Source organism: Anomaloglossus baeobatrachus, chromosome 5 (assembly GCF_048569485.1).
Source record: "Anomaloglossus baeobatrachus isolate aAnoBae1 chromosome 5, aAnoBae1.hap1, whole genome shotgun sequence".
In the NCBI taxonomy this organism is placed as follows: Eukaryota; Metazoa; Chordata; class Amphibia; order Anura; family Aromobatidae; genus Anomaloglossus; species Anomaloglossus baeobatrachus.
In genome coordinates, this window is record NC_134357.1 from 529,317,913 (window position 1) to 529,606,270 (window position 288,358).

At 46.5% G+C, this 288,358-nt stretch overlaps 5 protein-coding genes and 1 pseudogene across 5 annotated transcripts in view; all 6 read left to right on the forward strand.

Moving 5' to 3' along the window:
• LOC142312119 (uncharacterized) overlaps window positions 1-21,804 on the forward strand; it is a 22,482-nt gene extending 678 nt beyond the window's left edge. Inside the window, exons 2-12 of the mRNA XM_075351005.1 lie at window positions 6,185-6,278; window positions 6,646-6,770; window positions 6,900-7,079; window positions 7,161-7,284; window positions 7,366-7,463; window positions 14,577-14,726; window positions 14,856-15,035; window positions 15,119-15,242; window positions 15,326-15,423; window positions 15,622-15,712; window positions 19,702-21,804. Coding sequence (XP_075207120.1) covers window positions 6,693-6,770; window positions 6,900-7,079; window positions 7,161-7,284; window positions 7,366-7,463; window positions 14,577-14,726; window positions 14,856-15,035; window positions 15,119-15,242; window positions 15,326-15,423; window positions 15,622-15,712; window positions 19,702-20,759 — 2,181 coding nt within the window. The 5' untranslated portion in view covers window positions 6,185-6,278; window positions 6,646-6,692 and the 3' untranslated portion in view covers window positions 20,760-21,804. The remainder of the gene's footprint in view (window positions 1-6,184; window positions 6,279-6,645; window positions 6,771-6,899; window positions 7,080-7,160; window positions 7,285-7,365; window positions 7,464-14,576; window positions 14,727-14,855; window positions 15,036-15,118; window positions 15,243-15,325; window positions 15,424-15,621; window positions 15,713-19,701) is intronic.
• Window positions 21,805-41,971: 20,167 nt separating this feature from the next.
• LOC142312910 (uncharacterized) lies at window positions 41,972-228,069 on the forward strand. Its single transcript, XM_075351898.1, has 17 exons — window positions 41,972-42,118; window positions 68,067-68,214; window positions 68,344-68,523; window positions 68,603-68,726; window positions 68,810-68,907; window positions 69,077-69,167; window positions 69,957-70,652; window positions 74,339-74,456; window positions 83,613-83,739; window positions 103,428-103,545; window positions 103,629-103,726; window positions 103,924-104,014; window positions 104,991-105,980; window positions 139,168-139,755; window positions 186,477-186,828; window positions 208,667-208,669; window positions 225,053-228,069. Exons 2-17 carry the CDS (start codon window positions 68,137-68,139, stop codon window positions 225,645-225,647), a joined length of 4,347 nt encoding a protein of 1,448 aa, XP_075208013.1. The 5' UTR covers window positions 41,972-42,118; window positions 68,067-68,136; the 3' UTR covers window positions 225,648-228,069.
• On the forward strand, window positions 169,729-186,154 carry LOC142312152 (gastrula zinc finger protein XlCGF53.1-like). Its single transcript, XM_075351053.1, has 8 exons — window positions 169,729-169,835; window positions 179,847-179,995; window positions 180,125-180,301; window positions 180,391-180,514; window positions 180,598-180,695; window positions 180,893-180,983; window positions 185,850-185,971; window positions 186,078-186,154. The coding sequence occupies exons 2-7, from the start codon at window positions 179,918-179,920 to the stop codon at window positions 185,954-185,956; spliced, it is 675 nt and encodes a 224-aa protein (XP_075207168.1). The 5' UTR covers window positions 169,729-169,835; window positions 179,847-179,917; the 3' UTR covers window positions 185,957-185,971; window positions 186,078-186,154.
• Window positions 205,477-219,653, forward strand: LOC142310554 (oocyte zinc finger protein XlCOF29-like). The gene is made up of 3 exons (XM_075348074.1): window positions 205,477-205,520; window positions 219,165-219,314; window positions 219,444-219,653. The coding sequence occupies exons 2-3, from the start codon at window positions 219,237-219,239 to the stop codon at window positions 219,651-219,653; spliced, it is 288 nt and encodes a 95-aa protein (XP_075204189.1). The 5' UTR covers window positions 205,477-205,520; window positions 219,165-219,236.
• Window positions 228,070-243,921: 15,852 nt separating the features above from the next.
• LOC142312911 (uncharacterized) overlaps window positions 243,922-288,358 on the forward strand; it is a 153,819-nt gene continuing 109,382 nt past the window's right edge. Inside the window, 11 exon segments of the mRNA XM_075351899.1 lie at window positions 243,922-244,143; window positions 244,226-244,349; window positions 244,430-244,527; window positions 244,726-244,816; window positions 245,456-246,371; window positions 261,479-261,557; window positions 261,993-262,244; window positions 262,327-262,450; window positions 262,534-262,631; window positions 263,578-263,668; window positions 264,436-265,283. Of these exon segments, the coding sequence (XP_075208014.1) occupies window positions 243,922-244,143; window positions 244,226-244,349; window positions 244,430-244,527; window positions 244,726-244,816; window positions 245,456-246,371; window positions 261,479-261,557; window positions 261,993-262,244; window positions 262,327-262,450; window positions 262,534-262,631; window positions 263,578-263,668; window positions 264,436-265,283 (2,943 nt within the window).
• On the forward strand, window positions 265,271-270,348 carry LOC142312122 (uncharacterized; annotated as a pseudogene).

A 288,358-nucleotide genomic window follows, 5' to 3' on the forward strand; every position in this document is an offset into this window, starting at 1 on the left:
GGGCATTGAATAGCATGTTAGCACGCCCCTGTGGTCGTGCTACCATGCTAAGAGGGCAGAATGCGCGCAGGAACTAACGCCCCTGTGACTAGTCCCTGCACTCATTATATCATAGAGGATCTCTAGAATTACTTTTTCTAAAGATCCCTTTATCTATGCTGCTATAGGCTGGGACCACTCAGCAGGGATTAGCAATATACACCCAGAACTGCTCATGGTTCTGGGTGCATATTGCACCTGACAGGTTCCCTTTAAAAATCTGTACATGTATACTGGCAAATGCAAGTAGTCTTGCAAACAAAATGAATGAATTTAAGACTTTTATGTCAACCATGGATTGTGATGTAGTGGGCCTTACTGAAACCTGACTGGATGAGAGCCATGACTGGGTGACAAACATAGAGGGTTATACTACATTCAGGAAGGACAGGAAAGACAAACGTGGAGGGGTGTGTGTATTAATCAAATCTAACCTAAGACATGTGTACAATGATGACCTTAAGAAGAGCTGCAGCAATGTAGAGTCAGTATGGGTAAATTTACATGGGGAGGGGAATAATGGATAACTGCTAATTGGAGCTTGCTATAAGCCTCCTAACATACCTGAACAGGTAGAGGATGAAATGCTGCAACATATTGAAAAGGCAGCTAATAATAATAATAATAATCGGGTCCTTATTATGTGGGATTTCAACTATCCAGACATTCAGTGGGACACAGAATCCTGGGGTTCTGCTAAAAGCTGTAAGTTCTTATCCACAATTCAAGATAATTACCTTTCTCAGATGGTAGATAAACCCACCAGGGGAGATAATTTGCTAGATCTGGTCCTGTGAAAAAGACCAGATATAATTTCAGATCTACAGGTCCGGGAGCACTTGGGCACCAGCGATCATAATATAGTAAGCTTCAAAGTAATATTTAATAGAACATTTGAAAGGAAAAATGCTAAAGTCCGGAATTTTAGGAAAACTGATTTCAACAAATTAAGGGAAAAGCTTAATTGTGTAGATTGGGACAATGTCATGGTAACTGGGGATACTGAACATAAATGGGGTAAGTTTAAGGATATACTTCTAGAGTCCTGCCAAAAATTAAACCCTCTGGTAATAAAATGTCCAGGAATAAAAAGAAACCACTATGGATAAATAAGACAGTACAAAGTATAACAAAACAAAAACAAAGGTCGATTAAAATCTTTAAGGCTGAGAATACAGAAATAGCATTTCAGTAGAATAAAGATATCAATAGGAAATGTAAAAAAGAAATCAAGCAAGCAAAATTAGCTACTGAAACAAAAATCGCCAAAGACATTAAAATAAATCCCAAACTTTTTTATAAATACATTAATGCCAAAAGGAAAACAAAGGATAGTATCGGCCCCTTAAAATATAACAACAAGTTAATTATAGAGGACAAAGAAAAGACTGAGATATTGAACAGGCACTTGTCATCCGTGTTCACCAAGGAACTGACTTTTCCAGGGATCATTCAAGAAGTCAAAAATCTAAGTTCACCAACTGATATAACTAACACAAGAAAAAGTACACCTGCGTCTGAGTAAGGCCTGTTTCACACGTCAGTGATTCTGGTACGTTTGTGCTTTTTTTTAAACGTACCAGAATCACTGACATACGCAGACCCATTATAATGAATGGGTCTGCTCACACGTCAGTGATTTTTCACTGCACATGTCTCCGTGCGGCGTACCTGCTGGTGCGTGATTGCCGCACGGAGACATGTCCATTTTTTTCTGGCATCACTGATGTCCCACGGACCACGCAGTGGTGTGGTCCGTGAAACACGTGCCAGAAAAAAACGTGCATTTAAAATAATAAACATTTTAACTCACCCGGCTTCAGCCGCGCTCTCTGCAGCCCGTGCAGCCTGCTGCTTCTAAGCCGGCTGATTACTGTCACGCATCTTAATGATGCACGACACAGCCGACCCGGAAGCAGCTGCTGCAGGGGTCAGCGCCGGCCGGATGCTGCACCGCGGGAGGATTCAGCACCACGGAGAGCGGGAGCGGGCACAGGTGAGTTGATTTCTAAGTGCAATCACGGGCCACGGAGAACAGAGCCCGGATTGCACTTAGACAACCCACGTGTGCCGTGATTCACGGCACACGCAGGGACATGTGCGTGTTTTACACGCCAGTGAAAAACGTCTGTGTTCTTCACTGACGTGTGAAACGGGCCTAAATTAAACATTGACAAATCCCTCAGGCCAGATGGCATTCATCTGGCAATATTGAGGGAATTGAGCTCATTAATTGACAGACTGCTGTATCTCATCTTAGACTCGCTTGTAACAGGGTTGGTGCCTCAGAATTGGAGAATTGCTGATATGGTACCGATATTTAAAAAATGTAAGAGGGTGGATCCAGGCAACTACCATCCAGTAAGCCTGACATCAGTAGTGTGCCACGTTTTTGAGGGCATTTTAAGGGATGACATGCAAAAATATAATGCAGAAAATAATATAATAACTAACAGACAGCATGGATTCATGAAAAATACGTAATGTCTAACCAACCTGTTGGGCTTCTAGGAGGAGGTACCGTATTTTTCGGACTATAAGACGCATCGGACCATAAGACGCACCCTGGTTTTAGAACAGGAAAATAAAATTTTAAGCAAAAAATGTGGTCATGACACACTGTTATGGGGCGAGGATCTGCTGCTGACACTGTTATGGGGGTAATGTCCCCAAATTCTCTACTAAGGTATCCCATCCTGGTAATTATCCTCCTGCCATGTATGTATATACATATATATATATATATATATATATATATATATATATGTGGGATTGATCGTAGTCAGTCTTTGCTGATGACACCAAACTATGTAGGATATTAAAAACTGACCTTGATAGTGCAATATTACAAAATGATCTGGACAAGATGTCAGAATGGGCAGATACTTGGCAAATGAGATTTAATGTTGATAAATGTAAAGTAATTCACCTTGGATGGGGTAATCCTATAACTGCGTATACATTAAATAGAAGCATACACGGGACTACAGAAAAGGAGCAGGACTTGGGTATTCTGATTACAAATAAGCTGAGCAGCAGCACTCAATGTCAAGCACCAGCTGCAAAAGCAAACAAGATTTATGGTGTATAAAGAAAGAGATTAGATCCCGGGATTACAACGTATTGTTACCCCTCTATAAATCACTTGTAAGGCCACATCTAGAATATGGGATTCAGTTTGGAGCTCCACATTTTAAAAAGGAATTTCAGAAGTTAGTCAGTTCAAAGGCGGGCAACTAGACTACAACAAGGAATGGAAGGCCTCCCATATGATGAGAGGTTGAAAAAGTTGGATTTGTTTAGCTTAGAAAAAAGACCTCTCAGAAGAGATCTCATTTAGATGTATAAATACATGTGTGGTCAATACAAAGGACAGGCACATTACTTATTTCTTCTAAAGACAATACTGAGGACCAGGGGGCACTCACTGCGAGTGGAAGAAAAGCGATTCCGGCAGCTAAATAGGAAATGGTTCTTTACAGTTAGAGCAGTCAGATTGTGGAATGCCCTCCCTGCTATGTACAGCACAAGCATTGTGGGCATGGGATTTCTAAAAACCCCATGCCCACTGTGCGTGTACGGCCCACAGTGAAAACGAACCTGCGGTGCGGCATTCAGAAGCTGCAGCATGTAAATTTATGCTGCGGAGTCGGAAGCGTTCTCCCTAGGCAAAACACAGCGAGGAGACCGCAGCGGCCCGAACCCTGATCGCGGGCACGGGCAGCTGCGGTCTCCTAAGGAGGAGGAGACTTGCGGCCCCGCCGATCAGGACCTGCCGCGTCCAGGACGCAGCGGGTCCTGATCTTGAGCATGCACCTTACCTGCTTGTTGCGGCCCATGACGATCGCGGCTCTATGCTAAGGGCCGGCGCCGGCAGGAACTTTACTGCATTTGAATCCATTTGCAGTGCCGCGCAGAAGAGCTGTGTCTGGACCAATGGCTGCTGCCTACCAATCAGATGCATGGAAGTGACGTCGCTGTATGATGTCACCTCCTTCCATCTGATTGGCAGACAGCAGCAGCAACTGGAATAGAGCTGACAGCTCCTCTGCGCAGCACCGCAAATGGATTCAAATGCAGTAAAGTCCTGCTGGCGTTGACCCTCAGCATAGAGCAGCGATTGTCACAGGGTCTGTGGGCCGCAACAAGCAGCCTCAGGGGCTGCATGCGGCCCGCGGGCCGCGTGTTTGAGACCTCTGAACTAGATGGACCTAGGTCTTTTTGCAACTTATGTACCTATGCAACATGAAGCCTTTGTCATCAAATAACACCTGTCCGCTGTGTTCTTGCAAACAAGCTGGAAAAAACTTCAGTGGGTGACTCAGACATGAGATCTGTGAGAAAGTGAGGAGACCAAAAAAAGTATGCAATGTCATCGGGATCACTAATGAATAAGTTCTTATTAGACAGAATACATCAATAGGACAATGACCTCAACAAAAATAGTAAAAAGCCTCTAGGCTACAAAAAAAACCCACTGAGGTATGCCCATAATAAGGCTGTCACCAATCCTCAAACAGCAGGCAAGACTCACAATAAGGGCTCTTTTTCCACCTGTGATTTTCATGTGCGAGTGTAATGCGATAAAAAATCGGATTGCACTCGCACCAGTGTTAATGATGCAGTTTCCTCTTTCCTGTTATTTCTTGACACGAATCATGTTCTCGGTGCATTCACAGCATGCTGCGTTTTGCAGCGAGTCATCGCTCACGCACCCCCTTGCAAGCCTATGGGAGTGTGTGAAACATCGCACTGCACTCACATGTTATGCGACTGCAGTGCGATATACGCAGAGACAGACAGCGGTGAAGATGGGAGAAATTGCTCCGTCCATATTCTCCGCTCCTGTTATGCGATCGCAAGATCGCATCACAATCGCATGACCCTCGGCTGACACCGCAGCAGAGGGTCATTAGCATATCGCTTCCGATACTGTCGCATCGGAAGCGGTGCACAAGTGGCAGCAGCACTGATGTCACACGGCTCGCATACTGATTTAGTTTGTGTGACATTAGTGTAACATGTACCAAAGAAAAAATGTATCCTTGAAATAAAATGATTTTCTATACACGTCTGTCTCCAGCGCAGCTGTCACTTCCTTGCAGGCCCTTTCATTTTGCTCATAAATAGTCACTGCACCTTGGACCAGGAAGCAGCAGTTGTGCCGGAGAAAGCACGGCCGGGGACAGGTGAGTATAGAAGTTCATGCTGTCCATGTGCTAACCGGATTTCACATGGATAGCACACACTGAACACACACACGGACACACGCACACACACATATGCACCTACACCACGGACTGTGCAAAACAATCGTATGTGTTTTGCACGGATGTGTGAAAGAGGACGAAAAGTAATACCTGCATGAGGCCCCAGACACTGTCACAATGCCAAGAATGTGAGAATCTACGTATGTAAGATGGATACAAGGTCCAGCAGGGAGTATTAGCCTGGTGAATGTGTCGACGCATGGACTGTGGTTTCCTCAAGAGTAAAGGCTACTTTACACACTGCGATATCGGTCCCGATATCGCTAGTGTGGGTACCCGCCCCCATCTGTTGCGCGACACGGGCAAATCGCTGCCCGTGTCGCACAACAGCCGTCACACATACTTACCTGTCCGGCGACGTCGCTGTGACGGGCGAACCGCCTCCTTTCTAAGGGGGCGGTCCGTGCGGCGTCACAGCGATGTCACTGAAGCGTCACTGAACCGCCGCCCAATAGCAGCGGAGGGGCGGAGATGAGCGGGACGTAACATCCCGCCCACCTCCTTCCTTCCGCATAGCGGCCGGGAGGCAGGTAAGGGGAGCTTCCTCGTTCCTGCGGCGTCACACGCAGCGATGTGTGCTGCCGCAGGAACGAGGAACAACTTCGTTACTGCTGTAGTAACGATTTTTGAGAATGGACCCCCGTGTCGCCGATTAGCGATTTTGCACGTTTTTGCAACGATGCAAAATCGCTTATCGGTGTCACACGCAACGGCATCGCTAATGCGGCCGGATGTGCGTCACAAATTCCGTGACCCCAACGACTCCGCATTAGCGATGTCGCAGCGTGTAAAGCCCGCTTAAGTGTACAAGTGGATGTCAAATACAAGTATATATAGATCTTAGGTAATCATGTTCATAATATCATTATTACCAGGTGTGGAGCAGGAAGCGTGAGTCCCTGTCATCTGCGTCCAGAAGTAGTAAATGCGCAACACTGAGGATGTGACATAAGGTGTCAGGACCTGCAGGTGAGTTGTATTGGTACTGCAATATGGTCCTAGCTGACTAAGGGCATATTCAGACGTCTATGCCAGGTGGTACGAAGATGGATCCCTAATACGTGGACTGGCCTCAACTTTCCGACCCAATCGTGACAGATTGATATATTTCTATGAAACTGAGTCGGGTTTCAAGACCTGCAGCCAGTCTGTGTATCTTGGACTGATTTCCACAAATGTCTGAATGAACCCTTAGCAATTTAACATGTGTTCTAGAGTCATGAATACATCATCTTCACATTATATCTCCTTATATCTTCCCCTTATTACCTCCAGCGATTGTATTATTACATGGGATCTTTGTCATGTCACATCAGCTCATCTTCTTCCTATTTAGGTCCCTACAATATTGCATCCTCTCAGTGGAGATCTTTTTAAGATAGGATGGATGTGGACAGGGACAAGATGGCGGAGAGGATATTACACCTCACCCTAGAGATCCTCTTCCGGCTTACTGGAGAGGTGAGAGATTCTGATGACGTCACATTACATCATTCTTATCTATGGTAATAACAGATGGACAGAACTGGAGAGGTGAGGACTCTGGAAATGTCTGTAGTGAGATTTATTACTGTGTCTCTCCATAACCAGGATTACACAGTAGTGAAGAAGACCTCTAGTGAGCGCTGTCAGGACCCTGTGTCTGAGGGATGGGGAAGACCCCTGAGCCTAATCACAGGGCCTCCACCTCACCCCCTGATACATGAGGACATCAATGACCAGAAGATCCTAGAACTCACCTACAAGATGATTGAGCTGCTGACTGGAGAGGTGACACTGCTGGGAATGCTGGGACATTATACAGTAACGCTATGAAGGGATCGGGGGTGACGATATCATTGTATGTGTCAGGTTCCTATAAGGTGTCAGGATATCATCGTCTATTTCTCCATGGAGGAGTGGGAGTATTTAGAAGGACACAAAGATCTGTACGAGGACGTCATGATGGCGATTCCCCAGCCTCTCACATCACCAGGTAATAGACAGGACTAAATAAACACGGCCTATAATTATCTATGAATAGAATGAATTCAGTCCCTGTATGTGTCTCCTTCAGATCTATCCAGTAAGAGGACAACACCAGAGAGATGTCCCCATCCTCTTCTTCCACAGGACTGTAAACAAGAAGATCACAATGTTCCTCAGGATCATCAGGTAGATGGAGAGAAGGTGACATGAAATCTCCCTATGATGTGTAGACGGCTGTGAAGGTCTTGTGCTCAGTCTTGTTTTATCCTCCAGTATTATATGTTTTATACTTGTGTAATGAGAACGGTGAAGATGGCAGGATTAGAGGTACATGTGACTTCTTTATCTGACCGTTAACGGTGTACATGTGTATAAGTGTTTGTACTCAGATGCAGATGAAGACCGTTCAGAATGGCAGTCATTCACCACCACTCTCTGGTCTTTGTATCCAGTTTTCAATGCAATTGCAAACCTTACTTTCTAATCCTATAGACCTTAATTTACCCATTAAACACCTACGTGGGACAGTAGCAAATGCTTTTGTGAAGTCCATAAACCCCATATACACAGCTCCCCCTCTGCCCAGGTTTCTACTCACCCAGTCATAAAAACTAATCATGTTGACGTGAAAACCTCTGGCCTGTGTTAACTTATTTTTTGCCCCGAATAATTCTCTAGTGCTTATCCCTGGGGTAGGGCTTATTTTTGGGGAAATTGGCTTGGGGGGGGTATCTTGGAGATTGGCGTTTCATAGTTTTCTGGTAGCTGAAGCCATATCTCATGTCCAGCCCTGTCATAGGTCACCAGAGGGGAGGTGACTGGTGTTAAAAAAAGATGAACACCATATTTTTTGCTTTGTCACTGCCTTGAGGATACACTACCGTGTAGGGGATTGTCTATGTTTTTTTAAGGAGTTCCTCTCTCTATATATCTGAGCCATTTCAGTGACTGAGGTGTAGTAATTTTCTTTCATTTTTCCCTTTTATTTTATGTACTTGCCTATATTGTATTGTTTTATTCCCTTTTTTTAAAGTGATGTATATTTTTTATAAATATTGTCTACTCTTTCGGATTAAATATATAAAATTCAATAACTTATTTCCTCTTGCTCTATAACCTGCATCCCCGAAATCAAATGTTAACTGAAACGGGTGCCCAATCTACCTGCATAAACAGTTGGTGGTGGCAGCTAACTTTCCTTAGGGGTTATTGTGGAGCTTGGCAGTGACTGAACTGGAGGAATATGTATTCCATGCGCTGGAATCGGTGATATATACTGTATACAATACCCTCACTACGAGTACCCCAATAATCAGCCTAGTAGTGGAAACCGCTACGGCCTCATAACTAATCGTCAGTCAATTGTGTAATTATCCTAATGATAGGGGGCCGTTTTCTTACACCCCATGTTATCAAGCAGGCTTTGCTATATTCCCTTGTGAACATAAGGTGAAATTGTATAGAAAAGCCAAATACATAGCTGTGTTTGCAGAACAGTTTGTTACAACTTCCATTTGCAAAGAGAGGAGACACCAGGTATTTACAGGACAGACACGGAGTATAAATATCCTGTTCACATGATATGAGAGTACAAAGGAGCTGAAGGCTTCATTAGAAAGTTCAAGCTTTATATGTAGGTCCGAGAGGTGCAAACAGATTGGGGGGAGGGAGGTGGATCTTATCCCCTGGCAACTGTGGCAGAACATGATCCTTTAAGATTCCAAGCCAAGCTGCGTGAAGAGAGGGTTCTTGATCTATAGTTAGTCATCACTGGATAGGACTTGTAACTAGGGCTGAGGTTTCAACGCTCTCTGGGTGCCGGACCCGGGCGCGGGATTCCGGGTGCACGATCCGGATTCGGCAATTAAAGTAAAAATAAATAAAAAAGAAATAAGTGAGAGTTTCATACTTACCGAGACTCGGTGTCATGGCGGCACACTGCTTCCGGGTAGCGCATTCACTTCCTGTACTGTATAATCGCATACATACAGCTTTCCATGTTTTCCCTGCCCATCGGCCATCCTCTCGTTAGTGATTGGTTCCAGGCTGACGCATCCCCCAGCCTGTGACAGTCATCGCTTATCGTGGCTCAGTAATAGGCTACACTCAGAACTTGCAGTCTTCTCTACGGCTGCTCGCTCTGACATGTAGCAGAACTGGATGTGTCATCCTGGGACCTCGTGTGGATTACGCCGGAGCTGCAGGGTGTTGGGGGTTAATAAATTGATGAAGGACGGTGCGTTTTGTACTTTATTCCACATGAGGAATTTTCTGTGTGTGGTTATTTACTGTTATTCACAGGTTTGTGGGATGCAGGTATCTCATAGACGCCTGTGCCATCACAAACCTAGGCTTTAATAGCAGCTGTGCGCTGCAATTAACCTCTCATTACCCCGATTGCCACCGCACCAGGGCAATGGGAACGTCCGGTAATGTACCAATACCATCCCCCAGCGGGATGAGAAAAAAAAAGCGGCATGCGGATTTTCTTAAGCTGCAGTCACACTTGCGAGGGACATCGCAGCACAGCCGTACACTTCTGACAGGAGCGTGCATGTGTTTCTAGGTACATGCATGCTCATGTTCAGAGAACGGCAGGCTGTGCCAAGTGATGTCATGCCTGGCAGATCCGCACGAGTCTGACAGCGCATCACAGCTGTACACTTCTGACAGGAGCGTGCATGTGTTTCTACGTACATGCACGCTCATGTTCAAAAGAACGGCATGCTATGTCGGGTGATGTCATGCCTGGCAGACCCGCACGACTCTGATATCACCGGCACAGCAGCACTCTTCTGATAGGAACATGCATGTGTTTCTAGACTATTTCAGGTTACATGCGATCACAGGTGAAAGACCGTGGGAACCTCCAGCTGTGACCTCAAATGACCTGAGTGACATCACCGCTCATTCTCTGGAGCTCACAGAGAGCAGTCGTTCTCTATGACCTCTCTCTGTGATATTCAGATGTAGCAGAGCTGAAGCGGCATGGGACCTCCTGTGGATTACGCTGGACCTGGAGGGCTGTGTTGGGGGTTAATAAAGTGGTGCAGGAGAGTGTGTTTGTGTTTTTTTCTAAATAAAGGATTTTTCTTTGTGTCTGTGTTTTATTTACTGTAATTTGCAGGTTTGTGATGCAGGTATCTCATAGACGCCTGTGCCATCACAAACCTAGGGCTTAGTAGCAGCTGTGCGCTGCTATTAACTTCTCATTACCCCGATTGGCACCGCATCACACCACCGGGAAGAGCCGGTATCGCACTGGGATTGTCACATCTAATAGATGCGGCAATACCGGGCAACAGAATTCCAATAGACTTGCATTGAAAATATTTAAGAAAGTGACCTCTGATTCACACAGCAACCAACCTAGACTGTCATAGTAATTCATTATTCCTCCACAATCGCATCGCCTGAGGCAGTCGTGAGTCAGTGAACGTGGGCATCGTCGTTCTTTCTATTATGTACGCTGTTGTCAGATATTGACATCGGCATTTAAATGCTTAACAGCCACATCTGGAACTTGGCTCCAGCTGTTAGCGACAGATACCGGCTGTATACTATAGCCAGGATCTGCCATGTGTGGAGGGAGCTCACACTCTCTTCTTTAGTATACAGTTAGGCCCATATATATTTGGACAGACTACATTTTTCACATTTTTGTTCTGTACATTGCCTCAATGGATTTTGAACAAAAGAATTCAGATGCAGTTGAATTCAGTTGGTTGACAAAATGATTGCATAAAGATGTGAGGAAGTAAAGCATTTTTTAAACTCAATCCCTTCATTTCAGGGGCTCAAAAGTGATTGGACAAATTAAATATTTGGAAATAAAATGTTAATTTCGAATACTTGGTTGAAAACCCTTTGTTGGCAATGACTGCCTGAAGACACTGTGTTTCCTCCTTAGGCCGGGGCCACACGGGGCACTACTGCGATCCTCGCATGACACTTAGCTCACGCTGGCAGCACAGCGGTAGCCAGGTGTCATGCGAATGTCACTGCAACTGAGGTTCAATCATGCGATCGGATCTCAGCTGCGGGGGGGGCGGGCTATCGCTGAGGCGGGGTGGGAGGGATTTATCTCCCTCTCTCCTCTGTAGCCGGCTATCGCCATTCTCGCCCTGCACTCGCGGTTCACCGGTGTACTGCGAGTGCAGTGCTATTTTTCTCTCGCCCCATAGACTTGAATGGGTGCAAGAGAAACCAGGAACGCATTACAGTTGCAGCATGCTGCGATTGTTTTCTTAGTTCGCTTAGGGCTGAGATAATAATCGCTCATGTGTGCTGACACACAGGCTAATATTGGTCCTTTTGGAATGCGATGTTTTATCACATTCCACTCACTCCGATTTTCATGTCATGTGTCTTAGGCATTATTAATGCTCTCCAGTCCTTTACTGCAACGGTTTTCCAGTTGCTGTTTGTTTGTCAGCCTTTCTGTCTGCAGTTTAGTCTTTATCAAGTGAAATGCGGCTGTATTGGGTTGAGATCAGGTGACTGACTTGGCTATTCAAGAATATTCCACTTCTTTGCTTTAATAAACTCCTGGGTTGCTTTGGCTTTATGTTCTGTGTCATTGTCCATCTGTATTTTGAAAGGCTGACCAATTAGTTTGGCTGCATTTTTTCTAGATCTACACAGTGTGTCTCTGAAAACCCCAGAATTCATCCATTCGCCTGCTTCTGTCCTGTGTGACAAACTTTTGTAAACTCCTGCTTTTCAAATCCATTTGTTTTCAAGCCTCTTATTGAGCAAGCTTCACAATTGAGCACATTTTTCCCAACTGGGGGTTGAAAACTTCTATTGCTGAACCTGTAATTTTTACCAGAACTAGCGATAGGATGGGAGGCTAAGTGTCATGCTAGGTACGGGGAAGTACCAAGTGAACGACGAAAGGGAAGGTAAACCCTGTGTCTAGGGAGGGGGGAGATGGTGACCCCAGACCAAACCAACCGCTGGTCCCTGGATAGGTTCCACACTTATGCGCCGAGCTAGATGCCTAACGCTAGGTATCATTAGTGCTGGGCCCTAAATAGGGAACGGGTGGACTGAGCTCTTCATCAACCCCACTAAACACTAAAGAAAACACAAGAAGTACACACAGGGGAAATAGTGCATGACCTACTTATCCACAGATGACTTAGGTAGAAGTTCAGCAAAGTTCCTGCAACAATACCACAGATGAGTACAAGCCACCTGCTTGCATCCAGAGCTTGAATGATCTGAATATCACTAGCACAAGTTCACGGAAAATGAGAATATTTAAACCCAAGGGGAAATATAGATGACTAGCAGCCGAAGGGAAGAGGAGCTCCGCTGGGTCTTAAAGGGAAAAGAATGAAAACCCAGCAGAGAAGCTACCTAGTAAACTGAATATTGACAACAGGATCAATAGAAAGTCAGAGAGCATTTGGCACAGCCAAACGCTGGGACCAAATATTACCGGAATAAAGCAGGAGAGAAGCAAAGTCCTGCACCACCGCAGATTACCTGCAATATCGCTTGCGGTACCGCCTGTGCCTATGCTCGGGTGGAGAGCCTGGAGGGTCCGACGATCCAAGAGCGGGGTGCTGGTCTTAAGGCAAGGTCCATTGATGAAGCGTGAGAGTAGAAAGAGACCGCACTCAATCCGCTGTGAAGGATATCTTTATTCAAACACGTGCATAGTGGAGGGCTGGAGACACACTGTGAGCTGGCTCCTCAAGAATGGACGACAGCTGTTTCGCCCAAATTGGGCTTCCACAGGTCCACATGTGGAGCTACGGCTACACCCCTTTTAAAGGAGTGCTCACAGATTGCCCCAGACCACATAAAAACAAATAGGAGATTTGTGTATGCATATAAAATACATGTATCCATTTCCATGCATGAATTTACAACAAATTTAAACATATAAAAGAACACACTTAAATAAAATGAAGCAATGGGTGATAGACAGGCAGAACTATCATAGGAACACAGATAGATCCACACGATCGTTTAACCCTTGGGGGCCCTGTGCCCCATAATTAATAATCAACCTAGCCTCCTCTTGTAGCAACAATTTGTGCAGGTCGCCCCCCTTCAAAGGGAGGGAGACCTTTTTAAGGCCGGCAAAACGCAAAACATCGGGGTCACCATCATGACAATCCTGGATATGGGAAATTAATCTGGGGGAACCTTTCCCTGATGTTATCGAACTGTAATGTTCCCTGAATCGCACATATAAGCATCTTATAGTTTTGCCTATGTAGAACCTGCCACAAGGGCAGAGCACTACATAGACCACAAACTTGGTTTTACACGAAATGAATTGATGGACAGTGTGCAAGTGCGGGCCGACTTGTACATAGCGACCTTTTAAATGCTGGCTGCAAAAACGACACTGACCGCACCGGTAATTCCCTGGTGGGCAGCATTTGTCTAGCCAGGTTGTCGAATTGGTAAGTCTGTTCCTCACAAGTCTGTCCCGCAAATTGCCGCATCGTCTGAACGATACCAAAGGATTGGACATTGTCCTATCAGATATTCTGATATTTCTGCCTGTCTATCACCCATTGCTTCATTTTATTTAAGTGTGTTCTTTTATATGTTTAAATTTGTTGTAAATTCATGCATGGAAATGGATACATGTATTTTATATGCATACACAAATCTCCTATTTGTTTTTATGTGGTCTGGGGCAATCTGTGAGCACTCCTTTAAAAGGGGTGTAGCCGTAGCTCCACATGTGGACCTGTGGAAGCCCAATTTGGGCGAAACAGCTGTCGTCCATTCTTGAGGAGCCAGCTCACAGTGTGTCTCCAGCCCTCCACTCTGCACGTGTTTGAATAAAGATATCCTTCACAGCGGATTGAGTGCGGTCTCTTTCTACTCTCACGCTTCACCAAATATTACCGGACACTACAGTACTGTCTGTCACCCGTGACACACCCATAACACTAAGGTATGCCAAGGTCATTGGCATGGTCTGTCACCGGAGATGCCTGGACTTGTTGAAAGGGGGTGTTGCTTGGGTGTAGATGGATTGTATAATTTATTAAAATAATGTAACAAAATTGAAATATTCAAATAAGGAAATGACAGACAATCATATTGGGAGCCCACTTTACAGTTGGTTGTTGTAGGTGAAATGGAGGAGTTCATATTTTTCATATCAGCCTAGGGCATCACAATACCTTATCCCGATCATGACAGCAAGAGTTGCATTTTATCACCATTTGCTATTGATCACACCATGTTAGAAGTTAAAAATCCAGCATTATGTAATAGTACGCCAACATGTGCAGTATTCCTCAGCATCTTCTTCCCTTTCAGGTCCCTACCATATCGGATCCTCTCAATGGATATTTTCTATGTAAGAGAATTTTCCTGATAGACCCATCAAGGATGGATAGGGACAGGGACAAGATGGTGGAGAGGATGGTACGTTTCACCCTAGAGATCCTCTTCCGGCTTACTGGAGAGGTGAGAGATTCTGATGACATCACATTACATCATTCTTATCTATGGGAGGAACACATGGACAGAACTGGAGAGGTGAGGACTCTGGAAATGTCTGTAGTGAGATTTATTAATGTGTCTCTCCATAACCAGGATTACACAGTAGTGAAGAAGACGTCTAGTGAGCGCTGTCAGGCCCCTGTGTCTGAGGGATGGGGAAGACCCCTGAGCCCAATCACGAGGCCTGCACCTCACCCCCCGATACATGAGGACATCAATGAGCAGAAGATCCTAGAACTCACCTACAAGATGATTGAGCTGCTGACTGGAGAGGTGACACTGCTGGGAATGCTGGGACATTATACAGTAAACGCTATGAAGGAATCGGGGGATGACGGTATCATTGTATGTGTCAGGTTCCTATAAGGTGTCAGGATGTCGCAGTCTATTTCACCATGGAGGAGTGGAGGTATTTAGAACGACACAAAGATCTGTACAAGGACATCATGATGGAGATTCATCAGCCGCTCACATCACCAGGTAATAGACAGGACTAAATACACACGGCCTATAATTATCTGTATGTAAATAATGAATTCAGTCCCTGTATTTGTTTCCTACAGTTCTATCCATTAAGAGAACAACACCAGAGAGCTGTACCTGTCGTCTACTTCCACGGGACTGTAAACAAGAAAATCCCGGTGTTCCTCAGGATCATCAGGTAGATGGAGAGAAGGTGTCATGAAATCTCACCTATGGTGTATATACAGCTTTGAAGTTCTTGTGTTCAGTGTTGTTTTATCCACCAGTATTATATGTTTTATACTTGTGTAATGAGAACGGTGGAGATGGCAGGATTAGAGCTGATCATAGATGTGACTTCTCTGTCTGTCTTTGACTTTTACAATATTTGTTTCAGGGTGAAGATCTGATCCATATTAATACTACAGAGACCTATGTGAGAGGTGATGAGCGGAGTAAACAGGAGATTCCTACACATAATGGGTCAGGTGAGTAGTAATCACTACAATGTAGAAGAGACAAAGATTCTTCTCTGTCAATGGATGTAACTGCTTTGATGGCGATATTGTTCCATCATTTACAATCTGACCCATATTTATACTACATAGACATATGTGAGGGGTGATAAGCAGTATAAAGAGGAGATTTCTACAGATAACTGCCCAGGTGAGTAGTATTCACTAAATGCAGAGAAGTCAGATTCTTCTCAGTCACTGGCTGTGGCTGCTTTATCAGCTGTGTTGTCCAGTCTTACCACAATCAAGTGGTCACCCATTCTGCAGCTAGACTACCGCATGCTCCTCCACTCAAAACTGTCCACATTACTTAGAGCAGTACATAGGTGTAGTGTTGGATCTCTCCCCAAAGACATGTTCTTGTTAGGTTGATATAACATGTTGGTTGTTTCTTTAACTACATCTTGTATATTAAGGAAGTACTGCCATCAAGTTTTTTTTATCCTAATATATTGCAGTCATCATATTAAATATAACTGTGTACCTTCTACCTAGTTAATTCTTGTCTTTTTCATTAGGACTATGATATAATATGGTTAAAACAGACTAGCTGAAAAATAATAGAGGGTTCAAGTTCGAAGTAACATGGGGGAAGTAACTAGATTACTCCGATTCCAGGTGAGAATAGGAGAAGGGGAATGCTGGTGCTCACGTCCATCTGGTGCTGAAGTGGCGGTATAATCATTGGTGTTTGATATTATATGTTGACAGTGCAATTGTTAGCAACGAATGACTGGGAATGGATAATCTTTACTATTAAGGATAACCGACTGGACAAAATAACTCATTACATGTATGTTCAATTTTTATTGTTAAAAATCAATAAAATTTATGGTTCAAAAACAGACTAGCTGAATCCTTCCAATCTATATGTAGAAACAATCTCGTTTCTCTGTGTGAGTCATCACTGCAACAATCAATGGCAGGGGGGAAGAGCTGAAAAGCTGGGCCAGGAGTTGAAGAGGAGGACGACTCATGCAGGGAAAAGTGACTTCTTGTTTCTATATAGAGCAGAGAAAAGAGAAGAATTAACTGGTTAGAAAGACAAAATGAGCAATTGTAAGTACACAAAGCTACTGTATATATGATGATTGCAATATATTAAGAGTAAAAAAAATTGATGGGAGTGCTATTTAATTAGTTCTATCTACATGTCTAATGTTTCTTTAAGAATTTTAGTTGAAAGAAAATATTGGTCCTTGAAATATTTTAAATTATCAAAATCTACCAAGCCCAAATTACTCTAGAGATGTTTGAAAGTTGCTAAATCACTGACAATGAAGACTGTTGGGGTCGATTGCGATCAGTATGTTATTGTCTGTAGTCACATTTTTTTCTACAATTAGTGCCCAAGATGCTCTTATTTAACCTTTTTCTGCAGCCAATTTAGCTGTTGCCTATCGGGCCCCATTTTTCATATTTAACAATTTTTTATGTGGTAAAAGTGTAAAATCTTTCTTCTGATCTCAGTAATTCTGAGATTTTTTTTATTTCCATGATGCAGTTGTAGTAAAGTCTGGTTGATATGTTTTGCATTTATAAAAATATCTCACATTTGCAAAAACAATTTTTAAGAATTAGTAATTGTCATGGTTTTAGTTTCTATGTCCCTAAAACAGAGTCACAATGTTAGGGCTATACACCGGAGGCGGACTCCTTATCGAGTTAAAGTCAGGGTGCCCGCTGTCTGTCCATTGCCTGAGGCGCTCCCTCTGCGGGTATAGTTCCACTTCGGCGCCGTTTGCAGTTATTGGCTCAATCATCCGCTGTTACAAGTGGCTGTACGGTCGTCAGAGTCTAAGGGAGGAAAGCGGGCACGTGTGCATGCGCAGGCCGAGTCTTTTTCTAAGTCTGACTCTTTCACCACTGCGCCTGTGCATGACGTAGCATCCCCGGATTGGCCGTTGCTTGCTTGTGGATGTCAGCTACGCTGATTGGAGTATGAGCTAAGGCTAGACGGTGCTTAAGTTATCTTAGGACGCTGCCGACGCCGGGATGGTGCTCAGTCTTTTCTTGCCTTGGGGCGAGAAGTTCTTTAGCCAGGTCTCTCTACTATTTCCGCTACTGAATAATTATAGCTGCTGTCAGCGCTGGCAAAGCGAACTGTTGCTTTATCTTTCCTTATTGACAATGCTGCTTATTTCCAGCATTGACAGTGCTGGTGAAGCTACTGTTATCTCAGAGTCAGCTTCACCTCTAATTTTATAACAGCGCTAGTTAAGCAAACTGCTATCTTAGGGGTACTTCACACACAGCGAGATCGCTACTGAGATCGCTGCTGAGTCACGGTTTTTGTGACGCAGCAGTGACCTCATTCGCGATCTTGCTGTGTGTGACACTGAGCAGCGATCTGGCCCCTGCTGTGAGATCGCTGCTCGTTACACACAGCCCTGGTTCGTTTTTTTTATTGTTGCTCTCCCGCTGATAAGCACACATCGCTGTGTGTGACAGCGAGAGAGCAACAATCCTGAATGTGCAGGGAGCAGGAGCCGGCATCTGACAGCCTGCGGTAAGCTGTAACCAAGGTAAACATCGGGTAACCAAGGTGGTTACCCGATATTTACCTTCGTTACCAGCCTCCGCAGCTCTCACGCTGCCAGTGCCGGCTCCTGCTCCCTGCACACGCTAAGCTAAGCGGTGTGCGCTGGTAACTAAGGTAAACATCGGGTAACCATACCCGATGTTTACCTTAGTTACCAGTGTCCGCAGCTTCCAGACGCCGGCTCCGTGCAAGCGCAGCGTCGCTTGCACGTCGCTGCTGGCTGGGGGCTGGTCACTGGTCGCTGGTGAGATCTGCCTGTTTGACAGCTCACCAGCGACCATGTAGCAATGCAGCAGCAATCCTGACCAGGTCAGATCGCTGGTGGGATCGCTGCTGCGTCGCTAAAGTGTGACGGTACCCTGAGTCTTTTACTTTATTAGGCGGCAGCGCTGGATAGGTGAACTGCTGACCTAAACCTTATTCGTAGCAGCTGCTACAGCGCAGGTGTGCGAGTGGTAGCTCCGCATCTGACCTTCTGTTTGTTAATTGGCACTTTATTTTCTACCATAGTGTGGTCGCCTTGACCCCACAGTTGTTTACTAAGTGTGAGTGTACAATTTACACTGACCGTTTTGCGCCCTTCTAATATAAACCCAGTTATCCTGAAGTCAGTTGTTGGCCGCTCTGCTCTTTGAGTTGTTAGCAATTATATCTTTAGTACGGTGGACCCCAAGTTGCGCTTAGAGTTGTATTTACCCTTCCTCTCTCTGAGCCGCCAACCCTTAACACATCCCACACAAATCTGTTTTCTAGTATGTTAGATAGCCTATGAGGTTAGCAGCAAGTTGAATTTGCTGAATAAAATGTAAACAACCTACCTATTGTACTTTGTAATTGACTGAGTAGTCTATATTACCAGTCAGACTTTGGACACACAATGGTTTTCATTGTTTTTATTGGAATCACATATGAAAACAAGAAATAAAGAAAAACACGTGAAACAAATCAGAATGTGTTAAACCTTAGATTCCTCACACTACCAAAATTTTACCCAAATGACAGCTTCAACCCCCTTGGTATTCTCACAAGCTACTTCTTTAGGCAGTCATATGGAAAAAAAATTTCAGCATACCTATAAGGTGGAATTTTTTTTTTTCAATTGACCAATGCTGGACCTGAGAGAGGTGTTGTCTTTTTGTTGGCCTCGTAGAAGTTTGTTGGTATAGTTTTGAGCTACATCATGTTTTTAGGAGGCTTATTATTCCATTATTTGGAAAGCAGAATGAACAAAGAGGGCCGAACATCAGGCTTTTTTTGTTTTTGCTTTTCGGTCTATTGTTAGATAGTGAAATATTTTTTTCTTATTGAAAAATTGTATTTTTTTTTCTATAGAACTTGCAATTTTTTACAGACCTTGTATATAAAAGTGTTGTCAAACTATTTTTTTATATTAAAAAAAAAATGCTTTTATTCATTGCAGATGACTGGACTAGGAGATCAGAGGGACAACTGACATTTGCAATTTTGAAATCAGATGACCTTGATATCACACAGGATGCAAATGAAGTGAATGCCATTACTCCGGATATATCATTATCCCTTCACAGCAAAGATCCTGTTAAACGGGTCCTATTATCTGATTCACCACAGACTATAAAGAAAAATAAACACCACAAAAAAAAAGTTAAAGAAGTAAATCATCCATATTCATGTTCAGAGTGTGGGAAATATTTTAGCCTTGAATCTGATCTTGTTAGACATCAGAGAACTCACACAGAAGAGAAGCCATTTTCATGTTCAGAATGTGGAAAATGTTTTAACCAGAAATCAAAGCTTGTTATACATCAGAGAACTCACACAGGGGAGAAGCCATTTTCATGTTCAGAATGTGATAAATGTTTTGTTGATAAATCAAATCTTGTTAAACACCAGAGAATTCACACAGGTGAGAAACCATATTCATGTCCAGACTGTGGGAAATGTTTTACAATGATTTCAAATCTAGGTAAACATAAGAAAATTCACACAGGGGACAAGCCTTTTTCCTGTTTAGAATGTGGGAAATGTTTTGCATATAAATATCATCTTGCTTTACATCAGAGAACTCACACTGGGGAGAAGCCTTTTTCTTGTTTAGAATGTGGGAAATGTTTTAATCAGAAATCGCATTTTGTTAGTCATCAGAGAACTCACACAGGGGAAAAGCCTTTTTCATGTTCAGAATGTGGGAAATGTTTTGCAATGATTTCAAATCTTGATAAACACCAGAAAATTCACACAGGGGAGAAGCCATATTCATGTTCAGAATGTGGAAAATGTTTTGTAAATAAATCACATCTTGTGAAACATCATAAAACTCACACAGGGGAGAGGCCTTTTCCCTGTTTAGAATGTGGGAAATGTTTTGCAAGTAAATATTATCTTGTTTCACATCAGAGAGTTCACACAGGAGAGAAACTATATTCATGTTCAGAATGTGGGAAATCTTTTACTCATAAATGGCGTCTTCTCGAACATCAAAAATCTCACAAAGAGTAGAAGCTATTATCATCTTTGGAAGATGAGAAATGTTTTACTTGAACATCATATTTTGTCGACCATCAAAAAAGTTTCACACGAGAAGAAACCATATATTTTATTGACTAATTGTACAAGAAAACATGTGATATATCACAAACAGAAAGGGAAAGCAACTTAGAAGTTACATTAGAATTAAAAATATATCCAGTTACTAATAATAATTCTTCTAGCCAACAAAAAAAAACAATATTCCATGTGCATTATATATTTCATATGGTCATATCTTTATATATACAACATATGGACAAACGACATACAACCAACCACCTTTGCCTTTTCACCACCCTTCCTAAAAAACTTGTTTTTTTCAATCCATAATCTCCTTATCTGAACAAACATGTTTCACTTCTCTATATAATAAACAATTAAACTAATCTGCATTTTAAAACACAACCATAACGTATAAGGTCCAACAACCTAATCATAGATTTAGGACTCTCGGGGTCCTCTTTTTATTCATTAGTGTCAAATGAATCCTATGTATAATGAACAAATGCAAAATTTTATACCCTGGATTTTAAGGCAGCAAAAGTACCTGTCCGAATATTCTAGATCATTATTCTTCATTTACTGGTGATGCTTATTTCTATCAGAGGCCTCATGTACAGAAATATTAGGGCTACAGCAACATCACATATATTATGCAGAAGAATAGCGCTATGTCCATAGTTCCCTTTACAATGACTTAGATAAAACAAGATCCTCATATTTAAGCAGTTTCTATTTTATTCCAATGCTCTTTATATGAATAAGATCAGTGAGTCTCATTATACCGAGTAGAGAAGCTCCAGGGACAAACACCACGTCTCTTACTGACACGCTGGAGGTCCGAAGTATCTTCTCTCATTTTTGGCTCTACCGTTTCTTTTAGAATAAATCTCTTTCTCATACAGTCCTATTGTAATGATTTTGTTAATCACGTTTTGTAGGAGGGTTCGTCTGAATCCGTCAAAATTTTAACAATTTACGTGCAAGAAACAATAAACTTCCTATCGCAGTTTTACCATGTGTGTCCAGTGTCAGTTCTTCTTCATACCTTAATAAAAAACCTTGAGGTTTCCAACCAAAACCTGACAGCTATCATTTTACAATTGTAGGTAGGCCCACTCAACTCTGTCGATGCTTTTGCATTGTCCAACGAGAATTTTACCCAAACTCTTATTAAGTTATCTGATGGGATCTCAATAATTACGGTATTCAGTCTGTTGGTCAGTACTTTGGTCAATATCTTGACATTAGCTATCAAAAAATAGGCCTATATAAATGTGGTAAAGTGGCAACTTTCCCAGGTTTAGTCAAAACCACAATTATGACCACCTACATTGAGGTTGGCACAAGTGCCACAAACAGCTTCATTAATCCCTTCCCAACATGACCAATTTCTATTTTTGTTCCTACCCCCCTTCTTCCAAGAGCCATGCATTTTATGGTTTCCCTCAACATAGATGTATAAAGACTTGTTTTTTGCAGGACAAGCTGTTCTTTTTAATAACGCCATTCATTTTACCACGTAGTGTGCTGAAAAAAATAATTCCAAGTGTGGTGACATTGCTAGTAACACGCAATGTTTCGGAGGATTTGTTTTACCTCGTTCATGTGTGGTAAAAATGACCTACCATCATGATTGTCCAAGTGAGTTTCAGAGATATCAAATTGGTCAAGTTTTTTTAAAATATTCTATTGGTAAAAATCAGTTTGTGAATAGAAAAAAACAAAAGCATTTCTTTGATTGTGTCGTGATTTTCTGAGGCCCGTAACATTTCCATTTTTCGGTTGATGGAGCTATGTGAGGGTTTGTTTTTTTGCAAGATCAGAGGATATTTTATTGATTCCATTTTGGAACAAATTTGAGGCTTTGATCACTTCTTATTGCAATTTTTAACAGTGACAAAAACCCCCCACAATTTTGGCAATTTAATTTTTTTTTCTTTATTGTGTTTCACAAGATTCACTTACCGTTGAGAGGTTTGTGACGGTTCTGTTTTCCGAGCCTCGCATGAAGTTTTCAGGCTCTGCATATTAAATGTATTTTCTTTATGTTGGCATAGCAAGGGTTAATGTCGTTTTTCCTTACAGGTTGCTGAAAACTAGTAGATCTCAGCTGCAACCGGTTTCATATGATCCATCATGTGATGCCGGATATAGATTCATTCTATGCTGACCATCCGAGGAGAAAGGAAGGTTGTTGTAAGGCAGCAGATCCTGCTTTTGGAGCCATGTTGTGTGCTGTCTGGTGTTTGACTGCTTCTATTGGTTGTTTGACCTTTTGTTGTCTGCCTTTACTTGTGTTGTTATACCCCATGTGTTAGCATGCAGTGTGATAGTTTTTTGGTGTTCTTTGTTTGTCTATTTTCTGTGGGGTTACCACTCCGGTCCTGGCCCAATCCCTGCAGTGGTGGGAGAGGGGATATTAGATAAGGGCTGGCCAGGAGCAAGGCCAGAGTGATGTCCCAGTCGTTCTCACCATTAGAGGTAATTCTGGAATTAGGGATAGCTAGGACCTCCTAGCCTGAGGGTCAATCTAGGAGCCCCTATCCCAGTTATTCCATGACACTGTGTTTACTAGTCGAGTTAAATGTTATTTTCATAGATTGGACTTTTATAGAAGTGGCAATACAACATGTATTTTTTATTGAAGGACAAGGGGGTGATTGAATTTTATTTGGTAAAACTTGTTTTATTGTTTTTTAATACTACTAGGGGACTTCAACCTATGATCGTCTGATCGCTTGTAGTGTATACAGTAATACTACAGCATTATTTTATATAGTAAAGATCACAGTCTCCTTTTGAAGCCTAGCCACGGGCAGGTTTAAATAGAGTTCCGTGATGGCTGGCACAGAAGTCTTCAAAATACTTTAGGCTGTCATAGTAATTCATCAGCGCCCCGAGAACACTCGCAGGGTGAGCAATGTGTGCTGCATAGAATAATTCAATCCATTACACTGTTAATGCCACTATCAGAGATTGACAGCAGCACGTACAGTTATCAGCCACGGGCGGATATTGGAGGCTGATCCTGTCCGTGTCCCTGACATTATCTGCTGGGTATAGGTCAGGCTCAGCCTGTGAGCCTCCCCCATACACCTGCTCTCAACTTGTGCTATACATGTACGTTGGACATGTTAAAAACTTTCACTAGTTTACATAAAGTAACTTTTCATCTTTAGGTTTTGCTTGAAAGGTCATCCAACCCTGGGGCTTTTTCAGTGGCCTTAATGATATATCTAGCTTCAATTCTTCCAAGTTTACAGAAGCAGCCTAAACGTAGCTTTGGTATATTGGACTGATCAAGAAATGAGCTGATCTCATCCGCTATTGGCAATACGTTAGAGGTGATAAGTACAAAATCACTCAAGAATTTTAAGTATGGAAGGGGGGTCATGTAGTAGTTGACCATTATTATCTTTCAAAGAGCTAATGTGTTCACAACTTGTTGGGCATTGGTAACTATACACAACATATTTCCATTTCCTTCCTTTCCCCTTTCTAAAGATAATGATAACATTGTTTAAAGAAAAATGGCTTCTTAGCTATGACCATCAAATGCGGTAAGTTTGTGCCCCATTGGACCTGTCGTGGGTACTTTCTGAAGGATCTAGTACAAATGTTATCATCTGCCTCCCTCAGCACCTATATAAACATAAAGCTTTAGATTCAGTCTTAGTTGTTTTATACCCTCATTAACGACTCTCCTTAAATATGTTGTCATTGCTTCCCATACCCCATGTATCAAAGCTGTCCACTCGTTCATCCAAAATTTATTCAAAAATTATCTTCCCAACTATCAATCAATGGTAACTACCGTTTCTAAAGTTTAGGTCCCATATCCCTTACATACGGCAAACATTGGATCTCTTGATTGGAGACTATGTTCTGGAAGATAGTCAATATTAAGTAGCTGGTTCATTACTTATCACTACTAGAGACGGGCGTGTGACAGGGTATGCGGCAGAGCAGTAAGGGACGCCAGGCCAAGGAACAATCCAAAGGGCTTTATTGGAACCAAAAAGATAAAGCACCAAACATAAATATAGATCCTTAAAGTCTGCAAAGAGTCCACAACAAAACAAAAGATGCAGGGGCACTGCCCGGTATTCTGATGCCAGGGAAAATATGGCGGTGGTCCTTTATATGAGTTCCTTGAGTCCAACAGGGTGAACAACAAAACACAATCCCATGTGGCCACCGATCTCCAATCTGTAACAGTCCATGCACAGGCTCTAGGATCCAGCCTCAGCGATAGATCCTAGTCCTTCTCCAGCCGAGATCCAACTAACTGACCTAACATGGGTCTCATTGTTCTCTCCTCCTGGGATCAGCCCCTTAGGTGGGCAGAAGAGTCCAACTCCGCCTGGACACTTGATACATGAATGGACTTTAGACTCCTGGCTCTGTTCTGTTTACCAAGTTGTGGATTGGAGAAGTCCCATGCTGAGAAGAACAAATAATCCCCCACCAGTAGTACATACAGGACACTCAAGGAGAGACAGACTATTACAACATGAGCACAGGCGGGGGAGGGACACTCAGTTACAGGGCGGATTCGCAGATACCTAGGATTGGTGGGTCTAACCGGGTTTAAAAAATACCCCGCTTCAGGCCCGTAATTGATCGCAGATGTCTGACCAGACACCGGTCCTCATATAAGTCTATGGGGACCAGAATTCGGGGCTTTGAAATGATGGTATGAATGGATAGGGGGATTAAAGCAAGCGTGTTATACTTACCAAGTCTCCCCCTCAGGTCTAACGCTACTTCCGGGGCCGCTCATTATCCCTCATTCATATGCACTGCTTCCCCTCACCACCAGCCATCTTTGCATCTCTATTGCTGTAAAAATAAATAAAATTGGTGTAGGGTCCTTCCATATTAGGATTCCCAGCATAGATAAAGCATACAGCTGCAGCTCCCAATCTTGCACCTAGCTTGGCTGTGTATCAAAATAAAAAGGACTGCATGCGACTTTTTAAAAATTATTGAAATAAATTTTAAAAAACGGCGTGCTGTCCCCCCAATTTTGATACCCCACCATGATAAATCCAACAACTGGGAGCTGGTATTCTCAGGTGGGGAAAGCCATGCTTATTGGGCCTCCCAGCCTAAAAATAGCAGCCTGCAGCCGGCCATTAGATGCGGCAATCCCAAAGCTTTACCCGGCTTATCCCAATTGCCCTGGTGCGGTGGCAATCGAGTAATAAGGGGTTAATAACAGCTCACAGCTGCCACTAAGACCTAGATTACCAGAGGAAGAAGAATGGGTATGATTGCCGCTCTGATTAGGGCAACGCGGCACTCATACCCATTCTTTTTCTCCTGGTGTTTGCTGTTACATTCGTGGGGCTGTGACTCACATAACCTGCCAAGGTGAGCTGTTGTGAATGTTAGTTATGTTTTGGCTGCTGGGAGGCTCCCTCTGGTGGCCAGGAATGGTTTAGACAGAGACCAGGTGTGTTGTGCAGTGGGTGTTTCCTTTGCTAACTCTCTGCTTATTTAAGTCCTGGTCTGATTGCAGGCTGTTGCCGGATGTCAGTTGTTCTTTGCATCTCTAGCCTGCTTAATCCTGCTCTACACCACATCTACTCCAGATAAGTGCTTGCTCTTTATTTATTGTCTGGTTCTTTTGCTTATCTGGGTTTGTCATTTGTTGTGGTTGGTTTCAGTTTATTTCCTTCCAGGGATTTTCCCCCTCAGTGGATTGTTGAGGAACTCCCTGCAGTTCTGTGTGGAGTATAGCTCCTTTGGGTCCATGTGTTTGTGGCTTGTTGAATTTGTTATAATTCTTGTTTTCTGTTCATTGGTATGACAAGGGCACCTGGTATAGGACGGAGTTCAGATCGAGCGATCTGAGGGCCTTTTTGTACTATCAGGAAGTTGGTATTTTGCAGGGTTGTTTTCTGGCCACCATCAGTCCCTTTCCTGTCCTTTCCTATTTTAGTCAGCGGGGGCCTCACCTTTTGCTAATCCTGTCATCTACCTGTGTATTGTGTTTTTTCCTATATCACCGCAGTCTTTGAATGTGGGGGGCTTGCTATTCTTGTCTATTTTCTGAGGCAGAGAGTTATTCATCTTTCATACCTTTAGGATAGTTAGTTCTCCGGCTGGGTTCGCGGTGCACAGGATGTTAGTTCACCCCTCGGCTACTTCTAGTTGTGATGGTTAGTAAGGGGATGGCGGCCAGATTAGTTGCCAATGCTCTTGTCACCTTTTTGCCAATGATTTGTGGTGGTCTTCCATGGTTCCGGATCATATCAGTGAGCATTTCTAACATTTTTTCTTTCATCTTTTCTCAATAAAACCCCAGATTGCACGTTTTTTTTCTCTAGATCACTGTATCTAAGACCTTGATTAGTAATAGAAGGCGTATGAGACCGCCCTCATTATTAATCTGTAGGTGAAAATAAATAAACACCAAAAAAATCCTTCATTTTAAATAAATATTCAAAAACACAAACCTCTTTCACCTGTTTATTAACCCCCATGATGTATATATGTCCCTCATCCTGATAAATACCCCCATCCTGGTATAGCCCCCCATCCTGTTATATACCCCATCCTGCTCATAATATACCCCCATCCTGCTCATAATATACCCCCCATCCTGTATATACCCCCATCCTGCTATATACCCCCATCCTGCTCATAATATACTCCCATCATGCTATATACCCCCATCCTGCTCATAATATACCCCCATCCTGCTCATAATATACCCCCATTCTTCTATATACCCCCATCCTGCTCATAATATACCCCCATCCTGCTATATACCCCAATCCTGGTATATGCCCTCATCCTGCTATATACCCCCATCCTGCTATATGGCCTGCATCCTGTGGCACAGAAAACAAACCTTTATACTCACCTTTAGTCACTCCCTGCAGCGTCGATCGTCTTACTGTGTCAGCAACAGCACCGCTGACCTGCGTGGAGCTGTTACCCTGCAGCATCCCTCGTCCTCCTGTCTGCCGGCTGATGTGTGTGGAGACTAGTGGTGCGCACAGCGATGACTTCATCGCTGTGCTCACCACTCTCTACACAGATTAGCTGGCTGGCAGACAGGAGGACATCGTGATGCTGCAGGGGAACGGTGACGTGACGGGTGAGTATACCATACTTGTTCACTGCCCCCCCGCGCAGATGATGCGTGGGGGCAGTGAAAATAGCGGCACGTGATCACTCCAGGCAGTAGTTGCCAGGGGTGATTGTGCTCGCCCTGCAGCAGATCGAACCGCACGGATCAGGGGGTGGTGATTACTCGTGGCTCGAAGGTCTCTGGACCCGGGGGCTAGGGGCCACACTCAAATGGAAAAGAAGGATTTTTGTGTACTCACCGTAAAATCTCTTTCTCTGAGTCTTCATTGGGGGACACAGGACCATGGGACCATGGGTTATGCTGCTGTCACTAGGAGGCTGAAACTAAGTAGACAAAAAAAGTTAGCTCCTCCCTAGCAGTATACACCCCGAGCCGGGGTGCACAAGCAGTAGGAGGAGTACCAGAACAACCATACATAAGCCAAGGTAATAACTAAAATAATGTAGCCGTGCGAACAAATGGTCTAGGAACATAGACCACTGAAAATGGCAGGCAAAATGCAATGAAACAACCAAAACCAAGCAGAGTGGGTGCTGTATCCCCCAACGAAGACTCAGAGAAAGAGATTTTACGGTGAGTACACAAAAATCCTTCTTTCTCTTTCGTTTCATTGGGGGACACAGGATCATGGGACGTCCAAAAGCAGTCCCTGGGTGGGAATACGTAAGCACCGCAGATAGGAAAAAACGGCCTCCCTCGGCGGGCTTGTATAATATCAGAATGCTCTTACCTTATTATAGGTGTGCAACTGCCGCCTGCAAAACCTTTCTCCCAAGACTGGCATCTGCTGATGCTTGGGTGTGAATATGGTAGAACCTAGAAAAGGTATGCAGGTTAGACCAGGTGGCGGCCTTGCAGACCTGATCGGCCGACGCCTGATGCCTAATCGCCCAAGAGGCTCCCACTGCCCGGGTAGAGTGCGCCCTTACTCCCCGCAGCAGAGACCTGTCCCTTATCCGATAGGCCTCAGATATGGCGGAACGGATCCATCTGGCAGTCGTGGCCCTGGACGCCGACGTACCCCTCTTGGGACCAGAAGGAAGGATGAACAGACCGTCCGACTTATGGAAAGGTGCGGTCCTGGAGACGTAAATTCTGAGGACGCGCACCAGGTCCAAGCTGTGCAAGGACTTCTCCAGGCTGTGAGAAGGACCAGGACAGAAGGACGGAAGGACAATCTCTTCTTTTAGATGGAACGGTGAGACCACTTTTGGCAGAAAGGAGGCGTCTGGCCGGAGAACCGCTTTGTCCTGCTGAAAGACCAAAAAGGGGGAACGACAAGAGAGAGCTGCCAGCTCTGACATTCTTCGTATAGAAGTGATGGCAATGAGGAACACCACTTTCCAAAACAGGTGAGAAAGGGAAGAATCTCGTAAGGGCTCGAAGGGAGGACCTTGAAGTGAACCTAGAACTAGATTAAGGTCCCATGGTTCTAGAGGATGACGATACGGCGGAGCAAGGTGGGCAATTCCCTGGATGAAGGTTTTAATCTGTGGGCGAGAAGCGAGTGGCTTCTGAAACAGGATTGACAGAACCGACACTTGGCCCTTAAGTGTGTGGCAAGCAAGAGACCCGCATCTAGACCTGACTTCAAGAATGCCAGTAATGAAGGAAGGGAGAAAGCGAGAGGAGAAGAGATGCTGTGCTCCTCACACCACCGGAAGAAGACTTTCCACGTGCGGTAGTATATCCTTGATGAAGATGGCTTCCTGGCCGTAATCATTGTCTGTATCACCCTTGAAGAAAAACCAGCCTGAGCTAGTACCCAGGATTCAACAGCCAGGCTGTCAAATTTAGGACCCCTGAATTCTGGTGGAAGAGAGGTCCCTGCCACAGAAGATCTGGACGGTCTGGAAGGCGCCCTTGGGCGTCTGCGAGGAGCTGAGTGAGTTCTGCGAACCATGCTCGCATGGGCCAGTCTGGAGCCACCAGAATGACTGGGATTCTTTCTGCCTTGATCTTCTTGAGAACCCTCGGATCAGAGGAAGATGTATGGAAGGAGGGAAGATGTACGGGAGTCTAAACTGGCTCCGCGACAGGGTGAGGGCGTCGACTCCTAGCGCCAGGCGGTCGCGGCACCGTGTGACGAATTGTGGAACCTGACAGTTGAACCGGGAGGCCATTAGGTCCACATCCGGAGTTCACAATCTGCCGCAGGTCTGGTTGAAGACTTCCCTGTTGAGGGACCATTTGCCTGAGGCGAGGCCTTCCCTGCTGAGGAAGTCCGCCGCCCAATTGTCCACGCCAGGGATGTGTACCGCCGAGATCAGGGAGTGATGAGACTCGGCCCAGTGCAGGATCTTCTTAACTTCTCGCTTCGCCTTGACACTCCTTGTGCCTCCTTGGTGGTTGATGTACGCCACCGCTGTGCCATTGTCCGACTGGATCCTGATTGGGCAACCCTGTACTAGGTGCTGAAACTGTTGCAAGGCTAGCCGGATGGCTCTGATCTCCAGAATGTTGATCGAGAGACAACTCTCTCTCGAGGTGTCCATCGGCCTTGCGCTGTGTGATGCTAGAATACTACCCCCCAGCCTTGGAGACTGGCGTCGGTGGTCACTATCCTCCATTGGAGCGGGAGGAATGACTTTCCTATCACGAGGTTGCGACGACTGGTCCACCAACAAAGTGAGTGGCGGGTCTCCGGTGAAAGATGAAACCTGCGGTCCAGAGAAAAGGGAGATCTGTCCCACTTCCTTAGCGAGGCCAGCTTGAGAGGCCGGAGATGGAACTGGGCAAAGGGTATCGCCTCCATCGCCGCCACCATCAGACCGAGGACTCGCATACCGAACCTGATGGAAACCGGGTGCTGATGGCGGAGAGTGCGGAGGCCTCGTTGCAGGGAAGAGATCTTCTCCTGTATGAGGAACACCCGCCCTTGGGTGGTATCGAATACCATACCTAAAAAGGTGATCCGTTGGGCCGGGGTCAGAGAGGACTTCTTCCGATTGATCAGCCACCCCAGCCACGAAAGAGTGTCGATCGTGACTTGAACCCCAAGACGACAGTCTTCGAAAGAAGTGCCTTTGACCAACATGTTGTCCAAGTACGGAATGACCATAACACCTCTGGAATAAAGGACGGACATGGCAGCCGCCATGACCTTTGTGAAGACTCTGGGGGCAGATGCGAGGCCGAAGGGAAAAGCCGTGAACTGGAAGTGGTCCTCTGCTATCGCAAAGCGGAGGAACTGTTGGTGGGATAGGGCTATCGGAACGTGAAGATAGGCGTCTTGAATATCCAGCGATGCCAGGAATTCGTCGACCTCCATGGATGCGATCATAAAGCGGAGGGACTTCATGCCAAATGGCCGAGGCCTCACTGACCTGTTGAGAAGCTTTAGGTCGAGGACAGGGTGGACAAAGCCGTCATTGGGGACCACAAAGAGGTTGGAATTAAACCTCTTGAAGCGTTCTGAGGGAGGGACTGGTACCACGACTCCGGCTAGGAAGAGAGATTCTATGGAGAGAAAGAACGCGCGAGCACGCGCGGGAGACTTGGGAGGGCGAGATTGGAAAAACGTCTCGGTGGCTTTGAATCGAATTCTATTTTGTAGCCTGAGACGGTGATCTCTCTGACCCAGGCATCCGCGGTTAAGGGAAGCCACATGTGCTGGAAATGAGACAGACACCCTCCCACGAGTCTGGCGCTGCTGCACGCAGACTGCGAGTCACTTGGAGGAGCGACGTCGCTAACCGGAGGAGGACTTCGTGGGCTGGCAGGGACGTGAACGCCAGGCGGGTGTCACGCTGTACTCTAAGACGTACAATAGCAGTACAGCGCAGTAATGTGGGACTGAGAGGATTCCTGAAACTATCTGAGAAGGTAGTTAGCTGGTAAACCACTAGGGGGCGTAAAAGTGGAGGAAACGTATGAGCAGGGAATTCCCTAGCAGAGGTAATACTAGTCAAGCCCACCAGATGGCAGTAGAATCGTCAGAAAGCCGTGTCACAACATGAGGTCTTGTAAGTACACAAGGGCAAAGTCTAAACGTAGTCAGAGGGAAGCAAATAGTCAGTAGCTGGGAAATCAGAGCCTAGAAGCGAGGGGGAGTGGGAAGACAAGACAGAATTAAGGTAAACAGATAAGCAACGAACAGGGAGACAGCGGGAGAGACACTGATGGAAACAGACAACAGAGGAGGTTAACAGGTCAGGTGAACATGGAGGTCAGGAGGGGGCAGGGCAGACAACAGGTCACTCAAGAGCAGAACACAGCAGAGCCAGAAGTATCACTGGCGAAGTCCAAGAGAAACAGTGCCCTAATAAAGCAGCCTGACCTCCAGAACGAGGCAGAAAGGATTAACCCCTAACGTGACTTGCATAAGAAGTGAAACTAAAAAAAAGGTCAGCTCCAGCTGAGCCAGGAGTCAATCATGACAGTGGGATTAGTCTTGAATGACGGGGCCTTCCTGTCCCTCGGAGGGGAGTGGGTTTTCCGAGGTTGAGGTGGGGAGTTGAAGCTGCGAAAGGACTGGAAACGAGCGGTGGGGCGCCGATTCTGGACGCGCTTGGGTCAAAATTGGGGGAGGGATGTACTCTTTCCTCCCGTCGCCTCGGAGATCAACTGGTCTAGCCTATCTCCAAAAAGACGTTCCCCCAAGAAGGGCAGGGAAGTCAGCGATTTCTTAGAGGCCGCATCTGCGTTCCAGGTCCGGAGCCAGAGGGCTCGACGGATGACCACACTGTTGCTATAGGCCTGGGCCATGCAATTGGCAGACGCCAGGGCTGCGTTGAGAAGATACTCACCTGCGAGTGAAATCTGCGAAGAGATGTGGACCAGATCCGGATTGGCAGAAATGGCACGGAGTGCGCTGCGTAGAGTGTCCGCCCAGGACATCAGTGCCTTCGCAACCCAAACCAAGGCAAAGGCCGGGGAGAAGGATGTGCCCGCTGCCTCGAAAGCGGAACGGGCCAACCTGTCAATGGTACGGTCCGTGGAGTCCTTGAGAGACGTACCGTTAGGTAGAGGAAGGACTGTGTGAGAAGTCAGGCGGGAGACTGGGGGGTCGACCGCAGGGGAGCCCGCCCATTCCTTTCGGAGCCCTTCAGGAAAGGGATAATGTAAATCAATGGACTTACCGCTGGTAAACGCCCTGTCTGGCTGTTGCCTGTGGTTGCGCAGTAACTCAGCGAACTCTGGATGTCCACTGAATGCGCTATGGGCCCGCTTCATCCGCTTGAAGGAGACCTGGGTGCTCTGAGAGGAGACGGGGTCCGCCTGTACCTTTAGGGTCTGGTTTACTGCTTCTACCAGGCTATTCACCATGTGCCAAACATCAGCCGCCTGCTCTGTATCCAGCAGAGGTGCCGCATCTGAATCGTCATCAGAGCGGTCGGAGAACTCCTGGGGGGAGTGGTAGTCTGGACCTGGGGATGAGGGTGAAGCCTGGGAGGACGCTGAAGACGAGACCTGGCGGGTCCGCTTCTGAGCAGTAGATGAGGTCCCTGGGACGGGGCTCACCTCCTCCTGAGGAGTTTGCGTCAGGTCTGCGGGAGTATGGGCGAGCGACAGCAGAAGGCGCAGCGCTTGCGCAATGGTCCGAGAATCCTCAGAGAGGGAATCTATGGACTGGGACAGGGACACCAGCCAGGCGGGAGGGGGCGGGACGCAGGGCCATGCAGTATCTGACGCTGCGGCGGCATCGGAGGCGGCGGCGGAGGAGTCCTACGGAGGCTGTGAGTTTGCAGAACAGCTGGAGCATAGCAGGGCATCCTGGCCTAGGGGGAATTTGGTTTTGCAGGAGGAGCATGCAAAAAACAAGGCAAATGGGGCCTGCTTGGATTGGGCGGACCTAGAATTAGGCATGGTGCAATGGTATTCTCACTGGGGCTGCTAGGAAGGAGACAGGAGAGGACTAAACGGTCACTAAACTAAGTGAAGTCTATCTAGTGAGGGCTACTCCGTAGGAGCAGAGCTTACCCGGGTCCTGTGTGCTGCCCACCAGTCCAGAGAGAGGGATCCAGGGGCGACCGGGGCCAGGGAGAAACGCTAGCGTGCTGCAGGCTCAGGGAACCAGGAGCAGGCTAAGATGGCGGGGGGACGCTGGAGGAGGCTGGGAGAGGGGCCGCGTTAGAGCGTGAAAAACGGGGCATCCACTACCCACACAGTAAAGCCAGGAGGCAGAGCTGTGGGCGGAGTCAGGGCGGGACGGTCGGCGGCCAATATCGCTGCAGCGGTGGGGCGTGGCTGAGACACAGGGGCGACTAAGCCGAGACCGGGGCCTAAATTTGCAGCAACCGAGGGGGAGAAGGTAGGAGAAGGTCGGTCCTACCTGTTCTAGGCGGCGCTGCTCCAGCGATGGATGATGTGCAGGTAGGGCGCTCTGCATATTCCTGTGTGCAGCGCACACCTCATGGTAGGGCTGCGGGCTCCAGGGAAGCCGAGTGGAGAGGCAGGGAGGTGGACGCTAGGAGGGGGGAAAGGAGCCCCCCTGCAAGAGAAGGCAGCTATGCGGGCCCCATCAGACTCCAGATGCGCTTCGGAGGTCCAGTCCCTGCTGCATGTCCCTTTGCACCCTTTGGGGTAATACCGCAGGGTGGATCAGGGGTGCCCATGAAGGTTCTGCCCCACGTGCAAACCCGGGAGTGGTACCACGGGAATGGACGAGGGAGAGGGCCCGACGTCTCAAGCCTCTGCGACCCTGGGGAGTGGTACCCACAGGGCTGGAGAGGATGAGGGATGAAAAGAAGATACCTGCAGTAAAGAGAAAAGACAGGCATGAGAGCGATGAGCGGCGCCGAGAAAAAAGGGAAAATACGCAAAAAAATCAAATGGCTGAGGGGGCCGAGACGGCCCACATCAGCCTCCTACGACACTAAGCAAAAACTGATTTGAGTTCGCCTCCGGCTCGGGGTGTATACTGCTAGGGAGGAGCTAACTTTTTTTGTCTACTTAGTGTCAGCCTCCTAGTGACAGCAGCATAACCCATGGTCCCATGGTCCTGTGTCCCCCAATGAAACGAAAGAGAAAGGGGGGTATTCACAGGGGATTGGTATAGTTCGTGACGCCACCCGTGGTGTACTGTAATTGTGAGTACCGCCGCTGCCGTTGGGAGTACCCAGGTTGATGGAGTGGGGCAGCAAGATGACGTTACCCTCCACGGGTAGGGGAAGGCCCTGGGACTCTGGATGGTGCTATGGGATGCAGGGGCGAGCGCAGGCTCACTGGTTGTAGGGGTCAGTAGGGTACTCACTCAGCAATAAAGCAGACGCTGACAACAGGGTAAACCAAGTCTCTGACTGCCGCTGTCTCCTGAGGGGAGCTCGTCCGGGTCCCGTCCACTGCAGCACTGCCTGGTGGCCCATGACCTGCCTCCTGGCACAAATTTAGAGTGTCCTTTGTGGCCCGTCAGCTTGGATCTTTCTGGGCCCCGCTTCCCACTATGGCTAAGTGAAGGAGCCTGCTCTCAGGAGCTCACGCTTGGGATTTCAGTGGGCGGCTTGTTTGGAAAGCCCTATCCCCCTCGTTGCGCTAGTGCCCCTGATCTCTGAGCTTCGTGGGAACAGCCCAAGAGGTCCTGCTCTCCGCAGGTTAATTGCCGGGTCGCCTGAAGCTTCTCCTCGACCTAGGGTCTGTGTACCCAGACGTGCCTTCCCTCCCGGACCGGTGATTAGGCCCAGGCTGCTAACCATCCTCCAAGACAGGTCCCAGGCACCTAGCCTCAATCCCCTGCGACCGGGGGTCCGACTCCTCTAGGTCCAGACCACCGTCTGCGACCCAGTCTGCTTCTCCCGTGGGAGCTACAACTCCCAGATTCCTCAGAGCTCCTCACAGCTCGAGGGCTACCACTGAACTGACTTGATACCTCCCACCTCCCTGCCTGATCCCTAGGTGGGCGTCCCTATTCCAGATTAAAGGGAACCTGTCACCAGAATTTTAGCTATTAAACTAAAAGAATCCCCTTCTGTAGCTCATGGGCTGCATTCTATAAAGGTTCATCTTGCTACTGGCCCCCCTTTCAGACCTACATTACAACTTTATATAATATTACCTTTTGCTATGGTAATGAGGTTTGTTGGCCCCGGGGGCGGGCTGTACTTCGTCTGTTATCCCCCCTCCTGCCGCTGTTTGCCGTCCCCCAGTGTTCATTTACATAGATGAGGCCGCCGCCCTCATCTTCCGCAGTGCTGCGGAGGTCTCGCGCATGCGCGGTGGCACTATCGCGGAACTGAGCACTGTTTTCAAATCGCGAGCGCCGGTGATGTTATTGGGCAGGCGCGAGATTATGGTCGGCGCTGTGAATGTCATCACCAGCGTCATCCAAGCACCCGCTCACGATTCTATGCTGACCTGTCAAGGAGTTGTCTCTGGAGAAAGCTTCTAGTGGATGCGGTGGAAACCCTCTCTGGAGAATTGGAGTTCTTTTGTTGTATCTGCCTCACTTGTTTGTCTCCTCTCCCTCGTGTTGTCTTTATATTAGTAGTAAGATTAGTGTCTTGCTGGCCTGCTCATTACTCATGGCAAGTCCAGAGTCAGCCAAGGACTAGACAAGTGATCACACATGGAGAAAAGAGCCTGTCTAGGGACATTAGGGAGCACAGGGATCAGTCAGACACAGTTGAGTGTGAGGTAGCAACCCCTATCCCAATCGCCAGGGCCTTCCACTACATCTTTACTGGTGTACCCCTCCTCTTGCACACCCTGGACGTTCCCTCGCTCTGGCATAACAGTACCTTTGCGTATGGTTGAAAGCGTACTTTGATACAGTTTAGGTTTAGAGGGCCCTATATCAGCATGTACCAAGTGATCCCTTAAGTACTGTGGTTTCTTATTGCATACTAATAGAGGAGCAGAAAATTCTGATATATTTGGATAAGAACACCTCAGTTTTAACCAATGTTTTTTCACTGATAGGTTAATCATGGGAGTAAAGGATTGGTAAGTGCTCCCAAGAGTCAGAGGCATATATAGAGGGGCTAGGGGGACATGTGCCCCGGGCACAGCTATCAGAAAAGTACCATTGGGCTGCCTGATGCAGCGGTCGGAGAATCTCCCCAGCGGCTGTGTTTTGCCGCCTTTCGTAGTGAGAGCCAGCTATTCCAAGTATCGGCTGTCAAGCTGAAAGCTGGACTACGAGAAAGTGCAGTACGCGACAGAAGACCCCGTGATCATACTCACCAGACACCGACCAGGAGCAGTGGAACGCATCAAGGACCTGCGGCAGAACGCACACAAACATCAGATCACACACATACACTCACCACATCCAGCGATATCGATTGCTTTTGGCCGGCTTAAGGACTTGGGACGCATGGGTGACCCATCGGTGGAACACATCATAGAGACAAGAGAGCACAAAGTCCCCTGCTGGCTGGAAGCAAGTGGTATCACCGGAGGTGGTGAGTGTATGCGCACGCAATTGTTTGTGTGATCTCATGATTGTGTATAAAAGTGTGTGTGTTGTGCAATCTGAATGTGTGAGTGTCAGCCAGAAGGAGGGGAAGGCGGATTGCAGCATACCTGCTGGGAGCGCCCGCTGAGGATCGCAGGAGGACTTGGGAGCCACACAGACGCCCAGGTTCTGGTATGATGAACCTGGGAAGGGGATCTGCATTTTTTTGGGGGGTAAACATTCCTCCAACTATGTTTCCCCGAGAAGAAGCCCTACCCTGAAAATAAGCCCTAACACTTTTTTCGGTGAAAAAATAATATATATGACAGTGTCTTATTTTTGGGGACACACGGTAGGAACCATTAGCATTTGGACAGAGAAAAGGCAACAGCCCAGCAGACAAAGGAACTGGCCATGAAACCATAGGTCACCAAATCGAATCCCCAAACCAAGCCATGACAGATACCAGCTGGATGGGTTTCCACACTCCTTGCAAAACATGTTCTTTCCCAAACAAGGGCTACTATGTGAATCTACGTAGATTTTCTACAGAACCTTTCCGTTCGTGTCTCTATTAGAAGGTGAGCTGACAACCACGTTTTTCTTTTCTCCTTATCGTTATCATCTTTTTCTAGACCTTGTTTAAGAAATTGCAGAACAGAAGATCCTATGAAAACTGACTAAATCTTACGTTTCTAGTGTGAAACTCGCCTTAAATCATGTCTGTAATATTAGGTTTCTAGTGTGCACGTCGCCTTATTCTATGTATGGTTATTTTTTTGTAGTGGGGGAAAAGGAAGTGATTTGAAGTTTTAGTTATATATATATATATATATATATATATATATATATATATATATATATATATATTTTTATTTATTTATTTATTTTTTTTTTCATATTTTTAGAAACCCTTTTTTTTTTACTTTATATAACATTTTAGATACCCATAGGGGACGAGAGCTTACGATCATCGGATCGCTAATGCTGCATACAGCAATACTACATTACTGCTGTATATATGACAGGCACAAACCTCCGGGCGGCGCTGTGTAAATGCCACTGTCAGATATAGACTGTGGCATTGGGTGGAGCTGATAAATTGGCAAAAATCTGCAGGCAAAGATACGGGCTCAGCTTGTGAGCCTGCATTAAAGACAGCCGACAGAGGATGTAATAGAACGTTTTATGTTAGGAAGCGGTTTATATATATATATAAAAAAAAGGTTTTCTTTTTTACTTATACCTATTTTTCTGATGGTGCAGAAACTTCTGATCTGCTTTTCCATATTCTTAGAATGACACTTGTATTTGTCTTTGAGATCGACCCTTAGTGATATATTTGTATGTGTAATTCTATTCATGTCCTGAGGAAGGGGCCGGAGCCCCGAAACATGTTGATTTCATATCAATAAGGGTATGTGCGCACTAGACGTTTTTTTTCACGCTGCATTTTTATGTGCATTTTTGTCTCAAAAAACGCACCCGCGGCTAAAAAAACGCGATAAAAACGCATGCATTTTTACCGCGATTTGATGCGTTTTTTGCTGCGTTTTTGCTCACTGCGTTTTTAATCAGTGCACAATGCCATTAAAGATTGTTGATGAAAAAAAAAAAGGTCTGATGTCATTTCCTTCTTCAAAATGTTCATTGTATGCAGGAGAGCAGACAGCTGCAGAACTAGTGTATGCAGGAGAGCAGACAAGCAGACAGCAGCTGCAGAACTACAAGGCTCAGCATCCTCCATCCAGGACTGTATGCAGGAGTTTTTTGCCCCCCAAAAAAATGACGTGGGCTTCACCATATTTTTGTATGCTAGCCGGGTACAGCAGGCAGGTACAAGCTGCCCCCAACCCCAGCTGCCTATTTGCACCCAGCTGGGAACCAAAAATATAGGGAAGCCCTTTTTTTTTTAATTTCATGAATTTCATGAAATAATTAAAAAAAAAAAATGACATGGGCTTCGCCCAATTTTTGAGTCCAGCCAGGTACAACTAGGCAGCTGGGGATTGGAATCTACAGTGCAGGGTGCCCAAGCTTTCTGGGCATCCCCGCTGTGAATTGCAGTCCCGCAGCCACCCCAGAAAATGGCGCTTTCATAGAAGCGCCATCTTCTGGCGCTGTATCCAACTCTTCCAGCTGCCCTGATGCCGGGTGGCTCGCTGGGTAATAATGGAGTTAGGGCTAGCTGTATATTATCAGCTGGCCCTAAGCCCCAAATTCATGGTGTCACGCCAATATTAGACATGGCCACCATGAATTTCTAGTAATGATAAAAAAAAACAGAACACACAGAAAAATATTTTTATTAGAAATAAAACACAACACAATTAGTGACTCCATCTTTATTGAAATAAAGAGCCCCCCTCCTCAGTAATCCTGGGTCAGGGTCCCGCGCCGTCCAATCCGGATCCAATATCATCTGATGTTTGCTGGAAGGCAAAGCGATCAGATGATGTGTCAGGATCCAGGATGTGAAGCACATGACACAGCAGCTGATTGTATAAAAGCCGATTATACAATCAGCTGATGCATCTGTGCAAAAAAAAAATAAATAAATAAATACTCACGTCCGTGCTGATTACCGGCAGCTCCTGGTGCGATCGGATGAGAGTCTGATCCTGTCCCATCGCTGCAGGAGCTGCCGGTAATCAGCTGATGAAGTCTCCTGACGGCAGGATCAGCTGATAGGTGAAGCCGGCCGGGCGCGAAAAAGCCGGCGACACCGCGAGAATTACGATCAGCTGATGCGTCAGGTGACTGCATCAGGTGATCCATCGCCAGGTCCTGCAAGCTTCGTACGTGCCCTGGGGAGACTGCACACAGCCAGAGCGGCGGGACAGGGACCGGAGCGGGCATGGCACCGGGACCCTGCACACAGGTGAGTATATATGACATTTTTTGTTTTCTACTGTTCACTTTGGTTTTGCCGCTGCCTCCACCTCCCGCCCAGACATGGCGCCGCACGGAGCGGACATGCACAGGACGGGAGGTGGACGCAGCGGTGACGGTACCGGGAGGATTCACGCTTCTGTGTTTACCAACAGAAGGAATCCTCTTCCTGTACACGTCACTGTAGTACCCACCCCTTGCGTTTATAGCTGCGTTTTTAGTCATAGAAACGCAGCTATATGCGTTTTTCATTGCGTTGTTGAACATCTCATTGAACTCAATGGGTGAAAAACGCAGTGAAAAACGCAGAAATAATTGACATGCTGCATTTTTGTGGTCACCACAAAAACGCAGCTACAAAAAAACGCTGTGTGCGGACAGCACTTCTGAAAACCCATTGACATTGCTGGGGAAGCAATGTCACTGCGTTTTCAGCACAAAAACACGGTAAAAAACGCCGCTAAAAACGCCTAGTGCGCACAAGGCCTAAAGCTTCAGTTGTCTGAGCAGAGCGGCATCACAACCATTTCTTGTCTTTGGTGTCCTATACTTTTCTGTCACTGTGACCAGCCGGGATCAATCATCACATCACACCGGATAATGGAGAACGATCACTGTACACGTCCTACACACGCGCCTCCGCTCCGCACACCTCGTACACACACGTCTCCGCTTCGCACACCTCGTACACACACGCCTCCGCTTCGCACACCTCGTACACACACGCCTCCGCTCCGTACACCTCGTACACACACGCCTCCGCTCCGTACACCTCGTACACACACGCCTCCGCTCCGCACACCTCGTACACACACGCCTCCGCTCCGCACACCTCGTACACACACGGCTACGCTCCGTACACCTCGTACACACACGCCTCCGCTCCGTACACCTCGTACACACACGCCTCCGCTCCGTACACCTCGTACACACACGCCTCCGCTCCGCACACCTCGTACACACACGCCTCCGCTCCGCACACCTCGTACACACACGGCTACGCTCCGTACACCTCGTACACACACGGCTCCGCTCCGTACACCTCGTACACACACGCCTCCGCTCCGCACACCTCGTACACACACGCCTCCGCTCCGCACACCTCGTACACACACGGCTACGCTCCGCACACCTCGTACACACACGCCTCCGCTCCGCACACCTCGTACACACACGCCTCCGCTCCGCACACCTCGTACACACACGCCTCCGCTCCGCACACCTCGTACACACACGCCTCCGCTCCGCACACCTCGTACACACACGCCTCCGCTCCGCACACCTCGTACACACACGCCTCCGCTCCGCACACCTCGTACACACACGGCTCTGCTCCGTACACCTCGTACACACACGGCTCCGCTCCGCACACCTCGTACACACACGCCTCTGCTCCGCACACCTCGTACACACACGCCTCCGCTCCGCACACCTCGTACACACACGGCTCCGCTCCGTACACCTCGTACACACACGCCTCCGCTCCGTACACCTCGTACACACACGGCTCTGCTACATCCACACTGTAAACCCCTTCTGACCCCACACATAACCTTCCCCTCATCCAGCCCCATGACACCCAGCACAGCAGAGTCCTGCATACACTGAGGAGCTGATCATGTGACCCCTGACTCCTCCCCTCCATGTGACATCATCACAGGTCCTGGAAGCACAGAGCAGCCATATATCTAAGTTTGTGGCTAAATCCCAATGACTAGAAGGACCTTTCTGGTTAGTGGGCGTGGCCGATTTGGTTGGTGAGCGTGGTGATGTTTCCTCCCCCCACTATAATGATGCAGGCTCCGCCCCCTGCACCCCCCATCAGGAGATCTTACCACCTCCCCCGCTTCTATTATTAACAGCTCCATGACCTCGTGGAGTTTCTTCCTAGTATCAGCAATGTTGGCGGAGGCCCCGCCCCTTCTGGTCACATGGGAGTGACGTCACCAGATTTAGCCGTTACCATATATCTAGTGTGCGGCTCTGCAGGTGGAGGTATGTGGAGATTCCTGGGCGCAGTAACCCCTTCACTACTGAGACGATTTTTCTGATTTCATGTTGCGAGGGAGTATAATTGTTCTTGGGGTATTATATAGGATTTATATTTGGGTGCTGCGGTTGTGAGGGCGGGAGTCACTGCATGGGGCTCAACAGGGGTTTTAGGTTGACGCTAATATCCTTAGCACAGATGATTGTATCAATAGAAGCTCGGCCGGACTTTTGAGAAAGTTCTGTTCTGGACCCGGACTCTTCAGCTGAAAAACACACACACACACACTCACCCCGTTGCCTGGGATGTTAACCAAGTGTCTTTTTGTCTCTCACACTTTGTGTCCCCCGGTGTGTCTCTGTGTGTCCTTGTTTGTGTGCGCGTCCCGATGTGTGTGCGTCTGTGTCCCTGTGTGTGTGTGTGTGTGTCCCTGTGTGTGTGTGTGTGTCCCCGTGTGTGTGTGTGTCCCCGTGTGTGTGTGTGTCCCTGTGTGTGTGTGTGTCCCTGTGTGTGTGTGTGTGTCCCCGTGTGTGTGTGTGTCCCCGTGTGTGTGTGTGTCCCCGTGTGTGTGTGTGTGTGTCCCCGTGTGTGTGTGTGTGTGTGTGTCCCCGTGTGTGTGTGTGTGTGTGTGTCCCCGTGTGTGTGTGTGTGTCCCCGTGTGTGTGTGTGTGTGTGTGTCCCCGTGTGTGTGTGTGTGTGTGTCCCCGTGTGTGTGTGTGTGTGTGTCCCCGTGTGTGTGTGTGTGTGTGTGTCCCCGTGTGTGTGTGTGTGTGTGTGTCCCCGTGTGTGTGTGTCCCCGTGTGTGTGTGTGTCCCCGTGTGTGTGTGTGTGTGTCCCCGTGTGTGTGTGTGTGTCCCCGTGTGTGTGTGTGTGTCCCCGTGTGTGTGTGTGTGTCCCCGTGTGTGTGTGTGTGTGTGTGTGTGTCCCCGTGTGTGTGTGTGTCCCCGTGTGTGTGTGTGTGTGTGTGTGTCCCCGTGTGTGTGTGTGTGTGTGTGTCCCCGTGTGTGTGTGTGTGTGTGTCCCCGTGTGTGTGTGTGTGTGTGTGTCCCCGTGTGTGTGTGTGTGTGTGTCCCCGTGTGTGTGTGTGTGTGTGTCCCCGTGTGTGTGTGTGTGTGTGTCCCCGTGTGTGTGTGTGTGTGTGTCCCCGTGTGTGTGTGTGTGTCCCCGTGTGTGTGTGTGTGTCCCCGTGTGTGTGTGTGTGTGTCCCCGTGTGTGTGTGTGTGTCCCCGTGTGTGTGTGTGTGTGTGTCCCCGTGTGTGTGTGTGTGTGTGTGTCCCCGTGTGTGTGTGTGTGTGTGTCCCCGTGTGTGTGTGTGTGTGTGTGTCCCCGTGTGTGTGTGTGTCCCCGTGTGTGTCCCCGTGTGTGTGTGTGTGTGTCCCCGTGTGTGTGTGTGTCCCCGTGTGTGTGTGTGTGTGTGTCCCCGTGTGTGTGTGTGTCCCCGTGTGTGTGTGTGTCCCCGTGTGTGTGTGTGTGTGTGTGTCCCCGTGTGTGTGTGTGTCCCCGTGTGTGTGTGTGTCCCCGTGTGTGTGTGTGTCCCCGTGTGTGTGTGTGTCCCCGTGTGCCTGTTCAACCGATATCATATTACCTGACACAAGCTTCTTATACTAAAGGCCACGTCACACTAAGCAACATCGCTAGCAACATCGCTGCTGATGGACAACTTTTGTGATGTAGCAGCGATGTTGCTGTGTGTGACATCCAGCAACAACCTGGCCCCTGCTGTGAGGTCGTTGGTTGTTGCTGAATGTCCTGGACCATTTTTTAGTTGTTGCTCTCCCGCTGTGAAGCACAGATCGCTGTGTGTGACAGCGAGACAGCAACAACTAAATGTGCAGGCAGCAGGAGCCGGCTTCTGCGGAGGCTGGTAACCACAGTAAACGTCGGGTAACCAAGAAGCCCTTACCTGGGTTACCCGATATTTACCTTCGTTACCAGCGTCCGCCGCTCTCACTGTCAGTGCCGGCTCCTGCTCCCTGCACACGTAGCCGGAGTACACATCGGGTAATTAACCCCATGTGTACTGTGGCTAGGAGTGCAGAGAACAGGAGCCGGCACTGACAGCTGAGAGCGGCGGACGCTGGTAACGAAGGTAAATATCGGGTAACCCAGGTAAGGGCTTCTTGGTTACCCGATGTTTACCGTGGTTACCAGCGTCCGCAGAAGCTGGCTCCTGCTGCCTGCACACGTAGCAGAGTACACATCGGGTAATTAACCCGATATGTACTGTGACTAGGTGTGCAGGGAGCCAGCGCTAAGCTGTGTGCGCTGGTAACCAAGGTAAATATCGGGTTGGTTACCCAATATTTACCTTAGTTACCAAGCGCAGCATCGCTTCCACACGGCGCTGGGGGCTGGTCACGGGTTGCTGGTGAGATCTGCTTGTGTGACAAGCTCACCAGCAACCCGTGTAGCGACGCTCCAGCGATCCCTGCCAGGTCAGGTTGCTGGTGGGATCGCTGGAGCGTCGCTTAGTGTGACATCTCACCAGCAACCTCCTAGCAACTTACCAGCGATCCCTATCAGGCTGTATCGTTGTTGGGATCGCTAGTAAGTTGTTTAGTGTGACTGGGCCTTAAGAATGTCCTTCGTTGCCTACAGCAACCAATCAAAGCTCCTATTAATGATCTGTAGCTCTCAGCTCCATTGACTTTCATGTAAAAAGTTTTTTGGGCAAATCACTGTAAAGCTTGGTGTTAAAATTTCATGATTGTCAATGCAACGGTGTGGATTCCTTTAGTGGAAACACACACACACACTCGCACACACTTTATAGTTGATCACGCTGTTACCACCAGTGCGTGTCGTTCAAACACTGCATGCGCCTTAAACTGGGCTGAGCACTGTGTACCTGAGCACAGTGATGCTTGCTAGAATGGTGTTCATAAAACACCACAACTCTGAATCTGAACTGTTTGGTACTAACACCAAACCTCAGGTTTGCTCATCTCTAATCTGTAGCCTCCTGCCGCTAGGTTGATCCATTTTCAACACAATAGGTGGCTGAGATTCATCATTTTGCATCTGCACTGATATTCTTGGGCACTTTTTGAATTATTACTTCTTGTCTTATAAAACTATACAAGGGGCTGCTGATAAGTCTTTGGCTTTACCCAGAAAGAAACAAGATAGGATGATGAAACTTTACATTTATTCCACATACTCTCCACTGATGCCAACACACTTCTTACATCGGTATTCCAAGTTCTATAAGCCTTTTTTTTTTTTTAAATCAGATACTTTTTTATTAAAACAGAGTACATACAACAGAATAACAAATCGGCATCCAAATTAAATTTATCACATCTATTACCCCTTTAACTCCCCCTCCCGCCCCCTCCCCCACCCCGGCAGCAACACTTCTCCCCGATACTACATCCCATATAGTACACACTTATAATACCCTTCAACTGTAGTATAGCAACCATCCCGTTGTGCAGGAGGAACAACTAGTAACACAAATAAAACAAAACATACACATCAGAGGTCTCAGACGGCTATCCCCGTCCCATATCAGTTTACTGGTCCATCACTCGTCCTATCCGCATTGCAGCCAAGGAGACCAGAGCTTCTCAAACATTTTAACATTCCCCCTTCTTTCATACACTCCCCGTTCCAGCTGAAGAATACATTTCACCCTTTTAATGTACTCTCCCCTGGTCGGGGGGTCTTTTTTAATCCAGGACCTGGCGATTAGCTTTCTTGCCGCATACAGCAGCCTAGCAATGACAATTTTCATAGTATTTTCCACCTCAAGCTCCTCAACATATCCCAATAGGCAGATCACTGGTTCCCTGGGGAGAACACACCCATATGTTCTTCCTATCTTGTGGATAACCTTAGTCCAAAAGGAGACCAGTCTCGGACAAGACCACATCATGTGAAAAATACCTGCGTCAGATCCCTGACACCTTGGACACTCCGAATTCCTTTTCAACCCCATTTTAAACATCAGTAAAGGAGACCTATATACCCGGTGAATCACGTATAGGTGAGACAGTCTGGCCGGTTCGCTCATGGAAAGTTTAGGGACATACGCCAGGATACTCTCCCACACCTCCTCCGTTATCGGCCCAACTTCCTCCTCCCATTTAGATTTAGTTTTAATTGGGTATTCTAACAGAAAGGTATGTAGTATATCTTTATACTTGCCAGAAATGATCCCTTTAGTGCTTCCTCCGCCCTTACACACATACTCCAGTACCAGGTCAGTCTGTATGGCCACACTTTGTTTAGCCGCTTGGGCTGCAATCGCATGTTTTAATTGTCTGTAGTGGAGCCAGCCGGACGCCGGTAACTGAAACTCACACTGTAACTGCGGGAACGATTTCACAATTCCTCCATCCAATATCTGATGCATGTATATCACACCCTTGCGTCTCCACTCCTCAATATTCCCCATTTTCTGAATCTCCGGGAGATTACTGTTATCCCAGATAGGTGTAAACTTAGTTAACCGGGTCACCCCTCTCACCCTTTTCAGCCTATCCCAGGTCTTATTTATAAGTGCCATTGTAGGAGATGTTCTACCCAGGAGCCCCACCGCACCATCCTCTAGTCCCATTACCAATGGACTTCTACCCACTATGTATTCCAGTACTTCTTTAATGCCCCCATCTTTCTCTCGATCAGACCAACCCCTGAGGTGTTGACATTGCGCCGCTATATAATACAATTCCGGATTTGGGATTGCTAGACCCCCCTCATCCTTCGGCCTTTGTAAAGTCTCTAATCGCACCCTAGGCTGCTTTTTCCCCCACACCAGGTCCCTAAACAGCGAGTTTATCCCTTTAAATCTTTTCCTTGAAATACAAACAGGGGCATTGGGCAGTATGTAAGTTCTATAAGCCTAGCAAAAAGAAGGATATCGCTTGTGCCTCAAACCAGGCATCAATAGCAGGTATGGCATCATCAAATGGTGTGATATTTGGTACCCTTGAGGTGTTTCTTCAGGTTTCGAAACATGATAGTCAGAGGGAGCTAGATCTGGTGAATAAGGTGGGTGGTCAACCAGCTGGAAGCCCAGCTCTTCCCGTAACTGCTGTGGTCCCTTGTGCAGTGTGAGCGGAGTCATTGTCTTGCAGGAATAAGATTCCTTTGGACAGCTTGCCGTGCCTTTTGCCCTTTAGAGTTGCCTTCAATTGGTCCAAAAGTTCAGTGTAATACCTTGCATTGTTGGTGGAACCCTTTTGGAGGTAGTCCACTAGCAGCACGCCCTTCATATCTGAAAACACAGACGCCATCACCTTAGTGGCTGATTTTTGCACCCTGAATTTCTTTAGACGAGGAGAACCACTGTGCCTCCACTCTTTTGACTGCTCCTTGTTTTCAGGGTCATACAAATAAATCCAGGTCTCATCCATAGTGACCAAACGCTCCAGGGAGTTCTTATCAGTCCGGAAACGGTGACAAATGCATGCTTCTCTGATCTGTTGTCAAACATTTGGGGACCCACTTTGCAGATCGCTTCCTCATGTCCAAATGTTCATGGATAATGACACAAACATGTTTATGGGAAATCCCCATGATGTCTGTTATTGCTTTAGCTGAAATTCATCGATTCTCCAGGATGAGGTTGTGCACAGCATCGACGATCTCTGGAACAACAACCACTCTCGCTCGTCCAGGACGTTCCTCCTCATTGGTGCTGAAATGGCCCGTCTTAAATTTGGCAACCCAGTTCTTAACCGTGGAATATGAAGGGCATTGATCCCCAAATGTCTGCGACATATCGCCATGAATATCCTTTGCAGACTTTCCTTGCAGAATCAAGAATTGAATCATTCCTCTGCTCTCAGTTGCTGTGAATATCGCATTAGACTCCGCCATTTTGTTTTCCCACGTGCGTTGAACACTGTTGCCATAGCCAACAAACACAACATTTTGAAAACATATTAGACACATAAGACTTTTATGTGATGTAACATTCGTTACTATAGAAACAAAAAAAAGATCACAAAGCCAAAGACTTATCAGCAGCTCCTCATGTTTTATGTGACAATTTGAGTATTGCAATTTTATTGATTAGTATTAAAAATTAGGTCTTATAGAATTTTTTTTTTTTTTTTTGCTTCCGTGCTTATTTGATTTTATGTTGTCACTTTCAGCCACACAACTTTTTTGTTCTTTCTGATACAGACAACCCAACTATGTTAAATAGGAAATGTATATTGGTCAATTGGTCACATGATTTTACAAGATGCTCCCACAATTTCGCATTATACTTTTAATCTCACCGTTCTAGGACTCCATTTTTTTTTTTTTTTTATTCAATAGATTTTTATTAAGATTTTGCACAATACAGGTTAGACAACCGCAACAAACATGCAGACAGTTGAAAAATGTATCCTAAAACAGCAGGAGAATAAATTAAAGACAGATAGATGAAAGTTCTGCATAGTAGGGTTAGAGCATGTAAAATTACACCATGGGAACCAAGGATAGGGATGACTAGTAATAAAATAGCAAGTCAATCAGGATTGGAAGGACGAAAATTTGGACACCACCCAGGGGGACCAACGATTCCTAATTTTATTTTTGGTAGACAGGTCAGAGGTCAGAAAGAGCTTGTATTGGTAATGTGTATTGAATTTTTGGATGATTTCCAATTTTGAGGGAAAGTTGTTTTTTTTTTTCTCTCCAGTGATCTGCCAGACACATACCGTATTTTTTGGACTATAAGATGGACCTGACCATAAGACGCACTTAGAGGAGGAAAATAGGAAAATAAAATTTTAACTAAAAATTGTGGTCATGACACACTGCTATGGGGCGAGGATCTTCTGCTGACACTGTTATGGGGGTAATGTCCCCAAATTCTCTACTAAGTTACCCCATTCTGGTAACGATCCTTCTGCCTTGTATATGATCCTGCTCATATACCCCCATCCATCCTTTTCATATACCCGCATCCTGCCCATATACCCCCATCCATCCTGCCCATATACCCCCATCCATCCTGCCCATATACCCCCATCCATCCTGCCCATATACCCCCATCCATCCTGCCCATATACCCCATCCATCCTGCCCATATACCCCCATCCATCCTGCTCATATACCCCCATCCATCCTGCTCATAATATACCCCCCATCCTGGTCATAATATACCCCCCATCCTGGTATATGGCCTGTATCCTATGGCACAGAATAAAAAAATAAACGTTTATACTCACCGTTCCTCACTCCCTGCAGCACCGATCATCTTCCTCTCTGTCGCAGCAGCAGCACCGCTGAGTGGAGCCGTCACCATTGTCTGCAGCATCGCAATGTCTTTCTGTCTGTGCCGGTCAGCTGATCTGTGTGGACACTAGCAGCGCGCACAGCGATTATGTCATTGCTGTGCTCACCGCTCTCTACATCAGCTGACTGGCACAGATAGGAAGACATCGCGATGCTGCAGGAAGACTGCTCCACACACGGTGACGGGTGAGTACACTGATTCACTGCACCCCGCGCTGATAATGATGCACAGGGAACAGTGAATACAGCCGTACATGATCACTCCAGGCTGCAGTTGCCAGGGGTGATCATGTGGGCCGGCTGTTAATTATGCGTGCACCCCCTGCCCATCACCCCGCCCACCTGTCAGCGCCGGCTTCACCGCTGAGAGATGATGGGAGGGAGGATGGGCGTGCATATGTAATGAGCGGGCCCACGTGGTCACGGCAGGCTGCTACAGCCTGCTCGTGCCCCCGATAACCCGCTCCACCGCAGCACCCTCATTCCTCGCAGCCACATTCAGACCATAAGACGCACCCCCCACTTTCCTCCAACATTTGGGGCAAAAAAAGTGCGTCTTATGGTTCTAAAAATACAGTACGTGCTCCTATTAGAATGTGTGATACAATAGGTCTCAAATCGCCAGGGAACACATGTAAACCAATCCCAAAGACCGCCAGCGGGACCACTCAGACTACCAGCCAGGCCAGAAACTGAGGTAATAATGTTAGACACCTCTTCCCAAAAAGGCCGGATGAGCGGGCAATCCCACCACACGTGCCCTAGGGAATCAACACCCGAGCAGCCCTTCCAGCAGGAATGGGGATAGAAACTACGGAATTTGGAAATCTTCAGCGGGGTGTAGTACCAGTCAAAGTGAACTTTCTTAAGCTGCTCAAGGTGATTGATACAGGAGGAATATTTCTGCAGGTCGCCAGAAGCGACTACCGTTGGTCTGGGGTTGAGGAGAAAGCAAGAGCCCCTTCCCAGCTCCTCATATACGCTTGTTTAGGACCATTGCCGGGGGAATTAAACACTTTATATACTACCGAGAAACCGTGTTTTTGAGGGGAGGAGGAACTAAAAAAAATAAAATAAATCGCTGTAAAGGCAAGCAAACAGCATTATGACAGGATTTGGGGAATACACATGAATTTAAAAAATGCAGAATTTGCAGATACTGGTAGAGGTTATTTCTGTGAAGGCCAAATTCATCCATTAGGACAGAGAAAGGTTTCAACTCCTGAATTAAGAGGATATCTTTCATGACCATAATACCATTCCTCACCCAATTACCTAATGAGAGGCCATCCACATGAAGCTCCAAAGCTCTAGGTTGCTTTCACACCTCCGGTTTAAGCAGAGCCGGCCAGTCCGGCTCTAAAACCTATGCAACGGATGCGGCGACAATACCGCATCCTTTGCATAAGTTTTTGACATGCGTCCCGTCCGGTTTTTGCCGCTTGCGGCAGGCTACTAAGCATGCGCAGTGGAAAAACCCGCATGCGGTGGCCGGATGCGGTGTTTGCCGCAGGACGCCGCATGCGGCGTCCATAGGCATGCATTGCAAATCGTGCCACATCGACCGGAAGCGGCACAATGCATTTTTTTTTTTTTTGCCGGACAAAAAAAACGTGCCAGGCAACGTTCCAACCGGCCGCCGCATCGGCTGAATCTGCCGCATGCGGCAATAACTGGACCGATTGCAAGCCCATGCGGCACAATATGACACTAATGTAAGTCTATGCAAAAAAAACGCAACCGGCGGCAAAAAAACCGGTTGCGGTTTTTCTGCAAAGCGCCGGATTGTGCCGCATAGGAAAAACCGGATGTGTGAAAGCAGCCTAATAGAAATAGACTCAAATTTAAGCACCTGATGAGTAGAGACCAGATCAGACCAGTAAGAAAATGCCACTTTCATTGTCTGCAGGGGAAGAGAGGGGGTAAGGGTACCAAGTACCCGCGCCTCCAGTAAGAATCTCAAAGTCCCACGAGGGGCTAAGTACTTCTCCATATGGACCCATCTATGAGCACTAGAATCATCAGAGCACTCCTTTTAATGCCTCCAGAACCGCTGCTTTATGATACAAATAAAAATTCGGGACCCCCAGACCACCATATGAATAGCTATAAAAGAAGGTAGACATACCAACCCTAGGTTTCTCCCCCGCCCAAATGAATCTACTCACAACTGCCTGTAGGAGAGAGAAACCTCTTAGGAAACCTCAGGGGAAGACAACGGTATAAATAGATGATTTTAGGTAGGAACATCATCTTCACTATCTGAATACGAGCCATCCAGGAAAGGGGCAAATGTATTTGTTTTTTTATGTCCTTGCGAATGGAATCAAGCAAAGTATTAAAATTCTGTTTGACAATATTGAAATGAAAAAGGAGAGGGCGCTCCTGTGTGGAACCTTAAAAGCACAAGATTTAAGTGGTGTGAGATACACACTCACCTGATAGTGTTGTACAGCAGGTACAACACTGTATGATGCTGAAGGGGGAATCCTGGTTCACCGCTCCTCATCAGCGGAGATCCCGTCTTCTATGACCCGCAGGAATCTGCTCACACGATCGGAACGTCCACGTGTAGTGTGAAGCCACCGGACCGGCGTCTGACAGCAGCTCCTCCTCCGAGACGGATGGTCCCGTGATCCTGATAGCAGTGATTCACCAGCCCCTTGCATACACATCAAATGGATCACAGGATCCTGATCTGGCTGCAGCAGCCCCGTGAGCTCCCAGAGGGAGATAATTTAGTGGAGAGCAAAAAAAAAAGGGGGAAAATACCACGCTATTGGCCGCGCTGCTCAGAAGAAGGTAGTAATAAGATTATTGATGAAGATTTATTAAGGATTAACATGCCACTACGCGTACCGGGGGTACATCCTCCCCCTTCCTCAGGTAGCAATAAAAAGGCAGGATATTGGATCTTATATACATAAATTGGGGGGAAAAAAAAAAAAAAGTTCAAACCTTTTCCCACAATTAGATTAAATCCCCAACAGGGTGAAATCATTTGATCAATTAAGAACATTCCCCCATACAGGGTACTAATATACATACATTCATGGTGAAAGACAGTTGCATACATAGGTTCATAAAAACTATAGTTCATACTAAAATGTGTATTAAAGTGTATTAAAAATAATGATAAATCAATTTACTGCAGCTATAAAAGAATTGTGTGTTACCAACATAATTATATGTACATATTGCCATTATAAAAAGTGCTAATAAGCAAAATGATGAATAAGTAAAAAAATTGATTAAAAATATGGATTAAAAATATGATTAGTGTAAAAAATGATTGATTAATATAAATCCCCACTCCCTTCCCATAGGAGTTTGTATGCCTAATGGGAATAAATTATTGGTAAACCGATCAGTGAAAGAATTAGCTTCCCGTGGGAGAATAAAATTACATAACTAAATGTGAAACACTGGAGATGTTGAATGAAATAATTTTTTATATATATATATATATATATATATATATATATATATATATATATATATATATATATATATATATATATATATATATATACACACACACACACGTATATATACACATACATATGTATATACACACATACATGTGTATATAAACACACATATATATATATATATATGTACACATACATACACACAATATAATAAAATGGGATACATGATAAAAATCGGTGGAGCTATGATCATGTGATAGACTATGACGAGCCGATCAATTGTAAATTGGGTGAAAATTAAGAGGAACCATTTGATTGGAATAAATATGGAAGAATGAAATAAATTACAATAGATTGATGACCAGGGGAATCATTATACATACATGGGGGGAATCTAGTGGTTTCAGAAATAAATTATCAATTTGTTGATTCTCAAGTCTATTACACGATACTACTATTCTATTTCATTTTATTTAATTCGCTCTGTCATAATATTTAGACCTTCTGGATATAGGGTAGCTAATTTTAAACATCCAGAAGGATTCCCGTTCCACTAGTTTCCAGTATCTGTCTATATCATCTGCCATAATTTGTTCAATGATCACTGATCACTGTTTTGAACGTGTCCCTATCTTTATTGTGTTCGCATAAAAAATGTTTCGATATACTATGGGTAACTGTACCATGACGGATGTTATATCTATGACCGTTTAACCTATTGTGTAGCATTTGTGTTGTGTGACCTACGTATTGTAGGCCGCAAGGGCATTATTTGACAATATTGGAAAGTTTACAGATCTTTTAGCCCTAGGTAAGAAAAGCCATCCTGGGCCCAAGTATACGGGACAAGTGAGGAGATCCTATTTATAGCAGGTGGTGAGACATTAACCCCTTAACGACCCATGACGTCATGGATCGTGATGGGTACGTCATGGATCGTGTGCCGTTAAGCCCCGCCCCCTGCCGCGGGCAGGCGGCGGCGATCCGTGCACATATCAGCTGTTTTCAACAGCTGACGTGTGCCTGCTAGCTGCGGGTGGAATTGCTCCCACCCGCGGCCATTAATCCCTTAGATATCGCTGCCAAAATCTGGCAGCAATATGTAAATGCGCGCCGCCATAACAGTCACTTACCCCGCCCCCACCGGAAGTCACGTGACATGATCACGTGACTTTCGGTGGTTGCCATGGTAGCACAGGGTCATGTGATGACGCCTGTAGCTAACATGACTCGCTTCCTCTCAATGCCGGAATACAGCCGGCATTGAACGTAAAGCACCAAATCTGCAGTTCTCAGCTCTGTAGCTGAGATCTGCAGATAGGGCAGAGCGATCGGATTGCTGATCGCTATAGCCCCCTAGGGGGACTAGTAAAATAAAAAAAAAGTAAAGAAAAGGTTTTCAAAAATTAAAAAAAAAATAAAAAACCCTAAAAGTTCAAATCACACCCCTTTCCCCCCATTGAAAATTAAAGGGTTTAAAAAATATACACATATTTGGTATCGCCGCATTCAGAAATGCCTGATCTATCAAAATATAAAATCAATTCATCTGATCAGTAAATGGCGTAGCGGCAAAAAAATTCCAAACGCCAAAATTACGTTTTTTTGGTCGTCGCAAATTTTGCGCAAAATACAATAACAGGCGATCAAAACGTAGTATCTGCGCAAAAATGGTACCGTTAAAAACATCAGGTCGAGACGCAAAAAATAAGCCATCACTGAGCCTCAGATCCTGAAAAATGAGAACGCTACGAGTTTTGGAAAATGGAGCAAAACGTGCGCCACTTTTTTGACAAGCTTGTGAATTGTTTTTTTAAACCCTTAGACACAAGTAAACCTATACATGTTTGGCGTCTACAAACTCGCAGTGACCTGAGGCATCACATAGATACATCAGTTTTACCATATAGTGAACACAGTGAATAAAATATCCCAAAAACTATTGTACGATCACACTTTTTTTGCAATTTTTCAGCACTTAGAATTTTTTTGTCGTTTTCCAGTACACTATATGGTAAAACTTATGATTTAATTTAAAAGTACAACTCGTCCCGCAAAAAACAAGCCCTTACATGGCAAGATTGATGGAAAAAAAAAAAGTTACGCCTCTTGGAAGAAGGGGAGCAAAAAACAAAAACGGAAAGTGCCCGGGGGCTGAAGGGGTTAACTGAGAAGAGAACCGATTTTCCTTCGTTTAACTTGTAATATGAGATCTTAGAAAATTCAAAGAGAGCATTTTTGATCCCTATCAATGATCTTTCACTGTCAGTGCAGGAGAGTATTACATTGTCTGCATAGAGACCGATCTTATGTTCTACAGGGCCTATTTTAACCCCAGAAATGTCCGTGTTGAGCCTAATGGACTCCGCCAGGGGCTCCATGACTAAGGCAAAAATTATAAGAGAGGGCACCCCTGGTGGGTCCCATTATTCAGGTCAAATCTATCAGAATAGAAGCCCGCTGCACAGACCGAAGCATTTGTTTTTTTGTATAAGGCCATAATAGCTATCTTTATATTGCCAGAGAAACCAAATGTGTCCAAAACGGCGTCCACATAGCCCCAGTGTACCCTGTCAAACGCTTTTTCCGCATCTAGAGACAGGAATACATCGGGGGTATCACTGGACTCAAGAAAATCCATCAAATCAATCACTCTTCTAGTGCCATCTCTAGCCTGCCTCCCTGGGACATATCCCACTTGGTTACTGGAGACCAGGGCCGGCAAAACTGAGGAGTCTATTAGCCCAGACTTTTGTGTACAACTTCCCATCACAGTTCAAAAGAGAGATAGGTCTGAAGTTACCAGGAGAGGTTGGAGGCTTCCCCGGTTTAGGAAAGGAATAGTAGCAATTGAGACAGCCAAACATTCATGTTGGGTGTCAGATGAGTCCCTCCATAGTGAGAACTTTCTAACCAAAAATGGAGCTAAAATGTGCGCAAACTGGCGGTAGTAAGAACTAGAAAAACCATCTGGCCCGGGGGCAGAAAGTCTTTTAGAGGAATTAATAACCCAAACTACTTCCTCCTCAGTAATGGGGGCATTAACAGCAGCCAGAGCCGTGGGGGAAAGTTTGGGTAAATTAGTTTAGCAAAGAAAGTGGAAATTTCGCCCTTCGGGGGCTGGTGTGTGTTAGGATCTGACTTGAGATTATACAGTTGGGAATTTTATTCTTTAAACTCACTAGCTATGTGAGTAGGGTTTAAAACCTTGGACCCGTCTTGCTTAATCAATAAGGGAATGGCCATCCGAGCCTCCCTTTTCTTCACACGATTTGCTACAACCCTACTGGCTCTATCACCCAAGCTATAGAATTTGGATTTAAGCTTTTTTTTAAAAATGTTTTCATAGAAAATATAGCATAAATGATCTCAGCTGATCTCTCAAACCTCTAATAGAGTCAAGGAAAATGTCATTGAATGCCTTTAACCTGTTCCTTTTCTCCATTGCTGCAATTTTGATGAGGACACCTCTAGCAAAGGCCTTATGGGCCGCCCAGAGAGTTTCATCCGAGACCATTTGATTATCATCAATGGCAAAAAATTCAGTCAATTGCCGAGCGATTTCATCGCTGGCATCTTGGTTAGTGAGGATATAATAATTCAGTTTCCATTTGGAAGGGGACCGGGTAGGACCCTTGTTGGAAATTTGTTAACATAATGGGAGCGTGGTCTGACCACGTAATGGGGCCAATATTGATCTGGTCGCAACTAAGCAGTAACGAATAATTTACTAGGATATAATCTATTCTAGAGTAGGTATTAAACCTTAGGGAGTGAAAAGAATAGTCTCTCTCTCTTGAATGAGCATATCGCCATATATCATGAAAACGAATCTCGTGGATCAGGTGGCCCATCTCCTTTCTGGCCAGGGCTTGGTGGTAACAGTCTAGTGATTTACACATAGGGACATTAAAATCTCTGCATATCACCGAGGAAACCTTTACCACTCCCCTAAAAGTCTCCAAAAATGTACGTATGAATTTTAATTGTCCCACATTGGGGGCGTACACTGAAGCAATTGTGAATTGTACATTATTTAATAGACAGATTAAAATGACATACAGTCATATGAAAAAGTTTGTGTACTCCTATTGTTAACCTTTTTTCTTAACAATTTGGGTTTTTTCAACAGCTATTTCAGTTTCATATATCTAATAACTGATGGACTCAGTAATATTTCTGGATTGAAATGAGGTTTATTGTACTAACAGAAAATGTGCAATCCGCATTTAAACAAAATTTGACCGGTGCAAAAGTATGGGCACCTCAACATAAAAGTGACATTAATATTTTGTAGATCCTCCTTTTGCAAAAATACCCTCTAGTCGCTTCCTGTAGCTTTTAATGAGTTCCTGGATCCTGGATGAAGGTATATTTGACCATTCCTGTTTACAAAACAATTCCAGTTCAGTTAAGTTTGATGGTCGCCGAGCATGGACAGCACGCTTCAAATCATCCCACATATGTTCAATGATATTCAGGTCTGGGGACTTGGATGGCCATTCCAGAACATTGTAATTGTTCCTCTGCATGAATGCCTGAGTAGATTTGGAGCGGTGTTTTGGATCATTGTGTTGCTGAAATATCCATCCCCTGCGTAACTTCAACTTCGTCATTGATTCTTGCACATTATTGTCAAGAATCTATCTGCTGATACTGAGTTGAATCCATGCGACCCTCAACTTTAACAAGATTCCTGGTGCCGGCATTGGCCACACAGCCCCAAAGCATGATGGAACCTCCACCAAATTTTACTGTGGGTAGCAAGTGCTTTTCTTGGAATGCCGTGTTTTTTTTGCTGCCATGCATAACGCCTTTTTGTATGACCAAACAACTCCATCTTTGTTTCATCTGTCCACAGGACCTTCTTCCAAATGTAACTGGCTTGTCTAAATGTGCTTTTGCATAACTCAGGTGACTCTGTTTGTGGCGTGTTTGCAGAAACGGCTTCTTTCGCATCACTCTCCCATACAGCTTCTCCTTGTGCAACATGCGCTGTATTGTTGACCGATGCACATTGACACCATCTGCAGCAAGATGATGCTGTAGGTCTTTGGAGGTGGTCTGTGGATTGTCCTTGACTGTTCTCACCATTCTTCTTCTCTGCCTTTCTGATATTTTTCTTGGCCTGCCACTTCTGGGCTTAACAAGAACTGTACCTGTGTTCTTCCATTTCCTTACTATGTTCCTCACAGTGGAAACTGACATTTTAAATCTGAGACAACTTTTTGTATCCTTCCCCTGAACAACTATGTTGAATAATCTTTGTTTTCAGATCATTTGAGAGTTATTTTGAGGAGCCCATGATGCCACTCTTCATAGGAGATTCAAATAGAACAACTTGCAAGTGGCCACCTTAAATACCTTTTCTCATGATTGGATACACCTGCCTATGAAGTTCAAAGCTCAATAAGGTTACAAAACCAATTTAGTGCTTTAGTAAGTCAGTAAAAAGTAGTTAGGAGTGTTCAAATCAAGAAATTGATAAGGGTGCCCATACTTTTGCACTTTTGTTTGCACATTTTCTGTTAGTACAATAAACCTCATTTCAATCCAGAAATATTACTCAGTCCATCAGTTATTAGATATATGAAACTGAAATAGCTGTTGCAAAACCCCAAATTGTTATAAAGAAAAAAGGTTAACATTAATAGGGGTGCCCAAACTTTTTCATATGACTGTATCTCCCCTCAATATCCCCCACCACCCTCTCAAGCTGGAAGGCTACAGAGCTTTTAATGAGGATTCCCACACCTGCCCTTTTGTGGTCATTGTTGGCATAAAACTGGTGAGGATAATTTAAAATCTTTCATTCTACCATTATCCTGGGCTAATAAATGTGACTTTTGAATGCACAAAACATCACTACTCGCATTCCTGGCCTCTTTCCAGACCCATGATCTTTTAATGCGGAAAATTGAATCCCTTTACATTTATAGAAAATACCTTTAAACCCATGGTATGTAAGGCCAAAAGTGGCTGTGATAGCCGAGAATCTGCTTTCTTTGGAGTAATAACCCTGCAGAAAGGAAAAGTGTAAAACAGGCAAGACCTAATAACATAACAGAAAAATTAAAGAGGAACTGAAAAACCAGTTGCTCCTCACACATCATGACGGAGCAACACAAGGACTGCAAGTAGTCAGAACAGTAAGGCGGGCTTTGCACGTTGCGACATCGCAAGCCGATGCTGCGATGTCGCACGCGATAGTCCCCGCCCCCGTCGCAGGTACGATATCTTGTGATAGCTGGCGTAGCGAAAATTATCTCTACGCCAGCTTCACATGCACTCACCTGCCCTGGACCGTCGCTCTGGCCGGCGACCCGCCTCCTTCCTAAGGGGGCAAGTCGTGCAGCGTCATAGCGACGTCACACGGCAGGCGGCGGAGGGGCGGAGATGAGCAGGATGTAAACATCCCGCCCACCTCCGTCCTTCCGCATAGCCGCCGGCGGCAGGTAAGCTGATGTTCCTCGTTCCTGCGGTGTTATACACAGCAGAAGTAGAAAAAGTCCAGAAAATGGAGATCGCGACTTCAAAAGGCGAAAGTTACTGGAACTTCAAGCTTTAAACCATTCAGGGTTAATTCTCCTGTTTTGGGATGAATCTTTCCATGGTAGATGTCTGAAGGCAGGGCCGTATTTACCATTAGGCACTTGAGGGCACGTGCCTGGGGCGGCGCCTTCCAGGAGGCGGCGCCTAGACCAAAACTTAAAAAAAAAATATATATTTTTTTTTTAAATCTTCCTCCCTCCTCCTGGGGGCGCAACATGGAGGATGGGGGGGATGAATCATGATGTGGGGGCACAACATGGAGGATGGGGGGGATGAAGCATGATGTGGGGGCGCAACATGGAGGATGGGGGGGATGAAGCATGATGTGGGGCGCAACATGGAGGATGGGGGGGATGAAGCATGATGTGGGGGCGCAACATGGAGGATGGGGGGGCTGAAGCATGATGTGGGGGCGCAACATGGAGGATGGGGAGATGAAGCATGATGTGGGGGCGCAACATGGAGGATGGGGGGATGAAGCATGATGTGGGGGTGCAACATGGAGGATGGGGGGATGAAGCATGATGTGGGGGCGCAACATGGAGGATGGGGGGGATGAAGCATGATGTGGGGGCGCAACATGGAGGATGGGGGGGGATGAAGCATGATGTGGGGGCGCAACATGGAGGATGGGGGGGATGAAGCATGATGTGGGGGCGCAACATGGAGGATGGGGGGATGAAGCATGATGTGGGGCGCAACATGGAGGATGGGGGGGATGAAGCATGATGTGGGGGCGCAACATGGAGGATGGGGGGGATGAAGCATGATGTGGGGCGCAACATGGAGGATGGGGGGGGTTGAAGCGATGTGGGGCGCAACATGGAGGATGGGGGGGATGAAGCATGATGTGGGGGTGCAACATGGAGGATGGGGGGGATGAAGCATGATGTGGGGGCGCAACATGGAGGATGGGGGGGATGAAGCATGATGTGGGGGCGCAACATGGAGGATGGGGGGATGAAGCATGATGTGGGGGCGCAACATGGAGGATGGGGAGGATTGAGCATGATGTGGGGGCGCAACATGGAGGATGGGGGGATGAAGCATGATGTGAGGGCGCAACATGGAGGATGGGGGGATGAAGGATGATGTGGGGGCGCAACATGGAGGATGGGGGGGATGAAGCATGATGTGGGGGCGCAACATGGAGGATGGGGGGATGAAGCATGATGTGGGGGCGCAACATGGAGGATGGGGGGGATGAAGCATGATGTGGGGGCGCAACATGGAGGATGGGGGGGATGAAGCATGATGTGGGGCGCAACATGGAGGATGGGGGGATGAAGCATGATGTGGGGCGCAACATGGAGGATGGGGGGATGAAGCATGATGTGGGGGCGCAACATGGAGGATGGGGGGATGAAGCATGTGGGGGCGCAACATGGAGGATGGGGGGATGAAGCATGATGTGGGGGCGCAACATGGAGGATGGGGGATGAAGCATGATGTGGGGGCGCAACATGGAGGATGGGGGGATGAAGCATGATGTGGGGGCACAACATGGAGGATGGGGGGGTGAAGCATGATGTGGGGGCGCAACATGGAGGGTGGGGGGGTGAAGCATGATGTGGGGGCGCAACATGGAGGATGGGGGGGATGAAGCATGATGTGGGGGCGCAACATGGAGGATGGGGGGGATGAAGCATGATGTGGGGGCGCAACATGGAGGATGGGGGGGATGAAGCATGATGTGGGGGCGCAACATGGAGGATGGGGGGGATGAATCATGATGTGGGGGCGCAACATGGAGGATGGGGGGGATGAAGCATGATGTGAGGGCGCTACATGGAGGATGGGGGGATGAAGCATGATCTGGGGGAGCAACATGGAGGATGGGGGGGATGAAGCATGAAAGCATGATGTGGGGGCGCAACATGGAGGAGGGGGGGGTGAAGCATGATGTGGGGGTGAAACATGGAGGATGGGGGGATGAAGCATGATGTTTTATTTAATCGTATGAACGGATATCTTACCATCATATAAAAAGAAACACCAGACAATAGACAGTGATTGAAAAATATCAAAAGGATAAAAATCAAATTTGAATATCAAGATTTTCTATATATGCAATAACGTTATCATTTACAATATAGAAATCCATGATGTGGGGGCGCAACATGGAGGATGGAGCAGGATAGGGGTGCGCCTGCATTGGTGATGGAGCAGAATGGGAAAATGGGGGGGGGGGGAATGACGGTGGTGGACAGTATAGCAAATGGGAGTTGCAGTATTGAGAATGGGGAATCATGGGGGTTCTCGGTATGGAAGGGGAACCATGGGGGGGGCTTGGTATGGAGAAGGGGCAGCATGGGGACCGCTCAGTTAGGAGCCTGGGAGGGCTCGGTATACAGAATGCGAAGCATAAGGCTCATTATAGAGTGGGGACAGCATGAGGGGGACAGTGAAGTGGGGGCTGCATGGAGAGGTGGGGACAGTGGAGGTCATGGTTCATTGGTGAGGACAGTGGAGGGTTTCATTTGAGGGGGCAGTGTAGTGGAAATGGTATAGGAGAGAATGTGGAGGCTGTATACTATAAGTGACACGGTGTGGGGTCATTTTTTGTGAAGTGAGCTCAGTGATGGGCAATTATTTATTCTTGGGCACAGCCTTGGGCTTACTTAGGGTGGTTACTCTTTAGTGAGGAGAATTATGAGTCTGTCACCATGTTTTTGCCACTTAATTTGAGAGCAGCATAATGTAGGGGCAGACATCCTGATTCCAGTGTTGTCACTTAATGGGCTGCTTAGTGTAATTTTGATAAAATCACTGTTTAATCAGCAGTAGTTATCATTACAGGACTACTTGGTGTGCTGCAGGTAGTCCAGCATATTCATGAGCTCTGTATAGCTGCGAGATCTGCAGCAGAGAAAATGACAGCAAACAGCTCAGTAAGTGACACATTGCTGGAATCAGGGGCTCTGTCTCTACATTATGCTGCTCTCAGATGGGGGAGCAAAAACCTGGTGACAGATTCCCTATACGGGCACCATTGCAGTATGTGCTGCAGCAGACCAAACAAGAGGGAAGTCTTGGGAGACGCAGGACAATGTGTTGCTAAGAACGATGACATTATACTTTTAGATAAATCAGTTTCCCATCTTTGGCTGCAGTGTTAATGCTGCTTTAAAGGGGTTTTCTCACATTGGAAACTTACCCTCTATCCTTGGCATGGGGAATAACTTTCCAATCGCTGGGGGTCCGACTACCATGGCCCCGAGTGTTTCCGAGAACCAGAACATGCAGACAGAATGGATTCCGGGAGTAAAATTTCATAGTCCTGTCTCCTGAGCTGTGCACTTAAGAGGTCTTTTGAGCAATTGGTGGGGGTCTCAAGTCCCACCCCATGATGCCCCTTCTCCCTACTGAGCCCACCTCTGTCCTACTAATCTCCTTAGAATTAATGGACCTAAACATATAAGATCTCCTCCAAAAGTTAAGTCTACTGCCTGGGACTAATCAGTATTGTGGTTCTTATATGGTCCACAGTCTAATGATGACTGGTAACAACTACCAGCATCTCCTTACCACTGTTAAGGACATACTGGGAGTTGTACGTTAATGCAATGCATATATATATATATATATGGGTCTAACCTGACACTGCACTTGATTGCTGTACGAAGTTGGCAATGTATTCATGTACTGATGGTGGTTTTGGTGATGTATTGTTGTCTTTAGGGTGGGTTTGGTGATGTATTGTATTTAGGGTGGTTTTGGTGATGTATTACTGTATTGACAGTAGTTCTGTGGATGTATTACTGTACTAACTGTGGTTTTGGTTATGTATTCTTGTATTTAGTGTGGTTTTAGTTATGTATTACTGTACTGATGGTGGTTCTGGTGATAGTCATGTGGCTGTTGTAATCTTTACCTTATCAGTCTTGATCCTAAATCATAGGGTCAGTGTGCTGGACTAAAAATACAGCTATCTGCATGTCTGTCAGCCGAAAAAGTAATAGACTAAAGCTCCCATACAGTATAGTCTGATTTTTCAGCCGACAGCTATCTTGCTCGGATCTCCCATATACAGGAGCACTCATTCTGCTAAGTGTTCCTGTGTTCTCTATTAGCGCCGCTGCTAGACATCTCCGGCAGCAGCTTATCATTTAGAGGATAATAGGATCTACACTCCGTAATCGGACATACTGGATCCTTATCCCCCCCCCCTCGACAATCAGAATTGAGAGCCCCTATACACATTGGACTGTCAGCAGAACCTGTCGATATTGGCGGGTTTAGACCACTTTAGGTTAATGTGTAAGCAGGTCCTAACTACTATCTGAAGGCTCTGGGCTCTATCAGGGCATGTGCACACCTCTTGTAGTTGTCTGTGAACCCCCGGAATTATTCAGACAGAAAACACTTCAGGACAGTCATCATTTTATCCTGTAGCAAATTTTTTTTTTTTTTGCTGTTGCTTCTTGGTTGTTTTTTCCAACATCTTTCAGCTACTGGATTTTACATATTTTTTAAATGAACTAGTAAGCGGCATCCAAGCAGCAGCCGCCATATAATGGATCGGTCACTGTCAAAAGCTTCATGTCTGAGGAAACCTGACGCGCTTAAAAAAACTCCAAAGACTGAACACATGGACGGCAAGTCGTTTTTTACACTGCAGTGTATGAGTTCATTTCTTTAATATTTAGAGTTTGGGTTTCTTGGGCAGGTTACAGGGCGGATCTGTCTGAAAACAAAATGCTGTGTGCACATACCCTTAATCTGACTGATCAGAAGGGGGCGCCACCACTGACGGTGCCTAGGGCAGCATAAACTCCAAATACGGCCCTGGCGGAGGGGGGTGGAATATCCCAGTCCTCAGTTTCCCAAGTTGCGGAGTAGAGAAGCAAACCCGAGTGCTACCATTTTTGCTGACAATGAGCTTGATAGGGAAACCCCAACGATATATAATTCCTTTATCCCGTAGGATGTTTGTAAAAGGGGTGAATTCTCTCCTCCTCACAAGTATGCCAGCTGAGAGATCTGGGAACACCGAAAGATGAGCAAATCGGTCTGGCAGGGAAGGTTTCTTTTTTAATCCCAGCAGGAAGGCCTCCTTTGTTTTCTAGAAGTGAATGCGGGCAATAGAATCTCTGGGAATCGAAGGGTTAAGGCCCTGGGGCTTAGGGATTCTGTGGATCCAGTCCACTAAGAGATCTCTCCCTTTTGCTTCAGGCACAACTACTTGAATAAAGTCCTGTAACAGGGGGAGCAAATCTTTGTCATGTACTTCTTCTAGTATTCTTCTTATTCTAACATTCTTACTCCTGGATCTATCCTCCAGGTCCAGTATTTTAGATGTTAACTTTCGAACTTCAACTTTAAGCTCCTCATGCTCATCTATCAGGGCATTGTGAGACCCTGTTAATTCCTCCATTTTGTTCTCCAAGTGATCCGTGCGGTTCCCTATGGCTCCAACTTCCCCCTTAAGCTCTGCTAACATCTCCTCCTTTGTGACAGGCTGATGATCAGGGCTTACCGTTTCCACAGCGCCCGCAACCTCCATTGAGCTTCTCCTGCTTGAGGTGGAGGAAGCAGCAGAGCGCGCGGGCCGTGCAGGCTTTGCAGCATGAGGGAAGGCCGCCGCCATCTTAGAAATCTTCTCCAGCCCGGAGCCTCTGGCAAAGAAGTCAGATACCTTTCTGGGAGAGCTCCGGAGCCCGGTTTTGGACCGCCTCATCTGATCTCAGGGTGATTCTAAGTGCCTGGAGGAAGATTTACTGCTGGAGGAACCGTCTGTAAGATGTGTGAGCTGTTTCACCGCCTAATGCCGTCGGAGCTCCTGGATTATGCGACCAGCGCCATGCTCCGCTAGTAATTGCCCCCCCTAGGACACCATTTTTATGCCCCCAGCTCTCATGGCGATAAATGGGGATGAATCTACAGGGATCAGAGGCCCCCCACCCGCCCTCTCTCTATGTGCCTTCGATATAATGGAAGAGTCTTTATCTGTGGGGGGGGGGTTGCCTCTGATAAAATAATAGATGCTGTCTTTCGGTTACGTTGGATAAAAGATACTTTTTCTATCTTCTTCAAGAATGGAGAATGATCTATTTTTTTCACATATAATGAAACTTACTTTAACAATCCTCATTAGTGAACATACAACATCCGGCCTGTGATTGCTCTGGTGACGCCCTGCTCTACTGTAGTACCGAGTATTATCCCTCCGCTCAGTGTAATACTAATGGCCCCATACACATTACATAACATCCGGCCTGTGATTGCTCCGCTGACGCCCTGCACTACTGTAGTACCGAGTATTATCCCTCCGGTCAGTGTAATACTAATAGCCCCATACACATTACATAACATCCGGTCTGTGATTGCTCCGGTGACGCCCTGCACTACTGTAGTACCGAGTATTATCCCTCCGGTCAGTGTAATACTAATAGCCCCATACACATTACATAACATCCGGTCTGTGATTGCTCCGGTGACGCCCTGCACTACTGTAGTACCGAGTATTATCCCTCCACTCAGTGTAATACTAATGGCCCCATACACATTACATAACATCCGGCCTGTGATTGCTCCGGTGACGCCCTGCACTACTGCAGTACAGAGTATTATCCCTCCGGTCAGTGTAATACTAATGGCCCCATACACATTACATAACATCCGGCCTGTGATTGCTCCGGTGACGCCCTGCACTACTGCAGTACAGAGTATTATCCCTCCGGTCAGTGTTAGGCTATGTGCCCACAGGACTCTGTACCTGCCGCAGGTTTCCCGCAGCTGCTCCCCGGAATCCGCAGCTATACATAGCTGCGTGATTCCAGTGAAATAACTGCGGGAAACCTGCGGACATTCATGCGACTTACCTGCGGAAGTCCCGGCCTCTATCTCCATAGTGGAGGGCCGGGATTTCCGCAGGTATTTCCGCAAGAATAATTGACATGCAATTATGTACGGCTGCGGGACATCCGCAGCCGCACATACCGCAGCATGGACACAGACACTCCCCATGTCCCATAGGATAACATGGGGAGTGTCTGTACTTTCTAAAACCTGCGGATTTTTCTGGAAAATCCAGATAAATCCACAGGTTTTCCACGACAAAATCCGCGGGTACAGAGTCTCGTGGGCACATTCTAATACTAATGGCCCCATACACATTACATAACATCCGGCCTGTGATTGCTCCGGTGACTCCCTGCACTACTGTCGTACAGAGTATTATCCCTCCGGTCAGTGTAATACTAATGGCCCCAAACATATTAGATAACTTTTGGCCAAAAACATCACAGACAGATAGATATCTACTAACTCCCCCATACACACGAACATGCTGTCTTGATGAGCCTTTCTTTTCAACATTTGTTATTAAAGAATACCATATCTCTTATATGTTTTTGGAATTATACAACCGTTGTTGATGCCAGTTTTGTTTTTCGAGCGTTTTACCACCTGCTTTTTTTTCTGGTGTGTTTTATGTAATATACGAAAGTTTGAGAAAAATATCTAACATATCTGGCGTAAAATAAAACATAAAAAGCTGTAATTGCCTCCAATCTTCTGTGTGTAAATCAAACGAGATCTAACATGACAGGAGATAACAGCCCGGGGAGGACGGGAAACTTTCATACATGCGGCTGGTGGGGACGTAGTCAGTGATGGACTCTAGACAAATGTGTTTATAGAGACAGTAGAAAATGAAGATGCGGTCCTCTTCATGAAGTCGTTATTTCTCCTGTACTGAATATCTCCTGCAGTATTTCAATTGCTGATGGTGTCGGTAAATGAGATGAGAATTAGTGTTAGACCTAAGCCACACGGCGAGAAAAACGGTGCGAGTGGAGTGCGATAAAACATTGGATTCCACTCGGACCAGTATTAGCCTGTGTGTCAGCACACATGAGCATTATTTTCTCAGCCCTAATCGGACCGAGAAAACAATCGCAGCATGCTGCGACTGTAATGCGAGACTCTTTCTCTCACACCCATTCAAGTGTATAGAGCGAGAGAAAAATCGCACTGCACTCGCGGTACACCGGTGTACCACGAGTGCAGGGTGAGAATCGCAATAGCCGGCTACGGAGGAGAGACGGAGAGAAGTCCCACCCCTCCTCAGAGCCAGCCTGCCCCCTGCAGCTGAGGTCCGCTCGCACAGTCAGACCTCAGTCGCAGGGACACTCGCATGACACTCTGCTCCTGCTGTGCTGCCAGCGTGAGCCGAGTGTCATGCGAGGATCGCACTAGTGCCCCGTGTGGCCCCAGCCTAATGGAAAATGAGTCTGAGAAACATATTCAGCTGCCGACTCCGAGGACGAAACTCTGTGTGTGTGTGTGTGTGTGTGTGTGTGTGTGTGTGTGTGTGTGTGTGTGTGTGTGTGTGTGTGTGTGTGTGTCGTAAAGTAAATAGGATTTATTAGTAGATACAAAGAGGATAAAATTAATATTGTAGAATAATGCAGAGTAGGAATTATAAAATCAACAATCCACCACAATTCCTGTGCCACCGCTGCTTGCGTGCCCCACCAGTCATTGTATTTTCTATTTATTCCTGAGAAACATGTAATCTCCACAGCAAATCAGAGGCTGAAGTTGTGACTGACATCTCCTCATTCCCAATCGCTGGCTATGTCTTATTCAGCAATTGAGCTCATGCTCTAGTATATTCGATCCACAAACATATCTTCATTGTCACCTCATTTCTTCCACCTTATCTTTAGTAATTGTAATATTACACGGGATCTTTATGATGTTACACCATCTTCTCCCCATTCAGGTCCCTACAATATTAGATTTTCTTAGTGGCGATCTACATAAGAGATTTCTCCTGATTTGAACCATTAAGGATGAATATGGACAGAGACAAGATGGCAGAGAGGATATTACACCTCACCCTAGAGATCCTCTTCCGGCTTACTGGAGAGGTGAGAGATTCTGATAACGTCACATTACATCATTGTTATCTATGGGAATAACAGATGGACAGAACTCGAGAGGTGAGGACTCTGGAAATGTCTGTAGTGAGATTTATTAATGTGTCTCTCCATAACCAGGATTACACAGTAGTGAAGAAGACCTCTAGTGAGAGCTGTCAGGACCCTGTGTCTGAGGGATGGGGAAGACCCCTGAGCCCAATCACAGGGCCTCCACCTCACCCCCTGATACATGAGGACATCAATGACCAGAAGATCCTAGAACTCGCCTACAAGATGATTGAGCTGCTGACTGGAGAGGTGACACTGCTGGGAATGCTGGGACATTATACTGTAACTGTATGAAGGGATCGCAGGATGACATTATTTTATGTGTCAGGTTCCTTTACGGTGTCAGGATGTCTCCGTATATTTCTCCATGGAGGAGTGGGAGTATTTAGAAGAACACAAAGATCGCTACAAGGACGTCATGATGGATGTTCCCCAGCCCCTCACATCACCAGGTAATAGACAGAACTAAATACACACTGCCTATAATTATCTATATGTAAAGAATTAATTCAGTTCCTGTATGTGTTTCCTCCAGTTCTATCCAGTAAGAGGACAACACCAGAGAGATGTCCCCATCCTCTTCTTCCACAGGACTGTAATCAAGAAAATCCCAATGTTCCTCAGGATCATCAGGTAGATGGAGAGAAGGAGTCATGAATTCTCGCTATGATGTGTAGACGGCTGTGAAGGTCTTGTGTTCAGTCTTGTTTTATACTTCTAATGAGAATGGTGGAGATGGCAGGATTAGAGCTGATCATAGATGTGACTTCTCCATCTGTGACTTTTACAATATATGTTTCAGGATGAAGATCTGAACCATCTTAATATTATAGAGACATTTGTGCTAGCTGATGAGTGGTGTAAAGAGGAGATTCCTACATTTGGCTACCCAGGTGAGTACTAACCGCTAAATGCAGAGAAGTCACATATTCTTCTCAGTCACTGGCTGTGGCTAGTTTTATTGGTGGTGTAGTCCAGTCATATTATGATTAAGTGGTCACCAGTATTTTTCCACTAGACCACTACATGCGTCTCCAGCTAAAACATTTCCCATTATTTTGGACATTGGAAGTCCTTCTGTTGGAGTGAAACCTGTTTCGGCCAGAGCTTACAGCCCAGAAGATCCGTGCTACCCACTGAAATGAGAATATGCTGACCCTTAGCTGCTCAGTTCTCTAAACTGCAAAGAGAAACAACAGCACAAATAAAATTTGCTGAAAATGACAAAAAATATCCATATGGTGTGCAATGCTGTTATGACGAACCACCATTCAATATGCATTGAGAGCCGAGTATGAATGTTATATACTTAATTAGAAACAAGAAAAGCATAAATCCAAGAAGGTAATCCAATCATATATATAATTTTTTTTCCCCATTGGTGGATGTAAGAGGGGGCCTTGTTTTTTTTTTTTTGCAGTGACGTAAACATTTTGATATCATTTTTGCCTACATAAAAAAAAAATTTTTAGTGGCCTATTGCTCCAATATTTAGGGGCCACAATGAACAGAGGGTCAACCATCATGCTTTACTTGTTTCTTCTCTGAGGTCTATTAGTTCTTGAGCTGTTTTTTTCTCTTGCAATTCCTATGTATAATTTAGTAACTTTTTTTTTTTTTTTTAAATGCAACTTCTAAGGGTATTTTATTCAAAAATCTTTTTTTTTCATTTTCCTTTGCAGATGACTGTGTCAGGAGATCAGAGGGACAATTGATTACCTCTGACTGTGGGAATGGTTTTGCTGTTAACTCAAATCTCGTTAAACATCAGAGAACTCACACAGGGGATAAACCATTTTCATGTTCAGAATGTGGGAAATGTTTTGTAGATAAGTCGAATCTTGTTAAACACCAGAAATTTCACACAGAAGATAAGCCATATTTATGTTCAGAATGTGGGAAATGTTATTTAGATAAGACAAATCTTGTTATACATCAGAGAACTCACACAGGGGAGAAGCCTTTTTCATGTTCAGAATGTGGGAAACATTTTAAACAGAAGTCACATCTTTTTATACATTTAAGAATTCACACAGGGGAGAAGCCATATTCATGTTCAGAATGTGGAAAATGTTGGGCACATAAATCAAGTCTTGTTGAACATCAAAGAACTCACACAGGGGAGATGGGATATTCATGTTCAGAATGTGGGAAATGTTTTGCACGTAAATCAAATCTTTTTGCACATCAAAGAATTCACACAGGGGAGAAACCTTATTCATGTTCAGAATGTGGGAAAGGTTTTGGACGTAAATCACACCTTGTTTCACATATGAGAAGTCATTTAGGGGTGAAGTTCTATTCATGTTCAGAATGCAGTGAATTTTTTACCCAAGAATCATATTTTCTTGAACATCAAAAATCTCACACTGGGAAAAGCCATAATCCTACCTAGAAGGTGAGAAATGTTTTACTTAAAGGGAATCTACCACCAGGTGGTGTTTATGTAATCTGAAAACAGCATGATGTATAGACAGAGACCCTGATTTCTTCAATGTGTCACTTACTTGTGGATAAAACATGGAGACCGATTAGTAGAGAGCTGCAATAGTCCAGGTGAGAATGAATAAAAGTCACAGTAAGAGGTTTTGCAGAGTCAACGGCAAGAAAAGGTCAAACTCTAGAGATGTTTTTGAGGTGTAGGTGACATGAATGAGCAGCTAAACCAATGTGGAGAGTGAAGGAAAGATCTGAGTCAAATATAACCCCAAGACAGTGGGCGTGCTACTGGGGAGTAATGGTAGAACCACATACAGAAATCACAATGTTCAGTTTAGGAAGGTTAGTCAAGGGAGGAAATACGAGAAGTTCAGTTTTTGACATATTCAGTTTTAGATGGATGTGATGTTAGAGATAGCAGACAAACAATCACTGTAATTTTGTAGTAATGCTGGGGTGATGTCAGGAGATGATCAGCAAACAGATGGTCCTGAAATGCTAATGCACATCTAGCAGAGTTCTGAATGCTGAGCTTTGTATAACCATTCTCACACCACTGATTAGCAGCATTCTGTTAATGTACAGTACAATATGCACAGAAAGCTGCCAATCAGTGTTGGGGGTGTGGTTACACAGAGCAGGAGGACAATATGGCATGAGGCACCTAGTCCTCTAGTAATACTCTCCCACTGATAAAACAATGATTTAATTGAATGTACAACAAGCAACCTTGTAAGTGATACATTGCTGTAATCAGAGTCTCTACCGCTACATTTTGCTGCTCTTAGATTCCATTTAAAAATCATTTGGTTCACCACCAAGAAAAACTCACACAGGAAAGAAACATATATTCTATCAAACTGTACAAGAAATCACACAAGAGACAGGGAAAGTAACAACAAATAACAAAAAGAGAAAGCAAGTCAGAAGTATTAAAATTAAAATATAAGCATCTACTAGTAGACATCTGTAATCTGAAAAGCAAATAAAGAGGTATATTCCATCTGTACTGAATACGTCACCGTTATGTACTTATATACTCACTACCTGGGTGTCCTTCGACTGAATCTGACATTTGGGGTCCCCTTTGTTATACATCTGTGACAATATCTCTGTGTTGGATCCTTTGTATAAAGATTAAAATTTGTTACCTGAAATTTTTGTTTCCTGGACTTTGTACGCAGCACATTATGGGATTTAATAAGCAATGAAAAGGAAAAACCGAGTGGGGAAACTGAGGAGCAGCCTTCTCTAAGGACATGTTTACACGTTGACTATTTGAATTTTTTACCTCAATATTTAGGACTCAAAATCAGGAATGAAACAATCAGACGAAGAGTGTAATAGAAAACTTGCACCACTTCTGTATTTCTTACCCACTTAAGGCCACTTTACACGCTGCGATATCGTGACCGATATCGCTAGCGTGGGTACCCGCCCCTATCGGATCGGTTGTGCGACATGGGCAAATCGCTGCCCGTGGCGCACAACATCACCCAGACCCGTCACACTACTTACCTGCCCTGCGATGTCACTGTGACCGGCGAAACGCCTCCTTTCTTTTTTTTTTTTTTAGTGCAAGAGTACAGTTTATTTTCGATGGCTAATTACCATAGCAATAAGAATCTTCTGCATCCTTTGATTTACAAACTAATTAAAGGTTTCTCCAGACATTACTTCAATTACAAGTAATACATTACATACCTAAAAATAAAGCATAAATTGACCCCTTTAAAACTAAGACAAAATACTATGACCTTGCCAAACTTATACATCTTTTTTGCACTGTAATATGTTAAATGTCAGGCATAGATCATAATTGTTTTTCAAGGAGAACAAAAGCAAGAATCTAAGAGCAGAGAAAGAGTAAAGACTGCAGGCAATGAGCAAGCCACATCATATCATATAGACTAATATGAACAAGAGCGAAGGAAAAACATTTTTTTTTTTTTTTTAAATTATTTATACAGCAGACCCTTACAAACCATAAAGCAGTCAGTTGACAAAATAGACAAAAACAGTAGAACAGAGTGTGGGAGAATACATCCCAATACAAAATCACTAGCATCTGAGCCAACCCCACAAATTGTCGAACGGGTCCGTTCTTTTTCAATTTTTATCATAGACAAGAAAGAGAAGTACCAAAAAGGAGGCAAAAGTGCCTAAAGATCACTCAGACATCTCTCAACAGGGGAGAGTTCACACCAGCTGAGAGAAAAGAAAGGGGGAGGAAAATAGAGGAAAAGTGGAAAGGGATAAGGCAGAGCGGGGGGAAGGTGAGAAAGGATATAGGGAGATGGAAAGGAGGGAGAGAAAGGGGGAAGAAGATGAGAGAAGAGGAGAATAAGGAGAGGAGAGAGAAAAAAAAATGGGGGGGGGAAGGTTTGCCAGGGGGGAGAGGCCAGCGGCAGAGGAGAATGCGCTCCTCCTACGTATCACGAAGCAGGAGGTCGTATTCATTAGAGAGCTTAAATTGCATCCAGGGAAGCCAGATCCCGTGGAAGCGCTCATACCGATCATGCAGGGAGGAGGTCAGTTCCTCCATCTGGAGAAGCTCATTGACCCTGGAGGCCCAGAGGGACAGAGCAGGGGGGGCATCCGACTTCCACTTCAAGGGGATGCATGACCTGGCCGCCATCACTAGAAAGTGCAAAAGCGACTGTTTGTATGCAGAGACAGACATCTCAGTCAATTGAAGAAGGAACCACTCCGGACCCAGGGTCTGCGTTGTTCCAGTCACGTGTTTAATCACCTCCCCCACTCCGCTCCAGAATCCTCGGAGGGCCGGACACGACCAGAATATGTGCACAAAGTCCCCCTCAGCCATCCCACATCTCCAGCAGCAAGGGTCTACGAATGGAAACATCTTGTGTACTCTGGTTGGGACCCTATACCACCTCGACAGAAGTTTATAATTGGATTCTTGAAGTCTGGAGCTTATTGAGGTCTTGTGGGCGAGCGCCAAAATTTTATTCCTTTGCGTATCTGTCAGGGAAAGACCTAGGTCTTGTTCCCAGTGTGCGAGAAATGTGTGGGGGAGGTCGCCAGGGTCCGTCAACATCTTGTACACCAGGGAAAGAGAGTGCCGTAGCACTCCCTCCCGGGTGCACAGCGCTTCAAACTCCGTGGGGCGAGCCGTGTATAGCGAGTGGTCGGGGAGAGAGCTGATGTAATGTCTGAGTTGCATGGACCTCCAGGTTCCCAACTGTCTCGGTGTCTCGCATTCTGTGAGTGCCCCGAGCGAAGGCCAGCCCCCGTCAGTTATTAGGTGACACGCCCGGAAGCGCCCCTCCTCTATCCAGCGGCGAAAGACAGGATCCGTCAGACTCTGATAGAAATCTGGGGAGCCGATTATGGGCGAGCGAGGAGAAGGGGACTGGGAGTAGTAATCTGTCCCAAGGAACAGCACTCCAGAGTGGCACCGATTGTGGGGTGATGTCTCAGGTTAGCGGGAAGAGGGCTCGGTATCCAAGGGGCTGCGGTAAGACTGATCGCAGAGAAACTTTGTTTCAATGCCACCCAGGGTTTTGTCTTGGCGTGGCGACACCAGTCGATAACCCTGACCATGTGTGAGGCCCAGCTGTATACCTTCAGGTCTGGGATTCCCATCCCCCCCTCCTCTTAGGTCTGCACAGTAAAGAGCGGGAGATTCGAGCTGGCTTGTCCCAGATGAACTTGGTTTGTAGGGCGGCCAGTTCCTTAAAAAAGGAGCTGGGAATCCGTATTGGAAGAGCCTGGAGAAGGTAAAGGATGCGAGGGAGGACATTCATTTTAAAGATATCACATCTACCGAACCAAGTGAACCAGCCTTTCGCCCATCTCGTACAATCCTCTCTGATAGTCCCAAGGAGGGGAAGAAAATTCAGTTTGAAAAGCGAGTTAGTATCCGCCGCCAGCCGAACCCCCAAGTACCCAAGAGATCTAGAGGCCCATTTAAAGCTAAAAGATGATTGGAGTGAGGTAACCGTGCCCGGAGGCAGGTTCACGTTCAGGGCTTCAGACTTGGTCATGTTTATTTTAAAATTGGATAGGCAGGAATAAATCTCGAATTCCCGGAGCAGATTGGGCAGGGAAACCAAGGGATTTGTGAGGAAAAATAGGAGGTCATCTGCGTAGGCTGCAATTTTGAATTCGTGAACCTTAGTGCGAGGACCCGTAATGTCACGATTTCTTCTAATATGACACAGTAGGGGCTCCAGGGTCAAAACAAATATTAAAGGAGACAGGGGGCATCCCTGCCTGGTCCCATTAGTTATCGGGAACCTGTCGGAGAGAAGGCCATTCACCCTGACCGCTGCGGTAGGACCACTGTAGAGAGAGCCAATCCAGTTCAACATAGACCTGCCTAGCCCAATCGCTCTCAAGGCCTCCGTCATGAAAACCCAATTAACGCGATCGAAGGCCTTTTCGGCGTCTGTGGAAAGAAGCATCAACGGCAGCTTCTCCATGCGGGCCTTATGGATCAGGTTTAGCGCTTTGGTCGTGTTGTCCCTGGCCTCTCTCCCTCCCAGAAACCCAACCTGGTCCGAATGAATAAGGCCTCCCATCAGAGGAGAAAGCCTGTCCGCCAGGATCTTCGCAAAGAGCTTTAAGTCAGTGTTCAGCAGGGAGATGGGTCGGTAACTCGCGCACTGAGAAGGGTCCTTACCCTCTTTGGGGATGACCACTATGGTAGCCGACACAGTCTCTCTAGGGATGGGGGACAAGCCACTCATTGCAACATTATTGAAGGCCTGAAGGAAGGGAGTATTTAGCGTTGATCCCAACTTTTTGTAATAGGCTAGGGGGAAGCCGTCGGGGCCCGGGGCCTTTCCCGTTGGGGAGTTTTTGATAGCCTCGAGTAATTCTAGTTCTGTAATAGGTCTCTCCAAGCCTTCTGCGTCCTCCTCACGGAGCCCTTGCATTCCTGAATTACTAATATATTTCCTGATCCGCAGGCGTAAGTCTGCTCAGGCTGGATTGGTTTTATCTCCATCAATAGAGTAAAGGGAGGCGTAGAAGTTACCAAAGGCCGTGGCGATATCCCTGGGCAAAGTTGCCAACCTCCCACCCGGGTTCTGGACCCGCTGGACATAACCCCGCGTTCTTTGTAAACGTAGCGCTCTGGCCAGGGTTCTGCCGCTCTTATTTCCGAACTCATAGAAATGTCTCCTGCATTTAACCATGGCACCCTTTGCCTTATGAGTCAATAGAGTGCGCAGCTCTTCCCTTTTTGGGATCAGTCGAGATCTGGACGCTGGGTCACAGGATCTCTTATGGAGGGCCTCTAGTTGGTGAATGTCGGAAAGAAGAGCAGCCACCTCCGCCGACCGTGCTTTTTTTCAACCGCGAGCCATGCTTGATAACAAGCCCCCGCGCGACGCATTTGTGGGCTTCCCATACCACGTTGGGCGACACCTCCCCAGCTGCATTTTGCCCAAAATATTCCGACAAAGCCGATTGGATCTCATCCATGACTATCGGGTCATTTAGTAGTGAGTTGTTCAAGGTTCATTGGCACTGCCTGTCGACGGGATAGTCCAGGGCAAGCGAGATCGTAATCAACGCATGGTCAGAGAAATGGATGCTTTCAATTGTTGCAGCCCGCAGGGCGTAGAGGTCCCTATGGCGGACAAAGAGGTGGTCGAGGCGGGAATAACTATCGTGAACTGAAGAGTAGAATGAATAGTCCTTGGCTGCAGGATGGAGAAGCCTCCAGGTATCTATCAGCTGAAATTCGCGCAGCCCCTGTTTGATACGTTGTGTTGCCCGTTGTGGTAAACAAGAAGCTCCCCCAGAATTGTCAATATTATGGTCTAGGGTGAAATTAAAGTCCCCTCCTATCACTAAAGTGCCTTCGGCAAAGTCATCTATTATGTCGAGGAAGCGTAAAAACGTTGTGCATTGTCCTGTGTTTGGCAAGTATATGGCCGCAAATGTGTATAATTGGGAGGTGATACGCCCCTTCACCAATAGAAGTCTCCCCTCCCCCTCAGTCCTTGACTCCAGTGTCTCCCATTGTAGTGAACCTGCTATTAGTATACTGGTTCCCCTGGATCTGGGGTCGGGAGAGGGGGCGTGAAACACAACCGGGTACCTTTTGTCCGAAAGCTTATATGGTTTCTCCAGGCTGTAATGGGTCTCCTGCAAGAAAGCAACCTGTATGCGGCTCCTCCATAGGAGGTTCAGGAGAATTGAGCGCTTCCCGGGATCATGCAATCCCCTCACATTCAATGAGACAATACGCAACTCAGAACACGTCTCCTTCATCACTGACCAACCTTAGCCCCTGGGAGGAAGGGAGGGAGGACAAACAAAAAAAAAAAAAGGGAGGATGGAAGCAAAAGGGGGAGATAGGAAGGAAGGGAGGAAAGGGAAAGAACGGGGAGAGAAAAAAGAAAAGAGGGGAGATAAGGGGGGAAGGAGGAGTAGCTTTAGATGAAGGGAGAGTGAGCAAGGGTTAAGGGAGGGGATAGGAAGGGAGAGAGTGTCCCCCCTGCTAGAGGGAGAAACGGGAGCTAACTAGGAGTCAGGGGGCAGATACAAACAGAAGTACAACCGAGACAAGGGAAGAAGAGAGAAAAAAGGAAAGAGAAAGCACACAGGGTATAGAAGCTCACACAAAGCTCGCAGACCTTGGAACCAGCCGCGGGTCCACAGGGAAGATAGGAAAGCGGGTACGAGTATGGAATCACAGAGGGGCCAAAGTCCGGGCCCAGCTGTAAAGAAGCCGGACTTTGCATCCCGGCGCTCCAGCTGGGGCTAGGAAAAGTTCCCGCCTTCCCCCCGGCCGCACACGACACACCGATTATTACTTATGAGAGAAACGACCTTAAACGTTAAACCCTAAAGCACCTGGAAGGTAAACATTATGCACATGTCATCATTCAATGCTGTAGAGACATCAAGGGGCTTAATGATCAGGCGGGATCAGCCCCGCTCATCCGACGAGGAGGAAGGGCCACCCACCCCCACCCCTCTCCCTCCGCCTCACGGGGGTCGGGGGGTCCCAGGCGAGCCAATCCGGAACCGACATCTCGTCAATCCCCAGGAATGTAAACAGTCCCGGTAGATCTGAGGGTCTCCTCAACAGATAGACAACAGTTCCTTTGCGGGCTATAAGATGGAAGGGGTGACCCCAGCGGTAGGTGGTGCCCGCCTCTTTGATTCGGAGTAAGAGCGAGTGAAGTAGCCTCCTCATATATAGGGTACGACTGGAGACGTCTGGGAACAATGACACGAGTGCACCGTCCATCTATATTGGGCCATGTGCCCATGCCCCTTGAAGGATCCGCTCCTTGTCCCCATAATAATGGAGACGGCATAGGATGTCTCTGGTGTTGAAGGATGCCCTGGTGTTAGGGCGGGCCACCCTGTGGATCCTGTTGAAGAGTTAAGTTGCGTCAGGGGGTCTGCCTGTGACAATATTAAAGATAGCAGAGCATTGGAGCGCAGGAGTTCAGGTGACCAGTCCTCCGGAATGCCTTTCAGTCGGACATTGTTTCTCCTGCTTCTGTTTTCTTGGTCGTCCAGAAGCAGGGCCATGTCTCTGATACGTAGGTTGGAAGCTTCCCAGCCTTTCTCCAGGCGCTCCAGCCTGCCCTCCATTGATCCCTGGGCCTGCTCAGAGGCCATGATCCTGTCCTCCAGAACCCCCATCTCCTCCCTCACCGAGGACAGTGCAGTCAGCTGAGCCTGTTCTATTCTAGAAGCCACCTCATCCAGATCCTTTTTGCTGGGGAGGGCGACGATGAGCTCCCTCAGGGCCTGGATATCCAACATGTCAGAGGGGGAGGCCAGGGGGGGCACCCAGGTTCCCAGAGTCACCGTCCCTCAGGCTGGGGGCGCCAGAAGGCCCGGAAGCGGCCTGCGGCTCCCATATGAGGGTACCTCCCGGGGTCTGCTCTCCATCTTTTGTCTGTGGGGGCCCCGCTGGTTTGGACGTGGCTGAGCTCCCTCTATGAGCGGCAGTGCCTCCAGCCGCCTCCTCTCCCCTCTCCCCTTCACTTAGCTGGCGCTGCAGCCGCGCTGCCTGCGGGGACTTCCCCTCCACCACGCTCCCTGCTCCAGTCGTCGCCATCTTGCCTCTGCCGGCGCTGTGGGGTGCCGCTGCTGGGGAGGAGAGGAATCTTGCCAGGCCTCCGGAGGGTCTTCTGTCAGGTGCCGGATCAGGTACCGTAGGTGGCCGTTTCTTTGGGGGCATTATATCTGCGTGCGACCGGAGGAGGAGAGTGTGTGAGGCTTTGGGCCCGGGAGCTCCGGCTATGAGCGTCCTCACTCCTCCATGTCCAGGACACGCCCCAAACGCCTCCTTTCTAAGCAGAGGGGCGGAGATGAGCGGGAAGAGCATCCCGCCCACCTCCTTCCTTCAGCATTGCGGGCGGGAGGCAGGTAAGGAGAGGTTCCTCGTTCCTGCAGTGTCACACGTACCGATGTGTGCTGCCGCAGGAACGACGACAAACTTCGTTACTGCTGCAGCAACAATATTTGAGAATGGACCCCCATGTCACCGATGAACGATTTTGCAACGATGCAAAATCGCTCAAAGGTGTCACACGCAACGGCATCGCTAAAGCGACCGGATGTGCGTCACAAATTCCGTGACCCCAACGAGATCGCTTGAGCGATGTCGCAGCGTGTAAAGCGGCCTATACTCTGCGGTTAGCCACAGTTTTGTGCACTACTTAAAAGACTGACACCACCGAACAAAAGTCAGAGTCCAAAGTAACTCTAATGCATCATTATAGTGAATGGATCTGGAATCTGTCGTGGGTCATTCGGAGATTTAGATGTAAACCCCAATATAAGTACTCCGCATAGAGCACAGGATAAATGTGATCCAAAAGTCAAATAGTGCTCCTAACCTCCCGAACAATGCTGTGTGGCCAAACAGTACTATAGAGCTACATATTGGGTATTGTCACGTTCAACAGAAAATGTCTAACACATCTTGTACCATTTTTACCTATTCCCTCTTGTGGAAAAGTAAAATCTGGGGTGAAAACAACATTTTAGTGGTAAAAGTTTTTTATTTTTTTCTTTCCTGCCCAATAGTATAAATTTCCTTCAAGCAATATATGATGTCAATATACTCAATGCACCCCTAGATCAGATCTATTCACTGAAAGGTGCAGTTTGTAAAATGGGGCCAACTGTGAGAGGGTTGGGCTGTTCTGGCACCTTGATGGTTCTGACTATGTAACACAGCAGCTGCAAACCATAACGGCAAAATCTGTGCTATAACATGGCGATTCATCCCTTCTGAACTTTGCACTGTGCCTGAAAAGTAGTTTCTGACCACATATGGTGTACAGGAGGTATTGCACAACAGACTGTATGGTTAATTTTTCTTATTAGTCCTCTTAAAAATTAAAAACTTGGGTCTAAACCAACATTTTAGTGGAAAAAATGTACCATATTTTTTGGATTATAAGACACACCTTTCCTCCCAAAAATTTGGGAGGGAAGTGAGGGGTGCATCTTATAATTTCAATGTAGCTTACCAGGAGTGGTGGAGAGGGGCCGCAGGAGGCCGGGGAAATGCTGCGGTGGCTGGGCTGGTACGACGGCTGGAGCTGGTGCTGCGGGGTCTGATGTGGCGTACTCAAATCCGTTGAATCTAAAGACCTCCCCTATACACTACAAATCATATTTAACAAGCTCCTGGGGGTTCCCCGAGAGAAAACACTTGATTGGGCTCTTGGCCCCAAACTTAAAGATCTTAATAGACCAAGAGATGTGGTGTGTAGAGGGCATCATTATATTCTGAAAGAGGCTATTATGCTAAAGATCCGCAACGGGGCTTCAACACACTTTCAAAAGATGAAGATACAAATTCTGCCAGACTTATCTCGCCTGATCTTGCAAAGGAGGAGAGCCTTGAGACCCCTCTTGAGCATGCTCCAATCATATGATCTGCGATACATTTGGTGATTCCCTTTCCGCGTCCAGGTATGACACACCGGTAGAATGCATATCCTTCGGTTGCCAAATGACATCTCCGCTTTAAGGCCATGTGCGCACTAGAAAGTGACTTTTCCTTAAGGAAAATCCGGACCCTCTTAAAGAATCCCACACCCCTGGTGAAATGGTGAAAAAAGCACCAAACCCGCAGCAAAATCCACATGCGGTTTGCCGCGGATTTACCGCAGGTTGGTCCCTGCGGATTTTTACCATTATCTATGGCAAAAGCTGCAGGTAACTGCAGGTACGTGCAGAAAAGAAGTGACATGCTCATTAATTCTGCAGCGGAAAATCCGCAGGTATAAAAAAATGCAGTGTGCGCACAGCATTTTTTAATACCCATAGGATTTGCTGGGGAATGACTGCAGCAATGTTAGACACATTTTCTGCAGCAAATCCGTGGCAAAATCCGCGGTAAATCTGCAGTGTGCGCACATAGCCTTACTGCAGCCCTGGATCTTTGGTACCTATTGAGGACGGACCTGATTTTCTCATGTGAATTCAGAAAGGACTCCCACCCCCCACCCCTAAAGAATGCAAGGAATTGCTTGTCACTAGCAGGGCCAGATTAAGGTTGGTGGGCGCCCCTGGGCAGAAAATCTGGTGGGGGCCCCAAAAACGTTAACATTTTTAGCCATAACAGTAGAGCACGAACTGTAGCATTTAGATATAAATCCAATGAGCATGTATCTTATCCTCTTCTGCCACATTCAGATTTACAGTACTACAATACCTGTCCCGCTGTGACGTCCGCGGCGTCTTGCTGTAATGTCCGCAGCATTGGACGCCGAAGCAGAGCAGGGAGCAGGCACACACCTGACCCCGGAAGTGCAGGCGCTGGTACTTCCGGGGTCAATCAGCGTCCTGCGCCCTCAGTTTGTTTTTGCATCTTAGAGACGCAGATACAAATAAATGTAGGTACTTCCCCCCCCCCCCCCCGAAAACACATCTGATTTATTAGACTGTCTTTATGGAGGGGGAGAGGGTGTGAAGAAAAAAAAAATTGCTGACAGGTGGCAAGTATGGCCCTGGTGGTGGGGGCCCCCTTGGAAGCTCTTTTGGTGGGGGCCCCGGGGCTGAAGCCCCGCCTATAATCCGGCCCTGGTCACCAGGGTGGCAGGGCCAGAGAGGGTTCCCTCTCTCCCTGAAGTAGCGAAAGGAAGGAGAAGTAACACCACTTAGAATCTGCCTGGTTCCTCCCATCTTGAGAGGAAGCGTCTGTCTCTACTCTGGGGTTCTAAATTGGACTGGGCCCTGACCCCTTCTGTTTTATAGTTTGCCTCAATTGATTTTTAAACTTTTTATCTAAAGTTACTGTAAGGGATCTTCTGCTTGTTTTGGTGTTAATTTGTGTATGTTTGGCTTTCCATTGGAGCTTAGCCGAGATTTCCTCCTCCTGCACTAAGTTTATTACAGGTCTGTGTATTATTTTAACTGGTAAACTTTTATCTCCTGCCGGAGCAGGGTGCCTCTCTGTGGAAAGCTTTCCCTATCTGAGATAATACAACATGTTGTTAGTGACATCAGTTTGGAATCCCATAATACAGCAATTTAAGATAATTAATTGTAATATACATAATTGTTGGTTGATCTAAACTGTTCCCCTTCTCCCCATATCACCCCATTTTGTTTCTTTTCTCCTATTTGTGTCCCTGTTTCCTTATTTCCATCTTCCTTATTCAGTTCTTCTCCCTATTCCGTTTCATCTTTTCCCACAGACCCACTGTGACCCTCTCTTTTGGGGAGCGTAGGTATACTTTCGCATAAGTAGTACTCGCCTTTCGCTCCATACCTAACTTTCAGCTGACTTCTTCTATCTTCTTGTTCGAGCTTTACTTTCTTTCCCACTGGGGTGCTCTCCCTTTTAAAAAAAAATGACTCGGATTAACTGGGGGGTCCTTTAGTGTCACAAGCCTAGACGTACCTCAAAAAAAACCTTAGGTACTGTATGAGATGCATACAAAGCGGGTCCACATTTTATTATTTCAGGAGACACATTTCAAGATGGATCATCTACCCAACCTAAGAGACAGGTTAAACTACCTAGGTACTTAGTTCCAATCCAGAGTCGAAATCCAAAGGTGTGTCTATTGCCTTACATAAGTCGCTTGTACATTTGGTCATTGACACATTGATTGACCTGGAGGGAAGATATGGGTTGTTTTTTGTTTTGTTTTTTTGTTTGTTTGTTTTTTAAACTAGTGTCAACTTCACCATTTTTACTGTAGCTAACTGGTGCATCACCAATAAGGACCCTTCAAAGATGTGTACATCTCTCCTATCCTCGTAGGCTGATTTTGCAGGAGTCCTGGTGGCAGGTGGTGACTTCAATCTCATTCTTGATCCAAAAATAGATACATCCTCAAGTTGCCATACCTTATCACAAAAGTGAATTAGCGCCCTCAAGCGGTCTATTCATGGTCTCGGTTTGGTGGATGTCTGGTGGGTATTACAACCTGTGGACAGTGATTATACCTACTATACCCCGGTCCACTTTTCCTACTGCTTTACAGACATTTTCCTACTTGGCCGGCACATCTTGACCTGATAGGGACAGACCTCCATTGGTCACATTTCCTGGTTTGACCACGCCCCCATCTATCTTCATTTCACCATTCTGGATGGCTCAATGAAACTGTGGACCTGGCGGCTTAAAAATAACTTACTTAAAGATCACACATGCATCACAGATATTGAGCGCTATTTCAGAATTCTTGGAGATACACTCCATGGATTCAACGACTTTCCAACACAGTGGGAAGTGCTCAAATGTGTGATAAGAGGAAATATGATTAAAAACGGTGCCAGGCAGTGGAGAAAGAGGACCCTTCCTTAAAGTTTCTTCATTAGTTAAAAAGATTGATGATCTTGAATGTGCCCACAAAAAGTCGCTTTCATTCTGTGTCCTTGCTGACCTATTAAAAGCTAGAGATGAGCTAAAATCCCTTATAAACCAGAAGTACTACAAAACCAGAATGCACAAGTTTTTCTTTGCGTATGTGGACAAATGTGGGAGACTGTTTGAAAGGGTCCTACAACCTAAAGTTGACCCCGGCCATATCCCTCTGCTTAAAAGATCCGAATGTAGGTCAGTTCAGAACCCTGCCCCTGTTACTGAATTATTTCAGGACTTTTATAGCGACCTATACAATATTGGGGGCCAAGTTAAAGACCTAACGCTCTTGTTATTTGACCGCAAAATTAATGAGGACTATACTTCCCACTGTACCTAAGGAGGTGGTAGATCCTATTGAGGAATATTTTTCTGAAGAGGAGATCTCTTCAATTGTTAAGGAATCCCCTGCAGGACAGGGTGGAGGCCATGATGGGTTTACCCCCAAATTTTATAAAATGTTTAATGCTCAGTTCATAACAAAAGTCCTTAGCTCAGTCTCAGAAAAATATCCTTGGGCAGCCCAGTCCCTGGAGGCACATATTAGTGTTATCCTAAAACCTGGTAAGGACCATACAGTAGTCTCAAATTATCAACCCATCTCGTTAATGAAAGTTGATATTAAGATGTTCTCCAAAGCACTAGCAAACAGACTAAAGGCCACGTCACACTAAGCAACATTGCTAGCAACATCGCTGCTAAGGAACAATTTTTGTGACGTAGCAGCGATTTTGCTAGCGATGTTGCTGTGTGTGACATCCAGCAACAACCTGGCCCCTGCTGTGAGGTCGCTGGTTGTTGCTGAATGTCCTGGACCATTTTTTAGTTGTTGCTCTCCCGCTGTGAAGCACAGATCGCTGTGTGTGACAGCGAGACAGCAACAACTAAATGTGCAGGCAGCAGGAGCCGGCTTCTGCGGACGCTGGTAACCACGGTAAACATCGGGTAACCAAGAAGCCCTTACCTTGGTTACCCGATATTTACCTTCGTTACCAGCGTCCGCCGCTCTCAGCTGTCAGTGCCGGCTCCCTGCTCTCTGCACACGTAGCCACAGTACACATCGGGTAATTAACCCGATGTGTACTGTGGCTAGGAGTGCAGAGAACAGGGAGCCGGCACTGACAGCGTGAGAGCGGCGGACGCTAGTAACTAAGGTAAATATCGGGTAACCAAGGTAAGGGCTTCTTGGTTACCCGATGTTTACCGTGGTTACCAGCGTCCGCAGAAGCCGGCTCCTGCTGCCTGCACACGTAGCAGAGTACATATCGATCGGGTAATTAACCCGATGTGTACTGTGGCTAGGTGTGCAGTGAGCCAGCGCTAAGCGGTGTGCACTGGTAACCAAGGTAAATATCGGGTTGGTTACCCGATATTTACCTTAGTTACCAAGCGCAGCATCGCTTCCACGCGGCGCTGGGGGCTGGTCACTGGTTGCTGGTGAGATCTGCCTGTGTGACAGCTCACCAGCAACCCGTTTAGCGACGCTCCAGCGATCCCTGCCAGGTCAGGTTGCTGGTGAGATCGCTGGAGCGTCGCTTATTGTGACATCTCACCAGCGACCTCCTAGCAACTTACCAGCGATCCCTATCAGGTTGTATCGTTGTTGGGATCGCTGGTAAGTTGTTTAGTGTGACTGGGCCTTTAGGGGTGCTTCACACATAGCGAGATCGCTACCAAAATCGCTGCTACGACACGGTTTTGGTGACGCAACAGTGACCTCATTAGCGATCTCGCTGTGTGTGACACTGAGCAGCGATCTGGCCCTTGCTGCGAGATCGCTGCTCATTACACACAGCCCTGGTTCGTTTTCTTCAAAGGCGCTCTCCCGCTCTGACACACAGATCGTTGTGTGTGACAGCGAGAGAGCGACGAAATGAAGCGAGCAGGGAGCAGGAGCCGGCATCTGGCAGCTGCGGTAAGCTGTAACCAGGGCAAACATCGGGTAACCAAGGTGGTTACCCGATATTTACCTTAGTTACCAGCCTCCGCAGCTCTCACGCTGCCTGTGCTGCCGGCTCCGGCTCTCTGCACATGTAGCTGCAGTACACATCGGGTTAATTAACCAGATGTGTACTGTAGCTAGGAGAGCAAGGAGCCAGCGCTAAGCAGTGTGCGCGGCTCCCTGCTCTCGCGGTTATGATCGCTGCTTCGGCTGCAGTGTTTGACAGCTAAGCAGCGATCATAACAGCGACTTACAAGGTCGCTGTTACGTCACAGAAAATGGTGACGTAACAGCGACCTCGTTGTCGCTGTCGCTTAGTGTGAACCAGCCCTTACTCCCTTGCTTCCTGGGATTAATCAGACTGATTAAGTGAGATTTGCCAAGGAACTTGAGGCTAGAGATAACACTAACTAGCTGTTTCTTCTCATGGTTGAGGTGAGGGCCCGTGCTTTTCCCATGTGTTCACATTCTGTAGATGCAGAGAAGTCCTTTGACTGGGTTAATCAGCACTTTATGTTGGCCTCTTTGCGCCAAGGATCGGGGAACAAATTCATGGAAAGGGTTGCTTCTCTTTACAACTACCACTCGACTAGAGTCAAGGTGAACGGGTTCCTATCCCCCCCAATCCCTATCCATAATGACACTTGAAAGGGATGGCCATTGTCCACCTTGCTATATGTAATCATAGTGGAGAACTTGGCCATAGCCATCAGAAAAAAAACTAATTTACACAGCATGGCGATGGGAGGAAGACAGTGCAAAGCAGCTCTATTCGCTGATGACCTCCTCCTGTTCATCTCCCAACCACAAATAACTTTTCCTTCTCTGATTAAAGAGTTTGAGACTTTGGTCAATCTCAGCAACTTTAAGGTTAACTTTTCTAAGGGGTGCTTCACACACAGCGAGATCGCTACTGAGATCGCTGCTGAGTCACGTTTTTTGTGATGCAGCAGTGACGTCATTAGTGATCTCGCTGTGTGTGACGCTGAGCAGCGATCTGGCCTCTGCTGTGAGATCGCTGCTCGTTGCACACAGCCCTGGTTCGTTTTTTTATTGTTGCTCTCCCGCTGATAAGCACACATCGCTGTGTGTGACAGCGAGAGAGCAACAATCCTGAATGTGCAGGGAGCAGGAGCCGGCGTCTGACAGCCTGCGGTAAGCTGTAACCAAGGTAAACATCGGGTAACCAAGGTGGTTACCCGATATTTACCTTCGTTACCAGCCTCCGCAGCTCTCACGCTGCCAGTGCCGGCTCCTGCTCCCTGCACACGCTAAGTTAAGCGGTGTGCGCCGGTAACTAAGGTAAACATTGCGTAACCATACCCGATGTTTACCTTAGTTACCAGTGTCCGCAGCTTCCAGACGCCGGCTCCGTGCAAGCGCAGCGTCGCTTGCACGTCGCTGCTGGCTGGGGGCTGGTCACTGGTGAGATCTGCCTGTTTGACAGCTCACCAGCGACCATGTAGCGACGCAGCAGCGATCCTGACCAGGTCAGATCGCTGGTGGGATCGCTGCTGCGTCGCTAAAGTGTGACGGTACCCTAAGGCGGGCTTGCACGTTGCGACATCGCAAGCCGATGCTGCGATGTCACACGCGATAGTCCCCGCCCCTGTTGCAGGTACGATATCTTGTGATAGCTGGCGTAGTGATAATTATCGCTACGCCAGCTTCACATGCACTCACCTGTCCTGCGACCGTCGCTCTGGCCGGCGACCCGCCTCCTTCCTAAGGGGGCGGGTCATGCGACGTCACACGGCAGGCGGCCAATGGGCGGAGATGAGCAGGATGTAAACATCTCGCCCACCTCCTTCCTTCCGTATAGCTGCTGGCGGCAGGTAGGAGATGTTCCTCGCTCTTGCGGCTTTACACACAGCGATGTGTGCTGCCGCAGGAACGAGGAACTACATCGTACCTGTCGCGGCACCAGCATTATGGAAATGTCGGAGCCTGCACCGATGATACGATAACGACGCTTTTGCGCTCGTTCATCGTATCATCTAGGATTTACACACTACGACATCGCAAGTGACGCCGGATGTGCGTCACTTTCGATTTGACCCCACCGACATCGCACCTGCGATATCGTAGTGTACAAAGCCGCCCTAAGTCTGAGGATTTAAATGTGACCTTACTAAATGAAGAGATGGCCCTAATAGAAGATAGCTTTCCTTTTTAATGGCAGACATTGTCCTTCAAATATCTAGGGGTAGTGGTTCTTAAAGACCCTGGTAATATCCTTTCACTCAATTTCCTGTCCTTGTTAGATAAAACAATTAAGGACTTCAACAAATATGATAAGAGACAACTCTCCTGGTTGGGGTGCATCAATCCTATTAAAATGGACATCCTCCCCATATTCCTATTCCAGACAGTTCCCATATATCTCCCCCCAGTCTTTTTGTCCAGACTCCATTCGGCTCTTTCGAGGTTTGTGTGGAGTAATAATAGACCCAGAATAGGTATTACCATCCTATATAGACATAAAAGTTCAGGGGGGTGGGACTTCCCAACTTTAAATTATATCACAAAGCGCCTGTACTAATGAGATTAGTGGCAAGAAAAGAGGAAAAAGCGATCAAGAGCCCAATCATACAAGGATAGTAGTTGTATCAAATATTGATTTTATTATCACATATATTTATTTATTTTAATTTATTCAAGTATTTTTTTCGGACAACTAGTGTGCACCATAAATATATACATATAAAACGGAAATATAGATATTAGTCTCAATCATATATACCCAAGAATAATATCTGGTTAAGGATAGTTATATATAATACTGTGTATCAATTATATATCTACAGGGCTGAAAAGAACCATGTGCAGACATTCAATATCAGAGCATACTGTGTCAAATATCAATCATCACTAGATATCACAATATATCATAAATCCTGTTTGATTGATACATAACAAACACAAAATAAATAATTGTGTCCATACCACAATGAATCGCTGAGGCTCTACTGAACAACCAATTAATCCTGCCTGTCACATGAATCTAAACAGCGCTGCTGCATAGTAAACTCAGAATAAATAGTTGCGTTCGGACCACAAAGGGTCACTGTTGCTACACTGAACAGCCAAATATCCTGTAGTAGCATGTGGATCTAAGGCTGCTTTCACACGTTTTTTTAGCATGCGTCATGAACGTTTTTTTGCTGCAAAAGCGGATCCTGTTTTTGCAAAGAAAAACGCATGTGTTATTTTGCAGGATCCTGTCACTTTAAGTTTATGGGCGGGCATTGGAGTCATGTGATCGGGAGTGAGGGGAACTGAACGTGAAAGACTGGGAGCCGACATCTGACAGCTGTGGAGGCTCGTAACCAAGGTAAACATCGGGTAACTTGCTTGGATACCTGATATTTACATTGGTTACGAGCATCTGCAGCTGCTATGAGCAGGGCTGCCTGCTCCCTGCACACGTAACCAAGATAAACATCGGGTAACTAAGCCCGCGGTTAACCGATGTTTACCTTGGTTACGAGCGTCCTCCGTTCTCAGTCGGGGGAGAGTGGGGGGAGGGGGAGGGAGGGGGAGAGAGAGACTGATCACACGAGGCTGGTTTCTGTGCATGCTCAGTAGAGCAAGCAGGATCCTGTCTATCAGCATGCCAGCGTTCACATGCGTTTGCATGCTGTTTAGTCAGGATCCGGTGACATGCAGTATTTGGACGCAGCTCAAAAACGCTACAAGTAGCGTTATTGAAAAAAGTTAAAAAACTGCAAGTCGCTGGATCCTTACTATAACGCACACAAACGCAGGTGAACGCATGTTGACGCGAGTTCATTGCAAATGCATTGAAATGAAACCGCATTTGCACTGGATCCGTTTTTGCGTTAAAAAAAACGTTCATGACGCACGCTAAAAAAACGTAGTGTGAAAGCAGCCTAAGCGGCATTCCCTGCACCGAGGGCAGTTACCTCCGCACAGGTTCACATAAAGTTTACATCAAGATAAAACACAGCATTACAGCATGGTTATATATATATATATATATATATATATATATATATACACACATGGATTGGAATAATTACTGTTAAAGAGAAAATACCACCCAGGATAAGTACATATAGTACTGCGTATTAGTTATATATCTACAGGGCTGAAAAGAACCATGTGAAGACATTTAATATAAGAACATACTGTGTCAAATATCAATCATCACCAGATATCACAATATATCATAAACCTGTGTTTGATTGATGCATGACAAACACAAAATAAATAATTGTGTCCATACCATAATGAATCACTGAGCCTGGGAGGACATAAAATGCAAGGGAAACTTTTCGGAAAGCCCCACTCCACTAGCCCCCCTGTTTGATAATCCGGGCTTCCCTCCTGGTTGTAACATAAATAGGTTCCTGGGGTGGGAGAGGGGATCAGATGTAAGAATGGGTCAGATCCTGCGGGGCAAATACCTGCAGTCTTTCGTGGAAATACAGGCCACATTCCCTAACATTCATCTGAAATGGTTTGAGTGTTTGCAACTGCACTCTTTTGTGCGATCTTGGCTCAAGGGGGACCTCCTCCGGATACGACTACGTCTACACCATTCGAAAAATTATTCTTGCAACCGTCGCCGCCCGCACACTCGATCTCACTCATATATCGCTTGATTAATGAGGCCCACTGCTCGGAGGACCCAGGGTATATCCGAGTATGGGAGACGGAACTTGGGCTCAGTTTGTCGGGGGAAGAGAGGCGGAAGGCTTTCCTGTTCTCTCACAAAATTTCAGTAGCTTGCAGTGCCCAGGAAAAGAGCTACAAGCTGTTGGCAAGATGGTACCAGTGTCCTGCCACATTACACAGAGTTTTCCCATCAGTCCCGGAATGCTGCTGGCGATGCGGAAGGGACAAGGGCACGCTAACACATATATGGTGGGCATGCCAGAAACTGTCTAGCTTCTGGTCTCAGGTGTTTCAAGTATATAACCAAATGTCGGGCGAAAACATCACTCCCTCAATTAAAATGGCACTTCTGTCAATACTTCCCGGCTCGGTGAGGCAGCAAATGAAGAGCCTTTTACGATTTTGCCTGATAGCAGCCCGAGCAGTCATTCCGAGGCATTGAAGAACCACGGAGGCCCCCACTATTGGAGAGTGGCAGACGGAGATGTCACACATTTGTCACATGGAGGAACTATCAGCAATGGTGATGGGTAGCAATGAAAAATTTATTAAAGTCTGGCAACCCTGGGTGGTGTTTAAGGAGTCCTCGAACTTCCAAGCCTTGTTTCGATAACAGCACATACCCAAATACCCTCCTTCCCTTCCCCTCAACCCCTTGGTCTAATTCCTCTAGGTATCTTATTTTCCTCTACTCACTTTCCCCCTTTTCTCATCTGTCTTATTACTATGGGAATGCGGGGTTGTTGTTTTTTTGTTTTTGTTTTTTCTTTCGATGTTGTTTGTAATCTAATTAGCCACATCCTGAGATGACACAAGCTAGGTGGACAATCTTAAACAAACCCGGAGGATGCCAACAAATATTATAAGGTTTTGTGACAAGATACTGAGTTTGAGAGACTGTCTCTGTCTTCGGGTCATAGGGTAATCGATATTAGGAAGATGTGGCTGATGTATTACTCAATATTTTATTCATGCTCGAAGTTACTTTTATATGTGATTGTGGTTTGATGAAAATTTCAATAAAAATAGATTTATAATAATAATAATGAATCACTGAGGCTCTACTGAACAACCAATTAGTCCTGCCTGTCACATGGATCAGAAACAGGGGACATACAAAAAGAATGATGAAAAGGAATAAATAAAAAGAATGAGGATAATAACTTGTTAGGTATATATTATGTAGGTGTATAAAAGGTTTCTTTGGCAAGTTAGACATGGAATGAACATTATATATGAGCATTATAGGTGTGGAATGATCAGGAAATATATTTAGATAATAGGAAAATGAAGGCATATGCCATATAACCAGGTGTATATTATGTTACCTGAGCATTATAGGTGTGGAATGATCATGAAATATCTGTAGATAATAGGAGAATGAGCGCATATGCCATATAACCAGGTGTATATTATGTTACCTGAGCATTATAGGTGTGGAATGATCATGAAATATCTGTAGATAATAGGAGAATGAACACATATGGCATATAACCAGGTGTATATTATGTTACCTGAGCATTATAGGTGTGGAATGATCATGAAATATCTGTAGATAATAGGAGAATGAATGCATATGGCATATAACCAGGTGTATATTATGTTACCTGAGCATTATAGGTGTGGAATGATCATGAAATATCTGTAGATAATAGGAGAATGAATGCATATGGCATATAACCAGGTGTATATTATGTTACCTGAGCATTATAGGTGAGGAATGATCATGAAATATCTGTAGATAATAGGAGAATGAATGCATATGGCATATAACCAGGTGTACCACGTTACCTGAGCATTATACAGTTAGGTCCAGAAATATTTGGACAGTGACACAAGTTTTGTTATTTTAGCTGTTTACAAAAACATGTTCAGAAATACAATTATATATATATATATAATATGGGCTGAAAGTGCACACTCCCAGCTGCAATATGAGAGTTTTCACATCCAAATCGGAGAAAGGGTTTAGGAATCATAGCTCTGTAATGCATAGCCTCCTCTTTTTCAAGGGACCAAAAGTAATTGGACAAGGGACTCTAAGGGCTGCAATTAACTCTGAAGGCGTCTCCCTCGTTAACCTGTAATCAGTGAAGTAGTTAAAAGGTCTGGGGTTGATTACAGGTGTGTGGTTTTGCATTTGGAAGCTGTTGCTGTGACCAGACAACATGCGGTCTAAGGAACTCTCAATTGAGGTGAAGCAGAACATCCTGAGGCTGAAAAAAAAGAAAAAATCCATCAGAGAGATAGCAGACATGCTTGGAGTAGCAAAATCAACAGTCGGGTACATTCTGTGAAAAAAGGAATTGACTGGTGAGCTTGGGAACTCAAAAAGGCCTGGGCATCCACGGATGACAACAGTGGTGGATGATCGCCGCATACTTTCTTTGGTGAAGAAGAACCCGTTCACATCAACTGAAGTCCAGAACACTCTCAGTGAAGTAGGTGTATCTGTCTCTAAGTCAACAGTAAAGAGAAGACTCCATGAAAGTAAATACAAAGGGTTCACATCTAGATGCAAACCATTCATCAATTCCAAAAATAGACAGGCCAGAGTTAAATTTGCTGAAAAACACCTCATGAAGCCAGCTCAGTTCTGGAAAAGTATTCTATGGACAGATGAGACAAAGATCAACCTGTACCAGAATGATGGGAAGAAAAAAGTTTGGAGAAGAAAGGGAATGGCACATGATCCAAGGCACACCACATCCTCTGTAAAACATGGTGGAGGCAACGTGATGGCATGGGCATGCATGGCTTTCAATGGCACTGGGTCACTTGTGTTTATTGATGACATAACAGCAGACAAGAGTAGCCGGATGAATTCTGAAGTGTACCGGGATAAACTTTCAGCCCAGATTCAGCCAAATGCCGCAAAGTTGATCGGACGGCGCTTCATAGTACAGATGGACAATGACCCCAAGCATACAGCCAAAGCTACCCAGGAGTTCATGAGTGCAAAAAAGTGGAACATTCTGCAATGGCCAAGTCAATCACCAGATCTTAACCCAATTGAGCATGCATTTCACTTGCTCAAATCCAGACTTAAGACGGAAAGACCCACAAACAAGCAAGACCTGAAGGCTGCGGCTGTAAAGGCCTGGCAAAGCATTAAGAAGGAGGAAACCCAGCGTTTGGTGATGTCCATGGGTTCCAGACTTAAGGCAGTGATTGCCTCCAAAGGAATCGCAACAAAATATTGAAAATAAAAATATTTTGTTTGGGTTTGGTTTATTTGTCCAATTACTTTTGACCTCCTAAAATGTGGAGTGTTTGTAAAGAAATGTGTACAATTCCTACAATTTCTATCAGATATTTTTGTTCAAACCTTCAAATTAAACGTTACAATCTGCACTTGAATGTAGGTGTGGAATGATCATGAAATATACCGTATTTTTCGGACCATAAGACGCACCCTGGTTTTAGAGGAGGAAAATTGGAAAAAAAATGTAAGCAAAAAATGTGGTCATGACACACTGTTATGGGGCGAGGATCTGCTGCTGACACTGTTATGGGGGTAATGTCACCAAATTCTCTGCTAAGGTACCCCATCCTGGTATATGCCCTCATCCTGCTATATACCCCCATCCTGCTATATACTGCCATCCTGGTATATACCCCCATCCTGCTATATACCCTCATCCTGGAATATGCCCTCATCCTGCTATATACCCCCATCCTGCTATATACTGCCATCCTGCTATATGGCCCCATGCTGCAATATACCCTCATCCTGCTATATTACCCCATGCTCCTATATTACCCCATACTCCTATATGGCCCCGTGCTCCTATATGGCCCCGTGCTCCTATATGGCATGTATCCTGTATCACACAAAAAACAATAAACGTTTATACTCACCTTTCCTCGCTCCATGCATCGCTCCTCCCCTTGTCTGTGGCGGCAGCAGCACCGCTTACCTGTGTGGAGCCATCATCGGTCACTTCCGTGCAGCATCACTCGTCCTCCAGTCTGTGGCAGCAGCAGCACCGCTTACCAGCATGGAGCCATCACCGGTCACTTCCATGCAGCACGCGATCTCCTCCAGTCTGCCAGTCAGCTGACCTGCGTAACTAGCTGCGCACCGCGATCACGTCATCGCTGTGCTCACTGCTTTTTACACAGATCAGCTGACTGGCAGACTGGAGGGGATTGCGGTGCTGCACGGAAGTGTCCGGTGAGTATGCTGTACTTATTCACTGCTCCCCGCGCTGATGATGATGCGCGGGGGGCAGTGAATACAGCCGCACATGATCACTCCAGGCTGTAGTTTCCAGGGGTGATCACGGCCGGCTGTTAATTATGCGCGCACCCCCCGCCCACCTGTCAGTGACGGCTTCAGCGCTGAGAGATGGGTGTGCATATGAAATGAGCGGGCCCACGTGGTCACGGCAGGCTGCTACAGCCTGCTTGTGCCCCCGATGACCCGCTCCACCACAGCACCCTCATTCCCGGCCGCAGCCCTATAGTCAGACCATAAGACGCACCCCCAACTTTCCCCCAACAATTGGGGGAAAAAAAGTGCGTCTTATGGTCCGAAAAATACGGTATGTAGATAATAGGAAAATGAACGCATATGGAATATAACCAGATGTATATTATGTTACCTGAGCATTATAGGTGTGGAATGATAATGAAATATCTGTATATTACAGGAAAATGAACGCATATGCCATATAACCAGGTGTATATTACATTACCTGAGCATTATAGGTGTGGAATGATAATGAAATATCTGTAGATAATAGGAGAATGAATGCATATGGCATATAACCAGGTGTATATTATGTTACCTGAGCATTATAGGTGTGGAATGATCATGAAATATCAGTAGATAACAGGAAAATGAATGCATATGGCATATAACCAGGTCTATATATAAATGGTTATATGCCATATGCGTTCATTTTCATATTATCTACAGATATTTCATAATCATTCCACACCTATAATGCTCATATATAATGTTCATTCCATGTTTAACTTGCCCAAGAAACCTTTTATACACCTAATAAGTTATCTTCATTCTTTTTAGTATGTCCCACACGCGGCTCCGCTCCGTACACCTCGTACACACGCGGCTCCGCTCCGTACACCTCGTACACACGCGGCTCCGCTCCGTACACTTCGTACACACGCGGCTCCGCTCCGTACACCTCGTACACACGCGGCTCCGCTCCGTACACCTCGTACACACGCGGCTCCGCTCCGTACACCTCGTACACACGCGGCTCCGCTCCGTACACCTCGTACACACGCGGCTCCGCTCCGTACACCTCGTACACACGCGGCTCCGCTCCGTACACCTCGTACACACGCGGCTCCGCTCCGTACACACGCGGATCCGCTCCGTACACACGCGGATCCTCTCCGTACACTTCGTACACACACGGCTCCGCTTCAATCACCTCGTACACACACAGCTCCGCTCCGTAAACCTCGTACACACACGGCTCCGCTCCGTAAACCTCGTACACACGCGGCTCCGCTCCGCACGCCTCGTACACACGCGGCTCCGCTCCGCACGCCTCGTACACACGCGGCTCCGCTCCGCACGCCTCGTACACACGAGGCTCCGCTCCGCACGCCTCGTACACACAAGGCTCCGCACGCCTCGTACACACGAGGCTCCGCACGCCTCGTACACACGAGGCTCCGCACGCCTCGTACACACGAGGCTCCGCTCCGCACGCCTCGTACACACGAGGCTCCGCACGCCTCGTACATACACGGCTCCGCTCCGCACGCCTCGTACACACACGGCTCCGCTCCGTACGCCTCGTACACACACGGCTCTGCTCCGTACACCTCGTACACACACGGCTCTGCTCCGTACACCTCGTACACACACGGCTCTGCTCCGTAAACCTCGTACACACACGGATCCTCTCCGTACACTTCGTACACACACGGCTCCGCTTCAATCACCTCGTACACACACGGCTCCGCTCCGTAAACCTCGTACACACACGGCTCCGCTCCGTAAACCTCGTACACACGCGGCTCCGCTCCGTACGCCTCGTACACACGCGGCTCCGCACGCCTCGTACACACGCGGCTCCGCTCCGCACGCCTCGTACACACGCGGCTCCGCTCCGCACGCCTCGTACACACGCGGCTCCGCTCCGCACGCCTCGTACACACGCGGCTCCGCACGCCTCGTACACACACGGCTCCGCTCCGTACGCCTCGTACACACACGGCTCCGCTCCGTACGCCTCGTACACACACGGCTCCGCTCCGTACGCCTCGTACACACACGGCTCCGCTCCGTACGCCTCGTACACACACGGCTCCGCTCCGTACGCCTCGTACACACACGGCTCCGCTCCGTACGCCTCGTACACACACGGCTCCGCTCCGTACGCCTAGTACACACACGGCTCCGCTCCGTACGCCTCGTACACACACGGCTCCGCTAGCTACGTACACCTCGTACACACGAGGCTCCGCTCCGTACGCCTCGTACACACACAGCTCCGCTCCGCATGCCTCGTACACACGAGGCTCCGCTCCGCACGCCTCGTACACACACGGCTCCGCACGCCTCGTACACACGCGGCTCCGCTCCGCACGCCTCGTACACACACGGCTCCGCTCCGTACACCTCGTACACACGCGGCTCCGCTCCGTACACTTCGTACACACGCGGCTCCGCTCCGTACACCTCGTACACACGCGGCTCCGCTCCGTACACCTCGTACACACGCGGCTCCGCTCCGTACACCTCGTACACACGCGGCTCCGCTCCGTACACCTCGTACACACGCGGCTCCGCTCCGTACACCTCGTACACACGCGGCTCCGCTCCGTACACCTCGTACACACGCGGCTCCGCTCCGTACACACGCGGATCCGCTCCGTACACACGCGGATCCTCTCCGTACACTTCGTACACACACGGCTCCGCTTCAATCACCTCGTACACACACAGCTCCGCTCCGTAAACCTCGTACACACACGGCTCCGCTCCGTAAACCTCGTACACACGCGGCTCCGCTCCGCACGCCTCGTACACACGCGGCTCCGCTCCGCACGCCTCGTACACACGCGGCTCCGCTCCGCACGCCTCGTACACACGAGGCTCCGCTCCGCACGCCTCGTACACACAAGGCTCCGCACGCCTCGTACACACGAGGCTCCGCACGCCTCGTACACACGAGGCTCCGCACGCCTCGTACACATGAGGCTCCGCTCCGCACGCCTCGTACACACGAGGCTCCGCTCCGCACGCCTCGTACACACGAGGCTCCGCACGCCTCGTACATACACGGCTCCGCTCCGCACGCCTCGTACACACACGGCTCCGCTCCGTACGCCTCGTACACACACGGCTCTGCTCCGTACACCTCGTACACACACGGCTCTGCTCCGTACACCTCGTACACACACGGCTCTGCTCCGTAAACCTCGTACACACACGGATCCTCTCCGTACACTTCGTACACACACGGCTCCGCTTCAATCACCTCGTACACACACGGCTCCGCTCCGTAAACCTCGTACACACACGGCTCCGCTCCGTAAACCTCGTACACACGCGGCTCCGCTCCGTACGCCTCGTACACACGCGGCTCCGCACGCCTCGTACACACGCGGCTCCGCTCCGCACGCCTCGTACACACGCGGCTCCGCTCCGCACGCCTCGTACACACGCGGCTCCGCTCCGCACGCCTCGTACACACGCGGCTCCGCACGCCTCGTACACACACGGCTCCGCTCCGTACGCCTCGTACACACACGGCTCCGCTCCGTACGCCTCGTACACACACGGCTCCGCTCCGTACGCCTCGTACACACACGGCTCCGCTCCGTACGCCTCGTACACACACGGCTCCGCTCCGTACGCCTCGTACACACACGGCTCCGCTCCGTACGCCTCGTACACACACGGCTCCGCTCCGTACGCCTAGTACACACACGGCTCCGCTCCGTACGCCTCGTACACACACGGCTCCGCTAGCTACGTACACCTCGTACACACGAGGCTCCGCTCCGTACGCCTCGTACACACACAGCTCCGCTCCGCATGCCTCGTACACACGAGGCTCCGCTCCGCACGCCTCGTACACACGAGGCTCCGCTCCGCACGCCTCGTACACACACGGCTCCGCACGCCTCGTACACACGCGGCTCCGCTCCGCACGCCTCGTACACACACGGCTCCGCACGCCTCGTACACACGCGGCTCCGCACGCCTCGTACACACACGGCTCTGCACGCCTCGTACACACACAGCTCCGCTCCGTACGCCTCGTACACACACGGCTCCGCTCCGTACGCCTCGTACACACACGGCTCCGCTCCGTACGCCTCGTACACACGAGGCTCCGCTCCGTACACCTCGTACACACACGGCTCCGCTAGCTCCGTACACCTCGTACACACACGGCTCTGCTCCGTACACCTCGTACACACACGGCTCTGCTCCGTACACCTCGTACACACACGGCTCTGCTCCGTACACCTCGTACACACACGGCTCTGCTACATCCACACTGTAAATCCCTCCTGACCCCACACATAACCTTCCCCTCATCCAGCACCATGACACCCAGCACAGCAGAGTCCTGTATACGCTGAGGAGCTGACCATGTGACCCCTGACTCCTCCCCTCCATGTGACATCATCACAGGTTCTATAAGCACAGAGCAGCTATATATCTATAGTGGATGATAGAATATATGGCCTCCTTCCAGGTTGGTGGGCGTGGCGATGTTTCCTCCTCTCCACTATTATCATGCAGGCTCCGCCCCCTTCCCCCCATCTGGAGCTCTCACCCCCAGACCCCGCTTCTATTATAATCACCTCTTTGCCCACGTGGACTTAGAAAAAGAATGTTTATTCTGTCTGGAAAACATCCGGCTGCATTTTGAACACGCCCCTATCATGTGACAAATGACGTCATACCTGGAAGGAGCCCATACATTCTAGCTGTTACCATATATCTCTAGTGTGCGGCTCTGCAGGAGGAGGTATGTGGAGATTCCCCATTACTGGGCGCTTTAACCCCTTCAGAACTGAGACGGTTCATGATTTTTTTTGTTGTCAGTGTCAGAGTCAACCCTCTCTGTGTGATGGATACAGATGACTGAACTATGATAGACAGGAAACATGTATTGCGCTCGTGCCTCTTTCTTGGTCCCACACACCATGTGATACAAGGTGCCCCCACAATATGGTACCACCCTCCCCTCCCCCCTCACAATATGGTACCATCCTCCCCTCTCCCCCCACAATATAGTACCAGCCCCCCTCCCCCCACAATATGGTACCATCCTCTCCTCTCCCCCCACAATATGGTATCATACTCCCCTCCCCACCCCCTAATATATAAATTCTCCCTTCCCCCATTCTTGCTGCAGATCCCGGTGACCCCAGGACACAGCCCCGACCTCCTGGAGCAGTTTCTCCAATCTGGTTGATCCGGTGGTTGGCAGGGGCTATAGATGTGTGAGGGGCTGTTATCTGCGGTCTGAGCTGTACAGTCTAATGGACACATTCTGGGGACAGATTATCAGAGAAGTAGAACTTTTTTCTCTTTACTTAAAGGGAACCTGTCATCAGAAATTTAGCTATAAACCTAAAAGTTTCCCCCTCTGCAGCTCCTGGGCTGCATTCTAGCAAGGTTCCTCTAGTTTTTCTGGCCCCTTTTATACCAAAATAAACACTTTATAAAGTTGTACCTTTTCGTATGTAAATTTCGTAAATTATCCATGGGGGCGGGCTGCCTGGTGTCGGTTACTGTCCTCCTGCCGATTTACGCCGCCCCCGAACGCTGAATTTCATATCTCAAGACGCCGCCCCTGGGCGCCCGTGGTCCCGCGCATGCGCTGTGCGACTGTAGCGGGACTGTGCACTGAGTGCACGTGTGACCGCTGGTGACGTTTTGCGCAGGCACAAGGTTATGGGCGATGCTGTGAGTGTCATCAGCAAGTGCCGCCCATAACCTCGTGACCGCACTTTCCCCTCTGCCTCCAGCGTTCTGCGCCGGCCAAATGACCAGACGTCACCTCCTTCCCATCGTACCCTGCAGCAGGAAATAGATGGGAGGAGCGGAGAGGATCTGAGCGACGTACAAAGGGGAGAGCGCGGCCACGAAAGTATGGGCGGGCACTTGCGATGCAATCACAGCGCCGCCCATACTCTCGTGTCTGCGACCACGTCACCAGGTGTCCTGGTATGCACAAGACCTCGGGCGCAGTGGGCGGCATCCTGAGGGATGATTTGGAGCGTGGGGGGACGGCGTAAGGGACAGCAACGGACGCCAGACGGCCCGCCCCCATGGAGAATTTACAAGATTTTCATACCAAAAGGTATAACTTTATAAAGTATTTATTTTGGTTCAAAAGGGGGCACAAAAAGTATAGAAACCTTACTAGAATGCAGCCCAGGAGCTGCAGAGGGGGAAACATTTAGGTTGAAAGCCACATTTCTGATGACAGGTTCCCTTTAGGCTAGCGCCACACATCCGTGCTGCCGGCACGTGTTTGTCATTTTTTACACGTACCGGCGGCACGGAGACACAATCAGCAATGCTACCCTATTGTAGCAGGCACACACACGTAAAACCACACGGAACGTGTGTCCGTGTGCGTTTGTACGTGTGTGCGTTTTTCAAAGCGCTGACATGTCAGTGATTTCTCCGGCAGCACGGGTGTCACACGGCCCGCACCCGTACCACACGGGTGTAGTGTGGATGCGGTCCCGTGTGACACGCGTCGGAGAAAACACACATGTCAGTGAAAAAAACAAAAAACATTAACTCACCTTCTCCAGCCCTCCTGTCTCTGCCGCTGCTGCCTCTTGCTGCCGACCGCCGCTCATTATTCTCATTGAATATTCACTTCACTGCCTGGCAGCAGCAGCAGCGGGGAGACGGGAGGGCTGGAGACCGAGGATCAGCACCACAGACAGCAGCGCGGACAGCAGGAAGGACCAGGTGAGTATGATAATTACTGATTCTACGTGTGCTATCGCGGATAGCACACGTAGAACACACGTGTCACGCACGTACCAGAGACACGTACTTACCTGCACGCAACACGCATGGAAAATACGTGTCTCTCGGCACGTGCGTGAATTTCACGTGAGTGTGGCAGAAGCCTTAAAGGGTTTGTCCACTACAAAGCATAGTGGCCACATCAATTTAAAGCAGGGAAAGTCTTTCCATAAATACCTTCTCTTTCCAATTCTGTCTGTGAGCGGCGCTATCACTGCCCACTCATCCCCATCACGTGACCCAGCTGCTGTGACCTCTGATGTCCGGTGATGTCACATCAACTTCCGGAATTGAAAGTTGACCAGACATCACCGAGGCGGGACCCAGTGTGCCTGAGTGACTGGGCTGTCGGCGGAGTTTCACCGCCTGTCACAGCCTAGCATCTCTCGCGCTCTCACCTTCACCGCTTAAAGCGTCTTTCACACGTCTGTGATTTCAGTATGTACGACGTCCATTTGCACACGTATCGGAGACACGGACACACATAGACCCATTAAATTCAATGGGTTTGCTCACATGTCCTTGTTTTCACACGGACTGTGTGTCTATGTGCAGCATACGTGTGTCCGTTTGTTCCAAACAGTGACATGTCCGTTTTTCTCCAGCAGCAGGAATGTTACAAGGACCGTACACTGATGTGATCAGTGTGACTTCTCCCAGAGAAAACACAGGTCACATAAAAATAAAGAATTTTAATACTTACCTGTCTCCAGCGCTGCTGTCTCTGCCTCTGCTGTTGCTTTTGGGCCTACTCATTATGCTCATTGCATAGTCACTGCACTCACCGCGGACCTGAAAGTAACAGCAGCGCGGGAGACAGGTAAGTATACCAGCTCATTCTGGATGTCATAGGGGACAGCACACGTAGAACATACGCACCTACTCCAAGGACCATGCAATATATGTGTGTTTAACTCGAACATGTGAATGAGGCTTAACAGAGCACTGCAAGCACGCGAGATGCTGTGACATGCAATGAATCTCCGCCCACAGCCCAATCTCTCAGGCAGAATGGGTCCAGGTTCGGTGATGCCAGGACAATTTCCAATTCCAGAAGCCCCGGTCTCATGATTGGGATAGCGCGGCTCACAGGCTGTATTGGAAAAGAAGGTATTTGGAGAAAGCCTTCTGGCCCTGATTTTAATCTATGCTTTGTAGTGGACCACCTCTTTAATGTAGTTGTATTTGTTTTTTTTCACTTTATATTTTTAATATCAACGTTCTAGAACACCATTGTTAAGCCCCCGGCTGTCCCGGCGACATAGTGGGATACGGGGATCAGAGACCTCTCCCTCCTCTATGTGCCTCAGATATAATGCAGTAGACTGTATATTTCTCTCTTTCTGCCTAAATAATGGCTGTTTTCTTTCATTTACCTCATATATATGGCAGATGTGTCTTTTCGGTCTTCATCGAGAACAGAGAATATTCTGTCTTTTTAAGACTCTGATAGTTTTTCCACTTAAAAACTATTTTTAGTCTATTTTTAACAATCCTCATTACCACAGTCACACAACATCCAGCCTGTGAATGTAAATGAGACTAGAATCAGCATGATGGAAGAGGAGTCTGTGAGAACTGTATCTAGTTGTATCTAGAAATGTATCTCGCATGCTCTAGTGTAAATGATCCAAGAATCCAACATCTACACATTATATCTTCTCATATGTTTCCCCTTATCTACAGTAATTGTATTATTACACAGGATCTTTATGATGATACATCATCTCATCTTCTCCCCATTCAGGTCCCTACAACATCAGATCCTCTCAGTGGAGATCTTCTATATAAGAAAATTTTCCTGATGGACCCATCAAGTATGAATAAGGACAGGGACAAGATGGCAGAGAAGATATTACACCTCGCTCTAGAGATCCTCTTCCGGCTTACTGGAGAGGTGAGAGATTCTGATGACGACACATTACATCATTGTTATCTATGGGAATAACAGATGGACATAACTGGAGAGGTGAGGACTCTGGAAATGTCTGGAGTGAGATTTATTACTGTGTCTCTCCATAACCAGGATTACACAGTAGTGAAGAAGACCTCTAGTGAGCGCTGTCAGGACCCTGTGTCTGAGAGATGGGGAAGACTCCTGAGCCCAATCATGGGGCCTCCACCTCACCCCCTGATACATGAGGACATCAATGACCAGAAGATCCTAGAACTCACCTACAAGATGATTGAGCTGCTGACTGGAGAGGTGACACTGCTGGGAATGCTGGGACATTATACAGTAACGCTATGGAGGGATCAGGGGATGACGGTATCATTGTATGTGTCAGGTTCCTATAAGGTGTCAGGATGTCGCCATCTATTTCTCCATGGAGGAGTGGGAGTATTTAGAAGGACACAAAGATCAGTACAAGGACATCACAATGGAGGTTTCCGAGCCCCTCACATCACCAGGTAATAGACAGGACTAAATACACACGGCCTATAATTATCTGTATGTAAAGACTGAATTGATTCCCTGTATGTGTTTCCTCCAGTTTTATCCAGTAAGAGGACAACACCACATAGATGTCCCCGTCCTCTTCTTCCACAGGACTGTAACCAAGAAGATCCCGATGTTCCTCAGGATCATCAGGTAGATGGAGAGAAGGTGCCATGAAATCTCCCTATGATGTGTAGACGGCTGTGAAGGTCTTGTGCTCAGTCTTGTTTTATCCACCAGTATTGTATGTTTTATACTTGTGTAATGAGAGCGGTGGAGATGGCAGGATTAGAGCTGATCATAGATGTGACTTCTCCATCTGTCTGTGACTTTTACAATATTTGTTTCAGGGTGAAGATCTGACCCATATTAATACTACAGAGACATATGTGAGGGGTGATGAGTGGTGTAAAGAGGAGAGTCCTACATATGACTACCCAGGTGAGTAATAATCACTAAATGCAGAGAAGTCACAGATTCTTCTGTCACTAGCTGTGGCTGCTTTATTGGTGGAGTGGTCATGTCCTATCATAATGTGGTCACCATTTCTCCACTAAGCCACTGCATGCTCCTTCACCCAAAATATTCCTCATTACCTTTGGCATTGAAAGTCCTTCTGTTGGAGTGATATCTGTCTTGACCAGAGCTTACAGCCCAGAGGATCTTTGCTACCCCCTGAAATGGGAAGATTCTGACCCTTAGCTGCTCAGATCTCTAAACGACATAGGGAAGCAACAGTGTACTTTGAACTTAATGACAACATACACTGCGAGTGGGAGAAACGTGATTCCGGCAGCTAAATAGGAAATGGTTCTTTACAGTTAGAGCAGTCAGACTGTGGAATGCCAACCACAAGAGGTAGTAATGGCAGATACTGTGACAGCTGTTAAAAAAGGACTGGATGGTTTCCTCAGTACACACAACATTGTTGGTTATAAATAACTTAATGACAAAATATATAATTGGTGGAGGAAGGTTGAACTAGGTGGACCTAGGTCTTTTTTCAACCTATGTAACTTGGAAAATCACATGACAAAAATTATAATCTGTGTGATGGACTTTGCTTTTGAGATGAACCACCATTCCATGTCATTAATCTTTCCTTTTTCCCTTTTATTTATTTTTTTTTCATTGACAAAATGATGAACATAAGCGCAGGCTATGTTTTGTGTTTTGTTTTGTTTTTTACTATAAGTTTGTATTGGTATAATTTTGGCTTACATAATATTGTCAGTGGCTTATTATTCCATTATTCTGAGGCCAGAATAAACAGAGGGTCGACCATCATGCTCTACTGGTTCCTACTCTTTGGTCTACTTTTAGATTCTGAACTGTTTTTATCTTGCAATTTTTATGGCTGTTTTAAAAACATAATTTAAGGATATTTTACTCAAAAATTATATATTTTTTTTCTCAGCAGATGACTGTGACAGGAGATCCGACGGACAATTCACAACTTCAATGTTTAAATTAGATGATATTGATATCACCCAAGATATAACTGAAGTGAATGTCATTATTCCAGATATCCCTTCATCCCATCACAGCAAAGATCTATCATCTGATCCTTTTAAACAGGTTCTACCTTCCCATTCATCAAAGATTATTAAGAAAAATAAAAGTCACAAAAGAGACATTAAAAATCAAACTACTCTTACGGCAAAGAAGCCATTTTCAAGAACACAGTATGGAAAAAGTTTTTCCCCTGAAACTTCTTTTGTTGCACATGAAAAACGTCACCCAGAGAAAATAACATTTTGTTGTTCAGAGTGTGGGAAATATTTCAGCCATAAATCACAGCTTCATAGACATGAGAGAGTCCACACAGGTGAGAAGCCATATTTCTGTCCAGAATGTGGGAAATGTTATTCAGATAAGACAAAACTTGTTATGCATCAGAGAGTTCACTTGGGGGAAAAGCCTTTTTCATGTTCAGAATGTGGGAAAAATTTTAAAGAGAAAGCATATCTTCTTAAACACCAGATAATTCACACAGGAGAAAAGCCTTTTTCATGTCAAGAATGTGGGAAATGTTGGGCATATAAATCAAGTCTTCTTGCACATCAGAGAATTCACACAGGGGAGAAGAGATATTCATGCTCAGAATGTGGAAGATGTTTTGCGTTTAAATCAAATCTTGTTACACACCAGAGAACTCATACAGGAGAGAAGCCATATTCATGTTCAGAATGTGGAAAATGTTGGGCACGTAAATCAAGTCTAGTTGCACATCAGAGAAGTCACACTGAGGAGAAGGGATATTCATGTTCAGAATGTGGGATATGTTTTGCATGGAAATCAAATCTTGTTCAGCACCAGAGAAATCATACAGGGGAGAAGCCATATTTATGTTCAGAATGTGGGAAATGTTTTGCACGTAAATCACACCTTGATACACACCAGAGAAGTCATTTAGGGGAGAAGCCCTATTCGTGTTCAGATTGTGGAATAGGTTTCCCCCACAAATCTTGTTTAATTGAACATCAAAAATCTCACAAGGGGAAATGTCATAATCTTTCCTAGAAGGTGATAAATGTTTTACTTACAGTGAATCTACCTCCAGGTGTTTATGTAATCTGAAAACGGCATCATGTAGAGACAGAGACTCTGAGTTCTGAAATTTGTCACCTACTAGTCTGCTATGCTGCAGTATTGATAAGATCATTGTTTTCCGTACAGCTAGTCAGTGGTGGCGGTGTGGTTACACAGATGAGGATATCTATGTGGCACAAGACACCTAGTTCTAAAAACTGCACCCCTCAAAGTGCTCACATCCACATTCAAGGCATCTAATAATCCTTCAGTAACTGTGGAAGGAAAAAAATTAGAATTTCTACTGAGTCCACCAATACCCCATATGTGGTGGAAAACCACTGTGTGGGTGCTCGGCAGGGCTAGGAAGGAGCACTGTTTGAATTTTGGAGTGCCATTTTGAGTGGAATAAATTCTGGATGCCATGTCATATTTAAATATCCCCTGACATGCCAAAACATCAGAAACCCCCCACAGGTGAACTCATTCTGGAAATTACAATTCTTAAGGAATTTCGCTAGGGGTGTAGTGAGCAATTTTAACACTGAGATGATTCACGGAATTGTGTAACATTGAGCTGTGAATATAAAAATATTACCATATATTCCACTAAAATATTGCTTTAGCCCCAAAGTTTTAATTTCCAAAAAGGTTAATAGGAAAAATTGGACCATACAATTTGTTATACAATTTCTCTTAAGAGCTCCAGTCCCCCATATGTAGTCGAAAACTACTTTTGAAGTACAGGGCAAAGCTCGGCAAAGAAGGAGCGCCATATTGGAGTTCAGATTAAGATGGACTGGTTTGAGGGTGCCATGTTACATTGGCAGAGCCCTGTAGCAGAGTCATCTGGAGATAAGTTATTTCACTCCCACTGTTTGTATTCCTTGCGTGTTTTTTTTAGAGCTTAGTGGGGTTGACTAAGCACTCATCGCATCTGTTCCCTACCTAGGGCCTATTCCAAGGTCAGCCAGGGTCAGGTATCTGGCTCAACGCATAGGTGTGGTACCTATCTAGGGTGGTGAGGGAAGCCAGGGGCGAGCAGTAGGTTTGGTCAGGGGTCACCATCTCCCCCTTCCCTATACACAGGGTTTCCATTCCCTTTCGCCATTTGCTTGGTACCTCCCCATGACACAACTTGTATTTAAACATTTTTGTAATCCGATTTGTGTGTCATGCATCAGCACTAAATAGTCCTAAATTGGAGAAGTGAAGTGAGAAAATATGGGTAAAAATTATATTTATGGGATAAAATAACTTAAAATTACCATGTGCACATGTATTCACCCCTTTCGCTATGACGTCCCTAAAATATTCTGGTGTAAGCAATTACCTTTATAAGTCAAATGCTTAGTGAAAGGAAGACCACCTGTGCGTAATCTTAAGTGTCCCGTGCTCTGTCAGTATATACACACTTTTTCTGAAAGGCCACAGAGGCTGCAACACCATTAAGCAAAAGATACCACTAACCAAATCACACCATGAAGACCAAAGAGATCTCTAAACAAGTCAGAGACAGAGTTGTTGAAGAAAAGTACAAGTCAGGGTTGAGTTCTAATAAATATCCCAGTCTCTGATGATCCCCCAGAGCACCATCAAATCCATTATCATCAAATGGAAAGAACATGGTATCACAACAAAACTACCAAGAGAAGGCCGCCCACCAAAACTCTCAGCCTGGGCAAGGAGGGCATTAATCAGAGAGGAAGCACAGAGACCAAAAGGTAACCATGAAGGAGCTGTAGAGTTCCCAAGCAGATGGTGGAGTATCTATCGATACAACCACAAAAAGCCATACACTCCATAGAGCTGGCCTTTATGGAAGTGTGGCCAGAAAAAGACCTTTACTTACAGCCAAAATTTGTAAGGCTAGTTTTGATTTTGCCAAAAGACATGTGGGAGACTCCCCAAATGTATGGAAGAAAGTGCTGTGGTCAGATGAGACTAAAATTGAACATCTTGGCAACCAAGGTCTGGTGCCAAACCAGCACAGCTCATCACCCCAAGACCACCATCCCCACAGATAGATGGTGAGAAATACAGGGATATTCTTGAGCAAAACCTGTTTCAGTCTGTCAGTGATTTCAGACTGGGATGGAGGTTCACCTTCCAATAAGACAATGATCCAAAGCTACTGCTTAAGCAACACTCAAGTGGTTTAAAGGGGAGACGTGTAAATATTTTGGAGAGGCCTAGTCACAGCCCAGACCTTAATCTAATTGAGAATCAGTGGTCAGACTTGAAGATTGCTGTTCACCAGAGGAAACCATCTACCATATTTTTCAGATTATAGGATGCACTTTACCTTCCAAAAATTTAGGAGCAAAATGAGGGGTGCGTCTTACAATCTGATTGTAGGTTACGGGGGGGGGGTGGTGGAGAGGGGTCACAGGAGGCAGCGGGCAGCGAGGCACTGGCCATTCTGAAGATGTCGGCGGTAAGGACTTCAAATAAAAGTGCCCAGAGTCGGCGCATGCGCAGATGGAGCTCTTGGCACAAGCTCTCATCTGCGCATGCGCCGACTCCGGCCACCATTTTCTTGAAGTTCGCACCGCCGACATCTTCAGAATGGCCAGTGCCTCACCGCCCGCAGCGGGCACCAGCACAGAGCATCGCCAGCTGCCCTGGCACAGCGCTGCATCTGTAGTGAGCATCTGGGCCCCCTCTGCACCGCCCTGAGCATCGCCGTACTCCAGCACCGCTCCTGCCTCCTGTGACCCCGCTGCCACCCCACCTCCCTGGTAAGACACCACCGGAATATAAAACGGACCTCTTCTTTTTTTTTTTTACCTTTTTTTTTTAATTTCAAAATTTGGGGGGCGTTATATAATTTGGTGCATCTTATAAAACTAAAAATACTATAACTTGAAGGAGCTGGAGTAGTTTTGCCTTGAGAAATGTGCAAAAATACCAGTGTCAAGAGCTGTAAAGCTCATAGAAACTTATCCAAAGCGACTTGCAGCTGTATTTGCTGCAAAAGGAGGCTCTACAAAGTACTATTATTGTGAACAGATAAGCAAGTTGAAGATGAAATGATCTCTAAAAGGCATAACGTTAAAGACGACACATTTCCTTTGTATTTTAGGCAAAAATACAAATATACATTTTTAAATGATCAAAACAAGAAAATGGACTAATGCAAAAGTTTTTTCACCCTGCATCTGCATAGTTGGTACCTAGTAGCACTCCCTTTGGCAGTACCAGTAATGGGTGTCAAAACCCCCCCTCCTGCTTTGTAGATATTGGAAGATGGAAGCAGAAATTTATCAACAAGATCTTTAAAAGAGCAAATAACTTCCCTCTTATATATTAGGAGGCAAGATATTAGATGCCATGTTCTATCCAAGGAGTGAGAAAATGAAACCGGATCACATACTCCAAACAATTAAGTGATACCTTAATACCATAAAGCTCTTCACAGCGTGGCACCTCCCTACCTCACCACCCTCCTCTCTATCACCCTACCTATTCTGTACACTCCACAAATGACTTTCAACTAACATCTATACTAATCTGAACCTCTAACTCTGGGCTCCAAGACTCCTTCTGAGCTGCAGCAATCCTTTGAAATGCTCTATCCCAAGAAACTAGGGTGATCCATAACTTTCACTGCTTCAATCGCTCACTAAAAACACATCTTTTTATGACGGCCTATCACCCTCCATAATCAAAGTTAATTCCTATATACTGTATCCCCTCCACTATTTCTCAGAACTTAATTCTCCATCAAACTCCTCCACCCCAATAGCATTACAAAGACTGGCTGATGACTGGCTCATGCAGCCTTTATCCCCCATTTCTTCGAGATGGCTGGACCGTCGTTGGAAATAAGCATTTGAACATTGTCTCACCCCACTGTAGATTATAAGCTCTTACGAACAGGGTTGTTTTTATTTTTGCTTTAATTATTGTATCTTCTATAACTGTTTCTTATGATTGTTTTTATATGAGCCTCTGAATTGTAAAGCGCTGCGGAATATGTTGGCGCTATAGATATAAATATTATTATCACCTTGTTTAAAGGCATATTAAAATGTTTATTTGAAAATTATCTCCATATGAGAAGGGTAATTTACTTTGAAGGTAATATAGGGGAATAGGAGATGGGTTTTGCTTCCAGAAAAATCCTGGTGAAATAGTGTTTAGTGAATACTTTCTCTATCTAAACACATTTTTCATCTGAGTCTTATTGTCACCGGTCTTTAATTGCATCTGCCAGGCATGCTTTATAATAAAGTGCTATGTTAGGGATCCCCATTCCACCATCATTTATATCGTACAATAGAGTATTCTTAGCTATCCTCCTTGGTGGTTTATTGGCCAATATGAATTAAGAGATCATGGATTGTAATTTAAGTGTAACAGTTTTAGGTCTGTGTGAGGGAACACACCTAGGGACATATAGTATTCTAGGCAGAAAAAGCATTTTATAGGTATGAATCCTTGCAATCCAGGATAGTTCCAGCTTTGATATCCTGTCCATTTTAAGTTTAAACAAACGCAATAAAATCCTATAATATTTTCTTTATCCAAATTATCTGAAGATGAAATTCGGTTTATTCCTAGACATCATTAATTAAATACTTTTACTTTGTCAGTAGTGATTGGGTGCAGGGTTCCAGTAACTTCACTGTGACGACTCAGCATCTGGCCACTTTAATGGTTCCAAACTGTTCTTAAATAGGCCAGATGTTTGGCTCCTTTGTTAAATCAAGAGATGTTAGCCATTGTCTCATGTCAGACTGATTGAAGCCCTATTGTCTGTTAAATGCAGATTGTCTGTTAAATGTGTATGGCTTCAGCCCCTTTGACTTCATGACACAGAAGAAAGTTATGTAGTCAGATTGAACTAGTGACCAATCTGAGAGAAGCCATCTTCAACCAATCATGTAAGACACAATACCCTGAAGTGAGAACTGAGGGCCTTGCTTCTGTCACCGGGTAAATATTCTACATGAACTTTGGTTCCAGCTAGAGGATCAAAGAACTGCTTCAAGATTAATTCTACAGGATTTCTGCCTAGGATCTATGGTTCCAGCTGGAGGATCACATAACTGCTTCAAGATATATTCTAAAGGATTTTAGCCTAGGATCTACGGTTACAGCTGGAGGGTCACAGAACTGCTTCAAAATTTATGCTACAGGATAACAGACTAGGATCTACAGTTCTAGTTGGAGTATCGCAGAACTGCTTAACAGCTCAATGCTGAGCCCACAAATTTGCTTGAAGAACCCAGATTGGGACAATTCAGTCTCCTGGCTACATATTTTGCTGTGCTCGGTCAGCTTCCTAACCTGCCAGTGTCTCCTCTCTGTGGGTGCCCACCAAAGCAGGGTGCTGATGGCTGGGATAGTTGGCCCTAGAAGTCATGAAGATTCTAATCCCTGCCGGACCAGCGGAAGGGTGACACTGTCACTTGTATCATCTTGTGTTCTTGCTGAGAATGTATTTTTACGTGTTGGTGAACCAATAGTGTCTTACCAATGTGTGATTCCCTCACCCTGTGTTGTTTGAGTAGTATTTTGTACATGGGAATTAAGTACGGGTATTCAGTGGGATGAACCCTGGTATATGCAGTCTTTCTGAAGACAGCCAGACCAGGGGACAAAAGCACCCACTGAACCTACTGTCTCCTTATTAACAACCTCATGTGGGCCCTGGGAATGCAAGTCCCGACCCCGCTAGAACTGCGCCAGCATGGGAGACAAGTATAGGCTTTTTTATTTTAACTGGAGGAAACATGGGGAATGAGAAGGGGTTGTCCTTGTAGTGTACAACCCCTTTAACCAAAATGCACTTAGCAAAAAAGAAACTGTGGAGTTTGAAACTCAAGCTCCAAAAATGCTGCTCAACCAATCCAACCAAAAAGTCAGTGTACTTATGGGTTTGTACAAACAGAAGAGTAGTCGGGAAAGCCAGGGTCTGGTAACAGGGGGACTTGTATGGATTCAGGGAGTACACCTAGGCATAGTGAGGTCACAATCCAGAGGTCAGAATTCCAGGAAGGCACATAATAGATTCAGAGAGTAAATTGAGACGTGGTTCGGTAACGGTCTGAGAGCTAAAGCTAGGAGGTCACAACAGTAAGAGGAAGTAGGCAGAGAAGAGTCAAAACAACAGTCCAAGGGTCAAGAAACAATAGATCAGAACACTAGCAGGAACACAGGCCAACAGCACAACAACTGAACCAGAATGGCAAGGTTCTGGGAGAGCATGCTCAGTAAAGAAGCAGAGCAATTACCAGGAAGATGGAACACCTGAGTAATCAGAACCTCCCAGAACCAGCATGGAATCCTGCGCTGTCAATCTACCTGCCAGCTCAGTAGTTCAGGGAAACACAGCAGAGCATCTCATAATGTGCAAGATGCTCTGCACAGAGGAATCGTGTCATTGCCAGCTCAGTAGTCCAGGAAATCGCAGCAGAGCATCTCCTAGTGTGCAAAATGCTCTGCACAGATGAATTGTGACAGTCAGGTAACAGACCAATCTGGGGATATTTTCTTCTGTGTCAGCGTAGCTTATCCAGTTTGAATGAATCAGGTAAAATGCCCCAACTTCTCAGAGTGTTGCAGCCTGGTCAGGAATGTTGCACACGTTTTGTCATCTTTGATCACGACCAGCATGACTGGAAATCCCCATTTGTATGGGGAGTTAAATTCTTTGAGCACTTTAGTGATTACAATAAATTCCCAATGTCTTGACAGAGAAGCTGCAGATACAGTGCCCTGCGAAAGTATTCGGCCCCTTGAATTTTTCAACCTTTTCCCACATTTCAGGCTTCAAACATAAAGATAAAAAAATCTTAATTTTATGGTGAAGAATCAACAAGTGGGACACAATTGTGAAGGTGAAAGATATTTATTGCTTATTTTAAATTTTTGTAAAAAATAAAGCATGAAGATTTTATCTCTGTCTTCCCCACTGACATGTTTTCACTGTTTCTTCTGAAGCTGAAGCCCAAGCAAGGGTATTATCCGTACGGATCTGGTGACTCCTCTCCACAGCAGTCTAGGGGGTGAGCTAGCTTTCTACTATATTTGTCACCTCATCCAGCACCATGACATCCAGCACAGCAGAGTCCTGCATACACTGAGGAGCTGACCATGTGACCCCCTGACTCCTCCCCTCCATGTGACATCATCACAGGTCCTGTAAGGACAGAGCAGCCATACTGTATATCTAGAGTTGAGCCTAGAATGTATGGGCTCCTTCAAGTTGGTGGGCGTGACCGGCTTGTTTGGAGGGCGTGGTGATGTTTCATCCTGTCCACTATAATCATGCAGGCTCCGCCCCTTGCACCCACCCATCTGGAGCTCTTACCCCCAGACCCCGCTTCTATTATAAACAATTCCATGTCAATGTGGACTTAGAAAAAGAACGTTTATTTCGTCTAGAAAACATCCGGCTGCATTTTAAACACGTTACAAATTATGTCATACCTGGAAGGAGCCCATACAGTCTAGCATCTACCATATATATCTAGTGTGCGGCTCTGCAGGTGGAGGTATGTGGAGATTCCCCATTACTGGGTGCAGAGGGCATTATCTCATTCACTACTGGGACCATCAAGGTGATTTCATGTTGCCAGTGTCTGAGAATAATGACGTTTTTGTTCCTTTTTCTCTGATAGATCCAACTATGAAAGACAGGAAACATGGAAACCGTATTGTTCTCATGCCTGTTTTTTGGCCCCACACACAGTATAATGTTCAAACCCTCCCCCTTTCAAACATTCACAAAGTGATATTACCTACCCAAGTGACAAATAACTACCTACTCCTCCATAGCCAGACTGCACCCCCCCACACACATTATGATTGGAGATGGGCGAGCTCCAAAATGCTCAGTCCTCGAGTCGAGCAGGTCAGACGCTCTGATACGGCTCAGCTTGAGTAATGAGTATAATGGAAGTTAATGATTGGGCAGTTCATCTATCCACCCTCATACAGCCGGCCATAAAGAGAGTATTTCCAAGGTCAGGGAAGGCGAGGATTTTTTGTTTGTTTTTTTCTCTCTTGACACACTATATCAGTAAACGCTTCTTAAACCCCAGAGAGAGCCATTTAGAGACTGCGACTGGCTCTCCCTGGAGCATACCTCCCAACTTTCAAAGAAAGGAAAGAGGGACAAACCGTGCGGCGATTTTTTAAGGCCACGCCCCTAACCACACCCATTTCACAACTAGTCACGCCCATAACCACTCCCCATCCACACCCATTCAGCACTGCCGGTCACATTGAAACAGAAAAAATATAAAATATTCTTAATGCAAACTTTGTAGTATTTATTTTAAATTTGAATATTTTAAAACTACAAAATTCTATTCTAAAGCAGATCTGACACTTTAATCTACACTATGTAAAAGCTGCACATCACATATAAGGTCTACTTTATTAGATACATTATCTTTAATAATGTTGTGCTTTTGGTTAACCCCTTTATGACCCCAGTTTGTCCTTGGTAATGTCGGGGTAATTACTGCCAGCTGTTGCGGTGAATCGGTGGTGACCCCCCACATTTTCTGATTTGAACAACAGAAATGTGGGGCTAACAGGCGCAGGTGGATCCGCGATCCACCCATGCCTGTTTTTCACTTAGATCATGCTGTCAAAATGTGACAACGTGATTTAAATGGCCACGCCATTCCCCGCTGCCATCGGAGCCCTGTGACGCAATCACTGGGAGATGATGGTTGCTATGGTAGCTCGGAGTCATGTGATGACTCCTGTTGCTACCCTGACGTATTTCCTGTGAGACCTGACAGAGCGCTGGCACTGACAGGAAAGAAGCATTTCTGCTGATCAGAGCTGTGCAGCCTAGATCAACAGAAGAGAACAAGTGATTAGACTTCTGATCCTTATAGTTCCCTAGGGGGACTAGTAAAATAAATAAAAAAAGTAAAAAAAAAAAAAAAGTTTTAAAAAATATGATAGAATTAAAAAAAAACAAAAAGTTCAAATCACACCCATTCGCCCCACTGAAAATAAAACTGTTTAAAAAATACACATATTTGGTATCGCCGTGTTCAGAAATACCAGATCAAAATATAAAATCAAATAATCTGATCGGTACGCGGTGTGGCGAGAACAAAATTCCAAACTCCAAAATTCAGTTTTTTTGGTTGCTGCAAAAATTATTTAAAATGCAATAACAGGCGATCACAACGTAGCAGCTATACAAAAATTGCATCCCTAAAAACGCTTAGGATGCAAAAAATAAGCCATCACTGAGCCGAGATCCTGAAAAACGAGAACCCTATGGGTCTCGGAAAATAGTGCAAAAAGCCCAATTTTTTGAGGGACAAACTTCTGATTTTTTTTAACCCGTTAGATAAAAGTATACATGTTTGTTATCTATGAACTCGTACTGACCTGAGGCGTCCTAGTGACCTGTCAGCCTCACCATATGTTTAACACGGTGAAATAAAATATCCCAAAACCAATTGTGCAATTGCACTTTTTTGCAATTTCACCGCACTAGGATTTTTTTTCCCCGTTTTCCAGTACACTATATGGTAAAACTAATGGTTTCATCTATATGGTAAAACTAATGGTTTCATGCAAAATAACAACTCGTCCCGCAAAAAACAAGCCCCCATATGGCAAAATTAACGGAAAAATAGAAAAATTACGGCTCAATTCAAGATGGACATGCTGTTCCAGTAGTTTTGAGGCGTAGGGGAGAAGGGATATGGGGCGATAGTTTGACACAGAGGATGGGTCAAGGGAGGGCTTTTTGAGGATGGGTGTAATAGAGGCATGTTTAAAGCATGAAGGGAATACACCAGTTGTTAGTGATAGGTTGAAGAGATGGGTTAAGGCTGGGATGAGGACTGCGGTGATGTTGGGGATGAGGTGCGATGGGAGCGGGTCCAGTGCACAGGTGGTTAGATGTGATCTTGAGAGTAGAGTGGAGAGATTGTTTTCTGTCATGGTGGAGAAGCTGGATTTGGAGGAAGAGGGATGAGTAGCTATGATGAGGGGCTGTGGTGATTGTGGGCCAAAGCTTGCTCTGATGTTGTCAATCTTCTGCTTGAAGAAAGAGGCAAAGTCTTCAGCTGAGAGGAGAGGAGAGGGAGGTGGTGCCGGAGGACGGAGGAGAGAATTGAAAGTGTTGAATAGCTGTTTAGGGTTGTGAGAGAGAGAAGATATGAGGGATGAGAAGTAGGTTTGTTTTGCAGCACCACACACTGCTTCTCTGTATAATATCCCCCATACACAATGCCCCTCTGCATAATACCCCCCCACACACTGGTCTTTTGTATAATATCCCCACATACACACTGCTTCTCTGTATAATATCCCCCCCACACACTGCTCCTCTGTTTAGTATTCCCCCACACACTGTCTATTAATATAATATCCCCGACACATACTGTTCCTCTGTATAATATCCTCCCACACACACTGCTCCTCTGTATAATATCCTCCCACACACACTGCTCCTCTGTATAATATCCTCCCACACACTGCTCCTCTGTATAATATCTCCCCACAAACACTGCTCCTCAATATATCCCCTCCACACACTGCTCCTCTGCATAATGTCCCCACACGTACACTGCTCCTCTGTAAATACCAACACACACTGCCCATTTGTATAATATCCTACATACTGCGCCTCTGTGTAGCATCCTCCACACACACACACACTGCCCCTTTATATATCCCCCACACACTGCATCTCTGTATAATATACACACACACAATGACCCTCTGTGTAATATCCCTCATGTACGCTGCCCCTTTGTACACTATCCCCCACACAAGCTGCCCCTCTTTATATATATCCTCACACACACACACACACACGCACACACAATGCTCCTCTGTATATCACCCCCCACACACTACCCCTCTGTATACTATCCCCCCACACACATTGTCTGTCTCTCTGTATAATATCCTCCTGGTATATATGTCCAAGACCTGGTATATATGTCTGCATCCTGGGCCCTTCCTGCTATGCATGTCCCCATCCTGGTTTATTTGTCCCTATCTTGGTATATATGTCCAATCCTGGGCACCTCCTGGTATGTATATCCCACTCCTGGGCACATTCTGGTATATATGTCCCCATCCTTGTTTCTGTCCCCTTCTTGGTATATATATATCCTCCTCCTGGTATATATGTTCCCATCCTGGTTTATTTGTCCCTTCCCAGCAAATATATATATATATATCCACATCCTAGGCTCCTCCTGATGTATATATATTCCCCTCCTGGGCATATTATGGTATATATGTCCCCATCCTTGTTTTTGTTCCCTTCCTGGTATATATCTCCACCTTCTTGTGTATATGTGCCTTTCCTGGGTCTATCCTCGTATATTTGTCTACTGCAAAAAGAAAAAAACAAACATTTTACTCCCCCTTCCCCGACTCCCACATCCTGCAGCGTCCTCTCTGAGCAGCGATACATTTCAGCTGGATGTGTGCCCTCCACACATCCAGCTAAAGCAAGGCAGGGGCTGCAGTCAGCGGGCACCCCCACAACCCGGGGCTGGAACAGCGGCCCCCCTACCACCCGCGGCTGGAGTCAGCACCCCCCCGCCCCCCGCAGCTGGAGTCAGCGGCCCCCCACCTCTAGCGGCTGTAGTCAGTGGCTCCTCCCCGCCCCCTTGGCTGTAGTCAGCTGCCCCCCCACCACCCGTGGCTGTAGTCAGCGCCCCACCACTACCCGCGGCTGTAGTCAGCGGCCCCCCCGCGGCTGTACTCAGCGCCACGCCCCCCGCGGCTGGAGTCAGCGGCCACCCGAGGCTGGAGTCAGCGGCCCCCCGCCACCCGAGGCTGGAGTCAGCGGCCCCCCCGCCACCCGAGGCTGTAGTCAATGGCCCCCCCAGCCACCCGCGGCTGTAGTCAGCGCCCCTCCCGCTCCTCGCGGCTGTAGTCTGCGCCCCCCCCGCCACCCGAGGCTGTAGTCAGCGGCCCCCCGCGGCTGTACTCAGCGCCCCGCCCCCCGCGGCTGTAGCCAGCAGCCCCCCCACCACCCGCGGCTGTAGTCAATGGCCCCCCCACCACCCGCGGCTGTAGTCAGCGCCCCCCCGCGGCTGTAGTCAGCGGCCTCTCCCCCGCCCCCCACGGCTGTAGTCAGCGGCACCCCCACCCCCCGTGGCTGGAGTCAGCGGCCCCCTCGCCACCCGAGGCTGGAGTCAGCGGCCACCCGCGGCTGTAGCCAGTGGCCCCCCCCACCACCCGCGGCTGTAGTCAGCGGCCCCTCCCCCGCCCCCCGCGGCTGTAGTCAGCGGCCCCTCCCCCGCCCCCTGCGGCTGTAGTCAGCGGCCCCTCTCCCGCCCCCCACGGCTGTAGTCAGCGGCCCCGAGACCACCCGCGGCAATCTTCAGCTCATAGAGCGCCTACCTCTCCCTGCCAGATGCTGCGCGCTCACCAGCTCCGCGTTGCCCGCAGCACTGTAATGAGGTGCAGAGTGATGACCTCATCACATTGGGCTGCGGGATGACGCGCTGCCTCCCTGCTCTGCTCCATTCACAGTGACTCTCCCTCCACATGGCTAATTTGCATGCGATGCCCTAGAAGGACTTCACACGCACCTTAGTCATGTGCAGACTGCAGTAGTGGCTGAAGCGACACTGCGCCCCTCTGCTGCAGCTGTGACTGGGGCTCGGTGAAGATGGTGGGCCCGGCTGGCCAGGCGCTACATAAAGTTAAGTAACGACTTCTTACCTCTCTGCTGCACCCCCCTGAAGCGATCGCACAAGTCGCACATGCCTAAAGCCGGCCATGTCCGTATACATGAAAGAATGAATGGGGCCATGCAGGGCCAGATTAAGGTTGGTGGGGGCTCCTGGGCAGAAAATCTGGTGGGGGCCCCATAACATTAACATTTTTAGCCATAACAGTAAAGCGCGAACTGTAGCATTTCGATATACAATCCAATCTTATCCTGTTGTTCTGCCACATTCAGAAAAACTATATGAAAAGCGCCCATGTTACCCAGCAAAGCACTTGTAAAAAGTGTTCAGAAAAGCGATGGTGACACAGTCCCATTGAAGAACATGAGCTATTTTCCAGCGCTTGGCACTGGAAAATAGCCTCATGGCACAAAGATTTTCCAGCGCTAAGCGTGAGCGCTTTCTCTTACATTGATTTCCATTATATAAAAACGTCCATTCAGTGAGTGGTTTTGCGAGCTCTAATTGCTGCTCGCAAAATCGTAACAATTAGCGCTCGTAAAAGCGCTGGTGTGAAAGAGGCCTTAGGCTAATTTCCCATGAGCGCTTTTTCCATCGCTAATCGCTGCGCTTTTGCAGCAGCGATTAGTGCTGGAAAATAGAACACAGGTTTGAGCAATTCTCCAGAATGTTATGGAAGACCAGGTATTCCCCAAATGACAAGAAACTAGCTAATAGGAATAAAATATACCTTTTAATATTTACTTTTAAAATTATGCAGGAGCATAAAAAACAATAAACAACAATTAGTGCAACCACCACCACAAAAATTAACATTACAAATGCATAATAATGGTTTAATCTCACCAAGTTCCTAGTAGAGATCCTCTACTCATTTTCATTTTCTCCAGATGGAAACTGCAGAACAGGAATTATATAAATTTTACCCTGTGTTGCCCATGCGTAGCTCCTGCCCTAACAAGGGCAGTCCCCAAGTGTGGTAAATATTACCCCAAATAGTGTGTACCCTCCCAACACGTTTCCACCACTAAAGCGTGGCTTCCTCAGGGGAGCAATCTTAAAGTATGAAGGGGTTCCTTTAAATCTGCAGTGGCAGAGTATAACGGAATGGCTACTGTAGTACTGTAGTGGCTACTGGAGGCAGGCAAAAACAGGCCACCCTGCTATACTCTATGGGTGGCCCCCCACCCATGTATGCAGCGCCCCATGTACGCAATCCCCCATGTCTCTATATGCAGCCCCCATGTCTCCATATACTGCCCCCCCATGGATACAACCCCATGTCTCCATATACTGTCCCCTTATGGATACAGCCCACCATGCCTCCGTATAGTGCCTTTATGCATCGGTATATCGCTCCTCCCATTCCTCCATATGAAGCTCCTCAATGTACACAGTTTCCCTCCAAGGGTATACAGCTCTCCCCCCACAAGGCTATACAGCTCCCCCCACAAAGGTATACAGCTCTCCCCACAGAAAAGTATACAGCTCCCCCCCACAAGGGTATACAGCTCTCCCCCCCACAAGAGTATACAACTCTCCCCCCCACAAGGGTATACAGCTCTCCCCACCCCACAAGGGTATACAGCTCTCTCCCCCACAAGGGTATACAGCTCTCCCCCTACAAGGGTATACAGCTCTCCTCCCACAAGGGTATACAGCTCTCCCCCTCACAAGGGTATACAGCCTCCCCCCTACAAGGGTATACAGCGCTCCCCCCCCCACAAGGGTATACAGCTCTTACCACCCCACAAGGGTATACAGCTCTCCCCCCCTACAATGGTATACAGCTCTCCCCCCCACAAGGGTATACAGATCTCCCCCCCCACATTGGTATAAAGCTCTCCCCCCAAGAAAGGTATACAGCTCTCCCCCCTCACAAGGGTATACAGCTCTCCACCTCCTACAAGGTTATACATCTCTCCCTCCCCCTGCAAAGGTATACAGCTCTCGAATGTCTTCTTATACAGTTCCCCAATGTCTCCTTAATCCTTATACAATTCCCTCCCCCAGGTATACTGCCACCAATGTCTGCGTACAGCTCCCCTCCCGTGTATATAGCTCCCCCCAATCTATATATAGCTAGCTGGAGTAAGTGTAAGGGGGTTAATCACAGTGTTGCGGCAGAGTTGAATATTGGCGGGTGCATGACACTCGGGAATGCGGCCAGCAGGCGGGCAGATCCACAGGAGAGGGAGGCGTGACAGGAGAAGAGGAGGAGGCAGATGCGGCATATGCTAGTTCTTGGCGTCTAGTAATATTTATCCTCTAGACGGCACGCGGCGTTAATAAAATTGCGGCCACTGCCCACAGTGGTGGGGCCCCCATAGAAGCTCTTGTGGTGGGGTCCCTGGGGCTGGAGCCCCGCCTGCCCTGCCTATAATCCGGCCCTGGGGCCATGTATCGTGATATTTTGAGTGCAAACCTCCTTAAATCAGCAAGGGCATTGAAGATAAAAAGTGGCTGGGCCTTTCAGCATGATAATGATTCCAAGCACACCGCCAGGGCAACAAAGGAGTGGCTTCGTAAAAAAGCATATGAAGGTCCTGGAGTGGCCTAGCCAGTCTTCAGATCACAACCCCATAGAAAACCTTTGGAAGGAGTTGAAAGTCCGTGTTGCCCAGCGACAGGCCCAAAACATCACTGCTCTGGAGATCTGCATGGAGGAATGGGCCAACATACCACCAACAGTGTGTGCCAACCTTGTGAAGACTTACAAAAAATGTTTGACCTCTGTCATTGCCAACACAGGATATATAACAAAATATTATGATGAACTTTCGTTATTGACCAAATACTTATTTTCCACCATAATTTGCTAAAAAAAAATATCTTGCCAAGTCAGACAAGGTGATTTTCTGGATTTGTTTTTTCTCATTTTGTCTCTCATACAGTGCCTTGCGCAAGTATTTGGCTCCCTTGAATTTTTCAGCCTTTTCCCACATTTCAGGCTTCAAACAAAGATTGAAATTTTTAATGTTATAGTGAAGAATCAACAACAAGTGGGACACAATTGTGAAGTTGAACGAAATTTATTGCTTATTTTAAACTTTTTTAAAAAATAAATAACTGAAAATTGGGGCGTGCAATATTATTCATCCCCTTTAAGTTAATACTTTGTAGTGCCACCTTTACAGCTGCAAGTCACTTGGGGTATGTGTCTATCAGTTTTGCACATCGAGAGACTGAAATTCTTGCCCGTTCTTCCTTTGCAAATAGCTCGAGCAGAGTGAGGTTGGATGGAGAGCATTTGTGAACAGCAGTTTTCAGCTCTTTCCACAGATTCTCGATTGGATTCAGGTCTGGACTTTGACTTGGCCATTCTAACACCTGGGTATGTTAATTTGTGAACCATTCCATTGTAGATTTTGCTTTATGTTTGGGATCATTGTCTTGTTGGAAGACAAATCTCCATCCCAGTCTCAGGTCCTTTGCAGACTCCCACAGGTTTTCTTCAAGAATTGTTCTGTATTTGATTCCGTCCATCTTCCCATCAATTTTTTTTTTTTAAAACATCTTTTTTATTCAAATTTTTAAACATAACAAAAAAATTAAACAGTCAATTCCATGGTCAAATAGTAAACATCAGCATACACGAGATTGATTTGTTTGTCAATGCAACTGTAACTGTAAACCTTGCAAAGGAAGAAAGAAATAAAAGGTAGTATCACAAAAGAATAAGAATATGAGTGTGAACCCTTCCACAATTATGTTCTTGCTATGGTGTCGACTACCATCTCCATATGGTACATGCTAAGTGTCTAATGATGGTCCCAAAACCCCCAACGTCCCTCCCAGGTCTTCCAGACAATACCATTCTGTATGGCGTAAAGGGCTAATTATTTTCAGGATTTCCTGAGGACTATAATGAAAACCAATTAATTTTTTCCACAGCGGAAAAAAATTTCCTGCTGACTTTCCTTTACTCCTTCCTGCTTCTATCAGTTCCAGTCCCAATAGATGTTTCATCTGAGATATTATTGCTCCCATCGATGGAGTGTTTGGTTTAAGCCACTCACTAAACAAAACCCGAAGAGCCACCACTAAGAATGTGTGGATGTTTCTAGGAATCTTTACTTTGTGTACCATACTCTGAGATTCAGATTCGGGGGGGCGTAATTGGTGGAAGAGCAGGGCCTGTGGTGTTTGTGGAAGTTGCGTTCCCCAACATGCTTGAATCTGGTCCCTTACTTGCTTCCAATATGTTGTTACTTCTGTGCACTCCCACACCCCATGCCACAGATTCGTAAAGGGCACCCCACACTTAGGACACGCTGTAATCCGGCCAGGGCAGCTATGGGAAGGCGGGATGTTAAAGCAATACAGCGCTGTGTGCATGAGCTTGAAATAAGTCTCCCTCCATCTCTCACACAAGATGGATTTTCTCACCTGTTCCCACCCTTGTAATATTGTCTTTGCTATCTCCTCATCTCCTGTCCACCTCTCCCCTGTTCTGAACATTTTGCTCTGTTTTAATTTAACAAATTTGTGCCTCATGGTGTTGTACAATGAGGTGATACTCGACATTTGGGTACATGGGCCTATACTGTCATCTAAGGCATGAGAGACAGATTCCCTCTCCAACTTTCTGAGTCTGGACTGACAAAAAGAATGAAGCTGCCGGACCTGTATGAAATGTTTCCCGTGTATCTTGAATTTTTCCCTAATTTCTTGTGGAGACATCCACCGTTTTTCCTCCCGGCACGTAATGGACCCCGCTGTCTGCAACTGATCACAGCTCTGATCAATGACCCTCTTAATTTCAGCTCCCTGGGGGAACTCGGGGTGACCAAATATTGGCATATGTTTGGAAACCAGAAAGGGAAGCTGATAGGCCTTCCTCACTATCTTCCAACATACTATGGTGTCCCTTAGTAAAAAGGAGGATCTCACTATCTGTGGCAGTTTAGCTTGTCTAGTGTGGATAAGAGCGGTCAGCTCCCAAGGGACAGTTCACTGTCGTTCTAGATGGGTGTTTGAGTAGCAACTAGTGTCGTGTATCCAGTCCACTACATGTCTAAATAAAGAGGTGATATTATAAGCATGTATATTTGGAAAATTAACCCCGCCTTCACTTCTCAGTAGCCTCAGTTTTTCTAGTGCAATTCTGGGTCTTTTACCTGTCCAAATAAAATGTGTAAAGGCCTTCTTCAGTCTATTTATGTCTAAATGTTTTAAAATCAAGGGCAGGGTTTGCAAGGGGTATAGGAGCCTGGCAAAGCTAACCATTTTAACCAGGTGACATCTACCCAAAAGAGATATTGGTAAGTGATGCCACCGCTGCAGTTCCCCCAATATTTTACCTATAAGGGGGGTGTAGTTAAGTGAATAGAGTTGATCTGGTCTCCTCCCTATCTTTATCCCCAAATACGTTATGTATGACTTTGAGACACGTAGGTCCAGACCTAGCTTGACCCATTGCTCCTGAGGTATTTTGTCTCCTAATTCTAGAAGTTCACTTTTGTTGATGTTAATCCTGTACCCCGAATATTCACGGAATTTCTGAATAAAGTCAAAGATCCTCCTCAGCTGCTCTAGTGGTCTTGACAAAAAAAAGTATTACGTCATCCGCAAATAGAGCAATCTTAACTTTATCTTTGCCTACTCTGATTCCGTCAAATAGATCTGACTCCTCCATAAATCTAGCAAAGGGTTCTATGGCCAGGTTGAACAGCAATGGTGACATTGGACATCCCTGTCTGGTCCCCTTGTGCAAGTGAAAAGAATCAGAGAGGAATCCTGGTGTGTGTACTCTAGCTGTAGGGCTATTGTAGACCCCATCCAAAAATGTTCTAAATTTGCCTTTTAACCCCTTCAGCCCCGGGGCACTTTCTGTTTTTGCGTTTTTGTTTTTTGCTCCCCTTCTTCCGAGAACCGTAACTTTTTTATTTTTCCATCAATCTTGCCATATGAGGGCTTGTTTTTTGCGGGACAAGTTGTACTTTTAAATGAAACCATAAGTTTTACCATATAGTGTACTGGAAAACAGCAAAAAAATTCCAAGTGTGGAAAAACTGCAAAAAAAGTGTGATGGCACAATAGTTTTTGGGATGTTTTATTCACGGTGTTCACTATATGGTAAAACTGATGTGTGGGTATAATGCCCGGGGTCGGTGCGAGTTTGTAGACACCAAACATGTATAGGTTTACTTGTATCTAAGGGGTTAAAAAAATTCACAAACTTGTCCAATAAAAGTGGCGTGCGTTTAGCGCCATTTTCCGAAACCCGTAGAGTTCTCATTTTTTGGGATCTATGGCTCAGTGATGGCTTATTTTTTGCGTCTCGAGCTGATGTTTCTAATGGTACCATTTTTGTGCAGATGCTACGTTTTGATCGCCCGTTATTGCATTTTGCGTAAAACTTGCGGCAACCAAAAAACGTAACTGTCGTTTGGAATTTTTTTGCCTCTACGCCGTTTACCAATCAGATTAATTGATTTTATATTTTGATAGATTGGGCATTTCTGAACGCGGCGATACCAAATATGTGTATATTTATTTATTTTTTAACCCTTTAATTTTCAATGGGGAGAAAGGGGGGTGATTTGAACTTTTTGTTTTTTTGGTTTTTTTTAAAACTTTTTTTACTTTTTTTTATTTTACTAGTCCCCCTAGGGGGCTATAGCGATCAGCAATCCGATCGCTCTTATCTATCTGCTGATCACAGCTATACAGCTGTAAACAGCAGACACAGTCACTTCCTGCTTTCCTGGCCTCAGGGCCGGGTGAAAACGAAAGTGAAACCTCATAGCTACAGGCGTCATCACATGACCCTGTGCTACCATGGCAACCACCGAAAGTCACGTGATCACTCATATGACTTCCGGTGGGGGCGGCAGTAAGTGAAAATCTTCACCGCGCGTATATACATCTCACTGCCAGACTTTGGCAGTGAGATGTAAGGGGTTAATGTTACGGGTGGAATGCGATTCCACTCGTAACATGCAGGCACACATGTCAGCTGTTGAAAACAGCTGATATGTGTGCCAATCAACGCCACGTGCCCGCGGCAGGGGGCGGGGCGTAACGGGACACGCTCCATGACAGATATATCCGTCCATGGTCGTGAAGGGGTTAAATTGAACGAGTCCAACGTCGCCCCCAGCCACTCCCAACTAACGTTATCAAATGCTTTCTCTGCATCAAGAGTTAGGAGGGCTGGTCTGTCTCCTAAATGCTGCTGTCGTCCTACCTCGTCCAGCACTGTCATGACTTTTCTTATGTTTTTAACTACAGCTCTTCCCTTAACAAATCCCACCTGAGCTGGCTTCACCAGTTGGGGAAGCACCATTGCTAAGCGGTCAACCATTATTTTGGATATAATCTTTTGGTCTAAGTCAATAAGTGAAATAGGTCTATAGGAACCAGCCTCCAAGGGGTCTTTGCCATACATTGGAATTACTTTGATATACGTCTCCTTGGATCTACCTGAAATATCTCCTGTTGTCAAAATGTTGTTGTAGTAAGTAGTCAATACCGGGGAAACCTGTTCCTTGAGTGCTTTGTAAAATTCCCCACTATACCCATCAGGAGCGGGGGCCTCTCCTTTGAAGATGACTTATAGTTTGCTTCACCTCTTCTTCCGTAATGTCTGCATTAAGTACATCCTGCTGCTCCTGCGTGAGTTTAGGGAGAGATAAGCTTTGGAGGAAGGCTCTAACCTCTGTCGTATTTGTGTGTGAGAGTTTGTATAGATCTTTATAAAAATTTTGTAGAGTGGAATTTATTTTTTTGGGATCAGAGGTTACCTTTCCTTGTCCATCTTTTATTCTGACTATGGGTGATACTTGTAAACGTCCTTTTGCCAATTTCGCCAGAAGCTTACCCGATTTGTTGTCGTATCTAAGTAATTCGACCTCTTGCCTAGATCTATACACCTGCTCCCTCCTGTCTATCCACGTCTCAAACTCTTGGTTGGTCAGTTTCCAATGTTCTCTGTTTTGAGTTGAGGGGTCTGCAGGAACTCTGTATAGGCATGTCTGAGTTTTGCACTCAATTCAGAATACCCCTCCTTCACTTTTTTCTTAAGGGAAGAGACGTACATGAAAATTCTGCCTCTCAGCACTGTCTTTGCCGTGTTCCAAAACAGAGCAGTTTCATCTACGTGTTCTCTGTTGTCAGATACAAACTCATCCCACCAGCAGCGCAATTTGTCATTGAATCCCTCGTCCTTTGTCAGGAAGGCTGGAAACCTCCATATAAAGTCTGTTCCCCTGACCACCCTGTCCGTCAGTTCCATACCTACTGGGGCATGATCTGATATAACCAAATCAAAAATTTCGACCGACTTCAACCTGTTTAATAGACTCTCAGAGGTCAGGAGGTAGTCAATTCTCGACCAGGACTGGTGGACATGGGAAAAGTGAATAAATTCTCTAGCATCAGGATGCAGCCAGCGCCAGACATCCCTCAGCCCAGTCTGGTTAAGTAGAGAGGTGAGTGCGTTCTCCTCTCTCTGGGGGGTCCCACCCTGACTCCTTCTATCTTCCTCTATCCTATGTACCGTATTAAAGTCACCTCCAGTAATTACCAAGGGAGAATTATCCAGGACAATTTTTCTCTCTATATCTTCAAAAAAGGATTTGTTTGAACCGTTAGGGCCATAAATGTTATATATAGAATAGGTTTCTCCTCCATGGTCTATAGTGACCCGTACCCATCTCCCCTGGTCGTTACACTCCTGAGACAATAATTTAAAAACGAAGTTGCGGTGGAACAAAATTACTACCCCTGCATGTCTACCCTGTGCTGCCGATCCCACTACTGTCCCCACCCAGAATCTATTAAGCCTGACAAAATCCTCTTCCCTTAAGTGAGTCTCCTGAAGTAGGACAATGTCTGGGGAGAATCGTTTAAGGTGCCTCAGTATCTTAGACCTTTTGTTCGGAGATTGTAGACCCTTTACATTCCAGGAAATGACAATCATAGGAGTCCCTGTTAGTTTTGGTTACTACCTGTTATCAGATACTTGATACTTGTGGAAGGGTTAAACAGCATGCAGAGTCTGTCTGTGACTCCTGAAAGAAGAAAGGTGTTAAAAAAAAAAGAACAAGAAATACACAACAAGGAAAAATATCCCAGGGCAACAATAACTCTAAATTCGAAATGCACTGTGGTGTGTTCCGAACTGCGCACACCACCAGAAGTGCTATGGACTTCACTTTTTTCTGAGATTGGGAAAGTGGTTGATTACACAAGCATATTAGAGAAACTCAACCTGCACTACATGAAATGTAGGGAATATCAATCAGGACGACATCCGTATCCCTCAACTATCCCCTCACAATTTGTCTAAACAGACCACTCAACCTCCTCCCCCACCAAACCACAGGGACACATCCCCAGATGGGGATAGAGATGATGTGAACAAGCGTCCTCTGGCATGGCAGGCCCCACATGACATGACATAACCCATTCCTGGCCCCTCCCCCACCAACCCCCACTTCCTCTCCTCCCAAAAAAAGTTAATTCATTCAGGAGTCCAGACCATTTTAAGGGAAAGTGGGTAAGGGTATATACTACATCACCATTCACAAGTTATCACTGGGTTGCTTCACCTATTACGACCTGTTGACCAATGGGATTTCAGTGACATTGTTCGGTTGTCCCCCTCTCGGTCTCCTCTTCTCTCTGCAGTTTTTGCCGTTTGCAGTATTTTTTCAATGTCTCTTTCGGCGTCTCTTGCCGAGTTGTAGACAATGTTGACACCATCTTTTTGGAAAATCCTCAGTAATGCTGGGTACTGAAGTGTGAAGCTCTTCCTAGCTTGATGCAGAGACACACATATTTCGCTTGGCCACATCTGCAGAATAATCCTCGAACAGAAGAAGTTTCATTCCTCTTATGATCAACGGTTGGGTTCTGTTTCTGTAGGCCCTTATTATGTCAGACTTGTCGTTGTAGTCCAAAACTTTCATGATCACTTGGCGTGGTCTTGTCCGATCACCAGATTATTGGGCATGGGAGCGCAGGTCTGGTCCCACCCTGTGAGCCCTTTCGACTTTACAGTCCTTATTAATTCCCAGAAACGCCGGGAGATCTCTTTCACATAAGCGTTGAAGTTCGGCTACGGGAACCGCTTCAGATAGCCCCACCATTCTCAGGTTGCTCCGCCTGGACCTATTCTCGAGATCTTCAACCTTTTCCGCGAGGCGTTTCGTTTCTGAGACCGTTTCCTCTAACTGTGAGGACAGTTGCTTGTTATCTTCTTCCAGGGATGACACTCTCTGTTCCAACTCCTCTATCTGTCCTTTATGTTTGTTTAATTGCCCCTGAAAGTTGTGGAGGGCATTCTGGATAGCTTTCTGTATGGTTTTCTGGATCTCTGGCATGATATTATCTGCAACCTCGGTTGCCATTGTTTTAAAGTCTACTGTTTGCATGTGCGTGTCAACTTATTTGTTGTTGTCATTAGAGTGTTCAGCAGATTCACTCATAAAGGCATTGTGAAGCGGTTGATATATATCAACAGAGGCTTGTTCTTCCAGGGGGCTCGGTGCCATTTCTTCCTCCCCTTCGCTGCTGGCCCTGTCTCTTACGCGAGTGTAGTAAATTTTTTGTGCGCTACGTAGCAGGTACCGCTCCATAAATCACAGGTCTGTAAGTTGCAAAAGCACCGTCCCTTTAACAAGGGGAGACAATAAATTGTAGTGTGAGGGTCTTAGTATATGAGTGGCTTACTGTCAGCTCCTTCAGAAGCCAGCAATCAATTTACAAGATGCAATTCTGTATGATGGCCACTAGAGGGAGGCAGTATCCTGCAGATGGCTCTGTGTGAGATGAACTATATTGTTTCACCCACTAGATGTCTCACTTCCTGCTTCCCAGGGATCCAGCAGTCGGGCAGTTTTCAAAGAGAAAAAAATAAATAAAAAAATGGAGTTTTCCCGCACAGAAATCGCTCTCCGGCCTGTGTCAGTGCTCAGCATGCAGCTCTCTCCGACCTCCAGCAGTCCTCTCTCTTCAGCACAGGTGAGGGCACTACTTAGCACAGTCTAGGGGGGCAGCGGGACACCAGTGGGGACCTCAACCAGCAGTTCAGTGATCTGAACTACCCGAGGGGGGGGGAGGGGCTAGCGTGGGCCACCTCGACCTACCCCTGATACAGTTTCTGTCCCTGGCCTCAGCTCTTAAAGGGGTTATCTGGCTTCTTTGACATTTTTTTTTTATTTCCCTATTGGGCTACATTGGGGCAGGTAAGTAGATAGAGAGCACTTACCTGCCCTGCTGTCAGCCCCTCTCCTGCCGCGATTTTGCTGCTTCCGGTCATTTCATGTCAACATGGGCAGGGCCATGTTGACATGCAAATGTGGAACAGCATGTCGCCTCCCTGCTGGGCTGTACAGTGTGATGAGTCCCCGCCCCCCTTCCCTACACCCTCCCACACATTCCCCCGCACCTCCAGTAACCTCCCCCTGCACTGCTGTGGGGTCCGTGACCTGGGGGCGGGGCCTGGCGGCAGCTGCCATGGTGTCAGCTCCAGCACCGGGCCCCTGCTCAGGATCACACATTCAAATGTACCGGCATCACAGATCACCGATGCCGGTACATTTGAAAGTGCTGATGAGAAGCAGCGCAGCGCTGCTTCTCATCACTGTCCCTCCGGCTGTCTGTGCTCTCTTCAGCACAGCGATGACGTCACTACTGTGCTGAAGAGAGCACAGACAGCGCGCGAACGTGCAGGAGCGGCGGGGACCGAGGACAGGTGAGTATGTACTCCACATGTGTTCCCGATGGGGATGGGGATGGGGGGGTTGCAGAGCCATATGTGTGCGTGTGCAGAGCCATATGTGTGCGTGTGAGGTGCAGAGCCATATGTGTGCGTGTGCAGAGCCATGTGTGTGCGTGTACGGTGCAGAGCCATATGTGTGCGTGTGCAGAGCCATATGTGTGCTTGTGCGGTGCAGAGCCATATGTGTGCGTGTGAGGTACAGAGCCATATGTGTGCGTGTGCAGAGCCATGTGTGTGCGTGTACGGTGCAGAGCCATATGTCTGCGTGTGCAGAGCCATATGTGTGCGTGTGCGGTGCAGAGCCATATGTCTGCGTGTGAGGTGCAGAGCCATATGTGTGCGTGTGAGGTACAGAGCCATATGTGTGCGTGTGCAGAGCCATGTGTGCGTGTACGGTGCAGAGCCATATGTGTGCGTGTGCAGAGCCATATGTGTGCGTGTGCGGTGCAGAGCCATATGTGTGCGTGTGAGGTACAGAGCCATATGTGTGCGTGTGCGGTACAGAGCCATATGTGTGCGTGTGCGTGTGCGGTGCAGAGCCATATGTGTGCGGGTGCAGAGCCATATGTGTGCGTGTGAGGTACAGAGCCATATGTGTGCGTGTGCGGTGCAGAACCATATGTGTGCGTGTGCGGTGCAGAGCCATATGTGTGCGTGTGCGGTACAGAGCCATATGTGTGCGTGTGCGGTACAGAGCCATATGTGTGCGTGTGCGGTGCAGAGCCATATGTGTGCGTGTGCAGAGCCATATGTGTGCGGTGCAGAGCCATATGTGTGCGTGTGCGGTACAGAGCCATATGTATGCGTGTGCGGTACAGAGCCATATGTGTGCGTGTGCGGTGCAGAGCCATATGTGTGCGTGTGCAGAGCCATATGTGTGCGGTGCAGAGCCATATGTGTGCGTGTGCGGTACAGAGCCATATGTGTGCGTGTGCGGTGCAGAGCCATATGTGTGCAGAGCCATATGTGTGCGTGTGATGTGCAGAGCCATATGTGTGCATGTGCGGTGCAGAGCCATATGTGTGCGGTGCAGAGCCATATGTCTGCGTGTGCGTGTGCAGTCATGTGTGCGTGTGCGTGTGCAGAGCCATATGTGTGCGTGTGCGGTACAGAGCCATATGTGTGCGTGTGCAGAGCCAAATGTGTGCGTGTGCGGTACAGAGCCATATGTGTGCGTGTGCCCGATGTGGGGCTGTTATTTGCAATGCTGTAGTGATACCAGGTCAGGTGCTGGGGCAGAATACTGACAGGGACTGTGTGTACAGAGGGCTGGCAGAGGGTGGGGCTGGACACTGGGGTGGGTGGTGACAGCTCTGACTGAGGTTTTGCACAGGAAGTGGTCATGTTTGCTTGTGCTGAATGTAAACAAGAAGCTGCCGAGAATAAAGGGATAATTCAAGAGGAACAAAAGTTAGAAAACAAAAAATAACAATGTAGGTGTGATTTATATGACAATACAGCACAGATAAACTAAAAAATTTTGTTAAGCTAATGTCGGACAACTCCTTTAATGGCAGGCTCTAGCCCAGCACTGTTGTGTTCTGTCTTCCTCCCTGTAATCTGGCCAGAGCGAGGGATATCAGCGGCAGTCTCCACAGCAGGGGATCCTCTAGTCTCTACCCCAGTGCGTCTGCCAGATCCTCAATCTGTCTCTCACCCAGCTTTTTCTCAGGGAGTCTCTTGCAGAGGCAGCTATCCCCCAGCAGCTGTGTCTTTGGGGTGTTGGATGGGCACAAATCCGTCCCTGATTCTTAGTATGATCTCTTGCAGGTGCAGGAGCTTCTCACCACACGTCCTACATCCTCAGCGCCGAAACAGGAAGTCCTTCCCATCAGTTTTAACCATCTTCCCTGTCCCTGCTGAAGAAAAGCAGGCCCAAACTATGATGCTGCCACCACCATGTTTGACAGTGGGGATGGTGTGCTCAGTGTGATGAGCTGTGTTACTTTTATACCAAACATATCGTTTGGCATTGTGCCCAAATAGTTTGATTTTGGTTTTATATGACCAGAGCACCTTCTTCCACATGTTTGGTGTGTCTCCCAGGTGGCTTGTGGCAAACTTTAAATAACACTTTTTATGGATATCTTTGAGAAATAGCTTTTTCCTTGCCACTGTTCCATAAAGGCCAGATTTGATCAGTGTATGACTGACTGTTGTCCTATGGACAGACTCTCCCACGTCAGCTGTACATCTCTGCAGTTCATCCAGAGTGATCATGGCCCTCTTGGCTGCATCTCTGATCAGTCTTCTACTTGTTTGAGATGAAAGTTTGGATGGACGGCCGGGTCTTGGTAGATTTGCAGTGGTATGGTACTCCTTCCATTTCAATATGATCGCTTGCACAGTGCTCCTTGGGATGTTTAAAGTTTTGGAAATCTTTTTGCAACCAAATCCGGCTATAAATTTCTCCACAACAGTATCACGGACCTGCCCGTTGTGTTCCTTGGTCTTCATTAAGCTCTCTGTGATTTAAACAGAACACTGAGACTATCACAGAGCAGGTGCATTTATACGGAGACTTGATTACACACAGGTGGCTTATATTTATCATCATCAGTCATTTAGGACAACATTGGATCATTCAGAGCTCCTCAATGAACTTCTGGAGTGAATTTGCAGCACTGAAAGTAAAAGGGACGAATAATATTGCACGCACCAATTTTCAGTTATTTAGTTTTTTAAAAAGTTTAAAATAAACAATACATTTCACAATTGTGTCGCACTTGCTAATTCTTCACTATAACATTAAAAATGTTATCTCTATGTCTGAAGCCTGAAATGTGGGAAAAGGGTTGAAAAATTCAAGGGAGCTAAATACTTTTGCAAGTCACTGTAGTTGTGGTGTACCTATGGTGTCAATTACAGGCCTCTCTCATCTTTTTAAGTGGGAGAACTTGCACAATTGGTGGCTGACTAAATACTTCGTCCCCCCCCCACTGTATATACTGTAGCTCCCATGTCTCCTGTCATATACAGTATATACAGCAATCACAGTGTGCACAGTGCCAGACATTTCTAATTTCAAGTCATGGCCATCATGCCGTGTGCACTGCACAGTCATATGCTCAGGAGCAGCTGGATGGGAGACTAGCAGGGGAGGTGAGGAGGCTGCTGCTGGCTTTCCCCATAATAAAAATATCTCTAATATGTCTGTGTGTGCATGTATGATGTGTATACCTATGTATCTTAGTGCATATGACGGTGTATATTTTTATGCCTGTTTATGTATATTTTTGTGAATTTGTCTTCAAATATGTATTTGTATGTATAGTATGCCTGTATGTCTACGTATCTGTTTAGGTGCATGTACTTGTGCATGGGGCCCGTTGAGACTCTTTAGCCCAGGGCCCTCGAAAACCTGGAGCCAACCCCTGTCCTGCACCATGACACCCAGCACAGCAAAGCTGATCATGTGACCCCTGACTTCTCCCCTCCATGTGACATCATCACAGGTCCTGTAAGCACAGAGCAGCCATATACTGTATCTAGTGGTTGAGCCTAGAATGTATGGGCTCCTTCCAGGTTACTTGCTTGGTTGGTGGGCGTGGTGCTGCTTCCTTCCCCACTATGATGCAAAGGCGGGCTTAGCCCCCCCTGCACCCTCCTTCCCCATCTGGAGCTCTTACCCCAGACCCCGCTTCTATTATAAACAGCTCCATGCCTATGTGGACTTAAAAATTATGTTTATTCCGGCTGGAAACGTCAGACTGCATTTTGAACATTCACCCTATCACGTGATAGGGGCGTGTTGAAATTACGTCATACCTGGAAGGAGCCTGTACACTCTAGCATCTACAATATATCTAGTGTGCGGCTCTGCAGGTGGAGGTATGTGGAGATTCCCATTACTGGGCACAAGGCGCATTAACTCCTTCACTACTGAGACATTGCATGATTTCATATTCCCAGTTTCAGAGTCAAAAGTTTTCTGTTCTTTTTTTCTGATAGACACAGATGATCCAACAATGATCGATAAGAAAACATGGAAACACAAATTCCTGTCTTGGTCCCACACGTTATATGATTTTACAATATGCCCCCCACTATATGGTCTGATCCTCCCCATCCCCTAATATATAAATCCTCCCTTCCCCCATTCTTGCTGCAGATACTGATGACCTCAGGACACAGGACCGATCTCCTGAACCAGTTTCCCTAGTCTGGAAATGTAGATTCAGCCGGTTGGCAGGGGTAATAGATGTATGAGGGTGTCATGCAATGTTTGGCTTTGCACGCACTTGATGGCACCGCGGCGTCAGACTCTGTTCACACTACAGAGTCTGACAAGCAACCTGATGCTTCACAGTTGTTCAGCCAGAGTCGGGCATTTGCCGATTCAGGTTTATTGGTCTTCAGCCCTGCAGGAGTTAATTCATACAGACTGGTGAGCAGGAACTATGAGCTCAGGTTGCTATTTGCCACGTGCAGCTGTCCGCTTCCTATTTAAGCTACCGGTTTCTTTCAGTCTGTGCCAATTATGGCTCCAGCTTGTGCAGCGATTCCGGTCTTATTGTGGTGATCTGTGGTGTGTTTTATTGTGCGGTGTGGAAGTTTCCCGGTTGTCAGTTTACTTCCCTTTTTTACGTTATTTTCACCTGTGCACATATTGTCGCTCCTTTGTGTTTGCTTGCCATGTATACGAGTTTTGGTTTCTCCCCTGTCTGTTTGTTGTGGGGTTTGTGACTATGGTACTGCCTCACCCCTTGGGTGGAGGAGGGGGAGGGGAGTTATTCCAGGGCTTGGACAGGAGTTAGGGTCATGATGGCGACTCAGACCTCTCTACCATCAAGCGTACCTCTGAGCTGAGCAACAGCGCAGGGTCCTCAGTCTGAGGGTCAGCCTAGGTGTCCCCAATTTGTCACTCTGCCCCGTAACAGAGGGGCCGTTATCTGCGGTCTGAGCTGAACACTGTAATGGAGACATTCTGGGGATATTTTATTCCAGAAGAAAAAACTTTCTCTTCTTAACGTAGTTGAATTTTAGGTTGTTTTTTCGCATTAAATTTTTAATGTCACCATTCTAGGGTACCATTGTTAGGCCCCCCAGAACAGAAGCCTCCTCCCTCCTCTATGTGTCTCAGATATAATGGATGCTCTCTTTCAGCTCTCTGGCGTGGATGGGAAACTTATATAGGCGTCTGGTGGGGATGTAGTCAGTGACGGACTTTGGACAAATATGTTTATAGAGCCATAGTAGAAAATGAAGATGTTGCCCTCATGAAGTCGTTATTTCGCATTTCTCCTGTAATGAATATCTCCTGCAGTATTGCTAAGGATGTTTCCAGCGTCGGCAAATGAGAAAAGAATCAGCGTTATGGAAAAAAGTCTATGCGAAACGTATTCAGAGGAAGAAACTTTTTGGTGTGTGTGTGGTCTAAAATATATAGGATTTATAAGTAGATATAACAGAGAAAAACCTGAATACTGTAAAATAATATAATAGTAATATTAGTAATGATAAAATAAAAAATCCCCACTACTCCTGTGCTACCACTGCTTGGGTCACCCCCCACCCCCAGTCTCTGTATTTTCTAGTAATTCTTGATGAACCTGTGCTGTGATCCCTACAGCCAGTCAGTGGCTGAAGCTGTTCCTGACATAGCCAGTGATTGAGAGCAGGGAGGAGGAGATGTCTTCAGGTGGCTTTACACGCTACGACATTGCTAAAGCGATGTCGTTGGGGTCACGGATTTTGTGACCCAGATCCGGCTGCGTTAGCGATGTCGTTGCGTGTGACACATCTATTTGCGATTTTGAATCGTTGCAAAAACGTTCAAAATCGCTAATCGGTAATATCCCCCCCCCTAATCTCAATTATTGTCGCTGCTGCAGTAACGATGTTGTTCGTCGTTCCTGCTGCAGCACTCATCGCTATGTGTGACACCGCAGGAACGAAGAACCTATCCTTACCTGCGTCCACCGGCAATGCGTAAGGAAGGAGGTGGGCGGGATGTTACTTCCCGCTCATCTCCGCCCCTCCGCTTTGATTGGGCGGCCACTTAGTGACGTTGCTGTGACGATGAACGAACCGCCCCCTTAGAAAGGAGGCAGTTTGCCGGTCACAGCGACGTCGCTAGGCAGGTAAGTAGTGTGACAGGTCCGCGCGATGTTGTGCGCCACGGGTAGCGATATGCCCGTGTCGCACAAACGATGGGGGCGGGTACGCACGCTAGCGATATAGGTAACGATATTGCAGCTTGTAAAGCGGCCTTTAGTCAGCAAATCAACTCATTTTATAGTATACGATCCTCGAACACATCTTCATATTATATCTCCTCATATGTTTCTCCTTATTATCTCCAGTAATTCTATTATTACATGAGAACATTTTGATGTTACATCATCATCTTCTTCCCATAAAGGTCATTACAATATTGGATCCTGTCTGTGGAGATCTCCTATGTAATATAATTTTCCTGATTAACCCGTCAAGGATGGGTATGGACGGGGACAAGATGGTGGACAGGATGATACACCTCACCCTAGAGATTCTCTTCCAGCTTACCGGGGAGGTGAGAGATTCTGATGTCGTCACATTACATCATTCTTATCTATTGGAATAACTGATGGACAGAACTGTAGAGGTGAGGATTCTGGAAATGTCTGTAGTGAGATTTATTACTGTGTCTCTCCATAACCAGGATTACACAGTAGTGAAAAAGAACTCTAGTGAACACAGTAAAGCCCCTGTGTCTGAGGGATGGGGAAGACCCCTGAGCCCAATCAAGGGGCCTCCACCTCACCCCCTGATTCATGAGGAAATCAATGACCAGAAGATCCTACAACTCACCTACAAGATGATTGAGCTGCTTACTGGAGAGGTGACACTGCTGGGAATGCTGGGACATTATACAGTAACACTATGAAGGGAATCGGGGTTATGACGGTATCATTGTGTGTCAGGTTCCTATAAGGTGTCAGGATGTCGCCATCTATTTCTCCATGGAAGAATGGGAGTATTTAGAAGAACACAAAGATCTGTACAAGCACACCATATTAGAGGTTCCCCTGCCCCTGACATCACCAGGTAATACACAGGACTAAATATACACAGCCTATAATTATCTGTATGTAAAGAATGAATTCAGTCTCTGTATGCATTTCCTCCAGTTCTATCCAGTGAGAGGACAACACCGGAGAGATGTCCCCGTCCTCTTTTTCCACAGGACTGTAAATATGAAAATCCCAATGTTCCTCAAGATCATCAGGTAGATGGAGAGAAGGTGTCATGAAATCTCCCTATGATGTGTAGACGGCTGTGAAGGTCTTGTGCTCAGTCTTGTTTTATCCACCAGTATTATCTGTTTTATACTTGTGTAATGAGAGCGGTGGAGATGGCAGGATTAGAGCTGATCACAGATGTGACTTCTCCATCTGTCTGTTACTTTTACAATATATCTTTCAGGGTAAACAGCTGACCCATATTAATACTACAGAGACATATGTGAGGTATGATGAGTGGTGTAAAGAGGAGAATCCTACATATGATTACCCAGGTGAGTAGTAACCACTAAAAACAGAGAAGTCACAGATTCTTTCCAGTCACTGACTGTGGCTGCCTTATTGTTGGAGTAGCTCGACCATATTATAATTAAGTGGCCACCATTTTTCCACTAGACCACTACATGCTCTTCCAGCCAAAACATTTCCTATTAGTTTGTGCATTGGAAGTCCTTCTGTGGGAGTGAGATCTGTCTCGGCCAGAACTTACAGCCCAGAGGATCCATGCTGCCCTTTGGAATGAGAAAATTCTGACCCTTAGCTGCTTAGATCTTACTTAGAATTACTTAGAATTTACTTACTACTTTGAAAATCAGATGACGAAAAATATAAACTTTGTGGTGGACATTGCTGTTATGATGAACCAACATTCCATGTGCAGTGAGAGCCAAGTGTGAATTTACTTTATTTGTATCTCTTCTTCAGTCTTTCCTTTATATAGTCAAATATAAACAATAGACCCATAAATCCTGGAAAGCTAATACAATCATTTTTTTTCTCTTTTATTTGTTTTTTTTTCCCGTTGACAAATTATGGACGTAAGTGGAGGTGATGCAAGGTTTTTTTGTGTTTTTTTTTTCAGGGAGAATGTCAACTTTCATTGGTATCATTTAGGCCTATATGTCATTTTTAGTGGCTTATTCCAATATTTTGGAGCCAGAATGAACAGATGATCTACTGGTTCTTGCTCTGAGGTCTAATGTTAGTTCTTTAGCTGTTTTTGTCTTGCAATTTCTATGGATATTTTAGAAATGTATATTTTATTCAAAAATACTATTTTTTTTTTCTTGGCAGATGACTGTGACAGGAGATCTACAATGTTTAAACCCGATGACTTTGATATCACACAAAATATAACGGAAGTGAATGCCATTACTCCAGATATCCCATCATCCCTTCATAGCAAAGATCTATCATCTGATCCTTTTAAAGAACTTCTATCTACTCATTCATCACAAGCTAGTAAGAAAAATAAGAGTCACAAAAGATACATTAAAAATCAAGCTGCTCTTACAGCAAAAAAGCCATTTTCAAGATCACAATATGGAAAAAGTTTTTCCTTAAAAACGTCTTTTGTTGCACATCAAAAATGTCACACAGAGGAGAAAAGATTTTGTTGTTTAGAATGTGGGAAATATTTCAGCCATAAATCAGAGCTTCTTAGACATGAGAGAGTTCACACAGGGGAAAAGCCATATTCCTGTTCTGAATGTGGAAATTGTTTTATAGATAAATCAAATCTCGTTAAACACCAGAAATTGCACACCGGGAAGAAGCCATATTTATGTTCAGAATGTGGGAAATATTATTCAGATAAGACGAATCTTGTTATACACCAGAGAATTCACACAGGGGAGAAGCCATATTCATGTACAGAATGCGGGAAATGTTGGGCACATAAATCTGGTCTTGTGGAACATCAGAGAATTCACACAGGGGAGAAGCCATATTCATGTTCAGAATGTGGAAAATGTTGTGCACGTAAATCAAATCTTGTTATACACCAAAGAACTCACACGGGTGAAAAGCCATATTCATGTTCAGAATGTGGGAAATATTTTAACCAGAAATCACATCTTGTTAGACACCATAAAAGTCACACAGGGGAGAAGCCTTTTTCATGTTCAGAATGTCTTAAATGTTTTCCACGTAAATCAAATCTTGTTAAACACCAGAGAACGCACACAGGGGAGAAGCCATATTCATGTTCAGAATGTGAGAAATGTTTTACAAGCAAATCAAGTTTTGTTAAACACCAGGGAAGTCATTTAAGGGAGATGCCATATTCATAATGTGGGATATGTTTTACCCACAAATCGTATTCTCTTGAACATCAAAAATCTCACACGGATATAATCCATAATCTTACTTAGAAGGTGAGAAATAAAATCTACCACCAGGTGGTTGTATAATGTGAAAACAGCATAATGTAGAGATAGAGACCCTGTAAGTATCACTTACAGATAGAGACCAGTAAGTATCACTTACTGGTCTGCTAGGCTGCAATATTGCTAAAATCATTGTTTTTCCACTGAAGATCTACGTGAGTAGTGTTCTGAAAGAGTTCTGTATAACCACTCCCACACCACTTATTGGCAGATTTCTGTGTATGCTGTACATTGACAGAAAGCTGCTAATAAGTGATGGTGGTGTAGTTACACAGAACAGGAGGACAATATGGCACGAGACACCCTGTCCTCTAGCAATACTCCTAATAAAAAAGCAATGTTGTTTTTTAATGTACAGCAAGCAGCCTAGTCAGTCATACATCGCTGAAACCAGGGTCTACCCTAAAAATCATATTTGGCTGACCACCAAAAAAAACCACAGAAAAGAACCATATATTTTATCCAGCCGTATGAAAAAACAGATACCAGAGAGTGAAGGTAACAGCAAATGAGTAAAAGAGAAAGCAAGTTACAAATTACACTAAAATATAAGCAACTACTAATAGACATCTGTTATCTTAAAAGCAAATAAAACTGAATATTCCATGTGTACTGAATACTTCACAGATATACATTTATATATTCATTATCTGGGTGTCGTTCAACTTAATCTTATATTTGGGGTCTCCTTTGTTATACATCTGTGACAATTTTTCTGATGTTAAATGGATCCTATGTAGAAACATTAAAATTTGTTACCTGAAATTTTCGTTTCCTGGAGTCTGTAAGCAGCACAGTATGGGGGGTTAAGTTTACTCCAAATACCCAATGGGGACAGTGATGATCATGTCTGTAAAGCGCTGTGGAATTAATAACGTATATAAGTGAGTAAAATAAATAAATAGTACAATACTGATACAATAGGAGAGACAATTAGCAGTTATTAGCAGCAAAAATGACTCCCATTATATAAGGTCCGGTGAATCAATTAGTCTTGAGTTAGTATGTACCAATAAAATTATTGGGAGGAATCCTGTGCTGCTTACAGTCTCCAGGAAATTAAAACGTTTGGTAACAAATTTTTAACCTTTCCTGGACGTCCTATGCAGCACAGTATGGGATTTAATAAGTAATATAAATAAGGAGGAAACTAAAGAGCAGCCTTCTTCAACTATCTCTTGCAAAAGACTGAGCTCACTGTCATGTCTAGTCTATACTTTTTAATAAAGGTGGATGGTGTTGACCACTTTGCAGTTTTGCATCTTTGATCTAGAGGAATATATTTGGATTCCGCCTAAGAAGCTGCTCTAGAGCATGTACAATGTGCCTGGACAATAAGTGATTGGAAGCCTTCCAGTTTATAGCAAAGGATTATAGAATTCTACAACCCGCTGGATAGAGAAGCTCTACTTACTCTTTGGCTCTTATTCTTTCCTTGGAATTGAATAAAAGGATGCAAGTCCATCCAGAATTCTGAAGAACGATGTAGGTAAGGTAATTCTGACCTTTTATCATCCAATAGATGTATGATGGGAGAGGCATTTTATAATTTGTCCTGAGAAAAATGGGGAAGCACAATCTCCTGGTTCAATTTGGTAAATGAGTAAACCTCTCTAATTTTTGACCTGGTACTGTTATGAACACATATCACATGCACACAAGGGTAAAGGAAAAGGGGAAGGTGCGGTTGCATCCATCTACAGTCCCTGACAAAAGTTCTGTCGCTTATCCATGTTATGTAAATAAAAGCTTATAACCTGACCTTAAAGTAATCCATTGGTTTTATAAATTACTCTTTTGAAAGCTGAAACCCTCCCAAATTTGTTTTAGGTTATGAAAATAAAGTTGCTGCAAAGCTGAAATATTGATCATTTAATGAACACAGAAAGGTCAGATTTTGGCAAGACAAAAGTTTTGTCACCTTGTCATATAATGCACCTAATCCTAGTTTACATCCTTACCTGTGCTCACTAAATGATCGGTTAATTAGTGGGTGTGTATGAAAAGAAACCCAGCACCCCAAAACTTCAGTTGAACTGCAACTTGACCACCTACAACATGCCAAAAATGCACCCTGCGACCAAAGCCTTGATTATCAAGAGGCTGAAGACCAGATCCACTCAGAAGTGGCTGGCACCTTTAATGTGTCTCAGCATCAAGTACAAAGAATTAAAAAAAGATTTGAAGAGACTGGAGATGTTTTTGACAAGCTCAGGTCCGGCAGACCCCGCAAGACAACTGCTCAGGAGGAATGTTTGTTGGTTACAAAATCTAAAGCCAGCCCCTCTTCGACTGCAACAGAGCTCCAAAAGGCTTGGTCACCTCAAGTCCCTGTGTCAACTAGAACAGTTTGTATGATTCTGTCTCAAAATGGCCTCCATGATCGAATTAGTGCCCAGAAGCCAGCACTAAACAAAAGGCAATTAAAAAACCGTGTGCCATTTGCCAAGTCCCATAGCCTGCTAAACAGATGGATGCTGGAAAAGTGGCCGAAAGTGGATTTCTCTGATGAATCTTCAGTTGAATTACAACATAGCCGCTGCAAATACTGCAGGAGACCTACGGGAGCCCATATGGATCCAGAAAACAGTTAAGTTTGGTGGTGGAAAGATCATGGTCTGGGGTTACATTCAGTATGGGTGTGCGAAACATTTGCAAGGTGGAAGGCAATATCAATAGCCTAAAATAGCAAGATGTATTAGCTACCTCTTACATTCCCAATCATAAAAGGGGTCAAATTCTGCAGCAGGATGGTGATCCATCTCGTACATCCATCTCTACAAAAAAGTTCCTCCTGGCAAAGAAGATCAAGGTGCTCAAGGACTGGCCAGCCCAGTCACCAGACATGAACATCATTGAGCATGTTTGGGGTAGGATGAAAGAGGAAGCTTGGAAAACAAAACCAAAGAATCTAGATGAACTCTGGGAGGCATGTAAGACTGCATTCTTTGCTATTCCTGATGACTTCATCAATAAATTGTATGAATCATTGTTGAACCGCATGGATGCAGTTCTTCAAGCTCATTGAAGTCACACAAAATATTAAATATGGCTCTAATAGCACCACAACTTCATTCACCAATGTTATGCAACATATCTTTGTATTAGAAGTTAATTATTTGTTTGAATTTCACATTACTTTCTGTGGGCGACAAAACGTTTGTGTTGCCAAACTCTGACCTTTCTGTGTTCATTAAATGATCAATATTTCAGCTTTGCAGAAACTTTGTTGAGCTGGCACCTGATAGCTGCTTAATTCCCGGAACTTGAGAGGACCATTGCCGCAACGTGAAACTATAGTCTTCAGCAGCGCAGCCCCATTGATTCTGGTTCATGATCTTTGTCTCTTCCACCTGGATCCTATCAGGTTCATCATAGATTATCCCTAATGCATCATAAAAGGTGTCAACAAAAGACCATTCTGTGGCTAGTGAAAACAAAGAAAATGTCCAAGTCTGACAGCCTTCTTGCAATAGAGACATGATTAATCCCAGTGGAACTCATTCTCTGAAGACCAGGTTCACAAGGTAAAAATAGTTTACAGCTCTCCCTGAAAACTCTAAACTGGTCTTTCTCCCCCTGAAAATTTTTCAGAAAGTGCTACCACTGGTCTGGGAGAGACCAATTGCACGTCAGAAGATTCAGAATTCCTGACTACTGTCAGTAGAGGAGAACTTTGGGAAGAAAAAAAGCAAAAGAACCACCCAGAAAAAGCATTTAGCCAATAGGGGTTAAATAGCACTCACAGGATGCAGCAGGCCCCCTATGATAAAGGTGGGGATAACACAGGTGCCGAATACCGATGAGACATCCACTCGCAGCCAACCATTTCATGGAGGGGGTGGTTGTTGGTATTAAACATGCACACTAATGTGGCTGTGCAATAAAACATAATATAAAATTATATTTATTAAAGTGAGATATTGGTCCATATTTTGGCCAAAATACATAAGCTCATAACCCAATCATCAAGGGTTCCTACACTTACAAGTCCCTACACTATATTCAAACTTGTTGACGTTTATCGTACTCTAGGTTTTTGTTTGTTCTTGCACACTACCTTCTCCCCTTGCAGGTAGTGTCTGGTAGCCTCACCTCTTCTCCTTCAGGAGGCATGAGAAACTCCTCAGTGGCCTTTTAGGGAGCCAGGTCAGAGGTAGTTCTGTTTGTTGTGCGATTAGGGTCTTTAAGTCTGTACAGAAATTACAGTCCCTGACAAAAGATCTGTTGCTTATCCATGTTTTGTAAATAAAAGCTTATAACCTGACTTTAAATTCATCCATTGGTTTCATAAATTACTCTTTTGAAAGCTGAAACCCTCCCAAATTTGGTTAGGTAAGCCTTTTGGATACCATTAAGAATGCTCTGGCTCTGTCTACACCACCTTGTTCCTTGGGGGAGGCTACGACTCAGGCCATTCCTATGGACTGTAGAATTTGGCAGAGATGTTAAAAGATAGGAAGTTTAGGTCATTCATTCCGAGTTGGTCCAATGACTTTCGGCAGAACTTTGAAGGTAGGAGCAGCCAGCTCTAGAGCTGTTGAGAAGAGACATTGAAGAGATCTCGGACTCTGCCTCTATTGTGATCGAGCTGGACATTCCCTTAAGGACTTCTCGGCATGTCCTCAAGCAAGTAAGCTGACTTGAAATGCCTAAGTCTGGGTGATTGTCGAGGATGTTACTTAGACTTCCAGGTACCTTTTCAGTACTCAGATAAAGTACTGCTGAACATTAACTACTTTTCCAAAATCAGTCATCAGCATTTTCTTTTATTGATTGTGGGTCTGCAGCCAACTTCATTGATTCATGACTGGTTTTGAAACTAGGATTAGGGACAGTTACATTGGAAGGACCCCTTTATATTGTTGCTGTTGATAGGATGCCGTTATTACAGAACCTTGTCCAGAGGATAACAGTGGAATTCACACTCAGAGTGTAAACACTTAAAGGGAATCTTTCACCACTTTTTTTGGCTATAAGCTGCGGCCACCACCACAGGGCTCTTATATACAGCATTCTAACATGTTGTATATAAGAGCCCAGGCCGCTGTGACTACATAAAAAACACTTTATAATACTTACCTAACGGTCGCGCTGCGGTGGAATTGGGTCACAGAGGCGTCTTTGTGACAGCTGTGCAGCGCCGGTGCTCGGGGATCGGTGAGTATGAGAGGGGGGGAGAGGGATAGATAGACAGAGAGAGATAGAGACCGACGACAGGGAGACAGAGACAGAGAGACCGAAAGAGAGAGATAGAAATTGACCGACATCTACAGACCTCACTCATTTCCAGTGTTTTCTGCAACATGCGATAAATGTATTTAGAGAAACGCATGTCACTAGGATGGTGTGTGTGCCATCCGTGTGACATCCGTTGTTTTCAACGCAACCATAGAGTTTCATTGGAGTGACTCGCACGTGAAACTCACCAAAACGCAGCATGCTGCGATTTGTTTTCTCAGTCCGATTTGGACCGAGTAAAAATTAGCAGATGGGAGCTGCCTCATTGATCAACATGGGTCCGAGTGCAATGCGAGAATTTCTCGCATTGCACTCGTGCGAGTTAATCGCAAGTGAGAAGCCGGCCTTATAAAGTGTTTTTTATGTTCTCACAGCGGCCTGGGCTCTTATATACAGCATGTTATGGTGGTGGCCGCAGCTTATAGGGCAACAAATTGGTGACAGGTTCCCTTTAAAGGTAGGTGATAAGGTTTGGTTATATTAATAATAATATTAATAATGTTTATTTATATAGCGCTAACATATTCCGGTTGTATAGACAAAAACAAAACAAAATAGTACATAATTCAACAGCTACAGTAGGAATGATGGCTCTGCTGGAAAGCTTACAATCTATGGGGAAGAAGGGGGACACAAGAGGTGAAGCACACTTGTAGATCTGGCCAGCCATTGTTATGCTAATTTATTGGTTACATATAAAGATGAATGATTTGGTCTTTAGACAGTAACCTTTTGGGTGCCCTTACGAGCTATTGGTTGTATGTAGGATGTGAGGACAGAAATAGGAGAGAGAAGGTAACGAGTAGCATTTAGAAGTATTAGACAGAAAGTGCCATCAGTGAAGTTGGGTCCTAAATTTACTGGCCCATATGAGATTGTGGAGGAAGTCAATCCAGTTGCCTTTAGGTTAAAACTTCTTTAGTCTCTTCGTATCCCTAATGTTTTCCAAAGATCTCTTTTAAAAGAATTTGTTCCTTCAGTGTTGTCTTCTTTTCTGACTCTTCCTCTTGTGCTGGAGGTTCTGGCAGGTGTTTTCCGTTCTCTATAATTTCCCAGCTGAGCAGTTAATCCCCGATCTCTGCCAGTTTTAGCATTTCGCTCATTGGTGCATGTTGGCTTTGTTCATCTGTGCTCTGTGTTTTGATTAATTGCTGCCAGAGCTTGGACCTCCTCAGACCATCTGTTTGCTTTGTCCATTTGGTTTTATCCAACATCCTCCTGCTATTCCGACCCCGGACCGTGACCCGACTATGCCTTTGTCAGTTCCCTTTGTTCACATTGTGCTCTCTTGGAATCTTTCGGCTACCCTGGCTCATGGCTTGTTTGTGTAGTGACTAGCATGACATCACCGGCTTTGCCAAATCTATCACGTCGTACACACACAGATCAAGTCTGTACACATACCACACGGCTCCGCTCCGTAGATGTTGTTCAAGCATAACTCCGCTTCATACACGTCGTACACATGGCTGTGCTCTGTACACAGATGGCTCCGCTCCATACAAGTTATACACATATGGCTCCACTCTGCACACATTGTAAACACGGCTCCACTTCGTACACACAGAGCTTCCCTCTGTACATATCGTACACATCATACACGTCGTACACACACAGTTCCACTCCATACTTACGTTGTACACGCATGGCTCTGCTCCATATACACTTGGCTCTGAGCATGGTCTACTCCACACACAGCTCTAAATACATCATACACACACAGCTCTACTCTGTACACCTCGTACACACACAGCTCCACCCTGCACACCTCGTACACACACAGCTCCACCCTGCACACCTCGTACACACACGGCTCCACCCTGCACACCTCGTACACACGCGGCTCCACCCTGCACACCTCGTACACACGCGGCTCCACCCTGCACACCTCGTACACACGCGGCTCCACCCTGCACACCTCGTACACACGCGGCTCCACTCTGCACACCTCGTACACACGCGGCTCCACCCTGCACACCTCGTACACACACGGCTCCACTCTGCACACCTCGTACACACGCGGCTCCACCCTGCACACCTCGTACACACGCGGCTCCACCCTGCACACCTCGTACACACACGGCTCCACCCTGCACACCTCGTACACACACGGCTCCACCCTGCACACCTCGTACACACGCGGCTCCACCCTGCACACCTCGTACACACGCGGCTCCACCCTGCACACCTCGTACACACGCGGCTCCACCCTGCACACCTCGTACACACGCGGCTCCACCCTGCACACCTCGTACACACACGGCTCCACCCTGCACACCTCGTACACACACGGCTCCACCCTGCACACCTCGTACACACACGGCTCCACCCTGCACACCTCGTACACACACGGCTCCACCCTGCACACCTCGTACACACGCGGCTCCACCCTGCACACCTCGTACACACACGGCTCCACCCTGCACACCTCGTACACGCACGGCTTCACTCTGTACACCTCGTACACACACGTCTCCACTCTACACACCTCGTACACACACAGCTCCGCTCACACTGTATACACATGGTTCCGCTCCGTACACCTCGTACACACACGGCTCCGCTCCGCACACCTCGTACACACACGGCTCCGCTCCGTACACCTCGTACACACACAGCTCCGCTCCGTACACCTCGTACACACACGGCTCTGCTCCATACGGCACGTATACACACGGCTCTGCTACATCCACACTGTAAACCCCTCCTGACCCCACACATAACCTTCCCCTCACCCAGCACTATGACACCCAGCACAGCAGAGTCCTGCATACACTGAGGAGCTGATCATGTGACCCCCTGACTCCTCCCCTCCATGTGACATCATCACAGGTCCTGTAAGCAGAGAGCAGCCATATAGCTACGATTGATGCTAGAATGTACGGGCTCCTTCCAGGTATGATGTCATTCCTGTCATGTGATAGGGGCGTGTTCAAAATGCAGCCGGATGTTTTCCAGACAGAATAAATATTCTTATTCTAAGTCCATGGTGGTCCTGGAGTTGTTTATAATAGAAGGGGGGGCGGAGCCTGCATGATTATGGTTGATGGGAGGAAACATTGCCACGCCCACCAGCCAAGCTGTTCACGCCCACTAGCCTGGAAGGAGCCCATACATTCTAGTATCTACCATATATCTAGTGTGCGGCTCTGCAGGAGGAGGTATGTGGAGATTCCCCATTACTGGGGCAGGGGCATTAACCCCTTAAGCACTGACACTAGGTAACCACATTGAGAGGGAAAATAATTATTAGTTTTTTACTTGTGTACTGCCCTTTTGAGGGCGAGAGTCACTGCACAGGGCACGACAGGGGATTTTATCTTGACAGCTTAGAATCTTGCCTCATGCTCCTGCCGCCAGGTTGTCTGATATTTTTCAGCACCTGTTTGATTTATTAGGTCTCGTCTTATAAAACTATATATGTTTTGTCATGTCCATGTCACAGAGTTACCACGACGGAGAGTGGTGCCTCCTATTCCTGGTGTCAGGGCTTCATACGCACTTGCTCAGGTTAATACTGCTGGCTGTGCACATTCTCCTTTATCCAGTGCTGCTAGAGTTAAGTAGATCCTCTGGTTCCTGAAACTCTGAATGAAAGGTATGAGCAGCTGTTCTCTATTGCTAATTAGCTCTGCTATATAGTCTTCCCTCCTAGCTCAGGTAATCGCTGGTGATAGTTTCTGCTTTACTTGCCTCTAGAGGGAACCTTTGAGCTGAGGACCAGAAAGCCATTAATTTAGTATTTTTGGGGGGGTTTTCCTGTCTGGTCCATTCCTCATTATTACCCTTTGTTGTTTTGGAGTGCTTTTTAAGATTGTTTGTTTATTTTACCCCTGCCTGTCTTACACTCTCTGTGTCTCTTAAGGCCCAGTCACACTAAACAACTTACTAGCGATCCCAACAACGATACAACCTGATAGGGATCACTGGTAAGTTGCTAGGAGGTCGCTGGTGAGATGTCACACTAAGCGACGCTCCAGCGATCCCACCAGCAACCTGACCTGGCAGGGATTGCTGGAGCATCGCTACACGTGGAAGCATGCTGCGCTTGGTAACTAAGGTAAATATCGGGTAACCAACCCGATATTTACCTTTGTTACCAGCGCACACCGCTTAGCGCTGGCTCCCTACACACCTAGCCACAGTACACATCGGGTTAATCACCCAATGTGTACTCTGCTACGTGTGCAGGCAGCAGGGAGCCGGCTTCTGCGGACGTTGGTAACCACGGTAAACATCGGGTAACCAAGAAGCCCTTCCCTTGGTTACCCGATATTTACCTTCGTTACCAGTGTCCGCCGCTCTCACACTGCCAGTGCCGGCTCCCTGTTCCCTGCACTCCTAGCCACAGTACACATCGGGTTAATTACCCGATGTGTAGTCTGGCTATGTGTGCAGGGAGCCCCTGCGCCGAGGATCGCAGTTACAATTGCATTGGCATCGCAGGTGCCGATACAATTGAAAGCAATGATGAGAGACGGAGCGGCGCACTCCCTCTCTTATCATTCTCCCCGCTCTGACTATCGGCGCTCTGACAGCTCAGCAGCGGAGCACGGTGACGTCACCACTGCGCGCCTGCAGCGAGATCAGAGTGACAGCAGTGGATGCGCCGAGGAGACCGTAGTAGCGAAGGAACGAGGAAAAGTGAGTATGTATGTGATCACGGTGGCCAGACGACCATGGTGGTGAATTAAATGATATGGGGGCTGTATACTACCTGAGGATGCCTAATGTTATGTGGGTCTGCACTGTGCTATATACAGGGTGTATACTACCTGATGATGCCTAATGAATTGTGGGTCTGCACTGTGCTATATACAGGGTGTATACTACCTGAGGATGCCTAATGCTATCTGGGTTTGCATTCTGCTATATACAGTTAGGTCCAGAAATATTTGGACAGTGACACGGGGCGAGAGAAACATCGCACTGCACTCGCAGTACACCGGTGTACCGCGAGTGCAGGGCGAGAATGGCAATAGCCGGCAACAGAGGAGAAAGGGAGATAAGTCCCTCCCACCCTCCGCAGCGCCAGCCCGCCCCTCCGCTGAGCCGGCCTGCCCCTCCTCAGAGTCAGGCCCGCCCCCCGCAGCTGAGGTCCGATCGCATGATCGGACCTCAGTCGCAGTGACACTCGCATGACACTCGGCTCCTGCTGTGCTGCCAGCGTGAGCCAAGTGTCATGCAAGGATCGCAATAGATCCCTGTGTGGCCCCGGCCTAATGGCGCCATACACATTACATAATATCTGGCCTGTGATTGCTCCGGTGATGCCCTGCACTACTGTATTACAGAGTATCATCTCTCCGGTCAGTGTAATACTAATGGCCCCATACACGTTACATACAGTTAGGTCCAGAAATATTTGGACAGTGACACAAGTTTTGTTATTTTAGCTGTTTACAAAAACATGTTCAGAAATACAATTATATATATAATTTGGGCTGAAAGTGCACACTCCCAGCTGCAATATGAGAGTTTTCACATCCAAATCAGAGAAAGGGTTTAGGAATCATAGCTCTGTAATGCATAGCCTCCTCTTTTTCAAGGGACCAAAAGTAATTGGACAAGGGACTCTAAGGGCTGCAATTAACTCTGAAGGCGTCTCCCTCGTTAACCTGTAATCAATGAAGTAGTTAAAAGGTCTGGGGTTGATTACAGGTGTGTGGTTTTGCATTTGGAAGCTGTTGCTGTGACTAGACAACATGCGGTCTAAGGAACTCTCAATTGAGGTGAAGCAGAACATCCTGAGGCTGAAAAAATCCATCAGAGAGATAGCAGACATGCTTGGAGTAGAAAAATCAACAGTCGGGTACATTCTGAGAAAAAAGGAATTGACTGGTGAGCTTGGGAACTCAAAAAGGTCTGGGCGTCCACGGATGACAACAGTGGTGGATGATCGCCGCATACTTTCTTTGGTGAAGAAGAACCCGTTCACAACATCAACTGAAGTCCAGAACACTCTCCGTGAAGTAGGTATATCTGTCTCTAAGTCAACAGTAAAGAGAAGACTCCATGAAAGTAAATACAAAGGGTTCACATCTAGATGCAAACCATTCATCAATTCCAAAAATAGACAGGCCAGAGTTAAATTTGCTGAAAAACACCTCATGAAGCCAGCTCAGTTCTGGAAAAGTATTCTATGGACAGATGAGACAAAGATCAACCTGTACCAGAATGATGGGAAGAAAAAAGTATGGAGAAGAAAGGGAATGGCACATGATCCAAGGCACACCACATCCTCTGTAAAACATGGTGGAGGCAACGTGATGGCATGGGCATGCATGGCTTTCAATGGCACTGGGTCACTTGTGTTTATTGATGACATAACAGCAGACAAGAGTAGCCGGATGAATTCTGAAGTGTACCGGGATATACTTTCAGCCCAGATTCAGCCAAATGCCGCAAAGTTGATCGGACGGCGCTTCATAGTACAGATGGACAATGACCCCAAGCATACAGCCAAAGTTACCCAAGAGTTCATGAGTGCAAAAAAGTGGAACATTCTGCAATGGCCAAGTCAATCACCAGATCTTAACCCAATTGAGCATGCATTTCACTTGCTCAAATCCAGACTTAAGACGGAAAGACCCACAAACAAGCAAGACCTGAAGGCTGCGGCTGTAAAGGCCTGGCAAAGCATTAAGAAGGAGGAAACCCAGCGTTTGGTGATGTCCATGGGTTCCAGACTTAAGGCAGTGATTGCCTCCAAAGGATTCGCAACAAAATATTGAAAATAAATTTTTTTTTTTTGGGTTTGGTTTATTTGTCCAATTACTTTTGACCTCCTAAAATGTGGAGTGTTTGTAAAGAAATGTGTACAATTCCTACAATTTCTATCAGATATTTTTGTTCAAACCTTCAAATTAAACGTTACAATCTGCACTTGAATTCTGTTGTAGAGGTTTCATTTCAAATCCAATGTGGTGGCATGCAGAGCCCAACTCGCCAAAATTGTGTCACTGTCCAAATATTTCTGGACCTAACTGTACAGGGTGTATACTACCTGATGATGCCTATTGAATTGTGGGTCTGCATTGTGCTATATACAGGGTGTAATACTAATGGCCCCATACACATTACATAACATCCGGCCTGTGATTGCTCCGGTGACGCCCTGCACTACTGTAGTACAGAGTATTATCCCTCCGCTCAGTGTAATACTAATGGCCCCATACACATTACATAACATCCGGCCTGTGATTGCTCTGGTGACGCCCTGCACTACTGTAGTACAGAGTATTATCCCTCCGGACAGTGTAATACTAATGGCCCCATACACATTACATAACATCCGGCCTGTGATTGCTCTGGTGACTCCCTGCACTACTGTAAAAAAAGCAACAATAAGAGGATAATGTCCTCCAAAAATCAAGTATTACTCACAGCAAGTTGGGCTGCAGTGTGTACATCGCCCTGGCCAAAAACTGATGCTCTAGCAGGATACAGCTAAACCCCCACTAAGTGGAGGCATCACAGGTGCAGGAGAAGCAGATCACACACACACCATATTTTTTTGTTTGTACAGGATACAGCCAGGCCCCTTTCTGTTGGGCCTTGCATTGTAGAGTGTCTGTCCGTGCATGATATACAGTGGAGTACGGCTTGGCAGCCCGCCTGATCTAATAGAAGGGCGTTACCTAATACCGTGTTTCCCCGAAAGTAAGGCCCTGTCTTACATTAAATTTACCCCCAAAAGTCCCACCCTGCCTTACTTTCGGGGGAGGCCTTACATTGGAAAAAAAATGACATACCTCTCCCCTGCAGCCTCCCCATTGTTTGAGATCCGGCATCCACCCCATCCTCCCCCCTGCAGCCTCCCCATACAGTGGTTCTGCCCCCCACTCTGCCACCACACACACTGACACATACGGTACCGGTACAGCCCCACACGGCACCCACACACATATCGTACCGGTACCGTACACACACACACACACACACACTGACACATACAGCCCCATACGGCACCCATACACATACCGTACACACACACACACACACACACACACACACAGAGTTTCGGAACTTACCGAAATCGGAGCGAGCCTGCAGGCGGTGACGTCGCGGCTGATTTCGGCCAATCAGCTGCGAGCCGGCTGACTGGCCAATCGCAGCTCGAGCTGAGGGCCAATCAGCTGCGAGCCGGCTGACTGGCCAATCGCAGCTCGAGCTGAGGGCCAATCAGCTGCGAGCCGGCTGACTGGCCAATCGCAGCTCGAGCTGAGGGCCAATCAGCTGCGAGCCGGCTGACTGGCCAATCACAGCTCGAGCTGATGGCCAGCAGGGAGCCTGTGACGAACAGGCTGATCGGCCAATCAGCATCAAGCAGGAAGAGCGTTGACCCGGGACGCGCCGCAGGCCGGCGAGATTGCGGGGGCCATTCACCGGAGGAGGTATACATTACGCCGCGACCACCACCCATAGGCGGCCTTACATTCCCCGGGCACCCCCGCTACCCTGCCTTACAATCGGGGGGTGCCCTACATTGGCGGACCCCCCCGAAACCCCCACCCTGCCTTACTTTCGGGGGGGTCCTACTTTCGGGGAAACACGGTAGGCTGCGGGTTTGTGACTGTGTCATCTGCATGTGAACAGCGCTCTATGCAAGCCACTTGTGTGCAGTTTTATCATCTAGCAGTCACCTCCCCTCCATTCCATGAAGGTGTGTGTGTGATCTGCTTCTCCTGCACCTGTGATGCCTCCACTTAGTGGGGGTTTAGCTGTATCCTGCTAGAGCATCAGTTTTTGGCCAGGGCGATGTACACACTGCAGCCCAACTTGCTGTGAGTAATACTTGATTTTTGGAGGACATTATCCTCTTATTGTTGCTTTTTTTATATTTAGTGTAGGGACCTACAGACATGAGGTCCCTTGACGAGGGTGTAGGCTTACGTTTTATGGCCATAAATACCAACAAAAACCTCATATTTTTTTGTTTGTACAGGATACAGCCAGGCCCCTTTCTGTTGGGCCTTGCATTGTAGAGTGTCTGTCCGTGCATGATATACAGTGGAGTACGGCTTGGCAGCCCGCCTGATCTAATAGAAGGGCGTTACCTAATAGGCTGCGGGTTTGTGACTGTGTCATCTGCATGTGAACAGCGCTCTATGCAAGCCACTTGTGTGCAGTTTTATCATCTAGCAGTCACCTCCCCTCCATTCCATGAAGGTGTGTGTGTGATCTGCTTCTCCTGCACCTGTGATGCCTCCACTTAGTGGGGGTTTAGCTGTATCCTGCTAGAGCATCAGTTTTTGGCCAGGGCGATGTACACACTGCAGCCCAACTTGCTGTGAGTAATACCTGCACTACTGTAGTACAGAGTATTATCCCTCCGGTCAGTGTAATACTAATGGCCCCATATACATTACATAACATCCGGCCTGTGATTGCTCCGGTGACGCTCTGCACTACTGTAGTACAGAGTATTATCCCTCCAGTCAGTGTAATACTAATGGCCCCATACACATTACATAACATCCGGCCTGTGATTGCTCCGGTGACGCCCTGCACTACTGTAGTACAGAGTATTGTCCCTCCGGTCAGTGTAATACTAATGGCCCCATACACATTACATAACATCCGGCCTGTGATTGCTCCGGTGACGCCCTGCACTACTGTAGTACAGAGTATTGTCCCTCCGGTCAGTGTAATACTAATAGCCCCATACACATTACATAACATCCGGCCTGTGATTGGTCCGGTGACGCCCTGCACTACTGTAGTACAGAGTATTGTCCCTCCGGTCAGTGTAATACTAATTGCCCCATACGCATTACATAACATCCGGTCTGTGATTGCTCCGGTGACGCCCTGCACTACTGTAGTACAGAGTATTATCCCTCCGGTCAGTGTAATACCAATAGCCCCATAGATATTAGATAACTGTTAGCTGAACAATCACATACAGTGCCTACAAGTAGTATTCAACCCCCTGCAGATTTAGCAGGTTTGATAAGATGCAAATAAGTTAGAGCCTGCAAACTTCAAACAAGAGCAGGATTTATTAACAGATGCATAAATCTTACAAACCAACAAGTTATGTTGCTCAGTTAAATTTTGTTCAAATCAAAGTTTATTAGAATAGAAGAAGATAATCAAACAATTGCACAGCGCGCAGGCTGAGGGTATATATCCAAGCTAGCTGCTAAAAACACAACAGTTCTTTGACTACACCTGCGCCACTGGCGACCAAAAATAACAAGTACAATTCGTATGTGTTTGAAATAGGAAGAACAAGTTGAAAAAAAAGAGATAAAGAAGAGGAGGTGGAAGAAGAATTTAGAGACAGTAAAGACAACAGAAACGTGGGAAAGTAAGATGAAAGGGGAAGGGTACAAAGAGTTCCCACCCAAGTGGACGCGCCCTCCTACATCAAAACCACATTTTCAAGGCTAACCTTCTAGGTACAGAAATAAGAGAATGGAAAATTACCTACATACCTGCCCCCCCGTGAATCCATAGACCCATATCCGGTGAGTCCCTGAACATGATCCACGGGGCCCACGTAGCATCAACTTTGTCCTTGTTGCCGAGCGTCTGACCTATCAAGGTCTCCATCCTGAAGATCTCGTTGCACTCTGCTATGAATTCATCCCGTGATGGGATTCTAGTTTGCTTCCAATATCTTGGAATTAGGTTTCTGGCAGCTGTTAAAAAATGTCTTAATAAACCTTTCCTAAACCCTGAAGCAGAAACATTCCCGAGGGACAGGAGAGCTAACTCTTTTGTGGGCCGGATCTGCCTCAAGGAGAGTTTATTGAGTAACTGGAAAATGCTCTCCCAGAATGATCTCACCGGGGGACATGACCACCAGATATGAGTGAGGGTTCCCCTCTCCTTTTGGCATCTCCAGCACACATCAGAGGCTGATGGAAAGGCAGCATGGATACTCACAGGACACCCATACCACCTAGATAGGATCTTGTAGCACCTCTCCTGTGATATCACATTCAGCGAAGTTTTACCAATAAAGAGAAGGATTTTGGTCCGCTCCTCAGCCGAGAATGACCTCCCCCACTCTCTCTCCCATTTCCCAAAGTACCCAGGCAAGCCGTCCCTCGCACCTCTGCATCTGAGAAACAAGTCATACAAGGTCGAAATGGTATGGCCTGGAGGATCCTTCGATAGGCAAAGGGCCTCAAAGGGTGTGAGTGCCCTATAGATGTCTACCCTCCTAGCCATAGACACTATAAAACTTTTCAGCTGTTCGAAGAAGAACCACATATCTTGAGATTTGGTGATATCTGAAGAGTAATTATCTAGGGGTGTAATACCTGTGTCTGAGATAAAGTCACGAATAATAGGATGGTCACTCTTCCTTTTATGGAGGAATGTTGATCTATGGAAACCCGCCTGAAAATCTGAATTACTATGGACCGGTGTCAATGGGCCTGGAATGGAGGACAAGTCAAGATATTTATTACTTCGGGACATAATATTCCGCAATTGCTTTGTGATAAAGGGTACTGTGATAGAGCTGGAGCTGGGTGGTGCTCTGGTCCAAATAACTACCTTCGGATCAACATCAGATTGCGCGCTTTCGGCTTCCACCCATCTTTTCGTTTCACCTGAGTTAAATAGATCCAGAACGCACGTCCCTAAAGAGGCGTAGCTATACAAAAGGAGATTAGGGAGTCCAGTTCCTCCCATATCCCTTGATCTACTCAATATTTTGTGGGAAATACGTGGGCGTTTATGTGCCCAGACAAATTTGGTTATGCTAGATTTCAGACGTGAGAAAAAAGAGGCCGGCAATACTAAGGGGATGGTTTGGAAGTAATAAAGCCTCTTCGGTAACAGGTCCATTTTGATCGCATTTATCCTCCCAAACCATGAAAGCTGGAGTTTGTTCCAGTTATTGAGGTCTAATTCTAACTTCCTGGAAATGTGGCGGTGATTTGATTTAAAGAGGTCAAGGGGATCTGCCGTCAGTTTAATTCCTAGGTATGTCAATGAATCCACCTGCCATTTGAAGGGGAGAGAGGCTTTGAGCTGAGTCACCAGCATTGGAGGAAGAGATATATTCAGTATTTCGGATTTATGAGTATTTATTTTAAAATTACTCAGAGATCCGAACCTCCGCAATTCAGCCATTATGTTGGGTAGACTAATGAGTGGAGAGGTAACGTACAGGAGCAGATCATCTGCGAATAAAGCTAATTTATGGTCCTGTTTGTGAAATGTAACCCCTTTAATTGATATATTGCTCCTCAATGCCACCGCCAGATGTTCCATGGTCAGAATATATAATAATGGGGAAAGGGGGCACCCTTGTCTTGTTCCATTACATATTGTAAAGGAATCTGAGAGGGAGCCATTTATTTTGATTTGTGCTGTGGGCGAAGAGTAGAGTGCTGTAACTCTGTTCATCATGTGCTCTCCCAACCCTATGTTTTTAAGGACCTGAAACATGAAACCCCAGTGCACCCTGTCAAACGCCTTCTCTGCATCTACCGACAGGATGCACATGGGGATCCTGTGACGTCTTGCGCTGTCAATCAGGGAGATGGTCCTCAGGGTGTTGTCCCTGGCTTCTCTTCTGAGCACGAAACCCACCTGGTCTGGATTTACCAGTCTGGGAAGAAGGTCTCGTAACCTATTTGATATCATTTTAGAATAAAGCTTGATATCTAGATTTATGAGCGAGATCGGTCTATAGTTGCAGCAAAGAGATGCGTCCTTCCCTGGTTTTGGCATAACTGTGATGTGGGCCATCAACGCCTGGGGAGGGAACGCACCCCCTGCAGATATATATCTACAGACCGATAGGAACAGAGGATTTAGAAGTTCTGAAAATTGTTTATAGAAACCCGCTGAGAACCCGTCTGGACCTGGGCTTTTCCCTGACTTCAAATCTGAGACTACCGCATTGACCTCCTCCAGGGAGAAGTCCTCTTCCAGCTCCAGTAAGGTATCATTTGAGATGGAAGGGAGATTATGGGATTTCAGGTAAGCTTTAACATCATCTTGAGTCCCATATGTCGCTATGTGTCCCGATTGTCCCCTAATATCATAAAGCGCCTTGTAGTATGTGCGGAAGCCTGCTAAAATGTCCTGGTTGCTATGCAAATGACCATCACTTCCTGGGTCTTTTATGAAAGGGATGTAAGTATTCATGGAGCGGGGATGGAGGGCCCTTGCAAGAAGCTTCCCACTTCTATTTCCCAGTTGATAAAAGCGGCTTCTGAGACGTTCTCTGAAGCCCCTGGATTTCTGGTCTAATACCTCTAGTAATTTATGTCTGGTTGTAGAGAGTTGTGCGTAGGTTGTAGGAGATGAGTCCCGTTTGTGTTTGCTTTCTAGTGAGGCAATCTGGTTAGATAACTGCGTTATTTCAATGGCTCTTTCTTTTTTCAGGCGGGTACCATGTGAGATCAAAATGCCCCTTAATACACATTTCAGTGATTCCCACTGGATTGCAGGAGAAGTGGTATCACATTCATGATCTCTAATAAAGTTATGAATTGACTGGGTAAGGTCCGCTTTGCATAACTGATCCTGTAATAGGTTTTCATTCAGTCGCCAGGTGAAATTTGATTTGACACGAGGCCCTAACTGAATCGATAAGTAAATGGGAGCGTGGTCTGACCATATTATATTACCTATGGTCGCTTCTACTGTCATGTCTAGGAGGGCATGAGAAATGTGGAAGGAGTCAATTCTGCTATAGACAGAATGGACCGAGGAATAGAAGCTGTAATCTTTGGTGTCCGGATGAAGAATCCTCCATATGTCCACCAATCTCAGACCATGCGTGTGCTTTTTGACCCTTTGTATGACTGAGGCCGGATAGGACGACTTACCCGAGGACACATCGAGGGCCGGGTTCATTGGTAGATTAAAATCGCCTCCTAATATCACCGGAGAGGAGTCTGCAAAATCTTCCAGAATTTTCCTCCCGTCTGCACAGAATCTGTCCTGCCCCTGGTTAGGAAAGTACATGTTAGCAATAACAAAGATATTGGTTTTCCAAGAAAGCTTTAAGAAAATATATCTTCCCTTGGGGTCGATACAGGAGTCTAACACCTCTGGTATGAAGGACCTATGAAATGCCACGGAAACCCCCTTAGACTTAGCATCAGGATTCGAGCTATGGTGCCAAATCGGGTAGTAAGCCGAGGAACACTTAGGAATTGCATCTGACCTAAAGTGAGTTTCCTGAAGCATCAAGATGGCCACCCGTTGCTTATGACAGGAATATGCTATCTGTTTTCTTTTTTCAGGGACATTCAAACCTTTAACGTTGAAGGAGCAAAACTTGACACTATCCATAATGCAGGTCAGCTGGAAGCATGATGTGGTATCTGGGGGCTGGTCCAGTCAGGTGAGAGGGAAGGATAGAGAAGAAAGAAAGACAGAGAAAAGAAATAGCAAGGTTTAGGTCAAAGGACCTAAAAGGTGGGTAAGGAACCCTAGTATTAAGTGGTGCAAAATTTCCATGGCAATGGATTGCCATTTGCACTAAGGGGAGTTAGAGGAAGCCAAGAACGGCAGCGAGTCCGTTCCTTACCCCCCGCCTCTAATACAATATGATATATCATTATAAAGCGCACTAACTATCTGCTCCCGCTAAAACTTTATCATCTAAAGAAAAGTAAACATCATAACAGGCTATTATTCTAGGCATTGACCCCAATCAGCATTCCCGGTAGGTAAGCAAAGTGTTCAGATCAGGGACAAGATTCTAGTAATTGTAAAAAACAAGAAAATCACATGGGTCTCCCGGGCTTATTTCTCAAAAGGCCCAAATCTTCGCCTCTAGACGGTCCAGCCCCACAGGGTCCAGTCAGTAAAGGCTAGGGGAAGACACTCCAAACCAGGTCCACCAGGTGGAGGGTCCAAGTGGATGTATAACACAAACAGTTTACTGCTTCCTCCTATGAGGTTTAAGTAGTACTTGACCCAATGTCAGAACCTCTGATAACACCTGTGAAATAACACAATGCTAGTCTGGAAAGAAGCAATATTAGGTGACAGGAGAAAGACTTTCAACAAATCACAGTAACTTGCAACGATGCCTTTGATGCAGTTTCATGGTAAGGCCCTCCCCTGTGGCTCCAGGGATAATTGGCTATCATGCCGGAAGGGCCCATGAAGGTTATCCCCAGTAGGAAACAGGGGTGCTACACAGGACCGCTACCCTGTCGGATTGCTCTTGTCAGGACCTCTTTGTCTCCCATGGCGACGGACTGGCTGCCATACTGGGGGTTCCACAGGGAGTTGGGGGCCTGAGGGCCAATCCGGCAGTGCTACCATAGGAAGCTCGAAAGTCCCCAAGAACTTAGCCAGATCTCCGAGTTTGCGAAAGATTGCTGATTTCCCATCCTTATGCGCTGTCAGCTGGAAGGGGAAACCCCATCTATATGGAATGTTTCTGTCCTGGAGGTGTTGGAGCAGGGGTTTTAATGCTCTTCGCAGCTGCAGAGTGCGTCTAGCCAGATCCGGTAATATCTGGACCTGGGACCCCTGGTAGTTGATGGATCCTGCCTGCCGCACCGCGGACATGATGGAGTCCTTTACCTTATAAAAGTGGACTCTACATATTATGTCCCTTGGACGTGAATCTGGAGGGGATTTGGGACCCAGGGCCCTATGTATGCGGTCTAACTCAATCGGCCCAGAGCTTTGTTCTCCCAGAATTTGAGCAAAGAGCTTCTGTGCCATGGCCTCCAGTTCAGGTGTGCCAATACTTTCAGGGATGCCACGGATACGGACATTATTTCGCCGATTGCGGTTCTCTAAGGGGTGCTTCACACACAGCGAGCTCGCTGCCGAGATCGCTGCTGAGTCACGCTTTTTGTGACGCAGCAGTGACCTCATTAGCGATCTCGCTGTGTGTGACACTGAGCAGCGATCTGGCCCCTGCTGCGAGATCGCTGCTCGTTACACACAGCCCTGGTTCGTTTTCTTCAAAGCCGCTCTCCTGCTGTGACACACAGATCGCTGTGTGTGACAGCAAGAGAGCGACAAATGAAGCGAGCAGGGAGCAGGAGCCGGCGTCTGACAGCTGAGGTAAGCTGTATCCAAGATAAACATCGGGTAACCAAGGTGGTTACCCGATATTTACCTTAGTTACCAGCATCTGCAGCTCTCACGCTGCCTGTGCTGCCGGCTCCGGCTCTCTGCACATGTAGCTGCTGTACACATCGGGTTAATTAACCCGATGTGTACAGCAGCTAGGAGAGCAAGGAGCCAGCGCTAAGCAGTGTGCGCGGCTCCCTGCTCTCTGCACATGTAGCTGCATTACACATCGGGTTAATTAACCCGATGTGTACTGTAGCTATGGTAGGAGAGCAAGGAGCCAGCGCTCAGTGTGCGCGGCTCCCTGCTCCCTGCACACACAGCTGTGCGCTGGTAACTAATGTAAACATCGGGTAACCATACCCGATGTTTACCTTAGTTACCAGTCTCCGCAGCTTCCAGACGGCAGCTCCGTGCAAGCGCAGCGTCGCTTGCACGTCGCTGCTGGCTGGGGGCTGTTCACTGGTCGCTGGTGAGATCTGCCTGTTGACAGCTCACCAGCGACCATGTAGCGATGCAGCAGCGATCCTGACCAGGTCAGATCGCTGGTCGGATCGCTGCTGCATCGCTAAGTGTGAAGGTACCCTAAGTCCTCTTGCCCTGAAGTGAGCTCATCAATCTTTGCTGAGTGGCTAAGTAATATTTTCCTTTGTAGGGACAACTCAGCAGTGATGGCTTCCTGGGACTTCTCCACTTCCTCTACCCTGTATGTGAATTCAGATTTCAGTGCCTGCAGCTCTTTCTTATAAGTATTCTCAAGCCTGCTAGCAAATCTGTCCAAATCTTTTTTTGTAGGCAAAGCCTTGATAGATTTACTTATCTCATGTAGATTAGGCAGATCTCCCTCATTGTCCTCCTCGCTGGAGAAGTCCTGCTGTGATTTCCCCAGCTCCTGCTGTGTCTGTGTTTGACTTTCCCGGGGCTGTGAGTTTTCCATGAGGGAGGCAGACGCCATCATTGATCTAGTGTTCCTGACGGCTGCTGAGGTGCTCTGGCTGAGGAAACGATCCATGCTGCTCACTGTCTCCTTTATCTCACCTCGGTGTCTGGTGACTTTCCTGATTCTGCCCATAAGCAGGGAGATGTTAATGTGCTCTAATAGAGGCTAATGGGGGAAGTTCAGGACAGAGCTCCCAGCAAGTGCAGCTCACTCGGCCATCAGCAAGCCACGCCCCCATTGCTCAGTTAAATTTTAATACATTTTCAACATAAAAGTGTGGGTAAATTATTATTCAACCCCTAGGTTTAACATTTTGTGGAATAACCCTTGTTTGCAATTACAGCTAATAATCGTCTTTTATAAGACCTGATCAGGCCGGCACAGGTCTCTGGAGTTATCTTGGCCCACTCCTCCATGCAGATCTTCTCCAAGTTATCTAGGTTCTTTGGGTGTCTCATGTGGACTTTAATCTTGAGCTCCTTCCACAAGTTTTCAATTGGGTTAAGGTCAGGAGACTGACTAGGCCACTGCAACACCTTGATTTTTTCCCTCTTGAACCAGGCCTTGGTTTTCTTGGCTGTGTGCTTTGGGTCGTTGTCTTGTTGGAAGATGACATGACGACCCATTTTAAGATCCTTGATGGAGGAGCGGAGGTTCTTGGCCAAAATCTCTAGGTAGGCCGTGCTATCCATCTTCCCATGGATGTGGACCAGATGGCCAGGCCCCTTGGCTAAGAAACAGCCCCACAGCATGATGCTGCCACCACCATGCTTGACTGTAGGGATGGTATTCTTGGGGTCGTATGCAGTGCCATCCAGTCTCCAAACGTCACGTGTGTGGTTGGCACCAAAGATCTCGATCTTGGTCTCATCAGACCAGAGAACCTTGAACCAGTCTGTCTCAGAGTCCTCCAAGTGATCATGAGCAAACTGTAGACGAGCCTTGACATGACGCTTTGAAAGTAAAGGTACCTTACGGGCTCGTCTGGAACGGAGACCATTGCGGTGGAGTACGTTACTTATGGTATTGACTGAAACCAATGTCCCCACTGCCATGAGATCTTCCCGGAGCTCCTTCCTTGTTGTCCTTGGGTTAGCCTTGACTCTTCGGACAAGCCTGGCCTCGGCACGGGTGGAAACGATCAAAGGCTGTCCAGGCCGTGGAAGGCTAACAGTAGTTCCATAAGCCTTCCACTTCCGGATGATGCTCCCAACAGTGGAGACAGGTAGGCCCAACTCCTTGGAAAGGGTTTTGTAGCCCTTGCCAGCCTTGTGACCCTCCACGATCTTGTCTCTGATGGCCTTGGAATGCTCCTTTGTCTTTCCCATGTTGACCAAGTATGAGTGCTGTTCACAAGTTTGGGGAGGGTCTTAATTAGTCAGAAAATGCTGGAAAAAGAGATAATTAATCCAAATATGTGAAGCTCATTGTTCTTTGTGCCTGAAATACTTCTTAATACTTTAGGGGAACCAAACAGAATTCTTGTGGTTTAAGGGGTTGAATAATAAATGACCCTCTGAATAAACTTTTCACAATTTAAAAAAAAAAATAAAAAAAGAAATAACATTCTTTTTTGCTGCAGTGCATTTCACACTTCCAGGCTGATCTACAGTCCAAATGTCACAATGCCAAGTTAATTCCGAATGTGTAAACCTGCTAAATCTGCAGGGGGTTGAATACTACTTGTAGGCACTGTACACGTCAAAATTGTGTTAAAGGGGAACTCCTGCGCCAACTATTGAAGGAGGAGTCCCCCTGTTGTCGAGAACATGACATTGAAGTTTGAGGGAAGCGTTGTGCAGTGATGTGTCTTTTCAACCCTAGTATAATGGGTAAGGCTTTGTGCATACATTGCTTTTTGTGTGCTTCTTTTTTGCACACTTAAAATCATATTTTGGCAAAAAAAAAAAAACAGCTGTAAAAACACGCATTTTTTATTGCATTTGCTTGTTTTCTCACTTGTGTTTTTTCCTGCTTTTTTAGTGCATTTTTTTTAGTCATGTCAATCACGGGGGTTCAGACGCTGTACCCCCACAATTGCCGCCAGGTGTCCGGTTGATGTTACAGCCGGGACCTGGCTCTCACTGCCCAGAGTGGTGCCCGCGCCGCTTTCGGCAGTTTAACCCCCTGAATGCTGCAATCAGTGCGATCACAGCATTCAGAAGGCAGGGAGTGGAATCGCTTACAGTCATATGAAAAAGTTTGGGCACCCCTATTAATGTTAACCTTTTTTCTTTAAAACAATTTGGGTTTTTGCAACAGCTATTTCAGTTTCATATATCTAATAACTGATATAATATTTCTTGATTGAAATGAGGTTTATTGTACTAACAGAAAATGTGCAATCCGCATTTAAACAAAATTTGACCGGTGCAAAAGTATGGGCACCTCAACATAAAAGTGACATTAATATTTTGTAGATCCTCCTTTTGCAAAAATCACAGCCTCTAGTCGCTTCCTGTAGCTTTTAATGAGTTCCTGGATCCTGGATGAAGGTATATTTTACCATTCCTGTTTACAAAACAATTCCAGTTCAGTTAAGTTTGATGGTCGCCGAGAATGGACAGCACATTTCAAATCATCCCACAGATTTTCAATGATATTCAGGTCTGGGGACTGAGATGACAATTCCAAGTATATTGTAATTGTTCCTCTGCATGAATGCCTGAGTAGATTTGGAGCGGTGTTTTGGATCATTGTCTTGCTGAAATATCCATCCCCTGCGTAACTTCAACTTCGTCACTGATTCTTGCACATTATTGTCAAGAATCTGCTGATACTGAGTTGAATCCATGCGACCCTCAACTTTAACAAGATTCCCGGTGCCGGCATTGGCCACACAGCCCCAAAGCATGATGGAACCTCCACCAAATTTTACTGTGGGTAGCAAGTGCTTTTCTTGGAATGCCGTGTTTTTTTGCCTCCATGCATAACGCCTTTTTGTATGACCAAACAACTCAATCTTTGTTTCATCAGCCCACAGGACCTTCTTCCAAAATGTAACTGGCTTGTCCAAATGTGCTTTTGCATACCTCAAGCGACTCTGTTTGTGGCGTGCTTGCAGAAACGGCTTTTTTCGCATCACTCTCCCATACAGCTTCTCCTTGTGCAACGTGCGCTGTATTGTTGACCGATGCACATTGACACCATTTGCAGCAAGATGAAGCTGCAGGTCTTTGGAGGTGGTCTGTGGATTCTCCTTGACTGTTCTCACATTCTTCTTCTCTGCCTTTCTGATATTTTTCTTGGCCTGCCACTTCTGGACTTAACAAGAACTGTACCTGTGTTCTTCCATTTCCTTACTATGTTCCTCACAGTTGAAACTGACAGTTTAAATTTTTGAGACAACTTTTTGTATCCTTCCCCTGAACAACTATGTTGAATATTCTTTGTTTTCAGATCATTTGAGAGTTGTTTTGAGGAGCCCATGATGCCACTCTTCATAGGAGATTCAAATAGAACAACTTGCAAGTGGCCACCTTAAATACCTTTTCTCATGATTGGATACACCTGCCTATGAAGTTCAAAGCTCAATGAGGTTACAAAACCAATTTAGTGCTTTAGTAAGTCAGTAAAACGTAGTTAGGAGTGTTAAAATCAAGAAATTGATAAGGGTGCCCATAGTTTTGCATCGGTCAAATTTTGTTTAAATGGGGATTGCACATTTTCTATTAGTACAATAAACCTCATTTCAATCCAGAAATATTACTCAGTCCATCAGTTATTAGATATATGAAACAGAAATAGCTGTTGCAAAAACCCAAATTGTTATAAAGAAAAAAGGTTAACATTAATAGGGGTGCCCAAACTTTTTCATATGACTGTACCTCTCTCTGGCAATTGGGTCCCTGTAATGCTGCCATAATAACCTTGGGTTGTCACTATGATGACCCTTGGTTACTGAGCTACAGATTGCCTCACACACCATGCTGTATGCACATGTATGATGCAAAGTCTGCTCTGTAATCCACTGTAGTGATAAAGCATTGTAGGGGATTATAGAAACACAGATAAAAAAACGAAGAAACAATTGACATGCTGCTTCTTTTTTTCAGAAACAAAATTTGGAAGGAAAAAAGAAGCAGCATGTGCATAACAAGTCACGATTCTCATAGACTTTGCTGGGATGCTTTTTCCTTGATTTTACTGATAAAAATAAGTAAGGAAAAATGCATGAAAAACGCAAAAACACCCCACCATGTGTGCCCATAGCCTGATATTTCAGGATGGAATGAAATGTAATACTGTACTTAGTTATCTAGACATCACCCATGCTGGCACCTCTACCCTGCCCTTCAACCATAACTCAATGTCTCCATCCACAGAATACACCGTCTTCATCTTTCTGGATCTTTCTTGTTTCAGAATTAAGCTTTTTGCTGTCTGTCATGCTGTTGCCAATCTTAATGTGTCTGTTTTTCTTTTACTGATTAGACCTCTGGAATGGCTTCACCCTCATAATCCGTAGCTCGGCCCATGTCATTATCCTGTGTACACTCTTCACCGTGCCAGGCTTAGTACATCTGATGTGATGGGACTGTCTGGTCACAACCTGTAGTTGGGCCTATCCACATGTTTTTTTTTTGAGCACTTCCTTCTTTTTGAAGTATGATCAACCATGGCCTATTTAGACCCCTCACCCTGCCAGTTTTTCCGTAGTATGTCTGGCATGATGATACTGCTGGGTGTCACAACCTCTAGTTTGGGCCCAGCCATGTGGTTTATTTGAGCACCTCCTCCTTTTTGAGGTACTATCAATTATAGAATGGCATTTTTCCAACAAAGTCATGCTTTCATCAGACACTTCTAATCTTGATTGAAGATCGTTGATGAGGTTCATCTATTGATAGATTTATAGATCTTTACTTGACAGGTCAGAGTTTCTGGGGTAGGGCATGATGTCAACATACCTAAGTTAACTGCTGGAAAGTAACCGACCTTCAATCCTGACAAACAATACCAATTGCTATGGTTGAAGTGGAAAATACCATATGAAAAGAGGAGATCTATCTCTAGGTTATGATCAGGATCAGGAGAACAATGATAGAGTGTAATAAATAAGATAAAGAATGAGGTAGCTTTGGGGCTCTGAGTGTTCACAATTCTTGGTTGTATTCTCAGTCTCCTCCTCATGGCTAAAATCTAACAGATGTTTTCAGTTCATTGCCGAATCCATGTAGGATTTTATGGAGTATCACTGGAGTGTCTGGGCAACCTAAAATAGGATTAAAGGTACAATATGCTCTTGGGATTTCTCCCAGTGCAGTTAGAGCATAATACATACAATGTTTTATATCAGCATTAGGTTGACCGTCAACTCACAGGCCCCTTGGTCTTTTTGCTTTTTTTCCTTGAGGTATATTTTTCCTTCATTTACCAAGTTTTCATACTTGCTGCCACCCAGGCTCCCAGGTCTAGTTCAAGGGTATTTTAACACCTTGAATACTTGTATGAGTATTTGCACAATTTTTCTTCATGGATAGGAATGGGAGAAGCCACTGTAAACTCTCCATGAAAAAACGAAAAACAATAGCTAGACTATTACACAACCCATCTGTTGAGTTAATCAGTCTCAATGTTATTATTTAAGTTGTGCTGCTGTGATACACTTTATTGATCCCGTGGGAAATTATGGTATCGTATCGTAACAGCCAAACTATAAGCCAAACTGATGTAAAGGTACCGTCACACTTAGTGACGCTCCAGCGATCCCATCAGCAATCTGACCTGGCAGGGATCGCTGGAGCGTCGCTACATGATCGCTGGTGAGCTGTTAATCAGGCAGATCTCCACAGAGATCAGCCACCAGCGACCCGTGTAACGACGCTGTACTTGGTAACCATAGTACACATCGGGTTAGTAAGCAAAGCACTTTGCTTATAGTTACCCGATGTGTACCTTGGCTATGTGTGTAGGGAGCAGGGAGCCGGCTTCTAGAAGCTGCGGACGTTGGTAGCCAAGGTAAATATCGGGTAACCAAGCAAAGCACTTTGCTTGGTTACTCGATGTGTACCTTGGCTACCAGCGTCCGCAGAAGCCTGCTCCCTGCACATTCAGATTGTTGCTCTCTTGCTGTCAAACACAGCGATGTGTGCTTCACAGCGGGAGAGCAACAACCAAAAAATGATCCAGGACATTCAGCCAAGCCCGGCGACCTCACAGCAGGGGACAGGTCATTGCTGGATGTCACACACAGCAACATCGTTAGCAAGATCGCGGTTGCGTCACAAAAACCGTGACTCAGCAGCGATGTCGCTTAGTGAGACGTGGCCTTTAGAGTACCAAGACTTTACTATCTTATCTTACTATCCTGGCACTTGATAACATTCTTCTTATTTTATGCTCCCTGTTGCACCAAACTCACTCATTCTATAACATATAAGATAGATATCGGTGTTGTAGGTCTTTAAAACTGACCTCCCCCTGTTAACCTTTTCTGAGGTGCCCAGTAAATTATATAATGCCTTGACTCTCCTGGAACCCACACAATCCATTCAATTTTCCTTAATCCGTTACTAGTCCATTGCTTCTGTGTTCTCTATACACCTTACTAACTTTAACTAAGTATGTTATCTGTTCACAATATAACAATTTTTTTATGGGCATGAACTTGCCATTGTAAAAGGGGAAAAAATATGTTAAGGGGAACTCCTCAACCAGCTGTTGAGGAAGTAATTTTTGGTAGTTGTGGGTGAGGCTCTTTATTTTTTTAGATGGTAAGCTGTCCATTCTTCTTGGCAAAAATCTTCCAGTTCCTGTAAATTCCTAGGCTTTCTTGCATGAACTACGCTTGAGTTCTCCCCAGAGTGGCTCAATGATATTGAGGTCAGGAGACTGAGATGGCCACTCCAGAACCTTCACTTTGTTCTGCTGTATCCAATGACAGGTCGACTTGGCTTGTGTTTTGGATCATTGTCATGTTGGAATGTCCAAGTACGTCTTATGCGCAACTTACGGGCTGATGAGTGCAAATTTGCCTCCAGTATTTGCTGATAATGTGCTGCATTCAACTATCCTTCAATTCTGACCAAGTTTCCTGTGCCTTTGTAGCTAACATATCCCCACATGATCAACGATCCACCTCCGTGCTTTACAGTCGGAATGGTGTTCCTTTCTTCATAGGCCTTGTTGACATCTCTTCAAATGTAATGTTTATGGTTGTGGCCAAAAAGTTCGATTTTTGGTCTTATTACTCCAAATAACCTTGTTCCAGAAGTTTGGAGGCTTGTCTCTGTGGTGTTTGGCGTATTGTAGGTGAGATACTTTGTGGCATTTGCGCAGTAATAGCTTTCTTCTGGTGACTCGACCATGCAGAATTTTTCTTCAAGTGCCTCCTTATTGTGCATCTTGAAACAACCACACCGCTAGTTTTCAATGAGTCCTGTATTTCAGCTGATGTTTGTGGGGTTTTCTTTGAATCCCAAACAATTTTCCTGTCAGTTGTGGCTGAAATTTTCGTTGGTTTACCTGATCGTGGTTTGGTTTTTACAGAGCCCCTGATTTTCCATTTGTTAATCACCATTTGAACACTGCTGACTGGCATTATCAATTCCTTCTTGTTGAATTCCTTTCCTGTTTTTTACAGTTCAACTATCTTTTCCCGTACATCTGTTGACAATTCTTTTGCTTTCCCCATGACTCGCAATCCAGAGATGTCAGTGGCTGGATGAAAGATGCAATAGTCTGTCTGGATCCCAGAAACTCACTCTGCTTTTATGCACACACACTGATTACAAGCAAACAGGTCACAGGTGAGGATGTTACGTTTGTTAGCTATTCAAACCCATTTGTGTCAACCTCTGTGCATGTTGTCAGGCCAAAATCACTAGGATATGTGAACTTTTGATCAGGGTCATTTGGATGTTTTTGGTTGTCATTATGAGTTAAAAAGAGAAAACACAGTAGTTTGACAATAAATGGCTTCACCCAACCACTAACCATGAGTGGAAAAAAAATTTGTGTTGTCGTTCATATTCTCTGAAAAAAGGCCAAGAAAGCAAAAAATCTGCCCTGGGTATGTAAACTTTTGAGTACAACTGTATATACCGTGCCCTGCGAAAGTATTCGGCTCCCTTGAATTTTTCAACCTTTTCACACATTTCAGGTTTCAAACATAAAGATAAAAATTTTAATGTTATGGTGAAGAATCAACAACAAGTGGGACACAATTGTGAAGTTGAACGAAATTTATTGCTCATTTTAAACTTTTTAAAAAAATAAATAACTGAAAAGTGGGCGTGCAATATTATTCGTCCCCTTTAAGTTAATACTTTGTAGCGCCACCTTTTGCTGCGATTACAGCTGCAAGTCGCTTGGTGTATGTGTCTATCAGTTTTGCACATCAAAATTCTTGCCCATTCTTCCTTTGCAAATAGCTGGAGCGGAGTGAGGTTGGATGGAGAGCATTTGTGGACAGCGGTTTTCAGCTCTTTCCACAGATTCTCGATTGAATCCAAGTCTGGACTTAAGGGTGCTTTACACGCTGCAACATCGCTAACGATATATCGTCGGGGTCACGTCATTAGTGATGCACATCCGGCGCCGGTAGCGATATCGCAGCGTGTGACACCAAGGAGCGATGATCAACGATCGCAAAAACGGGAAAAATCGTTGCTCGTTGACACGTCGCTCCTTTTCCAAATATCGTTGCTGCTGCAGGTACGATGTTGTTCGTCGTTCCTGCAGCAGCACACATCGCTATGTGTGACACCGCAGGAACGAAGAACATCTCCTTAACTGCGGCCGCTCTCAATGAGGAAGGAAAGAGGTGGGCGGGATGTTCCGGCCGCTCATCTCCGCCCCTCCGCTTCTATTGGGCGGCCGCTTAGTGACGTCGCTGTGACGCCGCACAAACCACCCCCCTTAGAAAGTAGGCGGATCGCCGGCCAGAGCGACGTCGCAGGGAAGGAAAGTCCGTGTGACGGGTGTTCGCGATGTTGTGCCACACAACCGACGGGGGCGGGTATGCTCGCTAGCGATATCGGTACCGATATCGCAGCGTGTAAAGTACCCTTTAGACTTGGCCATTCTAACACCTGGATACGTTCATTTGTGAACCATTCCATTGTAGATTTTGCTTTGTTTGGGATCATTGTCTTGTTGGAAGACAAATTTTCGTCCCAGGCTCAGTTCTTTTGCAGACTCCCAACAGGTTTTATTTAAGAATGGTCCTGTATTTGGCTCCATCCATCTGTCCATCAATTTTAACCATCTTCCCTGTTCCTGCTGAAGAATAGAAAACCCAAACCATGATGCTGCCACCACCATGTTTGACAGTGGGGATGGTGTGTTTTTTAATAAATAATTTTAAAAAATGGCGTGCGGTTCCGCACCCCCCAACTTTGATAACCAGCCAAGATTAAGCCAGACAGCTGGGGGTTTGTATTCTCAGGTTAGGAGACCCACGATTATTGGGAGCCCACCAGCCTAAAAATAAAAGCCTGCATCCTTCCAGGATTGTTGCTTCCATTAGATGCGACAACCCCAGCACTTTACTCGGCCCTTTTTGATTGCCCTGGTGTGGTGACAGTCTGGGTAATTAGGGTTGAATGACAGCCCACAGCTATCACTAAGCCCTAGATTAGTAATAGGACGTGTCTATGAAACCCCCCATCACTAATCCTATGAGTAAAAAGAAATAAACACAAACGCTGAGAAAAATCCTTTATTGAAATAAAATACAGCACCCTTTTCCCCTCTTTATTCACCCCAAAAGACCCTTGAAGTTCGACCGTAATCCACATGACGTCCCACGACGGCCCTGGCTCTGCTACACCTGAGCCTGGAGAGACTGAAAACATGTCCAATCTCTTCAGGCTCCAGGAAACGCTGACAAGCGGGATCCGTCTTGCAGCAGTGACATCACTCAGTTCACCAGAGCTCATACCTGGGTTCCCACGGTATGACCTCTGGTGACCTGAGTACTGTACGCTGGCTTACAGTGCGGGGCCATTCTTGCACCCCACCTTCCATTTAACACTGACAGTGACGGACGGGGAGTGTGGGGCAGCCCCGCATAGCCCCCCAAGCTGGAACTGTCTGAGTTTAAAGGGCTGGCCGGCTGGGGGTCGGGGAGTGTGGGGCAGGCCCACATCCCCCCCATTCTGCCAGCACTGTCAGTGTTAAAGGGCTGGCGAGGTACGGGGCACTGCCCCGCACATTAAGAGTGACAGTGCTGTCCAGGGGGAGGGGGCTAGGGGCTGCCCCACACTCCCAGACCCCCAGCCGGCACTGTCAGTGTTAAAGAGTTGGCGGGGTGCAGGACATGGCCCCCTCATTTTAACAGTGATATTGCCGGCCGGGGGCAGGGGGGTGCAGGGCTTCAGTGACCTCACCTGAGTTCATTGAGGTCCCCAAAGGTTACCATTGGTGGAGGACCGTGGGAACCTCTAGCCATGGCAGCTAACCTGAGTGACGTCATTGCTGATCAGGTCTCTGCCTGAACCCCACAGTGGGCGGTCAGTGTGAATTCAGATGTAGCAGAGCTGAATCATCGTGGGACCTCATGTGGATTATGCTGGACCTGCATGAAAGTTTTTGGGGTTAGTAAAGGGGTGAAAAAGGGTCTTTATTTGTATTTTATTTCAAATAAAGGATTTTTAGGGTGTTTGTGTTTTATTTCTTTTCACTTACAAATTAGTGACACCTCCCATTACTGTTCTAGGGCTTAGTGGCAGCTATGGGCTGCCATTAACCCCTTAGCTTCCCTGATTTCCAGCGCAACAGCACAATCGGGAAGAGTTGTTTAAAGTGCTGGGTAAATCGCATCTAATGGATGCGACAATCTTGGGTGGCTGCAGGCTGCTATTTGTATACTGGAGGGCTCCCAATAACCGTGGGTCTCCCCAGCCTGAGAATACCAGCCACCAGCTGCCTGGCTTTATCTTGGCTGGTTATCAAAATTGGAGGGACTGCACGCCATTTTTTAAAATTATTTATTTAGGTAACTACAGTGGAACCTCGCTTAACGAGTAACCCAGTTAACGAGAATTTCGCTTAACAAGCAAAGCTTTCTGTAAATTTGTAACTCAATTTACGAGAAAGCTTTGCTGTACGAGCAAAATCCTCACCGCACACACTTCCGGTTCCATACATCCACCGCGCTCTGACCCGCACTTGTAGTCCACACAAGCACGCACAAACACACACACACGCACGCACACACATACCGGCCTAATGGTTCTTGTAGTTCCCGGGTACATCGCGGCGTCCTTGCGGCGAACTACAAGTCCCAGAAGGCCGGCAATGGAACGGAAGGTAAGGTGAGCATAATATGTGTACCTTCAGTTCCATCGCCGGTCTCCTGGGTCCTGTAGTTCGCCACTCCACTCCAGGCTGTGCATCGGCAACCATAGCGACGAAGCAGGAACTTCATGTCACCGCTACTCAAAGGCAGCGCGCTAGCCAATCAGAGGCAAGCGTCTCCTGCCTTTCACGTCAGCGCTCTGGCAGCGGAATTTCCTCCCTCGTAGTTATGGTAACCCGATACACAGCCCGTACCGGAGAACAGCAAGTCCCAGGAGGCCGGCGATGGAATGGAAGGTAAGGTGAGCATATGTGTACCTTCAGTTCTATTGACGGCCTCCTGGGTCCTGTAGTTCGCCGCTCCAGGATGTGTATCGGTAACCATCAGCGACGAGTCAGGAACTTCTGCTGTCAGACCCTACTCAAAGGCAGCGCGCTGACCAATCAGAGGCTCCTGCCTTTGACGTCAGCGCTCTGGGTGCGGAAGTTCCTCCCTTCGTCGTCATGGTTACCCGATACACAGCCCGTGCTACTGAACAGCAAGTCCCAGCAGGCCGGCGATGGAACAGAAGGTAAGGTGAGCATATAATATGTGCGTGTGAGTTTGTGTGAGTTTGTATGTGTTTGTATGTGTTTGTACGTGTTTGTGTGTGTTTGTGCGTGTTTGTATGTGTGTGGAATGGCACAACAGCGAACCAGGATGGGACATTTAACAAGTTGTGGAACGAATTGTCTGCATTGCAATGATTTCCTATGGGAAATCTTGCTTTGCCTAACGAGTAACTTGGTTAACAAGCACAGTCCCAGAACGGATTGTTCTCATTAACCAAGGTTCCACTGTATTAAAAAAGCCGCATGCACTTCCTACTATTTTGATACACAGCCAATAAATTGCAGACCAAAAAACTGCAACGTGCGCACAGGAAATCTGAATTCTCATAGTCTTTGCAGGAAGTCAAAAGTGACAACTTTCTGACAACAAAACTACACCAAAAAACGTGGTAAAAAACAGCGTGCTCATGTAGCCTTAGGCCTTGTGCGCACTAGGCGTTTTTGCCGCGTTTTTAGCGGCGTTTTTTACCGCGTTTTTGTGCTGAAAACGCAGTGACATTGCTTCCCCAGCAATGTCAATGGGTTTTCAGAAGTGCTGTCCTCACACAGCGTTTTTTTTTAGCTGCGTTTTTGTGGTGACCACAAAAACGCAGCATGTCAATTATTTCTGCGTTTTCCACTGCGTTTTTCACTCATTGAATTCAATGAGATGTTAAAAACGCAATGAAAAACGCATATAGCCGCGTTTCTATGACTAAAAACGCAGCTATAAACGCAAGGGGTGGGCACTACAGTGACGTGTACAGGAAGAGGATTCCTTCTGTTGGTAAACACAGAAGCAGGAATCCTCCCGGTACCGTCACCGCTGCTTCCACCTCCCGTCCTGTGCATGTCAGCTCCGTGCGGCGCCATGTACAGGCAGGAGGTGGAGGCAGCGGCGAAAAACAAAGTGAACAGTAGAAAAAAAAAAATGTCATATACTCACCTGTCTGCAGGGTCCCGGTGCCATGCCCGCTCCCATCTCCTCCCGGTCCCGCCGCTCTGGCGGTGTGCAGTCTCCCCGGGGCAGGACCTTGCTTGCAGGACCTGGCGGTGGATCACCTGATGCAGTCACCTGACGCATCAGCTGATCGCGGTGTCGCCGGCTTTTTCGCGCCCGGCCGGCTATCAGCTGATCCTGCCGTCAGGGGACTTCATCAGCTGATTACCGGCAGCTCCGGTAGCGATCGTATAGGATCAGACTCCTGTCCAATCGATCGCTCCAGGAGCTGCCGGTAATCAGCACAGCACATAAGTGAGTATTATTTTTTTTTTGCACCGATGCATCTGCTGATTGTATAATCGGCTTTTATACAATCAGCTGATGTGTGATGTGATTCAGGCACTTGATCCTGACACATCATCTGATCGCTTTGCCTTCCAGCAAACCGATCAGATGATATTGGATCCTGATTGGACGGCGCGGGACCCTGACCCAGGATTACTGCGGAGGGGGGTTTATTTCAATAAAGATGGAGTCACTAATTGTGTTGTGTTTTATTTCTAATAAAAATATTTTTCTCTGTGTTGTGTTTTTTTTTTATCATTACTAGAAATTCATGGTGGCCATGTCTAATATTGGCGTGACACCATGAATTTCGGGCTTAGGGCTAGCTGATAATATACAGCTAGCCCTAACTCCATTATTACCTAGCTAGCCACCCGGCTTCAGGGCAGCTGGAAGAGTTGGATACAGCGCCAGAAGATGGCGCTTCTATGAAAGCGCCATTTTATGGGGTGGCTGCGGACTGCAATTCGCAGTGGGGGTGCCCAGAAAGCATGGGCACCCTGCACTGTGGATTCCAATCCCCAGCTGCCTAGTTGTACCCGGCTGGACTCAAAAATTAGGCGAAGCCCACGTCATTTTTTTTTTAATTATTTCATGAAATAATTAAAAAAAAGGGCTTCTCTATATTTTTGGTTCCCAGCCGGGTACAAATAGGCAGCTGGGGGTTGGGGGCAGCCCGTACCTGCCTGCTGTACCCGGCTAGCATACAAAAATATGGCGAAGCCCACGTCATTTTTTTTTCTTTTTGGGCAAAAAACTGCATACAGTCCTGGATGGAGGATGCTGAGCCTTGTAGTTCTGCAGCTGCTGTCTGCTCTCCTGCATACACTAGTGAATGGAGGATGCTGAGACTTGTAGTTCTGCAGCTGCTGTCTGCTCTCCTGCATACACTAGTGAATGGAGGATGCTGAGACTTGTAGTTCTGCAGCTGCTGTCTGCTCTCCTGCATACACTAGTGAATGGAGGATGCTGAGACTTGTAGTTCTGCAGCTGCTGTCTGCTCTCCTCCATACACTAGTGAATGGAGGATGCTGAGACTTGTAGTTCTGCAGGTGCTGTCTGCTCTCCTGCATACACTAGTTCTGCAGCTGTCTGCTCTCCTGCATACGATGAACATTTTGAAGAAGGAAATGACATCAGACCTTTTTTTTTTTTTTTCATCAACAATCTTTAATGGCATTGTGCACTGATTAAAAACGCAGTGAGCAAAAACGCAGCAAAAAACGCACCAAATCGCGGCAAAAACGCCTAGTGCGCACATACCCTTAGAATACAGAGAGAAGAAGGAAGGGGGTTAGCAGGAAGATGCAAGGGGAAAGGGTGGCTACACAGCCCATTATACATCATCCTCACCTGGTGGTCTACTGGTCAAAGAGAGCAAGAGAGAAAGAATGTTTGTAGGTTTTTGGCTTATCTACCCACAGAAAAGGGGGCTGTACTAAGCTTCATTCCCCCTATCATTGGCAGATCTCTATTATATGCCAACACTTCCCTTCTACAATCTCCTAACTCCTTTTTAACATTTGGTATAAATGAATACCATGTAAATTTTGTTTTTCTATCATCTTAACACTTTTTATGGTGTTTTCATGTAATATACAAAAAATAAATGACAGAAAAAAAATCCGACTTATCTGGAGTAAAATATAACATAACCAAACACTGTACATGGAGACTTTGTCCTCAAATATCTCCTGTCCTTTGTGTTTTTACAAACATAAAAGCTGAGAAAATGCCTCAAACTTCTGTGTGTGAATCAGGCATGATCTAATATGATAGGAGATTACAGCCCGGGGAAGACGGGAACCTTTCATATAGGCGGCTGGTGGGAATGGAGTTAAGGCCGCTTTACACGCTACGACATCTCTAAAGCGATGTCGTTGGGGGTCACGGAATTTGTGACAGACATCCGGCCGCGTTAGCGATGTCGTTGCGTGTGACGCCTATGAGCAATTTTGAATCGTCGCAAAAATGTTCAAAATCGCTAATCGGTTACATGCCCCCCTATTCTCAATTATCGTTGCTGCTGCATGTACGATGTTGTTTGTCATTCCTGCGGTAGCACACATCACTATGTGTGACACCGTAGGAACGGCGAACATCTCCTTACCTGCCTCCACCGGCAATGCGGAAGGAAGGAGGTGGGCTGGATGTTACGTCCCGCTCATCTCAGCCCCTCCCCTTCTATTGGGCGGCGGTTCAGTGACGTAGCTGTGACGCTAAACGAGCCGCCCCCTTAGAAAGGAGGCGGTTCACCGGTCACAGCGACGTCGCAGAGCAGGTATGTGCGTGTGACGCTGCCGTAGCGATAATGTTCGCTACTGCAGCAATCACCACATATCGGCCGTACGACGGGGGCGAGTGCTATCGTGCTCAACATCGCCAGCAAATGCTAGCGATGTCGCAGCGTGTAAAGCAGCCTTTAGTGACTGACTTTGGACATATGTGTTTATAGAGATGTAGTAGAAAATGAAGATGTCGTCCTCATCATGAAGTAGTTATTTCTCATTTCTCCTGTAATGAATATCTCCTGTAGTATTGCTAATGCCGATTCCAGTGTCGGTAAATGAGACGAGAATTAATGATATGGAAGATGAGTCTATGAGAAACGTATTCATCTGAAGACTCCGAGGAAGAAACTGCTTGTGCGTGTGGTCTAAAATACAGTGGGGAAAAATAGTATTTAGTCAGCCACAAATTGTGCAAGTTCTGAGACTTAAAAAGATGAAAGAGGCCTGTAATTTACATCATAGGTAGACCACAATTATAAGAGACAAAATGAGAAAACAAATCTAGAAAATCACCTTGTCTGATTTGGCAAATTTTTTTTTTTTTAAATTATGGTGGAAATAAGTATTTAGTCATCTAAAAACATGCAAGATTTCTGGCTCTCACAGACCTGTAACATCTTCTTTTAGAGGCTCCTCTGTCCTCCCCTCATTACCTGTAATAATTGCACCTGTTTGAACTTATCAGTATAAAAGACACCTGTTCACAACCTCAAACAGTCACACTCCAAATTCCACTATGGTGAAGATCAAAAAGCTGTCGAAGGACACTAGAAACAAAACTTTAGCTCTGCACCAGGCTGGGAAGACTGAATCTGCAATAGGCAAGCAGTTTCGTGTGATGAAATCAACTGTGAAAGTAATAATAAGAAAATGGAAGACATACAGTACAAGACCACTGATAAGCTCCCTCGATCTGGTGCTCCACGCAAGATCTCACCCCATGGGGTGAAAATGATCACAAGAACAGTGAGCAAAAATCCCAGAACCACACAGGGGGACCTATTGAATGACCTGTATAGAGCTGGGACCATCGTAACAAAGTCTACCATCAGTAACACACTACGCCGCCAGGGACTCAGATCTTGTAGTGCCAGATGTGTTCCCCTGCTTAAGCCAGTAAATGTCCGGGCCCGTCGAAGTTTGGTAGAGAGCATTTGGATTATCCAGAAGAGTGTTGGGAGAATGTCATATGGTCTGATGAAACCAAAGTAGAACTGTTTGCTAGAAACACAACTCGTCGTGTTTGGAGGAGACAGAATGCTGAATTGCATCCAAAGAACACCATACCTACTGTGAAGCATTGGGTGGCAACATCATACTTTGGGGATGTTTCTCTGCAAAGGGACCAGGACGACTGATCCGAGGACATGAAAGAATGAATGGGCCTATGTATCGTGAGATTTTGAGTGCAAACCTCCTTCCATCAGCAAGTGTATTGAAGATGAAACGTGGCTGGGTCTTTCAGCATGACAATGATCCCAAACACACCACCAAGGCAATGAAGGAGTGGCTTCTTAAGAAGCATATGTAGGTCCTAGAGTGGCCTAGCTAGTCTCCAGATCTCAACCCCATTGAAAACTTTGGAGTGAATTGAAAGTCCGTGATGCCCAGCGATATGGCCAAAATATCACTGCTCTAGAGGAGATCTGAATGGGTCAATATTCCACCAACAGTGTGTTCCAGTCTTATGAAGACTTAGAGAAAACGTTTCACCTTTGTCATTGCCAACAAAGGATATATATATAACAAAATATTGGGATGAACTTTTGTTATTGACCAAATACTTATTTTCCACCATAATCTGCAAATAAAATCTTGCCAAATCAGACAAGGTGATTTTCTGAATTTGTTTTCTCATTTTGTCTATCATAATTGTCGTCTACCTATGATGTCAATTACAGGCTTCTCATCTTTTTAAGTGGGAGAACTTGCACAATTGGTGGCTGACTAAATATTTTTTTTCCCCACGGTATATTGTGTATATTGTATGTGTATTTATTAGTAGATACAATGGGAAAAAAAATGAATAGTGTAAAATAATATAAAATAGTAATAATAAAAAGGAATAATCCCCCACTACTCCTGTACCACCACTGCTTGGGTGCCCCGTGAGTCTTTGTATTTTCTAGTTATTCCTTACGAACATCTGATCTCTACAGCCAATCAGTGGATGAAGTTTTGACCGACATAGCCAGTGATTGGGATAAGGGAGGAGATGTTTTAGTCTGCAATTGAGTTTATGTTGCAGTATATGTGATCTCCTCATATCTTCCCCTTATTATCTCCAATAACTGTATTATTACATGGGATTCTTTATGAAGTTACATTGTCATCTTCTCCCCATTCAGGTCCCTACAATATTGGATCCTATTTGTAGAAATCTTCTTTATAAGAGAATTTTCCTGATTGACCGTCAAGGATGAATAGGGACAGAGACAAGATGGTGGAGAGGATATTACACCTCACCCTAGAGATCCTCTTCCGGCTTACTGGAGAGGTGAGAGATTCTGATGACGTCACATTACATCATTCTTATCTATGGGAATAACAGATGGACAGAACTGGAGAGGTGAGGACTCTGGAAATGTCTGTAGTGAGATTTATTACTGTGTCTCTCCATAACCAGGATTACACAGTAGTGAAGACCTCTAGTGAGCGCTGTCAGGACCCTGTGTCTGAGGGACGGGGAAGACCCCTGAGCCCAATCACAGGATCTCCAACTCACCCCCTGATACATGAGGACATCAATGACCAGAAGATCCTAGAACTCACCTACAAGATGATTGAGCTGTTGACTGGAGAGGTGACACTGCTGGGAATGCTGGGACATTATATTATACAATAACACTATGAGGGGATTGGAGGGGATGACGGTATCATTGTATATGTCAGGTTCCTATAAGGTATCAGGACATCACCGTCTATTTCTCCTTGGAAGAGTGGGAGTATTTAGAAGGACACAAAGATCTGTACAAGGACGTTGTGATGGAGGTTCCCCAGCCCCTCACATCACCAGGTAATAGACAGGACTAAATACACACGGCCTATAATTATCTGTATGTAAAGAATGAATTCAGTCCCTGTATGTGTTTTTTCCAGTTCTATCCAGTGAGAGGACAACACCAGAGAGATGTCCCCATCCTCTTCTTCCACAGGACTGTAAACAAGAAAATCCCAATGTTCCTCAGGATCACCAGGTAGATGGAGAGAACGTGTCATGAAATCTCCCTATGATGTGGAGATGACTGTAAAGGTCTTATATCCAGTCTTGTTTTATCCACCAGTATTATATGTTTTATACTTGTGTAATGAGAACGGTGGAGATGGCAGGATTAGAGCTGATCATAGATGAGACTTCTCCATCTGTCTGTGACTTTAACAATATTTGTTTCAGGGTGAAGATCTGACCCATATTAATACTACAGAGACATATGTGAGGGGTGATGAGTGGTGTAAAGAGGAGATTACTACATATGACTACCCAGGTGAGTAGTGACAGATTCTTCCTAGTCCCTGACTGTGGCTGTTTTATTGGTGGAGTAGTCCTACCATATTATTATTAAGTGGTCACCACTTTTCCACTAGACCACTGCATCCTCCTTCATCCAAAACATTCCCTATTACTATGGGCATTGCAAGTCCTTCTGTTGGCGTGGGAGCTGTTTAAGCCAGAGCTTACAGCCCAGAGGACCCACGCCAGCCACTGAAATGAGAAGACTCTGTCCCTTAGCTGCTCAGATCTCTAAACTGCGTAGAGAAACAACAGCATACATAGAAGTTACTGACAACTTGGAAAATCACATGTTGAAATATATAATCTGTGTGGTGTGCCTTGCTGTTATGATAAACCACCATTCCATGTGCAGTGAGAGCTAATTGTGTATTTCTTTTTTTTTCTTCAATATTTAATTTACCGTATTTTTCGGACCATAAGACGCACTTTTTTCCCCCAAATGATGGGGGAAAGTGGGGGGTGTGTCTTATGGTCTGAATATAGGGCAGGGAATGAGGGTGCTGTGGTGGCGCGGGTCATCAGGGGCACGAGCAGGCTGCAGCAGCGCCTGCCGTGACCACGTGGACCCGCTCATTTAATATGCACGCCCATCCTCCCGCCCTTCTCTCAGCGCTGAAGCATGCGCTGACACGTGGGCTGGTCGATGGGCGAGGGATAAACAGCCGGCCCGCATGATCACCTCTGGCATCTACAGCCTGGAGTGATCATGTGCGGCTGTATTCACTGCCCCCCGCGCATCATCATCAGCGCGGGGTGCAGTGAATCAGTATATTCACCTGTCACCGCTCCCCTGCAGCACCGCAATCTCCTCCTGGCTGCCGGCGGCCGCTGAGTGGAGCCGTCCCCGTTTTCCTGCAGCATTGCGATGTCCTCCTGTGCCAGCGGCGGCTGCTGAGTGGAGACTAGCTGCACGCACAGCGATGACGTCATCGCTGTGCGCATGTGTCCACACGCAGCCACCGCTGGCACAGGAGGACAACGCAATGCTGCAGGGGAACGGGGACGGCTCCACTCAGCGGCGCTGCCGCTGACACAGACGGGAGGAGGAGCGAGGCTGCAGGGAGTGAGGTAAGGTGAGTATGAACATTTATTTTTTATATGTGCCACAGGATGCGGGCCGTATACCAGGATGGGGGTGTATAGCACGATGGGGGCGTATAGCAGGATGGGGGTGTATAGCACGATGGGGGCGTATAGCAGGCTGGGGATATATTATGAGCAGGATGGGGGGTATATTATGAGCAGGATAGGGGTATATGAGCAGGATGGGGGTATATGAGCAAGATGGGGATATATTATGAGCAGGATGGGGGGTATATTATGAGCAGGATGGAGGTATATGAGCAGGATGGGGGTATATGAGAAAGATGGGGGTATATGAGCAGGATGGGGGTATATGAGCAGAATGGGGGTATATAGCAGGATGGTGGTATATGAGCAGGATGGGGGTATACAGCAGGTTGGGGGTATATAGCAGGATGGGGGTATATAGCAGGATGGGGCCATATGCTAGGATGGGTTACCGTATATAGCAGGATGGGGCCATATGCCAGGATGGGGTATATAGCAGGATGAGGGACATATACTGTATATACAAGGCAGGAGGATCATTACCAGGCTGGGGTACCTTAGTAGAGAATTTGGAGACATTACCCCCATAACAGTGTCAGCAGCAGATCCTCGCTCCATAACAGTGTGTAATGACTCCCATTTTTTGCTTAAAATTTTATTTTCCTGCTTTAAAACCAGGGTGCGTCTTATGGTCCAGTGTGTCTTATAGTCCGAAAAATACGGTATATACCGTATTTTTCGCTTTATAAGACGCACCGGAATATAAGACGCACCCCAAACTTAGACATAAAAAAAGGTAAAAAAAAGAAAAATGGGGTCCGTCTTATACACCGGTGTTCTCTTACCGGAGGGGGGCATCAGTGGTGGTGAAGCGGGGTCACAGGAGGCACAGGTTGTGCTGGCAGGCGCGGCAGGTCAGTGGCAGCGGGGTCCGTGGTTGCAGGTGCCGTGGCGTCCGTGGTTGCAGGCGCGGTGGCAGGATCCGTGGGGTCCGTGGTGGCGGCAGCAGCCGTGGCGGGTGAGCCGTGCAGCAGGCCGGTGCAGTGAGTGTCCGCGGTCCCGGTTCAGTGGTGGCAGCGGCGGCAACGACTGCTCAGTGGTGGCATGGACTGCTCAGTGGTGGAGTGTGTCCGCGGTCCCGGTTCAGTGGTGGCAGCGGCGGCGACGGCTCAGTGGTGGGAGTGGCGGCGACGGCTCAGTGGTGGGAGCGGTGGCAACTGCTCAGTGGTGGCAGCGGCAGGGACTGCTCAGTGGTGGAGTGTGTCCGCGGTCCCGGTTCAGTGGTGGCGGCGACGGCTCAGTGGTGGGAGTGGCGGCGACGGCTCAGTGGTGGGAGCGGCGGCAACTGCTCAGTCTTGGCAGCGGCAGGGACTGCTCAGTGGTGGAGTGTTTTTCCCGGTCCCGGCTCAGTGGTGGGAGCGGCGGCGACGGCTCAGTGGTGGGAGCGGCGGCGACGGCTCAGTGGTGGGAGCGGCGGCGACGGCTCAGTGGTGGGAGCGGCGGCGACGGCTCAGTGGTGGAGTGTGTCCGCGGTCCCGATTCAAGTAATGGCGCCCGGAGCGACGCATGCGCAGATGGAGCTCTCATCCAAGGGCTCCATCTGCGAACGCGCTGACTCCCGGAGCAGCGCGTGCGCAGATGGAGCTCTCATCCAAGAGCTCCACCGGCGCCATCATTTGAAAGTGGTATGGGGAGATAAGGTATGCACACCAGTGACTATGTAAGGGGAATACATGAAATAGCAGAAACTGCTGTGTGAATACTGACTTGAAAAATCCAATAGCTATATGTAAGAGTGAAAATGTGAAAAATGGAATCTGCATTACTGCCATGAACATATGAATAAAGAGAAATTTAGCTACTGAATTGATCAATGCAATAGAGCCCCAACACTACGCCAAAGTATTTCTCTACGTTGGGGTCCCTAGCTTGTGTGTGTCCTCTCATGCAGTTAAAAAACTTACCGTGTATGGGAAGCTGAGACCCAGGCTATTTATGCGTATGATATGGATTGGCAATAGGTGTGGTTGGGGAGGGTTCACAAACGAAAAACTACTAACAATAAGGAATAACGTTTGGAACACCATTCTAAGTCTGAACTGGGTGCAAAAACCTAAAAAAACATCACTATGGGGAGATAAGGTATGCACACCAGTGACTATGTAAGGGGAATACATGAAATAGCAGAAACTGCTCTGTGAATACTGACTTGAAAAATCCAATAGCTATATGTAAGATTCCATTTTTCACATTTTCACTCTTACACATAGCTATTGGATTTTTCAAGTCAGTATTCACACAGCAGTTTCTGCTATTTCATGTATTCCCCTTACATAGTCACTGGTGTGCATACCTTATCTCCCCATAGTGATGTTTTTTTAGGGTTTTGCACCCAGTTCAGACTTAGGCCCCACTCACACTTGCGCTATTTTCACGCAAACGGACTCCGTCACTACTGTATTACAGTTAATTTATTTACAGTGTAAGCGCGACACCATGTGGACACATACGGGTAGTGCATGAGTCATGCTGTCGCTCTTCCACTGTAAATAAATGAACTGTAATACATTAGTGACGGAGTCCGTTTGCGTTGAAACAACGCAGATGTGAAACCAGCCTTAGAATGGTGTTCCAAACGTTATTCCTTATTTGTTAGTAGTTTTTCGTTTGTGAACCCTCCCCAACCACACCTATTGCCAATCCATATCATACGCATAAATAGCCTGGGTCTCAGCTTCCCATACACGGTAAGTTTTTTTAACTGCATGAGAGGACACACACAAGCTAGGGACCCCAACGTAGAGAAATACTTTGGCGTAGTGTTGGGGCTCTATTGCATTGATCAATTCAGTAGCTAAATTTCTCTTTATTCATATGTTCATGGCAGTAATGCAGATTCTATTTTTCACATTTTCACTCTTACATATAGCTATTGGATTTTTCAAGTCAGTATTCACACAGCAGTTTCTGCTATTTCATGTATTCCCCTTACATAGTCACTGGTGTGCATACCTTATCTCCCCATAGTGATGTTTTTTTAGGTTTTTGCACCCAGTTCAGACTTAGAATAGTGTTCCAAACGTTATTCCTTATCATTTGAAAGTGGGACCGCGGACAACTGGTAAGCTGCACAGCCGCCCGCCCCGCATGCACAGAGTGGCAGCCAGCAGGCTGCCCGCCCACCCTGCGTACAAGCCGCCGGGTACCTGTGCTTGCGTGCGGTGGCAGCCGGGTACCCATGGCTGTGTGCGGGCGGCAGCTGGGTGACTGTGTGAGGGCGGCAGCCGGGTACCTGTGTGAGGGCGGCAGCCGGCTGCCGCCCGCACGGGCACCCGACTGCCGCTCGCACACAGCACCCGGCTGCCGCCCGCACACAGCCATGGGTACCCGTCTGCCACCGCATGCAAGCACAGGTACCCGGCTGCCGACCCCACACAGCCACGGGTACCCGGCTGCCGCTGCACGCAAGTACAGGTACCCGGCTGCTTGCATGCAGCCACAGGCACCCGGCCGCCCGATCGCCTCAGACAGGACCCCCCCCCCCCCCCCCCCGCTACCGCTTTATAAGACGCACCCCCCATTTTCCTCCCAAAATTTGGGGAGGAAAAGTGCGTCTTATAAAGCAAAAAATACGGTACTCAAATCCATAAATCCAAGTAAGATAAGTATAAGTATAAGACAAGTATAATTTTCTCCTTTTTGGAGGACTTGGGTTTTTTTTGAGATGGAGTATACATTTTTAATGGTATCATTTTTTCCTATGTAGTATTTTTTGGTAACCTATTATTCCAGTATTTGGGGGGCAGAATGAATAGAGACCGCCGAACATCATGCTCTCCTGATTCCTGCTTGAGGTCTACTTTTAGAATTTGAACAGTTTTTTTCTTAGTAAGTAATTGAATTTTTTTCACATATCTTGAAATTTCTATAGATATTTTAAATATATATTTTTAACAATATTTTCTTCAAAACTATTAATCTTTATTCTTGACAGATGACTGTACTATGAGATCAGAGGGACAACTAAAAACTCCAATTTTTAAATCAGATGAACTTGATATCACACAGGATATAACTGAAGTGAATGCCATTACTCCAGATTTACCATCATCCCTTCACAGCAAAGATCTATCATCTGATCCTTATAAACAGGTCCTATCTTTTAATTCATCACAGGTTATTTGGAAAAATAAAAGTCACAAAAGAGACATTAAAAATCAAACTGCTTTTACAGCAAAAAAGCCATTTTCAAGAACACAATATGGAAAAAGTTTTTCCTTTGTAACGTCTTTTGTTGCACATCAAAAATGTCATACAGAGGAGAAAAGATTTTCTTGTGCACATTGTGGAAAATATTTCAATCAAAAATCAGAGCTTGTTAGACATGACAGAGTTCACACAGGGGAGAAGCCACATTCATGTTCAGAATGTGGGAAATGTTTTTCAGATAAGACAAATCTTGTTACACATCAGAGAACCCACACAGGGGAGAAGCCATATTCCTGCTCAGAATGTGGAAAATGTTTTAACCAGAAATCACATCTTGTTGTACACCAGAGAATTCACACAGGAGAGAAGCCATATCCATGCCTAGAATGTGGGAAAGGTTGGGCACGTAAATCAAGTCTTGTTTCACACCAGAGAACTCACACAGGAGAGAAGCCGTTTTCATGTTCAGAATGTGGAAAATGTTTTGCACGTAAATCAACTCTTGTTACACACCAGAGATTTCATTTAGGGAAGAAGCCACATTCATGTTCAGAATGTGGAATATATTTTACCCACAAATCGTATTTTCTTGAACATCAAAAAACTCACACAGGGAAAAGTCATAATCTTACTTAGTAGGTGAGAAATGTTTTACTTGAAGGAAATCTACCACCAGGTGTTTATGTAATCTGAAAATAGCATCATGTAGTGACAGAGGCCTCAATTTCTGCATTGTCACATACTGGTCTGCTAGGCTGCAGTATTGATAAAATCATTGTTTTACTACTCCAGATCTAGTAGCAGTGTCAGACTGGGCGGCAAGGGTCCCACCAGTAACATTGACTCAGGGGGCCCACTGATCAACTACATGCAAATATTAAATTGTACCTATGATTTTATCTAATAATATACTGGGTAGTTTGTAAAATGAAGGATGAGAAGCCTCTTTTGTCTCTACATAGTGAAACAAGTGCATTGTGCACACTATTGATCATGTCTGGGGGTAAGTGATGTACTGCTGCCAAGGGGCCCACCAGAAGATTCTCCTGTTCTCCTCTGGGCCAGTTCAAGCCTGTCTAGTAGAGTTCTGAATGCTGAGTTCTTTATACTCATTTCCACACCACTGATTGGTAGCTTTCTGTTTACACTGTACATTGACAGAAGCTGCTAATCAGTGGTGGGGCTGTGGTTACACAGAGCAGATGGACTATATGGCACAAGACACCTAGTTCCCTAGTAATAGTCTCCTACTGATAAAATAATGATTGGCACGAGACACCTAGTAGAAATCTGCTGACAAAAAACAGTGACTTTATTAAATATACCATGAGCAGCCTAGTAAGTGATACATCGCTGGAATCAGGGTCTCAACTCCTACATCTTGCTGCTCTTAGATTGCCTTCTAAAATCACATTTAGTTGACCACTAAGAAAAACTCATACAGGACAGAACCATATATTCTATCACACTGTACAAGAAAACACATAAGGGACAGTAAAGGTAACGACAAATAAGTAAAAGAGAAAGCAATTTAGAACTTGCATTAAAATGAAAATATAAGCATCTACTAGTAGACATCTGTTATCTTAAAAGCAAATAAAAAAGAATATTCCATGTGTATTAAATACTCCACAGTTATATACATTTGTTGTACGTCTGTGACAATACCTATGGTGTTAAATGGATCCTATGTATAAAGATTAAAATTTGTTACCAGAATCAGCGATGTGTGCTGCCCCGGGTACGATGAACAACCGCCGCAAAGAAAAATAAACGACTTTTTAAAAATGAGCGACATGTCAACGATACACGATTTGCGAACGTTCTGCGTCGCTCGTAGGTGTCACACGGGAAGACGTCGTAAACGGTGCCGGATGTGCGTCACGAAAACCGTGACCCCGGCGACATATCACACGATAGATCGTCTAGTGTGACGCCCGCATTATAGGCGATCTGTCAGTGTCACACTTGTCCTGCTTGTAGATTCTAATGCACTACACTAGCCATCAGGGTAATAAAAGTTAAAGTCCCATAGAGCGACTAAGTAAAGAAGTTGAAAAAAAATGTAAAAATGTTTATTTAAAAAAAAAAAATTCACAATAAAGAACAAAAATAAACGGAAAAAGTATTATACCAATAAATAAATACATATATTTATGTAAAAACAAAAAAGTAAATATTTTTGATATTGCTGTGTTCTGAACAACCCAATCTATTAAAAAAATGTTGCAATATTTAACCCCTTTAGTGAACAGTGAAAGAAAAATAAGTAAAAGACTTGGCAAAAACAATGCTTTTTTATCATATTGCTGAAAAAATGTGGGATAAAGCACCATCAAGAAGTCAAATGTTAATAAAAAAATAGTATAGCTGAAACCATCATGTTGTCCCGTAAAAAACAAGGAGCCACACAGCGCAGTCAGCAAAAAAAAATAAATAAAAAAGCTACAGCTTTCATAATAAAGCAATGCAAAATCAATTACTTTTCTACGATCAAACATGACAAAAAATGATATCAATATGGTAACGCTGTAATCGAACTGAGCCAAAGAATAAACCTTTCTTATTACTTAAACCGCACGGTGAAGGGTATAAAAAAAAATAATTCTGAGTTGCTGTTTTTAGTTAATTCTGCCTTCCAAAAATCGGAATAGACAGGGATTAAAAACTGTTATCTGCCCGAAAATTATACAAAATAAAAAGTCAACTTATCCTGCAAAAAATAAGCCTGACATGACTGTCAGCGGAAATATAGAAAAAATTTAGCTCTCAAATATGGTGATATGAAAACTTTTTTAAAGCGATAGTTGCCAAACATAAAGCCCCAATATAAATCTGGTATAGCTGAAATCGCACCGACCTGAAGGATAAATACGTCTTATCACGTATACCGCACAATTAATGGCATAAAAAAACTAAATAAAAGTAATTCTTGACTTCCTGTTGAATTTTTAATTCTTCCTCCCAAAGATCGCAGTAAGTCTCGGTTCACATTTATCCTGCTTCACGCTGAGCACTTACATCAGGGTTTATATGTAAATCTGTGAAATACGTCATTGAGATGGAACCGGTATCGGAATATTCCCTATAATGAAACAGAGAAATTCATTTTCGACTCTCTCTGGTTTTTGATCCGGTGGTGTCTTGAGGTTGCCCACAGCTTTGTGCTCTTCTGAAAAGACTGACACCGCCGATCAGAGGTCAAAGTCCAAAGTATCTTTGCTACATCGTTATAGTGAATGGATTCGTCATGTTTTTCATCTGAATTATGTCATTCAGGATTTTGATGTAAGTCCCAATATAAGTGCTCAGCATAGAGCACAGGATATATATGATCAAAAATGTCATGTAAAATGTTCCCAGGAAAAGCTTCAATTCATTCCACAAAAATACAGGAGGTTTCCACTTTACTGGTAGAACAAAGGCTCTCGGACAGCACCATGACTCCTCTTCCTCCAAACGTCAAAAGAAATCCAGCCAAATCTGCGCTTCCAAAGTGCCCCCACTCTTTTCTGAGCCCCACAATGGGCCTGAAATGCAGTTGGCGTCAACATGTTTATCAGTACAGTAATGAGGCGAGCCCACTAAATTACAGGGTGTGTTTCTCTAGAAGCACAAGCTGGACACAATGTTTAGGCACTACAATGTACGACCATTAAAATGGCATATTTGAAATTTTCATTCAGAAACATCCCCTGCTTGTTTCTGGAAATCACCCATGAAGTCAAAATTATCATTATACAGTTAGGTCCAGAAATATTTGGACAGTGACACAAGTTTTGTTATTTTAGCTGTTTACAAAAACATGTTCAGAAAAACAATTATATATATATAATATGGGCTGAAAGTGCACACTCCCAGCTGTAATATGAGAGTTTTCACATCCAAATCAGAGAAAGGGTTTAGGAATCATAGCTCTGTAATGCATAGCCTCCTCTTTTTCAAGGGACCAAAAGTAATTGGACAAGGGACTCTAAGGGCTGCAATTAACTCTGAAGGCGTCTCCCTCGTTAACCTGTAATCAATGAAGTAGTTAAAAGGTCTGGGGTTGATTACAGGTGTGTGGTTTTGCATTTGGAAGCTGTTGCTGTGACCAGACAACATGCGGTCTAAGGAACTCTCAATTGAGGTGAAGCAGAACATCCTGAGGCTGAAAAAAAAGAAAAAATCCATCAGAGAGATAGCAGACATGCTTGGAGTAGCAAAATCAACAGTTGAATACATTCTGAGAAAAAAGGAATTGACTGGTGAGCTTGGGAACTCAAAAAGGCCTGGGCGTCCACGGATGACAACAGTGGTGGATGATCGCCGCATACTTTCTTTGGTGAAGAAGAACCCGTTCACAACATCAACTGAAGTCCAGAACACTCTCAGTGAAGTAGGTGTATCTGTCCCTAAGTCAACAGTAAAGAGAAGACTCCATGAAAATAAATACAAAGGGTTCACATCTAGATGCAAACCATTCATCAATTCCAAAAATAGACAGGCCAGAGTTAAATTTGCTGAAAAACACCTCATGAAGCCAGCTCAGTTCTGGAAAAGTATTCTATGGACAGATGAGACCAAGATCAACCTGTACCAGAATGATGGGAAGAAAAAAGTTTGGAGAAGAAAGGGAACGGCACATGATCCAAGGCACACCACATCCTCTGTAAAACATGGTGGAGGCAACGTGATGGCATGGGCATGCATGGCTTTCAATGGCACTGGGTCACTTGTGTTTATTGATGACATAACAGCAGACAAGAGTAGCCGGATGAATTCTGAAGTGTACCGGGATATACTTTCAGCCCAGATTCAGCCAAATGCCGCAAAGTTGATCGGACGGCGCTTCATAGTACAGATGGACAATGACCCCAAGCATACAGCCAAAGCTACTCAGGAGTTCATGAGTGCAAAAAAGTGGAACATTCTGCAATGGCCAAGTCAATCACCAGATCTTAACCCAATTGAGCATGCATTTCACTTGCTCAAATCCAGACTTAAGACGGAAAGACCCACAAACAAGCAAGACCTGAAGGCTGCGGCTGTAAAGGCCTGGCAAAGCATTAAGAAGGAGGAAACCCAGCGTTTGGTGATGTCCATGGGTTCCAGACTTAAGGCAGTGATTGCCTCCAAAGGATTCGCAACAAAATATTGAAAATAAAATTTTTTTTTTGGGTTTGGTTTATTTGTCCAATTTCTTTTGACCTCCTAAAATGTGGAGTGTTTGTAAAGAAATGTGTACAATTCCTACAATTTCTATCAGATATTTTTGTTCAAACCTTCAAATTAAACGTTACAATCTGCACTTGAATTCTGTTGTAGAGGTTTCATTTCAAATGCAATGTGGTGGCATGCAGAGCCCAACTCGCGAAAATTGTGTCACTGTCCAAATATTTCTGGACCTAACTGTACCTGTAGATGAATTCCTAGAGGAATGTCATTTCCAAAAATGGAATTAGTTCAGGGGTCGATTCTTCTCTTCTGTCACTTAGAAGCTCTGCAAATGGAGTCCGCAAACTATTCCAAAAAAACCTGCACTTCAAAAGTCATAAAGCGCTCCTACCCTTCCGAACCCTGTCGTGTGCCCGAACAGTACTATAGAGCTACACGTTTAACAGGAAGTATCTAACAAATTTTGGTGCCATTTTTACCTATTCTCTATTGTGAAAATGGAAAATCTGGGATAAAACCAACATTTTAGTGGTAAACATGTAATTATGTTTTCTTTCCCATCCAATGGTATAAATTTCCTTAACACCTGTGATTTCAATATACTCACTGTACCCCTAGATCAATTTATTTAAAGGTATAGTTTGTAAAATGGGGTCACTTAGGGGTTTTTATGCTATTCTGGCACCTCAGGGGCTCTGCCAATAAACCACAACATCAAAATCGGAGCTATAATATGGTGCTGCTTTCTTTCTGAGCTTTGCACTGTGCCTGAAAAGTAGTTTTTGACTACACATGGGGTACTGGTGTACTTAAGAAATATTGCATGACAAACTGTGTAGTCCATTTTTTCCTATTAGCCTATTAAAAACAACATTTTAGTGGAAAAAAAACCTCTTCATATATCGGTCGACATTGGTGGGTAATCTATTCCAGCCAAAATGGCTCTCCAAAATTCAAATAGCACACCTTACCTTCTGAGCCATGCCATGTGCCCAAATAGTCATTTTCCCCAACATATGGGGCTTTGTACTCAGGAAAAATTGTATTGTCCACTTTCTCCAGTTACCCTTATAAAAATGAAAAAATTGGGACTAAATCTACATTTTTGTGAGAAAAATTTCAATTTGTCATTTTCACAATTCAACATAAAATTCTGTAAAGCACTTGTGGGTTCAGGTTGCTCACCACACCTCTAGATATATTCCTTGAGGGTTGTTACATAGTTACATAGTTACTAAAGTTGAAAAAAGACCTAGGTCCATCTAGTTCACCTTCCTCCACCAGTTCTACATTTGGTCACAAAGTCATTTATAACCAACAATGCTGTGTGTAGTGAGGAAATAATCCAGCCCTTTTTTGAAAGCTGTTATAGTATCTGCCATTACTACCTCTTGTGGTAGGGCATTCCACAGTCTGACTGCTCTAACTGTAAAGAACCCTTTCCTATTTAGCTGTCGGAATCGCTTTTCTTCCACTCGCAGTGAGTGCCCCCTGGTCCTTAGTACTGTCTTTGGAAGAAATAAGTCATGTGCCAGTCCTTTATATTGACCACACATGTATTTATACATATAAATGAGATCTCCTCTGAGATGCCTTTTTTCTAAGCTAAACATATCTAACTTTTTCAACCTGTCATCATATGGGAGGCCTTCCATTCCTTGTAATAGTCTAGTTGCCTGCCTTTGAACTGACTCTAACTTCTGAATGATATTCTTAAAATGTGGAGCCCAAAACTGAATCCCATATTCCAGATGTGGCCTTACAAGTGATTTATAGAGGGGTAACAATACGTTGGGATCACGGGATCTAATCTCTCTTTTTATACACCCTAGAATCTTGTTTGCTTTTGCAGCTGCTGCTTGACATTAAGTGCTGCTGCTCAGCTTATTTGTAATGAGAATACCCAAGTCCTTCTCCTGTTCTGTAGTCCCGAGTTTACTTCCATTTAATGTATACGCAGTTCTAGGATTACTCCGTCCTAGGTGCATTACTTTACATTTATTAACATTAAATCTCATTTGCCAAGTATCTGCCCATTCTGACATCTTATCCAGATCTTTTTGTAATATTCTACTATCAAGGTCAGTTTTTAATATCCTACATAGTTTGGTGTCATCAGCAAAGACTGACACTTTACTATCAATCCCATCCACAAGGTCATTAATAAAGAGATTAAAAAGAATCGGTCCTAGCACAGATCCCTGCGGCACCCCACTGCTGACTATGGCCCATTTAGAGAGTGTTCCATTTATGACTACTCTTTGTTTCCTATCTTTTAGCCAATTCCTTACCCAGTTGCATATAGTTTCCCCTAGTCCTTGCTTCTGGAGCTTTAGTATAAGGCTATTATGTGGTACAGTATCAAATGCCTTTGCAAAGTCCAAATAAATCACATCAGCTGCATTACCAATATCCAGGTTTGCACTTACACCCTCATAGAACCCCAACAGGTTGGTTAGACACGATTTATCTTTCATGAATCCATGCTGTCTGTCAGTTATTATATTATTTTCTGCAACATATTTTTGCATGTCATCTCTTAAAATGCCCTCAAAAACTTTGCATACTACTGATGTCAGGCTTACTGGACGGTAGTTGCCTGGATCTACCCTCTTACCTTTCTTAAATATCGGTACCACATCAGCAATCCTCCAATCCTGTAGTTTCCAAAATGGGGTCACTTGTCGGGGGTTTCCACTTTTTAGGCACATCAGGGGGCTCTGTAAAGGCGTCATCACATTCATTATCTATTCCAGCCAATTTTTATCATTACAAAATTCATACGGTGCGCCTTCCTTTCTGAGCCCTGACTTGCGCGCAAACAGTAGTTTTCCGGCTTGGGCTCTTATATACAGCATGTTAGAATGCTGTATATAAGAGCCCGGTGGTGGTGGCCGCAGCTTATAGCCCAAAAAAAGTGGTGACAGGTTCCCTTTAATAATAAGATATAGCTTTTATTAAGATTCTCTAAAAATATGGACTGAAAGTGTCCTTATGGACACCACTAGTTGTTTGTGTACACCTCTATGTGAAAAAAGTGCATATAAAACATGCATACAAAATTACGTACTTTCCAGAGGACTCATATTTAGTGGTAGAGACAATATTGCCGCTATCAGATTGCTGATTACAATCCGCGGTTATCTCAGAATTAAATAGGGTAATATTTACCCTATCAATCATTGACAGCATAGAAAATCTTTTTGATAATAGTATTCCCTAATAGGCTTATCGAGGTAAGATGAAGTTCCTAAACAATGACCGGAAGACATGGAGCAATCCCAGCTATTTACTGAATGAACACTAGCTGGTGCCAGGAGTTTATGTACCAAAGCCAGACATGAACTACCAGCGACACAGCGTGAGTAGATTGCTGGTTTTAAAATATACAGTAACTGTAGTTCACACCACGGCCCCCCGAAGAAGACATCGAAACGTGCGCGTCGGGGCACGTTTTGCTCGGGTTCCACCTCCACATCATGGGTGAGTGAAGTACAGGGACTAATTCTACTCTGTATATCTAATTACTGTTACCTGTTTGGATATGATTAATACATGGTTCATGGTCTGATTCTCCGGTTATTGGACTCCCTATAGTTTTTGTCCCTTTGAGTGCCTATTGTAATATATGTGTGCACACTTTGAGACATTGGAGTTATATTGTATCTATTGTCCGGAGTCTCCATCAGACCATGTCCCTCTTTACTATCTTGCTACACTGCTCCCCTGATGGGATATGGATCCTTGGTTTATTGTACTTCAGTGACATCTCCTTTTGAACCTGATCTGTATGTAATGTGCTTGTTTATGTCTTTATGTCACTTTTTTGCTATTTATTTAATTTAATAAATATTTGTCATATTTTTGCAAAAAAGTAGTGATTGACGTCATTTATGTTTTGCTGGTCTTTTGTATGACCTTTGACTACCACTCCCTCTGTTCTCCCATTCATATATTGACTATTAGGGTGTAGTCTGCATCTAATGCAACTTTTTACGTCACATCTTGCCCACACTTTCTTAATATAAGTAACTGTAGTTCACTGAGTCAGCACTAGGTGGTGCCAACACTGCATATGCGTCAGGACCAACTTTGCAAGCAGCTGATAGCAGAATCCTAGTGGGCTGCTATTGCTGATGTGCCCAAATCTTTAGTCATAGGTAATAGAAGACCTGTCTGTCAGTCTATGTGACTAGTGGGGCTTGTTAATGAACACTGGCGATATTTATATAGATGTTAATTGAAGGATTGCACCAAGAGAGTCGTACTGGTTAGACATCATTCAGAATGAGGGTGTCATGTGAATAAATGAAGCTAAAGTGCTATTGTCCTATGCATTTCGTCTACATGTTATCGTTGCCCAGACTCATCAGGGAGGATTGGCAACTTATTCTCATTTAGAAACTGATATTAGTTATGGCGTGCATAGTAATAACATGCTGGCATAATGGTGGTCACAAGTGTCCAGCCGGGACAGTTTTGCAGGATGAGGTTGATGAGGAGGTGGAGATATTGTGTTCACAGCAGGATGGCATTCAAATCAGCTCATGGGTATCACTGGAGCGTGGCTAGGGGGATACAGAGGACACAAATGTTACACCTCACACTGTGGACAGCTTGTCATTGCTCTCTTGGCAGCCTGACACACAAGCGACTATAGGCTGCTTTGCCTGCATTAACCCCTTTACGACCGCCGATACGCCTTTTAACGGCGGTAAATAAGGGTACTTTTTCCGATCCGCCGCTTTTTAACGGCGGTCGGAAAAAAGGGTCTAGCGCCCCCCAGAGTCAGAAAATTTCCGGGGTCTCAGCTGCCGGGGGTAGCTGAGACCCTGGAGATCATGATTCGGGCCGGTTTTTCCGGTCCCCGCTCACCTGATGACCGGTATACACCGTATACCGATCATCAAGTTATAGTAAATGACCGCGCCGGTAAAAAATGATTTATCTCCCATCTGGCATGTTCAAACATGCCAGATGGGAGATAAATCTTTTTCCCGGTTCCCTCCGGTCCCCCGGTGTCCCCAAAGTGCCCCCCCGACCCCCAACCCCCTCCCGAAAATCCAAGATGGCCGCGCGCACCGGCGATCACAGCAGCGCGCCGGCCGCATTTCCACTGTTCCTATGGTTTCTGTCGCATGTGCCATCACACATGCGACAGAAACCTGCTCCCTAGGCCCTGCCGGGTCCCCCCCTACCCTCCCCCTGGTGTCCCCCGGTGTCCCCCGGTGTCATACATACCGGAGCGCTGATCCCCCGCGGCCCCCTCCTCCTTCTCTGCAGACTCCGGTCACATGTGCCGAGCAGATGACAGCTTCCTGTGTTCAGGACGCTGGCTGCTGCTGCACAGAGTCTGCAGCTGTGACCCGGGGAGAGTGGGTGCAGATTCTTTGCACCCACTCTCCTCAAATGGAGGGTCTGCCCTCCTAGAAAATGGGGGATACGTTCCCTGAACGTGTCCCCCATATTCTAGAAGGTCCAGAGGCGACGTGGGACATCCAAATGGATTATTGTGGATTTTTTTTTTTTCTTTTCAATAAATTGGTCAATCAGGGAATGTTTTGGGGAGTGTTTTTTCAAATAAATTTTTTTTTGTTGTCAATTTTTTTTTTATTACTGTCAATTAGTTATGTCGGGTATCTGATAGACGCCGTGACATAACTAATTGCTGGGCTTGATGCCAGGTGACATTACACACCTGGTATCAACCCCATTTATTACCCCGTTAGCCAACGCACCAGGGCGCGGGATGAGCTGGGGCGAAGCGCCAGAATTGGCGCATCTAATGGATGCGCCACTTCTGGGGCGGCTGCGGCCTGCTATTTTTAGGCTGGGAAGAGTCCAATAACCGTGGCTCTTCCCATCCTGAGAATACCAGACCCCAGCTGTCAGCTTCACCTTGGCTGGTGATCTAATTTGGGGGGACCCCACGTTTGTTTTTTTTTTTTAATTATTTATTTATAAATAATTAAAAAAAAAAACAGCTTGGGGAGCCCTCCAAATTGATCACCAGACAAGATGAAGCTGTCAGCTGTGGTTTGCAGGCTACAGCTGTCTGCTTTACCCTAGCTGGCTATCAAAAATAGGGGGGACCCCACGTCATTTATTTTAATTATTTTTTTTTTTTTTTGGGCTAAATACAAGGCTAGGCATCCTTTAGTGTCACATGAAAGGCACTAAAGGGCGCCAGCTTAGAATATGCAGGGGGGTGGGACGTTATATATGTTTGACATCTATCCATTCATCCATTGTAGCATTTTACGCTGTGTGCCCACAATCAGGGTTTGCAACGTTTTGGGCGCAGAGTGTTTTCCCTGCGTCCATAACGCTGCGTTGTGCAGTAGAAGCACAGTGGCAGGATTTTTAGAAATCCCGTGCCCACTGTGTTTCTTTTCTCCGCAGCATAAATCGACCTGTGGCGCAGCTTCCCGAGCCTCAGGATGTCAATTTATGCTGCGGAGATGAGTGTTCTTTGCAGGTAGAATAGAACTAAAGTCCACAGCAGCCTGAACCCAAATCGTGGGCATGGGCAGCTGCGTTCTCCCGTGGACAACACTCACATTTCTGCAGGAGGCTGACACTGGGTACTAGACGCCGTGTCGCTGGATCATGGCCACATAGCCTAAAGGCTACTTTACACGCTGCGATATCGGTCCCGATATCGCTAGCGTGGGTACCCGCCCCCATCTGTTGTGCGACACGGGCAATCGCTGCCCATGCCGCACAACATCGCGCACATGCGTCACACATACTTACCTGCCCGGCGACGTCGCTGTGACCGGCAAACCGCCTCCTTTCTAAGGGGGCGGTCCGTGTGGCGTCACAGTGACGTCACTGAGCGGCCGCCCAATAGAAGCGGAGGGGCGGAGATGAGTGGCCGGAACATCCCGCCCACCTCCTTCCTTCCTCATAGCGGCCGGGAGGCAGGTAAGGGGAGCTTCCTCGTTCCTGCGGCGTCACACATAGCGATGTGTGCTGCCGCAGGAGCGACGAACTACATTGTTACTGCTGCTGTAACGATAATCGAGAATGGACCCCCATGTCACCGATGAGCGATTTTGCACGTTTTTGCAACGATGCAAAATCGCTCATCGGTGTCACACGCAGCAACATCGCTAATGCGGCCGGATGTGCGTCACCAATTCCGTGACCCTAACGACTCCGCATTAGCGATGTCGCAGCGTGTAAAGCCCCCTTAACAGTGAGAAATTTTTTGCTACAGCAACAGTTTTGTGAAGTACCTGTGGATTCAAAATGTTTACTATACTCCTGAATAAAATCCTTGAGGGGTCCAGTTTCCAAAATGAGGTCACTTGTGGGGGGTTTCTGATGTATAGGTGCCCAAGGGGCCCTGCTAATGTGACATGGTGCGCGCAATTTACTTCAACTTTTCCAAAATTCAAATGGTGCTCCTTCCATTCCAAGCCCTCCCATTTATCCAAACAAAGGTTTTTGGCCACATGTGTGGTATCCCTGCGCTCACAAGAAATTAGATAACAACCTGTGGGGTACACGTTTTGTTGTTGCCTCTTGAAAAAGTGAAAAATGTGTCGCTAAATCAACATTTTTGTGAAAAAAATGAAAATTTCAATATGGCAACCTAAGCTTATCAAATTCTGTGAAGTATTCGTGTATTCAAAATGCTCAATATACACCTAGATTAAAGCCTTGAGGGGTCTTATTTCCAGAATGGGGTCACTTGTGGGGGACCTCCACTGCTTAGGCACCTCAGGGGTTCTCCTAATGCAACATGGCGTCCGCTATTGATTCCAGCCAATTTTGCAGTCAAATTGCACTCCTTCTCTTCTGAGCCCTGTAGTGTGCCCAAACAGTTGATTTCCACCACATACAAGATATCAACAAACTCAGGAGAAATTGCGCAATAAATTTCATGGTGATTTTTTTCCTGTTACCCTTGTGAAAAAAAAAGCTACCTGGTTGAAGTAACAATTTTGTGGTAAAATTTTATTTTTTTATTTTCATGGCTCAACGTTATAAACTTCTGTAAAGCACCTGGGGGTTCAGGGTACTCACCAAACATCAAGATAAATTCCTTGAGGGGCCTAGTTTCCAATATGGGGTCACTTGTGGTGTTTTTTTGCTGTTTACGTACCTTAGGGGTCCTCCAAATGCGACATGGTGCCCGCAATCTTTTTCAGCCAAATTTCCTTTCCAAAATTCAAATATTGCTCCTTCCGTTCCAAGCCCTCCCATTTGTCCAAACAAAGGTTTCAGACCACAAGTGAGGTATCACCGCGCTCATAAAAAAGTGGGTAACAAACATTGGGGTCACATTTTTGGAATTACCTCTTGAAAAAGTGAAAAAATTGATGCTAAAGCAACATTTTTGAGAAAAAAATGAAAATTTTCAATGTGACAACGTAACGTTATCAAAATCTGTGAAGTACCTGTGTATCCAAAATGCTCATTATACCCCTAGATAGAAGCCTTAAGGGGTCTAGTTTCCAAAATGGTGTCACTTGTAAGGGGTTTCTGCTGTTTAGGTACCTTGGCGGACATGTAAATGCAACATGGTGCCCGCAATCTATTTCAGCCAAATTTGCTTTCCAAAATTCAAATATTGCTCCTTCTGTTCCAAGCCCTCCCATTTGTCCAAACAAAGGTTTCTGACCACATGTGGGGTATTGGCGCGTTCATAAGAAAGTGGGTAACAAGTTTTGGGGTTCATTTTGTTGTGTTATTTCTTCTAAAAGTGAATAAATTTGGGGTAGAGCAACATTTTAGGTAAAATTTTATTTTTTGCTTTTTTTCATTCCACTTTGCTTTAGTTCCTGTGAAGCACCTGAAGGGTTAATAAACTTCTTGGATGTGGTTTTGAGTACTTTGAGGCGTGCTGTTTTGAGAATGGTGTCACTTTTAGGTATTTTCTGTCACTTAGGCCTCTCAAAGTCACTTCAAATGTGATGTGGTCCCTAAAAAAATGGTTTTGTGAATTTTGTTGAAAAAATGGGAAATTGCTGATGAACTTTGACCCCTTCTAACTTCCTAACCCCAAAACATTTTGTTTCAGAAATTGCGCTAATGTAAAGTAGACATGTGGGAAATGTTATTTATTAACTGTTTTGTGTGACATAACTCTCTGGGTTAAGGGCATAAAAATTAAAAGTTTGAAAATTGCAAAATTTTCAAAATTTTCATCAAATTTCCGATTTTTTCACAAATAAAAGCAAAAAATATCGTTCTAAATTTATAACTATCATGAAGTACAATATGTCACGAAAAAACAATGTCAGAATCACCGGGATCCGTTGAAGCGTTCCAGAGTTATGACCTCATAAAGTGACACTGGTCAGAATTGCAAAAAATGGCCTGGTCATTAAGTACAAAACTGGCTTCGTCCTAAAGGGGTTAAAGGTTTAAGCGGTACAGTATTTTTAGTACATATTGCCACTCGTTACTTTTTTTAAAGGGAAGGTCAAGCCTTGGCATTGAAGGACAATAATTTGATAACCATGGCACAATACAGTATGAGCTGTTTAGAGGGAACCTGTCACCAGATTTGGCGAATATAACCGGCAGCCAACCCCAGTGAGCACTTATGTACAGCATTCCAGAATACTGTATATAAGTGCCCAGGCCGCTCTGTATAACGTAAAAAACACTTTTATTATACTCACCGAGGGGTGGTGCTGCTCTCCAGTCCAGCGCCTCCTGTCTGTGGCGATCGCCGTCCTCCTTCTACCCAGCCGAGTATGGATAACGTCCTGTGTCATCCACATAGACCTGCATTGTGGTCCTGCGCAGGCGCACTTTGATCTGCCCTGCTGTCCCTTGCCTTTTTAATAATGTCAGTAAGTGGTCTTGCTATGGTAGATAAATTCTTCATAAGCTTCCTGTAATAATTGTCAAAACCTAAGAAACATTGCAGAGCTTTAATGTTCTCATTTTAATATAGCCTGTAATTTAGAGCGATCCATCCTAAAACCAGAAGCGGAAAATATGTAACCCAAAAAAAAACAGTTCCTGAATGATAAAAACACACTTTTCCACCTTAGCCTACAACTTATTCTCTCAGAATTTCCAATACCTGTCTGACATGTTCCAAATGAGACTCAAAATTCTGTGAATATATTAGAATGTCATGAAGGTAAATGATTCGTGATTTACCTAAAAGATGAGAAAACATCATTAACAAAATGTTAGAATACAGCAAGCGTGTTGGTAAGATCGAATGACATCAATAGATTTTGACCCGGTTCAGATTATAAGCCCCCCTAAGGTCAAGTTTAGAGAACCATTAAGCACAGGCAATCTGATTCAATAGGTCAGGAATGAGTGGGAGAGGATATGGGTCACGGATCGTTATTTGGTTGAACTCACGGATGTCCAGGCACAGCTGCAAGCCCCCATCCTTCTTTATAAGGCTATGTTCACACTTTGCAGATAGTGGCACAACTGATGTGACTCATGCTGCAAAACAACGATCCGTTGTTTTGGGGTTTTTTTGGTTTTGTTTTTTTTTTTACTGTTTAACCGGCAAACGGCTATTATCAATGATCAGCTGACCGCTCACAGAGGCCAGCTGTCGGGTGATCAGCTGATCGCTCACAGAAGCTGGCCGCCGGGTGATCAGCTGATCGCTCACAGTAGCCGGCCACCGAGAAAGAGAGACATTGATTTAAATAATTAAACACAAGAGCTAAGCATGCGCAGTGAAATCAAAAGGATTCCGCTACTCAAAAAAACGTTACATGCTGCGTTTCTGCCGCCCGACGGTCAGACGTTCCACGACTTATCAGTCGGGCGGAGGATGCAACGCAAGGGCATCAGTCACAATCCGCCGCTCATACAAGTCTATGGGAAACAACGGAATCCGACAAACGGATTGCGTTGTTTCTCAAAGCGGCGGATTGTGACGGATACTAAATAGCGGAAATGTGAACATAGCCTAACAAAGAAGAAGCCAGCAGCCACCTGTGACGAAGATGTCGTAATGTGCCCTTCAGCTAAAATCCCCATTATGTACTCTTTGACAGCTGATCTCTCACGACCCGACAAGTTATAGTGTCTGCACTTGGGCAATTTTGTCCCCTCCTATTAGAGTCAGGACCAGGAGGACTTGTGGTAACCGCCAATATCCAGGTTTTTAGGCAGTGGTCTTTACAATATGTGCTCCATTATATTGTTTCTTGGGTTTTCCAGTCAATGGTGAGGATATGTAATGCTAACTAGGGTAACGCCAACACTATTTGTGGCTCTTAAGAACATAACAAGATATGAGCTCTGAATGAAGTACTCCTATACAGTGTTTCACACAAGTTCATCAGAGGTTCAGTGGTGGTAGAGGTCATGCCCCTCCAATTGATGCAGTGGTATAGGCACATGGCCGTGGAGATGCGGGAATTTCACTGTTCCCTTGTAGCTGTGATGGTTAGTGGCATTCCCCATGATGTGGTAGAAGAAACTGGAGCGTTATCAGGGATAATGTCATAGTAAAGCAGGTGTAAACTTTACTCAAGCAGCAGAATACATGTTCTTAGGTGACAGGTTCCAGGGATCAGGCTAACTGAAACAGATATTGGTAACTAGGCATACATGAGAAGTGCTTCATAGCAGGTCCAACCAGCAGTCTAAGCTGGAGTCCAGTACTGATGCTATGGAGTCTCTTCCAACCCACTATGGCCATGGCCCCTAATAGGCTTCAGTATCCTAGTTCTCACAAATAAACTAATAAATCACTATCCTGGATTCCTACCTTCTTCTTACTTCTTCACTGCAGCGTGGATTAACCCCTTCTTTTCATTCTTCAGCTATACACTGGACATCAAAATTACAGAACAATATATGATCACTTGCTTTTTTCAGAAATAATGTAATCTTCATTGATCAATATTTGAAGTTTTTTTGTTTTGTTTTTTTTTGTAAGGGGTGCACCATGCCACTAGAACAGGGTTTTACAAAAGATCCAAAGTTTAACGACATAAAACCTTACTAGTCTCTCACACTGCTCTGGTGTGATTTTGGTCCACTCTTCCTCCAGTCTCTTCCACAGTTCTCTGACTGTTGTGGGTTTCTTGGCCATAACTTTGTCACCAAGGATTTACAAGAGGTTTTCTATTGGGTTTAGATCAGGACTCTGGGCTGGCCATTTCATTGTTTTAATGTCTTCTGTTTCAAGGAACTACTTTACCCATTTTGCTGTGTGTCAGAGCGCATTGTCCTGTATGAAAATTGCTGGCTGATTGAGTGAAGAACACAAGTAAGCAACCACGTGTTGTTGAAGAAGATTCTGATCCACACTTGCATTCACTCTGCCATGTAGCTGTATCAGAGGTCCAACTCCTGCTGCAGGAAACATTCCCCAAACCATGACACTTCCTCCACCACCTTTCACTGACTTCTTAACACACTTTGGGTTTAGTCTTTCCTCAGTTCGTCAGCGAACATAATGCTTCCCATCATATCGAAATAAATTAAATTTGCTTTCATCACCAAATTGAACTGTGGACCACTTCTCCTCTGTCCACACAACATGCTCCTCACCAAAGGTGAGTCTAGCCTTTTGATTCTTTCTGCTAATGAGAGGTTTGGTCACTTCAGAGTGGGCTTTCAGTCCAAATGCTCTTAAACATCGTGACACTGTATGATAAGACAGATCCTTACCCTGTTGAGTGCTGAACTGCCGAACAATTTCAGCTGCAGTGTTGAAACAATTACCCATGGAGATTCTCCATGTTATCCTGCCCTCTCTTGCATTTGTCTTCTTCGGGGACCTGGAAATTGTGATGTTGTAAAAATTAAATATTCTTGAAATCAGACTTCTCTTGCTATGGCTGATAGGGTCATCCCTTTGGCCTTCATCTGTTCAACCTGCGGCCGCAGGGTTTCAGTCACTTTGGAAACGCACACCATTTTTGCTAAGTCAGTACAAACTGGAAAGTTAGGCTGCCAGTTACATAGGGTTTGTCAGATCATTAAGGAACTTAGCCCCGGGTGCCAGATTAACACCAATAACCTGCAGGTATCGGAAAGTGTTCTCTAATTCTGATCAGGTTTCTTTTACATTTTTTCTCATTTACATATTTGTTATGTGCTTAGGAATAAATTCAGTTTATGGTATAAGCTTAAAATACTGCGACTTTACTCATGATAGGATATAATGATATAGGACTACACCATGACCGCAATGTTTAGGAAATGTACACACACGGCTCTGCTCCATACACTTCGTACACACACGACTCCGCTGCGTACACCTCGTACACACACGGCTCTGCTCCGTACACTTCGTACACACACGACTCCGCTGCGTACACCTCGTACACACACGGCTCTGCTCTGTACACCTCGTACACACGCGGCTCTGCTCCGTACACCCCGTACACACACGGCTCTGCTCCGTACACCTCGTACACACACGGCTCTGCTCCGTACACCTCGTACACACACGGCTCTGTGCTCCGTACACCTCATACACACACGGCTCTGCTCCGTACACCTCATACACACACGACTCCGCTGCGTACACCTCGTACACACACGGCTCTGCTCTGTACACCTCGTACACACGCGGCTCCGCTCCGTACACCTTGTACACACACGGCTCTACTCCGTACACCTCGTACACACACGGCTCTGTGCTCCGTACACCTTGTACACACACGGCTCTGCTCCGTACACCTCGTACACACACGACTCCGCTGCGTACACCTCGTACACACACGGCTCTGCTCTGTACACCTCGTACACACGCGGCTCCGCTCCGTACACCTTGTACACACACGGCTCTGCTCCGTACACCTCGTACACACACGGCTCTGCTCCGTACACCTCGTACACACACGGCTCTGCTCCGTACACCTCGTACACACACGGCTCCGCTCCGTACACCTCGTACACACGCGGCTCTGCTCCATCCACACTGTAAACCCCTCCTGACCCCACACATAACCTTCCCCTCATCCTTGACCATGACAACCAGCACAGCAGAGTCCTGTATACACTAATAACTGGTCATGTGACCCCTGACTCCTCCCCTCCAAGTGACATCATCACAGGTCCTCTAAGCATCGAACAGCCAAACCTCTAGTGTGCGGCTCTGCAGGTGGAGGTATGTGGAGATTCCTCATTTTTGGGACACATTAACCCCTTCCCTACTGAGACTATTAAGGAGATTTCATGCTGCGAGAATCTAAGAATCATGACGCTTTTGTTCCTGTTTCTCTGATAGATATATATGACCCAAGTATAAAAGACAACAAAAATGGTAACACATATTGCTCTCATGCGCTTTTTTGGCCCCACATACGCTATAATGTTTCCACATTGCCTCCATCCTCCCCCCCACACACAGTATAATGTTTCCACATTGCCTCCATCCTCCCCCCCACACACAGTATAATGTTTCCACATTGCCTCCATCCTCCCCCCCACACACAGTATAATGTTTCCACATTGCCTCCATCCTCCCCCCCACACACAGTATAATGTTTCCACATTGCCTCCATCCTCCCCCCCACACACAGTATAATGTTTCCACATTGCCTCCATCCTCCCCCCCACACACAGTATAATGTTTCCACATTGCCTCCATCCTCCCCCCCCACACACAGAATAATGTTCCCACATTACCGATCCCGCCCTTCGCACAATATGGTACCACCCGCTAATATATAAATCCTTCTTCCCCCATTCTTGCTGCACATCTCGATGACCCTAGGACCCAGTCCCGACCTCCCGGACCAGTTTCCCCAGTCTGGTGGATCTGGTGGTCGTCAGGGGCTATAGATGTATGAGGGGCTGGTATCTGCTCTCTGAGCTGTACATTATAATAGAGACATTCTGGGGACAGAATATTCCAGAAGTAGAACTTTTTATCTTTGTAGTCAATGTAGCTGTATTTTATCCTGTTTTTTCCATATCTCACTGTATTTCCCTCTCGTCTATGACTAGAATAGATGACATAGTAGACAGGTAAATAAATCTACAGCCGCCGGTAGTCATCGATAAATGTAATTTTAATATTTTGCTACCTTATCTGGGCATGTGTTGTGAGTGAGACAAGCTCAGACACATTCTGTTTAATTTATGAAGGAGGGACGTGAAACTCACAAAAGGTATGAAGACTATGCAAGAACTGCCAACAATTAGAAGGAAAAAGGACTCCAATACACTCTATTAGACATAAAGGAGGGCCTCATACACATTCTTCTAAAATTGTTAGGTAATGGGACTCATAGACTCCTAAATCCTTTGTACAGGCTTCCAAAAATTAGAAGGAAAAGGGATTCCGATACACTCTGAGGGCCTCATACACATTCTGTTAAAATTGTTAGGTAGTTGGACTTATAAAGCATATGCACTAAGCACAAAGGTTGCCAAAAATTAGAAGGAGGGACTGCAATACAACCTAAAAGACAAGTAGAGAAGGGCCTCAGAAAACATTTTTTCCCCATTTTTCAGGAGTAGAACGTCTAGACCAGTAAAGCCTATGCACTAAATTCAAGAGCTAAAAAACATTTACTCATGGGGGTATACATATATATGCAAGAGAATTGTAGAGGTAGGACTCATACTCATCCTGAAAAAATTATGAAGGAGGACATCATTTACACCCTGGAAAAATTAAGAGCAAGAGTCTAATGAAGAACCGTTAAACATTATGAGTGAGGGCTGCCTGTTTACTCCCTTATAATAATAATAATAATAATTTTTATTTATATAGCGCCAACATATTCCGCAGCACTTTACAATCCGGTGGGGTGGTTGTATAGACCAATACAAAACAAAATAGTACATAATTTATAATTTCCCGTGAAAATTTTTAGCAAGAGCCGCCTGATGACCCTCTAAAAATTTTGAGCAAGGGCTGCCAGAAGACCCTCTTATAATCAATAGCAAAGGCTGCCTAAAGACCCTCTAAAAATTTTGAGTCACAGATGCCTGATGACCCTCTTAAAATTTGTTTACCCTTGAAATATTTAGAGTAAGGACCGCCTGATGTCCCTCTTAAAAAATTGGACCAAGGGCCATCTGTTTACCCTCTAAATATGTGGCACAAGGGCTGCCTGTTTACCCTCTTAAAATTTTGCGTAAAGGCCCTCTTATGACCCTCTAAACATTTTGAATGAGGGCCGTATAATGACCCTGTTAATATGGTTTAGGAGGAGGAAGACAAAAAAAGAGGAAAAATGTTGTCAGCTGAGATCTTCTCATGCTCTGGTGAAAGTCCAATAATAGAAAACAAAAAATCCAGCATCCAAAAGCTGCTAAAATCAGAAAAATGTATTCCAAAAATACATAGAAAACCAGGACATGGAATCCAAACACGATAAAAAGAGAGCTCTCACAGGTTAGTGCAGACATTGTTCGGACCAGGTGTCCTTATTCATTGGATAGAAAAAGCCCATGCTACCAGCATTATAACGTACAGTGGGTTCAGAAAGTATTCAGACCCATTTAAATTTTTCACTCTTTGTTTTATTGCAGCCATTTGGTAAATTCAAAAAAAGTTCATTTTTTTTTCATTAATTACACTCTGCACCCCATCTTGACAGAGCACAATCAGAAACATAGACATTTTTGCAGATTTATTAAACAAGAAAAACTGAAATAATGCTGAGAAGAATCTGGCACTCAAACAAGAAATTGCGTAACAGAAGATATTTTCATGTAGCTCAATGTGTGAATAATTTTTTTTTTTAGATAATTTCAATATGACTTCAATATGACGTTTCGAAAAACTGAAATAGGACATGGTCATAAGTATTCAGACTCTTTTGTCAGTATTGAGTAGCCGCACCCTTTTGAGCTAGTACAGCCATGAATCTTCTTGGGAATGATGTAACAAGTTTTTCACACCTTGATTTTGGGATCCTCTGCCATTTTCCTTGCAGCTCCTCTCCAGTTCCGTCAGGTTGGATGGTGAATGTTGGTGGACAGCCATTTTCAGGTCTCTCCAGAGATGCCCAATTGGGTTTAGGTCAGGGCTCTGGCTGAGCCAGTCAAGAATGGTCACAGAATTGTTCTGAAGCCACTCCTTTGTTATTTTAGCTGTGTGCTTAGGGTCATTGTCTTCTTGGAAGGTGAACCTTCGGCCAAGTCTGAAGTCGAGCACTCTGTAAGAGGTTTCCTTCCAGGATATCTCTGTACTTGGCTACATGCATCTTTCCTTCAATTGCAACCAGTCGTCCTGTCCCTGCAGCTGAAAAACACCCCCATAGCATGATGCTGCCACCACCATGTTTCACTGTTGAGGTTGTATTGGGCGATTGATGAGCAGTGCGTGGTTTTCTCCACACATACCACTTCGAATTATCACCAAAAAGTTCTACCTTCAGCTCATTAGACCAGAGAATCTTATTTCTCATAGTCTGCAAATCTTTCATGTGTTTTTTGCAAACTCCATTCGGGCTTTCAGATGTTTTGCACTGACGAGAGGCTTCAATCGGGCCACTCTGCCATAAAGGCCTGACTGGTCTAGGGATGCAGTGATAGTTGACATTGTGGAACTTTCTGCCATCTCCCTACTGCATCTCTGAAGCTCAGCCACAGTGATCTTGGAGTTCTTCTTGACCTCTATCACCAAGGCTCTTCTCCCACAATTGCTCAGTTTGACTGGACGGCCAAGTCTAGGCAGAGTTCTGGTGGTCCCAAACTTCTTCCGTTTAAGGATTATGGAGGCCTCTATGCTCTTAGAAACCTTGAGTACAACAGAAAGTCTTTTGTAACCTTGGCCAGATCTGTGCCTTGCCACAATTCTGTCCCTGAGCTCCTTGGGCAGTTCTTTTGACCTCATGATTCTCATTTGTTCTGACATGCACTGTGAGCTGTGATGTCTCATATAGACAGGTGTGTGCCTTTCCAATTCAAGTCCTATCAGTTAAATTAAACACAGCTGGACTCCGATGAAGGAGTAAAACCATCTCTAGGAGGGTCACAAGGGAATGGAGAGAATGTGACTTAAATATGAGCGTCTAAGCAAAGTGTCTGAATACTAATGACCATGTGATATTTCAGTTTTTCTTAATAAATTTGCAAACATTTCTACATTTGTTTTTTTTTCTGTCAAGATGGGGTGCAGAGTGTACATTCATGAGAAAAAAAATGAACTTTTTAGAATTTACCAAAATTGCTGCAATGAAACAATAAGTGAAAAATTTAAAGGGGTCTGAATACTTTCCGTACCCATTGTATAATGCTGGTGCTTTTTCTATGCAATGAATAAGGACACATGGTCCGAAACAAGTTTGCGCTAACCTGAGAGATCTCTCCTTTTTTATCGTGTTTGGATTTCATGTGTTGGTTTTATATGTATTTTTGGAATACATTTTTCTGATTTTAGCAGCTTTTGGAAATGGATTTTTTTTGTTTTCTAAGAAAAAAAAGAAACCATGAACCATATACCCTTTTTTGGGTGGGAAGGAGCGCATGCTAATACACCAGAGAAAAAAAGAAACATTTGAATTGGATTGAGGTTGGTTCCATTGCTGTCATCTGGTAGGGTTGAGAAGTCTGAGCCAATCCTGGCTTTGTTCATTTTGATAAGAGTCAGCCTGTCAGCATTTTAAGTTCACAGGCAGATGTGCCTATCAGTTATTATTCTCCCGACGGCACTAAAAACCCGCTCTGACAAACCTCTATTGGCAGGGTAGGCCAGCACCTCCAAGGCGTAGAGAGACTCATGTCCAGCTTGGATACCTAATAGTTGGGTATCACAGAGGATGCTGGTACGATTGGCTAGGTACTCCATCATTTTCCAAAATGTTTCTCTCTTTGTCAGACTACCCCGTGCATCAGAGCCTGGGCACCAGGAGGATATAATGAAACTAACCCAGTCCTTTGATAATGTTCCTGTGACGCCCTGGCCTATCAGGTCATCACAGGGTATTGTGCAATCTGCCCTTCTGCACAGTATCTACCCTCCTTGGTTACAGGTCCTGGTCCTTTGGTGTTGCTAACAGCTTAGCCAATCAAAATCCTAGGAACACTTTACACTGTACCCACCAGACACACCATTGGGGGGCCTGAAGGGAATAGGGCCGCCCACTTGGGGGGTTGGTAGGGGAAAGTGAGAAAGTGACAGTGGAGCAAGAGGAGTTGAAGTGGAGCAGAGGAAGGAGAAGAAGGCAGAGGTGACTCTCTGAGAGGGTGAGGTCACCGGCCTGGAGCAGGGCTCCTGTAGTTACTAGGTGGCAGATGTTGGTCTGGGCCTGGTAGGAGCTGGAACGCCGGTCGCAGGGGATTGTGTCAAGGGGCACGGACTGCCGAGGAGGGCAGCCAGCGGCCTTGAGCTATCATTGGGCAGGGGCTAGGGCATGACGGGGTACGTGGACCCTAGGCCGGAAAGTAGCTTCACGCGTTCCGGTAATTTACCCGATGGGGGTGAAGACTTCAAGATTCATCCCCAACCCACTCCAAAATCGGGGTATTAGCGCACCGATGGGATAGGAATTTCCCAATACAGCCCAAAGATATCCTACGCGTGAACCCTGAGAGCAAGCTCACTCCGTTAGCCATACGGGTGAGCAGGACCCGAAGAGTTTCACACTTGAGGGTCCAAATAGAGACAAAGGTGGCAAGGAAAGGGCCACAGGCTAACAGCAACACCAAGGGCACGGACCCAAGCGTGCTCCCTACAAGCTGCAGTGGTGCTCAGAACTGTGGGTTACAAGCTGTCGGTGTTGTTACTCCTGGACTGAGTGAGTACACTGAAAAACTCTTTTCCTATCACCAAGCACCAACAATCCAATGGGCCCCTTGACACAAACCACCTACCCAGGGAGGGGTTAAACATCTTGCTGCTTGTGAAGCATGGGATGTTAAGAGTAGGGTAGAGTACCAAGGTTTACGAAAATCTATACAAACTCTTATTGTCCCATCTTTTTTCCCAACCATCACTACAGGTGAAGACCAAGGGCTTTTTGACGGTTCAATGACACCTATTCTCAGCATTTCCTTGACTTCATTTTCTGCTATGCTTTTTAGTTTTTCTGGTATTCTATATGGTTTCTGTCTAACTGGAGCATGATTCCCTGTATTTATTTCATGACAAATGACAGATACAAGCCTTGGCTGACTACCGAAAACATGTGAACTTGATCTAATAAGGTTTCTCAAGTCGAAATGTTGCTCCTCGGATAACTTTGGATTAAAGATTACATCTGACCACTTTGCAGAATTATTTAAGAAAGGATACATGTCCTCAGACATATCTTGTGAAGACTCTGGAAGAACAATACAAGCAATGTTATGTTCTGCACTGCCCTTTGGTTCTGGTTCAAGCCATCGTTTCAACAAATTAACATGATAGAACTTGCTACTTGTTTTTTTGTCTGGCGTTTCAATTTCAAAGTCTACAGGTCCAGTTTGTCTAACAACCTTATAGGGACCCTGCCACTTCGCCATCAATTTATTTTCGCTGCTAGGAAGTAAGAGGAGGACCTTATCTCCTACTTGAATGGATTGCTTTCTGGCATGCTGATCATACCATTTCTTTTGATAGCATTTGGCTTTATAAACATTATCATTAGCTACCTTAGTCAGTTGCATTAGTTTATCTCTCATTTGTAACACATGTCCAACCACATTTTTCTGATGACCAGTTGTACCTTCCCATACTTCTCTGATAATATCCAAGAGTCCTCTGGGACGTCTCCCATATAACAATTCAAATGGGCTAAACCCTGTTGATTCTTGTGGGACTTCACGGTAGGCAAATAACAAAAATGGCAGCCATTTGTCCCACTGTTTTGGATCATTGTGTGCAAATTTCCTAAGCATATTCTTCAAGGTCTGATTATACCTTTCAGTCAACCCATCTGTTTGGGGATGATAAGGAGTCGTCTTGAGGGGCTGTATACCAAGAAGTTGATAAACCTCTGACATAAAAGAAGAGGTAAAGTTAGGGTACCGTTACACTTTAGCGACGCAGCAGCGATCCCACCAGCGATCTGACCTGGTCAGGATCGCTGCTGCGTCGCTACATGGTCGCTGGTGAGCTGTCAAACAGGCAGATCTCACCAGTGACCAGCCCCCAGCCAGCAGCGACGTGCAAGTGACGCTGCGCTTGCACGGAGCCGGCGTCTGGAAGCTGCGGACACTGGTAACTAAGTTAAACATCGGGTATGGTTACCCGATGTTTACCTTAGTTACCAGCGCACACCGCTTAGCTTAGCGTGTGCAGGGAGCAGGAGCCAGCACTGGCAGCGTGAGAGCTGCGGAGGCTGGTAACAAAGGTAAATATCGGGTAACCACCTTGGTTACCCGATGTTTACCTTGGTTACAGCTTACCGCAGGCTGTCAGACGCCGGCTCCTGCTCCCTGCATATTCAGGATTGTTGCTCTCTCACTGTCACACACAGCGATGTGTGCTTATCAGCGGGAGAGCAACAATAAAAAAAAACGAACCAGGGCTGTGTGTAACGAGCAGCGATCTCACAGCAGGGGCCAGATTGCTGCTCAGTGTCACACACAGCGAGATCGCTAATAAGGTCACTGCTGCGTCACAAAAACCGTGACTCAGCAGCGATCTCAGCAGCGATCTCGCTGTGTGTGAAGTACCCCTTAGTACCTTGATCAGTCAGGATATGCTTAGGTAATCCCACCCTGCTAAACACTTTCAGAATTTCCTCTGCAACCCTTTTAGCAGTAACTGTTCGCATGGGAATGGCTTCCGGTTACTTTGTGCCATAGTCCACAATGGTAAGTATAAAATGATTACCTTTAGAGCTCCTCTGTAATGGACCAATAACATCCATACCAACAGTATGAAATGGTTCATCGATTACTGGCAATGGTATAAGTTCCACCTGAGGAGGGACAGAAGCAGTGTACTGGCATATTGGACACCTACGACAATATCTGGTTTCTTCGTCATAAACTCTAGGCCAATAGAACCGATACAGAACTCTAGCTAAAGTTTTTTTGTAACCCAAATGACCTGCAATAGGGACGTCATGTGCTAATTTCAAGATTTCTGATCTAAACCTTTTTGGCACAACCAACTGTCGTACTTGTTCCCCAGTTTTTGAATGAGTACATACTCTATACAAGATATCATTATCAATTGTGAAAAATGGTGCAGCCGGCTGTCTGCTATGTTTCCCCACCAATGATTTTCGTAAAATTAATGCTATATCCCAGTTTGACAGCTACCCTATGTCTCTAATTGACGATCTAATTGATAGATTGGGAGGAGCTGTTTATATCTCTACCCTATCTCTACAAGTACCAGGGTTACAAACATAAAAAGAAACACTTTCTACCTCCTCACACTGCTACACCATCGTCACCGGGCTCCCTAACAGCAGCGGTGGTCTCTCACATTACCACGCACCGTGGGTGGCGTCACAAACTTTCTAATCCCCTTGTACATACTCCCCCCCCCCCTTCTTTTAAATCGAGTGTCCACGCGGACCCCCGGATCCGGAGACCCCTCGAACCACCGCGGCTCCAGATCCGAGCAGCTCGGCCGCTGGCACGGGGGCGGTACATTCCCTTGCCTCTGTTGGTCCTGCAGTGTGTCTAATTTATCTCTCCTCTTTGGTTGCCCAAGGAACTATGACCTCTGCCATCAGCATTGTCAGATGGGAATTTTTGTACTAATTATTCAACTAGGTCCTTATGTTAATTAACCATTTAACTAGTTTTCTCTGCCGCAAGAAGGAGAGATATAAAGTTCTCCTTGCAGCGTGGGTCATGAAGGGTAAAAAAAACAATAATCAGTGTTGGACAAAATTTGTATAACACGAGGGTCACGTGAAGGCAGCGGGATATAATATCGGCCATGTGTACCAGACTCCCAACAGGCAAGACTTCTTTGTCCCCCCCAAGAGGACGACTCTTCATTTCCTCCTCCTCCTCCTTTTCAGCCCATCCCTACTAAGCAGTCAGGATGAAGCTGGTGTGGGTAGCACCCACTGTAGCGCAGTACCCTGTGTACTTTCTTCCTTCATATCCACCTGCAAAGCTTCCTCTTTAATTGTGAGCAGCAAGTGTTTGAGAAGACACAGAAGCCGGATGGTTATGCTGATTATGGCATCATCACCGCTCACCATCTTCATTGATTCCTCAACATTTTGTAGAACCTCACAGATGTTAGACACCCATGCCCACTTGTCGCCTATGTGCGCAGGCTGACTGGAATACCGCCAAGCATGTTGTAGCTAGTATTGAACTACTGCCCCCTGCCAACATTTGTAATGTGGCGTTCTGGTGCATGGGTACGTCACACACCATTTAGTTAGCTGGCACTTGTAAGCGCTGCTGCAGCACTGCCAGGCCAGCAGCAGGTGTAGCTCTCTTGCGGAAATGGGTACACAAATGGCATACTTTCATAAGTAGCTCAGGTAAATCTGGATAGGTTTTCAGAAACTGCTGAACCACTAAGTTAAGCACATGAGCTAGGCATGGAACGTATGCGAGCTTTCCATGCTCCAGAGTTGCCACAATTATCACACACGGCCATGCCTGGTAGGGTCAGCGATGAGAGCACATATCTGTCTGATCTGTTATAGCTTTCAACAACTCTGCGACGGTGTGCTGTTTGTCACTTAAACAAATTAGTTTAAGCAGAGCCTGTTGACGCTTCACAGAATCAGTTCTGTAGTGCTTCAAACTTGCAAGTTATATGAACAACGAACTCTGACATGACAATTTGGACATGGAGGATGAGTAGGAGGTGGTAAAGGAAATGGTGTAGGAGGTGGAGGAAACCCTGATGTAACTAGGGCCTCCAATCCTCAACATCGATACAATGTATGCCGTCCAATAGTCCAACTCTGTCCCGGTCTCCACAAGGTTCACCCAGTGGGCCATTAGGCAAATGTAGCATCCCTTGCCAGAAGAACATGTCCACATTTCAGTAGTTGAGTGGACCTTCCCAGTAACTTCATTGGTCAGACCACGGGTTATGTTATGGGTCATGTGATATAAGGTGGGTACGGCAAACCAAGAAAAATAGTGGCGGCTGATTACCAAGTACTGAAGGACATCCACTGCCAGGAGGTTGCGGAAAGTCTCAGTGTCAACCAGCCTAAATGGCCACATTTCCAGGGCTCATTTAATGTTTGTGCCTGTGGGTGGGAGGCTGGGTATTTTTGTTTTCATTACGAGGCCTGGGGTAGGTTAATCTGAATGCTGCAATAGGACAAAGAACCGGACTTAGTTGCTGATTGTGCTTGCAAATGTACAACGCCAGGTGCAGGGCAGGGTGCATCCATGCCTGCGTTCAGGACAGGGGATTGGCAAGTGCATAACACAGGTATAGGCAGTGGTGTCACTCCCAGACACTGATTGTGGACCCAGGCATTCGGCCTACCTAGTTGGGTGCTTTGATGACATGTACCTGAGCATGCTGGTCTTGGTCAGGCTCCTAGTAATCTTGTTACGGCACAGGTTGCAAATGACAATTCTTTTATAATCTGCACTTTTTTTAAAAAGGTGCCAGACTGGGGACCACCTAACCCTTGGTCTGGAAACATTCCTCTTCTGGGTGCTATGGGGAACAGTGGTCCGCCTTTTCCCTCTTGCCTCTTCCTGCCTGCTGCGGTGCAGCATACTCTTCCTCCTCTGCACTGCTGTGCTCGTTCTTCATGGCAACATCCCAGGTTTTATCAGTGACTTTTATCAGTGATAGTCCACCACCACTTCCGCATTCTACTCCTCCTGACTTCTTAACTTAACAACATCACTTGTTGTCAACTGTGTCTCATCATCCTCTAACTCTTGAGACAGTAATTGCCGTTACCCACAGTCATCTTCTGTGACTACATGGACTCTGTCAGTGCTTAGCAGGGGTTACATTTCTTTAAATTCAGCCAGACATGAAGACAGTTTGTTTATAGATGGGGGATAATCCCTCATTGTTCTACAAGACTCTTGGGAGTTTAGTATTGAAGTTTTTGTTGACTCAGGTAATTGTTTTGGCTACTGAAGGCCAGACACCCATTGTATTACGATGTGTTTGCTGGATGCGATTTAACTTAGCTATCTCTCCCTCATCTCTGCCATTGACCATTATTACTGGGATATTCTGTATATGGCTTGAAAATCTAGCCAATTAGAGCCCAGTCTTATCCACCAATCGTGAAGACCCCAATGGTCTGAATGGAAAGCTCAGAGGTATAAGAAGGAGGACTGTCCATTGCCCACAGAGACTCTTGCTACATGCTACCAATCTAGGACCTGCGGATCCGATTGGCAAGCCATAACCAAACCTGGATTATAACACTATATGGACTTCAGCATCGAATGCAAGGATTCGGCTTTGATATCAAGGACTACCTAAGGAAGAAACCCAGGTTGGGACAATTTGGTCACCTGGCTACAGGTTCTGACCATGACTGCTCAAATATTTTGGCATCACTACACACAATCGCCACATGTCCCTTTTAAAATGTTCAGAGGGCGAGGCCAGAATCAATAAATGGATATGTAAAGAGCTCCTCGGAGTGTCCAAGTGTGGGATTGCTTGTCTTCTGGAACTCACCATGGTGTGAAGAAGAAGGAACAGGATGAGGATTATGTATTCCACACTCTTGACTAGTGAGACTGGACCTTATGGAAGACAGGGTGGTGCTGATAAACACACTGGAAGCATTATATGCCAACCAAATGACCACCTGTTTGCACCGTTCTGGCTTCAAGTATGGTATCCCGTGCACCAGTGCAAAGAGGTACAGGAAGCTAGGTCTCATGGATGAGCTTGTTAGTTGTGCTCCCACAGCAGGCATAGTTTCACCTGACCCACAGCCTCTGCATACACCATAAGAATCACATCCACTTCCCTGTCCCTTACCGCATTCATTGCACATTTTAAAAGAGATAACTATTATATATGCCTGCAAACTTTCCAATATTATTAGCGAAAAGAAAATATCTAGCTCTGAAAAGGACTTTTGTTTTTAGGTTGCAGTAGAAGTATAGAAGGCCTGTAAGGTAATAAACCCTGCCTATATGCCTCTAATCCTAACCTATGTCTCCTATACCAGCTACCCCTCAACTAACTGCAGGTAACCATGGTTTTAATAAAGAAATGACAGTATGTAGCCATGAAAAGCACTTTTGTTCTTAGGTTGCAGCAGCAATATAAGTATAGAAGGACTGTAAAGTAATAAACCCTGCCTATATATTCCTAATCCTAAACTATGCCTCCTCCACCAACTACCCCTAAACTGACTGCAGGTAACAGAGGTTTTAGTAAAGAAATGACCGTGTGTAGCACTGAAAAGGACTTTTGTTTTAATGGTGCATCAACTGTATACAATTACTTCAATACCAATTCAACACTGCCTATATGCCTGGTCTAAATTCAGCTCTCCCTACTATAACAGCTCTCCCTGAACTGATTGCAGAGGACGGTGGGCCGAGCATCGCGTCAAAAGATCATATCTAAGATCTGATGATGTGATGCGTCCAGCCAATCAAAGTAATGCCAGTAGACAATATGGCTACAGTATTTCCGTGTATAGCAGACAATCCCGCATGTTGATTGGCTACCTAAAAGCCACAAAGCAAGTGGGGCAGGGATTCGAGCCTGGCGATTAAGTAACGGGCGTACCAGAGTATCCCGATGCTTGATTGAGTATCGAGCTGTGGCACACTTGCTTATCACTATTCTCTTTCTGTTTTGCAAAAACCGTGATATTTTTTCCACTTAAAACCTTTTTGTAATTTTTTTCAACCATCCTTTTTACTGCAATCATACAGCATTCAAGCCTCTGATTGTTCCGGTGAAACACTGTCAGTGTAATACTAATGGCCGAATAGTTATTACACTGTCAGTTTAATAACTGTTGTCCGAACAATCACAGACTGATATTTTTCCTGATTCCCCCCCTGCCCCCCACACACACATTCTGCTTGGACAAGTTAGGGCTGGTTCACACTAAGCGACAGCGACAACGAGGTCGCTGTTACGTCACCATTTTCTGTGACGTAACAGCGACCTTGTAAGTCGCTGTTATGATCGCTGCTTAGCTGTCAAACACAGCAGCCGAAGCAGCGATCATAACCGCGAGAGCAGGGAGCCGCGCACACTGCTTAGCGCTGGCTCCTTGCTCTCCTAGCTACAGTACACATCGGGTTAATTAACCCGATGTGTACTGCAGCTACATGTGCAGAGAGCAGGGAGCCGCGCACACTGCTTAGCGCTGGCTCCTTGCTCTCCTAGCTACAGTACACATCGGGTTAATTAACCCGATGTGTACTGCAGCTACATGTGCAGAGAGCCGGAGCTGGCAGCACAGGCAGCGTGAGAGCTGCGGAGGCTGGTAACTAAGGTAAATATCGGGTAACCACCTTGGTTACCCGATGTTTACCCTGGTTACAGCTTACCGCAGCTGCCAGATGCCGGCTCCTGCTCCCTGCTCGCTTCATTTCGTCGCTCTCTCGCTGTCACACACAGCGATCTGTGTGTCACAGCGGGAGAGTGCCTTTGAAGAAAACGAACCAGGGCTGTGTGTAACGAGCAGCGATCTAGCAGCAGGGGCCAGATCGCTGCTCAGTGTCACACACAGCGAGATCGCTAATGACGTCACTGCTGCGTCACCAAAACCGTGCCGTAGCAGCGATTTCGGTAGCGATCTCGCTATGTGTGAAGCACCCCTTAGTCAACTTATGGTCTAGTGTAAATGATCCAAGAATAGAACATCTAGATTTTATATCTCCTCATATGTTTTCACTTATTATCTCCAGTAATTGTATTATTACATGGATTCTCTATGTTACATTGGCTCATCTTCTTTTCATTCAGGTCCCTACAATATCAGATCCTCTCAGTGGAGATCTTGTATATAAGAGAATTCTCCTGATTGACCCATCAAGGATGGATAAGGACAGGAACAAGATGGCAGAGAAGATATTACACCTCACCCTAGAGATCCTCTTCCGGCTTACTGGAGAGGTGAGAGATTCTGATGACGTCACATTACATCATTCTTATCTATGGGAATAACAGATGGACAGAACTGGAGAGGTGAGGACTCTGGAAATGTCTGTAGTGAGATTTATTATTGTTTCTCTCCATAACCAGGATTACACAGTAGTGAAGAAGACCTCTGGTAAGCGCAGTCAGGAACCTGCATGTGAGGGATGGGGAAGACCCCTGAGCTCAATCACAGGGCCTCCACCTCACCCCCTGATACATGAGGACATCAATGACCAGAAGATCCTAGAACTCACCTACAAGATGATTGAGCTGCTGACTGGAGAGGTGATAATGCTGGGAATGCTGGGACATTAAAAAGTAACACTATAAAGGGATTGGGGGATGACGGTATCATTGTATGTGTCAGGTTCCTATAAGGTGTCAGGATGTCGCCATCTATTTCTCAATTGAGGAGTGGGAGTATTTAGAAGGACACAAAGATCTGTACAAGGACGTCATGATGGAGGTTCCCCAGCCCCTCACATCACCAGGTAATAGACAGGAATAAATACACACAGCCTATAATTATCTGTATGTAAAGAATGAATTCAGTCCCTGTATGTGTTTCCTCCAGTTCTATCAAGTAAGAGGACAACACCAGAGAGATGTCCCCGTCCTCCTCTTCCACAGGACTGTAGACAAGAAAGTCCCAGTATTCCTCAGGATCATCAGGTAGATGGAGAGAAGGTGTCATGAAATCTCCCTATGATGTGTAGACGGCTGTGAAGGTCTTGTGTTCAGTCTTGTTTTATCCACCAGTATTATATGTTTTATACTTGTGTAATGAGAACGGTGGAGATGGCAGGATTAGAGCTGATCATAGATGTGATTTATCCATCTGCATGTGACTTTTAAAATATTTTTTTCAGGGTGAAGATCTGACCCATATTAATACTACAGAGACATATGTGAAGGCTGATGAGCCGTGTAAAGAGGAGATTCCTACAGATAACCGCTCAGGTGAGGTGTAACCACTAAATATAAAGAAGTCACAGATTCTTTTTTAGTGAACCAGCTGTGGTTGATTTTTTGGTGGTGTAGTCCAGCAATATCATAATTATGTTGCCACTTTTGCTCCTCTACCCAAAATATTCCCCATTGCTTTGGGCATTGGAAGTATTCTGGGCGAGTGAGACCTGTTTTGGCCACAGCTTACAGCCCAGAGGATCCATGCTACCCCCTAGAATGAGAAGATTCTGACCCTTAGGGGTACTTTGCACACTACGACATCGCAGCTGCGATGTCGGTGGGGTCAAATCGAAAGTGACGCACATCCGGCGTCGCTGTCGATATCGTAGTGTGTAAAGCCTTTTTGATACGATTAACGAGCGCAAAAGCGTCATAATCGTATCATCGGTGTAGTGTCCTACATTTTCATAATTGCGCTGCAGCGACGGTACGATGTTGTTCCTCGTTCCCCTGCGGCAGCACACATCGCTGTGTGAGAAGCCGCAGGAGCGAGGAACATCAGCTTACCTGCGTCACCGCGGCTCACGCCGGCTATGCGGAAGGACGGAGGTGGGCGGGATGTTTACGTCCTGCTCATCTCCGCCCCTCCGCTTCTATTGGCCGCCTTCCGTGTGACGTCGCTGTGACGCCGCACGACCCACTCCCTTAGGAAGGAGGCGGGTCGCCGGCCAGAGCGCTGTTGCAGGGCATGTGAGTGCATGTGAAGCTGCCGTAGCGATAATGTTCGCTACGGCAACGATCACAAGATATCGCTGCTGCGACGGGGGCGGGTACTATTGCGCTCGGCATCGCAAGCATCGGCTTGCGATGTCGTAGTGTGCAAAGTACCCCTTAGATGCTCAGATCTCTAAACTGCGTAGAGAAACGACAACATACATAGAATTTAAGAACAACTTAGAAAATCATATGATGAAAAATATAATCCGTATAATGGGCATTGTTGTTATGATTAATTCATTGTGCAGCAAGAGACAAGTGTAAATTTTATTTTTTTTTTTCCTTCTTCAATCTTTCCATTATACAACCCCTGGCAAAAATGATGGAATCACCTGGCTCTGAGGATGTTCATTCAATTGTTTACTTTTGTTTAAAAAAAGCAGATCACAGACATGGCACAAAACTAAAGTAATTTCAAATGGCAACTTTCTGGCTTTAAGAAACACTAAAAAAAATCATGAAAACATAATGTGCTAGCCAGTAACGGTTACTTTTCAAGACCAAACAGGGGGAAAAAAATGGAATCACTCAATTATGAGGAAAAAATTATGGAATCATGAAAAACAAACAAACAAAAGAACACTCCAATACATCACTAGTATTTTGTTGCACCGCCTCTGGCTTTTATAACAGCTTGCAGTCTCTGAGGCATGGACTTAATGAGTGACAAACAGTACTCATCATCAATCTGACTCCAACTTTCTCTGATTGCTGTTGCCAGATCAGCTTTGCAGGTTGGAGCCTTGTCATGGACCATTTTCTTCAACTTCCACCAAAGATTTTCAATTGGATGGAGATCCGGATTATTTGCAGGCCATATCATTGATCTTATGTGTCTTCTTTCAAGGAATATTTTCACAGTTTTTGCTCTATGGCAGGATGCATTATCATCTTGATAAATGATTACATCATCCCCAAACATCCTTTCAATTGATGGGATAAGAAAAGTGTCCAAAATTTCAATGTAAACTTGGGCATTTATTGAAGATGTAATGACAGCCATCTCCCCAGTGCCTTTACCTGACATGCAGCCCCATATCATCAATGACTGTGGAAATTTATATGTTCTCTTCAGGCAGTCATCTTTTTATTGTTTAGCTTTCTGTATGTAAATCCCATTTCTTTTGGGCAGTTTCTTACAGTTCGGTCACAGACATTGACTCCAGTTTCCTCCCATTCGTTCCTCATTTTTTGTTGTTGTGCATTTCCTGTTTTGGAGACATATTGCTTTAAGTTTCCTGTCTCGACACTTTGATGCCTTCCTTGGTCTACCAATATGTTTGCCTTTAACAACCTGTTACGGGGGACTGGCAGATCAGGATAAGGTGGTAAATATCCCAATCATCAGTCGGGGCCCACCGTGCTCCAGATGACAAAGGAGCTGCTGGCAACCCGAAGGTTAGGCGGAGAATACAGAGCTGGGTGGCTCTGAGATAACCCAGGAGACCTGGGAACCGGTCACGTGTGTAGAGACACGTCAGACCGGACGACAATCCAGTTAGCGTTTCGGTGTACCTGGCGCTATACCGATCACGTGTGCAGGGAACACGTCAGGCCGGGTTGTAACCAGGTAGCGTTGACCGGAAGACCGCTGCAAAAGCGCCCTTTCGACCACGTGTGTAGGACACGTCAGACCGAGCGGTCCCCCGATTAGCGTTTCTGGTCCCCTCTCGACTGGCCACATGTGTGAAGGACACGTCAGGCCAGGTGGTCACACCGATAAAATTGACTGGGAAGCCAAAGAGGGTAACAGGTGGCGCAGCAGCCGCAGCCCAGTTGACTCAATTGGGCTGCACTAGCAGGACAAGACTGTAGGAAGTGGAAGCCCGGCGCCTGACCCTAGCGTGCTGAGCCATGGGTGTCTTGGTGTGACAAGCACCGGACGCCTAACCCTACCTACCGCTTCCAATCTACACAGGCTGTTGCCGCAATGGGCTTTACACATGGAGGTGTGCTAGGTCTGAGCAAATGTGAAGACTGCGCACCTCCATGTTGTCTCCAGCCCCTTTTAACCTGGGTCCACCCCAAACCCAGAGTGGACCACAATGGCACCTCCAGGGTCCAATAGCAGAGTGCCACGTCATCAGCGACATCACCAGCGGTCTATCTGGAACCACCACGTCACTGATGACCTCATGGCTGCCACGCCCCAAACACCTCACCAGTCATCGTCTGATGACCAATTGTGAGGTGCTGTGTCATAGGGGCAGGCCTCTGTGAGCCAGTCCTGAGTGACCACATCATCAGCACACCTGATGTGTCGGCCTATCAGAGCCTGCCACCTCACGGACATGCCCTGTGAGGTCCTTACTGGGCCTAGCCTCTGATGCACTAAGTGCCTGAGCATGCTCAGTAGCCTGAACAGCAGTCTCAGAAATCAGACTATCTGCCCGAGCATGCTCAGTAGGCACAACACAGGACTTAGACATGGCACGATGTCCAAGTACCTGTGCAAAGAGGCTTTTCGCACTAAGTGTAGGAGCATGCTCAGTAGCCTGAACTGAGGACTCAGCCTCAGGAATGGCACAGTCAGGCTGAGCATGCTCACTAGGCAAAACACTGGACTTTGGCTCTGGCTGGGGTAAAACGGCACGCACATGCGCACTAGCCGCATCTCCACACTTAGATGTGGAGGAGGAAGCAGCCAGCTGGACGACCCGAGGCACGTCCAAAAATGGCAGCCGGTGCCTGGGCGCAACTGGAACCGCAGCAGGCTGCATGCGGCTATGGCGGCACCGATTCGTAACACAACCTTCCCATGTTGTTTGTATTTGGTCCAGATTTTAGACACAGCTGACTGTGAACAACCAACATCTTGTGCAACATTGATTTACCCTCTTTTAAGAGTTTGATAATCCTCTCCTTTGTTTCAATTGACATCTCTCGTGTTGGAGCCATGATTCATATCAGTCTACTTGGTGTAACAGCTCTCCAAGGTGTGATCACTCCTTTTTAGATGCAGACTAACAAGCAGATCTTATTTGATGCAAGTGTTAGTTTTGGGAATGAAAATTTGCAGGGTGATTCCATAATTTTTTCCTCAGAACTGAGTGATTTCATAATTTTTCCCCATGTTTGGTCTTTAAAAGTAACCGTTACTTGGCTAGCACATTATGTTTTCATGATTTTTTTTAGTGTTTATTAAACCCAGAAAGTTGCCATTTGAAATGACTTTAGTTTTGTGCCATGTCTGTGATCTGCTTTTTTTTTAATCAAAAGTAAACAACTGAATGAACATCCTCAGAGCCAGGCGAGTCCATAATTTTTGCCAGGGGTTGTATAATAAAATATAAATAATAGACCCATAAACCCAAGAAAGGTAATGGAATTTTATTTTTTTTCTTCTTTTTTATTGTTATTTTTTCCCTTGACAAATGACAGCTGTAAGTGGAGACTTTTTTTTTTGCAGTTGGAGTATACATTTTTATTGGTATCATTCTGGCCTACATAGTATTTCTTTGGTAGCCTATTATCACAATAATTGAGAGGAAGAATGAACAAACACAACCGAACATCATTCTCTACTGGTTCCTGCTAGGAGATCTACCTTTAGATTCTGAACTTTTTTTGTCTTAGTAAATAATTGAATTTTTCCACATAACTTGGAATTTCTATGGATATTTTAGAGATATTTTAAAAATATATTTTTAAGAATATTTTATTCAAAAGTAATAATGTTTATTCTTGGCAGGAGACTGTACCAGGAAATCAGAGGGAAAACTTACAACTCCAAATTTTAAATCCGATGTTATTGATATCACACAAGATATAACTGAAGTGAATGCCATTACTCCTGATATCCCATCAACCCTTCCCAGCAAAGATCCATCATCTGTTCCTGTTAAATGGGTCCTATCTGCTGGTTCTTTACAGATTATTAAGGAAAATAAAAGTCACAAAAAAGACATTAAAAATCAAGCTGCTCTTACAGTGAATAAGCCATTTTCAAGATCACAATATGGAAAAAGTTTTTCCTTTAAAACGTCTTTTGTTGCACATCAGAAACGTCACCCAGAGGAGGAGAAAAGATTTTGTTGTACACAATGTGGGAAATATTTCAGCGCAAAATTAGAGCTTGTTAGACATGAGAGAATTCACACAGAGGAGAAACAATATTCATGTTCAGAGTGTGGAAAATATTTCAGCCAGAAATCAGAGCTTGTTAGACATGAGACAGTTCACAAGGGGGAGAAGCCATATTCATGTTTTGACTGTGGAAAATGTTTTGTGGATAAATCAAATCTTGTTAAACACCAGAGATTTCACACAGGAGAGAAGCCGTATTTATGTTCAGAATGTGGGAAATGTTATTCAGATAATACAAATCTTATTATACATCAGAGAACTCACACAGGTGAGAAGCCTTTTTCATGTTCAGAATGTGGAAAATGTTTTAACCAGAAATCACATCTTGTTGTACACCAGAGAATTCACACAGGGGAGAAGCCATATTCATGTTCAGAATGTGGGAAATGTTGGGCACATAAATCAAGTCTTGTTGCACATCAGAGAACTCATACAGGTCAGAAGGGATTTTCATGTTCAGTATGTGGGAAATGTTTTGCACGTAAATCACAGCTTGTTATACACCAGAAAAGTTATTCAGAGGAGAATCCCTTTTAGTTTTCAGAATCCAGGAAATGTTTTACTCAAAAATCGTATTTTCTTGAATATCAAAAATCTTAAAAAGGAAAAAGCCATAATCTTACTTAGAAGGTGAGAAATGTTTTATTTAAAGGGAATCTACCACCAGCTGTTTATGTAATCTGAGAAAAGCATCAGTATTGATAAAATCATTATTTTCCAACTGCAGATGTAGTAGTGTTCTGAATGCTGAGCTCTGTATAACCAATCCCACAACACTAATTAGCAGCTTTCCATGTACACTGTCCATTGACAGAGAGCTGTGGTGGGAGTGTAGTTACACAGAGAAGGAGGACAATATGGCATGAGACACCTAGTAGTAATCTTTGGACAAAAAAAGTGATTTTATTGAATATACAGCAAGCAGTCTAGTAATTGATGCATCGCTGGAATCAGGGTTTCTACTCTACATCATGCTGCTCTCAGATTCCATTTAAAAATAATATTTGTTTGACCACCTAGAAAAACTCACACAGCAATGAACCATTTATTTTATCAAACTGTATGTGAATACCCATAACATAGACAGTGAAAATAATGACAAGTAGAAGAGAAAGCAATTTAGAACTTACATTAAAATGAAAATATAAGCATCTACTAATAGACATCTGTTATTGGAAAAGCAAATAAAAAGAATATTCCATGTGTACTGAATACTTCATTGTTATATACTTACATATTCACTATCTAGGTGTCCTTCAAATTAATCTGATATTTGGGATCCCCTTTGTTATACATCTGTGACAATAGCTTTGGTGTTAAATGGATCATATGTATAAAGATTTACATTTTTGTTTCCTAGGGCCTGTAGGCAGAACAGTAATCGATTTATTAAGCAATGAAAAAAAAAGAGGGAAAAACTAACTAGCAGCGTTCTCTAAGGACATCGTCAGTATTTGATCAGTATTTTACATCAGTATTTGTAAGCCAAAATTAGGAATGGAACAATCAGAGGAAAAGTGTAAGGCTACTTTCACACATCCGGTTTTTGCTCTGCGGCACAATACGGCGCTCTGCAGAAAAACCACAACCGTTTTTTTTGCCGCCGGTTGCGTTTTTTTTTTGCATAGACTTACATTAGTGCCATATTGTGCCGCATGGGCTTGCGTTCGGTCCGGTTTTTGCCGCATGCGGCAGATTTAGCCGATGCCGCGGCCGGATGAAACGTTGCCTGCAACGTTTTTTGCTCCGGCAAAAAAACCGCATCGCACCGCATCCGGCCGCTGCGGCGCATTTTTCAAAGCATGCCTATGGACGCCGGATGTGGCACGATGCGGAAAAAAAACGCATCCGGCCGCCGCATGCGGTTTCTTCCACTGCGCATGCTCAGTAGCATGCCGCAACCGGAAAAAAACGGACGGGCCGCATGTAAAAACTTATGCAAAGGATGCGGTGTTTTCGCCGCATCCGTTGCATAGGTTTCACAGCCGGATTGAGCCGCACTGCTCAAACCGGATGTGTGAAACTAGCCTAATAGATACACGGGCACCACTTCTGCATTTCTTACCCACTCCTGGTTTTGGCTTACAAATGCTGAAGTAAAATACTGACCAAATACTGAATGTGTGAACATATCCTAATATTCTTGCCAAAGGCTGAGCTAACTGTGTTGTCTTTCATGTCTAGTCTATACTTTTTAATAAAGGTGGGTGGTGTTGACCACGTTGCAGCTTTGCATATTTAATCTAGAAGACATGGTTGGATTCTGTCTAAGAAGCTACTGTAGAGCGTGTAGAATGTACCGGAACAATAAGGGATTGAAAACCTTCCAACTTGTAGCAAAGGATTATAGAATTCAACAACCCGCTGAATAGAGAAACTTTCCTGGCTTTTTGGCCCTTATTCTTATGCACATCCTTTCTGAATTCTGAAGACCGACATAGGTGAGATAGTACTGCCCTTTTATCATCCAATAGGCGTAAGTTGGGAGAGGCATTTTTCTAATTTGTCCTGAGAAAAAGAAGGAGGCACAATCTCCAGGTTCAAATTGGTAGATGAGAAAAGCCTCTGGGAAGAAACCTGGCATGGTGCGAAAAACTAGATAGTCCCCCAAGTCTCGGAGATAGGGCTTTCTACAGGACAAAGCCTGAATCTCAGTGACCCTTCTTTTTTTTTTTTTTTTTTTAAACATATTTTATTTGATGTCAGCAAGCACATATCATCAACAAGAGAACATGTTGTTACATTGCATAAAATGTCTCCGGATTGCACAATGCTTCTGTTACATTTTCTTTTTCATTGTCACAACAATTTAATTTCCATAGAATTATCTTAACAATAATTATCTTTAACTTAACAACCTAACCTATTTGTTCCCTTCAGTTGGTCCTTTGGATGCTCCCCATCTTCAGTGTCCCTAGTGTCTCTGCAGTGTCTTCCACCAAATACCAAGACGTGTGTTCAAATGCTTTAATTAATTGGGTGATTTCCGTTTTTGTGAAGCTTTGCTCAATAAATGTTCTCCACTTTTTGAAGAATCTTTTAGTGGACTTCTCCTTATGTTTCTCCGAATCCAGTTTGTCGTACATCATTATTGCTTTTAGGGTATCAACTATTTCTGTATTTCTCGGAGTCTGTCTTATCAGCCAATTCCTAAGTAGCATTTCTTAACTACAAGCAATACTATGTGTATTACACCTGGAATGTGAGCACTTGCTCTGTCAGTTTCCGTAGGGGCTTCTATACAGTGAAACAAACAGGCCTGAGGGGTGACGGGTATAACTACTTTCCAAATCCTCAATATGTACGCCACCGCTTCCTCCCATACCCCCTCACTCGTGGGCTCACTGACCCTTCTTGCTGATGAAATGGCCACTCTGAACAATGTTTTCCAGGATAAAAACTTTAATCTCATTTCTGATAGGGGTTCAAACTGGGGATTTTGCTAAAGCCCAAAGTAAAAGTGATAGATCCCAGGAGGAAAATGGTGGAAAAAGGTATGATATAGGGATTAACTCCTATGGTGCTCTCCGGAGGGACATCCTGGAAATTCAAATTCACTTTTCACAACGCAATAGTGCCAGTCTGATGCACTATGGAATCTGGGATGTGCTGAGCTGTCAAATTAGTGCGTGACCGCTCAGTTGTCCAATCTAGTGCTGGGTGGGTTGAGCTCTCAGTGTGTTGATTGACAGCTCAGCTGTCCAACCTAAGACTAACAGGTGCTGGGCTTAATCAGGTGTTTCATGTACTCTATCATTGCCCAGCTACTTACCTGAGCAGTTACTCACAGATCCATAAGTTGTAATATTTTGCTCATTGGTGCATGTTGGCTTTGTTTATCTGGGCGCTGTTTTCTGATCTGTTGCTGCCATACCCTGAACCTCCTCATACCATCCATTTGCCATCTCCCTTTGCTTTTATCCGTTATCCTCCTGGTTTTCTGATCCTGGACCATGAGCTGACTATGGCATTGTCTATTCCCTTAGTTCATGATGCTCTCTCTTGGTATCTGACCCCCTTGCCTAACAGCTTGTCTGTGTAGTGACTAGAGTCACATTACAATTAGCCATATTTTTTTTCCCAAAAACGGATCCAGTTCTTAAACTCTCTAATCAGTTGGTGAATCTGACCTAGATGGTTCATGATCTTGCCATGGAACACCAGAATCTAAAATTCCCACATTCCCTGCTGCAGGGGTGGCTTTCTAATTTTTTGGGAAATTCCCAAAATTCTTGAGGGAGGGATCCGCCCCACGAGGACAGGAACCTACTGTATAAAAGCATGGCACCTCTCCCCTGCATCCGTTGGTTTCCTGTCCTTGAAGAAAACCTACAAAGAAGAAGCGCGGCTAAGAAAGACTATAGCTTGGCCCAGGATTGACGTCTGTGCTGTTCCTCTGTGTGAGTCGGTGGGTCTGGAAGCGCTGCTGTGGGTCCAGTGGGGGATGTGGCTGATGAGCAGGAAGGTGACGGCGGCATCCTGGTGCTGCAGGCCACCATGTTGTTCAGGACTGGGCATGCGTGGGGCATGCTAGAAGAGGGGCCAGGGGTCATTCAATCTAAAACTAAATCGTACTCAATCTAGTGAGAGATCCTTCCATAAGAGAAGATATGTCTGAAGAAGACCTTCCAGTGATAAGAAGTGGGTTGACAAAAAGATCAAGAACAGAGGGTTCATGTTTGATGGTCCCGCCTGAAAAGGGAAAAGTCAACCCAGTGACGCTGTTCCACGTGTAAGAGACAAACTCTTCCTCTTCTTTCCTGCCTTGGTGAAGATCTCTTGCTGTGCTTAGATTATGGATAAATAGATTATGGATAAATAAAGTCAGGCCTGAAACTGGAATTTCTAATAGTTCCTCCACAGTCGTTTGTCTAAACTCCCCTCAGTAGGTCACTGGAAGAGCAAGCGGCTCTGGAAACAGAAGTCCTCAATCTGATACAGAAGCAGATGCTCACAGAAGATCCAGCAGAAGTAATCCCCCCTCTTCTTGATAATGAAACTTGACATCTCCTTCAGGACCATCATCAATTTGAAGAAACTGAAAAGATTCCCGTTTTTTTGTTTTTTTTTTAATGGAGTCGATAAGATCAGCTATGAAACTCCTTTTTCTGGGCTGTTATATGAGCATGTTGGATGTGAAGAATCCAAATTACCATCTCCTGATCTATATAGTACATCAGAAATATCTGAGAGTGGCCTTACACATAAACAACCAAGTCAGGCATTTCCAGTTCAGGGAGCTTCCCCTTTGCTCTGTCCATGGTCCTACGAGTTTTTACTTTAGTGGTTATACCATATCTGGATGATTTTCTGGTAGTAGCCAGTTCAGCGGCACAGTACAGCTCTCTCTTGGTAAGGATCAGGGCCACCCTGATGGGTTTAGGGTGGCTGATAAATCTTAAAAAAATCAAGTTTAGCCCCTTTGAAAACCCAGCCCTTTTTAGGTCTCCTTTTAGATTCAGGGACACAGGCGTTTACCATGAAAAAAATACAAAATTGTATACCTAGTTTCTGAAGCCATAACTAATCCTCTGTCTCTACGAAAAGCAATGTCTTTATTAGGGTCCCTAACTTCATGCATCCCAGCAGTTCCGTGGGCTTAATTCCACACCAGATGACTACAGCCAGAGGTGCTTTTAGGTGAAAGCAGGGTAAAAAGGAATTTAGAAGGAAGATTAGATCTATCTTCAGTTGTGAGGCTATTTCATGCTGGTTAAGGGTGGAAAACTGATCAAAAGGTGTTCCGTGGGTAATTCAGGCCACAGAGATAGTAACCGCAGAAGCAAGTGTGAGAGGCTGCTCATCTGCAGGACGGCATAGCCTAAGAGATTTGGTCATCGCAAGAGAGAAACAATTCCTCCAACTTAAAAAAAGTCTCATGGTGAAATATGTGGTGAAGCATTTTTTTTTCAATTTTCCAGAATCGGCATGTCCATATCCTTTCCGACAATCAGACATTGGTTGCGTAAGTTGACCATCAGTGGAGAACAAAATCGAAATCTCTGATGTCAGTGGAAATCTTCAAGTTGGCAGAAGAGTACTTGTTATCATTGTCTGTTCTGTACATAAAAACCATAAAAAGGAAGAAAAATGTCAGGGCCGACTTCTTGAGCCGCATTTTTATGAAGCAGGGGGAGTGGGCTGTAAATTAGAGAGTCTTTCAACAGAGAGTGGACCTATGTGGCCTTCAAGGAATAGACCTTTTGGCAAACTGTCAGAACGAAGGTAGGAAGGTTCGGTTCCTTAAATCCCAAGGACTGGCTTAATGTGGTAGATGCGTTCCAGATTGCCTGGGATTTCGACCTGGTTTATACCTGTCCTCCCATAATGATGATCCCAGCAGTCCTGAGGAAGATCTGGGAGGAAGGGGAAAAAAAAATCCTGATAACTTCATTTTAGCCCAAGAGATCGTAGTTTTATTATGCTCATTGCATATTCAATGCACCGCGGACCGGGAAGTAAGTGTGATTGCAGTACCAGAGATATCAGCCCCACGGACAGCAGCGGTGTGGACAGGTGAGTATAAACTTCCTCCTAAATCACTGCACACGGGGGCCATGCGCACCTTCAACACTTCAGTGAAAAATGTGAGTTTTTCATTGACGTGTGAAAGGCCTTAGAAGTAGAAAACCGGTTAAAACTAAACTTTATGGTAAGACCTGGAGAAAGTGCCTGTCTTTTCACGGAGGTCAGCCTGGTGATGAGGTCCTGGTAGGGTCTATCCTAGAAATCCTTCAAAAAGGGTTTGACCTTGGACTATATACCTGTACTCTCAGGGTGCAGATATCAGCCATAGGCTGGAGTCACACTTGCGTATGAAAAATCGGTCTGATTCTCATGTTGGAGAATAGGACTATGTTTTTCTCACTTGTCATCCATCCATGTCTGCTGTCCGTGTGCAATCCGTTTTTTTCTCAGCAGCTGTTAGTCATTTACAGGACCATTTACAGTGTTCTCTGCTACATGATAAAAACGGATGTCACTAGAATGGTCTGTGTGCTGTCCGTGTGACATACATTTTTTTCTCGCACCCATAGACTTGCATTGGTGAGTTTTGTGCGATATACCCTTGCAATCGCAGCATGCTGCGATTTTTTTCCTCAGTCTGATTGGATTCCAGCTTGCTCTTTGAAGGGTGATTTATTGGTCAGGGCCTTCCATTGTAGGTTTCACTGGAAACCTGGGGTCCAGTGACCTCCCTAGAAGAGGGAGTACTGTCACAATGCAATAGTTTGCTACACTATAGAATCTGGGCTGTGCTGAGGTGTCAGTTTGGTGAGTGACAGCTCAGTTGTCCAATCTAGTACTGGGGCGTGCTGAGCTGTCTGTGTGTTGATTGACTGTTCAGTCATCCAATATGAGAAGCTGATCATGTGACCCCCTGACTCCTCCCCTCCATGTGACATCATCACAGGTCCTGTAAGCACAGAACGCCTCTATCACTTGACAGAAGTGACGTCATACCTGGAAGGAGCCCATACATTCTAGCATCTAGCATCTACCATATATCAAGTGTACGGTTCTGCAGGTGGAGGTATGTGGAGATTCCCCATTGCTGGGCGCAGGGGGCATTAACCCCTTCACCACTGAGACTATTTTAGTGCAATTTTGTTGCCTCGGAATCATATTATCTTCCTTTTCCTTTGATACATACAAACCAACTAGGAAAGACCGGAGGTAAGTAAACATGTATTGCTCACACAGTACTCTGGCCCTTTCTCTGCTCCTATACACAGTATAATGTTCCCACAGTGCCCCCCCCTCCACATATGGTACCACCCTACCACCCCCTACAATATGGTATGACCCTCCCCACCCTCTAACATAATAATAATAATAAAGTTTTATTTCTATAGCGCCCACATATTCCGCAGCACTTTACAATTAAGAGGGGACATGTACAGACAATATGAGACAATACAAAATAACAAAATTAAGACACCAGGAGGAGTGAGGACCCTGCTCGTAAGCTTACAGTCTATGAGGAAATAGGGGAGACACAAAATGTGAATGGGGAGGAGAAAAGCTTGTCATATATGGTCCAGCCATCGATTTAATAGGGTATTCAAAAGCAGCTGCATGAACCCGTTGGTGAGAATTTATACAGGTACAGGGGACGAGAACTGGAAGTAAATTTTTTGAAGGGCAGAAAGGGACTAGATTAGATCAGGGCAGTGAGGTGATAGGCTAGCCTAAAGAAATGCGTTTTTAGGGCCCGCTTAAAGTGTGGATGTTAGGAATTAATCGGATTTCTCTTGGTAGTGTGTTCCAGAGCATAGGCGCAGCTCGTGAGAAATCTTGAAGACGGGAGTGGGAGGTTCGAATTGTTGAGGATGTCAGTCTTAAGTCATTAGCAGAGCGGAGGGCACGGGTGGGGTGATAGACAGAGATGAGGGAGGAGATGTAGGGTGGTGCGGAACCGTGGAGAGCTTTGTAAGTGAGAGTGATAAGTTTATATTGGATTCTGTAATGGATAGGCAACCAGTGCAATGACTGGCAAAGAGCAGAGGCATCAGTGAAGCGGTTGCAGAGGAAAATGATCCTGGCTGCGGAATTCAGAATGGATTGGAGAGGGGAGAGTTTAGTAACAGGGAGACCAATTAGTAAAGAGTTACAATAATCCAGGCGAGAATGAATGAGAGCAACAGTAAGGGGTACTTTGCACGCTGCGACATTGCAAGCCGATGCTGCAATGCCGAGCGCGATAGTCCCCGCCCCCGTCGCAGCTGCGATATCATTGTGATATCTGCCGTAGCGAACATTATCGCTACGGCATCTTCCCATGTACTCACCTGGCGTGCGACGTCTCTCTGCCCGGCGAACCGCCTCCTTGTTAAGGGGGCGGGTCGTCTGGCGTCACTGCGACGTCACGCGGCAGGCGGCCAATAGGAGCGGAGGGGCGGAGATGAGCGGGATGTAAACATCCCTCCCACCTCCTTCCTTCCGCATATCCTACGGGAGCCCCGGTGACGCAGGTAGGAGATGTTCCTCGCTCCTGCGACTTCACACACAGCGATGTGTGCTGCCGCAGGAGCGAGGAACAACATCGGACCGTCACGTCAGCGTAATTATGGAATTCGCCGACGCTACACCGATGATACGATTACGACGCTTTTGCGCTCGTTAATCGTATCATCTAGGATTTACACACTACGATATCACCTGCGATGCCGGATGTGCGTCACTTTCAATTTGATCCCACCGACATTGCACCTGCGATGTCGTAGTGTGCAAAGTGCCCCTAAGAGTTTTTGCAGAGTCAACGGTAAGAAAAGGTCAAATTCTTGAGATGTTTTTGAGGTGGAAGTGACAAGAACGAGCAAGTGAACGAATGTGGGGAGTGAAGGAAAGATCGGAGTCGAATATAACCCCAAGACAGCGGGCGTGCTGCTGGGGCGTAATGGTAGAGCCACACACAGAAATGGTAATATTGGGTTTCGGAAGGTTAGGAGAGGGAGGAAACAGAAGTTCAGTTTTTGACAGGTTCAATTTTAGATAGAAGGAGGACATGATGTTGGAGACAGCGGAGAGACAATCGGTAGTATTTTGTAATAGTGCAGGGGTGATGTCAGGAGAAGATGTGTACAGTTGGGTGTCATCAGCATAGAGATGGTACTGGGAACCAAATCTGCTGATTGTTTGTCCAATAGGGGCTGTGTATAGAGAGAACAGGAGGGCACCTAGGACTGAACCCTGAGAAACCCCGACTGTAAGGGGAAGAGGAGAGGAAGAGGAGCCGGCAAAGGATACAGTGTATGAGTGGTCAGAGAGGTAAGAGGAGAACCAGGAAAGAAGTGAGTAGGAGCTGGTGATCCACAGTGTCGAATGCAGCAGAGAGATCCAGGAGGATCAATTAAATCAATTAACATATAAATCCTCTCTTCCTCCCTCATTCTCCGACCTCCTGGACCAGTTTCCCCAGTCTGGAAATGTGGATCTGGCAGTCGGCAGGTGCTATAGATATAATAATAATTAATCTTTATTTCTATAGCGCCAACATATTCCGCAGCACTTTACAATTCAGAAGGTTCATATACAAACAAGTAACAGTTATAGAAAAGACAATAATTAGAGTAGTATAAAAGACAACCCTGCTCGTGAGAGCTTACAATCTACAATGAGATGGGGGGACAAGGTACAAGTCCTTATGTACAATGACAATCCAGCCATCTCAAGGAAATGGGGGAACCTTGAGATGCTTTTGAGTGCGGTGGAGTTTGTCTTGGAGTTATGTTCGGAGAGGTCGTGGAGGGACTCTATGTGAATTTAGTTCGGGTAGGGAGTGTGATAGGCCGCCATAAAAAGATGCGTTTTTAGGGTGCGTCTGAAGCTGAGTAAGTTGTGATTCATCTTAGTTTCTTGGGGTAGAGCGTTCCAGAGGATTGGTGCAGCTCAGGAGAAGTCTTGGATCCGGGAGTGGAAAGTTTGGATTATTGTGGATGTTAGTTGAAAGTAATTTGCAGAGCATAGAAAACAGGCGTGATAGACAGAGATGAGGGTGGAGATGTAGGGGGTGCCGCACTGTGGAGAGCTTTGTGGGTGAGAACAAGCAATTTGAATTGGATGCTGTGATATATGGGCAGCCAGTGCAATAACTGGCACAAAGCAGAAGCATCCGAGTAGCAGTTAGCCAGAGAGGTGACCCTGGCTGCTGAATTAAGGATGGATTGTAGAGGAGAAAGTCTAGTTAGGGGGAGACCAATTAATAGAGAGTTACAGTAGTCAAGGCGCGAGTGGATCAGGGCCACGGTGAGAGTTTTTGTCGTTTCCATTGTGAGAAAGGGGCGGATTTTAAAGATGTTCTTGAGGTGCAAGCGACAGGAGCGGGAAAGAGATTGTATATAGGAGGTGAAGGAGAGATCATTGTCAAATATAACACCCAGACAGCAAGCCTGCTGCCTGGGAGTTATCGTGGTGCCACACACTGAGAGGGAGATATCAGGTTTAGGGAGGTTAGAAGACGGAAGGAATAGAAGAAGTTCAGTTTTGGAAAGGTAAGTTTCAGATAGAGAGCAGACATGATGTTGCAAATTGCAGTCAGATAGTTACTGGTGTTCTGTAGTACGCCGGGGTTGGGGTCAGGGTCAGGGGATGAGGTATATAGTTGTGAGTCATCAGCATAAAGATGGTAGTGGAAGCTAAATCTACTGATGATCTGTCCAATTGGGGCAGAGTAGAGGGAGAAAAGAAAAGGGCTGAGGACTGAACCTTAAGGGACCCCAACAGTGAGAGGAAGAGGAGAAGATGTAGAGCCAGCAAATGAAACGCTGAATGAGCGGCCAGAAAGAAAGGAACAGAGCCAGGAGAGTGTGGTGTCCTTTAGGCCGACTGGAGCATAGAGAGAAGGAGATGGTGGTCAACAGTGTCGAGGGTCACCATTACGTTTTGCTGTCAGTAGGTCATTGGTCACTTTGACGGGGCAGTTTCTGTTGAGTGTAGGGGGCAGAAGTCAGACTGTAAATGATCTAGAAGAGAGCGAGAGGAGAGGTAGCGGGTGAGGCGGGAATAGACCAGGCGCTCCAAGAGTTTGGAAATGAAGGGGAGATTGGAGACTGGTCTGTAGTTGCTTGCGCAAGTTGGGTCAAGAGAAGGTTTTTTAATAATGGAGTAATGATAGAGTGTTTGAAGGAGGAAGGGAAGATACCAGAAGAGAGAGATTGAAGATTTTAGTTAGGTGAGTAGTGACGACCGGAGAGACTGGAGGTGTGAGGGGAAGGGATCAGTAGTGAAAGTGGTAGGATGAGAAGAAGAGAGGAGCCTGGAGACTTCTTCCTCTGTGACTGGGTCAAATGTGGAAAGTGAGCTGGATGGCATGTGGGGAGGGATGGGAATCACGACGCTTGGTGGCTGGGAGCTGATCTCTCAGCGGATGTTTTCTAATTTCTCTGTGCTTTGGGACTGAGGAGGGCGTGAAAGGTGTCGAAGAGCTTTTTTGGATTGTTGTATAGTGAGGAGATCAGGGTGGTGAAGTAGGTCTGTTTGATGAGGTGAAGGGCAGAGTTGTAGGTTTTTAACATGAATTTGTAGTGGATGAAGTTTTCTGGTGTGCTGGTTTTTCTCCTTAGGCGTTCGGCCCTCCTCGAGCATCACTGGTAAAATCGAGTTTGCGATGTGAATCAGGGCTGTTTTACTCTGTGTTTGGTCTTTCTGCTACACAGCTGTGATCACCAGAAATGCTCATCTCTTGTAACAGAGGCTGCTTTACCGACTGTTACAGGAAGTGAGTCAAGTTAGCTACAGGTGTCATCACATGACCCTGTGCCACCATGGCAACCATCTGCTCACAGTGACAACGTCATGGCACCGCTGATGGAGCCTGGTAAGTGAAAGTTTACCGTGGCGGGCATTTAAATTGTGCTGTCACATTTTGACAGCGCGATTTAAGGGGTTAACATGTGCGGGTGGATCGCGGCTCCACCTGCACGTGCGAGGCACACGTCTGCTGTTCAATCAGCAGACATGTGCTGGTATCGCTGCAGACTCACTGCAGCAGCCGGCAGTCATTGCCCGGACATGACTTAGGACGTACCAGTATGGCCCGCGGTCGTTAAGGGGTAAAACACTTATCCAGCCTTCCCCCAGCACAGCTGCCCCCTCTCCACTGAGGTGCAGTCCATCCCTAGCGTAGAGCTTGTAGTCAACAGATAAGTCGACCCAGTTCTCCAGAAACCCGAAACCCTCCTTCCTACACCAATTCCTGAGCCACTTATTTAACTCCCTAATCATCCACTGCCTCTCTGGCATGCCGCAGGCAGTATTTCAGAAAATACCACCTTCAAGGTCCTTGCCTTCAGGATACAGCCTAATTCCCTGTCTTTAAGGACTATTCACCTACCTCCAACTTTGACATTTATGGCGATGTGCACCATGGCTGTTAGGTGCTAGCGAGCCCCTCCCAGTAATCTGTTACCCCGATCAGTGATGTGCTGACCTCGAGCAACAGGAATACAACACACTGTTTGACGACCCTTGTCTTTGTGACAAATCGCCTTATCTGTTCCTCTGATAATGTAGTCTCCCACTACCAGCACCTGTCTGGCCTGCTCTGCACTCCTGTTTCCCCCAGTCAGTGCTACTCCTGTACTAACACTGACTCATATGCCGACTTAGCAAACTTGTTGGGGTGTGCCAAATTAGGACTAGCCTCGGATAACATAGATACTGTCATTTGTTGACCTTGTATACAAGAAAGATACCTTTTCTCTGTCTTCATCAAAAATGGAGAATGTTCTTTCTCTGTTGCTGAAACTGATTTTTTTCTCCCAAATACAATATAACTTATTTTAACTATGTCACGGGCGGGGAGGACGCCGTCGCTGCTGCGCTCTCGCTAACGCTCGGGTCCGGCGCTGCTGAGGCTGCTGCTCGGTGGCTCGAGCGGTGGGACGGATCCGAGGACTCAAGCGGCGCTCCTCGCCCGTGAGTGAAAGAGGTGGTTGGTTTGGGGGGTTTAGTCCGTGACGCCACCCACGGGTCATGGTGAAGATAGGCACCACCGCTGCTGATGACAGGGATCCCGGGAGCGATGGTAGGGAGCAGCTGGGATGTTGCTTTCCCCCTCCGTGGGTAGGGGTTTATGGTCCCGGGGCCCGGTGATGTAGTGACGGGGAGGCAGGGTTGGTGAGGTGCAGGGTTGCAGGGACAGCGCGGCGCGGTGCCGGATGGCACGGGTGTACTCACTCAGCAAGAAAGGTACAAAGTCCTCGGTAAACCAAACGGCTCGATGGATGGGTCCCGCAGCCGGCTGCAGTGTCTCTCCCGGACAGGTGATGGCGGCTGTCTTTCCCTGCACCTTGATGTTCTTCTTTCTGACTACTATGGATTCCCAACGGTAGTCCGCTCCCCGGTGTATGGGTACCGGAGGAGCCCGTTTGCCCGCAGACGCTGGCCCTTGGGTCTCTAGCCTTAGGCGGTAGCTGTATACCCTCACGGTGTGGGCTGTTGCCTTCAATCGGGACTTTTGCTGTTGTGAAACCCCTGGGGTTCCAGTCACATTCGGATCTGACTATTGTCGGCGGCTCCAAGCCTGGTCGGGGTCCGATGGCCCTGCCTGTGTGTGCTGGCTTCACTTCGCTCCCCGGTCGGTACCGGCGGGCCGCCGCCCGACCCCGGTCCTACGGTTCCGCGTTGCTCCACCACTCCTGCAGACGGCCACCACCGTCTGCCAACCTTGCTGTCAGTGCCTGGGCCACAAACCCAGACACTCTCCACTTTACTCCTCTCACTTTAACTTCCTGAACTGTTCTGACACTTTTCCCGCCTCCAGGCCTGTGAACTCCTCGGTGGGTGGAGCCAACCGCTTAGCTCTGCCCCACCTGGTGTGGACATCAGTCACTGGAGGGAGACAACAAGGATTTTTGTTTGGCTGGTGTCCCTGTCTAATGGGGGTGGGGGTGTTTGGATGTTATTTGTGACGACCTGGCTAGGCCAGGGCGCCACATTCCCCCTTTGTGAAATGCAGACCGTCCGCGGTCTGCCCGTCCATCACCGGTTTTATTTTTCAAAACTGTAAAAAGATATAAATAACATGTAAAACATTTTCAAACATAAGCATTTCTTGTAAGGACACTTCAACGTTGCACATATAAACATAAACATTTTTAATAACAGATGGACGGACGGGTGTCTTCCACTCTCCCACCCAAGAAACCTAGCCCTGATGCTGCCCCTAAGAAGTGGGCAGCACCCCTTGACCCCAGTCCAGGTTCAGGTTGCCCGAGCAGGAACGGGTACGGTTACTCGCACCCGGCTGTCACTTCACGGGACCCCACGTCCTTGGGGGACCCCTGACCCCCGGAGGATGGCCACCGGTCCTGGTGGTGGCCGGGCCCCAGCCTGCTCTGCTGCGGGCCTTCCTCCAATCTGCCTCTCCGGAGGCGGCTCCAACGGAAAATCACCCCTCAACTTATTTACAAGCCCACTAGTTCGTGGGTGGCCTGCCAGTTCTCGGCCATGTCCATGAGTAGTCTCTCATGCAGGTTGTAAAACACACAGGGTCCCTCCGGGGACAACTTGCCGGCAGCGGCCGGAATAATCACGTAGACAATCAGGTAAATGTCACGGTTCATTAGAGTCATTCATTTAAACGGCTGAGGGTCCCAACGGGGGACAACTGCTTGCAACGGAGGACCGCTGCCACTACTGGGGATCACCATTACCACTTGCTTCCTCTGGATCCGCCCTAGGACTGTATGGTGGAGGAGGTGACCGTGGCTGCTCGTAGTTGTCAGGGCTCACCCTTCTCTGGACATCCAGGGTGAACCAGCCTCTCTCTCCCAGGTGGCAGGTATACGTGACCAGCTTTCCCGCACAAAGGTCACGCTCCGGATGGCCCAGGGGCAGTCGGCTGTGCACGTCCCGCCGGGAAAAGAATGCCTCGACTCCCAGGTGGGGCTCATAAATAAACCCCCATCCTCGCTGGGGGTGGAACTGCTGGACTTGACCTTCGAAGACCGGGCCCCGAGCTTCAGGGGAGGCCCTCCTGAGGGCATCTTTTGCTTCCACAGTACGGGCCAGGACTGCAGCCTTCTCCTGGGCCTCTGCCTGTCGTCCCATCGGGTCTAGCCACCGCTCTCAACATGGCGGCTCCTCCAGCGCGGGGGTTGGGCCCGGCCGGTACCCCCCGATGCGGGCTACAAGCGGCACCTTCTGATTAGGGGGGCAGCGCTGTGTCACGGCCTGTTTTGCTGCCTTGCAGCGGCAACCCTCCGCAGCCTCAGCCGAGGCCCGGAGTTTGGGAGCAGTCAGCGTCACCTTCTGGGCTTGAGGCGGGCTATCATCAGTCTCTGTACTAGGTGGACGGACTGCCGGAGCCTCTTCAAGCGCGGCCGCCTCAGGGCGGGATGACTCCCTTTTGGAAGCGGGTGTCTCCCAGGGGAGCGGGGTCGGGACTGGCCGGGCAAGTTGTCGTTCGCGGGCAGCACCTGCAGGTGGATCTTCACAGGCGGGGGTGATGTCATCTGTTGTCGGGTTCAGGAGCAGCTGGCCGGCCGATGGGGTGGCGCCGACCAATACGGGCAGTGGGGAACGCACCTGGCTGAGCGGTGGCAGACCGGGCCCCTCGGCCGCAGCGACCGGTCCCTCTGGGACACAGGGGTGTGGGTCACTCACTCGCTCCTCCGATTCTGTTTTCGCCTCATGGGCCTGCACGGTCATCACCACTTCCACCATTCCAGCCTCCCATTCTTGCACCAGGAGCTGGAGCCGGGTCTGCAGCCTGCGGCTTAATTGGGCCACCCGAGCCTCCACCCATGCCGCTGTTCCGGGCGTGGGCCTGCTGGACTGGACAGACATCCTACTTGCTCGGCCTTCAGGAACGGGGTGTCTTGCAGAGTCCTGGCGTCCCCGCTTTCTATAGCCTCGGCTACATCAGGCAGACACACTCTCGCGCCCCCTTGGTACTCTTCAGCACTTCCGTTTTGTTGGGGCCCTTGGTACTCTTCAGCACTTCCGTTTTGTTGGGGGCGGGGCTTCGCTTTCGCGCCTTCCCTGCTCGGAGAAGATGCTTGAGCGGGAAATTTTCGCGCCAAGATGGCGGCGCTTCAAAATTTTTGGCCGGACACCGCCGGCGGAGATCACAAGGCGCACTTCTACTGGTAAGTAGATGGGTTCAATCCTGTTTGTGACGCCAAGTTGTCGCGGGTGGGGAGGTCGCCATCGCTGCTGCGCTCTCGCTAACGCTCGGGTCCGGCGCTGCTGCGGCTGCTGCTCGGTGGCTCGAGCGGTGGGACGGATCCGGGGACTCAAGCGGTGCTCCTCGCCCGTGAGTGAAAGGGGTGGTTGGTTTGGGGGGTTTAGTCCGTGACGCCACCCACGGGTCGTGGTGAAGATAGGCACCACCGCTGCTGATGACAGGGATCCCGGGAGCGATGGTAGGGAGCAGCTGGGATGTTGCTTTCCCTCTCCGTGGGTAGGGGTCGATGGTCCCGGGGCCCGGTGATGTAGTGACGGGTCCCGCAACCGGCTGCAGTGTCTCTCCCGGACAGGTGATGGCGGCTGTCTTTCCCTGCACCTTGATGTTCTTCTTTCTGACTACTATGGATTCCCAACGGTAGTCCGCTCCCCGGTGTATGGGTACCGGAGGAGCCCGTTTGCCCGCAGACGCTGGCCCTTGGGTCTCTAGCCTTAGGCGGTAGCTGTATACCCTCACGGTGTGGGCTGTTGCCTTCAATCGGGACTTTTGTTGTTGTGAAACCCCTGGGGTTCCAGTCACATTCGGATCTGACTATTGTCGGCGGCTCCAAGCCTGGTCGGGGTCCGATGGCCCTGCCTGTGTGTGCTGGCTTCACTACGCTCCCCGGTCGGTACCGGCGGGCCGTCGCCCGACCCCGGTCCTACGGTTCCGCGTTGCTCCACCACTCCTGTAGACGGCCACCACCGTCTGCCAACCTTGCTGTCAGTGCCTGGGCCACAAACCCAGACACTCTCCACTTTACTCCTCTCACTTCAACCTCCTGAACTGTTCTGACACTTTTCCCGCCTCCAGGCCCGTGAACTCCTCGGTGGGTGGAGCCAACCGCTTAGCTCCGTCCCACCTGGTGTGAACATCAGTCACTGGAGGGAGGCAACAAGGATTTTTGTTTGGCTGGTGTCCCTGTCTAATGGGGGTGGGGGTGTTTGGATGTTATCTGTGACGACCTGGCTAGGCCAGGGCGCCACAACTACCCTCATTAGTGTGATCACATAACATTGTCTGTGATTGCTCCGGTGACGCCCTGCACTACTGTAGTACAGAGTATTATCCCTCCGGTCAGTGTAATACTAATGGCCTCATATACATTACATAACATCCGGCCTGTGATTGCTCCGGTGACGCCCTTCACTACTGTATTACAGAGTATTATCCCTCCGCTCAGTGTAATACTAATGGCCCCAACAGACTCCGTAAGAAACAATTGACATTCTGCCTCTCGGAAAATCGCACCGCAGGTCAGTGTTTGCTGCAGGAAAAATGAGCACAGTGGGCATGGGATTTCTAGATATCCCATCCACTGTGTTTGAACTGTACAACACAGCATTTTGGACGCAGCTGAAGCATGCTTCGTTCAAAACGCTATGAACACTGATCGTGTACACGTACCCTGAGAAACATACTCAGCTATAGACTCCATGGAATAAACTGCTGATATGTGTGTGTGTGTGTGTGTGTGTGTGTGTGTGTGTGTGTGTGTGTGTGTGTGTGTGTGTGTGGCCTAAAATATATACATTTTATTAGTAGATTCAATGGGAAAAAAATGAATACTGTAAAATAATAAAAACTAGAAATAATAAAATTAATAATGTCCCCCAATTTCCAGTGCCACCACTTCTTGCGTGCCCCGTCAGTCTTTGTATTTCTAGTTATTTCTGACAAACATGTGATCCCTACAGCGACTTGGTAGCTGAAGCTGTGACCAATATAGCTAGTGATTGGAAGCATGGAGATGTTTTAGTGTATATGATCTGTCAATACCACTTCTTCAACATCTTCAAATTATACTGTAACTCTTTATATCTTCCCCTTATTATCTCTAGTAATTGTATTATTACTTGGGATCTTTACGATGTTACATCAGTTCATCTTCTCCCTATCCAGGTCCCTACAATATCCAATCCTCTCAGTGGAGATCTTCTATATAGGAAAATTCTCCTGATTAACCCGTCAAGAATGGATAGGGACAGGACCAAGATGGCGGAGAGAATATTACACCTCACCCTAGAGATCCTCTTCCAGCTTACTGGAGAGGTGGGAGATTCTGATGACGTCACATTACATCATTCTTATCTATGGGAATAACAGATGGACAGAACTGGAGAGGTGAGGACTCTGGAAATGTCTGTAGTGAGATTTATTACTGTGTCTCTCCATAACCAGGATTACACAGTAGTGAAGAAGACCTCTAGTGAGCGCTGTCAGGACCCTGTGTCTGAGGGATGGGGAAGACCACTGAGCCCAAGCACGGAGCCTCCACCTCACCCCCTGATACATGAAGACATTGATGACCAGAAGATCCTAGAACTCACCTACAAGATGATTGAGCTGCTGACTGGAGAGGTGACACTGCTGGGAATGCTGGGACATTATACAGTAACGCTATGAAGGGATCGGGGGATGACGGTATCATTGTATGTGTCAGGTTCCTATAAGGTGTCAGCAAGTCGCCATCTATTTCTCCATGGAGGAGTGGGAGTATTTAGAAGGACACAAAGATCTGTACAAGGACGTCATGATGGAGGATCCCCAGCCCCTCACATCACTAGGTAATAGACAGGACTAAATACACACGGCCTATAATTTGTGTGTAAAGAACGAATTCAGTCCCTGTATGTGTTTCCTCCAGTTCTATCCAGTAAGAGGACAACACCAGAGAGATGTCCCCGTCCTCTTCTCCCACAGGACTGTAATCAAGAAAATCCCAATGTTCTTCAGGATCATCAGGTAGATGGAGAGAAGGTGCCATGAAATCTCCCTATGATGTGTAGACGGCTGTGAATGTTTTGTGCTCAGTCTTGTTTTATCCACCAGTATTCTATGTTTTATACTTGTGTAATGAGAACGGTGGAGATGGCAGGATTAGAGCTGATCATAGATGTGACTTCTCCATCTGTGACTTTTACAATATACAGTATATTTCAGGGTGAAGATCTGACCCATATTAATACTACAGAGACCTATGTGAGAGGTGATGAGCGGTGTAAAGAGGAGATGCCTACCTATGACTATCCAGGTGAGTAGTAACCACTAAATGCAGAGAAGTCACAGATTCTTCTTAGTCAGTGCTGTGGCTGCTTTATCAATAGTGTATCCTGGCCATATCGCAATTAAATGGTCAGCATTTTTCCACTAGACCACTGTATGTTCCTCCATTCAAAATATTTACCATTACTTTGGGCTTTAGAAGACCTGTGGAATTGAGACTGTTGCGGCCAAAGCTTACAACCAGGAGGAAAGCCCTTCATCAATCTTTCCTTTATATTTATATACTCAAATATAAACAATAGACCCATAAACCCAAGAAAGATAATACAGTTAGATTTTATCCCCCTTGTTATTATTATTTTTTTTCTCCCCTGACAAATGGTGGATTTAAGAGGGGAACCTTTTTTTAATTTTTCTTCAGGCTGAGTATAAATTTGTGTTGGTATAATTTTGGTCTACATAACATTTTTAGTGGCTTATTATTCCAATATTTGAGGGCCATAATGAACAAAGAATCAAACATCATGCTCTACTGGTTCCTGCACTAAGGTTTATTATTTCTTGAGCTGTTTTTGTCTTGCAATTTCTATGGATATATTAGAAATTATTTAAAAATGTAATTTTAAATTACATTTTATTCAAAAATAATAATCCTTGTTCTTGGCAGATGCCTGCACCAGGAGATTTGATGGGCAACCTACAACTTCAATTTTTAAATCAGATGACCTTGATATCGCACAAGATAAAACTGGAGGGAATGCCATTACATCAGATAGCCCATCATCCCTTCACAGCAAAGATCTATCATCCGATCCTTTTAAACAGGTCCTATCTTCTGATTCATCACAGACTATTAAGAAAAATAAAAGTCACAAACTGGACATTAAAAATCAAGTTGTTCTTACAGCAAAAAAACAATTTTCAATATCACAATATGGAAAAAGTTACAGTTTTGTTACACATGAAAAACGTCAAACAGAGGAGAAAAGATTTTGTTGCTCAGCATGTGGGAAATATTTCAGCCAGAAAGCAGAGTTTATTAGACATGAAACATTTCACACAAGGGAGAAGCCATTTTCATGTTCTGACTGTGGGAAACGTTTTGTGGATAAGTCAAATCTTGTTAAACACCAGAAATTTCACACAGGAGAGAAGCCATATTTATGTTCAGAATGTGGGAAATGTTATTCAGATAAGACAAATCTTATTATACATCAGAGAAGTCACACAGGGGAGAAGCCATATTCATGTTCAGAATGTGGAAAACAGTTTAACCAAAAATCTCATCTTGTTATACACCAGAGAACTCACACAGGAGAAAAGCCATATTCGTGTCCAGAATGTGGAAAATGTTGGGCACATAAATCAAGTCTTGTTGAACATCAGAGAATTCACACTGGGGAGAAGGGATATTCATGTTCAGAATGTGGAAAATATTTTGCACGTAAATCAAATCTTGTTACACACCAAAGAACTCACACAGGGGAGAAGCCCTATTCATGTTCAAAATGTGGGAAATGTTGTGCACGTAAATCAAGTCTTGTTACACACCAGAGAAGTCATATAGGTGAGAAGCCATATTCGTGATTCACAATGTGGCATATGTTTTACAGACAAATTTTATTTTCTTGAACATCAAAAATCTCACACTGGGGAAAGCCATGATTATACTTAGAAGGTGAGAAATCTACCAGTTATCCCTTCTAAAAACAATATCATGTAGAGACAGACACTCTGATTTCTGCAATGCCTCTCACTGATCTGCTATGCTGCAGTTTTGATAAAATCATTGTTTTCCCTACTACCAATTTAGTAGTGTTCTGAATGTTGTGCTCTCTATACCCACTCCCAAACCACTGATAGGTAGCTTTAATTGTATACTGTATATTGACAGAAAGCTGCTAGTCAGTGGTGGGGGATATGTTTACACAGAGCAACAGGATTAAACAGCTAGTAGTAATCTTTGAATAAAAAACTGTGATTTTATTGAATGTACAGCAAGCAGCCTAGTAAGTGATACATAGCTGGAATCAAGGTCTCAATTCCTACATCATGCTGCTCTCAGATTCCCTGTAAAGATCATATTTGGCTAACCAAGAAGAAAAACACAGGAAGGAACCATATATTTTATCAAACTGTATAATAACACACATAACGGAGCTTGTTAAAGCAGCATCAAACAAGTAAAAGAAAAATAGAAATCAATTTAGAACTTACGTTAAAATTAAAATATATGTATTTATTAATAGAAATCTGTTATCTTAAAATAAAAAGCAATACTCTATATGACCGCTGTTACATTCATTCACTGTAGGGATAGCTCGTGGAGGAGGGATAGGTTTGGATTAGAGGCATATAACCAGGGTTTATTTCCTTACAGTCCTTCTATAGGTATACTTCTGCAACGTAAAAGCAAAAGTCTTTTTCAGGGCTACATATTTTCTTTTCACTTTTAATACTGAAAAGTTTGTAGGTATATATTATATTACATACCTAATTTAAGATGCGCAAGGTGTCCGGTAACAAATGGGGAAATTAATGTGCTGCTGATGCCCCAAGCGGTGGGTCAGGTGAAACTGTGGCTGCTGTGGGAGCGCATCAAACACGCTCATCCACAAAACCTTCATCCACAAAACTTATCTTCCTGTCTCACTTTGCAGGGGGGGCGCGGGACACGACTTTTGAAGTCAAAATAGTGCTATTTGGTAGATGGCAGATAATGCTTCCATTATTACTTGATCCTCCTTCCTCCCACCATGGCAAGTGGCAGGAGACGAGATCCCACACTCGGACACTCCGAGGAGTTCTTCACATTTCCATTTATTAATTCCTGCCTCTCACCCTGCACGTTTCAAGACGGACATGAAAAGATCGTATGTAGTGATGCCCAAATGTTTGAGAAGCCACAGTGAGAAGAAAATGGTGTGGAACGGCAATTAGTCTCTCAAAAGGTAGATGACCAACCTGGGAAGGTGCCATGTAAAGCGAGGACAGCAGTGCAGAGAGGGAGGGATCCGCAGCTGCACAATAGGCAAGAAAAGGCAGTGGGGTGGCCAGAAGGTGAAAGCGGGCAACTGTTCCCCATAGCACCCACATGCAGCAAATTCCTAATCCAAGGGTTAAGTGTTTGGCATTCCCCAGACTGGTGCTTTATTAAAAAAAGTACGGACGATAAAAAATGGTAATTTGCAACCTGTCCTGTAACCAGATCAGCAGAGGTCTAACCACTACCAGCCTGACCACTAGCAACATGCTCCGGCACATGTCATCAAAGTACCTTACTAGGTGGGCCGAACACCTGGCTCCACTATCCGTGTCTGCGGGTGACACTACTATCTCTTCCCCTGTGCTACGTGCTTGCCAATCCCCTGTCCAGAAAGCAGGCATGAATGCCTCCCACACTGCACCTGTCATCACACATTCAGCAACCATGTCCGATTCTGAGAGACAGAGAGGGAGACAGAGCGGGAGAGAGACAGCTATTATCCCAGGCAACTCCGAGTACTACAGCTAGATAATAAATAATATTTTATATCGGGAGACTAATGTTGGACTTTTGGATCTCCTCCAGTGGGCTTTCTAGGGACGTAAACAGGGATTTATCTCTTCTCGTACCAGAGGCCCTTAAGGGGATATCAGATGATTGTTGTGACGATCTCTCGAACTGTCGATAACTGGGTACAAGCCTAGTGTATCTACTGTAGCCTGATGGGTGATGTTCCCACAGAAATATTCTGGTTAATTTCAATATTTAGAGATAGCAATATGCTGAACTGGAGCATCCGGCAGACAACACACTGTTCAGCATTCGCAGTCTGTCCGCCTAATTATAAGGTCTGAAGATGGAGAAACCGGCTGTAATGTCTCTGCCGTGTCAGCGAGGGAGAAGTTCTGGAGCTGTGCTGTCCAATCTGTGGGCACCAATGCTGCTGGGCAGCAAGAGGATTGAGACTCATCAGGGGGCAATTTTACTTCATCTTCATCAAACCCTCATTCATCAGCATTTTCACACGAGTCTGAAGCTGTTATCTTGTCTTCCTGCTTTGGTATAGCGTGTGTGACTGCTGGGTGATTGGTTTCCGGGCACGGCAATTGCAACGCCACACAACTTTTAACTTTTCCCCAAAATGACCTTCTACTGCATGCAAACACTTGGATTATGCAATGGTAACGTGAGCCCTGTACGGGGCAGTAGACCTGGACAACATGACAAAAGACTGATGAACACAGAGGACATGAAGGACAAGAAAGCTTCATCTGTGGCACTGGGTCTGGCAGACCACAAATGTTACTGACAATCCAGCATGCAGAGTTGCCTTCCACTGCTGCGTCCTTAAACTCAAGCAGCACACGATGCTCTTGAAAAGATTGTGCCATCACCTTAGATATAAACAGCTTACAGTTGTGTATATGACCAGTCCCTATTTCTCGGGTTTTTGTTACAGGACGGCCTTGAGATCCGGTTACCTGCAGCCCCAGCTTATGTCCCGACTCCCGACACTCCGTGACACTACACGAGGACTCTCCATAATAACACGTAGCATACATTGTTTTAACCCCTTTCCAATATTCGAGTTTTGCATTTTCTACTTCTCTTCTACTTCATTTTCTACTTCTCTTCTACTTCTCTTCTTCGAAGAGCTATAACTTTTTCTTTAATTTTTTCGTTCATATACTTACAGTATATGAAGGCTTCTTTTTTTGTAGGACGAGATGAACTGTTGTATGACACATTTTATTCCATTTTATTATGTGATGGACTGAAAAGCGGGGAAAAAATCCAAAGGCTGCAAAATTCCGCAATAGTGTATATATTTTTTTTTACATTATTCATTATACAATAAAAATGACCTGGATATATGAATCTCTATGTGAGTACAATTATAGTGATGCCAAACATGCATTTTTTTTATTTACATGATAATAAAAAAAAAATGTGATTTTTTTTTTTTTTTTTTGCTTGTGTTGCCATTTTCGAAGCTCTGTAACATTTGTAGTTTTCAGTCGATAAAGCCGTGCGAAGGCTTGTTTTTTGTGCCCTGAACTGAAGTTTGTATTAATATTTTCTGCTCCTTATTTTTGTTGCGTTGACCAAAAAATAAGCAGTTCTAATGTTTTGATTTTTTTTCCATCACACTGATTACCAATCAGGTTTATTAATTTTATATATTGATAGATTGGACTTTTCTGCAGGTAGTGATACCATATCTGTATATTTTTTTAACATTTCTTTATTGTTAGGGAAAAGGAAGTGATTTGAACTTTCATATTTTTTTCATATTTTTGGAAACTTTTATTTAATTAATATTTTGCTTTGTTGTCACTTTAGGGGACTTTACCCTGGGATTGTCAGATCTCTTGTACTATACCATACCATCTTAACTGCTGTATATACGGTAGCTAAACTAAAGGGGGCTTTACATGCTGCGATATCGGTAACGATATATCGTCGGGGTCACGTTGGTAGTGACGCACATCCGGTGCCGTTACCGACATCGCAGCGTGTAACACAAATGAGCGACGATCAACGAGCACAAAAACGTGAAAAATCGTTGCTCATTGACATGTCGCTCATTTCCTTAATATTGTTGCTGCAGCAGGTACGATGTTGTTCGTTGCTCCTGCGGCAGGACATATCGCTGTGTGTGACGCCACAGGAACGACGAACATCTCCTTCCCTGTCTCCACCGGCAATGCGGAAGGAAGAAGGTGGGCGGGATGTTACGTCCCACTCATCTCCGCCCCTCCACTTCTATTGGCCGTCCGCTTAGTGACGTCGCAGTGACGTCGCTGTGATGCCGAACGCACCTCCCCATTGAGGGAGGGATTGTTTGGCCGTCACAGCGACGTCACTGCACAGGTATGTGCGTGTGACGCTGCCGTAGCGATAATGTTAGCTATTGCAGTGATCACCACATATCGTGCCACCGACTGGGGCGGGTGCTATCGCGCTCAACATCGCTAGCAATCGCTAAAGCACCCTTAACTGTAGTACTCGGCATTGCCCCGGATAGTAACTAAGTCTCTCTCTCTCTTTCCCTCTCTCCCTCCTTTCTGTCTCCTTCTGCCACTCTCACTCCCTCTGCCACTCTCCCTCTCTCCCTCTGCCACTCTGCCTCTCTTTCTCTCTCCCTCTGCCACTCTCCCTCTCTTTCTCTCTCCCTCTGCCATTCTCCCTTGTCACTCTCCCTCTCTCCCTCTGCCACTCTGCCTCTCTTTCTCTCTCCCTCTGCCACTCTCCCTCTCTCTCCTTCTGCCACTCTCCCTCTTTCTCTCTCCCTCTGCCACTCTCCCTCTCTTTCCATCTGCCACTCTCCCTCTGCCACTCTCCCTCTCTTCCTCTGCCACTCTCCCTCTCTTTCTCTCTCCCTCTGCCACTCTCCCTCTCTCTCCCACTTCCTGTCACCACTGAAATCATATTAACCCTAGAACACATATCTGGGGCCTCGCAGGCCTGCTAGGTTACTTGTTTTCTATTGTAGATTTCTATGGTTGCACGTTGTAGGGTTAACTGACACATTCTTATACTAAGAATGTCCTTCATTGCCTATAGCAACCAATCAGAGCTGCTATTAATGACCTGTAGCAAAACAGAGAAGAGCTTTGATTGGTTGCTATTGGCTACTTGATAAATATCCAAACTAGCTGTCAAAACAGGCAATATATTGTCTCATAAAACTCCACACAATTAGTATACAGGTAAGGTCATGTGACTTACATCAGCCTCTACAAGAACGTTGGCTAAGCCTGACTACCAAAATCATATTAACTCACACATAAGCTGTCCTATACTAACAATGTCCTTTGTTGCCTATAGCAACCAATCACCGCTCCTTGACCACGGTGTGTGGTGAGATGTAGCACCACCGCTGCCGTTGCGGGGCTCCGGGAGACATTGGGCTGGCAGCTGGATGTTAACACCTCCGTGGACAGGGATGAATGTCCCGGGGCCCAGTGTCTCTATGTTGAGGATGGTGAGTGCAGGGGCCGGCGCACCCAGCCAAGCCGGGGATGTTACGGTCGAATAAAGCACACAAGTCCTGTGGTAAACCAAGGTGATGGTGGCCGGCTGCTGCATACGGGTGTATCTGATCCCATACCCGGGTTGGTAGTCAAAGTCTCTCTCCTCTGCACTCAGTGTGTTGTAGGTAGGACTTCCCGGTGTGAAACACGGGAGTCCGCTCCCGGTCCTTTGGTTGGGAGCCGTGCCCGTCTGACACTGACCCTTGGGATCTACGGGCCCTGGCGGTGGCCCTATCCCTCTCTGTGGGTGGTTGTCTACTTTTCGGGACTTAGGTTGGGACCGGACTTAAAATCCTGCCCTCAATTGGTTAATTAGCTAGGCCGTTGGTGCCGGTCCTCGCTTCAGGGTCCAAGTACCCCCTCTGTGCACACGGTTTCCGGGTCGGTTCTCCGGTGTCGGTACCGGCGGGCTCCGACCCTGTCCCGGTCCACCTCGGATCTCCGGCAGCCGTCGTCCCATTTCCTGCAGACTCTGCCTACCATCTGCCACCTAGCCAAAGTGTCAGGGCTCCGACCCTGGCACCTGACAGTTTTCACCTCCACTCCAAACTTCAACTAACACTCCACTCACTGTTTTCCCGCCCCGGGCTCTCCAGACCCCTAGGTGAGTGTTCCCTATCCACCTGGTCACGCCCACTGGTGTGTCCGTCCTTCCCTGAGGGGGGCGACTAGGGTTTCAGGTCAGCTGATTTAATCCTTCGTGGGATAGGTGTTATACGGGGGGCCTACATGTACAACTACCTGGTTTTCCAGGGCGCTACAGATGAACTAACAAAGTACAAGAATTTTATTTAAGGATGGTGAGTGCAACTTCCAGATTTCTCTGCATAATTTGAAGACTTCTGAAATATGATTTTGAAGTTTAAGACCAATAATCCTTGGAGTTGCTGGGGATTTGTTTTTTTCGATTATACGCATGTGAGTGGTGCCGGATTTTTTTTCTCTGAATGCTATTACCTGGAAGTTTCTGTGTGTGTGTATTTCTGTTCGGCTCTTTTTGTGTCTGTATCTCTTTGTGTCTCTTTCTGTGTATGTGTCTTTCTATCTGGATGTCTCTGTCTGTCTCTTTCTGTGTGTTTGGGTCTCTTTCTCTGCCCATAATAGGAGTCTATAATAACATCCATTTCCAGCTTCATTAACTTTAGTTTTTTGGTGAATAACTGCAAAGTGCGGGGTTACATTTTCCCCTCAAAACATAATCTATGACATTCCCTGAGTCAAATGAATTGGCTGTGCAAAATTTTGTGATTGTAAATGCGACGGTGTGGATTCCTTTGTAGACATACTGTACACTTACATGCATACATACACTTTATATATTAGATTTATGGTCTCCTACGGAGAATGGCTTTTAGTTTGGATTCACACAATCGTATGGCCTTTGATGCAAGCGTATCAGATGTGATATGCTAATGACCCTCGGCTCCCGCTATGCTGCCAGCATGAGCCAAGTGTCATGCAACTGTGATCCGATCCTGCAATCAGATCACAGCTGTGGAGGAGAGGGAAGGATTAAGCTCACCATCTCCTCCATTATCAACTAATGTGATTATCGCACTGCACTTAGATGTCATCAGAGTGCAGTCCGATGTTTCATTCGCACCCATATACTTGTATGGGTAAGAGTGACAAGTCTCTAGCTGACAATCGTAGCATGCTGCGACTTTTTGCTTTTCCAGAATCTGGAAGCTGACACAGCACTGCTCTGTACACACACGGCTCTGCTCCGCACACATCGTACACACACGGCTTTGGTTTATACACGTTGTACACACACAGTTCTGCTCTACACACATATGTGCCGCCCCTGCAGCGGTCAAACCGCTCAGATCCGGGAGTGATAATTACTCGTGGCTCGAGGTTCTCCGGATCCGGGGGCTAGGGGCCACAGTCAAATGAAGAGGGGGGTCTTTACAGGGGAGATATAGTTTGTGACGCCACCCGTGGTGTACGGTAATTGGGAGTACCGCGCTGCCGTTGGGAGTACCCGGGGTGATGGAGTCGGGCAGCTAGATGTCATCACTCTCCACGGGTAGGGGACGGCCCCAGGACTCTGGATGGTGGGGACAGTGCAGGGGGGAGCGCAGGCTCACTGGTTGCAGGGGTTAATTAGGTACTCACTCAGCAATAAAGCAGACGCTGACAACAGGGTAAACAAAGTCTCTGGGTGCCGCTGCCCTCTTGGGGGAGCTCGTCCGGGTCCTGTTTCCTGCAGCACTGCCTGGTGGTCCATGACCTGCCTCCTGGCACAGTAATTTAGAGTGTCCTTTGTGGCCCGTCAGCTTGGAGCTTTCCGGGCCCCGTTCCCCACTGTGGCTAAGTCGAAGAGCTTGCTCTCAGGAGCTCACGCCTGGGATTTCAGTGGGCTGCTTGTTTAGAAAGCCCTATCCCCCTCATTGCGCTAGTGCCCCCGATCTCTGAGATTCATGGGAACAGTCCATAGAGGTCCTGTCCTCCGCAGGTTAATTGCCGGGTCGCCTGAAGCTTCTCTCCAACCTAGGGTCCGTGTATCTAATTGTGCCTTCGGTCCCGGACCAGTGATTAGGACCAGGCTGCTGACCGTCCTCTAAGACAGGACCCAGGCACCTCGCCTCAATCACCTGCGACCGGGGGTCCAACTCCTCTAGGTCCAGATCACCGTCTGCAACCTAGTCTGCTTCTCCTCTGGGAGCTACAACTACCAGCTTCCTCAGAGCTCCTCACAGCTCGAGGGCTACCAATCAACTCCGGGGAGCTGCTACTCCCAGCTCCTCACTCACTGGGAGCTACTTCTGTTCTGCCTGTCAGCTCTGCTCTGCACTTCCCCCCTCCCACCACTATGTCTGACCCCTAGGTGGACTGCCCTATTCCAGCTTAAGCAGCCCACTGGTGTGCCTGACAGGTGTGGTGCAAGGTGTATCTAGGATTTGTGAATGCTGGTGGAGGCAGTACTGCAGGTTAGGTTCCCAGAATCATGGGGGGGTTGAGCCCTGCACGGAGAGAGAAAGATTGTGCAGAACCCTGTGACGACCTGACTAGTCCAGGGCGTCACACACACACACATGGCTCCGCTCAGGCACACATCGTACTCATGCGGCTCCGCTCCATACACGTCATACACACACGGCTCTGCTACATCCACACTGTAAACCCCTCCTGACCCCACACATAACCTTCCCCTCATCCAGCACCATGACACCCAGCACAGCAGAGTCCTGCATATGTAACGGGGTGCCTCGGGGGTTGTAGTCGTGGCCCCTTTTTCTCTCAGGCTAACCCCCGGCTCCGCCGTCACTGTTGGGACAGGGGATTGCTTGGTAGGGCAGAGTGTGGTGGTGCAGAGAATGCTGACAGACGTAGAAAGACTCTGCAGACGGAGATCAGATGAACCAGAAGGCATATTTATTGCACGAATCTTCACAACAACGGCAACAATTTGATAGCGTCGATTCACAACCTCTGCTGGGGGGGAAAACTCCTCTTGTCGTCTCCTCTCATGGGGCTGTGCCCGGCTACTCCACTTCACCTGGGCTCCCACTCCGGCTACTACAGGCTTGACCCACCCAACCCTGCTTCACCATAGAGGACACTCTTTCTTTCCCTTTTTCTTCGTTAGCTGTCCAACAAGCTTCCACACCCTGCCCCCTCTGTTCTTCTCCCCTGTCCCGGACTCGACTGCCACCAAGCTCTCACTCCTCTCTCTCTCCCTTCCCCTGCTGCTGCCGGCTCCTCCTTTCTCCTGCCATGTTTCTATGGGGACAGCCCTCCCACCCGGCCACTAGGGGAACCCAGCTATACAGTGCAAATACAATAAAATATCAACATAAACATAAACATAGCGTCTTTGTCTACCCCAGCGGGGGTATCTTCAGGGGGAAACCTACGCCTCCTTGTAAGGGGTCCGTCCATCCCTTACACATACACTGAGGAGCTGATCATGTGACCCCTGACTCCTCCCCTCCATGTGACATCATCACAGGTCCTGTAAGCACAGAGCAGCCATATATCTAGTGTGCGGCTCTGCAGGAGGAGGTATGTGGAGATTCCCCATTACTGGTGGCAGGGGGCATTAACCCCTTCAGCACTAAGACTATTAAGTAGAGAAGAGCGGGGCTCGATGTTAGGAGTTCGGGTTCGGAAATAGACTTCCAAAAGAAACAAAGCTCGGGTTTGAAGTTCGAGTGAGTTATGAGTGCAAACCACTCAAGCGAGCAGCCCTGTGCTCGGGTATGAGGGATGCTCAGCCCTGTGCTCAGGTATGAGGGATGCTCAGCCCTGTGCTCGGGTATGAGGGATGCTCAGCCCTGTGCTCAGGTATGAGGGATGCTCAGCCCTGTGCTCGGGTATGAGTGATGCTCAGCCCTGTGCTCGGGTATGAGGGATGCTCAGCCCTGTGCTTGGGTATGAGGGATGCTCAGCCCTGTGCTTGGGTATGAGGGATGCTCAGCCCTGTGCTTGGGTATGAGTGATGCTCAGCCCTGTGCTTGGGTATGAGTGATGCTCAGCCCTGTGCTTGGGTATGAGTGATGCTCAGCCCTGGGCTCGGGTATGAGGGACGCTCAGCCCTGGGCTCGGGTATGAGGGATGCTCAGCCCTGTGCTTGGGTATGAGGGATGCTCAGCCCTGTGCTTGGGTATAAGTGATGCTCAGCCCTGGGCTCGGGTATGAGTGATGCTCAGCCCTGGGCTCGGGTATGAGTGATGCTCAGCCCTGTGCTCGGGTATGAGGGATGCTCAGCCCTGGGCTCGGGTATGAGGGATGCTCAGCCCTGTGCTCGGGTATGAGGGATGCTCAGCCCTGTGCTCGGGTATGAGGGATGCTCAGCCCTGTGCTTGGGTATGAGGGATGCTCAGCCCTGTGCTTGGGTATGAGGGATGCTCAGCCCTGTGCTTGGGTATGAGTGATGCTCAGCCCTGTGCTTGGGTATGAGTGATGCTCAGCCCTGTGCTTGGGTATGAGGGATGCTCAGCCCTGTGCTCGGGTATGAGGGATGCTCAGCCCTGTGCTCGGGTATGAGGGATGCTCAGCCCTGTGCTTGGGTATGAGTGATGCTCAGCCCTGTGCTTGGGTATGAGGGATGCTCAGCCCTGTGCTTGGGTATGAGTGATGCTGAGCCTTGTGCTTGGGTATGAGGGATGCTCAGCCCTGTGCTTGGGTATGAGTGATGCTCAGCCCTGTGCTTGGGTATGAGTGATGCTCAGCCCTGTGCTTGGGTATGAGGGATGCTCAGCCCTGTGCTTGGGTATGAGTGATGCTCAGCCCTGTGCTTGGGTATGAGTGATGCTCAGCCCTGTGCTTGGGTATGAGTGATGCTCAGCCCTGTGCTTGGGTATGAGTGATGCTCAGCCCTGTGCTCGGGTATGAGTGATGCTCAGCCCTGTGCTCGGGTATGAGGGATGCTCAGCCCTGTGCTCGGGTATGAGGGATGCTCAGCCCTGGGCTCGGGTATGAGGGATGCTCAGCCCTGTGCTCGGGTATGAGGGATGCTCAGCCCTGGGCTCGGGTATGAGTGATGCTCAGCCCTGTGCTTGGGTATGAGTGATGCTCAGCCCTGTGCTTGGGTATGAGTGATGCTCAGCCCTGTGCTTGGGTATGGGTGATGCTCAGCCCTGTGCTTGGGTATGAGTGATGCTCAGCCCTGTGCTTGGGTATGAGGGATGCTCAGCCCTGTGCTTGGGTATGAGGGATGCTCAGCCCTGTGCTTGGGTATGAGGGATGCTCAGCCCTGTGCTCGGGTATGAGGGATGCTCAGCCCTGTGCTCGGGTATGAGGGATGCTCAGCCCTGGGCTCGGGTATGAGTGATGCTCAGCCCTGGGCTCGGGTATGAGTGATGCTCAGCCCTGGGCTCGGGTATGAGTGATGCTCAGCCCTGTGCTTGGGTATGAGTGATGCTCAGCCCTGTGCTTGGGTATGAGTGATGCTCAGCCCTGTGCTTGGGTATGAGGGATGCTCAGCCCTGTGCTTGGGTATGAGGGATGCTCAGCCCTGTGCTTGGGTATGAGGGATGCTCAGCCCTGTGCTTGGGTATGAGGGATGCTCAGCCCTGTGCTCGGGTATGAGGGATGCTCAGCCCTGGGCTCGGGTATGAGTGATGCTCAGCCCTGGGCTCGGGTATGAGTGATGCTCAGCCCTGGGCTCGGGTATGAGTGATGCTCAGCCCTGTGCTCGGGTATGAGGGATGCTCAGCCCTGTGCTTGGGTATGAGGGATGCTCAGCCCTGTGCTTGGGTATGAGGGATGCTCAGCCCTGTGCTTGGGTATGGGTGATGCTCAGCCCTGTGCTTGGGTATGAGTGATGCTCAGCCCTGTGCTTGGGTATGAGTGATGCTCAGCCCTGTGCTTGGGTATGAGGGATGCTCAGCCCTGTGCTTGGGTATGGGTGATGCTCAGCCCTGTGCTTGGGTATGAGTGATGCTCAGCCCTGTGCTTGGGTATGAGTGATGCTCAGCCCTGTGCTTGGGTATGAGTGATGCTCAGCCCTGTGCTTGGGTATGAGTGATGCTCAGCCCTGTGCTTGGGTATGAGTGATGCTCAGCCCTGTGCTTGGGTATGAGTGATGCTCAGCCCTGTGCTTGGGTATGAGTGATGCTCAGCCCTGTGCTTGGGTATGAGTGATGCTCAGCCCTGTGCTTGGGTATGAGTGATGCTCAGCCCTGTGCTTGGGTATGAGTGATGCTCAGCCCTGTGCTTGGGTATGAGTGATGCTCAGCCCTGTGCTTGGGTATGAGGGATGCTCAGCCCTGTGCTTGGGTATGAGGGATGCTCAGCCCTGTGCTTGGGTATGAGGGATGCTCAGCCCTGTGCTCGGGTATGAGGGATGCTCAGCCCTGTGCTCGGGTATGAGGGATGCTCAGCCCTGTGCTCGGGTATGAGGGATGCTCAGCCCTGTGCTCGGGTATGAGGGATGCTCAGCCCTGTGCTCGGGTATGAGGGATGCTCAGCCCTGTGCTCGGGTATGAGGGATGCTCAGCCCTGTGCTTGGGTATGAGTGATTTTCATCCCTGTGATTGGGTATGAGTGATTTTCATCCCTGTGATTGGGTATGAGTGATTTTCATCCCTGTGATTGGGTATGAGTGATTTTCATCCCTGTGATTGGGTATGAGTGATGCTCAGCCCTGTGCTTGGGTATGAGTGATGCTCAGCCCTGTGCTTGGGTATGAATGATGCTCAGCCCTGTGCTTGGGTATGAGTGATGCTCAGCCCTGTGCTTGGGTATGAGTGATGCTCAGCCCTGTGCTTGGGTATGAGTGATGCTTAGCGCTGTGTAAGATGCGTGCAGTGTTTGAACGGCTCAAACTGGGGGTAAAATCAGCGTGATCAGATGTAATGTTCCCACACACAAAAAAATCAAAGATAATTTGAAAAACCCCATCCACCATTCCTCCCCTGGAAGTGTTCTGCTTATGGCCGTCTGCATGTGGATGGAGACACACTGCTCAATTACTGATTTCCGTTGAGGTTCGGTTCAAGTCCGGGTCACAAACCGAACTTTATCTAAGATTGGAATGTGCCCTGTGAACCGAACCTCCAAAGATTGGCCCATCTCTACTATTAACGTGATTTCATGTTCCCATCATGAGGTTTTTGTTCCTTTTCCTCTGATAGATACAGATGACCCAACTAAACATAACAACATGGAAACACGTATTTTCATGCTCCTTTCCTGACCCCACACTATAATGTTCCCAGAGTACCACCATCCCCTCTCAACTATTTGGTACGCCCCTCCTCACCCCCAATATATAGTTGAAACCAGAAGTTTCCATCCTCTCTCTATAAAGACACATCTGCATGTTTTACTCACTATCTGATATGAAATCAGAATAAACCTTTCCCGATTTAGGTCAATTAAGAATCAAAATTATTTATACTGTGTTTGCCAAGTCAGAATAATGAGAGAGAATGTTTTAAGGCATTTTTGTATTACTTTCTGCAAAGTCAAAAGTTTACATACATACAAACAATATGGCGCAGCCCATATGATGATGTCATGTCTTTGAAAGCTTCTGGTTTATTGGCAACATCTGAGTTAATTAGAGACACATTTGTGGATGTATTTTAATGCACACCTGAAACACACTGCTTCTTTATGTAGTATCATGGGAAAGTCAAAAGAAATCAGCCAAGACCTCAGGAAGAGAATTGTGGACTTGCAGAAGTCTGGCTCATCACTGAGTGCAATTTCCAGATACCTGAAGGTGCCGCCTTCATCTGTACAAACAATTATACGCAAGTACAAACAAGATGGGAATGTCCAGCCATCATACCGCTCAGGAAGGAGACGGGTTATCTGTACCAGAGGTGAGCATGCTTTGGTCAGACATGTGCATATCAACCCAAGAACAAAAGCAAAAGACCTTGTGAAGATGCTGGCGGAAGCTGGTAAGATTAGGTGATTATACACAGTGAAACGAGTACTGTATCAACATGGGCTGAAAGGCCACTCTGCCAGGAAGAATCCATTACTACAAAAGAAACATAAAAAAGCCAGATTAATGTTTGCAAATGCACACAGGAACAAACACCTTAATTTTGGAGACCTGTTGTTTGGTCTTACAAAACTAAAATTGAACTGTTTGGCCATAATGAACATCATTACAGTTGGAGTAAAAAGGGAGAAGCTTTGAAGCCTAAGAACACCATCCAAACTGTGAAACACGGGGGTGGCAGCATCATGTTGGGGGGTTGTTTTGCTGCAGGAGGGACCAGTGCACTTCACAAAATAGATGGCAACATGATGAAAGAAGATTATGTGGCAATACTGAAGTAACAACTCAAGACATGAGCCAGGAAAGCTTAGGCGGAAATGGGTCTTCCAAATGGACAATAACCCTAAAAATACAGCCAAACTGGTTACATATTGGCTTAAGGATAACAAAGTCAATGTTTTGGAGTGGCCATCACAAAACCCTGATCTCAATCTTATTGAAAATTTATGAGCAAAACTGAACAGGCAGGTTCGAGCAAGGCGACCTACAAACATGGCTCAGTTACACCAGTTCTGTCAGGAGGAATGGGACGAAATTAGTACCAATTATTGTGACAAGCTTGTGGCAAGAGATCCAAAACGCTTCACCCAAGCCATACAGTTTAAGGGTAATGGCACCAAATACTAATAAAATGTATGTAAACTTTTGACTTTGCAGAAAGTAATAAAAATGCCTTAAGACATTCTCTCTCGTTATTCTGGTATTTGGCAAATATAAATAATTTTGGTTCCTAATTGACCTTAAACGGAAAAGATTTATTCTGATTTCATGTCAGGTCATGAGAAAAACATGCAAATGTGTCTTTATAGAGAGCGGAGTGAAACCCCTGGTTTCAACTGTAAATCCTTTCTTCACCCCATTCTTGCTGCAAATCCTGATGACCCCAGAACCCACCACCGATCTCCTGTACCAGTTTCCCCAGTTTGGAAATGTTGATCCGGCAGTTGGCAGGGGCTATAGATGTATGAGGGGGCTGGTATCTGCTCTCTGAGCTGTACATTGTAATGCAGACATTCTGGGGACAGAATATTCCAGTGAAATTTATTTTAGTCAATGTGGTTGTATTTTTCTCATTATATTTTTAATGTCAACGTTCTAGGACACCATTATTAGGCCCCCGACTATCATGCCGATATATAGGGATACAGGGAACAGAGGCCTCTATTTGTCCCAGATATAATGGATGCTGTGTTTCAGTTCTCCAGGGAAGACTGGAAACTTTCATATTGACGGCTACTCTTATGCCAGCACTGCTTGGGTCCCCCTGCCAGTCGTTGTATTTTCTATTTATTCCTGACAAACATGTGATCCTTCCTGCCAATCAGTAGCTGAAGCGGTGACTGACATAGCCCGTGATTGGGAGCAGGGAGGAGATGTCTTCGTCAGCAATTCAGCAATGTTCTAGTATATACATCTTCACGTTATATCTCCTCACATCTTCTTATTATCTCTAGTAATTGTATTATTACACGGGATCTTTATGATGTTACATCAGTTCATCTCCCCATTCAGGTCCCTACACTATCGGATCCTCTTAGTGGAGACCACCTATATAATTTTCCTGATTGGCTCGTCAAGGATGGATAGGGATAGGTACAAGATGGCGGAGAAGATATTAAACCTCACCCTAGAGATCCTCTTTCGGCTTACTGGAGAGGTGAGAGATTCTGATGACGTCACATTACATCATTCTTATCTATGGGAATAACAGATGGACAGAACTGGAGAGGTGAGGACTCTGGAAATGTCTGTAGTGAGATTTATTAATGTGTCTCTCCATAACCAGGATTACACAGTAGTGAAGAAGACCTCTAGTGAGCGCTGTCAGGACCCTGTGTCTGAGGGATGGGGAAGACCCCTGATCCCAATCACAGGGCCTCCACCTTACCCCCTGATACATGACATCAATGATCAGAAGATCCTAGAACTCACCTACAAGTTGATTGAGCTGCTGACTGGAGAGGTGACACTGCTGGGAATGCTGGGACATTATACAGTAACGCTATGAAGAGCTCGGAGGATGACGGTATCATTGTATGTGTCAGGTTCCTATAAGGTGTCAGGATGTCGCCGTCTATTTCTCCATGGAGGAGTGGGAGTATTTAGAAGGACACAAAGAACTGTACAAGGATGTCATGATGGAGGTTCCCCAACCCCTCACACCACCAGGTAATAGACAGGACTAAATACACATGGCCTATAATTATCTTTATGTAAAGAATTAATTCATTCCCTGTATGTGTTTCCTCCAGTTCTATCCAGTAAGAGGACAACACCAGAAAGATGTCCCCACCTTCTTCTTCCACAGGACTGTAAACAAGAAAATCCCAATGTTCCTCAAGATCATAAGGTAGATGGAGAGAAGGTGTCATGAAATCTCCCTATGATGTGTAGACGGCTGTGAAGGTCTTGTGTTCAGTCTTGTTTTATCCTCTAGTATTACCGTATATGCCGGCGTATAAGACGACCCCCAACTTCTGCCCTAAAAATATAGAATTTGGGATATACGGTACTCACTGTATAAGACTACCCCCGTTCAGTATGCTTCAGTATGCTAAGAGCAGGGGGCCGCACTGTGTGAGGAGGTGTTTTTTTTACTGTCCAGTATAACCAATAGGATTAGTGCAGGGGATGTCCCTGCATGGATGCGAGGGGAATCTGGCGTTACTGCACTAATCCTATTGGTTATACTGGACAGTGAAAAAAAAACACCTCCTCACACAGTGCGGCCCCCTGCTATATATCCGCTATATATCCGCTGTATATGCTGTATGATATACCAGTACGGGGCCGGGCTGTGTATCGCGTTTCCATAACGACGAGGCAGGAACTTCCCTGCTAGGGCGCTGACGTCAAGGCAGAGCTGCTTGCCTCTGATTGGCCAGCGCTCTGCCATTCAGCAGCGGTGACAGGAAGTTCCTCCCTCGTCGCTATGGAGGCAGAATCCAAGCGTGGAACGGAGTGGAGCGGCGCACTACAGCACCCAGGAGGGTGATTGTTATATTTATACTGTACATCATTTTCCCTCGCTATAGTGTACCTCTCACTGCAGGATTGTGGGTACATACTGGTACTGAAACAATGGGCCTAATATGCAGTTTACCGTATATCCGGCGTATAAGACGACCCCCCCACTGGAGCCATTATTTTAAGGGGGTAAAAAGTCGTCTTATACGCCAGTATATACGGTATTTGTTTTATACTTGTGTGATGAGAGCGGTGGAGATGGCAGGATTAGAGCTGATCATAGATGTGACTTCTTCATCTGTCTGTGACCTTTACAATATTTCTTTCAGGGTAACGATCAGACCCATATTAATACTACAGAGACATATGTGAAGGCTGATAAGCGGTGTAAAGAGGAGATTCCTACATATGACTACCCAGGTGAGTAGTGATCAAAAATTGCAGAGATGTCACAGATTCTTCTCAGTCACTGGCTGTAGCTACTTTATCAATGATGTAGTCCGGCCATATAATTAAGTGGCCACCATTTTACTAGTAAACTACTACATGCTCGTCCACCCAAAACTGTCTCTATTACTTTTGGCATTGGAAGTCCATTTACCGGAGTGAGATCTGATTCAGCCAGAGCTTACAGCCCAGAGGACCCATGCTATTCCCTGGAATGAGAAAATTCTGACCCTTAGCTGCTCAGATCTCTAAATTACATAGAAAAGCAACAGCATACATAGAATTTACTGACAATTTGGAAAATCACATGACAAAAAATTTAATCTGTGTGCTGGGCTTTTATTTTATCACAAACCACTATTCCATGAGTAGCAAGAGCCAAGTGTGAATTTCTTTTTCTTTCCTTCTTGAATCCTTTCCTTATATTTATTGACTCTTTCCCTTTTATGTATTGCTTTGACGGACGTAAGAAGAGGCTGTTTTATTTATGCAAGAGGAGTATACAGTTTTATTGGTATTATTTTGGCCTACATAACATTTTTAGTGGCTTATTCCAATATTTTTGGGCCAGAATAAACATATGGTCGACCATCATGCTCTACTGGTTCCTGCTCTGAGGTCTATTGTTAGTTATTGAGCTGTTTTTGTCTTACAATTTCTTTGGATATTTTAGGAATGTTTTAAAAAATATGATTTTTAAGTGCATTTTATTAAAACATAATAATTTTTATTCCTAGCAGGTGACTGTGACAGGAGATCAGGGAGACAACCGATAGCTGCAATTTTTAAATCAGATGACCTTGATATCACACAAGTTATAACTGAAGTGTATTCCATTATTCCAGATATTCCATCATCCCTTCACAGCAAAGTTCTATCATCTGATCCTTTTAAACAGGTCCTATCTTCTGATTTATCACAGACTGTTAAAAAGAATAAAAGTCACGAAAGAGTCATTAAAAATCAAACTGCTCTTACAGCGCCATTTTCAAGATCACAATATCGAAGTTTTCCCTTTAAAACATCTTTTGTTACACATGAAAAATGGCACACAGAGGAGAAAAGATTTTGTTGTTCAGAGTGTGGGAAATATTTCAACCGGAAATCACAGCTTATTACTCATGAGAGAGTTCACACAGGGGAGAAGCCATATTCATGTTTTGACTGTGGGAAATGTTATGCTGATCAATCAAACTTCGTTAAACACAAGAAACGTCACACAGGGAAGAAGCCGTATTCATGTTCAGAATGTGGGAAATGTTATGGAGATAATACAAATCTTGTAAGACATCAGAGGACTCACACAGGGGAGAAGCCGTATTTATGTTCCGAATGTGGGAAATTATTTAATCAGAAATCACATCTTGTTAAACACCAGAGAATTCACACAGAGGAGAAGCCATATTCATGTCCAGAATGTGGGAAATGTTGGTCTCATAAACAAAGTCTTGTTAGACATCGGAAAATTCACACAGAGGAGAAGGAATATTCATGTTTAGAATGTGGAAAATGTTTTCCATGTAAATCACATCTTATTACATACCAGAGAGCTCATTCAGGGTAGAAGTCCTATTCGTGTTCACAGTGCGTATCATGTAAAACTCTTGAAGGGTCCTTACCCCCCTCCGCACCTTCAGCCACAGATCGCCATGACGATTATCTGATTGGCCTGAAAGTTTAGGCATTTACGACTCGGGGATGGTAGAGCTACAGCCAAAAGATGCACAGAAAAGACAATCCTTGACAATCCTTTGTTCTATTGGAGGGAAAACTCCTAATACAGATTTTTAAATGGCCCGTTAATGCTAGAAAAATGAAAAACATACTGCCAGAATCCCTGTGGAGCGCTGAACCCAGCGCACCGTTTAGCTTGACTGGGAGATCGCTGGTATCACAACAAATTAGTATTGGCCAGTAAAATCATGCTAGATGCGTTTTGTTTGGTATCTATGTAAATATAAAATCGAGATATAAAATATGACGCTAATATCTTTCACCTGTGTGGCCCAGGGGCAAAGCTATGTGAAAAGCTAGAATTAAAGAACTTTGTGACATTCTTGGCACAGCCCACAAGAGACTGTAAAATGAGTCACAGACAGGGGGGTTACCTGAGGGCATAAGAGCGATTAGCTCCTTGATGGGGGGAGTCACTACTGGAGGGCATCAGTAAGTGGTGATGCTGGCCGTCTTTCTACCATCTTCTCTTGGAGCCCCTCCCTCCCTAAATTCAGACGTCACATCTATGGCACAAGTTTAGTAAGTTTCATGTTTATACCTTTTATTTTTATGTAACTGTCTATACTGTATTTGTATTGTTCCCTTTTGTAAATTCTTGTATATTTTTTCAACACTGCCTATTTTCGGATTATATATATAAAATTTAATAGTTTGTTTCCTTCTGTTCTATATACGAACCCAAACCTGTCCGAAAAGCCTTCTGCTATCTGAAACAGGTCACCAGCTACCTGTACAAAGTCTGGGTGGTGGCAGCGTAATTATTATTGCATAGAATTATTGGAGTGCTATCATTAAGGGTACCGAGGGGTATATATTATATATATTTATTCCATTAGCGGGAATCGGTGATATATACATGTACCCTTGCTGTGAGATCTCCAATATTTGGCATTATTAGCTCAGCAGCCTCATTTTATGCATTGTCCTGCAGTACCAAAACTGGCCTGCCGACAAGGGGGGCACTAGAGAGTTGTCGTGTTCGTGGCAAATTAGTGAACAGCTGCGGGATATCTGAGTGACTCCCCCGGCTGTTCGTGACAAATTGGTGGCAAGCGGTGGGATATAGAGTATTAGTGATCTGGTTTGAGCAATCATCCCTTTCACTAAAAACTTGCAAAAATTTTGAGGATCGAACTCAGTGTTTAAATATACCTGGAACAATACTGTACTTGTAGCAGTTACCCCCTCCCTTCTCTCTTGTTTTTCTATCCTATCTTTTATTTGGCAATTATGGCTGCATTGACCGAAGCCTGGTACAGCCAGCTGACGAAGGAGACTCTGATTGCCATCTGCACGACCAGAGAGATTGATGTCAATGGCAAAAACAAGCCAGACCTCATTAAAGAACTGTTACAATGGGACGCAAAGCAAGTCCGCTGCCCCAGTGCTGATGACGGGGAGACAAGCCAAGCCCTGGATGATACTGCGGCCAGGGCCTCTTCGGCAGCTTCAAGCCAGAGCAGCGACCGCGGCAGCATGGACTCCTACCTGCAGATGGCCATACAGCAACTCGCTGCAGATGACCGGGAGGGACGGGTGAAGCTCATTCAGCAATATCAGGAAAGAGCTGAGCGCCAGGCACAGGCTGAGAGAGCCGAGCGAGAGGCTGAGAGAGCCGAGCGCCAGGCCCAGGTTGAGAAAGCCGAGCGAGAGGCCGAGCGATAGGCTGAGAGAGCCGAGCGAAAGCGTCAGGCCCAGAGAGACCATGAATTGAAGGTCCTCCAAGCCCGGCAACAGACCTCTTCCTCACTGAACTGTGAGTCCAATAATGCCAACAGTTTTAAGCCATGACCGGAGCACTTTCCTGTGATTGAAAAGGACGGGGACTTAGACACCTTTCTAAGGGGATTTGAAAAGACTTGCTTGCAGTACCAGTTGCCCCCAGAACAATGGGCACGATACTTAACCCCAGGGCTGCGAGGCAAGGCCCTGGATGCATTTGCCAGTCTCCCTCAAGAGCAAAGTGGAGACTATCAGGCCATAAAGCAGGCCCTAATACGGAAGTATCAGCTAACTCCAGAGATGTACCGCAAAAAGTTCTGGACCCTCCAGCATGGACCACACAACAGCAACAGAGACGTTGTGGATGGGCTCCGGACCAACTTTAACCAATGGGCCCAAGGACTGTCCGCCACCACTGCTGAGCAAATAACAGACCTGATGGTAAAAGACCAATTCCTACACTTTTGTCTTGCGGACGTGCGACAGTTCGTGATGGACTGGGAACCAAAGGATGCGAATACAGCAGCACAGATTGCTGACACCTATGAGGCCAACCGTGCATCGGGGGTGCGGAAGCCACCCTCCACCAGCTGGAAAGGGAGTAAGATGACAACTACCAACCCCCCTGCGCCTACCAGCCGGCCTCCCGTAGGTCCTGTGCCATCCACCAGTGCCCGGCCCACCTCTGACACTCGCAGGTGTTTTTCCTGCAACCAGCCTGGACACCTCAGCTCTGCTTGTCCAGAGAGGCAGAAGAGGAGCTCCACACCTGAGGCCCGAGGGCCTAGTGCCAATGTCCTGTTTGTGGTTGAGACGGGTGGTCGAGCCCGTGAGAACTGGCAGCCCGTTACCGTTGGCGACACCATCACTGAGGGGCTGAAGGATACTGGTGCAGAACGAACTCTCATCCGCCCTGAATTCGTGTTGCCTAGTGAACGTATCCCGGGGAAGACCCTGACTGTCACTGGGGTTGGGGGTGTTCGCCAATCTTTCCCAATGGACTGGGTTTTCCTGGACTGGGGTGCTGGGAGGGGATGGAAAGATGTGGGGGTGTCCCGAGACCTTCCAGCAAATGTTTTATTGGGGACTGATTTGGGGCGGTTGGTGGCACAATATGTCGATGACAACCTTCCCCAATCTGATAAGTCATGTGATGCAAATGTTGTTAATAAGTCCTGTGATGCACGCGTCGATGATAAGTTATGTGATGCAAATGTTAAGTCATGTGACCAGAATATTGATGATCAGAAGGTGATTATTAATGTTGTGCATGAAAATAAAGTGGATGACTGTGCGGGGAACCTCAACCATGTCACACTGCATGGTGACGCTGCTGAGGATTTCCCCAAGGCAGTGAGTGTCTGCGCTAAGGTAGATGGAGGCAGGCATGGGGGACCATGAGGAAGGTGGTCACATGCAGCTTTTCAGTGTCACGACAGACTGTGACATGGCCGGTGGTAGCTGCCCCATAAATAGCGCGGACCCTGAGGTATCACAGAGTGATGCGTCTCATGGTATAGGAGAACTCAGCCATGTCATGCTACAGGGTGATGTGGCTGACGATCCCCTCACAGCTGTAAGAATCGCTGCTAAGGGAGATGGAGACAGGCACGGCACCCATGAGGAAGGTGGCTGTGTGCAGCTTGTCAGTGTCACGATGGACTGTGACATGACCGGTGGTAGCTGCTCCATGATTAGCACTGATTCTGTGGTAAGATATGATGAGAGGAAAATGTTTTCCCCGGCTGGACAGGGTGATGGGACAGTCAGATCCATGACCTGTCCAGACGATGGGAAAGTTGTGTTCACTACCTGTCAGGGTGATGGGAAAGCAGACCCCATAACCTGTCATGGTAGTGTGGAAGTGTCTCTCACAGCCGGTCAGGATGATGGGAAAGCTGTGCCCATCGCCTGTATGGAGGATGAGAGTATGGAAGATGAGAGGATGGTGTTCACTGCCTGTCAGGTGGAGGGGCAGGCAGCCCCCCTAACCTACCAGGGAGATAGGAAAGTTGTGCTCCCTACTTGTCACTGTGATGGTGAAGCAGAACCCAAAACATGCCAAGGTAGTGAGGAGGATTTTTCCCTAGCCTGCTCGGTATGATGGGAAAGTTGTACACATCGCCTGTCCGGATGATGGGAAAGTTGGATCCACTGTCTGAGGGATGGGACAGACGTACCCAGCCCATGTCAGCAAGGCAGGACCCTGAAACCAGAGCCAGGGAAGGTTGATGTCATCACCTCCTGGCCTACCCCCAAGTCAAAGAAGCAGGTGATGTCCTTCTTGGGTACAGCAGGGTACTATAGGAAGTTCGTTCCTAACTATAGTGCTCTTGCTAAGCCATTGACGGACCTCACCAAAAAGAAGCTACTGCAAGTAGTCACCTGGACAGATGACTATGTGCGCTCCTTCCGAGCATTGACAGCTGCCCTCGCCAGTTCCCCAATCCTACAAGCCCCAGAATTCACCCGACGGTTCATAGTTCAGATACCGTGTTTTTCCAAAAATAAGACCTCCCCCAAAAATAAGCCCTAGCAGGGATTTTCAGCATTTTCGGAGAAAGGCTTAACTATAAGCCCTCCCCCGAAAATAAGCCCTAGTCCCGGATCAATAATGAAGTGTCTGTGCAGCTACAAAAGTTACAGATACTGCAGGACACTTCATTATACACAGCAGCACCCGGCAATTACACTCACCCGACACTGAGCCGCAGGACCTGCAGTGATCACACACCCGCACACATCAGCTCTCATACACACACACACAGACACAAATCAGATCTCACACACACACACACCAGATCTCACACACAAACATTGGATCCCACACACAGTCAGATCGCACATGTGAGGTAAATCCTGGGATATGAAGAGGAATTATGACTAGAAGTCATAATTGCTCTCATCACTCCCTGGCAGTGCCCCCCTCCCTTCTTGTGCTCAAATGTCCAGCATCTGTGAAGGTGTCACATCCCACTTACACCTCCAACAGCCATCTCCTCTGATATGGAGATGAGATGATGTGCGGACAATGGACACAGGATGGCTCCCTGCCGTCACCCTGTAACAAGAGTTGTATCTCATTAGCAAGGCTAGGAAGTAGCCAGACAGAACGACTCCAGTAAAAAATGGTTCATATCTCGCAAGCCATATCTCCGATAAATATGGCAACCATAAAAATGGTGTTTGCGCAGGCGGACGATGCTGGCACACCTTTTTTATGGAAGGGGGAGCTTGGGAAATACCCCAGGCGTGATATCAGCCATATGGGAACTCGTAGACAGGTCATGAGTCCCCTCGTTCTGTAGCTAAATTCATAACTGTCACAATGAGAGCATTGGCGTCCGCCTACGACGCTCCCAGGCAAAGTTATGGCCAATATCCCCTTTGCTGGATAATTCTGATCCATGCAGGGGGAGTGGCAGTGCTTCCCTGTGAGGTCACTAAGGTAGGAGGGGACCTGGATCTGCCCAGGTTGATAACCCTACTTCGGCCATTTTCCAAGGTTCTTCTCGCTGGGGGCACGTGTAGGAAACATCTGTGGGAGTTCCTAGAAACCTGGTCTACAGCGCCCCCCTGTGGCCAGACACACAAGGTAACTGATGTAATTGTATACCTGTTTGTAACCCATGCTTTATCTGTAACTGTACTCTGACATATGTATATTCTGTAGATTCCCTATTGTATATATTGTAGTTTCTAGTGTGCTTTAGGCTGATTAAATTATATAATTAATCTTGGGCTGTTCTGTTATCTCGATCTAGAATCCCACGTCTGTGTGTTCGGCTAATAGTTACCGTAAATCGGTTGGTGGCAGCGAATTGTGCCAAGGATTATTGTGGGGAGGCCAGTGAGATTCAGGGAGGTTTTATATATTCCGCCCGCGGAGGTCGGGGGAATATATACCCTACTCTCACCGGGGACCCTTCAATAATCGGCATAAGTAGTATAGCGGCCTCCTTGCTTATTGTCGGGCAATTCCATAATTGGCCTGACTATAAGAGGGGCGCTAGAGAGCGCGTCACGTGCTCTGTCTGTCGGTCGGGAGGTATAAAGTAGGGGTGACCCCCACTTGTTACCCCCCGATTGTGACGTACTGGTAGCCAGCGCGGGGGATTTCTGAGTGACCCCCCCGGTGGTTTGTGACATATTGGTGGCATAGCGGTGGGATCGAGATAATAGTGTGTGTGAGTGTGAGACCCATACTCCCAGACACTAAAGACTGCCTGCAGCAGCTGTGGCTGCTGGGGTCTTCAGACCAGCTCAACACTAGAGTGTCAGAGTGCAGATACTGTAAGGTGTGTGGAGGCATCAGGTGTCAGTTCTGTGTCAGTGACCAAAGGTCTGCAAGAATGGCTGATGGCACCAGGAGCAGAGCTATGCAACTGGCCAATGCTAAAGCAGGAGCCGAAGAGAGGGAGGACGGTGCTGTGGACAGTAATGAGGAGGTTGCCCACGAGTCCTCCAGGAGCTCGACGCCAGAAAACAGCTCTGCAGAGGACATTGCACAACCGGGCACTGCTGGACAAGATGAGGAGCAGCTCGCCCAAGGGTCCTCAACGAGCCAGATGCCAGCCCTCCGCTCTGCCATGGACAGTGAATCACCAGGCTCCGCAGCGGGCCGCAGATCACCACGTGCCATTCCACCGAGCCTGGGAGGCTCGGATAGCCTTCTTCAAATGGCTATGGCCCTACGCCAGGCTGGAGACCGGGAGGGCTACAAGGAACTCATGGCCGAGCGTGAGCGGCAAGCAGCGCGTGAAGAGCGCCAGGCAGAGCGTAACTACCAGCTGCAGCTAGCTCAGCTCCGGCCCTCATCAGCCACCCGTGACCTTCCAGACACCAAACTTCCAAAGGTCCGTGTTGAGGACTTCCCAGTGCTGGAGAAGGATGGAGACTTGGACTCTTTCTTGACTGCTTTTGAACGGACTTGCTTGCAGCATCATCTGAACAAGGACCAGTGGGCCAAATACCTGACCCCCCGTTTAAGGGGTAAGGCCCTGGATATCCTTGGGGACTTGCCTGCTGAGGCGGATCAGGGCTACGACACCATCAAGCGGGCCCTGATCCAACAGTACAACCTCACCCCGGAGTCCTACCGCAAGAAGTTCCGGACGCTGCAGAAGGGACCAAAGGACTCCTGGGCTGACCACCGGCGGGCACTTGCCCGAGCTGCCGACCACTGGACCCAAGGCCTGCAGCTTTCCACCGGACCGGAGATCCTGGACTTGTTCATCACGGAGCAACTCTTGTGGAACTGCCCTGAGGATCTCCGCCAGTTCATCCGAGACCAGAAGCCAAAGGGATCCACGGCTACAGCTGCCCTGGCCGATGACTACACCAACAACCGGGCCCCTGAGGCCAGGAGAGCGGCCACCAGCAGCACCTGGAGAGGGGGTAAGATGAATTCTGCGACTGCCCCACCTGCCCCTAGACTGCAGGGGGTGTCCCCCTCAACTCCCCTCTCCAGGCCCGTGGCAGAACCAAGACGGTGCCACCAGTGCAACCTACCTGGACACTTCAAGGCCATGTGCCCTCAGCGTCCCAAGGCCCCGGCTCCGTCCCCGTCCCAAGGGCCGCCCAAGGTGTATTGTGTGGGTGGGGGTGGTGGTAGGTCCCTGGACAGCTTCCAACCTGTCACCGTCGGCCGGTCTGTGACCATAGGACTGCGAGACAGCGCCTCGGAGGTGACTCTGGTGCGGCCTGAGATGGTGTCCCCCCAAGACTTGATCCCTGGAAAAACCCTCGCTGTCTCCGGGATTGGAGGCATTGACCCGGCGCTGCCTGTTGCTGACATTTATGTGGACTGGGGCGCGGGGCGAGGGGTGAGAGAGGTGGGGGTAACTGATCGGATCCCTGCAAACGTGCTACTTGGGACAGATTTGGGGCAAATAACCTCCCAGTTTGGCCCCGCCCCAAAGGCTGAACCTTCAGCCAGTGCTGACGTGCCTCCGGACAATGTTAATGTGTTATCTATGAATGATGTAAGGGAGGAGGGAGTGAACTCTGATATTTCTGCTTGCACAGACACCATAGACACACACACAGCTGCAGCTGTGACAGGGGAGGGGGTCAGAGAAAGGTGTGACAATGCCTCTACAAGTAATCAGCCTGTGAGCTGGGATCTGTTGCCCTCTGCAGGGATAAGCAGAGAGCAGGGTGCTGCAGGGGGAGGACCAGTGTGTGGGGTGGGGGCTACCACAGCAAATGTGGGGTCCCCAGAGATTTCACAGCGGGGTTCTGTTGCTGCAGGGGGGGAACAGGCAGGTGAGATTGGGGCCGGTCCAGGAGCGGAAGTGCTCCCAGGTAAGATCTCGGTGCAGGGTTCCCCCACAACCGGGGTGTCAGGAAGCCAGGTAGGTCTGCCTGAGCCGGCGACTTGGTCAGGAACGGAGGAGGAGCAGGCACGACCCACGGTCGCAGCGGCTGTGGCCGCTGTCACCCGCAGTGGGAGTGCTGGAAGCCAAGGGGCCTCCCGGAGGTCCGATAGCTCTTCCCCTTCTGACCAAGTGGCAGCCGAGTCAGGTGGAGGCCAGGACACAGGTCCCGGGGTACTGACTGAAGATGTGACAGTCTCGTCGATTCTGGCCACATCTAGTCAGGAGTTTCAGGCAGCGTTAGAAGCTGACGACAGCCTGAAAGCTCTAAAGGAGCAGGCGGCACAGCCTCCCTCGGACTCGGACCCGGAGCGAGTGGTCTGGGACCAAGGACGGCTGTACCGGGCCACGGTCCAGCAGGGTTCACCGGAGGCGTGGCCCAGGGACCGACAGTTGGTGGTACCCTATCCGTTCCGGACGGAGTTGTTGCGGATCGCACATGAGATTCCGATGGCCGGACACCTAGGGATCGCTAAGACCAAGGCCAGGTTAAACCAGCATTTCTACTGGCCAAAAATGGGGGCCGATGTGGCTGCCTACTGCCGTTCGTGTGAAACCTGTCAGAGAGTGGGGAAGGCGGGGCCACGCCCCAAAGCCCCACTGGTATCTCTGCCAATCATCGATGAGCCTTTCAGGAGGGTGGCTGTGGATCTGGTCGGCCCGCTGGCCATCCCCAGCAGCTCCGGGAAACGCTTCATACTGACGGTAGTGGACTATGCCACTCGGTACCCAGAAGCAGTGGCCTTGTCGTCCATTCGGGCTGACAAGGTGGCCACCGCATTGCTGGAGATTTTCTCCCGAGTGGGTTTTCCCCAGGAAATGCTCACCGACCGGGGGACCCAATTCATGTCCCAGCTGATGGAGACCCTCTGTAAGCAAGTCCAGGTGCGACATCTGGTGGCCAGCCCGTACCATCCACAGACTAATGGCCTGTGCGAGCGGTTCAATGGCACCTTAAAGCAGATGCTTAAGATGTTGGTCGACTCCCATGGGCGTGACTGGGAGCGGTATCTCCCACACCTGTTATTTGCTTACCGGGAGGTTCCACAGGCCTCAACAGGATTCTCACCGTTTGAGCTCCTGTACGGGCGACGTGTGCGGGGCCCCCTGGCTCTGGTGAAAGAGGCTTGGGAAGGGGATTTGGCCACCCCTGGAGTGTCGGTTATCGAGTATGTCATGCGCTTCCGGGACAAAATGCAGGCCTTGACGCAACTGGTACACGACAATATGGCTCAAGCCCAGGCCGATCAGAAGCGTTGGTACGACCAGAACGCTTGTGAGAGGACCTACCAAGTGGGTCAAAAGGTGTGGGTACTGGTCCCCGTACCACAGGACAAGCTTCAGGCAGCCTGGGAAGGCCCATACCTCGTGTACCAGCAGCTCAACCCTGTGACGTACCTGGTCACCCTGGACCCTGCCCGTGGAAGGCGGAAGCCCTTCCATGTGAACATGATGAAGGCACATCATGAGCGGGAGGCATGTGCGCTCCCCGTGTGCAACCTGCCCGAGGAGGGAGAAGCGGAAACCCTCTTGGATATGCTAGCCCAGGTTAGGGCAGGCGGATCCATTGAGGATGTGGAGGTTGGCCACCAGCTCTTGGAGGACCAACGGTCCCAGCTGTGGGCCACCCTCCTCCCCTTCCGGGGGTTGTTTACCAACCAGCCCGGAAGGACTGACTTGGCTGTCCATCACGTGGACACTGGGGATCATCCCCCGATCCGGCGTTCAGCATATCGGGTCTCCCTGGAGGTGCAGCAACACATGCGCCAGGAGATTGACGAGATGCTGGAGCTGGGGGTGATCCAGGCATCCAACAGCGCTTGGGCCTCGCCTGTAGTCCTCGTCCCTAAGAAGGACCGAACCACTCGGTTCTGCGTGGACTACAGGGGGCTCAATGCGGTCACGGTCGCCGATGCGTACCCAATGCCACGCATCGATGACCTGCTCGATCAGTTGGCCGGGGCTCAGTACCTGACCATCATGGATCTGAGCCGGGGATATTGGCAGATCCCCCTGACTCGCAAGGCCAGGGAACGCTCTGCCTTTATTACCCCATTTGGACTGTACGAGTCCACGGTGATGCCATTCGGGATGAGGAATGCCCCTGCCACTTTCCAGCGGATGGTCAACACCCTGCTCAAGGGACTTGAAGGGTACGCGGCCGCGTACCTAGATGACATTGCCGTCTTCAGTCCCACCTGGGAGGACCACCTAGAGCATCTAGCACAGGTGCTCAGGCGGATCCACCGGGCAGGTTTGACCATCAAGCCGGGAAAGTGTCAGCTGGCCATGAGCGAGGTCCAGTACCTCGGTCACCGGGTAGGTGGGGGAACGCTGAAGCCCGAGCCTGAGAAAGTGGAGGCCATCGCATCCTGGCCCACCCCCAGGACCAAGAAGCAGGTGATGTCCTTCTTGGGGACCGCTGGGTACTATAGGAGGTTTGTTCCATGCTATAGTAGCCTGGCAAAGCCCTTGACGGACCTCACCAAGAAGAAGCTGCCCTCTGCAGTCGATTGGACAGTGGACTGCGAGACAGCCTTCCGGGCCCTAAAGGACGCCCTGTCCAGCCCGCCCGTGCTACAGGCAGCCGACTTCACGCGGCCGTTTGTAGTACAGACCGACGCCAGTGACTTCGGCCTCGGTGCGGTGCTCAGCCAGGTGGACTCTGCGAGCCAAGAGCACCCAGTCTTGTACCTGAGCAGGAAGCTGTTACCAAGGGAAGTGGCCTATTCTACAATGGAGAAGGAGTGCCTGGCCATAGTGTGGGCCCTGCAGCGTCTGCAACCCTATCTATACGGGCGCCACTTCATCGTGGAGACGGACCACAATCCCCTCAGCTGGTTGCACACCGTCTCTGGGACGAATGGGCGATTGTTGCGATGGAGCCTTGCGCTCCAGCAATACGACTTCACCATTCGCCACAAAAGGGGCCGTGACCACGGTAACGCAGACGGGCTGTCCCGACAAGGAGAGGTCGCGGACGGGCGCACGGGGGAACACCGGAGTGTGCTGCCCCCTAGCGCCCTCAAAAGGGGGGAGGTGTGAGGTAAATCCTGGGATATGAAGAGGAATTATGACTAGAAGTCATAATTGCTCTCATCACTCCCTGGCAGTGCCCCCCTCCCTTCTTGTGCTCAAATGTCCAGCATCTGTGAAGGTGTCACATCCCACTTACACCTCCAACAGCCATCTCCTCTGATATGGAGATGAGATGATGTGCGGACAATGGACACAGGATGGCTCCCTGCCGTCACCCTGTAACAAGAGTTGTATCTCATTAGCAAGGCTTGGAAGTAGCCAGACAGAACGACTCCAGTAAAAAATGGTTCATATCTCGCAAGCCATATCTCCGATAAATATGGCAACCATAAAAATGGTGTTTGCGCAGGCGGACGATGCTGGCACACCTTTTTTATGGAAGGGGGAGCTTGGGAAATACCCCAGGCGTGATATCAGCCATATGGGAACTCGTAGACAGGTCATGAGTCCCCTCGTTCTGTAGCTAAATTCATAACTGTCACAATGAGAGCATTGGCGTCCGCCTACGACGCTCCCAGGCAAAGTTATGGCCAATATCCCCTTTGCTGGATAATTCTGATCCATGCAGGGGGAGTGGCAGTGCTTCCCTGTGAGGTCACTAAGGTAGGAGGGGACCTGGATCTGCCCAGGTTGATAACCCTACTTCGGCCATTTTCCAAGGTTCTTCTCGCTGGGGGCACGTGTAGGAAACATCTGTGGGAGTTCCTAGAAACCTGGTCTACAGCGCCCCCCTGTGGCCAGACACACAAGGTAACTGATGTAATTGTATACCTGTTTGTAACCCATGCTTTATCTGTAACTGTACTCTGACATATGTATATTCTGTAGATTCCCTATTGTATATATTGTAGTTTCTAGTGTGCTTTAGGCTGATTAAATTATATAATTAATCTTGGGCTGTTCTGTTATCTCGATCTAGAATCCCACGTCTGTGTGTTCGGCTAATAGTTACCGTAAATCGGTTGGTGGCAGCGAATTGTGCCAAGGATTATTGTGGGGAGGCCAGTGAGATTCAGGGAGGTTTTATATATTCCGCCCGCGGAGGTCGGGGGAATATATACCCTACTCTCACCGGGGACCCTTCAATAATCGGCATAAGTAGTATAGCGGCCTCCTTGCTTATTGTCGGGCAATTCCATAATTGGCCTGACTATAAGAGGGGCGCTAGAGAGCGCGTCACGTGCTCTGTCTGTCGGTCGGGAGGTATAAAGTAGGGGTGACCCCCACTTGTTACCCCCCGATTGTGACGTACTGGTAGCCAGCGCGGGGGATTTCTGAGTGACCCCCCCGGTGGTTTGTGACAGCACACATAAGCAGATCGCACACACAAACATCAGATCACACGCAAACATCAAATCACACACACACACAAACGTCGGATCGCACACACATCGGATCGCATACACGCTCACCTCATCCAGCAACACCGATCTCTTCTCGCCGGCAGAATCCTGAGAGGCAGTGCGGTGGAGCGCAACGAACAGGACCTGCGGTCGGACACGTGACTTGCTCTCATTCCCTACTGCCGTAAGTGCTGGATGTGATGTGATGTGTGTGTGTGATCTGCTGTGTGTGTCTGCAATCGGCTGTGTGTGTGTCTGCGATCGGCTGTTTTTGTGCGATCGGCTGTGTGTGTCTGCGTTCGGCTGTGTGCATCTGTGATCGGATGTGTGTGCCTGTGATTGGATGTGTGTATCTGTGATCGGCTGTGTGTGCCTGTGATCGGATGTGTGTATCTGTGATCGGCTGTGTGTGCCTGCAATCGGATGTGTGTATCTGTGATCGGCTGTGTGTGCCTGCGATCGGATGTGTTTATCTGTGATGGCTGTCTGTGCCTGTGATCGGATGTGTGTATCTGTGATCGGCTGTGTGTGCCTGCAATCGGATGTGTGTATCTGTGATCGGCTGTGTGTGCCTGCGATCGGATGTGTTTATCTGTGATGGCTGTGTGTGCCTGTGATCTGCTGTGTGTGATCTGCTGTGTATATCTGCGATCTGCTGTGTGTGTGTGCCTGCGATCGGCTATGTGTATCTGTGATCGGCTGTGTGTGCCTGTGATCGGATGTGTGTATCTGTGATGGCTGTGTGTGCCTGCGATCTGCTGTGTGATCTGCTGTGTATATCTGCGATCTGCTGTGTGTGTGTGATCTGCTGTGTGTGTGTGTGAGTGATCTGCTGTGTGAGTGATCTGCTGTGTGTGTCAGCTAGCAGCAAGGGAGAACAGCATGCAGCACCGACCGGAGATCACAGGAGGACCTTGGAACCACACAGACGTCCTGGTCTGGTGAGTATGAGTCTCCTGGGAAGTGGGGGGGTATGCTTTTTTGGGGGGTAAACTTACCCCCAACCGTGTTTCTCCAAGAATAAGACCTCCTCCAAAAATAAGCCCTAGTGCTTTTTTTGGGAAAAAAAAAAATATAAGACAGTGTCTTATTTTTGGAAAAACACGGTAGATGCCAGTGCATTTCGCATGGGTGCAGTACTCAGCCAGGTAAATGGGGAGGGAGAAGAGCATCCGGTGGTGTTTCTCAGCCGCAAGCTCTTACCCCGGGAAGTGGCCTACGCCACTGTGGAGGAGTGCCTCGCTATAGTGTGGGCCCTGCTGAAGCTGCAGCCCTACCTATACGGATGCAGCTTCACCATAGTAACAGACCACAACCCTCTCAGCTGGCTACACCGGGTTGCTGGCGACAATGGTAAGCTACTGCGGTGGAGCTTGGCACTATAGCAGTATGATTTTACCATTCAACACAAGAAGGGTGTTGAGCATGGCAACGCTGACGGGCTGTCCCGGCAGGGGGATGCCAGTGAGGTAGGCTTAGGAGACGATCGGCAAATCAATCTCCCATGCTACCTCAAAAAGGGGGAGGTGTCATGTAAAACTCTTGAAGGGTCCTTACCCCCCTCCCAACAATCAGCCACAGATCGCCATGACAATTATCTGATTGGCCTGAAAGTTTAGGAATTTACGACTCAGGGATGGTAGAGCTACAGCCAAAAGATGCACAGAAAAGACAATCCTTGACAATCCTTTGTTCTGTTAGAGGGCAAACTCCTAATACAGATATTTGCGTGGCCCGTTAATGCTAGAAAAATGAAAAACATACTGCCAGAATCCCTGTGGAGCGCTGAACCCAGCGCACCGTTTAGCTTGACTGGGAGATCGCTGGTATCACGACAAATTAGTATTGGCCAGTAAAATCATGCTAGATGCGTTGTGTTTGGTATCTATGTAAATATAAAATTGAGATATAAAACATGACGCTAATATCTTTCACCTGTGTGGCCCAGGGGCAAAGATATTGTGAAAAGCTAGAATTAAAGAACTTTGTGACACTCTTGGCACAGCCCACAAGAGACCGTAAAATGAGGTCACAGAAAGGGGGGTTACATGAGGGCATAAGAGCGATTAGCTCCTTGATGTGGGGAGTCACTACTGGAGGGCATCAGTAAGTGGTGATGCTGGCCATCTTTCTACCATCTTCTTCTCTTGGAGCCCCTCCGTCCCTAAATTCGGACGTCACATCTATAGCACGAGTTTAGTAAGTTTCATGTTTATACCTTTTATTTTTATGTAACTATCTATACTGTATTTGTATTGTTCCCTTTTGTAAATTCTTGTATATTTTTTCAACACTGCCTATTTTCAGATTAAATATATAAAATTTAATAGTTAATTTCCTTCTGTTCTATATACGAACCCAAACCCGTCCGGAAAGCCTTCTGCTATCTGAAATGGGTCCCCAGCTACCTGTAAAAAAGTCTGGTTGGTGGCAGCGTAATTATTATTGCATAGAATTATTGGAGTGCTATCATTAAGGGTACCGAGGTATATATATATTCCATTAGCGGGAATGGGTGATGTATACATTTACCCTTGCTGTGAGACCTCCAATATTTGGCATTATTAGCTCAGCAGCCTCATTTTATGCATTGTCCTGCAGTATAAAAATTGGCCTGCCGACAAGGGGGGCGCTAGAGAGTAGTCGTGTTCGTGACAAATTAGTGAACAGCTGCAGGATATCTGAGTGACTCCCCCGGCTGTTCGTGACAGTGCGTGAAATACTTTACCCACAAATGGTATCTTCTTGAATATCAAAAATCTCTCATGAGGAAAAGTCATAATCTTACTTAGTAGGTGGGGAATGATTTACTTAAAGGGAATCTACCACCAGGTGTTTAAGTAATCTGAAAACATCATGTAGAGATATAGAACCTGATTCCTGCAAGTGTTCCTTACTGGTCTGCAAGGCTGTAGTTTTGATAAAGGGATACTTTTCCTTAGTAAAGATCTACATGTAATATTTTCAAATAGTCTCTTAATTTTTGTAGGCTTATTCAGTGCCTTGCGAAAGTATTCGGCCCCTTTGAATTTTTCAAATATTTCCCACATTTCAGGCTTCAAACATACAGATAAAAAATGTTAATGTTATGGTGAAGAATCAGCAACAAGTGGGACACAATTGTGAAGTTGAATGACATTTATTGCTTATTTTAAACTTTTATAAAAAATAATAAACTGAAAATTGGGCGCGGGCAACATTATTCGTCCCCTCTAAGTTAATACTTTGAGGACAAAGAGGTACGGAGTCTTTAAAATTCGCTATAGTAATGAGCCCATACAAGCAAAGTGATGTAAATATTATATATTTTATTATAAAGTGCTGTTGGGTACAAAAATACATGAATAAATAAGGACCAAGGGAACGGTGCTGAAGGGGAAAGAACCCCACGTGTCCCAGAGAGGAAAGAGGAAAGTTCCTCAGCAGGGATCTTTTTAGAAGGTTACTGAGGGGTGGCTGATACCAGAGAGTGAGGCTGTAGCCCAAATGATAGGAACAAAATACAAAATGTACAAGTATTTTCCCTGATGCAAGTAGCACCACTCACCTCCTCAAATCTATGCAGATCACTGCACCACCGGGGTAGCCACGTGGGGACCAACGTCTCAACACGTGTTTCGCGTGTAGCTTCGTCGGGAGACGGATAAAAGAGTGTGCAGGAACTGACCTTAAGTAGGCACCCAGAATACATCACAGGCATCCACCCAGAGCGCGTCACGGGAAGCCCCGAGGCCCGGAAGTCCGCCCAGGAACAGCGTCCACAGTAGGGGCCGGACGGAAGAAAACTTCCTGTGACGTCAGTATTATTGTTCCGGCCCCACTGTTAAGGACGCTGCCGTGGCGACGTCCAGGTAACAGGCACGCCCCGTGACGCGTCTCCACATCCCGCCCCCCTCTCCCTCCGCCCATCAACCCCTCATCATACGCAGAGCCACCACTCACTACCGGAGTAGATCAGGATCTCTCAATACCGCCCATAAAGAGAGAGGAAAAGACAAAAACTCACCCCATAACCCCGTAAGTGTGCCCGCCGTGATGGCATCGAAATAGCATCAAAAACAGCCGATGAATCCTCATGGATAGCGTGGCCCTCCCCCTACAGAATGGGGTCCACCGTCCACTCCAGAGGAAGATAAGTGGACAGCACATTCCAAGCAATCGTCCATCGGCTATCCCAGATCACAAGGGAAGCCCAGATTCAGTAAGAATATGGTAAAAATATGAGGACAGAAGGGATCGGGCCAAAAATAGACCCCCAACACTATATAACATGTATCATCACCCAAAAATCATGGAAAAAGTATCAGGTTCTAAAGATTACAATGACACATATATTTATATTAGTACAGAAGATTTATCCTAAAGGAGTCCATAAGGCCAGTTGGATACATGATGGTATCAGTACACCATATCTTCATTCTCCATCATGTGAACCGGAATCCCAGATGTAAATAGTCCTCTTTATGGTTGCAGTCCATCCATTGTGGGGGTGGGCGTAGGAATGGTTCTTCCATCTCCATAGAGGCAGGAGGGTATGGGGGAATGGGGTTTTTTTGTGTTTGTGGGGGCATTTTTGGGGAAGAGGGAGAAAATGGCAGAGGGGGGGGGGGGGGGGTCTAGATGCTTCACAAGGTGTGATACATATGGGTACCACTCACTAACAAAAAAAGAGAGAAACAAACACACTGTTAAAAAGAGAACCATAAACTCCTGTCCAAAATAAACTAAAATAAATATATAAAATAATATAAATTAAAGAGAGGATCGCATAGGCAGTCTCAAATGCTCGGATATAATACTGAAGGTATCCATTGTCAGCGCCTATGTGCGTGACCACACGCCCAACAGTGCCACCTGATACACCACAATGTCCCAACAAGAAGACATAGCATAAAATTACAGGAAGGGCGCAAACGAAAGCCGCTCGTTGAGACCATGCGGGGACATGGTACCCAGGGTGAATATCCAGCGACATTCGACTTGTGCCAGTCGTTTTTTAAGGTCTCCACCCCGAATGCCCATGTGAACCTTGTCAATACCCCGAATCCTCAGACTTTTTGGGTCACAGTTGTGAGCCATCCTGAAGTGTCGGGGTATTGTTTTCAAGGTATCCGGGTCTATGGCTTCCTTAGCTGCGAGGATGTCACGCACATGTTCTCTTGTGCGTATTCTAAGCTCGCGGGAAGTCAAACCGATGTATATCAAGCCACAGCCACATGTGGCATAATAAATTACGCCAGATGTGCTGCAGGAGATGTACTCCCGGATCCGATATTCTTTCTTCCCGTCAGCTGTAGAAAAATGGGTGGCACGAATGATATTCTGACATCCCCGACAGCTACCACACGGGTAACAGCCAAGCCGTTGAGGACCACAGCCAAAAAGAGGGGGCACCGTAGCCACATAATGGCTATGCACTAAAGTGTCCCTAAGGCTTCTACCTCTCCTGGCTGTCATAAGAGGACGTGCTGGAAGATATCCCGCCAGGGAGGGCTCAGTCTGGAGAATCCCCCAATGTTTATTCAGCACCCCTCGTATTTGGTCCCATTGACGGCAGTAGGTGGAGATGAACCTGGCCACAGGTTTAGAATTTGCCACTGGAAGCTTTCTCTCCACCAATAATTGGTTTCGTTGAGAGGATCTCGCTCGCTGGTACCCTCGCTTAATAGATCTTACACTATAGCCTCTATCGGCAAATCTCTCCCTCATGTCACATGATTCAACCTCAAACACCCGATCCGACGAGCACAGTCTGCGCAACCGCAAGAACTGGCCAGTCGGAATCGCGTTAATCGTGGACTGTGGATGTCCCGAGGATGCATGAAGAAGAGCATTCACCGAAGTAGGCTTGCGGAAGATGTTAGTGGATACCATCCCGCTGTGTTCGATTGTAATCCGGATGTCCAGAAAGTCAATGGTCCTAGGGCCAATATGATGGGTCAAATAGATGTTAAGATTGTTGGAGTTGAGTCGACGCACAAAATCCTCGAATTCAGAACCGGTTCCCCCCCAGACGACCAGCACGTCGTCTATATAGCGGAGCCAGCACTGCGCATGGGAGCTCGCCGGCACGCCATCCCCGAAAACCTCCCTCTCCCAAAAACCGAGAAAGAGGTTTGCGTAGGACGGCGCGCAGGCCGCCCCCATCGCAGTACCGCGCCGCTGGAGGAAGAACCGGTCCCGAAAAACGAAGAAATTGTGCGTCAACACAAACTCCAACAATTCCATAATTAATAAAGATAGAGACCCATCAAGACTACTGGCATCCAGAAAAAATCGCACAGCTTTAAGTCCCTCCTGGTGGCCTATACTGGAGTAGAGGGCCTCCACGTCCAATGTCGCCAGTGATACCTCCTCCTCTAAGACCAGACCCTCCAAACGCCTCAGGACGTCAGAAGTGTCTCGCACATAGGAGGGCAACGTCTCAACTAGGGGGTGCAGATAATGTTCAATGAACTTGCACGTGACGTCACATAGCCCTCCTATGCCCGAGACAATAGGACGCCCCGGGGGTACCTTGGGGTTTTTGTGGATCTTTGGGAGGAGGTAAAAAGTTGGCACCACCGGCGATCTCACTAGGAGGCCCTCATACACCTTTTTGGGAATGGTCCCCGCCTCAAAGGCACAAACCAGTATCTGCTCCAGATCATGTGTATAAGACTTCACTGGATTAGAGTGAAGAGGCGTGTAGGCCTCCCGATCTTTAAGCTGCCGCCATGCCTCCCTTTCATAAAGTTCCACCGGCCAGATTACCACGTTCCCCCCCCCTTGTCTGCAGGTTTTATAACCACTCCCTCCAGATCTTGTATTTCTCTTAGGGCTCTCTCCTGTTTAGATGAGAGGTTGTTGGTACCACCTCTCCGGGAGAGCTCCTGGATGTCCCTGGTAACCAGGTCTCCAAAGATCTGGATCGGAGGGCACAGTGACAGAGGGGGGAACGTGGATGACCTTGGCATCACCCCATGAGGGAAGTTACCTGGTGGATGGCCCGCAGACTCCTCCTCCAACTCCTCGAGTGCCGCCAAAGCTTCCTCTTCCATAGCTGATATAGATGGTTCTCCTGGTCCTTTCCTGGAGTGTAACTTATGCAGCACCAACTTCCGAAGAAAAAGATGGAGGTCCTTAATCACTGTGAAAACACTAAAATTAGACTGCGGAACAAAAGTCAGTCCCAGCTTAAGAACCTCCAGCTGAGTTGCAGTAAGCCGGTGCTGAGATAAATTAATCACCTCCAAATTGGTATCACCACCCTTCCTTTGAGTCGGAAGAGGAGTCCCGCGACCACCACCAGGGGCTGGAGTGTTCTTATTACGTGTTGTTATTGCTCTTGTATTTGGTCTCATACTCCTAGCCCTTTCTGTCGTTGATTCTTCCTCCAATGAGGAGACCGATGATGCTGAGACGGACATAGAGGAGGCAAGATGTTTCTTCTTGCTCTGGGAGGCCCCCCGCCATCTAAAGACCTGGCCATTCCTGTAATCTGTGACGTCCCGCTGATATTTCTTGGTCTTCACACTCAATATTTCCTTCTCCCACTTGGAGAAGTCCCTATCTAGTGACTCATTAAATTTTATCAATTCATCTGGGGTTAGTTCCGAGGATATTTGGGCCTGAGCGTCAGATATCTCTATTTCTAAATCCTGAATACTTTTCTCGTTCATCTCAATGAGGAGCTTCATAAAGGTGTTGGAGCAACTAGCAGCAGCCTCTTCCCACCTCTTCTTGAAGGATTCCTCAGAGACCACAAAAGAAGGGAATACCCTGACTCTCAGCCCCCTCGGTACCAGACCCCGTTCTACATATCTTTTCATAAACGCCACATTCCACCATAAACGCGTCTTCTTATTGAGCATTGTTTTAAGACTGCCCATGCAATCCAGGACAGTCCTGGAACTCAGGTTATGTAACTCATCCCCCTCAGTTTCAAACACTCGGTCCAATTGTGTCTCCCACGCTTTCTCGCGGGCCTTGAGATCCATTAGATCCTGCAAAAAAACTGTGAAAAACCACAGAAACAATATTTGAGACATGCAGGCGTATGGAAAATCACCATAACAGTCATTAGCAACAACTCATATTATCATGAGGACAAAGAGGAACGGAGTCTTTAAAATTCGCTATAGTAATGAGCCCATACAAGCAAAGTGATGTAAATATTATATATTTTATTATAAAGTGCTGTTGGGTACAAAAATACATGAATAAATAAGGACCAAGGGAACGGTGCTGAAGGGGAAAGAACCCCACGTGTCCCAGAGAGGAAAGAGGAAAGTTCCTCAGCAGGGATCTTTTTAGAAGGTTACTGAGGGGTGGCTGATACCAGAGAGTGAGGCTGTAGCCCAAATGATAGGAACAAAATACAAAATGTACAAGTATTTTCCCTGATGCAAGTAGCACCACTCACCTCCTCAAATCTATGCAGATCACTGCACCACCGGGGTAGCCACGTGGGGACCAACGTCTCAACACGTGTTTCGCGTGTAGCTTCGTCGGGAGACGGATAAAAGAGTGTGCAGGAACTGACCTTAAGTAGGCATAAGTTACACTCCAGGAAAGGACCAGGAGAACCATCTATATCAGCTATGGAAGAGGAAGCTTTGGCGGCACTCGAGGAGTTGGAGGAGGAGTCTGCGGGCCACCCACCAGGTAACTTCCCTCATGGGGTGATGCCAAGGTCATCCACGTTCCCCCCTCTGTCACTGTGCCCTCCGATCCAGATCTTTGGAGACCTGGTTACCAGGGACATCCAGGAGCTCTCCCGGAGAGGTGGTACCAACAACCTCTCATCTAAACAGGAGAGAGCCCTAAGAGAAATACAAGATCTGGAGGGAGTGGTTATAAAACCTGCAGACAAGGGGGGGAACGTGGTAATCTGGCCGGTGGAACTTTATGAAAGGGAGGCATGGCGGTAGCTTAAAGATCGGGAGGCCTACACGCCTCTTCACTCTAATCCAGTGAAGTCTTATACACATGATCTGGAGCAGATACTGGTTTGTGCCTTTGAGGCGGGGACCATTCCCAAAAAGGTGTATGAGGGCCTCCTAGTGAGATCGCCGGTGGTGCCAACTTTTTACCTCCTCCCAAAGATCCACAAAAACCCCAAGGTACCCCCGGGGCGTCCTATTGTCTCGGGCATAGGAGGGCTATGTGACGTCACGTGCAAGTTCATTGAACATTATCTGCACCCCCTAGTTGAGACGTTGCCCTCCTATGTGCGAGACACTTCTGACGTCCTGAGGCGTTTGGAGGGTCTGGTCTTAGAGGAGGAGGTATCACTGGCGACATTGGACGTGGAGGCCCTCTACTCCAGTATAGGCCACCAGGAGGGACTTAAAGCTGTGCGATTTTTTCTGGATGCCAGTAGTCTTGATGGGTCTCTATCTTTATTAATTATGGAATTGTTGGAGTTTGTGTTGACGCACAATTTCTTCGTTTTTCGGGACCGGTTCTTCCTCCAGCGGCGCGGTACTGCGATGGGGGCGGCCTGCGCGCCGTCCTACGCAAACCTCTTTCTCGGTTTTTGGGAGAGGGAGGTTTTCGGGGATGGCGTGCCGGCGAGCTCCCATGCGCAGTGCTGGCTCCGCTATATAGACGACGTGCTGGTCGTCTGGGGGGGAACCGGTTCTGAATTCGAGGATTTTGTGCGTCGACTCAACTCCAACAATCTTAACATCTATTTGACCCATCATATTGGCCCTAGGACCATTGACTTTCTGGACATCCGGATTACAATCGAACACAGCGGGATGGTATCCACTAACATCTTCCGCAAGCCTACTTCGGTGAATGCTCTTCTTCATGCATCCTCGGGACATCCACAGTCCACGATTAACGCGATTCCGACTGGCCAGTTCTTGCGGTTGCGCAGACTGTGCTCGTCGGATCGGGTGTTTGAGGTTGAATCATGTGACATGAGGGAGAGATTTGCCGATAGAGGCTATAGTGGAAGATCTATTAAGCGAGGGTACCAGCGAGCGAGATCCTCTCAACGAAACCAATTATTGGTGGAGAGAAAGCTTCCAGTGGCAAATTCTAAACCTGTGGCCAGGTTCATCTCCACCTACTGCCGTCAATGGGACCAAATACGAGGGGTGCTGAATAAACATTGGGGGATTCTCCAGACTGAGCCCTCCCTGGCGGGATATCTTCCAGCACGTCCTCTTATGACAGCCAGGAGAGGTAGAAGCCTTAGGGACACTTTAGTGCATAGCCATTATGTGGCTACGGTGCCCCCTCTTTTTGGCTGTGGTCCTCAACGGCTTGGCTGTTACCCGTGTGGTAGCTGTCGGGGATGTCAGAATATCATTCGTGCCACCCATTTTTCTACAGCTGACGGGAAGAAAGAATATCGGATCCGGGAGTACATCTCCTGCAGCACATCTGGCGTAATTTATTATGCCACATGTGGCTGTGGCTTGATATACATCGGTTTGACTTCCCGCGAG

What these genes read in the sequence shown, in the direction of transcription:
- LOC142312910 (XM_075351898.1), top strand. Translation starts at nt 68,137, where the DNA reads ATGAATATGGACAGAGACAAGATGGCAGAGAGGATATTACACCTCACC. An exon ending in ATGTTCCTCAGGATCATCAG is followed by an intron (nt 68,908 to 69,076) that starts GTAGATGGAGAG and finishes TATATGTTTCAG; the next exon opens with GATGAAGATCTGAACCATCT. An exon ending in ATTGGAAGAGCCTGGAGAAG is followed by an intron (nt 74,457 to 83,612) that starts GTAAAGGATGCG and finishes CTTATAAACCAG; the next exon opens with AAGTACTACAAAACCAGAAT.
- LOC142312152 (XM_075351053.1), top strand. Translation starts at nt 179,918, where the DNA reads ATGAATAGGGACAGAGACAAGATGGTGGAGAGGATATTACACCTCACC. An exon ending in TCTTCCGGCTTACTGGAGAG is followed by an intron (nt 179,996 to 180,124) that starts GTGAGAGATTCT and finishes CTCCATAACCAG; the next exon opens with GATTACACAGTAGTGAAGAC. An exon ending in ATGTTCCTCAGGATCACCAG is followed by an intron (nt 180,696 to 180,892) that starts GTAGATGGAGAG and finishes TATTTGTTTCAG; the next exon opens with GGTGAAGATCTGACCCATAT.
- LOC142310554 (XM_075348074.1), top strand. Translation starts at nt 219,237, where the DNA reads ATGGATAAGGACAGGAACAAGATGGCAGAGAAGATATTACACCTCACC. An exon ending in TCTTCCGGCTTACTGGAGAG is followed by an intron (nt 219,315 to 219,443) that starts GTGAGAGATTCT and finishes CTCCATAACCAG; the next exon opens with GATTACACAGTAGTGAAGAA.